The sequence below is a fragment of the Canis lupus genome, chromosome 3 (assembly GCF_003254725.2).
Source record: "Canis lupus dingo isolate Sandy chromosome 3, ASM325472v2, whole genome shotgun sequence".
NCBI lineage: Eukaryota > Metazoa > Chordata > Mammalia > Carnivora > Canidae > Canis > Canis lupus.
The window spans coordinates 62,812,979-63,101,336 of NC_064245.1; the positions used below are offsets into that span (position 1 = coordinate 62,812,979).

General features: G+C 43.6%; 5 protein-coding genes, 1 long non-coding RNA gene and 1 pseudogene across 10 annotated transcripts; 4 read left to right on the forward strand and 3 right to left on the reverse strand.

The window, feature by feature from the left end:
- Positions 1-27,105: 27,105 nt before the first annotated feature.
- Positions 27,106-159,586, forward strand: FAM184B (family with sequence similarity 184 member B). Its single transcript, XM_025438386.3, has 18 exons — positions 27,106-27,506; positions 87,999-88,751; positions 89,541-89,676; positions 90,831-90,970; positions 91,507-91,713; positions 112,978-113,088; positions 117,039-117,146; positions 130,076-130,179; positions 136,331-136,460; positions 137,247-137,459; positions 144,165-144,318; positions 147,547-147,710; positions 149,993-150,165; positions 151,381-151,527; positions 153,689-153,806; positions 155,457-155,561; positions 156,799-156,998; positions 158,357-159,586. Exons 1-18 carry the CDS (start codon positions 27,360-27,362, stop codon positions 158,448-158,450), a joined length of 3,204 nt encoding a protein of 1,067 aa, XP_025294171.3. The 5' UTR covers positions 27,106-27,359; the 3' UTR covers positions 158,451-159,586.
- On the forward strand, positions 67,390-68,222 carry LOC112653448 (40S ribosomal protein S4-like; annotated as a pseudogene).
- Positions 159,587-160,790: 1,204 nt separating the features above from the next.
- MED28 (mediator complex subunit 28) lies at positions 160,791-168,462 on the reverse strand. Of its 3 annotated transcripts, none has more exons than XM_025438391.3 (5): positions 168,313-168,462; positions 167,654-167,720; positions 166,439-166,551; positions 164,955-165,170; positions 160,791-160,900 (listed from the first exon to the last, which is right to left on the reverse strand). In XM_025438391.3, the coding sequence occupies exons 1-4, from the start codon at positions 168,460-168,462 to the stop codon at positions 164,973-164,975; spliced, it is 528 nt and encodes a 175-aa protein (XP_025294176.1). In that variant the 3' UTR covers positions 160,791-160,900; positions 164,955-164,972. The 3 variants fall into 3 exon arrangements, with proteins under 3 accessions (XP_025294176.1, XP_025294175.1, XP_025294174.1); XM_025438390.3 differs by lacking the exon at positions 160,791-160,900 and adding an exon at positions 162,908-163,593; XM_025438389.3 differs by lacking the exon at positions 160,791-160,900 and having other exon boundaries at positions 162,908-165,170.
- On the forward strand, positions 167,741-169,534 carry LOC112654088 (uncharacterized). Its single transcript, XR_003132732.3, has 3 exons — positions 167,741-167,926; positions 168,111-169,099; positions 169,357-169,534. It is a non-coding gene; the product is annotated as an uncharacterized LOC112654088 (long non-coding RNA).
- Positions 169,535-171,532: 1,998 nt separating this feature from the next.
- On the reverse strand, positions 171,533-197,659 carry LAP3 (leucine aminopeptidase 3). Its single transcript, XM_025438388.3, has 13 exons — positions 197,484-197,659; positions 194,868-194,983; positions 193,473-193,527; positions 192,902-193,007; positions 191,154-191,313; positions 189,628-189,792; positions 186,583-186,741; positions 182,316-182,440; positions 180,820-180,908; positions 179,303-179,405; positions 174,408-174,487; positions 172,554-172,663; positions 171,533-172,088 (listed from the first exon to the last, which is right to left on the reverse strand). The coding sequence occupies exons 1-13, from the start codon at positions 197,583-197,585 to the stop codon at positions 171,899-171,901; spliced, it is 1,560 nt and encodes a 519-aa protein (XP_025294173.3). The 5' UTR covers positions 197,586-197,659; the 3' UTR covers positions 171,533-171,898.
- Positions 197,660-230,962: 33,303 nt separating this feature from the next.
- CLRN2 (clarin 2) lies at positions 230,963-240,807 on the reverse strand. The gene is made up of 3 exons (XM_025438285.3): positions 240,078-240,807; positions 233,866-234,045; positions 230,963-232,844 (listed from the first exon to the last, which is right to left on the reverse strand). Exons 1-3 carry the CDS (start codon positions 240,328-240,330, stop codon positions 232,579-232,581), a joined length of 699 nt encoding a protein of 232 aa, XP_025294070.1. The 5' UTR covers positions 240,331-240,807; the 3' UTR covers positions 230,963-232,578.
- Positions 240,808-243,700: 2,893 nt separating this feature from the next.
- On the forward strand, positions 243,701-260,400 carry QDPR (quinoid dihydropteridine reductase). 3 transcript variants are annotated; one of them, XM_025437587.3, is made up of 7 exons: positions 243,701-243,860; positions 245,948-246,040; positions 250,095-250,191; positions 252,220-252,360; positions 256,685-256,793; positions 258,126-258,209; positions 259,728-260,400. In XM_025437587.3, exons 1-7 carry the CDS (start codon positions 243,762-243,764, stop codon positions 259,831-259,833), a joined length of 729 nt encoding a protein of 242 aa, XP_025293372.1. In that variant the 5' UTR covers positions 243,701-243,761; the 3' UTR covers positions 259,834-260,400. The 3 variants fall into 3 exon arrangements, with proteins under 3 accessions (XP_025293372.1, XP_048964547.1, XP_035570119.1); XM_049108590.1 differs by lacking the exon at positions 258,126-258,209; XM_035714226.2 differs by lacking the exon at positions 245,948-246,040 and having other exon boundaries at positions 243,707-243,860.
- The last annotated feature ends 27,958 nt before the right edge of the window (positions 260,401-288,358 follow it).

The following is a 288,358-nucleotide window of genomic DNA, read 5'->3' on the forward strand; positions in this document are numbered from 1 at the left end:
CACCAACAGTGTAAGAGGGTTCCCTTTTCTCTGCATCCTCTCCAACATTTGTGGTTTCCTGCCTTGTTAATTTTCCCCATTCTCACTGGTGTGAGGCGGTATCTCATTGTGGTTTTGATTTGTATTTCCCTGATGGCGAGTGATGCAGAGCATTTTCTCATGTGCATGTTGGCCATGTCTATGTCTTCCTCTGTGAGATTTCTCTTCATGTCTTTTGCCCATTTCATGATTGGATTGTTTGTTTCTTTGGTGTTGAGTTTAATAAATTCTTTATAGATCTTGGAAACTAGCCCTTTATCTGATACATCATTTGCAAATATCTTCTCCCATTCTGTAGGTTGTCTTTTAGTTTTGTTGACTGTATCCTTTGCTGTGCAAAAGCTTCTTATCTTGATGAAGTCCCAATAGTTCATTTTTGCTTTTGTTTCTTTTGCCTTCGTGGATGTATCTTGCAAGAAGTTACTGTGGCCGAGTTCAAAAAGGGTGTTGCCTGTGTTCTCCTCTAGGATTTTGATGGAATCTTGTCTCACATTTAGATCTTTCATCCATTTTGAGTTTATCTTTGTGTATGGTGAAAGAGAGTGGTCTAGTTTCACTCTTCTGCATGTGGATGTCCAATTTTCCCAGCACCATTTATTGAAGAGACTGTCTTTCTTCCAATGGATAGTCTTTCCTCCTTTATCGAATATTAGTTGACCATAAAGTTCAGGGTCCACTTCTGGGTTCTCTATTCTGTTCCATTGATCTATGTGTCTGTTTTTGTGCCAGTACCACACTGTCTTGATGACCACAGCTTTGTAGTACAACCTGAAATCTGGCATTGTGATGCCCCCAGATATGGTTTTCTTTTTTAAAATTCCCCTGGCTATTCGGGGTCTTTTCTGATTCCACACAAATCTTAAAATAATTTGTTCTCTCTTAAAATAATTGACTCTCTGAAGAAAGTCCATGGCATTTTGATAGGGATTGCATTAAACGTGTAAATTGTCCTGGGTAACATTGACATTTTCACAATATTAATTCTACCAATCCATGAGCATGGAATATTTTTCCATGTCTTTGTGTCTTCCTCAATTTCTTTCAGAAGTGTTCTATAGTTTTTAGGGTACAGATCCTTTACCTCTTTGGTTAGGTTTATTCCTAGGTATCTTATGCTTTTGGGTGCATTGTAAATAGGATTGACTCCTTAATTTCTCTTTCTTCAGTCTCATTGTTAGTGTATAGAAATGCCATTGATTTCTGGGCATTGATTTTGTATCCTGCCACACTACCAAATTGCTGTATGAGTTCTAGCAATCTTGGGGTGGAGGCTTTTGGGTTTTCTATGTAGAGTATCATGTCATTGGCGAAGAGGGAGAGTTTGACTTCTTCTTTGCCAATTTGAATGCCTTTAATGTCTTTTTGTTGTCTGATTGCTGAGGCTAGGACTTCCAATACTATGTTGAATAGCAGTGGTGAGAGTGGACATCCCTGTCTTGTTCCTGATCTTAGGGGAAAGGCTCCCAGTGCTTCCCCATTGAGAATGATATTTGCTGTGGGCTTTTCGTAGATGGCTTTTAAGATGTTGAGGAAAGTTCCCTCTATCCCTACACTTTGAAGAGTTTTGATCAGGAATGGATGCTGTATTTTGTCAAATGCTTTCTCTGCATCTAATGAGAGGATCATATGGTTCTTGGTTTTTCTCTTGCTGATATGATGAATCACATTGATTGTTTTACGAGTGTTGACACTATGTGAATTCTTAATTAGTCTGTCTTGTTCAGATTGTGTATGTCATCATATATGACAGTCTTGTAACTATTGTGTGATTCATATGTTCCTATAAAAATACTGCTTTTATTTAAAAAAAAGATTTTGTGTATTTACTTATTTATTTAGGGAGATAGTATGCATGCATGGGGGTGGGCAGCGGCAGAGGGAGAAGGAGAGGGAGACTCCCAAGCAGACTCACTGCTGAGCTTGGAGCCCAACATAGGGCCAATCCCATAACCCTGAGATCATGACCTGAGCTGAAATTAAGAGTCAGATGCTCACCCCACTGAGCCACCAAGGTGCCCCAGAGATACTGCTTTAAAAAAAAAAAAAACGGAACTACCACACTGAAAGGGGTGACATATCCCACATTTTAGTGGGTGATTGGTTTATTTATAGGATCTTTCAAAGGAATACTGTTTAAAGAGAATTATGGGAAGATGGCAGAATAGGAAGCACCTATAAATGAGAAACTGTCTCCCTACTTGGACACAGTTGCAGAGGCAGAAACCCTCTGATGAAACAATTATTTTGGACTTAGGAGTCTATTGAAGGCTTGGCCTTTCCGGGCTTGGATGGTAAATTGCAGCTATTTTTGATCAATTTCAGCTCTTAGCACAATTGCAGCCACTCATCCCCATCTTCCACCCTCAGACACACAGCAGGCAATCATCTGTTTCTGGAGCACCATGCAGGAGCCAGAGTGAGCCAAAGACCCTGTCCCCCAAATATCAGGGATCTGTGCTCTGATTGCTGACTAATCTTTCTAATAACAGAGATGCAGACAAATAAGCAGGCAGCCATTATTGTTGCCTCTCCCCATAATGTTGCAAGATACCTCATTCAAGCTAAACAGACTTCCAGGGGAATTCAATGCCAGCTCCCTTCCCACCACTTCACTTTTTCTTTTTCATTGTTTGATAGCCAGGTATTAAAAACAACTGTATATGAGGGGGGAAATTAGAAAGTGACAATGCATGTCCAGGGAGGGGCTCAAAAAAGACCTGACAAGATCCAAAGTTACACCTCAGGCTGATCCTCAGCACAGCAATCAAAGTAAAATAAAAACAATAATAAAACCAGTAAATCCTAGGGTAGGGGGAGAATTTGATTTCCAGAGGAACCACATTATTAAATCCAAATATTCATGGTTCAGTGTTCAATGAAAAAAATCACAAGGTGTTAAAAAAATTGCAAAGTATGGCCCATTCAAAGGAAAGAATATATCAACAGAAACTTTACAAAAAAGACCAAAGGGAAGATGTTCTAGAAAAATAATTGAAAACAATTATCTTAAAGACACTCAAAGAACTAAAAGAAGATGTGAAGAAAGTCAAGAAAACAATGTGTGAACAAAATAGAAATATAGGTAAAGAGAAACTCTTAAACAAAAAAGAAATTCTAAAGCTGGAAAATGCAATAACTAACATATAAAAATCACTATGGGATTCAAAGACAGATTTGAGCAAGCAGAAGAAAGAATTTGTGAGCTTAAAGATAGGACAATAGAAATTATTGAGTCTGTGGAACAAAAAGAAAAAAATACTGAAGAACAGTGAACAGAGTTCAGGGGACCTGTGGGACACCATCAAACAGACCAGCATACACATTGTGGGTGTCTCAGAAGGAGGAGAGAAAGAGAAGGGATAGAGGGAATATTTGAAGAAATAATGGCTGAAAACTCCCCACATTTCATGGAATGCATAAATATAATGCATCCAAGAAGTTCAAAAAACTCCAAGTAAGATTTACTCGAACCCATATCAAGACACATCATAATTCAACTTTCAAAAGACAATGACAAAGAGAATCTCAAGAGCAGCAAGAGGGAAGCAACTCATCACATACAATGGCTCTTGAAAAAGATTACTAGCAGATTTTTCATTAGAAATTTTGGAGGCCGGAAGACAGTGGGTCAACATATTCAAAGTGCTAAGAGAAAAAAGCCTGTCAAACAAGAATCCTATACCCAACAAAACATTCCCAGATAAACAAAAGCTGAGGGTTTTCATGACCACCTAGACCTGCCCTGAAAGAAATGCTCAAGAGAGACATGCAGGGTGAAATGAAAGGACACTAGGCAGTAACTTGAGGCCATATGGAGAAACAAAAATCTCAATAAAAGCAAATACATGAACAATTATAAAAGTATGTAACATTGGTTTGTAACTGCACTTTTTGTTTCCTACATGATTTAAGAGACTAATTCATTTAAGGAAACTATTAGTTTAAAAGCTAGAATTGTAACTTTGGTTTATAATTCCAGGTTTTGTTTTCTGCATAATTTAAGAGAATTATGCATTTAAAAGAATAATTTATTTTTTTTAAAAGATTTTGTTTATTTATTCATGACAGACAGAGAGAGGCAGAGACACAGGCAGAGGGAGAAGCAGGCTCCATGCAAGAAGCCTGCTGTGGGACTCAATCCCAGGACTCCAGGGTCATGCCCTGAGGCAAAGGCAGATGCTCAACCACTGAGCCACTCAGGCATCCCTAATTTGTGTTTTGCGCACGCAATGTACAGAGGTATAATTTTGTGACATCCACAATTGAAAGGGGAGGGAATAGAGCTGTAAAGGGGAAGTTTTATTGTTCTTCAAATTAATTTGATATAAATTCAAATATAATTATAATTGATTATATTATTATATAATTATATTGACATTTGTTGATTATATAATTGGTATAAATTAAATATAATCCCCATGGTAACTACAAATAAAACAGCTATGAAATATACATAAAAGGAAACGAGAAAGGAATTTAAATATTTCACTATAAAAAATCAACTATGCACAAAAGATGCAGGAAATGAGGGACAAAAAATTATAACACATAGAAAACAGTACAATGACAGAAGTAAGTCCCTCCTTATTAGCAAAATCATAAATGTAAAAGAACCAAACTCTCCAATAAAAAACAGAGATTAGCAAAATGGGAAAAATGCATAATCCAACCATAGGTTGTCTATAAAAGACTCACTTGAGATCCAGACACAAATAGATTGAAGGTGAAAGGATAGAAAAACATATTCCATGCAAACAGTGATCAAAGGAGAGTAGGGGTGGCTAAACTAATATCAGACAAAACATACTTAAATCAGAACATTATATATTAATAACAAGTTCAATACAGCAAGAACTTATAAGAAACATAAACATGTACATACCTAACATTAGACCACCAAAATATATGAGGCAAAAACTGACAAAATTGAAGGGAGAAATAGCCAGTTTTATGAATAGTTGGAGATTTGATTACCCCACTCACAACAATAGGTAGAAGGACCAGACAAAAGATAAATAAGGAAACAGAGGACGTAACATAATAAACCCACCAGATCCAATACATATACAAAACACCTTCCACCAACAATCATGCACACATGCTTCTCAAGGGCACACATGGTATTTTCCAGGATGGACCATATGTGAGGTTACTAGTTAAGTCCCAGTGGATTTTAAAAGATAGATATTGAGGCACCTGGATGGCTCAGTTGATTGGGTGTCCAACTCTTGATTTTGGTCCAGGTTTTGGTCTCAGGGTCATGAGTTCAGGCTCCAGGTTGGGCTCCACACTGGTAGATATTATACAAAGTATCTTCTCTGACCACAATGGGATGAGGCTAGAAATCAATAATGGAAGGAAAAGTAGAAAATTCACAACATTTTGGAAATTAAACAATGCACTTTTATTATTATATATATTTAATTTTAATACAAACATAGATTTTAGAAATTATACAGAGAAAGCAAAAAACACTTCACATATTCATGCAGCTTTAATATTTAATATTTCCTTTTACTGTACTGACTTAAAATATTTACATTTACTGCAGAGAACCAAGGGTGCCCATTACCATCTGAGCAGCTTACAGGGGTGGTTGTGATTTCTTCCATGTACTTTCTTTTCAGAAATCAACTGGTTTAAGTCTTGAAGCTATTCTGCTTCTTACAGGTGTTTCTGGAATAAAAGGAATGCTTATAAAAGAATTCTTCTGTTTATATTCTTTCAATATTTATTTTATGTTTACAAGCTCTAAGTCTGTAGAGACTATAAATATGGTCACCTTTGGATCTACTTTGAACATCAGAGGCTCAATCTTTTGTCCAAATACCACCAATGAGTCAAAGAATAAATTATGAATAAAATTTAAAAAATAATTAGAGATAAATGAAAAAGAAAACACAGCTTACCAAAACTAATTAACTCATTGATAATGGTGCTTAGAAGAAATTTATAGTTATGAACACATTAAAAACAAGGATGATCACAAGTCAATGATCTAACTATACTTTTTAAGAAATTAGAGAAAGAAGAACAGAGTAAACCAAAAGCTAGCAGAAGGAAGAAAATAATATGATGAGAGTAGAGAAAAACAAAATAGAGGATAGAAAAACAATAGAGAAAATCAATGAAACCAAAAGTTGGCTTTTTGGAAAGATCAACATGACTGACAAAACTTTAGCTGGATGGACTAAGACAAAAGTTACCAAAATAAAAATGAAAGTAGAAATGTTCAAACAAATGTGACATAAATAAAAAGGATTATAAGATAGTGTTAATGAATAATTGTACACCAAAAAATTAGATAACCTAGATGAAATGGATGGATTCTTAGATACACAAAACCCACCAAGACTAAATCATGAGGAAATAGAAAATCTGAATAAACTTATAACTAGTAAGTAAATTGAATAATAAAAAATTTCTTGACCAAAAAAATTCTAAAACTGATGGCTTCACCTAGTACTGTAGGAAACTATAAATATGTTTTAACAAACATTTAAAGAATACTAATTATTTTCAAACTGTCTTAAAAAATTGAAAATGAAGGAACACTTCTTAACGCATTCTATGAGATCAGCATTACCCTGAGCCAAAGCCAGGGAAAGACTACAAGGAAAGAAACTACAGAGCAATATCACTTATGAACATTGATGCAAAAATCCTCAACAAAATACAAGCAAAGAGAATTCAGTAGCATATCAAAAGGGTTATACACCATGACCAAGCAGGATTTTTCTCTGGCATGCAAGGATGGTTCAACATATGAAAATCAATGTAATATACCACATTAACAGCATGAAGGGGGAAAAAACCTACATGGTCAATTCAACTGACACAGAAAAAAATATTTGAAAGAATTCAACATTTTTCCATGATTAAAAAGAACAAAAATAGTAAAGTACCTCAACATAATAAAAGACATATATGAAAAAACCCATTGTGTCCATCAAACTCAATGGTCAAAGACTTAAAGCTTTTCTTCTACAATCAATAATCAGGTAAGAATACCCACATTTACACTTCTATTAAACATAGTACTGGAAATTCTAGCTCGAACAGTTAGGCAAGATAGGGGGATCTGGCTGGCTCAGTCAGTAGAGCATATGACTCTGATCTCAGGGTCTTGAGTTCAAGCCCCTCTGAGCCTACTTAAAAATAATAATAAAAAAAAGAATTCAGCAAGAATAATAATAAATGGCATCACATTTGGGAAGGACTAAAATAGTCTCTGTTTGCAGATGATACAATCTTATATTAGAAAACCCTAAAGGATATGCAAAATACCTGTTAAAATTAATATATGATTTCAGCAAAGTGATAGAATACAAAGTCAACACACAAAACGTCAGTTGCATTTCTGTACTTGAACAATGTACAATATGAAAAGGATACTGAAAAAACAATTCCACTTACAATAGCATCAAAAAGAACTACTTATAGATTTAGCTTAACCAAGGAAGTGAAAGATGTTTATAATGAAAATTACAAAATGGTCCTGAAAAAAATCTAAGTAGTCATAAATAAATGGAAACACATTCCATGTTTGTGGATTTGAAGTCTTCATATTGTGAAAACATCTATAGTACCCAAAGCAATCTATAGGTTCAATACAATCCCTACAAAAATCCCAATGTCATTTTTTGGCAGAAATTGGGAAACCATTATAAATTTTGTATAGAATCTCAAGGGACTCCAAATCACCAAAATTATCTTGAAAAAGAAGACCAAAACTGAAGGAATCACAGTTTCTGATTTCAAAATGTACTACCAAGTGACAATAATTAAAACAGCGTGGTGTTGGCAAAAAGACAGTACATAAACCAATAAAAGGGAATAGAGAGCCCAGAAACACCCTCACATATGTGGTCAAGTGATTTTCAGCAAGGCTGCCAAGATCACTCAATAGGGAAAAGACAGTCTTTTCAACAAATGGTGCTGGGAAAACTGGATGTCCTCATGCAAAAGAATGGCTTTAGAGCCTTCCTCATATGAAAAATTAACTCAAAATATATCAAAGACTGAAATGTAAGACCTAAAACTAAGACTCTTAGGGGAAAACACAGGACAAAAGCTTCACAACATTTGACATGATTTCTTGAATAGGACAGCAAAGGCACAGGAAGCAAAAGAAAAAATAGACAAATTATACTTCATGAAAATTTTTAAATTTTGTGCATCAAAAGACACTGTCTGCAGAGTAAAAAGGCAGCCCACAGAATGGGAGAAAATATTTGCAAATCACATATCTCACAAGGGATTAATATTCACAATATGTAGAGAACCCCTAAAACTCCAGAACAAAGAAAAAAGCCAAAAAATCCAACTCAAAAATGAGCAAAGAACTTGGACATTCCTCCACAGAAGTTATGCACATGGCCAACAAGCCATGAAAAGATGCTTAACATCATTAAGCATCAGGAAAATGCACGTCAAAACCACAATGAGATCCCACCTCACACCCAGTGGCCCAGTGGGATGGCTGCTACACAACAACAGAAAATAACAATTGTTGACAGGGTTGTGGAGAATCTGGAGCATTACGTGCTGTTGGTGGGGAAAACAGGATGGAGGTTACTCAAAGAATTAAAATAGAATTATCATATGATCCAGCAATTCCATTTCTAGGTATATTTCCAGAATTGTCGAGCAGGGTCTTGAAGAGATATTTGCACACCCATGTTCACTGCAGCACTCTTCACAATAGAGAAGAAGTTGAAGCAACTCAAGCACCCACGGACAGATGAATGGATTACCAAAATATGGTCCATCTATATATGATGGCACAAAATGAAGAAAGTCCTGACAACCACTACAGCACAGATGAACATGGAGGACACGATGCTAAGTGAAACAAGCCAGACACAAAAGCAACAAATCATGTATGATTCCACTTGTGTGAGGCCACTAGAGGAGTCTGAGTATAGAACAGAAGGCAGAGTGGGGGTGTCAGGGGCTGAGGGACAGGGCGGGGATGGAGTTGGTGTGTGATGGGGATGGAGTGCCAGTTTTACAACATGAAAAGAATTCTGGAGATGGAGAGTGGGGATGTTTTCAGAACGTTATAACTATTAAATACCACTGAACTATAAACTTAAAAATGGTCAAGATGGGAGGCACAGGGGCTCAGTTAGTGAAGTGTCTGCCTTCAGCTCAGGTCATGATCTGGGGGTCTTGGGATTGAGTCCTGTGTTGGACTCCCTGCTCACAGGGAGCCGCCTGCTTCTCCCTCTGTTCCTCCCCCTCTGCTCATGCTCTCACTCTCTTTCTCTGTCAAATTAATAAGATGTTTTTAAAAAATGGTTAAGATGGTAAGTTTCATGTGATTCGTATTAAATATTAAAATTTAAGAATCAGGGGAAGAGAAGAGCTAGGCATTGGGTGAAGGGGTGCATGAAGTCCAGGCTTCCAGTTAGGGAATGAATAAGTCAAGGGAATGAAAGGTACAACACAGAATAGAACAGTGCTGTCAGGTGACGGGCAGTAGCTACACTTGTGAGCAGAGTGTGACACAGAGCTGTGCAATCACTATGCTGTACACCTGAAACTAATGTGACATTGTGTGTCAACTCTACTTCCACTTTACGTAAATGAGAGCTAAAAAGGACAGGCTCTGACTGCAGGACCTGGGATCTGAGCTCTCCTGAGACTTTGCAGGTCTTTGGGCTTTACAGCCTGACTACCAGTTGTCTGACCTGTGGGGTCTCCTGCACCATTGGGGCAGCACTCCTGTCGCGCCCCTGCTCTCCATGTTAGGACGTCCCTCTCTGCCCTTTGTGTTGTCCCCAACTTTACAAGTTGCTGCCTGCACACAGCAAAGGCCCTTGTCTGGGAGGGCATCCCCTTAGAGCCCCCACTCTACCCACCTGCTCAGCAAGCCCTTGCGGGGGAGTGGGGAGGGGCCAGCCCCCATGTGGGTGGGCAGGTTCCCTACATGCTAATCACCATGCCAGCCACATGCCATCCTTACCTGTCCACTCGAGGTGCTGCCAGTGTCTTCAGCCCCTGACCCCACACAGCATTCTCCACCCACTACTCTGCAGGAGGGAAAGCAGCTGTGGCTCTCTCCCCTCCCAGAACAGTCCTGTTATTCTGGAATCTATCTTATCCTTACATTCTTAGCTCTTTTTGTGAAGTACAGAACAAACAGTTGCTGCTGTGCCAATCCAGCAAAGTCTCCATAGCAGGGCTGGAGTGATGGTCCTTGGGATCATGTACACCTTAGGTGGAGGTAGAAGTCCTCCCCAAAGGTTGGTGTCAACACTCAAGGAGAGACAGGGTAATGTGGTAAAAACTGTGATCTCATCTGCTGGGTACTGTGATGTCATATCTCGTCCCCGTCCAACACATTTAGTAAGAATACTATTCTGTTGATTCTTTCAGCTCATTGGGATTTACTGACTTTTTACTACAATAAAAGTAGACTTGTCATCACCAGCTGAGAGCCCCTTTTGCTTTCTAAGGGTAATGACTTATTCTAGATTTTCCACATTTTACATGGTCACTCTCTGAATTCTTTTTTTTTTTTTTTTTTTTTAAGAGAAGGAGGAGAGGTAGGGGCAGAGGGAGAGAGAAAATCTAAAACAGGCTCCACGCCCAGCACAGAACCTGAAGCGGAGCTCAATCCCATGACCCTGAGATCATGACCTGAGCCAAAATCAAGAGTCAGATGCTCAACTGACCGAGCTACCCAGGCACCCCAGGTCTTTGAATTCTGATTTTGTTTTCATGCTAAATCACTGATGCACCTTAATAGGTTTATTTTACTCACTTAAACTCATAGGCAGAATTTTAATTAGATAACCCTTTTAGAGCATTGATAGTAATTTTAAATTCCTTTGTAGAAAATATATTGAAACAAAGAAAGAGTCAGGTTGGCAAGAAAGTCAGCCTCCCAGGATCCTCTCCCCTGTGGACACTCCTGTGTTTATGGTCATCATTGCTGTGTATCGAGCCCTTTGCCTTATGGGGATTAAAGCTGTGCGGCACTGCCTTCCTATGTGGTATTCATATGCAGCACCAAAAGGAGGTGCACCAGGGACAGGCCCTCCCTGGGTGTCCATCTCAAGTGATGCTCATCCCCAGGGACAAAGAGTCTTTAGGGCCAAGGGGCCATGCCCAACCACGCACCCTCTCCCTTTCTGAACTTGCTCCATATGCTTGCAGCCTCAGAGTCCCACTAACCATCTGCAGTCTATTCCCAGGGTGCCTGAGAGCTGACCTCGACCCACTCAGCTGGGTGGGCAGTGCAGTGAGTGTCCACACTAATTAATACTGGGGGTGCTAAGGGCCAGGAACTGCAGGAGTGCAGGGGTGGCCAAAGTAAGCAGGACTGAGGGAAAGGATGCACAGGTCTAGGACATCAGTGTGGACACCGCCAACTGGGCAGGGTATGTGGTAACTGAGGAGCAGCATCAGATCACTGACCAGTGAGGACAGAGAGGCCAGGGCAAAACTGTACTCAGGGGATCTAGGCCTCGGTTTGGTAACGGATTCCTAGGTATGACACCAAAAGCACTAGTAACAAAATAAAAAATATATATAAGTATTGTGCTTCATCAAAATTAAAAACTTTTTGCATCAAAGAACATTATTGAGAAAGTGAAAATGGCTTACAGAAGGGGAGAAGATATTTGCAAACCTCATACATGATACAGTTATAGAAAGAACTCTCACAACTAACTCAGTGACAAAAGGACAAACAACTCCACTGAGAAGGGAACAAAGCCCTCGCAGATATTTGTCCAAAGAAGATGTACAAATGGCTGGTAAGTACATGAAAAGATGCTCAACCATATTAGCAAAGCAGCTCAAGACGTGCTGCTCCAAATATGTCATGTTGGCATATTGGTATTTGTGTGAAAGAGAGCAGGTTCTGACCCCTGCCCCACCCCGAACTTTTCTTCCTGAAAAAACTGGTAGTCCCATGTGGAAGACAGTCCCCCTGAACCACAGGAAAGAAACACTCCTGTTGCTGGAGACAAGAATTCAGGCCAAGGGGATTCGGTGCAGATGGACCTTGTTACGTTAGCTTTCCTCTGTCCTCACCCCCGCCACACGCGCCAGTCACATTTCCTGGTTGCCTGTCTTTGTTCACCTGCTTTATGAACACTGAGGTCTCATCACACTTTTGAGTCTTTTCTTTCCTTTGAGGACTCTCACATCCATGTACAATTAAATTAAATAGAACTTATATGCTTTTCTCCTGCTACTCTGGCTCATGTGAGTCCTAGGATAAAACCCAGGAGGGTCAGAGATAAGTGTCACCTCCCATTGCGCAGTCACTGGGAAAATGCAAACCAAATCCACACAAAGACACCACTTCACACCAACTCATAGCCATAACCCCCAAATGCCAAATAGCAAAATAACTCAAAACCAGAAAACAAGTATTATTGAGGGAGTGGACTCTCCTCCTTTGCTTGTAGGAATGAGAAATAGTGTACCTGTTGTGTAAAACAGTCTAGAGGCCCCTCAAAATCTCACACATAGAATCACCATATGATCCAGCAGCACCATGCTTAGGTAGAAACCCAAGAGAATTAAAAAAAAGATGTTCAGCAAAAACATTTACCCACATGTTCAAAACAGCACTACTGACAACAGCCAAAAAAGCCGAAACAATCCAAATGTCATCAACTGAAAGGAAAACAAAGTGTGGTCCCCCCCCACAATGGAAAATCATCCAGCCACAGAAAGGAATGAAGTACTTACACCTGCTATACACACAGCACAGATGAGCCTTGAAAACACATGGGGTGGAAGAGGCCAGACATATGCATGGTTCCATTTATATGAAATGTTCAGAATAGGCAAATCCAAAGAGACACAAAGTAGATTACTGGAAAGCACAGATTTCTAGACATTTCTAGACATTTCTAGAACATACCATCCAACAACAGCAAAGTTCACATTGTGTTCAAGTGCCCGCAGAAGATGGAACAAGATGGGCCATATCTTGGGTCACAATACAAATCTCAACAAATTTAGAATAACTGAAATCATACAGAGTATGTTCTCCAAGTACAGTGGAACCATAGTGAGAAACAACAGAAAGATTACAAGAAAACCTCCAAGTACTTGGAAACCAAACAACACACTTCTAAATAATCCGTGGGTCAGAAAGCAAGTCTCCAGGGAAATTGAAATAAGTGAATTAAATTATATAAAATACAAGATATTAAAATTTGTGGGACACAGTTAAAGCAGTGCTGTGAGTGAAGTTTACAGCATTAGATGCTTACATTAAAAATGAGAGAAAGTCTTAAACCAATCATCTTAACTTGCACTTTAAGAAACTAGGACAAAGAGGAGCAAAATAAACCCAAGACAAGCAGAAGGAAACAATAAAAATAAGTAGAAATCGATAAAATTGGAAAAAGAAACAGAGAAAATCAATTAAACAGCAGGCCATAAAATTGACAAACCTCTAGCAAAATTGATAAAGAAAAAGAGAAAACACAAATAATCAATATCAGGGGTGAACCAGGGGCATCCGCTCAGATTCTGTAGACAGAAAAGAATGAGGAGGAAATACTCTCTCTACACAAATCTGGCACCTTAGGTGAATTGGGCCCAGTTCTCAAAAAAACAAAAAAACAAAACAACAAAACAACGAAACAAAACAAAAAACACAAACTACCATAGGTCCTCCATTTGAAATAAATATTTTGAGTACTCTTGTATAATTACCAATGAAATTCATTATATAATTTTTAAGTTCTAAAAAAAGATATCTCCAGGCCTAGGTTGTTTCACTGGAGAATTCTTCCAAACATTTGAAGAAGAATCAACATCAAATTTACATAATATTTTCCAGGAAACAGAAAACAAGGGAGCCTTCCTAATTTATTTGATGAAGCCATATTACCCTGATACTCAACTTGACAAATATAGAATAGAAAAAGAAAACTTCAGACTAATATCTGTCATTCCCACATTAATAGAGATGCCAAAAGCCACATCAGAACATTATCAATTAGAACTCATCAGAGTGTAAAAACCATACACCATGACCACATGGGGAGAATCTGCAGAGATCTGAGACAGTTTTGATACTTGAAAATCAGTAAATATTAATCCATTCTATCAACTGGCTAAGAAAGAAAAATCACACAAGCACATCAGTTGATGTGGAAAGAGCATTTCTTTCAATTCAAAATTCAACACCCATTTATGATAAAAACTCAGAAAACTTCAAAATAGAGAGAATTCCCTATTTTGATGAAGAGCCTCTATAAAAATCCTCCAGCTACCGTTATACAGATAGTGAAGATGGATCAGGAACAAGGCAAGGAAGTCTTCTCTCACCTCTTACTCCACGCCATGCACCAGTAGTAAGGCAAGGAAAGGGCTCAGGGAGGCATATGGAATGAAAAAGGGAAAAATAAAACTGTAATTGTAGGAAGCAGGACCGTCTATGCAGAAAACTCCAATGAGTCTAAAAAACAAACCAACAAACAAAAAACTCCAAACCCAAAAACTGCATTAGACCTAACATGTGAGTTCAGCAAGGTTTCAGGAAACATGATAAACATACAAACATCAACTTTATTTCTATTCACTATCAATGAACTCATGGAAATCAAAATTTAAAAAATACATAATCACAATTGTTAAAATTTTATAATCATTAAAACACCTAGGTACAAATCTAAAGAACATGAACAAGACCTGCTTGCTGGAATTTATGCAGCACTGATGAAAGAAATCAAACATCGAAACAAATAAGAGACACATGGTCATGAATTGGAAGATGCAACAGTAATGACGTCGGGTCTCCCCAGAGCCACGGATTGGCTTCACACATTTCCTAAAGAAATTCCAGCAATATTTATTTTGTAGATGGAAACAAGATTATTCTTTTTTTTTTAAAGGTTTTATTTATTTATTCAGAGAGACACAGAAAGAGGGAGAGACACGAGCAGAGGGAGAAGCAGGTTCCTGGCAGGGAGCCTGATGCGGAATTCGATCTCAGGACCCCGGGATCATGATCTGTGGTGAAGGCAGACGCTCAACCACTGAGTCACCCAGGCATCCTGAGACAAGTTATTCTAACGTTTACATGGAAATAAAAAGGAACTGGGAGCACTGAAACAGTTTTGAAAAAGAATAAAACAGGGTAATCAGTATGTTCCATCTCAAGACCTCAGCCATATGGTGCTGGTGGAGGGAAAGACGGGTTCAGTGGAAGAGAAGACCTAGAAGTAGACCTGCGCGAGGAGGATTCACTGATTTTTTATTAAAGAGAGAGCATGCGTGCATGGTAGAGGTGGCAGTTAGGGATGATCTCAAGCAGACTCCCCCTCTTCTCCTGAGTGTGGAGCCCGGCAGGGACGCGATCTCATAGCCCTGAAAGTCGAATTCTTTACCGACTGGGCCACCCAGGCACCCGACTCACTGATTTTTGACCAAGGTGAAGAATCTACTTCACGAGAAGGATGGGCTTTTCAACAAATGGTGCCAGAGCCATTAGACACCCATTGGAAAAGAAACAAAAACAAAACAGATAAAAATACCTCAACCTAAGCTTCATTCCTTATGCAAATGTGAACTTAAATTGATCACAGCACATATTCAAAGTAAAATGTGAAACTATAACACTTTCAGAAGGAAACACAAAAGAAACTCTCCAGGACCTAGGGATTAGCACTAAAAACACGATCCATGAAAGAAAACACTTGAGGGGCTCCTGGTGCACTTGGTGAAGCATCTACCCTCAGCTCAGGTGGTGATCCCAGGGTCCTGGGATGTAGTCCTGCATTGGGGTGCCTGCTCAGCGGGGAGCCTGCTTCTCCTTCTCCCTCTGCCTGCAGCTCCTCCTGCTCGTGCTCTCTCAAATAAATAAAACTTAAAAAAAAAAAAAGAAAAGAAAACACTTGATAAACTGGACTTTACCAAAATTAAAAACGTTTGCTCTGGTAAAGATCTGGTTGGGAAGGATGAAAAGACAAGCTAAAGGGGCACCTGGGTGGCTCAGTGGTTGAGCATCTGCCTTTGGCTCAGGCTGTGATCGAGTCCCACATCAGGATCCCAGCAGGGAGCGTGCTTCTCCCTCTGCCTATGTCTCTGCCTCTCTCTCTCTCTCTGCGTCTCTCATGAATAAATAAATAAGATCTTAAAAAGAAAAAAAAAGACAAGCTACAGACTAGAAGAACATTATTTGCAAACCACACATCTGACAAAGGACTCATATCTAGAATGTATACAGAACTCTCAAAGTCAACAGGAAAAAACCCCAAACTAACCAAGTAGAAAATAGGCAAAAGACACAAATATTTCGCCAAAAGACAATATACAGATAGGAAATAAGCACACAAAAATTTTTGTTCAATGTCACTAGCCGTTAGGAAAATGCCAACAAAAACCTGAATGAGATGTCACCGACCACCTGCTGGCGGGGAGAATAAGTGAAAAACACTAAATGTTGGAAAGATGAAGCTCCGTCATCCACTCCTGGTAGTAATGTAAATGGCACAGCCACTCTGCTGAGACAGCAAGACAGGTTCTTTGAAAGCTAAACAGAAGCCTTATGACCCAGTCATCGCTCATGGGCCTTCACCCTAGAGAATTGATGCTTAAGGTCACACAAAGCACTGTGCACAAATGTTCACTGCAGATTTATCAGTGATAGCCAAGACTGGAAACTCGAAAGGTGACCAGAGGCACAGACCCAGGTCCATCTGCGCTAGGGCGCTGTTCTCAGTGATGAAGGAGCCATGAGGTCGTCCTTCCACAGATGCTTTACTAGAAGTCAAAACCATCTCTTTCTCTTACCTTGGAAAAAATTGCACCTTTCACATTTCTGAAACAGATGCAAAAGGTTGGGCCTGAAAAAAATCCAGTCATTTAAATTATCTTCACAATAACAGATAGGGTATGTATTATAAGGACATTATTGGGAATGCATGCTCTAAAAGTTCCTGCTGGGGGCGCCTGGGTGGCTCAATCGGTTAAGTGTCTGCCTTCCGCTCAGGTCATGATCTCAGGATCCTGGGATAGAGCCCCTGCATCAGGCTCCCTCTTCATTGGGAGTCTGCTTCTCCCTCTACCTCTGCTTGTGCATGCTTGCTCTCTCTCTCTCTCTCTCTGTCAAACAATTAAAAACTTTAAAATAAAATAAAAACAAAAGCTCTTGCTGATGGATTACTTGGTCAAAGTTTGGAGATGTCCCTTGGACACTGATTGCCATGGCAGCTCCAGGAGAGCATCTCTGATTGGAATAGTCAGGTCAACACTACCTCAGAAGTGTGATCTGAGCTGAAACTTGACAGCTGACAGGATTGAAATAGAAAGACAAGAAGGACATTATAAAGCAAGACCTAGAGGGAATTGACAAGGTTTGTTAGAGACATTAAAACAATTTTCAAAATGGGGCCTGGTACCATCCACAGCAGCAGCACTGAAGTGGTTGTTTAAATGTCTTATTCCTACCTCCTAGATCAAAATTTCTTTTTCTTTCTTTCTTTCTTTCTTTCTTTCTTTCTTTCTTTCTTTCTTTCTTTCTTTCTTTCTTTCTTTCTTCTTCTTTCTTTCTTTTTTTCTTTTTTAAAAGATTTTATTTGTTTGTTCATGAGAGACACACAGAGAGAGAGAGAGGTAGAGACACAGGCAGAGGGATAAGCAGGCTCCATGCAGGGAGCCTGACCTGGGACTCAATCCCAGGTCTCCAGGATCAGGCCCTGGGCTGAAGGTGGCGCTAAACCGCTGAGCCATCTGGGCTGCCCCTAGATCAAAATTTCTGGTATGGGGAGTCTGAAATGCTTTTTTTTTTAATGAAGCTTGTGATAATTCCTATGTTAACCAGAGTTTAAGAAGGTCTAACTCCAGGGATGCCTGGCTGGCTCAGTCCATAGAGCATGCAACACTTGATCTCAAAGTCCTGAGTTCAAGCTCCACATTGGGTGTAGAGCTTACTTTTTTTTCTTTTTTTAAAGATTTTATTTATTTATTCATGAGAGACAGAGAGAGAGAGAGAGAGAGAGAGAGAGAGAGAGACAGAGGGAGAAGCAGGCCCCATGCAGGGAGCCTGATGTGGGACTCAATCCCAGGACTCCAGGATCAGGCCCTGGACTGAAGGCAGAAACTTAACCGCTGAGCCACCCGGGCTGCCCCTAGAGCTTACTTTTTTAAAAAAAGTTATAAATCCATGTAAATACTCTGGGCAATATGTAGTTTTGTATTGCAGAGACAAAGTGATCATATGGCTACATCAAAATATTCAAACATAGATAGGTCAGCCATATTACCAATACTTAACTCAGTTAAAAATGTTTGCACATTCATTGAGTACTCTACCCCTATGTAATCAAGAGAATTAAAAAGCATCAGTTCCATTTCTTTTTTTAAGTGTTGGAGGGTTCTATTGTTTGTTTAATTATCTTTGAACTCTAGAGGATAAAGACCAGAAAGGCAGCAGTATTGCTTTGCCAGATTCACTTCCTACCTCTTTTCCTTAAGGCAAAGTTAAATGTACTTTGCAAATTGGTTAACCATTTCAGGTGTTAAAAAGACTACTTCCGCTGTGAACTGCTCTTAGCTCCTGGACTCAACTCTTTTATCCCTGTGTTTCACGCTTTTGTTTCCAGTAACACAATTTTAAGGTAGGAAGATGAAAAAAAAAATGACCTACTAATATTAGAGTTCCTAGGCTTATTTCCCACATGCTGTTTCCAGAACCATGTGGCGCTCATGGTGCTCATATTAATATTAATATTGATGAAGAATAGAAGCAGAAAAATGTTCACCTTTAGCCCAGAAGGCTGACCTATAGCCTGTATAATTCTGGTAAGGATCAAATACTTGCTGGTTGCTGCATTCTTAAAGGGTCTCATGACTGCCTGTATACCTCACCAATTGTTACTATTGAACTGAATGGTAAACACCAGTGGAAACTTCCAAAAGTACTTTTACAGTAGAAATTTGAAGAAGACATTTATGGCTTAATACTCCCTATGTATCCCCTCGCCCTTGAACACTAAGCATATAACCACCAGCTTCGTGTAGCAAAAAGTGCAGCTTTTTCTGCCCAAGGGTCCTGTCCCTGTGTCACTGAAATAAACTTAGTAAATTGCAACATACAATGCCTCCAGAATTCTTCCTTCACCCTTGCACTCCAGACCCTACAACAATATAATCTGGCAACAATACTGCCACAAACCATTTTATTCTAAGTTGTGTCTGTGGTGTTATGTTGATATACTGTAATCTCAGTGCAAATGTTGTCACGTTCTGACAAGAGGTTTTGTCTTTATTTTCCTCCTGTGGAGATGAGTTGAAAATCCTGATCTTAGGTCTTTCATGGGATGGGGGTGGGCGGTGAAATAATTGACTCAAGGCAGTACAAAAGAGATAAATGCTTATTGAATGCTTTGCAAAGGGTCGGTGGGCAGGACAGCAGAGGATAGGCTGTTTGCCATGACGCAGGGGGTGAGGGGCTAGAGTTGTAGGGCAGAGTGAGGAGATATGGGAACCTATGGATTTTTTCCTTTTTTATTAGCTATACCTGGTTGTAATTGGTCAGTTAGGGCCTATGGCTGTCTCAAGTTGGGTCACTTAATGAGCTTCTTTGCATTCAGCTTGGTGGTCCATTGCTCAAGCTTGTTCCCTGAAAGCAGCCCCTAAACTACCTTTAATGAAACTCTGGCACTAGTTAATGTGTATGAGGATTACAATAAAGGCATAGTACCAGTTTAATCTCTGTGTTGATTTCTTGCATTCTTCCCTGAAAAGAGGGGGGAATCTTTGACAGAGAACTTTAGCTTTTAAAAATATGATATAGGCGCTACCCTGAAATGCAGAGCCTTGAGCACATATTTTAGGGACTTGCAAACTAGTCTGAAAAATGTGTAGTGTTAAAAAGAAAATTCAGCTGAGTAATTTGAAAGTCTGATTGGCTTTATTAAGTGATTCATGAATCTGGGCAGCATCCTGCCAAGTAAGTAGAGGGGAACTCCAAGGAGTTGTAATACAAAATGGAAGGTTTTTATAGGAAGGAGGGTGAGGCAAGGGCGTTATTAGCAAAAGAGAGAATGTATTCTTTCAGGCAAGGTCATTTTCCCTTTGGGGGAACAGCAGGGGGTGTCTTCATGCAAATTACCTTATCTTCCTCTGTGCCAGATTACTTTATTGGTTCTCACCAGAAAATTACTGACTGACTAGTTAAGACAACATTTGTGGGAGAGGTTGAAACCGCGATTACATTAGGCATTAAGCCTGGGTTTGGTAACTTGACCTAAGTGGAGCCATTTTGGATCTGTGGTTTTCTTTTTAACAGCAGGACTAAGGTGGCAGAGTAGGGGAAATGGAAATAGCCTTCTATGTAAAGAGGTGAAGTGAAATAAACACTCAAGAATGTGATCTTGGTTTTAGATGAGTAGTAGAAGCATATTAGTAGCAATGACCATCAAGTTACCCATGCTACTTAACTGATTAGGAAAGAAAATTACTAAGCAAAGGCTGAAAGATTAATAAATTTCTACTAAAGTGATCACCTAAGGCAGCACTTAGATTATCAGTGTGGTTAAGATGAATTATTCAATACCTGTTGAGACAACTGCCTCACCATCTGGAAAAACAGGTCTGTATTCCAACCTCACTCCATATATCAACATAAATCCCAGCTAGATCAAATTTGTAAACATAAAAGAAAGAAAGAGAGAAACCACAGAATTGCTAGGAGAAATAGATGGGGAAAGCCTTACTAAGCGTGATGCAAAAGCCAGAAATTATAATAGAAAAGATGGATAAATTTGCCTACATAAAAATTGAAAATATTTATAGAGTATGTCAACCAAGGAAAGAGTTCACTGAGAATTTAAGCAAACAGACAGTTATCTGGGCAATTAGAATTGCAGTTTGGGAGACACAGATTCAGATAGAAATCTGAATTGTGTTCCAAGGAAGACAAGGAGATAGCAGAGTTATACAGGCAAAAGGCTATGAGTATAGTTCTCATCCAGGTCCTGTATGCAAAAGATGGACTGGAATTAGGGTAACTAGGATTGGTTGGGTTAACATGAAAATGAGGGATTGAAATTTGCTAAACACATTGACTCCTTTGGAATGCAGATGATTTGAGTCTGATGACTAGTAGGAAATTAAGTCCAGGCTGAGGACTTGTAGCCAGCTAAAAAGTTTAGTTTCTAAGTTGAGGACATGCATAAATTTCTCCTACCCTATGGCTTTGCAACCCTATTTTTATGTTTTGTTTGTTTTTGAGAGAGAGAAAGGGCATGCTTTAGCAGTGGGGAGGGGCAGAGGGAAAGTGAGAGAGAGAGAGAATCTTAAGCAGGCTCCATGCTCATCGTGGAGCCCAACTCGGGGCTCAGTATCACAACCTTGAGATCATGATCTGAGCCGAAATCAAGAATGGACTGCTTAACCGACTGAGCCACCTGGGTGCCCCCTCCCAACCCTATTTTAAAAAGAGACTCTCTTAGCTAAGCCTGCTTGTTTTATCTTGGAAATATCCTTTTACAAGCATAAGAAACTTAAAATAAATCACTAACTGGGGGAAATGTTTGCAATACATGTGATAAGCCCAGTGCTAAAAGCCTCTATGATGAAAGATCTTGTAATAAGTGTTAAAAATTATTAAAGACAATTTAGGTAATACAAAACTTCATGAAGTGGACTTTCTCTGTTCAGAGACTGCTAAAGGGGTAGAAGGCAAGAAGCTTTTATAAGGATAGACAATAAAGAACAAGGAGGGGGGGCACCTGGGTGGCTCAGTCGGTTAGCGACCAACTTGGTTTTGGCTTAGGTCGTGATCTCAGGGTGGTGGGATTGAGCCCCATGGGGAGCTTTGTGGTCAGCATGGAATCTGCTTAAGATTCTATCTCTCCCTCTGCTCCTCCCCTGAGTGCTTGCTCTCTTCCTTTCTCTCTCTCAAATAAATAAATAAATCTTAAAAAAAAAAAAACAGAATAAAGAACAGGGAAAAGAAAAATAGAAAATATCTGAGTGGCTGAGGCCACATAGTGAGGCTTGTTTGGAGGAAAGAGGAAGAGGAAATAAGTACAGAGCTAAGAGTTGGCTTGGCATTTGAGGATTGGCTGACTGTATATACTGTGTTTTTGGTTAGGCAAAGGACCCAAAAGTTATCTCAAGTTTTAGTTTCCTGACGTGGCACTCTGAGTACTCTGTCTTGAACCTATAAAGTTATTTCAACACAAGGAAGAAAGCCTGGTGAAAACAATGAAAAAAAAAAAGGTTTAATTCTAACGACTGATCAATATGTGGAAAGGTATTCCAACAGCCCTACTAATATTCACACAAATGTTGCATGGGGGGAGACACTCTTCACCTATTAAAATGGAAACTATTTGAAGAGCAGTTGCTGCTAGTTTTGGCAAATGTATGGGAAAACATGCATTTTTATGCCCTATTAATGAGAGTGTAAATTGGAATAACTTCAAGACAATGGTATACCAAAACATATCAACATCTAAAATTTGTTGACTTATTAAAACTGGCATATTAGGACTTATTCCTATGGAAGTGCTCGCACATGTGTGCAAGGATCCATGTACAATGTTGTGTAGGAGGTTACCTTGATGCAGTGGTAACCTCCAAATACACTCTCAGACAGGCTGTCCCATATGTCATGGACAGGAAACTCAGGAGCCCAAATCAAAGTGCTCAAATCATAGTTTAGTGAATCATTTTTCAATAGAAGACAGTGTTATAGTGACAGTTAAAGACTGAGGATAAGGTTGCAGGGAACTGGGGGGACCCTGTTACGTGAATCCTGTGTTATGTAGTGCTTACGTCCTGTCCGCTGCATCAAATTTTACTTCTGATAGCGCTATCATGAGGACCACAGCTGAAATTGGCAAGGGGGCTCTGCAGATAGAGGGCTCAGAGGGCAGATTCATATTTCTATCAAAAATGTGCAGGGACAAGTGTGCCTGGTGAGAGATCTGCTTATGTTTTTCTGGGGCAGAACATAAATGGGGCTAGGATGGGCGTCAACCATGAACTGCATGTGGGGGGATAATGCAGCTCTTGGCCTGAAGGTGGTATCATCTTGACTCACAACTTGGCCTTTCCATCATTTTCAGTTAGTAACACTCTTGTTTGCTCCATCCTTTCTCCATGTATTCCATTATATCTTTATCATGTCTTATAGTATATTTTAAGTATACTATAAGTAGTATACTGTACTCATCTTAACAATTCTGTCTCATAAGCTATTTGTTTTCCCTTTATACTTAAACACATGAGTTTCATACGTCCTTTTGGTTTTTCCTGTCCTTTAGGATAGGGAAGGGGCACCTGGGTGGCTCAGTGGTTGGGCATCTGTCTTCGACTCAGTTCATCATCCCAGGATCTTGGGATCGAGTTCCGCATCTGGTTCCCCACAGGGAGCCTGCTTCTCCCTCTGCCTGTGTCTCTGCCTCTCTCTATGTCTCTCATGAGTAAATACACAAAATCTAAAACAAAAAAAACGAAAAGCAAACCCCAAAAAACAAATGAATATTCTCAGGTGCCTGGGCGGCTCCATAGGTTGAACATCTGACTCTTGGTTTTGGCTCAGGCTCTGATCTTAAGGTTATTAGATCAAGCCCTATGTTGGGCTTCGTGCTGGGCATGGAGCTTGCTTAAGATTCTCTCTCTGAAAAAAAAAAAAAAAAAAAAGATTTTCTCTCTGTCTCCTTGCCTCTCCCTCCCCCCAAAAGAAAAAAATATACATAGCAAACAGATATGAAGCATTTTGCTTAAAATATAAAAAAATTCATTAAGGATAGAATAAATACATTACTTTGTATTTAGTGGAATACTGGTTGCTTAAAGTGGGAATGCAGATCTTTACTAACAAAAGAGGAAAAAGATGTCTATTTTATATGGAGTGAATAGGGCTCAAAAACATGATGTACAATATCCCATTTCTGTTTTAAAAATGCATATATGTACATACCATCTTTCAGATGTGTACAGAGAGGATGTCTAAAAGAGTCTTCTCTAAAATATTAACAGTTAGTGTAGGATTGGAGGTCATTTTTTTACTTGCTTCTTTTTTTAAGATTTTATTTATTTATTCATTCATGAGAGACACAAAGAGAGAGAGAGAGAGAGAGAGACAAGCAGGCTCCACGCAGGGATCCTGATGTCGGACTCGATCCTGGGATTCCAGGATCATGCCCTGAGCCAAAGGCAGATGCTTAACCACTGAGCCACCCAGGCGTCCCCTTGCTACTTATATTTTGTCTTATCACAGGTGAATTTTTGGGGGAGAGGAGTAAAATAAGAAGCTTATATTTTTATAATCTACAGAAAGAACAAATCAATTATGGCTTTTAAGAATTTCAGATCGCCAGCATTGTGCTCTGGGAAGAATAGCCTTCAAAGTCAGACAGACCCAGATCTATTACTAGCTGTCTAAAATTGGGTGCTTAGCCTTCCTTTAGCTCCAATCTCCTAGTCTGTAGAATGACAGTAAGTACCTTAGAGGAAGTAAGACTGTGTGCAAAGAGCATTAGCACAAAGCCAAGATCATATTAGTGGTCTGTCTAATAAATGCTCCCTCCACACACACCCCATATTTGATACAGTGCTTAATACTCTTCTGCCTTCTATTTCATTCCTGATAGTGTGAAAGGACCTACTAATCATAGTTGTAGGAAAATCCAGCAGCTGCAGAGGACTCTTTCCGAGACAGATCAGCTTATAGTATCTTCCTTACTGTAGCTGTGGTCCCACAAAGCCTGATAAGGGAATCTGAGGCTTTCTCAGCCTTCCATTAAAAAGCTGAAAGTAGGGGCGCCTGGGTGGCTCAGTCTGTGAAGCATCTGCCTTTGGCTCAGGTCATGATCCCAGGGTCCTTGAAGCAAGCCTGTTTCAGGCTGTCTGCTCAACAGGGAGTCTGCTTTTCCCTCTGCCCCTCTCCCACTTATGCAAGCTGGCGCGTGCATGTGCTCTCTCTATCTCTTTCTCTCTTTCTCAAATAAATAAAATCTTTATTTAAAAAAGTTGAAAGCATAAAATATTGCACTGGAAAATATTTTGGCCCCTAGACCTGATATGATCATATTTAAATAAGTAAAACTTGGGGTTAGATAGCAGTATTACCAAACTTTAGTGTGTATCTGATCATCTATAGAAGTGATTCTCAATCCTATCCAGACTCAATGTCACTTTTTTTAATGTTCATGTTACTATACTGAAATTAAGAGATACTTTTAAAAATGAGCACATACATTTTTAAAAATCAGCATAATTTCTTGACAATAAGATAAATAAAAGGAAGGTAAATTATAATTAAATATGTATTTCAATATATAAATGATCTGATATGACTAACTTTATGACATAGTGTAGTATTCACATGCTTGTACATATAAGTAGACTCACCATGAATGTGTTAAATACAAGTGTGTTGTATTGGCAACCAAATAGCATGTGCCCTGTGGCAATTGATGATATGATTTTCCAAAATGGTGAACAACTTTTGGTAAAGTTTTGGACCAGAAAGGCTAATTTCCCTCTAGTTTACAGTTTGAATTCCTATAAAATTTAATGTGTACTAAGACCCTGCAAAAACTACTTTAAAGGGAGATTGTTTAAAATGTGGATTTCTGTGCCCTCAACTCCCAAGTATTTTGACTCAGGGTGTCTAGTCTAGGGTCAAGAATCTATATCAACCTCTTGGCAGGGATTTTGATTCAGGCATTCTTTTTTCTAAATGAATTGGAAAACTCAGATGTTGTTTAGGAGAGGGAACCTAAGATGATGACTAGGAACCAAAAAATCAGGTTGGCCATTCCTACCAGGTATAGTATAATGGGGCTGGATTAAGAAATCTAGAATAGGAATATCTTGATTTCAGACACCACTGGGCTACTTGTAATTGCCTGGCTTGGTACAAAAGTTCTGGATAAGGATTTCCCTATTTTTAAAAATGGATATTGCTACCTGCAGTGTCCGGGGATGGGATTTCGGTCTGTGGAACCCTTCAGAGTTTGCCAGCTTTACCAAGATTACTAAAACTCTTGATATAAGGCAGTTTGTAAAGTGAAACATATTAAGCATGACAACTGTTTATGTTGATGCTGTTATTCACACGTTGGGAAAATCTGATCCAGGTGCTGTCACTTTCCCAAAAGCCCACTGTTTGAAACCAGAGAAAGCAAGCCACAAAGAAATTTGGTCGCTAACTCCTCCACTCAAACAAAACAAAAAGGCACAAGCTCTTAATCCTGACGACAAGATTCTGGCCCCATTTGGCCAGTGGCCAAGAGTGTGGATACGGATGAGTCACTTCCCTTTCACTGAGCTCGGCTTACTGAGACTTTCAGCTCCATCTGTTACTCAACTACTCCACTCTTCTTTGCTTTCTCCTTTCCCACACCTGCTACCATCCTTTCTGCCTCTCTGATGACTTTTCCTCTGTGCTCCTACCGCTTCTTGTACTACGGGTTCCGCGCTTTCTCGTCCCAGATTTGTCACCAGCTCCTTGGCCGCCCCTTTGGCTTTTTCTCTTTGTTCGCTGATCTCTGGCAATCCTCCCGCAACGTCCGGGCTCCTCCCCAAGATGGGGGAATGGGGGTGCTACCCGCAGCCCTGACCGGGGTCCACGTTGTGCGCCCAGGTCCCGGTACCTCGTCGCGTCCCCGCGACTTGCTCTTACCTCGCTGCCTCTCTCCTGACACTCTTGACATCCCGCCCGCGCCCCCCCCCCGCCCCCATCCCATCTCATCTCCGCCTGCCGCGCCGTGCTCCGGGGCTCTGGAGCCTCTGGCGGAGTGTGCTGGTCAAGGTGCCCTGTCCCTCGCTACCCGTTCGCCTCGGAGAACATCGCCAAGGGCCCCTTCCCAGACCGTGCGCCCCGGCTGCCCGAGGCTGAGGGCGGCTCTAATTTTCCCTTGGCTTGGGATGCCCACCGCGGGCGGGGGCGGCCGCCGCTGAGTCCGGAGCCTGGAGCCACCCACGTGTCCAGGAGCGCGGCGCGGGGCCAGCGCGAACCTCTCCAAGGCCAGCGGCTCCTGGCCGCCTAAGCTCTACTGTTGCAGGCGAAACCCGCACCGGCCGGAGAGCGGCGCGCGGGTCGCGAGCCGCACGTGCGGATCCTCTGCGTCTCGCCGCAGGGTGCGGGTGCCCGCGGAGGTGGCGAGCTAGCCAGCGAGCGCGGGGGCGGGGAGGGGGCGCGCGGGCCGCGGGAAGGCCGACGCTCGGGGCGGCGGGGCGGGAGGCCGGACTGCAGTGCCCCCCGCTCCGGAGAAAACCCACACGCTCACACGCCCGCGCGCGCACACGCACGTGCACATCGCGGGCAGCGAGAACACGAGCGAGAGCCCTTGAGTGTTGGACGCGTTTTAGCCATGGCTTCTGTCCTCAACGGCAAGATTCACGCGTCCGGGACCTGCCAGGGCTCCAAAGCTGATGTCCGCGGCGCCGCCGACTGGAGAATGGACTGGGATCCCGAGATGCACGTGAAAATGTGCAAAAAGATCGCCCAGCTCACCAAGGTAAGGCGAGGCGCTGCGGGCCGGCGAGCTGCGCGCCCTGGGGGCCCCAGGTTGGGGGAGGGCGGGCGCGCCCTGGGGAGGCTCAGGCCGAATCCGGGCAGAAACTTTGTCCAGGAGGCCAACCGGTCAGGGGAGCGGTCCTACATCTTGGTAACTTGACCTTCTGGAAGCACCATCCTAAAGCAGCTGAGAGAGGATCCTTGCCGAGGAAACTCCTACAGACTGCCGCTGAGCAGGTGGTCTGTGCTCCCAAGGTGGGAAACCTAGTTGAATCAGTACTGGTGTGTGTGTGTGTGTGTGTGTGTGTGTGTGTGTTTATGCACGCGTGTGTTTTCCTTTACCAGCTCTGCTCAAATGATTGTGTCTGGAATGTTGTGATTTTATTCATCGCTGTACTTTACAGCTGGAGAGGTCATGTGGGCTCTATTTAAACACTTGATTAATTTATTCCTTCATTCAACAAATATTTGAGCCATTTGTTGAGTGCCAGCAGCTTGCCTGGCACTGTACTAGACCTGGAAGGCAGCCCAGGGGACTTACTATCAAACTGGGTGCAGATGTGTGTAAGAGCATAAATGGAGAAGCGCACGGTTCACCCATTAATTATCGGAATACAAAAGACCTTGGGAGGTCAGCCGGCCCATCTCCCTAGTCTTCCCAGGGACGGGATTGAATCTCTCTGGGACATGATGAAGACCAGCAAGAAAATACCACCCTGCCTTTTGCTAGCCCTCTGCAGCTTCCCTATTAGGAGCTAGAGCTCCTTGTTGTAGATGTCCCTCCTGTGCCTTGTATAGATGGAAGCAACATCCCTCTCTTACAAGGTCCCAGTGTGTATAGCTGTTTGCCTTGGGGTTTCCTTTTGATCTCATAATAAACTCCTGATAACATACTGCTAGCGGAAGGGTCAGGTCCAGATTCTGTCCAGTAGTTTATGAGACATACTCTCTTTCCTATCTTCCTTCCACCTCCCCACATCCATTTTTTTTGAAGGTTCACAGGCATTTTTCTCTCTATTTGGCCAGAGGAAGATCGGATAGAGACTTGGAATTGGGCATTACCTGCCTTCTCCCGCCCCTCCCATCAACTTCTTCACATTCTTTGCATGTGAGCCTATCTCCAAACAGTGATATCTTTAGTCAAGGATAGAAAAAAGGGAATGGAGATACCCCCTGAGATCTTGGCATGTGTGGCTGGCCACAAATCTAATCTACATTTATCTAAATGTGACATCAATCCCTACAAAGTATTGACTTCAGGTGCTAGGCACAGTATAAGACATCTCGGTCTTTAAGGAATCTAAAATGTTTCTGGAGACACAAGGTTTGAAATATGGAAAGAAAACTAAAAGATACTACGGTAGAATCAATTGCTAAATTGAGTATTTCAAACTATGAGTTCTACAGAAGTAGAAACAAAGGGTAAGTCGTGATGGTCAGGAACAGTTAGGGGAGATTTTATGGAAGAGATGAATGTTGAATTCAGTTTGAATTGATGGAGTGCCTACTGTGTGCCAGGTGCTGTGCTGAATACTGATGGCATAAAGCTGATTAAGACAGTCCCTACCCCTGTGTATATAACACATGAACAGATCATTGCAATACAAGGAGTTAAGCATTCCACTCAGAAGTATTTATGGCACACCTTTTACGTGACGAGCACTGAAGATACAGCAGTGAAGAAAGCAGCACGATCCCTAGCACATAGTAGGCTGTGTTTCTCAAAGGATATTTTTGCATTAGAAATCATAATTGATTCTTATTATGTAGTGCTTCTCTTCATGGTTTTTATGTTAATTGCTTATATTTGACATTTTAATATTGATATCAATATTCTACTTTTCTTTTGGCTAATGTTTGTATGTCACATATTTTGCATCTTTTTATATTGAATCTTCCTGTAAGTTCTATTTTAGTTGTATTTCTGACAGGTGAATTTAATCCCTGTACACTGATGGTGATTACTAATATATTGGGGCTCATTCTTTTATCATGTTTTATGTTTTTCATTTACCATCCTTTTTCATTCTTCCGTTTTCTCCATCCCTGCCTTCTATTGGATTAATAAAATGATCCATAGTCCCTCATTTTCCACTGCTCGTCTGAGGGTGTTAGGCTTTATTTCTGTTCTTCTCAGAATTGTCTCTTATTTTTCAACATACATACTTAACTATAATTTTTTCTGACAAAGTTATTATGTAATTCTGTCTTCCTGCAAAATATTTTTTAAAGATTTGTTTACTTATTTTAGAGAGAGAGAGAGAGGGAGCAGGGGAGGGTGAAGGGAAAGAGGGAGAGAGAATATCTTAAGCAGACTCTCTATGGAGCCTAGGGCTCCATGCAGGACTCAGTGTCACGACCCTGGGATCATGACCTGATCTGAAATCAAGAATTGGATGCTCAACCCTTTCAGCCACCCAGGTATTCCATTCTTGCAACAGATTTTTTGTGCACTTTACCCATTTAACAGTCCTATCCTTTCCCATCTTGCCATTGTTGTCTAGGGTAGGGTATTTGAATTTTTTAATTTAAAAATAATTTTTACAGGGGTGCCTGGGTGGCCCAGCTAGTAAAGCTTCTGCCTTCAGCTCTGGTCATGATCACAGGGTCCTGAGGTCAGCAGATAATCTGCTTCTCCCTCTCCCTCTGTTCTTCCCCCCCTGCTCATGCTCACTCTTTCTAATAAATAAATAATATTTTAAAAAATCATTTTTATAATCAAGCATTAATTAAATCCACTGACATTTCATCACTTCTTACTATTTTTTCTTGAATCCAAAGCCTTCCATTTGGGTTCACTTTTCTTCTAGCTGAAGTTCATTTATTAATAATCTTTCTCTTGAGGTCTGGATAGGGGAAGGACTTCTGTATGTTTGAAACTGTCTTTATTTTGCCCTAAGTGTTGGGTGATAATTTATTTGGGTATAAAATTCTAGTGAACAGTTATTTGCCCAGAGTGCAGTGATGAAGATACTCCATGGTTTTCTGGCACTGGTTGTTGCGGGTAAAAATTCTACTGCCAGTCTAAGTTTCATTCCTTCATAGTCAGCCTGCCTTTCTCTTGACAGAATTTAGAATTTGTGTTTGTTTTATTTTGGTGTTCAGCAGTTTCACCAGAACTTTCTAGATGTTAGTTAGTGTGCTTCCTGTTCATGACTGGTGTGCTCTCTTTAATTCTGGAAAATTATCAATGCTTTTCTCTTCAAATATTGATTCTTTGTCATTGCCTACATTCTCTTTTCTGGAATTGCATTAGGTTAGTGAAGAAGCCTCTTCATCTATATCCTGAAATGTGATAAAAATCTTTTTTTTTTTTTTTTTGCCTCTTTGTTGCATCCTGGTGAATTCCTCGATCCAGTCCTTCTGTTTGCCAGTCCTCTAAATAATTTGTCCAGCCTAGAGTTTTAAGTTTTAGAACTTCAATAATTATATATTTCATTCCTAAGATTACTATTCTTATTTCCTTTCTGATTTTAATAACTTAATTTTTACAGTTTTATTGAAGTATAATTTACACCTTATAAAATTCATTTATTTAAGTGTATGATTCAACATTTTCAGTAAATGTACAGAGTTGTTACACTATAACTACAATCCAGTTTTAGGACATTTTTACTATCCCAAAGAAACCTGTCGATTCATAGTCAGTCCCCATTCCTACACCAACACCAGGCAACCATTGATCTACTTTCTTTCTCTATAAATCTGTCTTTCCCAGACATTTCATCTCAATGAAATGATACAATATATGGATATTTCCATCTGGTGCTTTTCACTTAGTTGGGAAATCTCATCCATGTTGTAGCATATGTCAGGCATTCATTCCTTTTGATTGCTCAGTAGTATCCCATTGCATGGATGTGCACCTTCTGTGGCAGACTTTTGGGTCCTTTTCACTTTGGGGCTATTATAAATAATGCTGCTACGAACATGACATTCCTATGCAAGTCTTTGTATGGACACACATTTTCATTGCATTTGGGTAGATAACTAGGAATAGAATTTTGGATTACATCTTATTTTTTTAAAGATTTTCTTTCTTTATTTGAGAGAGAAAGAGCATGAGCCAGGGAGAGGGGCAGAGAGAGAGAGGGAGAAGCAGACTCCTCACTAAGCAGGGAGCTGATATGGGGCTGGATCCCTAGACTCTGAGATCATACCTAAGCCAAAATCAGACACTTACCCAACTGAGCCACCCAAGTGTCCCTGAATTGTCTATTTATGTTTAACTCCTGAGGAAACTGCCGAACTATTTTCTAAAGTGACAATATCATCTTATATTGTTCAGCCTACTTTTCTGGGAAAACCCAATCCAACCCCATGTGCCCAGTTCTTGAGTGACAATGAAGTACACTTCTTTGCTTACTTGATTCACTCACTTCCCTTCATTTTCCTCTTGATGCTTCCTCTCCTGAGATGTCTTCATCTCTAAAAGTTGAGTCCTACTTATCTATTAAGTCTCACTTCCCCCCAGAAAAGCCTTTGAAAAACCTTGCTTTTGAAATTAACCATGTATTCATTAATTATACATTGTGCATTCATTATTTTTTCTTACATCTGTTTTTTCCCAGAAGTTTATACAATGCCTGGCACATGGTAAACTCTCAGTAAGCTTGTTAAATTTAATTAAAATTTCCTCCTACAGATTTGGTTAACATTTCTTTCATGATATTTGTCCATCTGATATCATAGTTGATTTGTATATAGTATGTCCCTTAAAATCATAAACTCTACTTTATTCACAATATTTTGCACTTGGTAGACAATATGTGTTAGGGTAGTAAATATTCATTTACATAGTGATTCAGAGTCCAGGGTGCACATTAAAATCACCTGGGAAGCTTTTAAAAATACACCAGTGAGATGACAGCTAGAATGCAATGCCTGATACTAGACTGGAGTCTCTACTGGAGGGGGAAAAATGCTGCAGCGAGACAGTCCAGTTTACTGATAAACTGGAATGTGATGATAGAGAATTTAAAAGCATCTATGTCAATGTTGAATTTTCTAGAGTTGAAAATATGCTATGTAACTATGCACCAATATATCCTTATTTTGAGGTAATGCACTTTGAAATAGGTCTTACTTTTTAAAAAAGATTTATTTATTTGGCAGAGGGAGTGAGACAGAGAGAAAAAACATGCGTGTGCAGGGATGGGGGTTGGGCAGAAGGAGAGGGAGAGAAAATCTCAAGCGGACTCCTCCCTGAGCATGGAGCCGAACACATGAGGCTCCATCTTATGACCTGAGATCATAACCTGAGCCAATATCAAGAGTTAGACACTTAACTGACTGCACCACTCAGGCACCCCCAAACTGGTCATCTTTTAAGAACATAAAAATGATGTCTTACTCACAAAGCATTTTATTTTGTAAATTAAATATAGAAGAGCAAATGATAAAACAAATGGGACAAATGTTAAGCACCTGTGAATCTTGGTAAAGGGTATATGGGGATGTTCTTTGTACTATTCTTTTTCTGGCAATTTTTTCCTAAGCTTGAAATCATTTCCAAATAAAAAATTAAAAACAAACACAAAGCATATAAGACCCCATGCTCCATCTGTGAAGGAGAAGAGAGAGAGGTGACAGTCATTGCTGTTTTCTCAGAGCCCCTCAAGAGCTCTTGATGTTTATCCAAGGTCAAGAACCACTGTTTCAGAGCAATTGAAAGTTTAAACAGTACAGTGGGCACAGAGGAATTATTTAGGCGATAGGAGGTTCCTAATCCATTCCCCACCCCAGCCTTTGGGAAGCTTTTGGTCTTGAAAGCATCGGGCTAGGTTTGCCCAGCCCAGACCCTGGGTTCATCAGACCAACCCTGCTTTTGCCCTGTTCTAGCAATCTCCAACTGATTCTATTTTTGGCGGGGCTCTCCACATCCTCATACCCGAAAGGCTTGGCATCCTTCATATCCAGAGATTCCTTAGTTCCAACTTTGAAGGAGGGATGGAGTACCTTGCTGCAAATATAAGCTTTATACTAGAACGAGAAAATGAATAGGAAAGTGTGTGTTCCCTCTCTGTGAGCCATCTCTCGGATGAAGATTGACTCTCAGGAAATGAGACCACAACCTTGTACTGACCATTACCATGTACTCATGGCACTGCCTCTCATCTCCCAATCACAGAAGAGTGCCCAGGAGGCAATGAGCAGTCCTGTTAGGTGCCAGAAGCTACCAAGCTAGAAGTGTAAATAGTAGAGTAACCCTACAGAGCCCTCTTGATCACCCTTCTAAAAGGATGTGTGCCAATCTCCTGGATTGCAGACCCTGCAATCAAAGGCCTGCAGTTGCCACACGTTAGTAATACCTTATGATTTTTTAGTGTTTATAATATTTTCTTTTTGAGCTTCAAAGGTTTATATTAGTTCCTCACCCCTATCTATCTTATTTATTTATTTATTTATTTTAGTTGACACACAATGTTAAATTAGTATCATTTGTACAACATAGTGATTCAGCAGTTCTATGCCTTGCACAAATGCTCAAAACAGTAATCACTGCATGATATATTATTCCAAGACTACATTCCCTAGGCTATACTTTTCATACCCTTGCCTAATCTATTTTATTTTAAGATGTATTTATTTTAGAGAGAATGAGAGAGAGGGTGCATGTGGGTGGGGGAGAGGGAGCGGAACAGAGGAAGAGACTCCCTGCTGAGCCTGTTGTGAGACTCAATCTCAGGACTCTGAGATTACAACCAGAGCAGAAACCAAGAGTCGGACACTTAACCTACTGTACCAAAAGGCACCACTTGACTTATCTACTTTATAACTGGAAGTTTGTACCTCTTAATCTCCATTTCCCCAATTCTCTTCTCCTCTAGCAACTACCAATTTGTTCTCTGTATTTATGAGTCTTTCTGTATTGTTTGTTCACTTGTTTTGTTTTTTAGGTTCTACATATGGGTGAAATCATATGATATTTGTCTTCTGTCTTATTTCACTTAACATGGTACCCTCTAGATCCATCTGGGTTGTAGGAAGTGGCAAGGTTTCATTCTTTTTTATAGCATTCATGTTTTTGCAAAGCCTTTGACATACTTATTCATCCTCTGTGTGCACAGCAGTCCTGCATGGCAAGGAGGGAAGCACCATCCCTAATAGGGAGAGGAAAAATCTGAGACCCAGAAGAGGGCTAGCATTCTTGCCTGATGTCACATTAGTATGTATTGACAGAACCCAGGACATCCAGAACCTAGTGTTGGGTGTGTAGAGGGGAGGGAGGAGGATGAAACTTCTTTCCTGGTCATCCTTATGGTTCCATAACCTCTCTAAATCATTTTTACTATTTTTTTTTCATGGAAGGGGCAATGTGTATCCAATTAGTGAGGCTAAGAGCAGGAATAGAGCAGAGCTCTTTCGTCATCCTCCCTTTTCCCTCATGGAGTGATCTGCTCGTAGAAGCACACATTCTACTCTATCTTTCATGCCACAATTTTACATCATCTTCCCCTGGTCCAACATCTACTAGGACACATTAGCAGAGACAATGGTACTGATGTGTGGGGGAAATCGTGGATGTCTGTAGGGATGGAGTGGATGATATTGTTATGAAGTATGAGTATAAAATCAGAAAGATTAAGAAAAAACGGTTATAATTTATTTTTCAGATTTTTAATTTATTCATTCAAGAGTGAGCAAGTGAGAGCAGGAGCAGCAGTGAGGGCCAGAGGGAGAAGAAGAAGCAAGACTCCCTGCCAATCAGGGAGGCCAACATGGGGTTCAATTCTAGGACCCTGGGATCATGACCTGAGCTGAAGGCAGATGCTTAACTGAGCCCCCCAGGTGCTCCCGAACAATTATAATTTTGACTCAAAGCTATCTTTTTTATTTGATTTAATTTAATTTAATTTGATTTAAACTTGATTTATTTCTAGAGGGATACTTCTTACTCTTATTTATACTAATAAATTTAAATGAAAATAAACATGAAGACATCTGGAGAGCTAATGAATAATTTTGAGGTTTACCTTGGATTGTTCTTCCTTCTGATCCTACTTATATGGCTGGTATCATCTAAAATACCATCTCTTTAGAGAGAGGCCCTTTCTGATCTTCCAAAGGGGCCAACTTTCCTCATCTTTAATTGGAAAAAAAATAAGTCTTTCTTCCTTGGTGATTTGACAGCGGAGGTTTCACTTACATAACATGGAGCATCTCACCCAGGGTTGGTTGTGTTGTGAACATGATAGATACTGGTTTCCCTTCCCTTTCTGAACTGGAAGACCTGCAGAAGGATAGGACTCTTGCTCAGTCATCAAAACCAGCAATGGGAACAAAGCCAGCCCTTCTCTGGGACGGGAGGCAGTGTCCTAAAGCAGTGGGAGTGATTCCTGTTAGCACAGAAGTCCTCAGCAACAGGCTGCCACCTGAGCCCTGTGTTTTCATGGCTTAAAGGTGTGGACGTTTTCTTGCACCCACTGACTCCTGTAGCTTCTCTGAAAATACTCTCCTGCTTGTGGCAGCTTGTTTGGGGACAGATGTTTAAACAGTTCCATACCAGTTTGCTTTAGGATTCTAGATTGGAAAACCGCAGCTCTGTTTTAACAAGTTCTTCCTGTTGGAATCTTTCCATTTAGTGACTCAATTCATGGTGTAAAGATGGCTATCTCACAAAAATCTTTTTTTGCCATAAAACACAATGAGAGACACCTCGAGTTGGGTGCCTTTGAACTCATGAAGATGCCTCCACTTTTGCATGACCAATTTGATGTCTGCATCAATCCTTTCTCCACATGGCAGCCAGAGTGGCCTTAAAACTGAATCACACCCTCAACACACTGTTGGTGGGAATGTACAACATCACTGCTGCCTTGCAAAACAGTCTGGCAGTTCCTCCGTTAAACAGAGCTATCATATGAACCAGCAATTCCAGAGTACCCAAGAGAAATTAAAACATACACCCACACAAAAACTCGTATACATTTTCAGAGCAGCATAATGCAGAGTAGCCACAAAATGGAAATAAGCCAAATATCCATCGACTGAAGAACAGATAAAAAAAAAATGTGGTACAAAGTACAAAGTCAGGGTGGGAGGGCAGGTACTGGTTAAAGGATGTGGGGTTTCTTTTTGGAGGTAAAGAAAGTATCCTAAAGTCAGTTGTAGTGATCGTTACATGACTCTGTGAATGTACTTAAACCCACTGACTTGTACTTTAACTGGGCAGATCCTATGATGTATGAGTCGTATCTCAATAAAGCTGTTAAATTAAAACAAACAGACAAAATAAAACCAAACAAACTCAATCCCATCTTCCTCCTGTTTACATCCAGTTCTGAAGCAAATCCTATAAACAAATAAGGAAGCAGCCCTGCTCTGTTCCCCATCTCCATTTCCCCTTCTGCCCCAACCCTTGCCACGTGGCCTCCTGAGAGGCCTGTTGTTCACCCTTGCCCCCTCACACAGTGGCAAGAATGAGATTTTAAAATATAAACCAGAACGTTCTTCTGTTTATTTTATTTTTTAAGATTTTATTTATTCATTCATGAGTGACAGAGAGAGGCAGAGACACAGGCAGAGGGAGAAGCAGGCTCCATGCCGGGAGCCCAACACGGGACTCGATCCCGGGTTCCCAGATCACGCCCTGGGCTGCAGGTGGCGCTAAACCGCTAGGCCACCGGGGCTGCCCTGTTCTTCTGTTTAAAACCCACCAGTGGGGCAGCCCCGGTGGCGCGGCGGTTTAGCGCCGCCTGCAGCCCAGGGTGTGATCCTGGAGACCCGTCGAGTCCCACATCCGGTTCCCTGCATGGAACCTGCTTCTCCCTCTGCCTGTGTCTCTGCCTCTCTCTCTTTGTGTCTCTATGAATAAATAAAATCTTAAAAAAATAAAATAAAATAAAACCCACCAGTGGCTTCCCGACCCATCTCTGAAGTCCTCTCAGCTCCATCTGCCATCATCACTTTACCCACTCACTGTTTATTGCTTTCTGTTCTCCCCAGAGGAAGTTCCTTGAGGGCAGGAATTTCTGTCTCCTGCCTGGAACAGTGCCTGGTTAGTGACCGGTGCCCACAGGTGTCCGTTGATGGGCTAAAGGCACAAAACTCTTCCTGGACCGCTCTTTGCTCCTAGGATCAAATATCCAATTTTAACCACCACCTACATATGTCTTATGGGAAAGCGGGGAAGCTTTTCCCAAGGCGAGAATTCAGGAGGTGCTAATCTCGAATTTTCTGAGTGGTGTAGAGAACTGGTCACATCTGACAAATAAGCGGACCTCCTCAACTCCCTCCCAGGCCTGCATCTGATTCAGTCCCTCTGAGCCCCTGACCACAGGCACAGGATCTGATCAATCTTGGTGCCTCCATTGGCCAGACTTAAATTCCCTCAGAACACCAGAATTATAAGTGAAATAAAACAGCAATGACCAATCATACCCGGTTTTAGAAAACACACCCATTTTAGAGAAGTCAAAATGACAAGCAAACACAAAAGATTTTAAAGCATCTTCAAACCTGTAATAACTACAGTGATATAATAACATAATATTCTTGTATGTCCTACTATACAATTTCCCATGCAAATATGGACATATAATTTCTAAAAATAGAGTTACATCATACATAACTATTGTGTTACCTGGGATTTTTTATCCTTGAGCTCTCCAACATTTCATGGTTGTGTTAGTATTCCATTGCATAAATATTGTATAACTTCTTTTATCTGGGAAACGTTTACTGAGCACCTGTTATGTGCCGGGTAAAATCCCTTATCTCATGGCACTTACAGGCAAGATAAATAAAATGTGAACAAAGTCAATAGAAACCCTTTTGTTCAATATCATTTGAGCATTTTGAATAATTGAAAAATGAAAACCATGAGGGAAAAAGTCTAACACATCTGTAATATTATGTAAAAAAAAAAAAAAAACTTTAAACAGGGATCAACAAGCTATGCCCATAGGCCAAATAAGCCCACTGCCCATTTTAGTATGGTTTGTGAATCAAGAAGGGTTCTTACATTTTTAAATGTAAGAAAAAAATTAAAAATAAGAACAAAATTTTGTGACTTGTGAAAATTATATGAAATTCAAATGCAGTGTCTAAAATAAAGTTTTATCGAAACACAGCTATGCACATTCATTTATGGATTATCTAGGGTAGCTTCTATTTGGCACAAAAATGATGGCAGATTTGAATAGTTGGGACAGAGCCTGACTAAAGCCTAAAATAATTACTATGTGGACCTGTCCAGAAAAAGTTTGAGGACCCCAATTTAAAACATATGTAAACACTCATTCACTAATCTTTTGCTGTGAGGCTCAGTTTTAATTCTTTGGGATGGCCGCTGATTGGCATTACACCTTTGTGTTACACAAACTGTCCCCATAGAGTGACCTTCTAATTTATCACCCAAATTGGACACTTCTGAGAATGAAAGGGGGCACGAGACCAGGTAGCCAATGAAGCAACAGGAACTGTCCTGGACGGCCCTGTATATGAGGTCACTCTACCCATAATGCACCTGTCCTATTTCCCACAATGCACCTGTCCTGTTTCCCACGATGTACCTGTTCCATTTCCCACAATGCATCTGTTCTATTTCCCACAGCACATCTGTACTTTTTCTTATTTGGGTGTCTTAATGTGAAGATAATCTAAAACTTTTCACTTCTCTGTCTCTGTCATACCTAATTTGATAATACTTTTTTTTTTCCCTTAGCAGCTTTTCTTTACTGAATCTGTCCAAAGCATTCAACCTAGTTTTCATAGGAACAGCTTCCTTTTTCCATTCAGATATAACTGATGTAGTATGATGTTAGATTATATCAGCAGCAAAATACAGCAGCAAATACAACTGGCATAAACAAGTGACAATGTGAGTAGAATTGTGGTTTTCCAGAGAAAGGATGAAGAGTTTTAACTTATCCACAAGTTTGTTGAATGGAGACTGGTTAAGTCAGCTTCTACTGTTTTTATATAGAAACTGAATTACAATATTGCTATGCTTCCAAGGAAGAAGTATGGAAACATCAAACAGCCTGAGGGCTCAAGGAAGTTTCCCTGAGATAGGCAGGGACTATTATTGGTAGACATTTTAGTTGATTCCAGTTTTTCATTATTGTAATTAGTATTGTGATGGTCATTTTTTTTAAGAGAGGGAGAGGGGGCAGGGGAGGGGCAGAGGGACAGGAGAGAATCTTTTTTTTTTTTTAATTTTAGAGAGACAGAACGAGCAGAAGGAGGAGGACAAGCAGATTCCATGCTGAGTGGGGAGCCCAATGCGGGGCTCAATCTCATGACCCTGAGATCAGGACCTGAGCTGAAATCAAGAGTCCCACACTCAATGGACTGAGCCACCCAGGTACCCTAGAGAGAGAGAATCTTAAGCAGGCTCCACTCCCAATATGGAGCCTGTTGTGGTGCTCAATATTACAACCCTGAGATCCCATCTGAGCCAAAATCAAGAGTTGGACACTTGACCAACTGAGCCACCCAAGTGTGCCTATCATGGACATTCTTGAGACCTGATCACTGCACAGTTGCTTAATTATTTTCCTCAGTTAAATTTCTATGAGCAAAACTAACCTTTGCTACAAGTAGACTCTATGAAGAAATATCAGGAAGATTGGAAGGGAGAGCTGGAGAGAGGAGTATTTAGTAATTAGTTGAAAACAGTATCATAGACAAGGTGTTCACCTTACTTGTTAATTACAAAGCTTGCCTTTTTAAAAAAGATTTATTTATTTTGAGAGAGAGAGAGAGAGAGCCAGCGAGCACATGCATCATGGAGGGGGAGGGGCAGAAGGAGAAGAAGAGAGAGAATCTCAAGCAGGCTCCTCAAGTGCAGAGCTTGATATGGGGTTTGATCTCATGACCCTGAGATCATGACTTGAGCTGAAGTCAAGAGTCAGACACTTCACTGACTGAGCCACCTAGGAGCTCCCAAAGTTTGCTGATTTTAAAGGCAATTATTACAGTGCTCTTCCTTTATAATCCAAATACTGGAACAGTTCCATAGGAACAACACTCGTAGTTGCAGAGACAATGGTGTACAGTAGTTCCCCTGTCTCCATGGTTTCAGCTACCTGGAGTCAACTATGGTCCAGATACAGATGATTTTCCTCATGTATTGTGATATATTTGTCACAGTGAAGGCATTTTATCAGCTCACATTATCACAAGAAGAAGGGTGAGTAATATATTTTGAGAGAGAGACTACATTCATGTAACTTTCATTACTGTATAGCATTAAAATTGTTCTATTTCATTAGTCATTCTTGTTGTTAATCTCTTACTATGACTAATTTATAAATTAAACCTTATCATAGGTATATATGTAGGGGAAAAAACATGGACTACGGATATGTAGGGTTGATACTTTCTGGGGGTCTTAGAATATATCCCCTGCAGGTAAGGGTGGGGAGGAGCACTACTGTGATTACTTTCAAACTACACTGACATAATCAGAAGTGTAGATTATCAGTTCACATTCTGACTGCTTAATATACCTTAGTAATGAAGTTACTCACTATATTCTAATCCTCCAGAGTAAGAGGACACAGCTGGAAAATGCTCCTAGATTGCTCAAGGCATCAGAGAAACAAGCAGGTTTCTCAGAGCTCAGGGGTCCAGTAGAACCAGTGGCACACCAGTGGTTCTCCCTTTCTTGTCCCTGGTCTCCTGAGAGAGCTTTTCTCTTAACTATGGAACCATCAGAACAGGAAGCAGGGAGCTACTTGTGAATCATTGATGTCATCATCAGAAATAGTATTCTTCTCAGTCTTTTGAAGCAAAATGGTGGTAAAATCTTCCTGAAAAGCAATGCCCCTGCCTACTCAACCCTGAACAGCTACTGTAATAACTTTGACCCTTGAACTTTAGGCTCTCATCTGACTAAAAAGCAGGCCCAAGGGACTGTTCAGTCTTTTACTGCTTCGTGCTAATTGTGTAACTGGCAGATGCTGTCTTCTCTTGTTGGTAGTTGTGGTAGACACAAAAAATGGTCCCCCAGTAGATATCAAATCCCTGGAAACAGTGAATCCTACCTCATTAGGAAAAAGGGTCTTTTCAGGTTAGGTTAAGCATTTTGAGATTAGATAGACTTCCATTATCTGCATGGGCCCTAAATCCAATGACAAGTGTCCGTAGAAGAGAACAGTGGAGGGAGATTTGAGACAGAAGAGAAGACATAGAAGAGGTAAAGGCCATATGAAGACAGAGATTGGAGCAGTACTGCCACAGCTGAGGAAAATCTGGAGCTGGAAGGGGCCAAGGATGGATGATTCCCTCCTTGAGCTTCAGGAGGGAGTGAGGCCTGCAGGGCCTCTTGAACTTCTGACCTCCAGGACTATGAAAGAATAAAGTTCTGTTGTTGCTGTTGTTGTTTAAAGATGTATTTATTTAAGAGAGAGAGAGAGAGAGAGAGAAAGAAGGGGGAGGGATAGTGGGAGAGAATCTCAAGCAGACTCCGTCCTTGAGCAAGGAGCCCAGAAACTGGGTTTGATCCCACAACCCGTGAGATCACAACCTGAGCGGAAACCAAGAGTTGGAGGCTTAACCGGCTGAGCCACCCAAGTGCCCCATAAAGTTCTGTTGTTTTAAACAAGTCTCTGGTGACTTGTTATGGCAGCCACAGGAAACAAATACACTGGCTTTTTACAGACCTCTTCACCATTACAGAAGGCTGCTTCCACACCTGCTGGGCTTCTCTCCTCTGGTAACTGTCAGTGTTTTTTAACAAAACTTCGCACCAGCAAATGAAAGCTGTTGAGTGGAGGTCAGGCAACTACGCATTTTTAAAATTCCACTGGTGGCTGTGACTTCAGCCTGACCCTGAAACCATGGCTTCTGGCCTAGGTAATAGGTCCTGGTCCATTGCCAGGCCTGGGCTTGCCCTGTCTGGTAGCAGAGGGATTGAGTGCCTCTCTTATTTCCTGCACTCTTTAGGCCTGGGCTCCTCATATGTTAGTATTAAATACAAGTGGCTAGGGATGCCTGGGTGGCTCAGTGGTCGAGTGTCTGCCTTTGGCTCAGGTGTGATGCTGGGGTCCTGGGGTCAAGTCCTGCGTCACGCTCCTCTTGGGAGCCTGCCTCTCCCTCTGCCTATGTCTCTGCCTCTCTCTCGGTGTCTCTCATGAATAAATAAATAAAATCTTAAAAATACATATGTACATACAAGTGGCTAGGCCTACCTGTGGCATTGTAGTCAGTCAGTCCACAGTGAGGCCTGATAATATGCATTTTATTTTTATGTTAATTAAAAAAATTCTAATTTAAATTCAATTCAGTTAACGTATAGTGTATTATTAGTTTCAGGGGTAGAATTCAGTGATTCATCAGTTGCATACAACACCCAGGGCTCATCACTTCAAGTGCCCTCCTTAATATCCATCACCCAGTTACCCCATCCCCCATTCTACCTCCCCTCCAGCAGCCCTCAGTTTGTTTCCCAAAGTTAAGAGTCTCTTATCATTTGCCTCCCTCTCTGTTTTTGTCTTATTTTATTTTCCCCCTTCCCCTATGTTCATCTGTTTTATTTCTTAAATTCCACATATGAATGAACTCATGGTATTTGTCTTTCTCTATCTAACTTATTTCACTTAGCATAATACCGTCTAGTTCTATCCAGGTTGTTGCAAATGGCAAGATTTCATTCTTTTTTGATGGCTGAATAATGTTACATTGTATATGTATATATATACATGTATATATACCACATCTTCTTTAGCCATTCTTCTGCTGATGGACACATCTGGGCTCTTTCCATAGTTTGGCTATCGTGGATATTGCTGCTATAAACATTGGGGTACATGTGCCCTTTCAGATCACTACATTTGTATCCTTTGGGTAAATGCCTAGCAGTGCAATTACTGGGTCATAGTGTAGCTTTATTTTCAACTTTTTGAGGAACCTCCATACTGTTCTCCAGAGTGGTTGCCAGTTTGCATTCCCACCAGCAATGTAAGAGGGTTCCCCTTTCTCCACATCCTCACCAACATCTGTTGTTTCCTGAGTTATTCATTTTAGCCATTCTGATAGTTGTGAGGTGGTATCTCATTTTAAATCAGTTCAGGTGATGCTTAAGCTGAGCAAGTGTTCAAGATAACTGAGACTTCCCTATTTTGTCTTCCTCATTTTGGAACTTCCAGCCGCTTCTAGAATAGTGCCCAGCTCTCCATAAAATTCAGTAATGAGTTGGATTACTTTGAACCATTAAACCCTTGAGGACCAGAACCTCATCTTATACCTTTTTTTATATGTGTTTAGCACCTTGTGGAGGTGCTAAACACAGAGAGTGCCAGCAGGAGACGTATTAAAGGGTGTGTGTGCCAATAAATCTTCCCATGTGTAAGAGGTGCCAGCACATCACAGTAAGTGCCAAGGGGTGCCAAAATGGCAGAGCACCCCTCCCCACTAAGAGAGGTATTACATTGTGGGGGACCATCATCAAAAAAACATGACTGCCAACTGACCTGTGAGCTGGACCCAGGCACTTGAAGACTCCTTACCTCCTCTCCTGTCCTCGGAATGTGAGCTCCACTTGCCTTTCCTGCTCCCAGAGGCTGCTCCAAGGACATAGTCTTGAGATGGTGATGTCATACTGAAAACACTGACATGATATAAATGACTGCACCCTGTTAGGGCCTTTGTAAACCTTTAAGATTTGGAGGGCAAGTGTGGGGATCCATTTGTATTGCTGCCACCCAAGACAAGCCTCATAGGAAGGTTCCCTTTGCTATTATTAAAACTGCCACCTACCAGGCTGGAGTGGCCTGCCTCTTTCTTCTGTCCTCCTCTGGGTGTGCTCAGCCTCTTAAACGGGCATTGACCTATTTTGAAGGTTTTGAAGGAGTGACAGATATTATTCCGCCTAGCTTACCCATGTCTCAGTCTCATTTTGCACTCTGCTGATGATTTTATGATGAGGATGACAAGCATTTTGGGTGACATCAGAATTAGGGGACTACAGATAGGATGTTGAGGGGTCAGTAATATGGGGGTGGGTAAGGGTGATACCTTGACATTTTGAAGACAAAGTTTGTCTAGATCATAGTTTTAGTTAGGCCAAACCAGTGAGAAAGAACTTGTTTTCTGTTTTTTTTTATATATATATTTTATTTATTTATGAGAGACACAGAAAGGCAGAGACATAGGCAGAGGGAGAAGCAGGCTTCCTGAGGGGAGCCTGATGTGGGACTTGATCCCAGGACCCTGGGATCACGACCGGAACCAAAGGCAGCTGCTCATCCACTGTACCACCCAGGTGCCCCTGTTTTCTGGGTTTTTGTTCGTCATCTTGCCAGGGTAACCTGCCCTTGAGAAGTGTGCCCCCGAAGCATCTGCTTTTCCTTGCACTTGCAAGCTCATTAATGGCATTTTCCCAGAGACCCAGAAATAGCAAATTCCATTAAAAGGCTTATCATTAAACACAATACAACTCTTTATGTGGGAGAAGGATGGCCTCTGAATAAGAGTCCATTAGGGCTGTGGGCTGGAAAAAATGGGTCAGCTTTCTTTTAAAGGAGAAATTAATACAGCAGGCAAGAGCCAGCAATACTGTCGACATTCATCTTGCAAAGCTTTTCCTCTTCCTGCTGCCAAAGTATGCCTGTCCAGACTTGCTATTCCTGTCCTCAGCCTCCTGGAGCAGGGCCCATTCGTCCTAAGGAAGCCTATCAAATTATCTGGTGACAGCCTAAATAAATATGAGTGGGGAGATTCGAACTGAGTATAGGGTTGTGTGTGTGTGTGTGTGTGTGTGTGTGTGTGTGTATGAGCAAATGTAATCTAAACCAGGCCTCAGGAAAGCAAAAGCTAATCAGCAGCTCTCTCCCCTTTGGTGGGTCCTAATGTCAGTTCCATGAAAAGTGGTTCATAGCCATGTACATCAGATGCTCTCCCCAGAGAAAAACTGATATAGAGAAGCTTGTTCCATTATAACAGGTGAGTGCTCAAAAGAGCTGTGTGGTGTGCAGGCTCCTCATTGTGACTTAAGCTGAGACACAGGGCCTGGTGGGACCTTGATAGCTGAAATTGACAGGTCAAGAACTAGCCCTGAACAATGGGAGTGAATATCCCATTGAGACTCCAGGGATGCAGTGTCTGAAAACCATAGACAACACAAGAATGAGTCAGGCACATGTCTGCAGTGGGAGAGCTCTTCAGCTCTGGCGCGGGGCGGTGGGGGGAGGGGAGGTTCTAGAAGGTGGGTGATTCAGAATTCAGAGAAGCTGGCTGTTAGAAGTAGGTATTTGGAATTCTGCCCAAATTCAGCAGGATCCCCTGCTAATAGGACATAGACAAGGAGACCCAACTCTATAGGAGGAATTAGGCTGGGCCAGGTTCTTAGCCAACAACATGGAGAATTTAATGGATTTGTAAGATATTCGAGGGGGAGGTATCTTGCAGGAAATTTGATATATGGTTGCACCGGGTTTGGATGTTTGTATCATTGTTCAGCAAATATTCACTTACTCTTACTCCCTACCCCCATCCCATGAACAGAGATTACCTCCTCATCCCATTAATGATGTGCTCCTCCTTGAGACTTGCTTTGGTCCAAGGAATGCTAGAGGATGTGAACATGGGCAGAGGCCTTTTTTTGCTTGTACAATTTGGAAATTGCCATGGGAAAATCATGTGCTGAGTGGCCACTGTCTCTATAGCATAGCCCCAAATGAGCAGATCTGAATCTAACTCTCATAGCCTGAAGCCAAGCCCAGGTGACTCAAACTCTGAAACAGCAGATCCATTCTAGCCAAGCCCAGCCTAGATCAGCTCAACTGTGGTTAGCCTATATGAAAAAAAAAAATGCTTCTTGTTGTAAGTCATTGAATTGGGGGTAGTTTGTTCAGCAGCTCTGGAGCTCAGAAAAAGTAGCTAGACTAGGAATTATCAACTTAGAGGGGATAGTTTATTTGTTTATTTACCCCTTTACTCAGTAAATATTTTGCATAAGCTGATTCTGTGCTGGGTACTTCCATTCATTGGTATGGAGATTGTTCAAAATCCTTGTAGAAACAGGTCTTTTGGCAGTTTTCCCAGGGAAAATTTGTAGAGTTAGAACAAAGGGCTATCAAAAACAGAACCTTTAAGATTGCTACCCTGGGAAAGAGAGCCTGGGAGATCCTTGGGAGAGGTATTGGGAGACACAGGTGAAGCTGGTGTTTCACCTGGGAGGAGACGCTTTCAAGAGGGAGTGTTGACTGGTGGCAGGTGGTACAAAGATGGAAGATGGGTTGAGTCCTGAAAAAGAAGCCATTGTAAATGGCCATTGGTGACCTGGCTGTCATGAGAATGATGGGCCATGATTGGGAGAGCCTGGTGCAGGGAGCCAGATGTTGGCATCTGTATTCATCAGCTTAGGCTGCCATAACAAAATAACACAGACCATGTGGCTTAAACAGAATGTTTTTTTTTTAATTATTAAAAAAGATTTTATTTATTTATGCATGAGAGACACAGAGAGAGAGAGAGACAGAGACATAGGCAGAGGGAGATGAAGACTCTCCACAGGCAGCCCGATTTGAAACTCCATCCCAGGACCCCAGGATCACAACCTGAGCCAAAGGCAGATACTCCACCACTGAGCCACCCAAGTGCCACCTAGGTGCCTCACAGTTCTGGAGGCTGGAAGTTCAAGATCAAGGTGTCAGCAGTGTTGGTTTCTGGTGAGAGGTCTCTTCCTGGCTTGTAGACACCCTCTTTTCACTGTATCTACACACTACTTTCCTCTGTGCATATGTAGAAAGAGAGATCTGCGGTGTCTCTTCATTTTCTTTTAAAGACACTAGTCATAATGGATTAGTGCCCCACCCTTATGGCCTCATTTAACTTTAATTACCTCTTTACAGGCCGTCCTTCCAAATACAGTCAGACTGTAAGAGTTAGGACTTCAATGTATGGATCTGGGAGGGGACACAATTCAGTCCCTAATAGCATCAGAAGATGTGGGTCTGGTTCCAGCTTTGCCACTGCCTGGATCACCCCTGTGAAATTCCCCCAAGGACTCCATGTCTGGCTCTAATAGGCACAGCACCCACTGCACCTGCCTACCTTAGGGTTGCTGCAAGGAAAACCTCATGCCTCTTTGCTCTTCTTCTGGTTGCCTTTTCTGTTTTCTGTGGGAAGAGAAGCAACTCAGCCGCCCCCGCCTACCCCCTGCCAATGTTCCTGCCACTCACCTAGCTCCCTCTCCTGAAGGAGAGACATCCTTCCCCTCTGGCGTTCAGCCACCCTAGACAGGGCCCTGAAGGCTATTTCATGCTTTCAGTTTCCTTACAGTTCCTTCTGTGTGAGAGAAAGCTACTTGTTTCTGAGCTTTTTAGCTCAGAGAACACGTGAGGGCTGCCACCCTGAGCTTGCTTTGGGCTGTCAGTCAACCAGGGCCTGGGATGGAGCCCACGCGTTACCTTAGGCTTAGTGCAAGGTGTCTCAACCTGGGCCCCCCTGAATTAATCAAGGCCAAATAATTTTTTGTTGTGAGAGGCTGTCGTGTGCATTGTAAAATATTTAGCAGCATTACAGGCCTCCCCCGGACAACTAAAGATGTCTCCAGAAACTGCCCAATATCCTCTGGGAGTGGTAGGAGGGTGGTTCCAATCAACTTCTGTTGGAAACAGTGACTTAGGGGGAGGCCTTTGTTCACTCAAGGCTCCAGCAAACCTTGGACATTGAAGAGCCTTCAGTTCACTATCTTAGGACTCAATAGGAAGTCACAGAGTGCCCTGGGGAAAAGACATTTGTTCCAGGAAGTCCAGTAGGGTCTTACGCAAATATGCAACGGTGTGGTGGCAGTTCTTGCTGGTAAACCAGAGTGTCCAAGGAGGAGCTAGGGATTAGGCTCCCCATTTTCCCAGAGGTCTTTTAAGACTTTAAATGCTCTGAACATTAAAAGGACAATTCACACGTAACTAGTAATACCTAACAATGTGAAACACATTGCCTGTGTTCAAGAGGTGCATCTTGTCTGTTTATTTGTTTGTCAAGAGACAGACATACAAACAAGGGGCAGCCTGGAATGGTTTTGTTGATTTGAATATCTGGTTAACCTTGAGTTTTCACCTCTTTAGAGCTTCAGTTCCTCGTCTACAAAATGGGCATTTTAACCCCCACTTCCTCCATTGGACTGTTGCTAGGCTTGGGTGAGAATGTGTACATGAATTCTTTATGAACTAAGTATGTTATGAAATCCTGAGCTGTTTAGGGGATGCACTGTGATGTAGGGAAAGAGCCTTAGTCAGGTAGACCAGAATTCACATCACTAGTGTGCCACAGACCATCCAGAATCTTAGCAAGTTACCTAACAGGTTCCTTAGATTCCTCACCTGCCAAATATTGGAAGCAGTACCTACTGTGCTATGTACAGATGGCAACTAAATGACATAGCAAGTAGGTTAAAAACACCACAGCAAATGGCTAAAGATTTTCTTGAGTTAACTTTAAGGAACTAGATGCCTGATATCCAACTTTGAGCTGCTTGCTGAGCTCTGATGCTATGCAATATAATGTGTCTCCCAAAGTTTCAGGCAAGTCTGCCACCCCCAACCCCTGTAGAGGTGGTTCTGGGAGAGTAAAAGTGTCCAGGCAGTGTACACCACCTGGCAATGTCTGCAGAAGCAGGATAGCATATCAGGGCCATTAGCTAATCCCTAAAGAGAATGAGTCCAGTGGAAGGGATGTGGAGCTAGCGGGGACCGGGAGAAACAGAACCAGTTTCCTGAAAACCCAGAAGATGGATGGTGCTGAGATTCCACTGTACATTTAATGGAGGTTCAAGTCATATTGCCTTTGACTCTCGAGGATACGATAGGAGGCTCCAGCTGATGTCAGTCCTATAACTGTCTCTGAGAAAAGATAAACTGAATTTCAGATGTGTTATTTTTTATATGTGGGGTAAGTTCTGAATTGGCCAAAAGAGGCTGATACACCTTTTCTCCACCTTTTCCCAATTATCTTTTATTACCATTGATTTTAAGCTTACTCAGCTTTTTAACCCCTTAAATCAGGTAAACCATCTGAACAGAAGAGACAGTGAAGTCAAACACCACGATCAACATGCTGGTGAAAAGTGCCATAGAAAGGGGATCCCTGAGCAGGATCACTCTTGTGCAGTTGTCACTAAGGCCTCCCTCCAGCTAAGTGCCTCCAAGAATCTTATTTATCACCCCCTTCACTTTACTATGGGAGCACCCTCACTTATGCAATAAAAATGACAAGTCACTCTTCCACAGATGCTTCACTAGAGGTCAAAACCATCTCTTCCTCTTACCTTGGAAAAAATTGCACCTGTCACATTTCTGAAACAGATACAAAAGGTTGGACCTGAAAAAAAAAAAAAACCCAGCCATTTAAATTATCCTCACAACAACAGACAGGTCCTCAGCTGTTGCTACAGGGAGGCTGACAGTTAGCTACTTGGCTGGTTGGGTCCAGGATGTATGAGCCCATAGAGAAAGCCATTATGGGCTATTTGAAATTTCAGCCAAATATACTGCAGGCCACATAGGCTGATACATAGGCTAAGTTCCTTTTAAAGTGGCTTATTTTGTAGCACCTAGATGGCTCAGTCAGTTAAGTATCCGACTCTTGATTTTGGCTTGGGTCATGATGTCATGATTGTAGGATTGAACCACCCTCTCCCCACCAGTCTGGTTCTGTGCTCAGTGGGGAGTCTGCTTGAGATTCTCTCTCTCTCTCTCTCCCTCCCTCCCTCCCTCGGCCCCTCCCCCTCCTCACAACACTCTCTCTCTCTCTCTCTCTCTCTCCCTTAAAATAAATAAATAAAATCTTTGAAAAAAAAAAGAAAGTGGCTTGTTTTTAGGAACAATGCACAATTAAATTAGTACTGACAAATGGAGGCAAGCTTTATTTATTTATTTATTTATTTATTTATTTATTTTTTATAAAGATGTTATTTATTTGAGAGAGAGAGAGTGCAAAAGTGGGGGTGGTGGTGAGGCAGAAGAAGAGGGAGAAAGAGATTCACTGCTGAGGAGGGAGCCCAATGTGGGGCTTAATCCCAGGACCCTGGGATCCTGACCTGAGCCTAAGGCAGATGCTTAACTGACTGAGCCCCCCAGGCGCCCTTGGAGGCAAAAGTTGGTCCCTCATATTCCTGCAGCTGTAGGAGACTTAGAGATAATTTAGTTACTGGCCCAGCCTCAGAGGCTTCTCTGAGGTCACACAGCTAATTTAGTAGCAGGGCAGATTTAGTTGGGGTCGGTGGTCATTAGTTTTGTTTTTGGCATGTTGAGTTTGGAGGTCCGTGAAACATCCAAGTCCAGATGTCAGGGAGGCAGCTGGATATTATACTGGTCCTTGATGAGAGAGGTCAAGGTTTGAGTTACAGATTTGAGGATGGACATTGTTGAACACCTGACTCACACATATTTCAAACCTTGTTTCTTCTTAGTAGGAAATGGTATTTAGAGACTGCAGTCTGAAGGCACTCATTGCTACTAGGTCATTCACCAAAACTAGGGCTTTCTATGCAGATATATAAAACATGTATTTTTCTAAACATAAATTATATCATGAGTTCATATTGATACTTTTTAATTCAAATTGAGGTGTAAAGGATTTTTAATCCAACTTTGATGATTCTATACCTGTAGGTCTTATGGGCAGAAGCCTAAGTTACATCAAGCTATTTGAGAGTCATGGCTCCTTGTGCTTGCTGTTACAGACTGGAGTCAATTCATGGGCCCAGAGCCTCTAGAATGTAGGGGAGATCAGGTCTCCTTAAGAAAGAACTCATGATACTGACACACTAGTACTGAGTCTTCCAATTTTCCCCCAAGAGAAACTGTGATGTAAGTGTACTGGGGTGGCTGTGTCCTAGAGAAAATTTGACACCTAGACCTTTGGGGATTATTGGACGTTAACTCTGAGGAAACTGAGGCATGGAGATGCTAAATAATTTTCCCCAAAGTATACAGCTAGGAAGTGGTAGAACCAGAGTTCAAAGTGATTCCATGCTATTAATTACTGTGCTCTACAAACTCTCTGTCATCACCACAGGACTCGAATCTATCCTCATTCCCGACCTCTCTGAAACACACAGGATCATACATACTGCTGTGTCACATCCTGCATTGGCTACCCAATGCCATTAGAATAAACAAGGTCATCTGTGAGCTGCCTTTTTTTTTTTTTTATGCCTTTCCAATCTCATCTTCTGAATACTTCCTGGCCTTGCTCCATCCTCAGGATGTGCTAGATGACCTAAAGAGTTGCAAACACACCATTTTCTTCTACCTCCGCTCATGTTTGTGCATGTTTTCCCCTCAGTTTGGGATGTCCTTTCTACCTCGCAACTTCCCAAGGTCATGTTCAAGTGGCTTTCTGAAGCCTTTGTGAATCACCCAAAGGGAGCAGGCCCCTCTCACCTGGGAACTACTACACATGGTCCTCTCTTCCATGACAGCGTCATAGGCAATACACCCCACTGTAGTGACTTATTGGTACAAATGTCCGTGGCTTGTGATCTTTGTATCTGTAGAGCCTCTCTTGTAGAACTAGAAATACAGTGAGTCTTCCGCAAATATTTGCTGAATTAATGAATAAATGAATAAACTCAAAGAGAAGCTGTGGCCTGATTGTAATGGGCCGTGAATACTCTGCTGAATAGTCTGCTTTCAAGCCAGCCGTCGAAATGGCTCTCTAGCCAATTAACTGTCAAAATAACTTCTATTTGTTTTCTTTAATGGGCAGATATATAAAAAAAGTTAAAATGTCAAATTATTCCACAGTTCAGATAACTAATGTGAGCCATTTAAAAAATATGCAAGGGAAGATAATTTATACAATGCAGAGAGTTAGAAAATGAAAAATAAGTTCTCATGAATCTATTAGGAGTTTCTTGTGTTTTCTTCTGTGAAAACAAAATTTATGCCTATACTGCTGTGTTGTTTAGCTATATATTTACAAATAAGTCTATACATATCTATTTTTATGCATATCTAGTTTTTTTTTTAATTTTATTTATTTATTTATTTATGATAGTCTAACAGAGAGAGAGAGAGAGAGGTAGAGACACAGGCAGAGACACAGGCAGAGGGAGAAGCAGGCTCCATGCACCGGGAGCCCGATGTGGGATTCGATCCCGGGTCTCCAGGATCGCGCCCTGGGGCAAAGGCAGGCGCCAAACCGCTGCGCCACCCAGGGATCCCGCATATCTAGTTTTTAAAATCTTACACAAAGGCTCATATTATATAGACTGCTATTAATGTTTAAAAATCATATTAATATTATTACCTTATACTAATTATACTAACACATTTTGGAGACTTCCATTCTGCACATATAATTCTAGCTCAGCTTATTGGATGGCTGCAGAACATCTATAATTCATTATCTAGTTCTCCCTGGGCATACTACTTGTTTCCTTTGTTGTTTTTTTTTCTTTCATTCCAGATGATATTATAGTAATATCGTGGTATCTATAACATAAATTCTTGGCAGTGGAAATGATGGATCAAAGGGCAGATTCACTGAAAATTACGGGAAATGTTGCCAGGGTGCCCCCCACCCGCCCCAGAAAGGTTGTATTGATATGTATACTCTCATCCACTTGTGGGAGAGGCCTCTTTCCCCTGACCTATACCAACAACCTTGTGAAACTCTTTCCCCTGTTCAGATGATATTAAAAAAATTATAATAATCTATTTATTTAGATTATCCTTTTAAAAATTTTGAGTGAGTTTGAGCATTCATTGATCTGCTTTTATTTTTCTTTGAACTATGTGAGTCCCTTGTCCATGCTTCTGTTGGGTTCTACATTCTTAAGATTTATACAAGCTTTTGTTAACTCAGATAACTGGATTTTGGTCATATTTGTTGAAAGCGTTTTTCAGTTTATTATTGTCTTTTGACATTTTTATAAGTTTCCCACATAGAAGTTTAAAGTTTACTGGTTTTAAAATGTACTAGAATATTTATTTATTTATTTGTTTGTTTGTTTGTTTAAAGGTTTTATTTATTTATTTGAGAGAGAGAGCACGAGTTTGGAGGAGGGGCAGAGAGAGAGGGAGAAGCAGACTCCCCACTGACCAGGGAGCCTGATGTGGTACTCCATCCCAGGACCCTGAGATCATGACCTGAGCCGAAGGCAGGCACTTAATGAACTCAGCCACCCAGGCACCCCTATCCATATTCTTCTTAATGGCCTCTGGGTTTTTGTGTTCTGGTTGTATATCAGTCAGAATGCTATTAGGGCAATTAACAGAAAACCTACCCAAATATGGTTTAAAGAATTAGAAAATTTGTTACCTTCTCCAACAGAAAATCCAAAAGTAGGGGGAAGACTTTGGGGGTAGGTTGATCAAATTGGTCAATAATATCATCAGGACCTGAGATCCTTTCTGTCCCTGGTCTGACATCTGTAGGGTGGACACCATCCTGAGGTTGGCCTCCCTTCTTATCATAAGACAGATGTTAGCAGCAACTGGAGAGACACACCACCTTGTTCTTATTCAAGGATAGAGTGAGACCTCTTTCTCTAACATTGAATATTAGTTTTCTACTTTCTTGATTGGACCAATGGATTAGATCCCATGACCATTCTGGATCCATTGAGGATCAGTCAAAACTCATTGCTACAGTGGAACTGGGCGTGTGATCAGTTTGTCATGAATCACCCAGACTGCAATCGGGAGGAGTGGCTGTGTGAATATAATTGGGACCCTGTTAAGAACGAAAGAATAGCTATTGGGTAGTTGGAGTAGATAGAATAATTCCCCCCACTGACCAACATGTCAATGTCCTAATCTGCAAGACCTGAAAATCTATTCCTTTATGTGGCAAAAGGGACTTTGCAGATGCGATTAAGATGGGTTTTTTCCTGGGTTATCCAGATGGGCCCATTGTAATCACAGGGGTCCTTCTATGAGGGAGGCAGAAGAGTCAAAGGCAGAGAAGGAGCTGTGCTGATAGAAGCGGAGATGGAAATGATGCAGGAAGAAGGCGCCATAAGCCTAGGAATGCAGGTGGCCTCTAGAAACTCAAAAGGCAAAGAAACAGTTACCCCTAGAGCCTCCAGGAGGAGTGTAGCCATGCTGACATCTTGATTTCAGGTCTTCTGACTGCCAAAATTTTTAGATAATGAATTTGTGTCATTGTGTGCCACTAAGTTTGTGGTGATTTGTTACAACAGCAAAAGGAAAAAAACAGCAGGTAAGTAACAGCTTAGAAAGGCATTTCCCCTTCTCCAGCATTATAAATTAATATTACATACTATATAAAATAAGTATAAATTAATCCACAGTTTCTTCTAATACTCATATGGTTTTATTTTTCACATGTGAGTTGTTACTCTGTCTGGAATTAATTTTGGTATAAAGGGTGAAATGGAGATCCAACTTGAAAACTTTTAAAATACTAAGCCAATTGCCCTGTACCATCTGTTGAATAATTCAGCTATTCCCCAGGGACTTGAAATGCCCTCTTTACCATGAATTTAGTAATCAGGACTCCCTCTTCTGTCCTAATCATCTATCTACTTCAAGTCTAGAACCATGAGATTTAATTATTATAACTTTATAATAAGTTTTGATATCTGATAGGATAGTTTACTCTTCTTACCCTTGATTCATAGAATAGTCCCTGGAGAACTCACCTATTTATTTTTCTATGTGAATAGAAAAAATTCCTGTTGATGTTGGTATAGGGATTGCATTGCGCTTAGACGCTAGTTTAGAGAGAATTTAAGTATTATGATATTAAGTGTTCCTATTCAAAACCACAGAAGGTCTTCTCATTTATTCTTTTATGTCTTGCAGCTTTAAAATTTTCTAGATCTAAATTCTACGTAGTTCTTTGTGTTGTGTAGTATGTGTGTGCACTTGCTGTTATATATAGAACATCTCCTTCCTTGATGTGAGTTTGCAGCCTTGGGAGTTCCTGAGGTAACAGTCAAAGCTGGCCTGTATATGGAGGGCAGGTAGAGATAAGAAAGATGTGGACCACCCAAGGTTGCTATAGGTATCGGGTGTAATAAGCAAGCCGTGGGTGGCTGCCAAACGAGGAGACCTTTGTACCCACCACCAGAATCTTAAAAGTTTATGTAGAATCCCTAACTGGGTTCAGTCATATATTCAGACGGTCACAACAACACAGTACTCTCTCAAGTCTGCAGCCTTGAACATGGCTCCAGATGTGGGAACAGTGGGCAGAACATACGTTCCCAGGTCAGGGTAGGGGGGAAGGGGCTCTGATTCCTCCGATATAGCTCATAGGTAGAGCAGCTGGAACGTCCTCTCGATGACCACTTCCAACATTTAATCCTTTTCAGCTGGTTATATTTATAATTGGCAAAGCCACTGAATCGTATATTTTAATCTGAGGCAATTTTTAAAGGCCTTCAGAGAGTGACAATCATCCCAGTATTTAATAACCTTTCTGTCTGAATTCCTTGATTGGGGAAATTATTGACAACAGGAGAGCTGATTTAAGTGAGTGGAAAAATTGCCTTATAACTACCTTGAAAATAATGCTACATTCCACTTAACTACATTTTAAAAGTTTTTATTTGAGTAAAACTTACACACAAAGCAGATTTTTAAACGGTTTTAATAAAACTTGGTCTCATAAGTTCCAGCTGATTTATTTACCCCTAAAACCTTTTTGAGGTCCTTTTTATGCTAGACACTTGATCAAGAATAACCTGTTCTAGCTCCCCTCAACTACTGCGACTAGTACTGAAGACTGCCGGGCGCCAGGCCTGCCTACTCTGAGCCAGTGAAAACAGCCATTGTTGTATAAGAGCTTCTGTTATCTTCCATCATGGGCTTGGAATTCATCTGGTTACCTGAGCTCCTGGATCTCGACAACAGCTTCCATCCTGCCACATGTCTGCCTTTCTGGTCTGCTTTCCTGGTTCTTTAGGACTAGAATTAGCTGTCAAGATTCCCTGCCCCTTGGTTGAGCTCTTTCTTCAACTGGCTAGGCCTTCCTGAGGCCACTGCTCTGTTTGGAGATGGCCACTATGGCCATGGGCCGCCTATTGCTTTATTTATTTTTTTCTTAAGTTCTTTTTTTAAAGATTTTTATTTATTTATTCGTGAGAGACACACAGAGAGAGGCAGAGACACAGGGACACAGGCAGAGGGAGAAGCAGGCTCCATGCAGGGAGACGGATGCAGGACTCGATCCTGGGTCTCCAGGATCACTCCCTGGGCTGAAGGCAGACCTTAACTGCTGAGCCACCCAGGCATCCCTACCTATTGCTTTAAACTGGAAGTTGGAACTGGCCCAGAAAGGACCTGATTTTGCCAGCGTCTCTTAGGCACTGTGTTTGGGGTCCCAGGAAGTCAGTGGAAGACACATGCAAATAGTGGAAGACACAACAATAACAACAAGTATTTTAAAGGTTTAAAGGTGTGTTGTGTCATGTAACAGGAAGCCAGGAGGTAGAGGCTCTATGACGACCCATGGCTGGGTGCTTCAGTGTCTCAAGGAGTTCATCATAGGCCATCTTCTCAGTCCTGCGCATATCAATACCTTCTCCTCTCTGAGTTCCAAGGTGGCTGCAGCAATTCTGGGCAGCACACAGAGACACTGTCTGCTGAAAGAGGAGGGCATTTCCTTCTATGTGCTGCTTTTTATTAGTGAGGAAATCTTTCAGCAGGTGTCTGCTTGGGTCCCATTGGCCAGGACAGATTTCCACCCCCAAACCAAAACCAATCACTGATAAGGGAATCAGGACTGTGAGACCTGGCTTAGGCGAGGCATCATCACTCACAATTCACCCCCAGAGTCCACGGGAGGGGAACAGCTCAATCAAATTAGAGTTCTCTTGACAAGGGACAGACCAAGAAAGGATGTTAGGCAGACACTATCAGTTCTAAGATACTAAAAAATCAAAGTTTAATATTGGAAATGGAAACCTGAACTAACAAAGCTATGTATTTTTCCATTAGGGGCCATTTTCTTCCTAGGAGACATTTGATTCTCAGTTAGGGGCTACTTTTTTTTTTTTTTTCGCAGTGGAATAACATACTTTTAGTCATTAAAACAGATTTCTATAAATCAGTTGTTCAGTTTGTATGCCAGTGTGTAACATTATCACCTGTGTCCACAGCCACTTTTGCTAGCTCCTTAGGCATCACATGTGGTAAGATTCAGGTACTTTCACTTGCCTTACAGCTCTCCACCCACTGCCCTCCAGGCCTGCAGGTGTTTTTCCATCCCAGATCTACTCTTGCTCCCTCTTCCTTTTCCTCTCTCAGCTCCTGCATGGTCTCCATGGCACCCTTTCCTACCAGTCATCATAGGGACTTTCAGGGAAGCAATTGCTATGAAAATACAAAGGGCCAACCAATGGCAGGAATTGTACTGAATTCCATCTCCAAAATGTGGGTTATGCTTCTCCCTCTTTATATCTTCATGCTTCCCCCAGATCCTTGTCTATCTTCATCTATATCTTCCAAAATATATGCATATTTTTCTCTACTCTAGAGATGATGCTCATGGAAACCAAAAGGGCTGGGAAGGGAGGTTTCAACAGCATTAGCCAACCAGCAACAACCTGGATCTCTCCGGTTGACTTATACTTGATTCATTCATGCTTCATTTGATCAATTACTAACTGTATGGGCCCTGAAAAGCGAGCACAGGCTTCTTAAAGCTGGTATTTTGCTCTTGGATTCCTTTTCATTTCAAAACGGGGTGGGTGGGGGATAAACCACCTTTCTAAGCGCGAGCTGAGAAAGGAGCTCAGTTAGGGGCTATTTCTCCCCCAGGGGACATTTGGTAATGTCTGGGGCCATTTTTGGTTGTCATAATGGAGTTGGGGGAGGAGAGAACCACTGGCATCTTAGTGGGTCAAGGCCAAGGATGCTGCTTAACCTCCTGCAATGCACAGGGCAATCCACACAACAAAGCCCAAAATGTCAGTAGTGTTGAGATTGATAAACCCATCTCTAGTAAAATGTGAAGCATGATGAATTGAAAGAATAAAATTGCCTTAGTGAACATTTGTAAAATGTCCTAGCTCATTTGTTTTTTTACACATCTCTGATACTGGTTTGTAAAAATGTCTGATGGGCATCGCTGGGAATCAAGAGTCATGGAATTAAAACAGGACCATGGGAAGCATATCAATAATATTTTGTGAACAAACTTGCAAAAATTAAAGAAGAGGGAACACTTGATGATGGTGGGGGTGTGGTGAAGCAGACCAATGGCTGTGTGAAATGGTACCACTCTTTCACAAGCAGTTTGATGGTATATATATATGATTACTCTTACTCTCATCCTCAGATTCTACTTCTAAAAATTCTTTGAAGGGAAAAATCCAAACTATGAAAAAAAGCCTTCTTGCAAGCCTTTATTTTAAGCACCCTTATTTATAAACAAATGTTGGAAATAACTCAAACTTCCAATTATAGGTCTATATAGCAATAAAATAGGATTGAGGTATTTATGATGGAATTTCATGCCCACAGTAAGCATGATGTCTACAAAGGAAAAATACACTTATTTTTATGAAGAAAAAAAAACACTTATAATGGTAGATTAAAATGTGAGGAACTGAAATTGAATACATAACATGATAATTATGAAATACCTTAAAAAGTTAAGTACAAAAGTAACCTGGCAGAAAACACACCAGAATGTGAATGTGACTATTTCTTTGTTCAAGTGGGGATAGAAGGGACTTTTATTCTTCTTTTGATTTGTTTTAAGGTAATGCAGCCATGTTTATTTAAGCTTATTCTGTTCAGGGCAACAAATGAAGAATATATAGGTTATGCTAAGAATTTAATTTTTAGATCTGTGTCCAGTATTTTAGATTATTGATCTCTCTTTTCTGGCTTCCTTTTTCCTTACCCCAGAGATTCCTGAATAAGGATCCATAAGTAGCAAGAGGCTTACAGATGCACTTCAGAGGGTCCTTAACCCCCTCAGATTATAGGATATATGTTCTCTTTTTTTTAAAGAATATTTTGGGGGTACCTGGGTAGCTCATTTGGTTAAGCATCCAACTCTTGATTTTGGCTCAGGTAATGATCTCAGAGTTGTGAGATCAAGCCCTGCATCAGGCTTCAAGCTCAGTGGGGAATCTGCTTCAGATTCTGTTTCTCTCTCTTTCCCTCTGCTCCTCTCCCCACTCATGCTGTCTCTCTTTCTTAAATAAATAAATAAATCTTTAAAAATATTTTAATTGGGAGTAGCTTTTAAAAATTGTGGTTCTGGGCAGCCCAGGTGGCTCAGCGGTTTAGTGCCGCCTTCAGCTCAGGGCGTGATCCCGGAGACCCAGGATCAAGTCCCACGTCGGGCTCCCTGCATGGAGCCTGCTTCTCCCTCTGCCTGTGTCTCTGCTTCTCTCTCTCTCTCCCTCTCTGTATCTCTCATAAATAAATAAAATCTTTAAAAAAAGAGAACTACTCATTTAAAAAAAATGTGGTTCTTTGGATTTACCTTGACCATGTACTACTTTTATAATGAAAAACAAAATGATTTTTTAAATGATATTATTTATTTATTTATTCATGAGAGACACAGAGAGAGAGGCAGAGACATAGGCAGAGGGAGAAGCAAGCTCCCTGTGGGGAGCATGATGCAGCACTTGATCCCATGACCCAGGGATCATGACCTGAGCCAAAGGCAGACATTCAACCACTGAGCCACCCAGGCATCCGAAACAAAATGCTTTTTTAATACATTTTTTATACAAATGATTCAAATGTAAGAGACTAAGCTTTATCAAACGCAAGAGCAACTATGGGTCAACTCTGAGGACTGTCAGTGGACCAGAGGTTCTTGATCTCTTTTTCTGCCAGGGACAACCCTTTTGAGGGTATCCTCACTGAAAGTTGACTCTTTTGAGCCAGGTTAACCTTGGGGGACAGATAGGGTGACCAAAACCAATTAGATACTCCCTCCCGGCACTGTGAGATGCCCCAGAATGCCCACTGAGGGAATGAGAGCAGAGATCCTGCAACTTCACAGAGAGTTTTGTATGAGCACCATTCTAAGTTCTAGCACATGTGATGCCAGGAAAGAAAAATAGCCTTTACTACTTCTGACTCTTTCTCAACTCATTGCTGACTTTGTATTTTATCTAGATGAGAGAGCTGCTCTCTAAACTCCTGAAGTGACATTCTCTGTCTGTATCACAGATCTCTAAAATAAGGTCCAAACCAGTAACTGAGATAGAACCGGAGACACCTGAGTGGCTCAGTGGTTGAGCATCTGTCTTTGGCTCAGGACAGGATCCTGAGGTCATGGGATTGAGTACCGCATTGGGTTCCCTGCAGGAAGCCTGCTTCTCCCTCTGCCTATATCTTTGATTCTCTCTGTGCCTCTCATGAATAAATAAATAAAATCTTAAAAAAACAACAACAACAACTGAGGATCCACACTCTTTCCTGTGGTCTATTCCTCCATTGCTAACCAATTCCAGAATTCCTCAGCTCCCCAGCTGCTAATCTAAATATACTGGAAGTGGTTTCACCATATTACCACCTGGGGAACAAATTCTTGCTCACTTTTTATGACCTGCTGAAATGTCACCATGTATAAGAAATCACCTTGGTCCATCCCACCCCTCACCATGCAGAGTTAATGATACCATGTGGCTTCCCACAACTCACTTTAGGATCTCAGTAAATAATTCCTATAAAACTTAAGGAAAAAATGTAAATTTACTTTAACTTAGGTTTGCATTTCTGAGAATTTATTCTATAAACTACCAATAACAGAGTCACTAGGGAGCTTGGTTTTTAAAAAAGGGAGCTGGGGTGCCTGGGGGACTCAGTTGGTCAAATGTCTGGCTCTTGATTTCAGCTCAGGTTATGATCTCAGGGTCGTGGGATCAATTTCTGCATCAAGCTCTCTGCTCAGCATGGAGTATGTTTGTCCCTCTCCCTTTGCTCCTCCCTCAGCTCATGGTCTCTTTCTCTCTTCAAATAAATAAATAAAATCTTTAAAAATAAATAAATAAATAAATAAATAAATAAATAAATAAATAAATAAATAAATTTAAAAAAGGGAGCACATTCCCAGGAGCCACCACCTTCCTCATGAGTGAAGCTCTCTATGGGTTGGGTTTAAAAATCTGCCATTTATAAGTTGCTTCTTCCATGCATTGAAGTATAAGAACTATTAGCTCAGGCAAAGTGATGGTTCAAGCCATGTGTAGAGTTTTCAGCCAGTCCCTAAACTCTTTGTAGCCGTTTGAAACATTGCCTAGAATTATTTACCTTTCCTGATAAGATATTATCAACAAGAAGGTTCTTTATAGTGATAAAAATTAAACATAGCGAGGATCAGAGGCCCAAATAGTTGTGGATTAGAGATCTAGTTGCCCAGCCCTCTTTCTCTTCTTTCATCAAACAGAGGTAACTCTCTAGAATCTCAACTTTCTAGAATCTTAAAAGCTATCAGGGATCCCAGAAATCCATTCTAATTCCCTTCGTGTTACAGAAGAGAAATAGAGCCTGGACATGAGTATCAGTTTGGATCCTCCAAAAAGTGAACACCAAGACCAATTTAGATGTGCAAGAGATTTAGTGGGAGAAATGTCTGAAGGGTAAAAAGAGAGGGAAAAGGAGTAGATAGGGAACCCCCACGTGTTGCAGGCCTGACACCTGTGAGAGGAGAGGGAAAGGGGCAGGATTGGGTGGGAGAACCAGCAGATTGCAGGATAGCTTTAAAAGGGTCTTCACCAGGCCAATACAGAGCTCCCGAAAAGACAAAACATTACGGAATTTGTGTTGGGCAGAAATAGCCCAGACTTGGCATCCCATTGGGCTTGATTGTTGGCTCAGAGCAGCTTGGGGGGGATCATTGTCTTGATGTGAATATCAGAGTGAATCCAAAAATGTGAAAGGTGGAAGCTGCCAAGTGACATCAGGTTCTCTGGAAGGAAGTTCTGAGAGGCAGACCCACATGGCTACACGGCATGTTCAATGTCACAGTGACAGGACAAGGACTACTCTCTGGTCTAGAATTCTTTCTAGATTATTCTACAAGGCATTATTCCTTCACTGTCTTACCCTGTCCCACACCCCCAACTGGTGGAGTTTTGAACTTGATCTTGTGGCTACTAGAACTAGATCTCAGTCCCCTGAGAGATGGAGAAGACAAGACTAGTCAGGTAAGGAAAGGAATGGGAGAGATGCAGAGGAGAATTAAGGTCTTTGCAGGAGAGAGTGAGGCTGACTAGAGTCATAGTGGATCTGTTTGTCTATCTGTCCAGTGTACCTTCCATTTCCCTCTTTTGGAAAATCCCTCTCCTTTTCCAAATGGCTCTGAAAGCGTCTCAGTCTTGATCCTGCATTTCCCATTCCAGCCATAGCATATGACCTAGGTGGGGGACCACGGGGGATCCTTTTCTGAACATTTGAACAATTCAAGCATTAGGAGAAAGAAATTCTCTTTCTGCTGGAATAGCAGAACTGTGAAAGCAGGAACTAGAGCAGTTGATGGCTGTCTTTCCTGTTATATGGGGAAAGCAGCTCTTCAGAAGGAAGATGAGCAGGAGCCAACATAGTTAAGGGGTGAATGGAGAGAGAGTATGCATGAATCAGGGTGCATTGGGTCCTAGTGTCAGTCCCCAAGGCCCTGCCTGGCTCCCACAGCAGTGCCTCCCTCTCTCAAAAGGTCTTTTCCAGACACATGGGTCAGTGTGTTGTTCCCTTTTACTTGGTGTAGTAGGCAGAATTGTAAGATGGCCCCAAATTCCTAGCCGCTGATATACACCCACCTTCTCCCAGTTATTTAGTCAATCATTAATCCAGGTTTTGCTGTGAAGGCATTTTGCAATGGTAATTAACTTCCCAAATAAACCAACCGTAAAGTAGGGAGATTATCTGGGTGAGCCTGACCTAATCACATGAGCCCTTAGAGCCAAGTCTAGAGATTAGAGAGAAATCAGAGAGATCTGAAATGTGAGAATAATTTAGTGAGGGAGATAGAAGGGCCATGTATTCAGGCCTGCGGTGGCTTCTGGGAGCTGAGAGCAGTCCCTGATGACAGTCCTACAACCTTAAGGAGCTGAGTGATGTCAACAACCTGAATTAGCTTGGAAACAAATTTCTCCCCAGTGCCTCCAGACAGGAACTCAGCTGGCCAGCACTTTGATTCAGCCCTAGAGACCCTAAGCAAGAATTCAGCCACTCCATACCTGGACTTCTGACATATAGACCTTATATAAAGTGGCTAAATCTGTGGTAATTTATCAAAAATAGAAAAGGAGTACAGTTGGATTAGTTTTACTTTCACCTGAAGAAGTCCTGACTAAACAGTGGGGAGACTATAGGCCCACTTTAACTACTCTATGAAGACTCTACAAGCTTCTGTTCTTCACTCTGCTCTTCTTGGGTTTGAATTTGCCACAATGGCATATGTTGCTGACTATCTAGTGGGATTAAAGAAGCCAAAAATACATTTTGATGGGGACAGTGGGAGCCCAGAATAGCTTATGATTCTGAAATGGCCTCGGGAAAAAGATCACTGAAGGAATGAAGAAGGTAGAATGGCAGGTGAAAGGCAGTGTCTGGAGCCCCCAAAGAAACAAATCCTGACTAATCCTGCTTCCACTGTTCTCAACACAGGAGCCAAGGTAATCATTATAAAAATGTACATCAGATCGTGTCACCATCCTCAAAACTCTTCAGGGCTTCCGTTGCCTAGGGGATAAAATCCCAGCTTCTTTGATGACCTGTGTGGCCTCCATGACCTGGCCCCAGCACCTCTCCCCTGCTGCACATGCTCCATAGCTCACTCTGCCCCAGCCATACCAGCTTCCTGATGATTATTTGCCCGCACACAACCTTGCACCTCTGCCAGGAGTGCTCTTCCCTTAGACACTGCACTGTTTGCTTTTCCTTTCATCACACCTTCTCTCAAATGTTACTTTCTCGGGAAGCCTTATTTCACCATGCTGTGTAAAATTTTAACTACAGTCCTCTAAAATCCCTTCCTTGCTTTATGCTTTTCTTTAGCAGTTATCACTAACAATTTTTTATTTTACTTATTTGACATATTTATTGTCTGATTCTCACACTAAAATGTTAGCTTTGTGCGCACAAGTGTTTGGGTGTGTTTCAAGTGTTTTGTACCCCCATTACTGAGAACTGTGCCTGGCATATAGAGGGTCCTCTATAAAATGTTTGCTAAACAATGGAATGAAAGGGTAATGTGTGCATAAGGAGAAATATACTTCATTTACTAATGATATTTTCTTTTTCCTTCAAAGACATTGGTAGTAGGTATATTTTTAAAGAAAAATAGTGAGTTGACTCTTTATTCCCTCCAGCTACAAAAATCCAGAACAGGGGACCATATGGTATTGTAGTTTGCTTTACATATGGGGCCAACAGTGAAGACTACTATGATGGAAAAAGAAATATGTGATACAAACATAACCCGCCGTGAAGCTTTATGAAACAAGTTACTTGGTAGCCTGGAGGTTGGATCCTGATGATAGTTATCTTTTATAAATATTAAATAAGTATAATCATGAAAACACTCATCTCTCCCAGCCATCTTCCAGCTGGGCAGCTGCCACTCTTCCTTGTCTACCTATTGTGACCCAAACAATGAGGCCATCCTGACAGCAGACTCTTCCAAAAGCAAGATTATGTGTTATTTCAAGAAGTGCAGAGTGTAAACAGCACTCAACTGGGTCTTAACAGCTACCGTGAAAAATCCCTGGCTATCCCCAAAGTATTCCCTGAATGATAAAAATCTTTATGTTTTACATATGTATGTACAATATTCAGTTTATATTATCTTTGTGGTGTGGGCCATTTAAAACATGCCCATTTATTTATGATTTGTCCGGTATTTCTCATGAACATCTCTTTTGTGCCAGACTCTGTGCAAGGTGGAGGAAATACAAATGTGAGCAAGACAGATGGACTTTTTATTTGCATTAGGCCCGGCTACATATAATAGAAAAACCCAAACAAATGAGAAGTTTATTCCTCTCTTACATGAAAGAGGACCAGAGATATAGTCACAGGTTGGGATGGAAGCTTCATGCTATAGGGAGCCATGCTTTTATATCTTTTTGCTCTGCCATGCCAGCTGCAAGCCTTCATCCTCAACATCACCTCATGGGTCAAGACAATTGTTGGTACTCCAGCAGTGGCAACCACTTTCCACACTGTTGGAAAGAGAGAGGTGACCATAGGTGCATCCCCTTCCATTTAAGAAGGATTTCTGGAAGCCCTGATAATACTCTTGGTAATATTTCATTTATTGAGCTAAGTAAAACATAGCCATGTGGCCATAACTATCTACAGAAAAATCTGGAAAATGGAGTTATTAGCAGGATACCAGCTAAAAATGAAGATTCTTGGGATAGGAAAATTGTCAAGCAGAGCACTGTGCCCTGGTTACCAGTGCCAAAGGAAAACTCCTACTACATGAGGGTAGCAAGGGTCATCATGATGCTAACCACCAGGCATAGAAGTCCAAACATTATGTCCATTGCATATTGGTATCAGAGTTGCTGGAAAACACACCGGGTGGAATGATGCTTCCCTCACATGGAGAGAGAGAAAGGTCTACTGCAGTCATGTGCATGCCTCCCTTTTGGCTCATGAATGCCCAGCAGCTGACACAGGGCAATTGCACAACTATAGAAGGACCCCTCCTCCCTTGTGGTGTCTGAAATACTGAAATCTGCGAGTGTGCCTACAGGCCATTGGTGCACACACTTAAGCAGAGCAAAGGAGCACACACTGAGCCTGAAAAGGAAAAAGACATTTCCACGCAAACCAATAAGCCTGGCACAGGCTGCGTGAGCTTTTCATCTCTAGGTAAGGAAGTGTTCCAGGCCAAGGCCCCCTGGTATGTAGTCGAGCAGAGTGGAAAGATTACGTGCACAGGACTGCATCTTCCAATAAAAATAGCCTCAGCCACAGAACATGATGCACTGTGATAGGGGCTGCAAAGGGACATGGACAGATCTTGTGGGGGCATATAGAAGGAAGTGACGCATTCTAATTTCTGTAAGAAAAGAAAGCGACGCAATAAGAGGACACATCTTTTTCCCTGTCTTCATACCAGAAGAGAACTGTCCTTGGGTTACGAGAGAGTAACTTACAGTGGCCAGGTAATGGCCTAGGGACTCTGTAGATATTTCTTGGGTGAATGAATGAATTCCTCATGGTGGCACTGGAGAAGCTTTTGGAAGGCAGGTGATATCACATCTTGAACTTCGTGTTGAGGGGGATTTCATGAGGGAGAGAATGGCAGGAAAGGCGTTCCAGGCAGAGGAAGAGGTGTGACTGAAAGTAGGAGGTTTGAAGGTATGTAGAATGGTAGAATATAGTGTGTAACCCAGTGTCACTGTATTTTGGGGTCTGAGGGGGAGGTGGCAGGATTTGATGCTGGGTGTATGGAGCCTCGACTGCCGTGATGAGAATCATTTGATCCAGTGGGCAGTGGGGAGCCCCAGGGGCAGTGCCCGGGCAGTGATTCAGTATGTGGTGTGGAGGGAAGCTGGAAGGGAAAGATGGAGCTGTGCGTGGGGACGCTCAGCTGGCATGATGGGGGCCTGAGGGCAGGACTAGGAGGAGGAACCAAAGGAGGAGGGATGGACGTGAGGGGGTCCCTGTGGGTAGCCTCTTCAGTCTTCAGTAACTCAGTGGATGTGTCCTGAGCAGAGGAGCAAAGGACCAAAGAGACTTCTGAATTCCTACCTATGTGACTGCATCAGGGCATCAAGAAGCGAGTTTGAGGGGCAGGCACCTGGGTGCCTCAGTGGCTTAAGTGTCTGCCTTCAGCTCAGGTCGTGATCTCAGAGTCCTGAGATAGAGCCCCAAGTCAGGCTTCCTGGTCAGCGAGGAGTCTGCTTCTCCCTCTTCCTCTGCCTCTCCCCCACACTTGTGCTTGCTCTTTCTCTCTCAAATAAATAAAATCTTAAAAAAAAAAAAAAAAGCAACTCTTTACTGCTAGTGCCTACTGCAGCCATCACTCATGGTCCCAAGAAGCATCTGAAGTGTGTAGCAGCTCCAAAGCATTGGATGCTGGATAAACTGACAGGTGTATTTTCCTTTTGCCCATCTACTGGTCCCCACAAGCTGAGAGGATGTCTCCCTCTCATCGTTTTCCTGAGGAACAGACTTAAGTATGTCCTAACAGGAGATGAAGTAAAGAAGATCTGTATGCAGCGTTTTATTAAGATTGATGTCAGAGTCTGAACTGATATAACCTACCCGGCTGGTTTTATGGATGTCATCAGCTTTGATGACTGGGGAGAATTTCCGTCTAATCTGTGACACCGAGGGTCACTTTGCTGTTCATTGGATTACACCTGAGGAGGCCAAGTATAAGTTGTGCAAAGTGAGAAAGATCCTTATGGGGATAAGAGGAATCCTTCATCTGGTGACTCATGATGCTCGCACCATCTGCTATCTTGGTCCCCTCATCAAGGTGAATGACATCATTCAGATGGATTGGAGACCGGAGAGATTACTGATTTCATCAAATTTGACACTGGTAATCTGTGTATAGTGACTGGAGGTGCTGACCTGTGAAGAATTGATGTGATCACAAACAGAGTGAGAGACATCCTGGTTCTTTTGATGTAGTTCATGTGAAAGAAGCCAATGGCAACAGCTTTGCCACTCAAATCTCCAACATTTTTGCCATTGGCAAAGGCAACAAACCATGGATTTTCCATCCCTGTGGAAAGGATATCTTCCTCACCATTGCTGAAGAAAGAGACAAGACACTGGTGGCCAAATAGCAGTGGGTAAAATGGTTGCTGGGTGATGGGATTGGAAGTCTTTCTACTTAATTAAAGATCATACAGTACAAAAAAAAAAGTAGCAGGTGGGGATTATCCAGGAGAAAAGGGTGATTTCACTGAGGGGCACGTGTGGTGAGGCCTGCATTACTCTCTGCTAGACTATCTTCTCCTAATTGTCTCACCATCCAGCCACTAGAATTCAACTCCATGAGAGTAGTAATCTCTGTATATTGTGTCCACTGATGTATCCCAAGAACCTAGAACAGTGCCTGGCACATAATAAATGCTCAATAAAGACAAACTATTGAATATCCGTGGGGATGTGTGGGTGTCAGAAATGGTGATCTTCTACTTTGGATAGAAGTGGAAAGTAAAGAGAGAGAATGTGGGGCAGCTGTCCTGGGGCACAGGGCTTGAGATTTCTCTGTTTGGAGAGAGGACTTCCACCCATCCTGGCAGGGGGAGGCAGAGAAATCAAATTAGGGAAGAGATTCACCAGAAATCAACACAGAAAAGGAAGCAACCTTAGAGTCAGTCCAGCCTGGGGGCGGGGAGGGGGTGTCAAATGGTGTGGATACTTGAATCCTAATACTACACAAGAAATTCAGACTGCCTGCCTTAATTTAGGGTATAGTGCCTTTGGCCTCAGGGCTTTCTGTAACAGTAGAAAGAACTAAGATTTTAGAGTCAGACAAGTTTGAGTTCATGGCCCATTTCTCTCCCTAACTGTGTGACCCATGGAAAATTATTTGTCCTCTTTGTTCCTTAGTACTCTTCTGTAAAAGGAGCATAGTATTACCTTCATAATTTTGTTAATACTACTATCATTACCATTATTAAATGAGGTGATGTCAAGTACTGATATTTATGTAGGCACCGTTCCTGATGTAAAATTAAGCACCGAAAGTGTCAATTCTGGTGATGATGAAGAGGAGGAAGATGGACATCCAAGGACCTACGTATTAGCTGTTGTTAGACAGATGTCCTTAACTTTTCTCCCACTCGTATCTCTGCACAAGTCTGTGTGGCAGTCATTCTTTTTTTTACTAATTGGCCTTTTCCATGTGATGGAGAACAAGGCCACAGGTCATTCTGAATTCACATCCTTCCAACCCTCAGACCCAACAGAGGAGGGAGAGATTCTCTCCCACCACAATGGATAAAATCCCAGGAAGGGCCTTGCTTGCCATTGTTTGGATCACATGCCCATCCTGTGCCAATCACTTTGATCAGAGGGATGGAGATCTAACATCAACTCAGCTGAGAATACCTACTCACCCCTCTGGCAGAGAGTCTACCACAGATAGTGTGGGGGGCATTATGTTTTCTGGGAAAATAGATAAAGTGGCCACCGCGCTATATCCAACCACTGTCATTTTTGTACCACTTCATGACTAATTGTTTACATATTTGTTGCTAAATGGTAGGTTGCCATGGCAGGGACCATGGCTTCTGTATCTTTGCATCCCTTCACCCCTAGCACAGCTCTTGATGAAAGAAGAGTTCTATAAATGCAGATTATTGATCTGGAGTTGGCTAGATCAGAGAGTAACAGGCTTTGTAGGTAATGCCCGATAGCTAGAGGTGGAGTTTCCAGAGTCAGTCCTATGGGCTCCACCTTTAAGGTGTTCTGAGACCCCTGATCCTTCTCATGAGGGACTTTAAGGTTAGGTGGAAGGAACACTGAACATCAAGAGATAAAGCCAGTTGTGACTCTTCCACATTAACTGTGTGACTGTGTAGAAATCACTAGACTCTGGGGGCCGTTCTTGCCTTATTTATGAAATGAGGAAGATGGTCTGGGTGATATCTTGCTTACAATCTTAAAATTCTGTGAATATATTCACCTTTCTTTTTGGCATTTATGGAGTCCTTTTGAACCTCTGTTGTACATGGGAGTGATGTCACAACCAGGTATCATTTTTTTAAAGGTCATTGTGTCTATGTGGCACAACTTAGAAATTTGACGGGAACCTTTTCAATTTTATCTGAAGACTCAATTTAGAAAAAAGGAATATTGGACTGACAAGGGACAAGCTCTAGATTCATCTCTGCCCTAATGAGATGAAGATTGCAAGCAACATTGCTTAAACTCTCTGAGCCTTGCTTCCTAATCTGTACAGAAGACAGCTGGTATAGATTCAGTGAAAGGCAAGAGCTCACTTTTAACTTCCTGAGGCACTGGCAAACAGCTTGTCTCCCCTTTTTCCATTTATTTATTTATAAGATTTATTTAAAATTTGTTTTAGAGGGGGAGGGGCAGAGGGAAAGGAGAGAGAATCTCAAGCAGGGTACATGCTCAGCAGGGAGCCCAACATGGGGCTTGATCTCACAATGCTGAGATCATGACCTGAACAGAAATCAAGAGTCGGACACTCAACTGACTGAGCCACCCAGGCACCCTATAAAACATAAAGATTTTAAAGGGGAGTTTCACATATTTTTACTGGACAAGAAGAATCAGAACAAAACATCCTAGGAAAGCATTATTCCATAACCCCCGGGCCTTTCTTTCTCTTTTAAAAGCAAAGAAAGGACTTTCAGGAGTATGTAATAAATACATTTTTTGCCCTCTAATGCTGACAGACTTTAAGATTGGCTCAGGGAACTCAACCAAGAGAAGGAAGACTGTCACCATCAGTGAAAGTAGAGATGATTTTATACTTAACTTTATTCTCAGAACCCACCTTGGCAACCTCCCAGATGTTCACCCACAGAATGTTCTATTAGTAGTTTTTTTTTTTTTTGTAACCTCACAGACAGCTGTCAGATTTGAACTGAGTGAAAAGAGTGCTGGATTCAGGGTCTGACTCATATTAGGCTCTCACTAAATGTTTACTAAAGAATAATTTCTACTCTTTTCTTTTTTAAAAAAACTTATTTATTCTAGAGAAAGAGAGAGAGTGAGTGGGGGGAGGAGCAGAGAGGGAAAGAGAGAGGGGGGGAAAGAATTGCAAGCAGACTCCCCACTGAGTGTAGAACCCATCATGGGATTTGATCTCAAGACCTTGAGATCATGACCTGAGCCAAAACCAAGAGGCTGATGCTTAACTGACTGAGCCACCCAGGAGCCCCTCTGTTATTTTCCAGCTTTATTATCTGAGTGAGTAAAATCGCATTTTTTCACCAGTGACTTGGAGATAATAATTGTGTGCCTCTCTTCCAAGGCAGCTTTGCATAATTTCACTTAGCATATATCACATCTGAAGGTGTCCCCTCTTTGTCACATGGAGTTCTTCATTCACTTTTCTCTCACTCACTCATTCATTCCTTTACCTTCTGTCGAATTCTGGACGAGGAATTCTGCTAGATGGTAAGGATACAGTACTTTGTAACAGTCCCTGCTAGTTTACTTCAGCAGCATCTCACTGAGGACCTACTGTGTGCCTGCTAGTTGCCTGGACCATGGTTTGGCACCCAGACGCAAAGGTGAATAAGTTGTGAGTGTCCCCCATAGACCATGCCCAATCCTCAGGGACACTGGGACAGAAAAAGGTTGAGAGCCACTACTGTGGGTAATAAAGAGCCCCCAAAGATTATTAAGTCGAATTGTCATGTAGTCAGCTTTTAGATTTAGAAAGAACACTCTGGTGAGTAAGGGATAAAGAGGAGAGTGGCTTGGGGGAAATTATTCTGGAAATGTAGAAACACTACAGAGAGCAAGTTTGCCCTCAAGTTTACAAAAGCCAAATGCTCTTGCTATTGTTGTTGCATTTGTTTCCAGAAGAGGTTTATGCAAAGTTGACCTCAAGAGTTCATCTCTGAAAGCAGAGAGGGGCTACACCCAACATGGTAGCCATTATTTGTCTGTGACCTGTGGTTCCCTGTCTCCTGGATGGAAAAGGTTTTCACACCTCATTACACCCACAGCAGCAACAAGGGTCTCTTAAATTCTTCTCCTCTGTGGAACTAGGGACCGAAATGGAAAAGACAACACATTTATCGTTGGGCTGTTCAGACCAAAATAGACCAGCCGGGTGGAGGCAGCAAAGTCGAAATCAGATCCCTTGGGGGGAGGCCTCAGAACTTGATTTCTTCCTTGTCAGGATCTATTTCTCTTTCTTGGGCTTGTGTCTCAGGCCCAGACACCGATGCAGAGCAGTTCGGTGGTCTATCCCTGCCCTCAAATAAAAGAAAAACAACTAGATTTTTTTTCTGATTATAATTGAAGTACACACTCATCATAGAAAAAAATAGAGAATGCACAAAAACAAATAAAAGAGAAAAAAGAAGAAAAATTGATTGCCCTTCATTTTTTATCATCCAGAGATAACCCTGGTCATATTTTGGTATATTATTGACTCTTTTCTTTGTTGGTGTGTGTGTGTGTGTGTGTGTGAGTATGTGTGTGATTTTAAAACACCATCTTGCAGGGCACCTGAGTAGCTCAGTGGGTTGAGTGCCTGACTCAGGTTTCAACTCAGGTCTTGATCTCAGGGTCCTGGCATTGAGCCCCCACATTGGGCTCCATGCTCAGTGTGGAGTCTGCTTGAGGATTCTCTCTCTCCCTCTCGCCCTGCTCGCTTTCTCTCTCTTTCTCTCTAAAATAAATAAATATTTAAAAAAGAAAGATAAAACACCATCTTGCATCTTCAATTTTATATCTTTAATTTTAATTTAATCTACTCTAACTTTTTGAGGCCCCTGCTGTGGTGAGTGGTCACAGACTCTGTTTTCTCTGATAACACAAGCCAGAAACAGAAACAAAAGATGGTCTGGCCTGTGGGCTTGACCCAGTATGGCTCCTCCATTTCTTATGTCTGGGTCAAGTGAGCAGTGTCTACCCATCATCCCAACTGAGAGTCGAACAGAGCATCTGGCACAACTCTTTGCTTCGGTGCTCAAGGCTCATGTGATCAAAGCACAGAAAGTCAGCTGTGGCTGGGAAGACAATTTGCAAAGGTGACCCGAGTATCATAAATGGATCTTTGGGTTTTGTTAAGGTGTTATATGGACAAGAATATTTAGCTAGAAACATGTCATTTGCTGAAGATTATGCAGAAGGTACAATAAATGGATTGGAAAATGCTTAGAGATTTTTTTCCCCCTGGAGAACAGTGGAGAAAATAAAAAGTCATTTAGAATGGGAATTCAATATATTTATCTTCCATGCTGTGGGGTTTACTTTTAAAAGTTGCTTTGTGAACTGGAAAGTGCTATGTAAAAATAATATTAGCATTCATTGTTAGATCATTTGTGTGGAGCGAATGGATATGTGTGTCTATATAGACATACGCACAAAGCCTGCTTTCAGAATTTAAATTTATAAAATCGTAATCAAAACACGTAAACTTGAAGAGCTGCTATTTCTGCTTTTGAGCTCACACAATTTTATTTGCGTGCATTGTTATAGATTTTGATGCCCCAATTTGGCTCTCATTCTGTTATAGTATTTCCTGTGGGCGATCTTAAGATTTCTTTGTATTAGTTTTATCCTGAAAAAAGTATCACTAACACAAATGTGTATCCATCGAGCAGATTGGCTAACCAAGGGAGCTGTCCGGAGTCTTTGCTTTCCAAAAAGCTGAAGCAAGTCATTTGCAAGATTTGCAAGACAAGGCGGTCCCTTTTCAGATCCCAAGTCTTTTGCAACCAGTGTAGCTCCCAGGAAGGCAGGCAGGCCTACATCTGTGGGAGCACTAGCCTGAGCCAGGAAGAGGAGGGGCTCTAAATAAAAACCTTCAGAGGGACGGCCCTCACTTTTCAGCTCTCAGTCTAAATTGATTTGGAAGACAGTGGGCCTCAATGATTCAGAAGCCAAAGCCTCACAGCCCAGCCATGTGCAGCTAGGTACCTGGCAATGGCTCCTTGATGGGTAATGGTGAGATTTTAAACTTTAAACTAGCATCAAGGACTCCAACTAGAAACCCACCCCAAACTCATTTGCCTGCAGGAGCCCAGCCTTGCTTGGGACCTATTCCATTCTGTTTCCAAGGCAGCAACCACATGACCTCTGTTCTTCCTGGGCATGTCAGCACCTAAATTCAGGTCTTCCTTCTTAAGATCTGGCTAGTCCTCTATTCTGACTTGGTGCCAGGAATCTGGGGCTCCCCTGAGTGTGCAGACATTTGAGTCAGGAACAGCGGCCATAGACTTTCCATGTTCTGGCATTCCAGGATGCTATGTTTCTGAGGTGGGGTGGCGTGGACACCCCATCAGTCATGCAAGCTGGAGAACGCTCTGAACTCTTATCCCTCCTCCCCACTCTATGTGCAGAGAGTCACTGGGCCTACCACTATTCCTGGTACTTCTTCCCCTCCCCAGTTCTAGTTCCAGCTTTTGCGACCCCCTGTCCTCCTCCCCAGCTTGTCCTTTTGATTCCTGCAGTCCTCTCTCTGCTCCCATCAGGACTCTACTCTTGAAGCCAGGGCAGTGGTCCCCAAACTTATGAAATGTAGTGTATTAGTCAGGGTTCTCCAGAGAAACATATATATGAACGAACATATATATGGGTAATTTCCTGTAAGGAATTGGTTTACATGATTATGGAAGCTGAGAAGTGCCCTGATCTCCCATCTGCAAGCGGGAGACCCATGAGAGCTGGGGCTATAGGTTTCAGTACTAAATTCGCAGGCCTGAGAAGCCAGAGAACCAGTGGTGTACAACCTGGTCCAAAGGCAGAAGTCTGATTCCATCTCAAGCGGTCTTAGTAGATTCTTTCTCTCCACCCCCTTTGTGTGTTGTTTTGTGTTTTATTCCTCATATTCCAAAGGGAGAATCTTCTGAGAAAAGCTTCCCGCAAGACACATAAACTGTAGTTCCCCGAAGCAAGCACACATCTGCTTTCAGGGTCTGAGGACTCAGCAACTGAATGTGCAAAGCCCTGCACCCCCCACCTCACCCTATTCCCCCATGGCACCCCACGACCTACACACCAAGCTTTCTGGGGCAAGGCCCTATGGGAATCTGGGTGATCACCATGTGTTGTGCAGACAAGACAGTCTCGACTCCTTGACGTGGATGCTGGACCCTTGAGGGTCCAAGCCCTGCCTGCCTGTCCGGCATCGTGTCACTCTGTCCTCCCCTTTCTGCTAACGCCCCTCCCCATGAGGGCTCCCCTTGCCTGTCCCCTCCCAATCTACTCTGTGTCACCCTTTGTGCTCCTCCTGTTCCCAGAACCCCCCACCTGTATTTTCCTTAGCCCTTTATGATCACTTGACTGACAACCCTTCACCTTTTTAAACTTAACACAAGAATCCTCTGTGCTCATGCCTTTCTGCTAGGATAAAGAGAGATGTCCTTCATTCAACAAATATTTACAGAGTCCTTTGCACATGTCAGGCACTGTTCTGGGATGTAGTAGTGGACTTGACAGACAGAAATCCCTGTATTCAATTCATTTTCTAGAGAGGGAGACAAATAAGCAAATAAAAAAAATTAACGTGTTAAATATATATTATATCAGATGAAGGTGACATGGAGAAAAATAAAGCAGGAAAAGATACGGGCATGGATTTGGAGTAATCAGGACAGGTGTCGCTGATAAGGTGGTGGATGAGCAGGAGCCCAAAGCCATAGATGTCTGATGGGAGAAGGCTAATCCTCAAAAGGCCACGATGTATGCGGAGATACAGAGCAAATGTATTTGGCATGAGTGAGTCATGGCAAGGATTTCAGTGCAGTGGAAGTGGGCTGATCTAGAAAGAGGATGAAGTAAGCTCAGGAAGATCATGGGGAGCCAGGTCTTGTAACCCTCTTTTGCCTATTGTAAGGCCCTGACTTTTCCTGAGTGTTTGCTGGAGAGTTAGGGGAGGGTTTTGAGGGACATGATTTGGCTGACGTTTAGCCGACTGTAGGGGAAAGGTGGAAGCAAGGGTTGGGAGGCCATTGTAGTGGTTTAGATGGGAGGTGCTCATGACTCAGGTTAAGGGGAGGATGAGATGGTGAGAAGTGAACAGATTTAGGATTAGCTGAGGATATGGGATGTGAGACACATATTTGAACCAAGGATGACTCCAAAATTTTTAAACTATTTTTTATTGTTGTAAAATATAAATAACATAAAATTTATCATTTTTAAATGTACAGTTCAGTGGCATTTAAGTACATTCACATTGGGGTGTCTGGGTGGCTCAGTCGGTTGGGCTTCTGCCTTTGGCTCAGATCATGATCCCAGGGTCCTGGGATTGAGCACCGCATGGGAGGTCTGTTGCTCCCCTGCTTGTACTCTTGCTCTCTCTGTCAAATGAATAAATAAAATTAAAAAAAAATAAGTAGATTCACATTGTGCAACCATTACCACTATCTCTAGAACTTTTTTATCTTCCTAAACTGAAACTTTATACCTTTTATTTATTTTTTAAAGATTTTATTTATTTTTTCATGAGAGACACAGAAAGACCTCTACACCGCTACATGTTGAGTTAGGCAGGGACATAGGCAGAGAGAAAAGCAGGCTCCATGCAGGGAGCCTGATGTGGGACTTGATCCTGGGACTCCAGGATCACGCCCTGAGCCAAAGGCAGATGCTCAACTGCTGAGCCACCCAGGCATCCCTCTCATTGTAGTTTTGATTTGCATTTCCCTAATGATCAGTGAAGTTGTGTTGAATGTCTTTTCATGCACTTGTTGGTCAACTCCAAAATTTGACCTAAGCAAATGGAAGAAGGGGGTTGGAGAAAATTGAGGGAAGAGCAGGTTTTGAGGAGGAAAATCCAGAATTCAATTTGAGATTTATGTTAGATATCCAAGTGGAGATATTGGTAAGCGATGGGACACCTGAGTCTAACATTCAGCTAATGGGCCCAGCCTAGACATACAAATTTGGGAATCATTAGCAAATAAGCATGCAAAGAGTAATGAGGTTGGATAAGATTCCAAGGGAATGTTTGTAGAGAAGAGAGAGTCTGAGAACTCTATTTGAAGGATGAGATATAAAGAGAAACTAGCCAGATGAGGAGCAGCCAGTGGTCAGGAAGAGGGTGATGTATTCTGGAAGCCAACTGAAGACTGTTCTGAGGAGGAGGGAGTGATTTCTTATAACAAAAGCTACTGAAAAGGTGAACATAGGAGACTAAGAATCGTCTGTTGTTTAGCAACTTGGAAACCATTGGTGAAACGGTGTTGTTTTTGTGGGTTGGTCAGGTTGAAAGCCTGATTGGAGAGGGTTCAAGAGAGAAGAGGATGTGGGGAATTAGTGACAACACATATAAAGAAAGCACTTGAGAAGTCTTTATAAAGGGGTGCAGAAAAATGAGATTAAGAAGGATTTTTGTTAATGATAAAAATCAGCACATTTATACTATACATTGATAGGACTGACTCATTAATGATGGTGCCAGAAAGAAGGAGGAGAGTTACTGGAGCAGTGTGATCCTTGCTTCCAGTGCCTTTCCCTGAGCCCCTGCAGCCTGCTAGCAAAGCACCTCAGATACTTCTAAATGTACTAGTTGGCTTACTTCTCTCCCTCTCTTTGTATTTTTCAGCAATAATGCTGTGTTATAAACAACCCTAAAATCTCTGTGGCCTACAACAACTGATTTATTTCATTTCAGATTGGCTGCTGTTCAGCGACTCTCTGCCGGGCTTGACTGAGCCAGGAGAGGGCCAGGCTTTGAGTTGGGGTCTGGACTATTCCACGTGTCTCTCATTCTGGAACTGTGGCTGCCCTGCACGTACTCTTCTAGTGGCAGAGTGTAGAAGCACAAGAGGGGAAGCAAAAACACAAACACCTTTAAAGCCTCTGTTTGCAACAAGTCCACTCAAATTCTATCAAAGCAAGCTATAAGCCAGTCCCAGCAGGGAAGAAAAGTAAATGAGGTCCACAGACTGGGCAGGCCATGACCAGGAAGGGGAGGGAAGGGGGAAAAATGGACAAATAATACAATCCACCATATCTGATATAAGTTCCTAAACAGAACAATTTTGTTTCTTCTGTTTCTCCAGTGCTCAGCACCATGTCTGGTAAATTCTCCAAAATGAAGTAAATGCAAAAAATCTTGAAAGGCGAATATTACCAGCTCTTTTCTAACTACGGTTATGATTCTGTTTCTTTTAATATGGGATCCAGAAGGATTTGGGTTTACATCCTAGCACCCTCGCTTTTTAGCTCAATGACTTTTGGCCCCAATATAAATAATAAAAATTAATAACAGCATTTCTTGAGTGTTTACCGTGTGCTAAGAATGCTGCTAGGGTTTTGGTTTATTATGTCATTTTAATGTTCAGGCAAATCTATGAGGTATTGTTTTCTCCATGTCATAGGTGAGGTGACTGAGAATCAGAGAGGTTCAATCACATCCTTGAGGTCACAGAGCTAGAAAGAGATGGAGCTAGAACCCAGCCTAGTAGGCTGTATAGCCTCCTTGCGAGCACCATGCTATGTCACCTCTACATGTTGAGTTAGGCCACCCAGGGTCAATTTCCTCATCTTAGAATAGGGATAAGCATGAGAATGTTCACTTTGTAGAATCATTAGAAGATTAATTGAAAAGCCCTATGTCAATTACCCGGCCCAGTGAAGCTTACACTCTGGGCACTCAATAAATATTCTTTCTTTTCTTCCTTTTTTATTTCACTTCTGACTCCCGCTGCCAGACTTGATGGATAACTTTTCTTCAAGATCTCATGCACATAATACATCAATTATAACTTTGTTAAACCTACAATTCTCAACCTCTAAGACCCCCACAGGCCATCTGCTGAAATTTTCTCTGAAATCAGACCATTAGCAGTGGATTTCTAAAGCCCTTGCGAAGACTTTCAAACTGGCTCAGTATTTCTCTTGGCTGTTGAATTATTCACATCCCCTGATGGATTCTGAAGTCGGCCTCCTACTGAGGAGGTGGATTTATAAGTGAAGCTCGGGCCAGTCCTTTGATGTTTCAGTTGAGTAGGTGGTAAGTGAAAGAAAGCAAAGCACCAAGCCCAGAGAAAGGGTGTGTCTGTGCCAGTTGTGCTCCACAATTGTAGTCATAGAGGGCGGGAGGAGCAGATTGTATGTCAAAAAAAAAAAAAAAAAAAAAGAGGATGCTTCTTTCTGAGGGCAGAGCGTGAGAAGAGAGGAAGAAGAAACATTTAATGAGTACCTACTATGTGCCAGACACCTCAGAGATGTAATCCTATTAGATCCTTAAAAAAAAAAAAAAAGGTCTATTTTAAAGGCAAGAAACTGAGGATCTGAAAAGTTAAGTAACTTGAGCAATTTTAAAAAGATAAGAATCAGAAAGTATATATATCAAACGGAATTAAGTTTGTCTGAGAGTGACAGAAAACCCAAATGCAGTCCAATTGGAATCAATCCAGGGCTGGCAAGGCCTTCCTTGGCATTGGAGACCCCGGCTCCTCTAACCTCATTGTCGTACCAGCCTTTGTCCCTGGCATCCACTACATGGAACTGCTCAGGAATAGAGGGGATTTATCCTGGAAGAAAGGAATGACACGTCTACTTATATCCAGCTGGGCAAAACTTGGTCACATGGCTGCTCAGAGCTGGAAGGGAAGCTGAGAGATGGGGCGTACTGCCCATGGAAAAATTAGGGCTTCTATTTTTAAGGATGAAGGAGAGAAACAGATACTGGGTACACCAGCAATCTCTGTTGCAAGGAAGGTAAATCTAGGTCCCTGTCACTCCAGCGAACCCATTGCTCCTACCGTATCACCTTCCTTAAGAGAAATGCCATTGCCACAGAGACTTCTTTCTGGCCTAAAGTGCCCTATGGACAACCATGATAGGAACAGCTGGGTCTCATCGAGTGCTTACTGGTATAGGAAGCAAAGGCAAAAGAAAAATGAAATTTCCTTACTACCTACAGCTCTCTGACAAGTCCTTGAAACAGGCAGAGTGACATTCCTCTAGGAAATCAGCTGCCTTGATGTTAATACTTTGCTAAGGGCAAAAGGCAATCTCGGGATCCTGTAAATCTACTTTAACATATAAAAATTCCTTTGGAAACTTCCTTTATTTCTACCTCCCGAGATACTTGTTGGCAGTCATCTCCCAAGCAGAAGACCCTGATATATATCTGAAGGGTCTCATGACTAGGGTTTCATTAGACAGTAATAAATGACCTTTTCCTAACAATAACTGGCCCCCCTCAAGGGAAATCCCTTAGGTTTCCCCCTGGAAACCTTGCTTCCAAAATTTCTTTTTTTTTTTTTAAGGTTTTATTTATTCATGAGAGAGAGAGAGAGGCAGAGACACAGGCAGAGGGAGAAGCAGGCTCCATGCAAGGAGCCTGATGTGGGACTCAAACCCGAGAATCCGGGATCACGCCCTGAGCCAAAGGCAGATGCTCAACCACTTAGCCGCTCAGGCATCCCTCCAAAATTTCTTAGAGACTAATGCTATCCCTAACCTCCCCCAACTTGAAAGTATATAATGGGCCACTCCTCATGACCCCAGGGCAGCTCTTTCTGCCCAGGGGTCCTATCCCCATGTTTAAATAAAACCACCTTTTTGCACCAAACACGTCTCAAGAATTTTCTTGGCCATCAGCCCCAAACCCCAACATCTTTCCTGCATCAGTTACTGTGAGCCAGGCACCATGCAACATACCGTATGGCAGTATCTTATTTAATTCTTCAATAACCTATAAAGCAGGAACTTTATTCCACCCCGCCCCCTTTTACAAAGGAGGAAACAGACCCAGCAAGATAGCACGTTCAAGGTCAGACCGCTAGCAAATATCATCTGGTTCCATACATCAAATGACAAACAGGATCTGCACTGCAAGAAAGACTCCAAGCCTAGCCTTTTCATTGTTATCTCTGCTTCCTGTGTGTTCCCACTTCCAGGGCCTCTGCTCCTGCAGGTCTCCTTTCCCGAACCCTATTCTTTCAATCTCTCACCGCCCCTTACAAAGTCCTCCTTCTATTTACCAGTAAACACTCTGAGAATTCACATCAGGCCAGGCATTGTACTAGGTGCTTGGGACCCTGTAATATAGAAAGGGTCCTGCTGATGGTCCCTGACGTCCCTACTCTGATGAAGCTCACATGTGACTTGAACACTGAGCACCTAAGTGTCCATGATGTGACATGAAAGGGCCATAACAATCAAGTGGTGCACAGTGCCCTGGGAGAAAGGTGAATGAGATGTCTCTACTGTCTATAGGGAGCTAAAGGACGCTTTATACAGAAGGAGAAATTCCTTATGCTTTTTTTCCAATAGTTTCAAATAAAACATTTATTTGTCTTGTATCCTTTCCTTTCTTTTAAATTCTTCTCGTGTGCCTTTCTCTAGTGCCTCCCACTCCCACTTACTTTGATCCTCTTTGTCCATCTATCTTACTTCCCTTCACAAGTGGCTTTGGGGAAGAATGGCTCCTGTCCATCACCTCCCCTTCTGGGCCTTCCATTCTCTCTTTAACTGCACCACTCTGCTTCTGCCCCAACACTGCACTAAATACTGCCAAATACTCTGGCTTTTTCCCAGCTCATGATTAATAATCCAAGTCTTTTTTTCCTCTGGATGGCAGGTACATTAATCACACAGTTATTGTGTATCTGGTATTTCTGTGCATTATCTTATGTAGCTCTCAGGATAGCCCTAGGAGGTTGATGCTTTTGTTAACGTCATTTTGCTGTTAAGAAATTGAGCTCTGGAGAGGTTGATTACCTGCCCAAGATCACCAGGTAGGAGATGGTGAAGCTGGAACTCCAACTAAGGTTGACTAGCCCTGGCGCCCAAGCTCTTAATTATCCCTCCTCCAAAAAACAAGAGACAACACTGTAGGGGAGGAGAGTAGGAATGGACCAAGAATTGCAGATGTGGCCTATGAAACATGGTAGAGAATTGAAATAGCCTCCGTTGGGAAAAGGGATGGAGGACGACTGTGAGACGTATCGATTAAAGGTATCAGCATGGAGGGCACAGATGAAGTTAGGCATCTTTCTTTTTTTCTTTTTTTTTTCAGTCTAACAAGGTCAAATTTTATGTTCTGGACAGCCTCAAATCCATACTGATCAAGTTTCTTTTTCTCTTTCTTAAGTTTTTAATTTAAATTCCAGTTAGTTAACATACAGTGTTATATTAGTTTCAGGTGTACAATATAGTGATTCAGAGATTGACACTCTTAATTGCATTTTACAAGAGCTGCAGTGGTTGGGTTGATATGCTGTTTTGAATACCAAGGATGTGAAGCTAAAGATAAGATGGACAGAGGGTTTGAGGATGTTAGAAAGAAGGTAGCTGAGATGATTGGCCGTGGGATCCAGGGTTAAAAAGGCAGGAGAGGTAGAGTTAAAATGAAAACAGACTATTGGACCAGGAGAAGAAAGAAAGGTCAAGCTCAGAGAGCAAATTTGCAAGCGTGAGGAAGTGGAAAGGGTAGAAAAAGAAGAGGATGTCTTGAAAGTGGGTGGGATGTCCCAGTGGAGTCGCCTCAGGGGTTCACAGCCATGAACATTCATACACGTCTCCATGCCACACGGGAAGACAAGTCTGATGCTTTTGAATGTTCCCAAAATTCTCTGACTTAGTTTTATGACACAAAATGGCATCTCTTTCTCCTCCCATAGGGAGAGGGGACTCTTCTTCCATCTCTTCACTAGGATTCTGTATTAACTATGAAGACCTGAGTTTTTTTGAAGGCCAAGCTCTGGAATTTCCTAAGTAAAAAGCAGATCTCAAGCTTACTGGCAGGAATGGAAAAATGAAAAGATGTTTGCTTCATAACAGTGAAATAAAAACATATGAATAATCTTCCATGGAGTCACAACTTAATGTCTATCAGCAAGGAGCAGAAAAATAAATTATAGCACATCCATACAATGGCGTATGAAGCAGCCAAAACTAAAAATGAGGCATCTCTTTATGTACAGAATTATATAACGTCCAAGATCTATTGTTAAGTAAAAAAATCATGTATGTACATATAAGCCAGTGAGGAACATAATATGAGTTGAGATATAACATAGTATACTTTCTTGGTTGTGTACACAAGATCTTTGGAGTAACCTTCTGGGTAAGGGCATCAGGGGAAAGTGAAGTGGTTCTGGCACTCCTTGAACAGTAGGAGCCCTGTAACTGGATCTTGGCCAAACAACAATTGGAGCAGACCACTTCTGGGGTTTATTTGGGGACTTTTAATTGCAAGACAACATGAGTAAATATGCATAGCCAGTGTACCCTCAGACACTGTATACTCACCCACAGTGTGATACCTTCTCTGCTACCTCTGATGTTGTGTTAATTCAAGGGTGTGCATGTGGGGAGAGTTTCCACAAGACAGAGCAGACTCACATGAGCAAATGCTGGAAATGGTTATAGTCCTCAAAACCCTGAGGACAGTGGCTCTTATTCAAATGGGTGCAACATTTGGGTTCTTTCTTCATTGAGTGATTTTGTGGTATCATGATATACAGGATCTTCAACTGAGTTTTCTGTTCTATAGATAAAGGTGCATGTTGGAACTCCTTTCTCCCAGATCACCACCAACACCAGTAGTTGATTTTATCCTTCATGGAATCACCTATGCCAAATTTCAAGGAATAACCTTTTCAAGGGTGTTTTATTCTTCACTATGAAAACTTCATTTAAGTTCAGATTTACTCATGACACAAGCCATCTCTACTGAAGAGAATCTTTATCAGTTGGGTATTAGGTGTGCAGAAAGAGTTAACATAGCAGGCCTGAGACAGCTTATGCTTCAAGTGGTCATCTTGCAAAGTGGTCCTCAGCATCTGGGAACTTGGATCTCCAGAGGGTTCCCACCACCCTGTTAAGAGTGACTCACTATGCCTAAACTGTTTATGCAAACGATGTGATTTATGCTGAGCACTTGCTTTCCTCCTTGGAGTCTGCAATTTTGGTTTGCCAGTAGAAGTTGCCAACCTGACTAGCCCGCAATTAAAAACCTTGCTAAGTCTTTAAAGAGCTCCTTTGGTAAACAGTATTTCACAAATGTTGTTACGACTCCTTGAAGGGGAAATTAAGCAAGTCCTGTGAGAGTGTACAGGGAAAGAACCCCACAGGGGGAGGACTCTTGGAAGCTTGAGCCTTGTTTCCTTCAGACCCATTCTCCCCATTCATCTTTTCCCTTTGTTGAGTTTACTTTATATCTTTTCACTATAATCATAGGATTATGATTATATGCTGAGTTCTGTGAGTTTTCCTAGGGTAATAGCAGCTGTTGGAAAAAATAAATGCCAAGATTCAGAGGCCCAACGCAATAGCTTATTTCTTGCTTATATAAAGATCAATGCCAGTGCTCCTGGTGGGTAGATATGTTCAGTCATCGCAGACCCAGGTGCCTTCCATCTTGTATTTTACCTTCTTCTAAAGTCTTTGCAGCCTGTCCATTAAGTTTGCAGATGGAAAAATGAGACTGTGGAAGATACATGCCCACTTCTTAGCCCTCCTCGTCACCTTAACCCCAGTGTTGGCCCCAAGATGACATCAGTACTTCTGGCTACATTCCGTTGGCAATTACTAGTCATATGGTTCCCTATAGATACAAGGGGGCTAGGAAATGTGCTCTGCTCAGTAGCTGTTACCCTGCAGCTACTCTGTGGAAAGAAAGCATAAATCCTTATGAACCTTATGATGCACTCAACTTCCTCCCAAGTGCCTATGAGACAACACACAGAAGTTATATTGTTCTTGCCCATATGAAGGTTGGCATGTAAAAGGGAATAGGTCACCCCAAAGTTGCATAGGCAAGGCTAATTTTTCCTGGAAGTCTTTCCTATTAGACCCCTTCTGTGTTTCCATAGTAACTGGTGCTGATCCCTCTCATAGCACTTACAAGATATTGGAACTTTACAGATTCTTGTTTGACTCTCCCATTAAATTATAATATTTTTGAGGCCACAAATTTAGTTGTTTTATTGACCAGCATATTCTGTGCCCTGCATGGAACCTGGCACTTCTGAGAAGAACAGTAAATGCATAAAGGAATAAACGGTTGAATGGGACAGTGAGGTGCAGTGTAGTACCGTGTTGTGAGCATGTACTTCAGAGTTAGTCAAAATTTCTTGTCTCTTATGACCTTGTGAAAGTTACTAAGCTTCTCTGAACCTCAAATGTTCATTCTTAGTATGAGGAGAAAAATACCAACTTTGCAACGTTGCTCTGAGGATTTTCTGAGATTATGAGTATGTTTACAGCACCTATGGGCTAGGCACATAGTAAACCCTGGAAAAATAGTATTTATTATTAATACAAATGGCAGCCAGTGGGATACCAGTTTCAACATTCACTTATTCCAGATACACTCCTAGATGCAAGCCATGAGAAGCCATAGAAACCAAAGATGGCCAAATTGTGTGCAAGGGTGATGAGAGGGAAGAGTGTGGGGACAGAAGCTTCATTTCATTGGGGAGAGGGTCTTCCTAGGAGGGGAAGGGGACTCCTTCCCTTGTCCTTGCCCTCACAGAGTGTTAGATTGACAATTCTCAAGGCAGTGCCTATTCTCCCAAGAATTCACAAAATGTTAAGCCTGTCTCACACCTTTACAACTACATCGTTTAAGACAGAGCTCTGATCTCTTCTTCATTCACTCATCCATATAAGAAATATTTTAAGAGTATCCACCTTGATCCAGACACTGGGAATGAATAGTAATGAACAAAGAAGACCAAGATCTTCTCTCATGGAGCCTACATTTCAGGGAAGAATACAGACAACCCACTAATAGTTATGTCACATGTAGACAGTGAAAAATAAGATTTTTGGCAGCATTGTGGGTATATGGTTCCTCTTTCTCGAGTTCTGCAGTCTCAAGATAAACTGTTAGGAAATGTATCACAGGTGATAGTTCTAGTGCTGTCATTTGGCCTTCTTCAACTACTGCTTCTTAATTATGCACACACACACATACACAATTACCCAAAATTTCCTTTCATATTATGTTTCTGATGGGTCTACTTTATCTCATAATCATCTAAGCCCCTGTGGTTGTTTTCAGGGTTTTTGTTTGTTTGTTTGTTTGTTTTATTTTTTACTGTTTTAAAGCAATAGAAACCTTTTAGATTCTTTCTAAACTCCATGTCAGGATAACCCCAGTGTAAAAGCAGTTCTTCTCTGACTCAAGAGGGGTTTCCACCTGCTTTTCCTCCACCAAGTTCCCTACAATGACCCTCAGTCTCTCATCAAGGAACTCAGGGCTACAAGGAACACAGTTTGAAAGCCATGAGTAAAGTCTTACTAAGTAGTGGGAAACTGATAATGAAATTCAAGCCCAGTTCAGTACACAACACTCAGGAACAAGGGAAAAATAGCAAACCCGTAAAGGTTAAGGATTTGCAACTGTGTGGTGGAGACTTTTCAGAAGAATGCCTGGGTGGCTCAGCGATCTGCCTTCGGCTCAGGGTGTGATCCTGGGGTTCCAGGAACGAGTCCTGCATCAGGCTCCCTGCATGGAGCCTGCTTCTCCCTCTGCCTGTGTCTCGGCCTTGCTCTCTGTATGTCTCTCATGAATAAATAAATGAAATCTTTAAAAATAAATAAATAAAAGATATTATTTATTTGAGAGAGAGAGAGACAGAGAAGGAGCTGGGAGAGGGACAGAGGGAGAAGCAGACTCCCCACTGAGCAGGGAGCAGTGTCTTCCCTGCTCAAAACCCATCTCTCTGTGCTCCCCTCTTCAGGCATTTTGACTTTAACTATCTATTCTCATTCTTGGGGGTGGCCCTTCTGGGTTCTCTTTGGGGTCATTCCCGTCATCAGGCAGATACACTCTGGACTCACATCAAGCAAACAGCAGCCACAATGGAGCCATCCTGATTCCCCATCCCCTTCATCTCTAGCTCAGGCTTCCTCCTCTGAGCTCCAGAAATGTCTGTTTGCTTTGATGCCATCTCCAGGAGGCGATCACGTTTAATTTGTCCAGTACAGAATTCTTGATTTTCTTCCCCATGCCTGTCCTACATGTAGTTTTTCCCTGTGGCTAAACATCTATCTGTTTGTTGCTCAGGTGGATCCCTGCGCCCCACCACGCTCCCACCTCCCTCATTCTCTTCTCTGTAGTAATAAAGGTCTATATCCTGTTCCTAAAGTTATGGAGAAGCAGTCTTACACCGTGGATACATTTCTAGGGTGAGTGTTGTTATCATCAATGAGTGTGTACTTGATCAAAGGCTCTTCCTCTGTTTGTTGACACAATTGTGTGCTGCTTTGTCTCTTGGTCTGTTCATATGGTATATTCCATTAACTGATTTTTAGATGTTAAGTCAACTTTGCATTCCTTGGATAGATCCCACTTGGTCATGGTATATAATCCTTTTTATATGTTGTTGAGGTCTATTTTCTGATGTTTTGTTAGGTTTTTTTTTTTTAAGGGGGTTGTTTGTTTTTGTGTCCAAAGTATTCTTTTTTTCTCTCACAAACTGGAGCTAGATTTATTTATTTATTTATTTATTTATTTATTTATTTATTTATTTTATTTATTTATTTTTAAAGATCTCATTTTTATTTATTTGAGAAAGAGATAGGGAGATAGAGAACACAAACAGGGAAGGACAGAGGGAGAGGGAGAAGCAGACTCCTTGCTGAGCATGGAGCCCAACATGGGACTCCATCCCAGGACCCCAGGGTCATGACCTGAGTTGCAGGCAGACGCTTAACCAACTGAGCCACCCAGGCGCCCTCAGATTGAACCTTTAAACCCTTTTCTGGATTTCCTTGACACTCCAGAGGTCCCCTTTGGATCTCTGCCACAGATCTCTCCCCTCTGTGGCTTTTAAGAGTTATCACTGCCTAGACTTTGCTCCCGCCACTCCCTGCCTCCTTGTAGGTTTCTCCTGGGGACAATTTCCAATAAATCACTTCCACACAAGTCCTCTTCTCAGGTGCTGCCGGGGATCAGCCTCAGTCACTGGCATGGAGGAGAAGCATCTCTGGTCACGCTGCCCCTCACAGACATTCACCCGGCTCTGTGGATTTTCCTGCAGGTGATTTACGCCCTCAATACCCGCCAGGATGAAGCGGAGGCCAGCATGGAGGCTCTGCGGGAAGCCCACCAGGAGGAACTCCAGAATGCCGTGGCGGAGACCAAGGCCAGGCTCCAGCAGGAACAGGGCCATGTGGAGGAGGAGGCCCTGCTCCAGCGCATCGAGGCCCTGGAGAGCGCCCTGGAGCTGCAGAAGAGGCTGACACAGGAGGCCCTGGCGCAGTCGGCCTCCTGCAGGCTGGAGACCAAAGAGAGGGAGCTGAGGGTGGAGGCCGAGCACGCTGAGCGGGTCCTCACCCTGTCCAAGGAGATGCTGGAGCTCAAGGCTGACTATGAGAAGAGGCTCCGACACCTGACGAGCCACGAGGCACCCCAGTGGGGGCGGCTTTCCCAGGAGGGCCCCGAGCCCAAGGGAGAGCCAGGCCACAGCCACGAGATGCGGGAGGTGCTGCTGGAGGTGGAGCGGCTGCGAGCAGAAAACCAGCAGCTGAGCAAGGACTACGCCCGCAAGGCAGAGGAGCTGCAGGCCACCTATGAGCGGGACACCGAGACCATCCGGCAGGCCATGCAGCAGTCGGTGAGCGAGGCCCTGTGGCAGTGGCAGGAGAAGGAGACGGACCTCCGCAAGAACTTCCAGGTCCAGGAGTCGGCCCTGCAGGCCCAGGTCAGGAAGCTGGAGGGGGATCTGGAGCACCGAGGCCGTAAGATAAGTGACTTGAAGAAGTATGCCCAGAAGCTGAAAGAAAGGACTCAGGTAAGGCATGGTCTCTTGATGGCTTTCCACTGGGATCAGAAATACAGTCCCTGATTTTATTTTATTTTTTTATTTTTTTATTTTTGGGGTCAGTCCCTGATTTTAACACCTACTATGTGTCAGCCACTGTGCAGGGCACTTGACAGCTATCCAGGTGATTCCTATTATTTCCCTTGCATCCAAGTACATTCTGTGAGGATGTATTTATGGAGTGCTTCCTACGTACCAGGCCCGGGCTATGGGTGGGAGACCATGGCGAGCCGGACAAGGTCCCTGACCCCAGAGAGCTTAGACACTTAGAGTTTCCAGAGAAGAAGACAGTTTTTGTCTAGAAATTGAGAGGCTTAGAGGCTAATCTCGCTGGGCCTACAGCTAATGTTTCTTAACTCATTCTAAAGCCCTGCTCATCCCAGAGCGACTTGCCTGTCCCCAAATCCTTGGGGCTTGGCTTTCGTGGGGAGCCAGACCACTGACACACCCCACACACTCACAGAGCCCCATCTCTGAAAGTTGCAGCAGCTAATATTCTTAATAATCCTTGAGCATTTTTCCTGTCCCAGACGCTTTCTCACATTTAATCCTCACTACAGAAGAGTGAAATAGCATGCCCAAGGTCACACAGCCCATCAGGATGAGTAGGGATCTGATGAACGGGAGGCACGGAGTTCCAGAGACAGGAGCTGACGCTGTGCACTGACCTACCTTTCAGATCTGATGCCGGTTCTGTGCACATTGCGTGTCTCCACAGAGAACTGCCCCAGAGAAATGAGACCCTTTCTGTCTTTTTAGGACCTGGATGTGCAGCTCAAGGAGGCTCGGCAGGAGAACTCAGAGTTGAAAAGCACTGCAAAAAAACTGGGGGAGAAGCTGGCTATTGCCAAAGACAGACTGATGCTGCAGGAGCGTCCCGTGAGCCAGAAAACTGGTGAGATGCACTACCACGGGTTTTTTTACACAGAGAAGAGCAGCTGTCAGGTTGGCTGGTGCTTCTTGCAGCCTTGAGACGTGGAGGGAGCAGAGCGAGGGGCAGAGCTGTGTGATCTGACTCCTGGTAGGTGAGCTCAGTCCAGGAGGGGACAGGTGAGCTGCCTCCCAGAGCTGCCACAATACAGAGAGCTAAAAGGCATGATACAGAGGGACCTTTTGCCCTCAAATACTTCTTCCCTGGGCCTACCACATGCCCGAACTTCTCCGCCCTGGCTTTTCATCCATGCTTAAGCAACACTTCGTATTTTTCCCATGATTTCACACAGTCTCGTTACTGGGTCTTTCCAATAGGTCTGTGAGCGGGTGTCATCAGTGTCCCCCATGGTCAAGATGAAGAAACGAGGCTGAGGAAGGCTAAGTGGCTACCTCAAGGCCACTAGCTCGAGGCCACTGCAGAGTGCCTTCCAGTAGAGTCTTTTATCAGAAAGTTCTTGAATACCCACAGTGTGATCAGCTTGATACTAGGAGATGTAACAAAGGCACAAAACATGGGCTCTGCCCCTAGGGAGCATATGGGACAGTGACTTCACAGCCCAGAGCAATATGGTATCATATGGTGGCCCAGGCAACAAGGGAACGAAGTGTCCGGGAAAGAAGTCACCATGGGCTGGAAAAGAGTGGAGGAGGAGAGGTTTGAGTTGGAACCAGGAGTATGTGGAGGATTTAGTGCAGTGTTTTCAAAAGTAGGGCATGGATACCTCCTGAGAATATGGGAAGAAAACAATGAGCATTTCTAGTTATATTTATTTTTTGTCTTATGCTTTGCATTTAAATCTTTCGAAAGTATATATATCCAGGAATGTGCTCAATGTTTTTTTCAACGTATGGAAAGCACCATCAAAAAGCTTTGACGATAATTAGTTTAAGAAGCTAGAACAGGGCAACCGTTTGAACTCAGGATGCTGCAGGAGCAAAGACGACAATCACCACTTTGACAGCGCTTGAGGGCCAGAAGGCCACCGAGCAGGAAGTCCACTAGGCAGTGACGGGCAAAATAGTCAAAGAGCAGAATAGGTACCTGGCTGCAGAAGACCTTGAGTACAAGGTCAAGGCCAGGGGCATTTTAAATGATGTTAAAACTTACACTTGCAGATGACATGAAGACGGAACTAGTTTCAGAGAAGGAAGCCCTAGGGAAGGTGAATGACCTTGAAAGCCGCAGTCTTCATCCTCAGCAGGACCCAAGCCTTCCCAAGGAGTGTTTGTGCACCAAAGGAGGCCCAGACGTACAGGTAATGTCTGACCCATTCCTGGGAATGGAGAAGTCACAGGAGGCTTTGCCAGATTGAGCTTTGGGTAGAGGCCAGTCTCCAACTATGACAACCACTTGGCAGCAGCAGGTCCCATGGTTTTAGGGGTAGATGTGTGGGTGTGAAGTTCCAGCAAACTTCTTGCCACTTGGAATTAGGCTACTAAGGAATATAGCAAAATTCTCCCAACTTCTATCATTGGCTCCTGGGAAACTGGAAACTTGCACAGGACTCCCACTATTGGTTCCAAATCGAAACAAGTAAAGCATTCTTGAGACACCGCCCTAGTGGGCTGGAACGTCTGCTCCTGTGACCAGAGGTACACAATTCTAAGGAGCCCTTTGCTGATGGTGGATAGAGTGAAGTCTCTTACGAAGATGAGAAATACGGTCTTACGAACTTTATGGCATCTTGTACTACATGCTGTAAAATCAGCGTGTAAATGTTGTACCAATGGCAATTCCTTGCTCCCCGCCTCATGCTGGCAGGTTTACAAGGGCCTTTTTCTTTTTTTACAGACCAAGAAAGAGGCGAATATAGAGATGGAATATATGAAGCAACAATATGAAGAAGACCTTCGTAAAATCAAACATCAGACAGAAGAGGAGAAGAAACATCTCAAAGACCAGTTAGTGAAGCGGCTGGAAGACTTGGTGAAGAAACATACCCTAGAAATCAAGTCTGTTCGCTCTTCGGTGGAGGCAGAGAGGAGAAAGCTGCAGAAGGTGGGACCCCCTTCAGAAATCCTGTTCAGATTCTCTCTTCTTTCATCTCCCTCCCTCCTTTTCTCTTGTATTTCTCCCTTCCTTCCTCAGACATTTACTGAGCTCCTGCTGTGTCCACATCTAAGCTTTTTTTCTGACCGAGGGAGGTGAGGGTCTTTTGGAGACACCCCTCAAGCTGTAGCCAGTAGGTAGGGCCTAGCATCGTTGACAGGAGGTAGAATTGTATCCTCTGAGCATTTAACTGAGGAAATTCAACTCTCCTCAGCACAGAGAGAAATAACATGAAGCAAGCACCCAGGCCCTAGCAGTTGCCTGGATTCAAAGCCCAGCTCTGCCACCCTACAGCTCTGTGAGCACAGTGAATTATTGAACGCGGGCCCCTCAGAGGGAAATCTTGCATGCCTTAGGTTCCTCATTTATAAAGCAGATGATGATAATAGCACCTCCTAGACTAGCTGCGAGGATTAAATGAGGTAATCTGCTTGGGAAAGCAAAGCATAGTATGTGCCTGGGGCATAATAGGTAGATGCAGGTGATTAATCAATCAGTGGCTTGCCAATGTGAGAGAAGATTCTTGGCCTCTGGGTACTGCTCCAACTTCCCATCAAAGGAGGCAGTTTTCTGCTTGAGGAGGAATGCAAAGCCTCATCTCTTCTTGTTTGCTGGGGAAAGCAAATAACACCGGTGACTTTTAGGAAAAGAATGAAGTATAAATCAATAGTATTGTGAACATAGTCTCTTTACGATGCAAAAGCCTGCATTATCAGCTTTGACTCTTTGCTCAAAGACAATCATAGAACGTTGAGGGATGCGGTGTTACGTGGTGGTTAAGAGTAGTAGGTCCTCAATAAATGTATGTGGGGGTAAATAAACTCACAGAAGACCCAAACTAGTCCAGGTCTAAGAAGTTCTGACACTTCCACTAGCTGTGTGACCATGGACAGGTCACTTAACTTCTCTGAAACATGATTTCTAAAATAAGGATAAATACTTCGAGGGCTTGTTATGTGGATTCCTTATGGTAGTGTATAAAAACTTTTACTTAGCTCAGTGCACAGCATGTAGTAAAAGTTCGGGAAATGGCAGCTCCCGTGGCTCAGCGGTTTAGCGCCACCTTCAGCCCAGGGCGTGATCCTGGAGACCTGGGATCGAGTCCCACGTTGGGCTCCCTGCATGGGGCCTGCTTCTCCCTCTGCCTGTGTCTCTGCCTTTCTCTCTGTGTGTATAAATTCTCTCATAAATAAATAAAATCTTAAAAAAAAAAAGTTCGGGAAACAGTGGCTGTGATTAGTTACCATGTCCACTGGGTAACATCATGTGTGTTAATATCAGTTAGTTGCCTACTATACTTTTTTTTTTATTTTTAATTTTTGTGTGGGCTCACTATAGTTTGTAAAGCATTTTATTCTTAGGAACACGTTTCATCTTCCCAACAGGATTACAAAATGAATGCTCATAATTAATTAATTAATTAGTTAATTAAATTTTTAAAGATTTTATTTGAGAGATAGAGAGAGAGAGAGAGAGAGAGAGAGAAAGCATGAGAGAGGGAGAGAGAGCATGAGCTGGGGGAAGGGGTAGAGGCAGAGGAAGAAACAAACTCCCTGCTGAACAGGGAGCCCAATTAGGGGCTGAATCCCAGGACCCTGGGATCCTGGCCTGTGCCAAAGGCAGACACTCAACCAATTGAGCCACACAGGCGGCCCAAGAGGTGTTCATATTTTGGAGATAAGAAAATAGGCTCAAAGATGTCATGTATCAATTCACACAGTGAGTGCTGGAGCCAGTATTAAAACCTGATAGCCTGAGTCCGGAGCCCATGGTTCCCACCTCTGACCTGGGCAGAAAGCAACTGTATGGAAAGCATTTTCCTCTCATGAGCTGCAAATGGTCACACAAATCCAATCCTCACACAAATAGCTGAGCACTTTCTATCCAGAGCCACAGTCAGTGGGAGGAACAGTAGCTCTCCCAGAGCTACAGGTTACCCTGGTAACCTGTCAGCCAAGCCTGACTCTGAATGTAGAAATCCCATTTCGGCTTTAATCAAGGGACATGAGTCCATTTGGGAAATGAATCACATAGAAATAAATCGTGTTTCCCTCCTAATTTGGGGTGGGGGTTATGCTCCCCTCCTTTTTTTTGAGGATCCCTTAGACCATTTATGTTGAACATAATCATCGCTAAGTCTACCATGTTGCTGTTTTTCTTTGTCCTATCTGTTCTTTTCTTTCACTTCTTTTTCTGTTTATTTTTGATTTATTGAATTTATTTCTTGTATTCCCATTTTTGTCTTCACTGATGACTTATTAGCTATTTTTCCTCTTTTTTAAAGATTTTTTAAATTTATTTGAGGGAGTGAGAAAGCAGAGTGAGCAAGAGAGAATAGAGTGGGGGGAGGGGCAGGGGAGAGGGAAAAGCAGACTCCCCCCTGAGCAGGGAGCCCAATGATGTGATGTGGGGTTCGATCCCAGGACCCCAGATCATCCCGAGCCAAAGGCAGACACTTAACTAACTGAGCCACCCAGCCGCCCCTCTATTTTTCCTTTTTTCTTGCGGGGGTGGGGTGCTCTAGTGATTATTCTAGGATTTACAACACGTTTCTCTAATTTATCATTGTCTGCCACCAAATATTATTTTACTTCACACACACATACACACACACACACACATATATTCACTGTACAAACCTCACAATACATTTCCATATATCTCTTCCTGACCTTTGTGTAATTGTTGTCATACATTTCACTTTATACATATTACAGGCTCAACAGTGCATTGCTTTTATATTTCCTTAAAAAGTCAATTATCCTGTAGAGGTAAGTTTTAAATGAGAAAAAAATATTTGTTATATATTTTATATTTTTAAATTGTAATATTATATTTATAATTTCCCATTTCCCATTTCTGCAGTCTTTGTTGCTTTGGCCTGAAGAACTCCCTTTAACATTTCTTGTGGTGTAAGTCCACTCACAGCAAATTCTCTGTTTTTATATGTCTGAAAATGTCTTTATTTTGCTTATTTTTGCTAGATTTAGAATACTAAATTTACGTGTGTTTTTTTTTTCTTTCTAAACTTTAAAGATGTCATTCAACATTTTTTGGTTTGCATTTTCTTCTAATGAAACCTTGGCAGCTCTCTTATTCCCCCTGTGTATAATAAGTCTTTTTGTTCTCTGACTGCTTTTGAGAGTTTATCTTTGCCACTGGCTTCCACACCTTCATTATGGTATGCCATGTATGAGTTTCTGCATGTATGTTTTTCTGCTTGGGGTTCATTGAATGTCCTGGATCTGTGGGTTTATAGTTTTTTCTAGTTGGGAAATTTTAAGGCCATTACCTCCTTCGACCTCCCCTCCTTCTTATATCGTCCTACAAGTCACTGAAGCTCTGTTCCATTTATTTTTGGTCTCCTTGTCTCTCTGTGCTTCAGTTTGGAAAGTTTTTGTTGCTATAGCTTCAGGCTCATTCATCTTTTTTCTTTTTGTGCATCATATAATTTTTTAAAAGCCTATTTGGTTTATTTTTTCATTTCCAAAATTCTATTTGATCCTCCTTTACCGTCTCCCTTTCTCTCCTCATTATATTTATTTTCCTTTAAATTCTTGGGCATGTTTATAATTGGCTCTTTTAGCATTCTTATCTGTCATTTGGGGTTTGTTTTTTTTCTCTGGTTGAATTTTCTCCTGGGTATGATTCAAGTCCCATTTTCAAGCTTCTTTGGATATTTAGTAATGTTTCATTGGACACTGGACATTAAGCGTTTAGAGTGTTAACGTGTTGAAACACTTCATTTTGTTATCACCATATTATGAGGGCTGAATTTTGTTTCAGCGAGCAGTTAAATTACTTGTGAATCAGCTTCATCCTTGCCAGACTTATTCTTTTTATTGTTAAAAGGTACCATTTTATAGGCTTTAAAAAAATTTTTTTAGGATAAGTTTAGAGTAACATTTGCTCTGGTGCCATTTTAGCTTTACTACTGAAGTGTGACCCTTTGTGGGGTGTAATGCCCCATGTATTGATTAAGATTGGTGTTATTACGATTACTGATGGTGATTCCGAGTGACATCTTTGACTTTGTACTCATTGACTCTTGCTGCTGCCCCATGAACTTTATTATAAATACATTCCAAACAGTAATGTTTCTTCTAAAAACAAGTTAACATATTTTCCTTTAAAAATATGAAGTCCAGGTGATGATGTCATGTGGGCCATGGTGAGAGCCACCTGATGATTGACCAGCTGAGTTTCCTGGTGATTGACCGCATGAACAAGACCAAGCTGAGAGCCTCCTGGTGATTGGCTGGGGTGCAGTGGTTCCCACAGGAGGCATTGGGATGAACCCTGGCTGTTAGAAAAGCCCAGCACCAAGCACGCCTGGGTGGCTCAGTGGTTGAGTGTCTGCCTTTGGCTCAGGTCGTGATCCTGGGGTCCTGGGATCAAGTCCTGCATCAGATCCCTGCAGGGAGCCTGCTTCTCCCTCTGCCTATGTCTCTGCCTCTCTATCATTCTCTCTCTCTCTCTCTCTCATAAATAAATAAATAAAATCTTAAAAGAAAAGAGAGAAAAGTCCAGCACCTGCCAAAAGCATCGCTGGAGGCAGAGAGGGCCCCTCTGTTGCAGCAGCTTCAACTCGGGTTCTCTTCCAGGTTCTGCATTCCTGCCACTGGCAACTTCTCCCTGAGTGGTCCTACCCCAACCTCTCACCCACACTATTCACTCCACTTCATGTGCACTTCTACCTTTCTGCCCCTCTGGGATCCTGTAAGTCTTTATACCAGCACTGGGCATCACCTGGACCCAAGCCCCGCAGCAGGGCTGGCCAGACCACCCCCTTAATCAGTCCTATTTGGCAAAAATGTGGGGGGCTCTGAGAAGCACAGTTTAACGTATCCTCATCCAGTCGGGCAGAGCCCCTCTAATCCTCTGGGGTCATAACCTGGCTCAGCACAGGGAAGCCAGTGTCATGTCCTGAGGATCCCCTGGACATTCTGCTGAGCTGGAGCTTCGTTTCCAGGGTCAACACAGGAGAAACTAATCCTCTAGACACATGTAGAAGTGGAAGCACACCAACCCCACAGTACAGATTCTCTGAAAGAATCTCCCAGAAATATAGCTGATGTGGAGGTCTCTGACCCAACTCAGCGTGGGCCAACAAGTCTCCAGGATGCTAGGCTTGCCAGGAGCCCTCCAACTGGGAGCCCTCCAAATCAACAGAGCACAGAACAATTGAGTCTTCCAGCTGGACCAACCAAGAGCCCTTTGACCACGAGCCATTGACCTAGATCATCACTAGGCAACCAAATCCCCTGGACCTCCAGACAATGGGTAATTCTCTAAATCAACTCAGTACAAGGCTAACAAGTCCCCAGAACAGTGAGCCCACTAGGCCCCCTTCTGCCAAAGCCCTCTGCCCCAGCCCACCATGGGGTAAACAAGTTGCCTAGACACTGGGCCTACCAAGAGCCTTCCAACTGGGAGCCCTCAACGCAGCAGAACACAGGGCACTTGAGTCCACCAGACACTAAGCCAACCAGGAGCCCGGTGACCTAGCTCTTCACAGGATGAACAGGATGAATCTCCTGGACACCCAGGTGATGCCAAGCTTTCCAGCCCATCAGTACAAGATGAACCGTCTCCCATACCCTTGGCCGTTGGGGAGTTCTCTGACCAACTTAGCACAGCGCTGTGGAGTCCCCCAGAGCCTGGGCCTACCCGAAGCTCACCAGCTCGGTTCAGCACAGGGCAAACTAATTCCCTGGACACCGGGCTGATGGCAGGCTTTTTGATGAGGATGAGGACAAGGCTACCAAGTCCCCCGACCGATGGAAAATGCTCCAAACTCAGCATAGTGCTAACCAGTCCCCAGGGCAGTGGGCACCCTCATAGTAACAGCCTCTGACCCAGCTCAGTGTGGCACAAAAAAAGTTACCTGGATGTACAAGGAGTTCTCCAACTCAGCAGAGCACAGGGCAATCAATCAGCTGAGGGGCCAACCAGGAGCCCCTCAACCAGGAACTAACTGACCCCAATTAGCCACAAGGCAATCAAGTCCCCTGCACTCTCCACCAATGAGGAATTCTCTGAACCAACTCAATACAGGACAATGGACACCACCAGACAGTGGGCCCACCCAGGAGCCCACTGACCCAGTTCAGCACAGAGCCAGCTAATTCCCTGGACACCTGGCTAATGACCAGCCCTTTGACCCACATCATTTCAGGGCAAGCCAGTCCTCTGGAGCCCTGGCTGATGAGAAATTTTCTGAACCAACTTAGCAAAAGCCTAACCAGTTCCAAGGACAGTGGGCTCACTGGGTGTCCTTGTTCCCAAAGCCCTCTAACCCAGGTCAGCATGGAGTCAACAAGTTGCCTGAACACTAGGCCAACCAGGAGCCCTCCAACTTAGCAGAGCACAGGGCAACAGAGTCCACCAGACACCAGGCCAACCAGGAGCCCTCTTACCCAGCTCATCACAGGATGAACTAATTCCCCCGACCCCCCAGCCCACCACATATGGCATATGGCCACCAAGTCCCTTGAACACCTGGCCAATGGAAAATTCTCCAAGACCTCTGGTCAGCAGAGGGCTAACCAGTCCCCAGGACGGTGAGCCCACTGGGCACCCACATACCACAAATCCTCTGACCACACTCAGCATAGGCCAAACAAGTTGCCTGGACACTAGGCTAACTAGGAGCTCTCCACCTCAACAGAGCACAGGGCAATCAAGTCTTCCAGCTGGGCCAACCAGGAGCCCTCTGGCCAGAATCCCCTGACCCAGATCATCACAGGTGACAAAGTCCCGTAGACCCCTGGCTGATGGGGCATTCTCTGCAGCAATGCAACATAGGGCTAAGGAGTCCCCAGAATAGTGGGCACACTGGGCCCTTGTACCAAAGGCCTTTGACCCAGCTCAGCATAAGATAAACAAGTTGCCTAGACATTAGGCCAACTTGGAGTCCTACAACTGGGAGTCCTCAACGTAGCAGAACACAGGGCATTTGGGCAATTGAGTCCACTAGATACTAGGCCAGCCAGGAGCCCTCCAACTGGGAACCCTCTACCCAGCAGGACACAGGGCATTTGGGCAATTGAGTCTACTAGATACTAGGCCAACCAGGAGCCCTGTGATCCATCTTATCTGGTGAACTAATCCCCAGGACACCCAGCTGACCACAAGCTTTCTGACCCACATCAGCACAAAGCAAACAAGTCCCTGAGATCCTTTGCTAATGAGGAATTCTCTGAGCCAACTTAGCACAGGGCTATGGAGCCCCCCAGACACTAAGCCCACAAGTTGCCCACCAACCCAGTTCAGTACAGGGTAAACTAATCCCCTGGACACCTGGCTGATGACAAGCCCGTTGACCCAGGTCAGCACAAGGCAAGCAAGACCCTTGGACCCCTGGCCAATAGAATTCTCTGAACTAACTCAGCATAGGGCTAATGTCTCCAGAACAGTGAGCCCACTGGGCACCCGTGTACCACAGGCCCTCTGTCCCAGCTTGGCATGATGAAAACAAGTTGCCTGGACACTGAGCCATCTGGGAGCCTTCCAGCTCAGCAGAGCACAGGCATCATGTCTTCTAGCTGGGCCAATCAAGAGCCCACTGACCAGGAGCCCACTGACCCAGATCAGCACAGGGTGAACAAATCCCCCATATATTCAGCCAACCACTAGCCTTCTGACCCAAATCAGCACAAGGCAATTGAGTGACTTCCACCCCTGGCCAGTGGGGAATTCTCTGGATCAATTTAGCACAGGGCTATGGAGTCCTCCAGACACTGGGCCCATCAGGAGCCCACCAACCCAGTTCAGCACAGAGCAAAATAATTCCCTGGATACCTTGATGATGGAGAATTCTCTGAACCAACTCGCACAGGGCAAAGGGGTCCCCAGGACAACAGGCTGAAGGGGCACTCTGGGACCAGGACTACTTTGACCCCAGTTAGAATGGACCAAATGAATTCCCCAGATATCTGAGCTAGTAGGAGCCCTCCAACTAGAAGCCACCCCACCCTGCTCAGCGTGAGGCAAATGAGTTCCCTGGACATGCTGCAGACCAGAAGCTCTGCTACCAATCAGCAAAGGACAAATGAGTCCCCTGGCCACCCAGACAACCGCAAGCAATGCATTTGTCCATTTCATAGGTCAAAGTGAGTGTCACAGACTCCGCTGTTTGGGAGCCTCTTGTGAGCCCTATAACCAGGCTCAGTTCAGGGCAATGAGCCCCTGTATAGCCAAGTGACTGGGAGACCTTGGACGTGGCTCAACACAGGGCAGATGAGGCCCCATGGACACCAACGGACCAGGGATTCTCCAACCCTGCTCAGCACAGGATAAACAAATCTCCTGGACAATGGGCTGAATGCAAACCCTTCAAGCCAGAGCCCTCTGACCCAGCTCACCACAGGGCAAAAGAGTCCCCTGGACACCTGACCAACTGGAAGCTCTGCCACCCCAGCTCAACAAAGGGTGAATGAGGCTACCAGACACTTGACAGTCCAGGAATTCCACCCAACTTAGCATAGGGCCAGAGATTCCCTTGGATGCCTGGCTGTCCAAGAGTTTAGTGCAGGGAAAAATGAGTCCCCTGGACATCTCCTCCAGTGGAGGAGCCAGGACAGAGACTGTGAAGGTAGAGGTTCCTCCCCCTGTGGGAGGCTGACCCCTCCAAATGTCACTCAGTTGTGGCTGAATGCCGAGGCCTGACCAGCGCTTGGAACCACTCAGATTGCCATCCCCATATTAGGTCACTGTGTGGACATACTGGTGGGCCTGGCCCTCAGACCTCTGGCCTGGGACCAACTTCAGCCTGGTATCCTGGTGGCATGTCATTTGGGAAGCCTTCATCTTCTGGGGAGTTCTCTTTGGAGGGAGCAAAAGACACCATGCCTTAAATGAGAGAGGCCAAAACCTGGGAGGCCTGCCTGTGGAAATGAAATGCATCGAGAAATCTGACACATTCGACAGAAAGTTGGAACTTGTGAAAGAAGCTTTTAATAAAAGAGGGAAAGGAATAAATCTCTCTTTCAGAAAGTGTCTGAGCTAAAAGATTTGCTCTTAGTGTGTGAAGAAGGAAACCAAAGACTGAGAAATCTGCTTTGTCACTGGGTATCACAGTTCTTCCTATCACAGGAAGAACATAATTGAATGCCTTGCCCTAGAGTTCGGCTCCCCTGGCCACAGCATGAGGAGGCTGGGAGCAAGTTCCAGATTGAGACTCAGGCCGTGAGCATAGAGGAGGCATAGGTTGAGCTTCTCCAGGCTCAGGACAGGTGCTCCTGCCTGGAGGGGGAGTGGAGGCCTCCAAGGACAGGCGAAGCAGTGGGGTCAGAGGCAGGCTGATGTCCATGAGCTAGAGAGCTCCGCCAGCAACATGCATGGCTTCCTGGAAGCGTTTGCCCATGGTGATGGTGATGGTGATGGTGATGTCCCCATATACCCCCCTACCCAGGAAGGAGGGCAGAGAAAAGGAGCTGGGGTGGACTGGGGTTCACCTCCTGGAGTGGGAAGTAACATGAATTTCAAGATTTATATGATCTTTAAATAAACACTTTAATCACGTAAACATAATTTATTTAAAATAAACAATCCCTGGGTGATTGCAATGCACACCCTGAAATTATAGGCACCACCAGGCATCACAAGTCACTGTGTTCTCCAGAGGATGGGCAGGGGTCTCCATGGCTCTCCATAGAGAGCTGACACTGAGCACAACCTGCCCGTCCTTGTCACCACTTTCACACATGCTGACTCCTCTAGATCTCAAAGCCAACCACTGAGGTGGGTGCCATTCTGATAGAAAAGAGAAGCAGAATATCCTCACACAGGTAATTCTGCAGAGACCATTTCTGGCCCAGAACCAGTTTATATTAAACCAGTTTATATTAAACTTGGGTTTGGACTCTGATGTTATGGCTGCTAACTCCAGTCACAACAGCAGGTGCTTCTCAACTGCAGGCTCCCGCCTGATGCGGGTCTTCAAAGAGCACATGTGAGATGAAGACCAGGGTGGAGAAGGCCAGAGGGGGAGGCCATTCCCTCTCTCTGAGGAAAGTGGTGTGGGGTGAGGACAGTAGGTAGAGCCTGGAGAGGGTGAGGTGGTGGGCTGCATGCTCTGAGCCAAGGAAGCACTGCAGGGTTGCAGGGAGAGATGTGGAATTTGCTCTGCTGCTCTAGGTGTAGGACTGGATGGAGGTAATGAGGCAGAGCAGGAGACAGGTGGGAACAGGTGCATCTGGGAAGCTGGAGGGTGTCTGTGGACCCAGAGGGTGGTGGTCCTTTCTAAGAGGCAGAGCTGGAACTGATGATGAATTGGATGCTTGGGAGGTGGGGAAGGAGGAGGAAACCGGGTCTTTCCAGCTCCAGCTCCAGGGGCAGTGGGGTGGGAGCTCAAGTGAAGTGTGGATCCCAGTGAGCTGGGGCCCACCTGCAGCTCCAGCCAAGGTGGAGGTGAACAGACTCAAATTGTGGCCCCCCGGGTGGCATTCAGGTCAATGCATTCCTAGCATCCGGGGGTAAACTAAGGAGAGTGGTGAAGAAGCTAGGTATGGGGGCAGGGGGGAAAGGTGAACTTGATAGAGATTTGGGTGAGAGGCAGGCTGTGCTTCTAAGATGGTGGTGCCTAAGTCATTTTGAGAGTTGCTGGTTGTGGGAGCCAGTGGGGAGTGTGGTAGAGTTCAGGTAACTGGGACTTGAGGGGCAGGTGGATCACTTCTGCGACCCAGCATTGAGAACGTCCTCTGCTTAGCTGCTCAGACTCAGCTCACCTGCTCCCCAGGTCCCCAGACATAGCAGCTTTCTGGAGACGAAGGGACCAGTACACCACTTGGGGAGTGTATTCTGGAGCTGCTCACCCCTTCTGAGTCCCCATCCTTTATCTGTCAAATGCAGACAACTCTGGTAGGAGTGGAGGTCAGAGGGTGAGTGGGAAGAGGCAGGAGATGGCAGGTTAGGGAGGGGATTTGCAGGGTCAAAGGACAGATGGAGTCCTTAGGTGGATGGGGCGGAAGGAGGGCAGGAGGGTTCACTTAAGCTACTTCCTGTCCTGGCTCTTTCCTTCTTGAAGGCAGAGCATCAGCTCTGGGAGGAGGGCACACTGGGCACTGCCTTGGCCCCACACCTGTCCTTCTTTGCCCTATTGGTCACAGAGTGCCCCAGCCCAGCACCTTCCTAGCCACAACCCAATGCTAGATCCCTCCTGCCTCCTCCACCACTGCTTGGCACCCACATGGTGGGCCCACTGGGCCCACAAGGAAGCCTTGGTTTCCAAAGAGCCAGGGTGGGAAGGCTAGCCTTAGGGAGCTAATCTGGAATGTGTTGACAGTTACAGCCTCAGGATAGATAGATAGATGGATAGATAGATAGATAGATAGATAGATAGATAGATAGATAGATTTATAGATCCACAGGAAGCTGCAGGTAATACAGAAAGGTCCCTTCAGAAAGACACCTATCACCCATTTTACCCCAGTGGTGACATCTTACATCACTGCAGAGCAGTGTTAGCACCAGGAAACTGACATTGGCATCATGCGTGTGTCTGGTTCCATAATTTTATCGCGTACATTCACATAAGCAACAGCACAATCCAGGTGCAGAACTGCTCTGTCAGCATGAAGATCTCCCTCATGAACCCACCTTTGCCCCCACCCCTCCTGCCTTTGGCCACTACCAATCTGTTCTACATCTTGAGAGTTTTGCTCTTTTGAGAATGTTACATGAGTGAAATCCTACAGCTGTGACCTTTTGAGGGTGGTTGTTTTTTTTTTTCATTTTCACTCAGCATAATGCCCCTGAGATCCATCCAAGTTGTGTATATCAATAATTCTTTCTTCTTTAATGCTGAGTTGGGTTCCATATTATGGACATATTACCGTTTGTTCATCAATTCACCTTTGGGGGACATTTCGGTTGTTTCCAGCCTTATGGGTAAACACATAGTGAACATTTGTGCACAGTATTTTGTGTGAACTTAATTTTTCATTCTCTGGGATAAATGTGCAGGAGCATGTTTTTTGGGTTGTAGGGTTTATATTTAGCTTTTGAAGAACCTATCAAACTATCTTACTAGAGTGACTATACCATTTACATCCCACCAGTAATGTATGAGAGATCCACATTCTTTCCAGCATTTGATGTTTTTACCAGTTTTTATTTTAACCAGCTGTCCTCACAGGTAGGTAGTGATACAAAGGTTTTTGTTTGCATTTCCCTAATGGCCAGTGATGTTGAATATCTTCTCATGTACTTATTTGCCATCTGTATAGTCCTTTTGGTGAAATGTCTGTTCATGTCTTTTGACCATTTTCTACTTGGTATTTCATGGGTTTTTTTCCTGTTGAGTTTTGAGAGATCCTGATATATTCTAGATACACATTTTTGTCAGATACGTAGTTTGCAAATATGTTCTCCTCTTCTCTAGAGGAGAAAGATCCTAGCAGGATCTTTAATAGGGCAAATGTTTTTACTTTGTTTAAAAAGATTTATTTATTTATTATCAGAGAGAGAGAGAGAGAGAGAGGGAACATAAGTGAGGAGGAGGGGCAAAGGGTGAAGGAGAGAATCTCAAGCAGACTCCATGCTGAGTGCAGAGCCCAATCCCACGACCCTGAGATCATGACCTGAGCTGAAACCAAGAGTTGGACACCTACCTGACTGCACCACCCAGGCCCCCCAAAAGTTTTTACCTTTGATAAAATCCAGCTTATCAAGTGCTTTCTTTTATGGATCATGCTTTTGATACCGTTTCTAAGTACTCACCAAGCAAAGTAACAGAAATTACTCTTCTAACAAATACTATAGTTTTTGCTACATTTTCACAGGTTCAGTTCTTTCTTCCTTTCCTTTTCTTTTTTTTTTTCAGTCGTTTTATCTCTGTTGTTCTGATGAGATAATTTCTATAGTTCTGTCTTCCACTTTTATGACTCTCCTTTAGATTCCTTTCCATCCTGCTATATTGAGCCTATTTACTGTGTTTTTAAAATGTTCAGTTATTGTATTTTTCCAGTTCTACATTTCGATTTAGTTCTTTGTATCTTCTGTTTCTTTGCTGAGCTTTACTATTCTTCTTTTGTTTCAAAGATATTTGATTGCTTGTTGAAGCATTTTTATGATGGCTACTTTAAGATCCATCAGGATCTCGGCTTTTGGGGTCTTTGGATAGTCTAACTTGTTTAAGATGACATTTTTCTTGTCCTTTGTATGATGAATGTTCTTAATTATATCCTGGATATTTGGGGTGTTATGTTAAGAGACTCTGGATCTTCTTAAATCTGGTGTATCAGCAGGTGATTGGTCTCCAGAAGTGTGGCTGCAAGTGCAGTCCCAGTTAGGTGCTCAAACTAGAAGGAGCAAATCAGAGCCTGGTCAGAACAACAGCTGCTCGGCCTGGCCAGATGCAACTGGGAAATTAGAGGACAAACCATGTGGAAAGTCACATCGTCATGGCATTATTCCCTGCAGGCAGCAATGAGGGCACATGACAACTAAAAGCACGTTGTTTGCTGAATTTATTTCTAAGGATGGATGAGAACTTTATAGTGACCAAAACACTGTTTGGGAGTGGGGAATCCTCAGGAAGTGTCTGCTTCTGTGTGTTAAGCACAATTGCAAAAAATAAGAGTATGCTGGTGGAAATCAGGAGAGATGGGCTTACTGGGATGGTTGGCATTGATGTTGGATTTGCTCAAAACTTAAATCAAAGTGGCCCTGTCTTACTAGTGTCCTCATCCCAGGCCTCATCCACCCAATGCCACCCCCAACGCCCTAGAGGGAGCCTGGGCCAGGATTCAAGCCCTAAAGATGGATGGACTGGCTCTGCCAATGAGCTAGGGCACTGCACTGACATGAGATGGGGCACACATTCCCATCCCTACCCACCCACCCCCAATTTCCAACTTGGGAATGACCTCTGCCCTCATTCCCATCACCAAAGCATAGTTATAGGGGAAGAAAAGCCTGGTGGTCAGCCCACCTGGAAGCCCCAAAGGTCAGTCTCTCCTTCCTCTACATCACTCTGGGGCAGGCTTGGGGTCCCCCACATCCCTCAGGGAAGTGGACCCCCAGCCAGTGACTCCAGGACCAAGGATCTGGTGGAGGGCTCTCCCTCTTGGCATCCACCCAGGACCATTCTGAGGCCTGGCCCAGCTGTGAGTCCCAAGTACCTGCCTCTTGAAGATTCCCTCCTGCTCAGGTTAGCCAAGGCCAGCTTCTCCACTTACACTGAAGAACCCAGGTGACACAGAACTGCTGCAGTAACTTGATTTTTCACGTCACTCTCAATTAGAAGGAAGGGAATATCCTCATGCTTTCCAAAGCATGGATCGGGCATTTCAATCTGAATCTGTCTACACCCAGAATGCCTACCTGACACGCCATCATGTCTGGCCCCACAGGCAGAGGAGTCCATCCATTCAGGGCTAATGAAAATCTATCTTTGAGAAATTCTTTTGCCAAAATAACCCTGAAGTTATGCTACACAGAAGTCAATTTTTTTTAAATGTAAGTGGTGGGGGATCCCTGGGTGGCGCAGTGGTTTAGTGCCTGCCTTTGGCCCGGGGCGTGATCCTGGAGACCAGGGATCGAATCCCACGTCGGGCTCCCGGTGCATGGAGCCTGCTTCTTCCTCTGCCTGTGTCTCTGCCTCTCTCTCTCTCTCTCTCTGTGTGACTATCATAAATAAAAAAAAAAAAAAAAATGTAAGTGGTGGCCTGAACCACACTCTCAAAGTCAGGCATTTCAGTTCCACAACAGAAAACTGAAGATGAACTCACGCTGTTCATGCCATGCTCCTCACTGCGACAGAGGCAGGAGGACTGGACTGCAGGATGGTGGGCTGGGGCGGGTGGCCTGGCTGCAGCTGCAGAGGTGCCCTGGGCTGACTCACTGGAAACAGCGTTCTGTCGCAGGACAGCCAGCCTGAAGGGAGCATGGTTGCACAGCACTTGTAGAAACCCTTGTAGACATGTTTTCCACTATGAAAAATGAAGGAAATGCCACGGGACAATGGTGTGCAAATCCACAGAGATGGTCACCCTGACTCCCCATCATCAAGTGGCCTCATTCTCCCACTTGCTCATGACCAAAGTGTCCTCCTGAACTCCCTCTTCTCAGTGTGCCTGTCAGCCATTTCCATCTGTGGGGACAGTTTTTTCACTTTAGGTCCATTTGTCAAGGCAACAGCTGAAGCTATAATTGATTACAAAACCCTGGGATGTTAGGCTGTGTAAAATTAGAAATAGCCACTGCTTTCTGCTAAGGATCTTTCTAACAGGGGTCTATACTGTCATGACAGTGAGCATGCTTTGGCAGAGTTAATGAGTGTCTCTACCAGGAGGTATGTTTAACGAAACTTTTGTTCAACAAAAGTTTCAGTGACTGGTGACTGAGAAGCTAATCAATGAAATAAAAACATCAGAATTTTGCTGAGAGGATGGGTTCATTTCTGATGGTTTGGGAGACAAAAGGATAATGTAGATATCATTTTTAGCAAATGAACTCTCCAAACAACAAGTCCTGCAAAAGGGATCATAGATTTACTGAAGAGACTGTACCCATGCTCAGTGTCCACCTCATGTGACCTTACAGTCTAATTGCACCCCTCTTTTTTTCTAAGTGACTGAGCCCAGGGCCACAGGCCTGACCTGGACTTGCCCCCACAGAAAGTGTAAGGGTGTCCTCCGGGTGATCAGTAGCAGCATCTCTTTAGATGCTCAAGTCAGACATGACTTCTTCTTCATGTGTCACATTCAATTAGTTATCAAACCATTTGTCCACTTCTTTGATGGCCCTGGAATATATCCAGTTCCCTCTGTCTTTGGTGGTAGCACGTTGGTCACCCACCATTTCTAGCTGGATTGTGCAATGATCTCCTTACTGGTCTCCCTGTGTCCCCTCTCCATACTTCCTTGAATCCAGTCTCCATTCCAAGGGGATCTTCTGAGAACTCAGCCTGGGTTTCAAACTCTCCAAAGGCCCCCTATCATCTTCACAGTGTAGTTCAAATTCCTTCATGTGGTTTTTAAGACTCTACATGGTTGGACTCCTGTCTGCCTCTCTGGTTTCATCCCATACCACTCCTCTGTTCAATTCTGTCCTCCAGCCTTTCATCATTCATTTGATATTCTTTCCCTTCTTGGCCTTAATGCCTAGCTCCCCTTTGACAGGGAACCCTCCCCCCACCAACTCCCAAATTGACCTGTGTCATTTTGTCTAGTTTCTACTGATCCTATTGGTCTTGGTTTAAATATTGGTCTTTCTAGAAGCTGCCCCTGCCTGGCCTAGTGTCTGGTACCCCCTGTACCTACCTTAGCATAGCTGTCACTGTATTTCATTATAATGAAAACCTATTTACTACTTGTTTTCCCCACTGGGATACCCTGTTCACTACTACATCCAGTGATGTGTTAGAGCCAACTTGTACTGACTCCTGAGAGGCTGTTGTCACATCTTTTCCCAACTCTCTGTTCAGAGAGATCATGGTAGTAGTTTGAAATCAGCCACAGTAGGAGCACTTAGACCATGGAAATCAACAAATGCTACAAATCAATTTGATTGATTTATTGATTGATAGGAAGCCAGTTGCTTAACATTGACCAGCACACAGTCACTGTATCCCTAGCTCCTTCAATACTCAGAATATAATAAATACTCAATTAATATTGATTGGTTGAATGAGTGAATGACAGGTTTCCATTTAATCTCAGATCATCACCCATCACACAAGCCTTTACCCCCCACATTCCCATGTCAGCTAAAGTGCTTCTCACTCCTTGGAAACAGAACAAGGCTTTAGTTCCTGAAGGCTGGGCTTCCAACTTCTTCACCCTGCTTTGCATCTGGGGCCTGTCCGTGGGGCCTCCCTCAACTTTGCTGTCACAAAGGTGGGAAGACTTTTCAGTCAGGTGTTTGAACTGGATGCCCCATTTCCCTTAGGATGGCAGAGAAGTCGTGCAGCCAAGCAGTCAGCCTTGCTGAGTTCAAATCTTGACTTCTCCGCTTACTGGCTGCATAACCTTGAGCAAGTCATTTAACCTCTTTAAGCTTCATTTCTTTGTTATGTAAGGAATTTCAACAATAGTACTCAGTTAATAGGATTTTCAGAGGGATCAAAGTGAGTATTTGTATAAAGGACCTGGCAAACGGTAGGCACTCAGTAAGTGTCAGCTGCTATTATTATTCCATTTGCTTGCCGTGGGAGCCGAAAGGTCTGTAATCAATTGACAGCACAGAAGACCAGAGCTGCACATAACCTCAGCTTCACAAAAATACTGGAGTGTCCCAGGGCTCTCTGTTTTTGAATCTCTCCTGTATTCCTTTATTTTCTCTAGCTTTTTTCATCCAAACATGTAGCTTAATATGTTCTATATGCTGATGACTCCCAGATGCATATCTGTAATCCAGAACTCTCTCCTGATTTCCAGACCCATGTGTCCACCTGCACACAGGACACCTAACAGAGGTCTCAAATTCAGCATGTCCCCAACGAGCTCCTCCTGCTGTCCACCAACCTGCTTCTTCTTCTGTCTTCCTCATCTGTGTTAATGGCAGCACCATCGTCCCCCTGCTTGAGTTAGAAACCTTGGTGTTGTCCTCAGCGCTTCCCTTTTCAAGATGCTAGCAGTCTACTGAGAAAACATCTGTGGTTCTATGCCTGTCGCCAGGTCCAGCCCCCTTCAGCTCCCGCCTGGGTTCCTGCCTGAGCGCCCTCACTGGCTTGCCTGCTGCCCTGCCTTTCCCCTCCCCCCTTCAGTCTGTCCTCAAGACAGAAGCCAAGTGACTTTGCTAGAGCTGAGTCATATCACTCCACTTCCAAATGTTGGCTTTCATCTTACTGATCTATCTTTACCATAATGTATGAGGCTTCCTGTGGTCTTCCCCGTGTCCTCTTACCCTCACATCCTCTTCCCCCTCTGTCACTCCACTCCAGTCACAGAGGCCTCCTCTGTGTCCTTAGAACATTCCAGGGCCTGTGCAGGTCCCGGTGTTCTCACACCAAGACATCTCGTTGGCTAGCCTTCTTCCTTAATACAGGCCTTTGCTCCAGAGTCGCTTTCTCCCAAGGATTTGTCTGGCCAACCTATGTGAACTGAACCCAATCCCTTCGACCCTCCATAGCTCCTTTTCCTGCCTTGTTATTTCTCCTGAGCGCTTGTTGCCATCCAAAATGGCGTGTACTACATTTCACCCATTGACTTGGCTGCATCTTTTATGCCGACATGAGCTCCTGGCAAGTAGATGTTTTGTCTTTTCTTATCTCCAGCTCTGAGAACATTGACAAATGGTAGGTCTCAATAAGTATCTGGAGTTTCAATAAATATCTGTTGAATCAGTGACCTGTTATCTACTTGTAAAGGCCAACTAAGAGGAACATTTCATCCACTCTTCTAGATACTTACAAGATTTCTCCCCAAATAAGCTAGATTGGAAATGGTAGGCATCTATCAGAGTAATAGTAGTACTTATTATTTATCCATCCCTTACCCAGCCAGAACTGTACTGGGCATGGAAGGAACACAATGAGTCATAGAGAGGGTAGGAAATGTGCTCAAGATCACACAGCTAAAAGGCTGTGCCATTTGTATGGTCCCCAGAACATTCCTCTATCTGGATCTTCTGTGTAAAGCTGTCAGGCTGTGGTGCGGAACCGTGGAGGAAGCAACCCCGTGAGCCCCATCATTTTGACTAAAGTATGGAAACTGTTGGGAAGACCACAAGAAAATTTTGTTCTGATTTTAGTATTTCCCTGAATCTGAGAACATAGTTGGCTTCTTGACTTATGGAACACTGAGAATTGTGTCAGTAATGAGCATTCTTTTCTTACTTGACACTATAAAACCTAAACCCAGATGTCTACCATGTCCCACCCTAATATATATCAGATTTGGGGTATAATCTTAACATTTGTTTTCTTTTGACCCTATTGTGTATTTCTAATTTATGTTTTCTTATATTTTATGACTATTGCAAACTTCTTTTTTTAACTTGAAGTCGAATTTAATAACTGTACAGTTATTTCCTTTAAATAATATAAAAGCTGAGATACAGAAGTCAGTGCCAAGAATGAAGTAATGGTTTATATAAAATGCTACTTACTCTAGACTTACTCATTCCAGTGACTTTTTAAATTATTAATCAATCATTTTTAAAAAATTTAATTTCAGTATAGTTAACATACAGGGTTATATTAGTTTCAGGTGTACAATATACTGATTCAACAATTCTTTACATTACTCAATGCTCATCATGATAAGTATACTCTTTCCCACTCACCTCCCCTCCAGTAACCATCTGTTTGTTCCCTGTAGTTAAGAGTCTGTTTTTTGATTTGTCTCTTTTTTTCTCTGTATGTTTGTTTTGTTTCTTAAATTCCACATGTGAGTAAAATCATATGGTATTTGTCTTTCTAAGTCGGACTTATTTCACTTAACATTATACTCTCTAGATCCATCCATATTGCTGCAAATAGCAAGATTTCATTCTTTTTTATGACTGAGTAGTATTCCTGTGTGTGTGCATGTGTGTGTGTGTGTGTGTGTGTCTGATATCTTCTTTATCCATTCATCTGTCAATGGACACATGGGGTGTTTCCATAACTTGGCTATTTTAAATAATGTTACTATAAACACAGGGATGCATGTATCCCTTTGAACCAGCGTTTTTGTATTCTTTGGGTATATATCCAATAGTCTAATTACTGAATCATATAGTAATTCTATTTTTAAAGTTTTGAGGATCTTCTTGCTGTTTTGCATCGTGACTTCACTTCACATTCCCACCAATGGTACACAGAGGTTCATTTTTCTCCATATCCTTGCCAACACTTGCTGTTTCTTGTGTTGTTGACAGGTTTTGACAGGTATGAGGTGATACCTCATTGTGGTTTTGATTTGCATTTCCCCGATGACAAGCGGTGTGGAGCATCTTTTCATGTGTCTGTTGGTCATCTGGATGTCTTCTTTGGAGAAATATCTGTTCATGTCTTCTGCCCATTTTTAAATGGATTATTTGTTTTTTTGGTGTTGTATGTTTATTTTTTTTAACGATTTTATTTGTAAGTAATCTCTACACTCACTGAGACACTCGAACTTACAACCCCAAGGTCAAGAGTCACACACTCTACAGACTGAACCAGCCTGGCACTCTGAGTTGTATGTTCTTTATTTATTTTGGATTCCAACCCTTCATTGGATATGTCATTTGCAAGTATCTTCTCCTATTCAATAGATCGTCTTTTAGTTTTGTTGATTATTTCCTTTGCAGAAGCTTTTTATTTTGATGTAGTCCCAGTAGTTTATTTTTGCTTTTCTTTTTTCTCTTGCCTTAGGAGGCAAATCTAGAAAAATTTTGTTATGGTTAATGTCAGAGAAATTACTGCCTTTATTCTCTTCTAGGATGTTTATGGCTTCAGGTCTTACATTTAGGTATTTAATCCATTTTTAATTTATTTTTTGTATGGCATAAGAAAGTGGTCTAGTTTTATTCTTTTGCATGTAGCTGTCCAGTTTTCCCAACACCACTGGTTGAAGAAATGGTCTTTTTCCCATTGTATATTCTTGATTCCTTTGTCAAGGATTAATTGGGCATATAATTGTGGGCTTATTTCTGGGCTTTCTATTCTGTTCACTGATCTATGTGTCTTTTTGTGCCAGTACCATACTGTCTTGATTACTACAGCTTTGTAGTTTATCTTGAAATATGGAATTGTGATACCTCTAGTTTTATTCTTTTTCAAAATAACGTTGGCTATTTGGGGTCTTTTGTGGTTCTATACAAATTACAAACTTTAGGATTATTTGTTCTAGTTTTGTGAAAAGTGCTACTGATATTTTGATAGGGATTGCATTAAATGTGTAGGTTGCTTTGGGTAGTATGAACATGTTAACAATATTTGTTCTTCCGATCTGTGAACGTGAACTATCTTTCCATTTGTTTGTGTTGTCTTCAATTTCTTTCATCAATGTTTTATAGTTTTCAGAGTAGAAGTCTTTCACTTCCTTGGTAAACTTTATTCCTAGGTATTTTATTCTTTTTGGTGCAATTGTAAATGGGATTGTTTTCTTAATTCCTCTTTCCACTGCCTTATTATTACTGTATAGAGATGCAATGGATTTCTGTATATTAATTTTGTATCCTGTGATCTTTGTTGTAAGCTTCTTTGAATCCCTTTGGGATAAGGCAGGGTATGAATATGTACATGTTCTGTCTATGCATTCATACCTTGTATGAATAACTCTTCTAATCATCATTTAGGAAGTAGAAGCACAGTTGGAGGAAGTGAAAAAGAAGTCAGAAAATGAAATCAAGCAGCTGGAAGAAGAGAAAGCAGCCCTAAATGTGAAGCTCCAGAATTCTCTGCTCGAGGTAAATTCTGAATTACTAGTCTTGGTTAACTGAGTTGCCAGGAATCTCAGAAAACTGGCCTGACTTCCAAACATTCCGCATCCATGGAAGAAAGGAAAGGATTTCAGCCTGACAAGAAATCTGTCTCAAGGGGCATAAATTTAGCTTTGAGTAGCAGAGAGCCTGATTTATGGAGTTTTAACAAAGAGGCGTTTAATGTCTCACATAAAAGAAGGAGGCAGCAGGCTGCTGGGGCTGATTCTGTGGCTAAATGATGATATCAGGCCTAGTATATTTGAGATTCCCACAGTCTCTTCTCCCCCTGGGCTATGTCCTCACTTTCCTGGGTATTTGCTGCTTTTGACTTCATGGGGCTCCTTCCTCTATTGAAAAAAATATTAAAATTATATTTTATTGGTATAAAAATTAATATAACCAAGCTGCATTTTTACCTTCTGACTTTAAAAGAAATTCAGATATTGTCATAGCTTCTAAAAGTACTGTGGGCCCTAGGCCCTGTGCCTGCTGCATCTAATGGAGAAGTCAGCTCAGATTCCCCCAGGCTTGGAAAATGACTGTCATCACTCTGTTGTCAGGTCCAAATTTACACCAGAAAGCAGGGAGGGGCGGTGATGTCTAGGCCTGCACACTTCATCAGGAAACCACAAGCCCTCCCAGAGGGCTCCCACTGACTCCTCTTCCCATTGGTAACATCTGTGTCATGAGGCCAGCCTGGGAAGGCAGAGTGGAGGCAGGCAAGGGAGGAAGTAGAGAATGCCCGTAGGCCAGCTGAACATCACAGTTTGCCATGTGGGTTCACCTGTCCAGACCACCTACCACCCAAGGTCAAAGTTTAAAAGACCTGTTGACCATTATATGGAGGGAACTCAAGGGAAGGATTGGAAACAGGCTTCATTCTTGAGCCTAATTAGAACCCCCACACACACAAAAATGTAAAGCATTTTCCTTGCTTCCCCTGCCCTCCTTCGCACCTTCCAGATGAGTCCTGAGTCCACCATCCCTTCAGGAGCCCATGAAATTGGTTCCTCAGCCCTGACCGAGCACCACAACTTCCTGGGGGAGCTTTTAAGAATCTAAAAGCCGGGATGCCTGGGTGGCTCAGCCATTGAGCGTTTGCCTTTGGCTCAGGGTGTGATCCTGGGGTCCTGGGATGGAGTCCCACAGCGGGCTCCTTGTGGGAGCCTGGTTCTCCTTCTTTCTATGTCTCTGCCTCTCTCTCTGCGTGTGTCTCCCATGAATAGATAAATAAGATCATAAAGAATCTAGAAGCCGTGTGCAAAACAGTATGGATTGCTTAGGAATACATAATGGGTTCAGTCTGGAGACATGCTGGAGAATTACAGAAAATTCTGAACCGGTGGTTGTTTCTAGAAGGGAGAGAGGGTGGTGGGCGAAGCTTGGAGGTGGCAGCTGTATTTATGATATGTTATCCCTTCAGCTGAATGACACGTGTACACATTATGCTTTCCTCCAACCTTTTCTTCTATGTCACAAGCGATCATTTTTCTAAAAGGTGGGCATGCTATGCCTTGGACTTGGTATATCAGGGGCTCTGGAGGAGAGGTCCTGGTGGAAAGTCTGTGCTCCAGAGGCTTCTGCTCCACCTCAGCCCAAGGTGGTGGCCCAGGAAAGATGCCCATTTCTCTCCCCCTCTTGCTCCCTCCCTGTTGAGTTGCACTGCTGATTTTCACATTGGATCTGGGCTATGCTGCTCTGCAGAGCTTAAGGAGGCTTCACATAGGTGTGTGGGACCAGCCCAGTCATGTTCAGACATGGGACACAGGGGTCCCCTGCCTATGACTATTTCTCTGAATGCCCCTGACAACCCCTTTCAGTGGTGAATTTTGTTGCCTGCTATTAAGGTACTATCTAAAGCTGCTTATATATATTAACATTTAATCCTCACCACCATTGTACAAGGTGGGTGCTCTTCTTATCCCTGGTTTACAGATGAGCAAACTGAGGCACAGAGAAGCTAAATAACTTCCTCAAAGCCACACAGGTAATGAGTAGCGGGATACTACTATCCAGGATACTAACCGGGATAACACGGCTCTGAAGTCCCCACTCTTAACCATTATGCTAATACTCCCTCAAGCACAGTATGCAGCATCTTTGATGACCGAAGACCATTTAGGACCTGAGTATCTGCAGGTGGCTGGCACAGCCCAGAGGCTGACCTTGACAGAGCACCTCAGGCCTGCTCTTCATCCTTCACTTCTCCCACCATGCTAGTGGTGACATCATCTGTGCTCCCGCTAAACAAAGCTAGAAATGGAAGAGTCAGCCCTGAACTCCTCTTCCTCTCCTGCTCCTCCTTCTTCACCTGGAGCCCCCACCCTTTCCCATTGTCTCATCCAGTCAGTTGTTACGTCCTGTGGGTCCTACCACTGAAGGCCTCGGTACCCCCCTCTCTTTATCAGACCTCCAGGATGGCTCACCTAGACTCTTTTTCTTTACCTCTTGTAGATGTTACATAAACAATTGCATAGGACTCCTTTGACTATTTCATAAGCCTTAGCAAGATGCAGTATAAATATTTTCATAATCTTATTCTTCTCTGATGTTCCCTAGGGTCTTGCAAGAGCCTTGGCCTGTATCTCCCTGCCTCCACATTCTCCCTGCACCAGCTAATTCCAGAACTAGCCTTCTAAAACCCAAATCTGTTCAAGGCCCCACTACTCCTTCCCACCAGATCTTTAATTTCCATGTTTTTCATAATTGGGGCCTAACCTAATTCCTACCACTACCCCCCAGGACTCTGTTTCCTCCCACCCACTCCTGCATGGAACTTTCCTCAGTCCTTGCACACATCCTACCTTCCTCTGCCATTGCACCTGCTGTTCCTACTGCCTGGAATGTTCATTCTCACCCTCTCCACTGATGGACTCCTATTCATCCTTCACTGCCCCAAAAGTTGCCCTAGACTCCCCTGGGCATAGTGTTTTGCTGTAAATTCTCTGTAGTAATTTGTGTCTCATAGTAGTTGTTGTGAGGATTAAAAGAGTTTATACTGTAAAATACTTAGGTCTGTGCCTGGCAGAGCAAACACATCATTAATGATACTATTATTATTTTGTCTTCTGAATGTTTCTATGATTATAACCATGTGTCTGCCTTACCCATAAAATGACAGCTCCTGGGAGCATGGGCTATATTTTTTTCTCTTACCTTCTTGCTCTGTCCCCCTCTCTTACGTTCTCATACCTGGCATAGGGCCTGAGAAGTATTAAGTTTCCTACAAAGATTTTTTTTTAAGATTTTATTTATTTATTCATGAGAGACACAGAGAGAGGCAGGGGCTGAGGCAGAGGGAGAAGCAGGCTTCCCGTGGGGGACCCTGATGCAGGACTGGATCCCAGGACCTCGGGATCACAATCTGAGCCAAAGGCAGACATTCAACCACTGAGCCACCCAGATGCCCCCCCACAAAGATTTGTTAGCAACATCTGAGTTAGAACACCTTGTTCTTCTTTACTCTAGAAGCCAGTTTGTTTAATCAAATACTCTATATAATTAATTGGCTAACAATAATCATCATAATTAGGGCTATATGATTTAATAGCATCTTTTAGCCACCTTTCTTTGGTATAATTCTTAAATATTATTGCTATTCCTTACCAACTAACTTTTAAAAAAAAAAAATAGAGTGACCTTTCAGAAATGATATGAAAACCAATGAAAACCTCCCTACAGCTCCTGTATGAATGTATTTATATACATAATTTAAAGGGAAGTATAGAGTACTATAAACCTGCCATGTTCATCTTTTTTAGGAAGAAGCAACCAGCCAATTAGAAATGGCCTTTCCAGAAACATCTTTACAAGTTGTCTAATGGGGCAGTGTCCCCAGAACCAATTCACCCAGGAGAATGGTTTCCCGGATTAATGACCCTATCAGGAGATGGGACTTTGTCTCATTACTAAGTGTTTCTTTTCTTCTATTTTAGGTTTTAAGATTGGAAGAATTTATCCAACAGAATAAGGTACGACCCGGAAGAGGCAAAGAAAGGCCCCAGGAATTGGACTGCCAGCATTGCAGCATTTTAGAGACCCAGGTAACCTCTTTTTTTTTTTTTTTTTTTTTTCTGCTTTAATTAGGATATTTCTCTTCTCTCAGCACTTCATCATCCCAGTGACACATGCTGACATTAATGGGTTCTTTCATTGCCCCCCGCCCCCAGAGCTGCCAAAATGCCTGAAAAAAAAAAAAAAAAACACACCAAACCACAAAATCCATTTGCAAAAACCATGAAGAAAATAGAGTTCTGAGTAATTATCCGTGTGGTTTGAAAAAGAACAAGGCTTGTCAGATGCAATCTTCTCTCCCTGTCTGAGAGCAGCTTGCCTGGCAGATAAAAGGGCGCTCGCCCAGAGGCGGCCTTCGGTTCCGCCCAGCAGGAAGCATCGTAATAACCCCCCGGCCGCCTCGCCCGGCGTCTGAGGTGTCCGTTACTGTCACACTAGCCCTTCCCATGAGGCTGCCCTTGTAGGGACACCACTGCAGGGCCGAAGCTGGTTCCTGGCGGTCTTTTGTCGGCTCCTGATAAGCTGTTTTACTTCCCTGGGGCCGCCATAATGAATTACCACACACTTGGTGGCTTAAACCACAGAAATGGGTTGTCTCACAGTTTTGGAGGCTAGACGGCCCAAGTCAAGGTGTCAGCAAGGTTGGTTCCTTCTGGAGGCTCTGAGGGAGAGTCTCCTGCATGCCTGTCTACCAGCTCCTGATGGCTGCTGGCAGTCTGGGGTGTTCTATGGTTTGCAGATGCTTCAAGCCCTGCCTCTGTCCCCCTGTGGCCTTCTGCCCTGTGTCTGTGCCTCTGGGTCTTCATATGGCATTCTTCTACGGACACCAGGACCCTTGCGTGGGGTCCACTCGAATCCACTATGACTTCATCTCAACTAATTATATCCACCAAAGCTTATATACAAATAAGGTCCCATTAATAGGAATTGGGGGCTAGGACTTGAGTATATCTTTCCGGGGCCACAATTTAGTGCAGAACGTAAGCACTTGTTTGACATTTGTTGCATGATGTCAAACACGTAAATAACTCCCGTGACGTTGGTGTTTGAGTGTCCTGGCTTGAATGACTCTCTTGGTTCAGCATTCCCTATTAACCTTTGCACCAGGAGCCATCAAAAGCCCACCATCTGAAAAATTTGATTTGATTACTGTCCCGAATTTTCAGCCCAGCTCCGGTCGGGAAGACACACGTAAGCGAGTCTGAATCTCATTGCTTCATCCTCACCCATCTCTTATTCACAATATCCATGTGCCTGAGTGTCTATAGGAATCGCAGTTTCTCTCCCTTGACCCCAGACTTCCAGAGCTTGAGCCCTGGTCCTGCCAGCAGCCCCATGGCATAGCCCATACTTAACGACATATTCACCGGGGTAAAAATGAGCCAAAAACCTGGTGGATATGGATTTGAATGACAGCATTTGTATGAGGCTTGGTTGGTTCTAGCCATAGCCCCCATCTATAACCGCTTTGTAGTTTTGCAATGACTCTGTAAGGCACTGATTTTACAGAGGAAGAAACTGAAGGCCAGAGAATTTGGGTGGCTTGCCCCATGGTCACAGGCATATGAGCAGCCAAGACAGGACAGAACCATTGGCTCCGTGTCTCTGATCCCCCACTCTCCTTGTGAGAGTATCGACACATGTCCAGGATGCCTCCCAGATAAAACAGACCTCAACTCTGCGTTGGGGTTGGGACAGGCAGCCAGGACACCCTGTGTTTCCCCCTCTGACACGCAGCCTGGGGGAGAATGCTGGAGCAGCCCTCGTGGCTCCCACATATGCCTGCAGGTGAAGGCCAGTGGAGCAGACACACCTTCCTCGATGGCGCTGGTCCTTCCTGATCTGGGCACTGCATCCTTTCTGATGGGGTCTGCCTGAGAAATATGCAGGTGTTTTCATTCTCCCTCAGTTTCTCAAGACCCAGCCTCATGAGCTGGCATTCTTCTGGAAGAACTGGCCCGGGGGACAGCTGGACTTTCCACCAGCACCCTGTGAGATTTCTCGGAAAGATTGTCCCCAAATATTCCAATATTTCTCAGCTCCTCAAGGTGACTGTGGCAGGAAGATGGTACAGAGTTGGCTGGGCTCCTGAGCGATGAGATTCCAGTGAAAATAAGGTTGATAAGCTCAGGAAGATTGTGCATTGGCTGTATTTTCAGGGGAGAATACACACATGTAGAAGTTCTAGGTATATTCCAGGGCAGAAGAATAAGTGCCAGAGCTGTTATGACAACTCAGGATTTCTCTGCCTTGTCCCCAGCCACTACCTACCAAATGCCAGTAGCATTTCCCCAATGTCTCCCAGATGTTGTCCAATGTCTCCTGGGAACAAAATTGCCTCCAGTTGAGAACCACTACTGTAGCTAAGAGTCCTGAAGTAGTTCAAAATACTAGTGCATGTTGACAACCATGTGTTGGTTCACCCTGAAATTTGGCTCTCCTCCTGCCCTTCTTGGTCTAGAACATCATCTCTCATGAACCTGGTTTCTAAAGAGCTGTACACACCCCTCATACATAGAACTGCACTTGGAACCTCAGTGAACATCAGTTCCATTTGATTCAACTCTGCATGTGTGTCATTTATTCATTCCACAGTGATTTGTGGAATAACTAGGAGGTGCCAGCCTTTGAGCTAGGTTCTGGAAGAGAGAAGCATTCATAAACCAACAGCTTTAAAACTGGGTGGACATTTAGTAATAGAATTAAACATCTGGTGCTGTGCTTTCTCCTAGGCAACTATTATGTGCTTTGCAGGTATGGTTTGTTCTTTTAAATTGTTTTCTTTTCAAATCATTAATCCATGAGTGTATATAAAGGTACACAGTGGAAAGCAGTCCTCCTCTCAATAGTTTCCTGTCTGTTTTGTTTTATCTCTTGTGTATCTGCTCAGAGCTATATACCATGCATAGGCAAGCATAATTATGAATATATTATTTTTTCTACAAATGGTAGCATACCCTCCTGTGCTCTACTTTTTCTACCTTAAATTTTCATAGCTTGGAGATCAGTACAATTCCATATCAATCTCATTTTTTTTTAAAGAAAAACTGCCTAGTATCCCCTTGTCCAGAAAAACTGTAATGTATTTAACTTTTCCCTTGTGATAGATATTTAAGTAGGTTTTCTCCATTACGGATAGTACTTCGGCGGCTAGCTCTGTAGAGGGATATAGTGTAGTATAGCAGTTAGGCAAGCTCACCCTAAACCAGATGCCTGGGCTTTAAAGGCTCTTTACTAGATCTTCTTCATCTGTAAAATTGGGGCAATGATACCATCTACTTCAGAGGGCTTTTGTGAGGATTAAATGAATTCATATGAATTCATATATGTACAGTGTCAGAAAGTACCCAGCATGTGTAAATGCTTGGTGGATGCTAACTCATGATTGTAGAATTTTCTGGGTCCAGGGGCACGTGCGTTTTTAACTTTGATAATTAGATGACATTGCCTTCCATCAATGACGTCCCAGTGCACACACCCAATGGCAGCACATGTGAGTGCCTGTTTCCCCACAACGTGGCCAACACAGTGCAATATAAAACTTTCTCAACATGACCAATCAGAGAAAATTTGGAATTTAGTTCAAATATTTTTGGCAAGCCAACTATATGCCAGCCAAGTGAGTTGAAGCTTGGCTTAGGCCCTAGAGATATGAAGTCCTAGAGAATTTTTCGGGCTGGTGTAGAAGATGTGTGAGTAGTCCCCTGTAGTGCAATCATAGCTGGCACTACACAGGGAGTGACAAGGGGCTATAAAATTTAAGTTTGTTCATGACTCAGGAGTATTGATTTAGGCCCTTGGCTCTTCTGCCAAAGAACTGTGGTGAGTCAAGAGAGATATAAATAATAACATCAGTTGAGAGCCGAGCTGTTTTCACTCCACTCCCAGATTGTACAGTTGCCAAATATGGGTGTGGCTCTGTCCCCTGGCAGGGTTAGCTGGGGACTTTGCTGAACCTTTTGTCCTGATCTCTCATTTCAAATCTCTTTGATTCTCTTAGATACATAGTTTTATTCATTGGTTTTCAGGAAGCCATGTCAGTCTTAGTAATTCTGAAGGAAAACTTTTTTCTGGTAGGCTCCTCTGGTGCCTGGGTCACAGTGAACTAGGGCAGAAAAGGAGGAAAGTTTGCACAGATTCTCATGCTTGTATCCCTCCAGAAGAAAAAGGAGAGTCATTTGCAGTCGTTATGTTTCAAGTCTTTTAGCCTCAACAAATATTTACATGTGGTGTCTATGCAGGGCATGGGGGCTGGATGCTGGGGTAAATAAACCCCAGGCTGGGTCCTTGGAGAATTCCATTTCTAGTGGGGGGGAAAGTATTTACTTAAATAATAAGCTGGTACAATAAATACTGTAATAATGGCAGAGAGATTCTTTGCAGCCAATATGGGAGAGGCAGGCTTCTGCTCAGGGTAGTCCAGGAAGGTCCACAGAGGAGTGACATCTGCCACCATCTGCCTGGACACTGAAAGTTGAGGACTTCACCAGGAAGGGACTGGGCAGGGGGAAGGAGCACAGGGAAAGGCCCCAAGGTGGAATCCCCAAGGCCTGTAGGAAGAGAAACGGGGTGGGGGGGGTACTCTGAAGCTCTCCCAGGCCTGAGAAGTGTCCTCGGCTCCCAGGAGGTCCTGTGCAGTGTGCTGGGCAGCTGTTACCATGTAGCAGACCTGGTGGATCATATGAAGCCAAGAGTGTCAGCTGTCCTGGGAGTGGGCAAATAATCCCTAAGCCCTCAAACAACTGCAGTGTACCCTCTGTGTGGTGTGAGTAGAGGGGTCCGATCCTATCTGACATGGAACAAGGTAGGCTGCCCTAAAGATTTACTCTGTGGAGAGATTCTCGGCTGAGAATCAGGCTGAGATTTGCTGAAGTTGGGAAGACAGGATAGGGTGGACAACAGCTCCGGCCTGAGGGTTAAGACACGGGTTCTACCCCGGCTTTCCCCCAGACTCGTTTGGGGACCTCAGCCATGTCTAAATACTGAGATCAGTTTCCTTATTACTCTGAGTAGCAAACACAGACAAGGCCCTGACAGTGTGCCAAGAACATAGTACTTTACACAGCCCCACAGCAACCCTGATAGACAAGTGTCATTATTGTTCTCATTTTACAGATAGGGAAATTGAGACCCATTCTCCAAACCTTGACACTATACTGCTTCTCTTTAGTAAAGTGGCGGCGATAATCCCTACTTGGCTCCACACCCAGAGATGTGTGGTAATGAACAGAAGAATGCATATGAAGGCACTTTTCAAAACTGTTTAAGATCCTGTAAATGTAAGGTGACTTTATAGTATCTATTACAGTCCCCTGTAATCATTTCAGCAAAACCTCATTGCATTAAGTGTTCTATTTTAAGATGTACATAATGCTAACTTTGAAAGATTGTCAACTGAACTTCAGAATGACTTTGAATATTCCCTTCCAGGAGATTTCCTGGGCGTGGGTGTTCCTTTAAAATAGAAATAATCCAGAAGAGGTTAACTGCCTGGAAGATGAAAGATGAAGACCTAATGTGAACACAGGTTTAAAATAAACAGCTCTTTGCTTGGGAGTAGTTGGGAGGAGACTTTTGTGATGGATGGTTGGAGGAGAAGCAGGACTGTTTATTTTTCTGTGCACACCTTATGCCCAGGCCATTTTGGTCCTGGACAGAGAGCACTGGGCGGAATTGGAGCAAAATGCCTCGTGGGGAAACCAGGAGTGTGACTTGGGGACCGATAACCCTGGATACACCAGGAGTGGCTCAGGGTCGTTCCTGGGAGGAAGACACTGAGATCCCAAGCAGATAACCAGGAAAACGGCAGATGGAGATTCTTTTCCATTTGAAGGTCAGAGAGGAGTACACCACTGACACGAGTATCAGTGGGCTTGAAAGCACTCATTCAGTCAACTGTTGATCTCCATGGTCTTGTCCATTTGTGAAATACCCTGATGGCACCCTAGGGCCTTTTGAATGACGGACTTTGACGTCAAATGCCAGGTACTTATGTAGGGGGAGAAAGGAGGGAAATATTTTTGACATTTTTATGGTCTATGCGTCCCCCCTGCTGAACCATAAGTTTGCTGAAATCAAGAACTATGTGTTCTTATCTTTACCTTTCCAGGATCTAATGGACCTGCATGTGGCAGATGTTTAGCACCATCTTGTACACAGAATGATACGTGACATGACAACTGAATGAATGGAGTTGAGGGTACCATTTTGAGCCCCAGTAGTTAAAGATTGGATTAGAAACCCCTTCAAACATTAGCCATGACTGGAGGATGATTTAGAAGAACACTCGGGTCCCTCTCCAATTACTTACAGAGAGAGAGGAGGACTCACCTTCTTCTTTTTTTTTTTTTTATTTATGATAGTCACAGAGAGAGAGAGAGATTGAGAGAGAGAGAGAGAGAGGCAGAGACATAGGCAGAGGGAGAAGCAGGCTCCATGCACCGGGAGCCTGACGTGGGATTAGATCCCGGGTCTCCAGGATCGCGCCCTGGGCCAAAGGCAGGCGCCAAACCGCTGCGCCACCCAGGGATCCCTCACCTTCTTCTTTGGACAGGATGCCCCTGTCTCTGGGCCTGGGAGATGGAACAAAGCAATTGGACAGAAAGGATTACTGAGCTCATGTCCCTGTTGATTAGGAAAACAACCTTTATCTCTCAGGTTGATTTTTTTAAAAGATTTTATTTATTTATTCACGAGAAACACAGATAGAGAAGCAGAGACATAGGCAGAGGGAGAAGCAGGCTCCCCACAGGTAGCCTGATGTTGTACTCGATCCCGGGATCAGGATCACGCCCTGAGCCAAAGGCAGATGCTCAACCGCTGAGTCACCCAGAAGTCCCTCTCTGATTGATTTTAAGTGTCTGTTTCACAGATACTTCTCACTGGACATTTGTAGGATGTGCTTGATGCTGGCAGCTGGTGATCTTGCCAACGTGGCAGTGCTGAGTACCATTGTGGGTACATGGAATCACATGGCAGGGAATGGGACGATCCAGGGGTCCAGGGATCAAGTGACCCGAGGCAAGGAGCTGGACTACTTCTCTGATCTCACATCCTTACCTGTAACACAAGGATGGCAATATCTTTCCTGCCCACCTTACAGAGTTCTAGGCTCCATCAGTTAACATAGGGGAATAGAAAAATGTGAGGCAGCTGGGAGCCGGTGTAGTCATCCCGGTACATCATCAGCTTCTTATAGCATTTTCCACCCTCTCCTGTTTCTGGACTCCTGCCCAGGATGCCTTTAAATACATCAGCTGTTGATAAGGTGGCCCAGAAATTACATCCTGTACATTTCCTTTCACAGTCTCAGAGTACATTTGAAATTCCTTTTCATCTCTATAATAACTTTCTTGAGATATTTGTCCATTATTCATATTGCTTCAAGTTTCTTCTTCTTTTTTTCTTGATCAGGCTTCATGTGTCTTTTCAAAAAGCCAGCTTTCAGATGTGTTGCTCGGATCTCTTCTTTTCTATGTCATTAATTTTGTCTTTTGTATCTCTTTCCTTCTACTTACTTAGGGTTTCTTTGGTTATTCTTTTTCTAACTTCTTGAATGTTTTCTAATAAATACAGTGAAAGCTGTAAATTTCCCTCTAAGTGTGTGTCTTTAGCTATATCTCAGAGTTTACTTTTTAAAATCTACTTACTTGTTGCTTTCTGATTTTATTGCATTGTCATCAGATTACCTGGTCTGTAGAGCGTCAACACTTGGAACTGTGGTGAGATTTGTTTGTAGACTTTTGTGGGGTCATTTTTTAAAAAGAATTTTATCTTTATGTGATAGAGAGCACGAGTGGTGGAGAGCAGAGGGAAAGGGTGAGGGACAAGCAGACTCCCCACTGGGCAGGGAGTGATACCAGGCCCCTGAGATCATGACCTGAGCTGAAGTCAGAGCTTAACTGACTAAGCCACCCAGGCACCCCATGAGGTCCTTTTAAATGTTCCCTATGTGATAGAAAAGAAACCTATATTCTCAGTTTGGTCATTTAAGTATATGATTGACCCTTGGATAATGCTAGTATTAGGGGTACCAACTCCCTTGCATAATTAGAAATCCACATGTAACTTTTGACTTCCCAAAGACTTAACTACTAATGACCTATTGTTGACCAAGAAGCTTTACCGATAACATAAACAGTCAATGCATATTTTATTTTTTAAAGATTTTATTTATTTATTCATGATAGACACAGAGTGAGAGGGGCAGAGACACAGGTAGAGGGGGAAGCAGACTCCCTGCAAGGAGCCTGATGTGTGACTCGATCCCGGACCCCAGGATCATGCCCTAAGTCAAAGGCATACGCTCAACCACTGAGCCACCCAGGCATCCCAGTCAATGCATATTTTAAAGTAAGCTAGAGAAAAGAAAATGTTATTAAGAAAATCATAAGGAAGGGAAAATACATTTATAATACTGTGCTGTATTTACTGAGAAAAAAATCCATAGTTAAGTGGACCCTCACAGTTCAAATCTATGTTGTTCAGGGGTTGGCTATATTTGAATTTTAGCTTTGTGATATATTCATTGTATGATCTTGGGGAGCTTGTATATCCTCTCCTGCCTCAGTTTCATCACCTTTAAAATGGGATGATGCTGCTCAGCTCATAGAGCTGAGGGCCTGGCAACACTTAGCACCATATAAATGTTAGCACTGATTAGCATTTTTTTTTACCTCTTAGGTTTAGCTTACTAATCTTGTTGTTCAAATCTTCTATACCCTAGCTCATGTAGTTTACTTCATATATCAGTTCTGATAGGTAGTTATTAAATTCTCGCATACAGTTACAAATTTACCCATTTCTCCTTAATAGTTCTGAACATTTTGCATGTTTTCAGGCTTCATTATTAGATGCCTACAGGTTCATTATTAGAGTTTTCAGGAATGGTTCTTTTTTCCAGGATAGATAACATGTTGAACTTAGCCAGTTCATGTTTGTCATGATTACTGATACCATTAGGATTGTTTTTGTCAACGTATTTTTTGCTTTCTGTTTACCAATATTTCTTCCATTTCCCTCTTGAAACTTGGACTAATTTTAATAATTATGTATTTATATTGTCATATTATGCTATTTTGATTGTTGCTGCTGTTCCACATTGTGCAATTTTCTCTGGATTATACTGAACATGTATTCATAGCAGGTGTCTCACCTGTCTCACCTGTTTTGCTTAGATTGTGATATTTGCTTCTGGGCTTTATAGGAATTGGAGTTATCCAGGATATTTTTAATGCCACAAATACCTGAAAGTAGTAGGCAAAGTTGGGCCTTTTAGCTTACGGTCCACATGGAGACTGTAAAAGCTGGTCAATGACATCATTTTTGAAAGTGCACAGCAATGAACCAGACTCACTGGGCCCTGTCAACCAGCTGGATTTTAGTACCCAGTTACACACAGTAAAGAAAAAGGATTCAGGCAAAGGAAAATGACTGTGCAGCATGTTCTCAGTTACTGGCTGTAGGATTTATAACATTTTAAAAATTATATCTGGGATTACTTTTACCTTCCAGAAAGGGAGAAAGAGAATACTCCTATAACTGATACAAAGCAGAAAAACTTTCATCTGTTTTATTTATTGGTAAGTCTCTGTAACAGTGCCTGGCATTTGGCATATGACCAAAAATATTTGTGAGCGAATTACAGTAGCAAAAAAAAATTGTTATGAGACCTTCAAGAGCAGAGAGTAATAATCGCAACAAAAGAGATTGTGAAGGCTTCAGGGAGAAAGTAGCAGGTGAGTAGGGCTTTGAAGCATAAGTAGGACCTGGAAATGAAAGAGTGCCTGAGATAGGGTTTGATCAGAGAAACAGACTACTAGAAATAATAAAGAATATGGGATTCATTTTTGGGGACAACATGGCATAATTGTGGGAGCCAGGTAAACACTCTATATGCAACTCTTGCATCTGTATCCAATGTGAGGCCTAAAGTAAGCCTACAGCTGGGTGGGCAGTCCGAAGGAAAGAAGGACAGATGTAGAATGGGGAAGACCAATGAGGCTGAACTTGAATGGTATTGGTTTCTGAAGCTGATGAGCCTCCAGCTCTGCCGATTTCAGTGACATGTAGGAGAATCCAGTATCCTTCATTGTAGAGCTAAACATGCCCTGGGGTCAGGAAATGGAGAAGCCTATGGAGGTTGAGGAGCTGAGAGCCCCACGCAGCCCAGGCCAACCAGGTGAGCCAGCAGATCAGTGACAATGTGCATGAACTGCCACAGCACCTGGTGCCCTGCATCAAGCATCCAAGCATGAAAAGAAAAAGGCAGCTCTTCACACCCATCTTCCAGATCTTATGCAAACTCACATGGCTCAGAATTATGCAGGGAAAGACAGCCAGGAAAATGTAGTTCTAGCTCAGTTAAGTTGACCCAGAACATATCACTCCAGAAGGGAAGATGAAGGCTTTGATAGGGTAGGAGGCAGAGGAACCCTTACTTCCCAAAGGGCCATCACTTCTGGGGACTCTACAATAGGCCCTCACTGGCAGAGATGGCCAATGGCTTTCTGAGTGCCACCTTCCACCTTTCTCTGGAAGTAAGGGGTTAAGCATCACATGGTATCTGCTACGTTTAGAGACAACACAAATGATTCAAGCAGAACTTGGAATTTGAGAATCATAAAGGCAGAAAGGGCTCCTGAGCAGAGCTGGGAAGCACTCAGTATCTGGGCCATGGTATATAATGGAGAATGGAGTGAATGTGGGACAAGATGCTCTCCTGCTATCCTAGAGATTCATTTTGGTTTATTCATATAGGGTTTACTGAGTGCTCTCCATATGCCACACACTGTTTCTGGGAACCAGAGCAACAGTGATGAACAGAGCAGAATCCCTGCCCCCATGCAGCTTACCTTCCAGTGAGGGAAACAGTAAAAAGATAGACAAGTAATTAGTATCAGGCCATGATCTGTATTTTGAGGAAGACATAGAGCAAAGCAGGAGAAAGAAAGTGAGAAGGGGTGGTAGTTTAGAGAAGGTGATCAGAGAACAATAATCTTGGGGAATATTAATTTGAGTATTCACTGGGTAGCTAATACTATTTTAAAGCCTTTATATTTATTGGGGTATTTAATCCCGTGACAACCTAATTGTCCCAAAGTTACATTGTTAATAATAAGAAAAACTGGGACTTAAACATAGGTGCCTGATAGGCAGAGCCCAGAATTTAAGTGAGAAAAGGTCTCTGGGGGGATCCCCAGGTGGCTCGGTGGTTTGGCGCCTGCCTTCGGCCCAGGGTGTGAGTTTGGAGTCCCAGGATCAAGTCCCGCATCGGGCTCCCTGCATGAAGCCTGCTTCTCCCTGTGCCTGCTTCTCCCACTGCCTGTGTCTCTGCCTCTCTCTCTGTGTCTCTCATGAATAAATAAATAAAATTAAAAAAAAAAAAAGGTCTCTGGGTTGTGGTGAATGAAGTGAGGGAGCAAGGCATGCAAATATTACAGGACAGAGCTTTGCAGGCAGTGGAACCGCCAGTGCAAAGGCCCTCAGGCAAGTGCATGCTTGTTGTTTGGGGAGGGTGAGATCCAAGAGTTCAGCTCTGGACATGTTGCAGTTTGAGAAGCTTATTAAGCATCCAAGTGATATCTGGAGGACAGTTGGATATTCAAGTCCAGACTTTAGGGTAAAGCTTAGAAATAGATTAAATTTGTTTATTGTCAGTATTCATGGAACTAGATGAGACACTGGGGAGTGAGAGAAAGAAGTCGAAGGACTAAGGTGTGGGATAGAGGAGCAGGTGGCTTGAGCAGCAGATACTAAGAAAAAGCAGCTAGCAAAGGAGGAAGAAGCCCGGAGAGAGGACTGCATGCAGGAGGGAGTGACCAGATATTTCTAGTCCTACAGCTCAGTTAGCTGAAGCCCGAGGAGTGACCACTGGCAGCAAGGAGGTCATCATTGATTGGCCTTGACATTGGTGACCTTTAATAGACATTGGTACCTGGAAGGGCAACCAAAGCAATTTCATGCCAGGTTGAGAGGGAATAGGAAACCCTTAGCCTCAGCTCTGCCCCTTCTGAAGGTTGCGGGCCCAGGGAGTCCCAAAGTCTCTGGAGCACAAGTTGAAAACCACAGATGTAACCAACACCTTGTTTTACAGTTGATGAGGTTCTGGGCCAGAAATGGGAAGAGACTAGCTCAAGGTCATGCAACTAGTTAGTGGAAACCCCAGGCTGCAATTTATCATTATTTAATGAGATTTACCAACGGGGACATGTATTCCTAGCTTGTCTTATTGTTTTTTTTTTTGTTTTTTTTTTTTTTTTTTTTTTTTTTTAGCTTGTCTTATTGTAATGTGTTCATAGACAGTGGTTATTGTAACAAATAGACAAATCAAAAGAAGAACATCTTTTTCACCTTTTAGCCCTGTGGAAAGGGGAGAATGGTAACATGAACGAATTCAATTCATAGAAGATTCCCAGACCTCAGTGTCCACTCATGGTTTACTACATTTTCCTCACACCACACCCTGTTTTTCAACATGTAGAGTCATTCAACAAGTTCCATGTTCTCTGATCCTATGTAATGAGATGTCACAAGCTGCCACCTTAAAATGGGTATCATAATAATAGCGGTTGTTCATACTGACTAGCAAGCTGTTGCTGGCCATGTTCTCTGATCCCCACGGCAGCCCCAGGGTTAGACCACCTGATTGCATGTTCCATTTCCACCACTCACTGATGGTGGGACCCTAGACAGGGTACTTACTCTCTCTGTGCTTGAGTTACATCAGCTGTGAAGTGTTTGGCCAACTGAAGGCCTGGATACAGCAGTTGTTGCTGCTCCTAAACCAGGCACTGTACTAGGTACTGAATCATCCCAGGCCTTATCATGCCAAGCCTGCAGACTGTACATCAGTTGTGGATCGCTGGGGGCTCTTTTTCCTCTGCTCTCTGGTTTGATGAGCCACAAATTGAATCAGGGAGGTGTACTTAGTCTCATCTTGTGACTGTTTTTGCCTTAGGATCCATGCCTGAAGCTGAATAAGCCTCAGACCCTGCCCAGAGGAGAAGAGTACCAGGATAAGTTAGCAGCTGAAGAAGGAACCAGCAGTGATGAAGAAGAAAGGTACAGGAGGACATGCAGGCTTGCAAGTGCTCCAGTGAATGAGGACTCAGATTTGGAAGGATTCATTCATTCGTTCATTCAGTCAGTCAGTCAGTCCTCAAGTGTTTACCACTGCCCCTTGAATCACATTTAGGAAGGGAACAGATGTGTTTTGTATGTTCTCAGTACAGCTATGGGCTTAACACAATTTATCTTATTTCATTGTTACACCCACCTGGAGAGGCCATTTTATAGATTAAAAACCTGAAACTCAAAAGAGGTTAGTAAACCTGCCCAAAACGCAGACCTGGCCTGTCCCCAAATCTCTGCTCCTTATTCTTCCAAGTTTTCTAGAACTAAGGTAGAATGGTGGGGGCATTGTCACTGATGAGAAATTCCCCATATCTGTCCCCCATACTAGTCAGCTTTTGCTGCTATAACAAAAATCCCCAAGTTTCAGTGATTTTTAACTCCTAGGTCAGCTACCTATATTCTTGGCTCCTGCCTGAGGGTCGGTGTTATTGCCTGCCCCAAACTATGGGTAAAGTTCAAGGCTCATCCACATGCTTTCTCATTCTGGGACTAAGACTGAAATATTAGCCCTTATCTAGGGCATGTTGTTGTCATGGTAAAGGGAAGAATCTCAAAAGAGCTGATGAAAATATGCAGTACCTCTTAAAGCCTATACTCAGAACTGCATCCTCTCATTTCTAGTCTTATTCCACTGGCCAAAGCAAGTCACATGATCAAAATTATCACTGGACAGAGAAGAGTATGGTGTCCACATGTCTTATAGTCACCTCTAGCTGCTTTAACAAAATACCGCAGATGGTGTGGCCTGAACAACAGAAATCTGTTTCCCCTAGTTCTGGAGGCTGGAAAGTCCAAGGTCAAGGTGCTGATCTGCTCAGATCCTGGTGAGAACTCTGCCCTGGCTTGCAGATGGCCATCTTCTTTCTGTGTCTTTACATGGCGAGGGGGTTTGGGGGAGGTCAGGAAGAGAGAAGGTGTTAGGGGAGAGGTCTCTTTTATGCCTCTTGCTATAAGGGCACTAATCTTATCACCAGGGCTCTGCCCTCATAACCTAATCACCTCCCAAAATCCCCATCTCCTAATACCTTGAACAATAGGTTTCAACATATGAATTAGGGGAGGGGGGCATAAATATTCAGATCATAGCCTTGGGGTAGCAGGGTGTATATCCCTAAACTAGACCAATGGCAGTGTCAAGGGGCCTACAGCTGAATGAACTCCTAGCTCCTGCCTCCTCCTCCATCCTTCAGATTTTGCCTCAGGGCCTATTAGTTACCAAAAGAACAGCAGTTAAGAAGGACAGACTCTGGAGTCAAGTCTCCAGGTTAAATCCTGGTACTACTGCTTACCACTGGTAGCCACAAACCTTGTCCTATTTATAACTCACAATTCCAGAAGGAAAGGGAGTCTTTTTCTTAAAAATATGACAAATTTCAAAGAGGTCTCTAAGGACCCAACTTGGGTCACATGTCAATCCCTGAGCCAATCACTCTGCCACAAAGATGGAGTGCTCTGACTAGCCAGTATTTGTGACACATCCTCCCCTGGGTCGCCCATCTGAGGATGAGGGCAGAGTGAGCTATACCTGAACTCTGTGGACTAAAAAGAATTTAAGCCCAACCAATGCAATAATTACAATGTACATGAATCAAACATACCATCTAAAAGAAAGAGATTATCAGAGATGCAAGACATTGCTCTATGCTGTCCACAAGAGAGACATTTAAATATAAAGACACTCTTGTGAACACAATTGTATCCTCCCCACACCCCAACCCCCAGGGGCTCAGAATGTGACTTATTTAGAGGTAGGGCCTTTAAATAGTTAATTAAGTTAAAATCCTTTTTAGAGTTTTATTATTAGGGCAGCCCTAATACAACATGACTGATGTCCTTATAAGAAGAGACCATGGGCATCTGGGTAGCTCAGTGGTTGAGCATCTGCCTTTGGATCAGGTGGTGATTCCAGGATCCTGGGATCGAGTCCCACACAGGGAACCTGCTTCTCCCTCTGCCAATGTCTCTGCCTCTCTCTGTGTGTCTCTCATGAATAAATAGATAAAGTCTTGAAGAAGAAGAAAGAAGAAGAAGAACAAGAAGAAGAACAAGAAGAAGAACAAGAAGAACAAGAACAAAAAGAAGAAGAAGAGGAGGAGGAGGAGGAGGAGGAGGAAGAAAGAAGAGCCCACACAGACAACAAAGATTGTTGTTGTAAGGACCCAGCATGAAGGTGGCCATCTGTGAGCCTTAGAAGAAGAAAAGCTTCAGAAGAAACCAAATCTGACACCTTGATCTTGGACTACTAGCCTCCAGAATTGTGAGGAAATACATTTCAGTTTTTTAAGCCACCCATTTTAAGCTATTTTGTTCAGGCAGCCCTCGTAAACTATTACAGGCACAGATAGGTCTGAAGATAAAGGGATGAACTCTACCATGCGAATGATAAGCAGAAGGAGGCTGATGTGGCTGTATTCATGTCAAAGTAGGCTTCAGAATAAGGAATATTACCAGGGATGAAACAGAATATGTTATAATGGTAAAGGGGTCAGTTCATCTGGAAGACAACAACCCTAAATGTGTTTGACCTCACAACAGAGCTTTAAAAATAATGAAGCAAAGAGTGAGAAAACTGAAGGGAGAAATTCACAGTCACAATTGGCAATTGTGACACCTTTTTTTTATATTTTATTTATTTAGTCATGATAGACACACAGAGAGAGACACACACACAGGCAGAGGGAGAAGCAGGCTCCATGCAGGGAACCTGATGTGGGACTCAATCCCGGGACTCCAGGGTTGTGCCCTGGGCCAAAGGCAGGTGCTAAACTGCTGAGCTACCCAGGGATCCCCCTGTGACACCTTTCTATGAGGATTTGGCCAACTAGCCTAATAGTGGCAAAGATACAGAAGATTTGAGTTACACAATCAGCTAACTTAATCAAGCTGACATTTGCAGACAATGTGCTGAATAATGCAGAACAGATCTTTTGAGGCACAATAGAACATTCATCAATGTAGACAATATGAAGGGCCACAAAATAAGTCTTGATGAATTTCAAGTATTGGAATATACTCTGAAATATACTATCTTTCAGAAGGAATTCTCTGATTACAAAAGAATTAAGTTAGATATCCAGAATAATATGCTATTGAGAAAATCCCCAGATATTTGGAAAGTATACAGAATACTCCTAAATAACCCATATGTCAAAATATAAAATCACAGTGGAAATGAGAAACTATTTCAAATTCAATGATAATAGGATATATCAGAATTTGGGGGAGATTGCTACTGAGGACAATACATAGCTTTAAATACTTCTCTTTTAAAAAGAAAACTCAGGATCCCTGGGTGGCTCAGCGGTTTAGTGCCTGCCTTCGGCCCAGGGCGTGGCCCTGGAGTCTCAGGATCAAGTCCCACATCAGGCTTCCTGCATGGAGCCTGTTTCTCCCTCTGCCTGTGTCTCTGCCTCTCTCTCTCTCTGTCTCTCATGAATAAAAAAATAAAATTAAATTTAAAAAAAAGAAGTGGAATAGTAAGTCATAGGCTGGGAGAGGCTATTTAGTTTGTATCTGGAATATATAAAGAATTCCTATAAACCAATAATAGAAAAGGCAAATATATTTTTAAATGAACAAAATGCTTGAACAGACACTTGCATAAAAGAATGAATGTCCCATAAGCACATGAATATGCACCTCACATCAGAGTCAACGGGGAAATGCAACTTAAAATTACAGTGAGATACAATTTTGCACCCACCAGAATGACTTAAGCTAAAAGGACTAAAGATACAAAATGTTGGCAATGATGTGGAACAACTGAAACTCTCATACGCTGCTGGTGGGAGATGATGTGGGGCAACCACCTCAGCAAACAATTTGATGGTTTTCTAAAAAGTTAAGCATATACTGGAGCACCTGGGTGGCACAGTCGGTTATGTGTCTGACTCTTAGTTTCAGCTCAGGTTGTGATTTCATGGACGTGAGATCGAGCCCTGCACTGGGCTCCACGCTCAGCACGGAGTCTGCTTGAGTTTCTCTCACCCTCTCCCTTTGCCCCTCTCCCACCCTGCTCTCACAAACTTGCTCTCTCTCTCTAAAAAAAAAAAAAAAAAAAAAAAAAAAAATCCTTAAAAAAAAAAAGAGTTAAGCATATACCTACCAGCAGTTTCCATCCTAGATATTTAAGCAAAAGAAATGGAAACATAGATCCACAAAAATACTTGTACAGGAATAGTCCTAGCAGCTTTATTCATACTAGCCCAGAAATGTTAACATGCAAAAATGTCAACATGTCTATCAGTAGGAAATTGGCAGAGGTAGGGAGGCCCAGCAACATTTTAAAAAATTATGGTATATTCAGGTAATGAAATACTACTCATCCATGAAAAGTATGACATGCTCACATACCCAGTGATGGGGATAAATCCTGAAGACATTGTTTGGAGCAAAAGAACCAGACATAGAGGAATACATAGCATATGATTCTGTATGATTGATGCTGAAGATCAAGCAAAAATAATCCGTGGTGATGGAAATCAAAACATTGGCTGCCTGTGGGTGGACATTGGCAAGAAAAAAGTGCAGGGGGAGTTCTGGGGTAATGAAAATGTTCTATATTTTAAATAAGGTGTTGGTTTCATAGTTGTATATATTTGTCAAAACTCATTGGATTGTAGACTTAAGACCTGTGCATTTCACTATATGTAAATTTATTCTCAATAAATCGTTTCGAATGTAATGGCTGAGCCCTGGGAGGAAGTACAGTCTCCTCCTGAGTTCATCAGGGTCAGCTCACCTGGTCCACGCATCATACCCGGCAGTGTGGCTTCTCACTCTGGCTGGAGGCTGCTTCTCTGTCCATCACTCCAGGTAGTCTCCTAATCCTTGGTTTGTTTCAGACCTGTTGCTTAGATCTAGGAGAGGTCTGTTTTTCCCTAAAGATGGGTATGTTTAACACATCCTTGAAAGCTTGAGAATTACCTAAAAGAACCGGAATGCAGAGAAAGAAACCTTCTCTCTTTCCTAAGTCTTTGGTTAGTTCTTTATATAATTCTTACTATGTGCTGGACACGGCTTTAAGCATTTATCAGATATTTATTAATCCTTACAACAATCCATATCAAAGTTACCATTATTAATCCCATGTTACAGTTGAGGAGATTAAGGCCAAGACAGTTTAAAGTCCTCACCCAAGGTCACATAACTAGTAAGCAGTAGGGCTGGGTTTGACCTTGGGGAATCTGGCTCTAGCTCAGGCTCTGAACCACTGCCATCCCTTTCAGGGATTCCCTCTGACTATCTTTTCCTTAACCCCCTAGCCTGTGCCCAAGTTGCTGGGCCTCCCCACCTATGCCAAGCCAGAGTCCCCTTCTCATGGCTTTTCTCCACAGATCAGGGCCCTCACCCCCTAACCTCTGGCCCTCTGGCCTGACATCCTTGGTGGAGGAAGGAAACATCACTTACATTCCAGCAGTCTCTGCGGAGATGCCCACTGTGTGGCATCCTCTTACATTGCTACATTGAATAAATACTTAAAACCCCCATCTCAGCCGGTTATATTTGAATTTCTTAGCTGGTTCAAAAGTTCAGCATTAAGTAAGGGAAGGACTCCTCCAAAGACATCCCTGAGCATCTGTCCTGGAATACAGATGCGGCTTTATACCAGCATCTTATTTTTCATATGTAAAGACCTGTTTGCAGTCCTCCTGTGTAGACCGGGAACAGCCAGTAAAAGGCATGAGCATGCTTTGAAAAGTGTCAAGAACTGTATTCAAGTAAAGTGTTATTTATTTCATTATCTTTTTTCATCTGCAGGAAGAGTTGTGAAATTAGACCAGAGAGGCCTCTTTTTCAGAGCTCCCAAGGGCCCCAATAAGTGACTCCAAGCTCAGTCATTCTAACAGCCAATCATCATTTATTAAGCACCCGCTAAAACCCCTGGGCTCCAGCTGAATCCTGATTGTATCCCAAGTGCAATAACACTTAGAACTGTATGTCAGGTTACTATTTTAAATCTAAGAAAGATATTTCTCACCCCACTCCCTGCCATGGGAGCTTCCTTCCCCCAGCCCGGGGTAATCATATCATTCCCAGCCCAGAATCTTTTATGATTTTGGCCTCTCTATCTTCAAAGGATTGAAGTGCCTCTCAAGGAGGGAGGTGACCTGCAACCTCCACTGAACTCTTTGCTGAAGGAGAAGGCACCCAAAATCCAGCGTCTGCAGGAGGAATGGCAAAGCCAGAAGGCCAGATTGCAAGCCCAGGTAGGACAGCCATGGTGCGGAGGTGCCCTCATGCTGAGTGAGACCATGCCTCCTCATCCTTACAGACAATGTTGGAAATACATACAGGGCCTGATGCATGTCCATGCTGGGGAGGGCATTCCAGGTCAGGGAAAAATGAGATTCTTCTATTTCTTCATTTGTTTATTCAGTCCCTCCTGTGGTTCATGAGCACCTACGATGCAACAGGAACCCTTCTAGATACTTGGGATACATTAATGAACAAATCGAACAAAAGTCCTGCATTATATTATAGTGCTTTATATTATACTGCAGTATACTGCATTATATTATATAGTGCTTATATTATATTATGGCAGAGGAAGTTGGAACAGACCATAAAATACTAGACATAAGAAATAAGTAAAACATATAGTATATTAGAGGATGATTGGATTGCAGGAAAAAGAAAACAGAACAAGGTAAAAAAGGATTGAGAGGCTGGTGATGAGGATTGAGTGTAATACTAAATGGGGTTGTCAGGCAAGGCTTTAGTGGCCTCTCTTCAGTATCTCTTGGCTGGTTTGCATCTCAACCCACCTGCCCCTCTCACCTGGCATTCATGCAGCTAGCTGAGAAGCCCCCAGGAGACTGGCCATCCCCAGGTTTTTCAAGGTTACAGCACTCTCCCTAGGAGTTTCCACAGGTAGAGGAGGATCAGCTGGGTTGAGGAGATGTTCAGAGCACTTATTAAAAAAAAAAAAAAAACAGGAAGGGGAGAGGGAGCAGAGAGAGCCTAGCCTGAGAGCAGGCTGCCCTGGCCGGCAGGTCTCCCAGATGCAGCAGGCTCTGGAGCAGTGCGCCAGCAGCTACAGGGAAGACCTGCAGGAACTCAAGCAACTCTCCGACCACGAAAGGGAGAAGCTGCAGCAAGAGCTCCAGGAGACCATTCAGCAGAACCAGGCCATGAAAGCCCAGCTCGAGGCCTCCCATCAGCGAGCCCTACGCATGCTTGAGAAGGCCAAAAATCAAGAACTCAAGGTAAGGGTGATCATTATGAAGTCCGCTATTTGCTGAGCACTTGCTATGGGAGCGCCTCTATGCCCTATATAGGGCGTCTTTTGTACATTATCTCCAATCCCCACGTTAATCTTACTAGCTCACTGTTACCACATTCCCTTTTTTCCAGATGAGGGTAAGGGCTCAGAGAGATTCAGTAACTTGCTCAGGGTCACACAGCTAGAAAGTGGCCACAGAAGGATTCACAGTTAGGTCTGTTGCGCTTCTGGTCCTGCTTCTCCCTATTTTCATGTGACCTTGATAACATTAGAACAACTTTCTTTACAACTTGGGCAATGTCGTGCATGATGCATGCTGGGGAGTCAGACTCGGCCAGGAGATGAAAACAGAGAGGGCAGCTTGGAAAGTTGGGATGAGGTGGTCAGGTGCAGGATGATGTGTAACCCAGCAGGAGCATGTTTCATCTACCTGCTACCTTCTACTTTCTCAGAAGGCCTTTGCTCCTGCTCTCTCGGGAGCTGGGGCTACTACTACGACTGTCACAGACAACACACTGTCTTCCTCAGTGATGGCAGTCTTCATGCTCTAACCAATGACTTCCTCCTATGATCAGATCTACCAAGGGAAGCTCCTTGGGGCCAGGAGCACGCTGTGTTCAGACACTGACTCTCCTCCTAGTTCAGGATAGCTGCTTAGTAAAGGGTCTCACTGAATTAGAGCCTTAAGTTTAATTTCCCCTTCTGTACACTGAGGACATTGATACCCACTTCTTTGAATTCTTTCCTATTGGAAACCATCCAGAAAACAATAATGAAAACACAAAGCAGAAGCTTACTCCTATTCCAGATAAAGCAAGGAGGACAGGAAAGAAATGGGGAAATAGCATGTGGCCTTGCAGAGCAGAGAAGCTCGAACCCAAGTGCCTGCAGAGAGGACAAGAATTAAGCTGATTCCCATGGCGAAGCTCAGAAAGGCTCAGGAACTAGGGGTAGCATTTATCATTGAGACAAGAGTGAGATGAGGAATATGACTCACCTAGAACCTCAGATTCCCAGCTCAGCCAGCACAGGGAAGTAATTATCTCTCCCTTATTTAAAGACAAGAGATGGGGGTGGGGGGAATCCCTGGATAAACTGAACCAGAGAGACTCCGAAACAGAGGCTGGGATGAGGCTTGTGTTTGAGAACAGGTTCAGGTGAAAATCTGTATACTGAGCCATTAGATGAACCACTGCCACCTCGATCCTGTCCCCAGCAGCACATTCTCCTGCTCGGCTCCAGAAGGCAAGCAGGTAGAACTTAGACCCTCCCTAAGTGTGAGACTAGAGAACCTTCTCTGGGGAAATTAAACCAACCAAGAGAAAAGAACCATGGATTCTCACATTTGTGGGCTTCCAGTGAAATTGCTGGATGGCCATCTGGTCACCCTCCAGAGGAGCCTGCCACTCAATGGACCCTCTTCAAGTAACCCTCAGTGCTCCATCTGAAATATGAAAGGACAGCAAAGGATTGCTAAACTTTTTTAGGGAAGCCTCTAACATGGAAGTTTTGGGATCCAAGATAGTTGTGGGAGAAAGAACAGACTCAGAAGAAATGGCTAATGGAGTCAGCAGAAAAGGAAAAAAAGCTTTGATGAGGATTGATCCACTCAGAATTAAAAAGTGATATGTGCATCCATGAAAGAAGAACAATGCGCTACTTGTAAAGGAGGGACGATCAGGTAAGGAAGGGCTCTTTAAATTAAAAAATATATATATAATTGCAGAAATCCTAAAGATCAGATAATGAATTGAAATGTAAAAAATGAAGAAACCTTCCAGAAAACAAAAATAGAAAGATCGTGAAATGGGTGGCAAGAGGAGAAGGAACAAGAGGTGTAGAGACACACCTGGAAGGCTCACACCTAACAACTGGGAATTCCAGAAGGAGATAATGGAGGGGAAGGTATTTTAAAAGAAATAATGAAATCCATAGAACTCTGTGAGAAAGACCCCCTACCAAGGCTCATCTTAAAATTTCAGGACACTAGGAAAACAGAAGAAATTCTAGCAGCCCCCAATGAGGAAAAGTGATCCAGGCACAAAGTACTTGAATCAGAATGTCCCCTTGACATCTCCTAGGCAGCAACATGGGATGCTAGAAGCCACGGTGCAATTCTGAGAAATTCCGTTAAAACTATCCATACGTGTCAGAATTGGATACAAGTATCGACTATCATATGAATTATTAGGAAATTTGCCTGCTCTTCTTAATTTACTGCCTCGCAGCTCCCAATCCGCTCTTCAGTGCCAGCCTGGCATAATGACCCAGATTCTTGAAGCATCTCTCCTTCGCAGAGAGCACGATGTTCAGTTTTGTCGGTAGAGGGCGCGGGAGGCACACCTTAGGAGGAAAGAGCCTTCTCCTCCCGGTTCTGGTGGCTGTGTCTGCTTGGTTTCTGGCCTCAGTTGTGCAGTTGAACAGTGATGTGGTGTGTGAGGACATCAGGTCCTACAGGCAGATCCTGGGTCTGCCACTTACGAGGTGTGGGCTCAGGCAGTCACTCAGCTGCTTTGTGCATCAGATTCCTCATTTATAAAATAAGAGCTAATAGGACCAAAAAAAAATAGGGATCCCTGGGTGGCGCAGCGGTTTGGCGCCTGCCTTTGGCCCAGGGCGCGATCCTGGAGACCCGGGATCGAATCCCACATCAGGCTCCCGGTGCATGGAGCCTGCTTCTCCCTCTGCCTGTGTTTCTGCCTCTCTCTCTGTGACTATCATAAATAAATAAAAATTTAAAAAAATAGTACATATAAAGTACTTGGAATCATATGTGGCTGAGTAAGAGCTTGTCTTTGTCCATTCAGGCTGCTGTAACAGAACGCCATGGACAGAGTGGCTTGTAAACAATAGAAATTTATTTCCCACAGTTCCAGAGGCTGAAAGTGTGAGACCAAAGCACCTGCCCTTTGATGTCTGTGGAGAGCTCACTTCCTAGTTCATAGACGCCCACCTCACTCTAACCTCATGTGGGAGAAGGGGCAGGGGAGCTTTTCAGGACCTCCTTTACAAGAGCACTGATTCACAAGGGCTTCACCATCATGACCTAATCACCCCCCTCCAAAAGCCCCTCTCCAAATACCATCACATTGAGGATCAGGTTTCAACATATGATTTTGGGGGAGGTGTGAGGGAGAGGGGGGACATATAAACATCCAGTCCATAGAAAAGCTCAATTTTTAGAAGATCTGATGTTACTGCTCATTCATTGATCCTGCAGCTATTTATAGAGCAGCTGCCATGGAGCTGAGCTCCAGAGACACCAAGATGATTAACACACTCTTGTCTTTATGGGGTGCACCTCTGTGGGGAAAGGCAACTGCTCAAACAGGCTGCTGTAGTTCAGGGGGTCGAAGCCAGGAGACTGTTGGGGAACATGGGGCAAGGAGGCTTTACCCAGGATGTGGTGTGGAGACTGTGATACTGTGATTTGGAAAAAGAAATATTATTTGGTCCTAGTCTCACTTCTGACACAGAGCTCCTAAAATTCTTGGAATTTCCTAAGTTTTGAGAGCAGCAAAATTATATTTTATTATGTTAATGAGGTGGCTCTTGGATCCCACCTGAGGAGGAGGGGGCTGGTTGCCAGGGGAACCGACCTTATGGTCTGGGAAGTGGAGAGGGGATGGAGATGGAATCAATCACCAATGGTCAGTGATTTAATTCATCATGTCTTTGTAATGAAGCCTCTTAGAAACCCAAAGGAGAGGGCTCAGAGAGCCTGCAGGTGGGTGGACACATCCACACACCATAAATGGTGACCCACCCGAATTCCATGGGGACAAAAGCTCCTATGCTTGGACATCCCAGACCTCTTCATCTGGCTATTGATTCGTATCCTTTAATAGCCTTTGTAATAAATCGATAACCAAGTAAGGACATGGGTTTCCTGAGTTCTGTGAGCCACCCTAACAAATTAATTGGGGGGTCATGGGAACCTCTGATTTATAGCCAGTTGGTCAGAAGCACAGGTAACAACAACTTAGTCTTGCAGTTGACATCTGAAATGGAGCTCAGTCTTGTGGGATGAGCCCTCACCCTTGGGATGCTATCTCCAGGTAGGTAGTGTCAGAATTAAGTTGAATCGTAGGACACTCAGTTGGTGTCTGAGAATTGCTTGTTGGTGTTGGGAACTCCCCCACCCCAAACCCCCCCACACACATACCCTAAAAGGAATTTGTAATTGGTGTCAGAACCTCTGTAGAGAGGGTAAAAATGGGCCTTTTAGGAGGCTCTAAACCAACCACAACACAAGCAGAGTAAACCTCCCATAGGTTTACTGGAGCAATTCACTAGGGATGAGTGTCCAGTTTGATATAAACCCTGGGTGTTAAGCTTGGCATCATCCTAAGGGCTGCTGAGCAAGAAAGCAGGCAGTGCTGCTCTGAATCCTCTGCTGGCCCCAAGGACAGAGGGGTCCTATCACAGAGTGAGAGACTTTCGCACTATTTTTTGCAAACCTTAGCTCAGACCTCTTCATTCCCATTTCCTTGAGATACAAATGTCACCAACTGGAATTCTCTGAGCCTTGCAGCAGGTCCAAGAGGAGGAAATATTGGAGAGTCTGAAAAGTAGGAGATTCTCCTGTCTTATGAAATAAACCCAGCATCTTTGACTGAGTGTCCCATGGGAGGAGTAAACCAATTGCCCTTTTTAGGGAGTAGCAGAGCCAAAGACACAAATAAGCGTCTAAAGGCACCACTGCATTCAGTTGGCTCCCTGGGGCTCCAGGGCGCTCAGTGCTCCCCAACTGGAGCCTCCTGCCTTTGGTGAAACCCCATTTCTCATTGTTCCCAGAGGCTGCATGTGGGAGTGGAGAGGGCTTAGGGCCAGGACCCTGCTGCCCAGGGCTTCAGTCCTGCCCCCACCTTTACCTGTCTTCAGTCTGGTCAGTTCCCTACAACTGGCTGTTTAAAAGGGGGAGGGAGATGTTGCTTTCTGCATCTTTCCTGTGTGACCTCAGGAAAGCTAGTTCATCACCCCCAGCCCCAATTTCCTCCTCTAAAAGGTGGGCTGTATCTTTTTTTATTTTTTATTTATTTTTATTATTTTTTTTATTTTATTGAGAGAATATGCGTGTGCACATTGTGGGGGGAGGTGGGGAGTGCAACGGCAGAGAAGGAGAGAGAGAATCCCAAGCAGGACACTCCATACTAAGCACTGGGCCCAACCTGGGGCTCAATCTCACGACCCTGAGATCATGACCTGAGCCTAAATCAAGAGTCAGAGGCCTAACTGACTGAGCCACCCAGGTGCCCCAAGGTGGGCTGTGTCTTAACTGGAACTCTCTGTTGCAAAAAAACCCCAGAAACCATATTAGTTTCTTCTTGCTGCTATAACAAAATATCCCACACTTGGTGGCTGAAGACATCACAGATTTATTATCTGACAGTCCTGGAGGTCAGAAGTCCTAAAATCAAAGTGTTGGCAGGACTGTGCTCCTTCTAAAAGCTCTAAGGGAGGATCTGTTTTCCTGACTTTTCTGGCTTCTGGAGGCTGCCTCCATTCCTGGGCTCCTGGCCCCTTCCTGCATCAACTAAATCAACAGTGTAGCATGTACCATCTTCAAATATCCCTCCCTCTTCATCTCCCTCTTCCCTAACACCTTCCCTACTCCTGTGCCCCTCCCCTCCACCACTGCTTCCTCTGTGACTACACTGGGCCCACCCAGATAATTTGGGATAATCGCCCATTTCAGGATCCTTAACTTAATCACACCTGCAAAACTCCTTTCACCGTATAAAGTGACAGAGTCACAGGTTCCAAGGATTCCCACATGGACTGCTTAAGGACCGTTATTGCTTCTACCCCCCAGAAACCAACTCGAATGAGCTTAGGCAGTGAAGAGATTTCTTTTTCTTTTTTTTTTTTTAAGATTTTATTTATTTATCATGATAGAGAGAGAGAGAGAGAGGCAGAGACACAGGCAGAGGGAGAAGCAGGCTCCATGCAGGGAGCCTGACATGGGACTCGATCCCGGGACCCCAGGATCACACCCTGGGCCAAAGGCAGGCACTTAAACCGCTGAGCCACCCAGGCTGCCCAGATTTCTATTAAAGTTGACACAGCTGCTCATAGAACCCGCTTTGTGTGTTTGATATGAGACCTTGAATAAATGAATGTGTCAAAGAATGGCTGACCGAATGAAATAATCATAAATGAAGTAAGAATAAGTGAACCTAAGGGCAGAGACACAGTCAGTTCTGAGGACCAGACTAGACCAGAGACTGAAAAAACTGTAGGGACCCCTCCTCCTTTTGTTTCTGATCTGCTCTGCACTTCAGCCCTTGGCTGCCCTCACAGTCAGCTCTCTCTACCTGTCTGGTTTGGGGCCAGTGTAAGATGGTCACCTCATTCCTCCTGAGTGTGTTAAAACTGGAACCAACCCGTCAGTGTCTGTCTGTCTCTTTATTTCTCTCTCTCTCTCCGTGGCCTCCTAACACCAAATTCCCAATGACTGTCTCAGCTCGGAACAGGTGTCCACTCTGGTCTAATCAGCTGTGAATTGGGGTTAGGTTCACACAGTACAAAATAGCTGCTGTGGCCAAGCCATCACCGTCATCTCAGGTCAGGGATCATTCTCAGTAGCCCAAGAAGTAGTGAGTGCTCAGTGGGCCCTTGGAGGAAGAACTTGGCAGAGGGGACAGGTCTCCCATCTGTGCTCACTTTCACCCACTTTCACCCACAGGCCACTGAGGAGCGCTTGAAGAAGGAATCCAGCCACAGCCTCCAGATCCAGCACCAGGCACACCGGCTAGAGCTCCAGGCCTTGGAAGAAAAGGCCCGGCAAGAGCTCCAGGGGGAGCTGGAGAGGATGGAGGCTCAGCAGGCTCTGCTGTTAGGTATACAGGCAGCCACCCCTGGGAGGTGCTCCCCAGCCGGGTCCACACGTGGAGGCCAGGGGCAAGATGGGGCCCTGGGTCTGGAGGCACACAGGCCAGGGTGACTATCCTGGCTCTGCCACCAACTAGCTAGGAAACCCAGGGTTGGGGTGGGGGTGGGGTCACTGTCAATCTCAGTTTTCTTTTCCATAAAACAGAGTCACCATTGTCTCTACCTCATAGGGGTGGTATGTGGATTTGATGGGATATTAAATATAATATGCCTAGCATATGACAGGGGCCAGATGAATGTAGACCGTAGTCCAGGTTTTCTGCTATCCAAAAGCAGGACGTGCCTATGAAATATTTCATAAGGCAAAATGGCAAAAAGGGAAGAAGCAATTACCATTAATTTAAATGAAACACTTTTGAGCATTCCCAGACCCCAAAAGTCATCTCTCCTAGGCCTTCCTGATACCATGGGACATATCTTGCTAACAGGTGCACACAGTGATGGAGATAAAGCCCAGATATTCCCAGACACAGTGCAGACCTCTGGCGCTCCACCCTCAGATGCTGAGTGTGTTTCCCAGAGGGTAGGCGCTGGGGGGTGTCTCTCTCGCTGCCCGCTGCCTGCTGCCCAGGGTGGCACTGCTTCTGGACCGCTGGCTGCAAAACCAGCAAAAACAAAACAAGAAACCAAAAAACAAAAAACCCTGATATTTTCCCTTTTCTCTTTTTTATGTAAAAATGAAAGTCTTCAGATTTCCCTAGGTTAATGAAAATAGGTTCTAATGTAGAGAAAAGCAAAGTGGTATAAGGCAAACTTTCAAAAAGCAGAGGCATCTATATTATCATCATTATTATTCGATATAAGCCAGATCTCTGAGCCACGGTGAGACTTCCTGGGATTGCCTCAACCTCTCATTTTCATTCTGAAGATTTCTGCAAATTTGGGGGACTAAGGCCTCCAGGCTCATGCACTTTCCTCTGCTTCTTTTTCCTGCTCCCACATCATCCTCAGCACCAAACTCACCTCTTCTTGAAACATCCAAAACCAGTCACACAGGCCCTGGGTGGCTCAGGCAGTTGAGTGTCTGCCTTCTGCTTGAGCTGTGATCCTGGGGTCCTGGGATCAAGTCCCACTGGGGCTTACTGCTCAGCAGGGAGTCTGCTTCTCCCTCTACCCCTGCCCCCTGCTCATGATCTCTCTCTCTCTCTCTCAAATAAATTAAAAGAAAAAAATAAAAATAAATAAATTAAAAGAAAAAAAGTCATGCAGAGCATTTTGGAAGTTACCAGCAGTAAAGATCTCCTAAGCCGGACTGGTTGGGCATGAAGCCCAGCTCCCAACACTCATAAGTTTCATGACTTTGGGCAAGTTACTTAACTGCTCTGTACCTCTGTGCCTCTGTACCTCTTTGCTCATCTGTAAAGTGGGAATAATTACAGCATCCACCCGGTATGCAGTAAATCCTATGCAGATGTTCACTATTTTCATTACTGAATATTCCCACATTGCATGGCTGGCCCTAGAAGCCTCTTTCTGTTTCTGCAGATAATTTTTTCTCTCATTTTCACCTTCTTCTCTTCAGTCTTACTTTTAAAAAAATATATTTTATTTATTTGTTCATGAGAGACACAGAGAAGGATCACGCCCTGAGCTGAAGGCAGTCACTCCACCACTGAGCCACCCAGGCGCCCCTTCCATCTCACTCTTAAGAGCAAGACAAATGCCTCTCCTTATTTCATGCCTAGCATTAAAGACCATATTGGCCTTATTAATTTTTTTTTCAAACCCAGCTGGGGTTCTCCTTAAGAGAATTTTAGGAAAGAGCATTTTCTTTACCTTCATAAGTGAAAACCATCTACTTGCTGCTCGGTTGTGCTTTCACTAGATAGTGTGTCCTGCTGACTGTACATCAGCACGTCAGTCAGCTCTGCCTATTTCTGGAGGAAGTGACATGGGGAGCAGGCAGGAGAGAGAAAGTGTCCCATAGATTCCCCAGTTAACGTCCAGGTGGGAAATGCTAAGTTGGCATCCTCTCAAGAAGACAGATTATACAAAATAAAACCCAGGCTGTGCCAGGTTTTATTTTGTCTCAGGTACAAGACAAGATTCAGATCAGGTTGGAAACCCTGGTGATTCCAGCACCCAGCAACAGCTGTCCCTACCGCCACTTGCCTGGCCCCTCTGACTCCACAGCAGGCTGGTCCTTTCCTGGACAAAAGATTCAGGAGAGAGCCTGGGTACCTGCTGGGATTCTCAACACAGTCCCAGGAAGAAGGGGCTCTGTGGACTCTGTAATGATGATAGCAAATCGTTGGCATTGTGGGTGGTATTGGGTGAGTGGGAGCACCTACCATGACAGGGCGATTAAATTAGACATCCCTGGTCCCAACTACTGCTATTCCACCGTCTGTGTGAGACACACCTGACCTGCAGTGTAGGTCAGTGTATGAGGGGCAGGGAGCGTCCATCAGATTACCTGATACACTGGGGTGGGGATCTGGACATGCTGGATGGATAGGTGGATGGGTAGAAGGGCAGGTGGACATGTGGATGGATAAATGGGCTGATGGAAAGATGGGCAGGTAGATGTGTAAATGGGTGGAAAGGATGGTGGATGGATGGGTGGATGGATGGAGGGGGGCGAAGGAAGAGTGGGGAAAGGAGGAAGAGGGAAGGGAATATATGACAGAAGACGGAAGGGTAATAAATGAACTCACTCTAGTTATGCTAGAGTGCAAAAGGATTTTGTTGCACATATTTTTGTGATAAAGGATTTCAAAATATTGAATTGGGTTTGGATTTTTTTTTTTAAAGAAAATAGGCTGTAGAGAACACTATATTAAAACCCTGGTGGGGAGGAAAGATAACCTAGTAAATTTTTCAACATATCATCAGAATGACGAAGCTCTACTGCGCTGAATATACTATAACTTTCAAAGAAGCTTCGTAAGTTTATGGGAAATCTTTTGCAATTGACACACTTTTACAATATCATTAATTTCCACTGTAAATATCACTTGTTTATTTTACAAATATATATTGAGCACTTGCTCTATACTAAGGCTTCTACCAGGTATCTTATGGCTTATGGAATCACTGGAACAATGTTTCAAAAATAATTTGCCATCACTAACCTACAGAGTCTCAAAAGTCCTTAACAGAAAAGGAAAGTGTCAAATTTACTAGCATTTGAAAATTATCTTCTCTTAAAAAGTTAATAGCTCCTCCTTCTCCAGAGTCCCTCAGGCAGGAGCTGTCGGAGCAGCGGGCTGCCTGTTCTGAGCACCAGAAGGACCTGGAGGCGCTGCAGGCCGAGCGGAGGGCCGCGGGCGGCTGGGGCAGGCGGCAGGCCGTCGCCCAGTGTCCAGGAGACAGCGAGGACCTCGCCGTCGCTGCAGAGGTCAGCGCCCCCATTCTGCCCACACCAAACCCCTCTTGGAGCGGCGTCAAGGCTGCCAGGAGAAAATCATAAAGGAGGGGCTCTGGGTGCTCATCGTTCCCTTCTGAAATGGGGAGGGCCCTTGGGAGATGCTTGATGGGCCTACAGACTCCCATTTCGAAAAGCAAAACACAAGTTTTAAGCGCCGCATGTTATTTTAAATTCAGACACAGTAGCATTTCAGAGTGTCACTGCCAGATAGGCCCTAGCATCAGCCAGTCCGCGTTACTCCTTCAAATCCGCGCAGAGTGCCTCAGAACACCTCCCCAGACAGCCGTGCAGCCACAGTCCCACCTGGCAGGCAGCGCAGTGACCTCCTCCCAGCCCAGGCCTGTCTCCCAGGCACCCACCGTGTGCCACACAGTGTCAGGTACTCATCTGTATAAGGGCTGCAGTCACTCCCTCCTGCTATCAGAATGACCTCCAAAGGGCCGGCAATGAAAAGCCTTCACCCACTGGCCACACTTGGTATCTGCAGCCATGTCCCCCTCTGCTCTAAACGTGGGCTCTCTGTCCTGCTTCTGGGCCTTTGTATGTGTCCACTCCCTGCTTGGGATGCCTTCCTCCCTCCCCAGTTCCCAGCTCACCCTCTGGGCCAGGCGTCTCCCCTCCAATGTTAGTGTATGTACTGCTGAAGCGAGCTCGAGGGGGCCCCCTTCCTCACCTGTGACCTCGCGGGTCTCTGAGCAACCAGAGCACTTCTTAGTATATAATTCAGCTGGCACTGGCGTCTACTGCATGGTCCAGTGAGACAGCTGTCATATCATGGGTGCTCTTCATGGGTGTTCCCAAGTGGGCTAGGAGTCTTTTGAGAACCAGGCATGTCTGCCTCATTTCATTTCCACCCCTACTCTCCACACTCGGCACAGCAGTCTGTGGATGCCGATGATTAGTTGGGGTCCCAGCCCTGCTGAAGATCCTGGGGACATGGGGACGGGTCACTCAAGATTTTGCTGGTACTGAGCACCTGAAGACGATTTGTGTTTAATGAGAAATATTAAATGACGAATCACAAGGAGCTCAGCCTGGTCAGTAAAGTCTAGTGAGGGAAGACAGGATATATTCCAGCAAGTGTTCTGGATTGGTGGGAGCCACCTATGCCTGTGGAAGGGGGCAGGAGGAAATGTAGGATTGTGACAGCTGTGATGATGAGCTCCCTGAGTGCTGTGCATAGAACCCCAGGATTACTGGGTAGATGAGGGGATACCTGGCCACCAGGTGCCTGCCCTTACCTTCATCTCATCGGAGAGAAGCCCTGAACCCTCTGGGAGGAACAGCAAGGCCTCAGCTGAAAACCCACCCAGAGAAGAAATGTGGGAGTATTAGCAAGGAGGAAGAGCCCCAGGCAGCAGGAGTGATCAAGGGGAGGGAGGGCACCCAATAGAGGGAGGGATGCAGCCTTAAGTTGGCCACCAGTGCAGGTAAGTGGTGTCCCACCTGCTGGGGTCTTCTGAGGAGCCCTGTGACCTCATTCTCTTGTCTGTCCCAGCTAGGGACAGGGCTCTTTCTCCCATTAGTCAAGGATGGCCCCACACGACCTTAACCGAGCTCTTCCAGGTTGTATGTATGGGAGTGCCAGGTGCTCATGTGCCCATGGGTGTCACACACATGCAAGCCCCAGGCCAGGAAGCAAGAGGTACAAGGCATGGGCCGGGCTGCTCCCTGTGCAAAGCTGTTCCGTCCTCGTGTGGAATAAGCAAATGCAGAAACCTTCGGCCTGTTTGACGGGCCTTGCAAACTGCAGCATTCACTAACCCGGGGTTCACCGGCCCCATTTAATTTAGACATAGAGTTCCCGAATTTCTCTCTGAACCCCTGGTGTTCAAGCGTCATTTCATTTAGCAAGCGTTTATTTGGCACCTCCTGGATACCAGCCACTGTGCCGGGTGCCCTCAGACTGGAAAACTGGAGGGGAGATGGTGCTGCCAGTCCGGGTGAGAAGAGAAAGCTGGTGGCCTCTCCCCAGGCGGTGCCGTCCAGGCGGGGAGGGCGCTCTGGGTGGAGAACCAGCAGGGGAGCCCAGGAAGCGGGGGAGCGCTCGGGCTCGGGCTCGGGCTCGCTCTGAAGCCACATCCTGGGCTCCCCGACGCCCTTGCTAACCTCCGAGGGCCAGACTGGGCCAGCCCCCGACGCGGGAGGACCTGGAGATGGGCCGTGAGCCCTGCATCGCGAGCAGGAGGCCGGCGCGGGCTGCGGCACGCCTGGGGCGCCCTGAAAACACCTCCCGGGTCCTCTCTCCCCAGGACGGGGGCGGCCCGGGCCAGGCCGGCTCCCCGAAGGCCGCCGCGGAAGCAGAGGCGGACGAGGCGCGCGGCGTCCGGGAGGAGAACTCGCAGCTCCGCGACACGGTGCAGCGGCTGCGGGCCGAGGTGGAACAGCACCAGCAGGAGGCGCTGCAGCTCCGCGACCAGCGCAGGTGGGTGTCCAGGCCCGGCTCCCGCCTCGCTCCTCCCCACGCCGAGCCTCAGATCCAAGGCTCACCCACTCGCCATCTCCCCAAAGGAAAGACGCCCTGATGCTAGCACTTCCCTGGTGCTACTCCAGCCCCGTGAAAAGCGCTAGTGCGCTGGGCCCAAAACTGCAGAGCTGGGCAGCCCCGGTGGCGCAGCGGTTTAGCGCCGCCTGCAGCCCAGGGTGTGATCCTGGTAGACTCGGGATCGAGTCCCACATCAGGCTCCTTGCATGGAGCCTGCTTCTCCCTCTGCCCGTGTCTCTGCCTCTGTGCGTGCGTGTGTGTGTGTGTGTGTGTGTGTGTGTGTGTGTGTGTGTCTCATGAATAAATAAATAAAATCTTAAAAAAAAACCTGCAGAGCATTTGCCCTGGAGTAAAGAGGGAACCCGGTTTCCCTACAAGTCAAGGAATTTATGAAATCAGACCTAACCATACCAAAAGCATCTTAATTTTTTTTAAATTGTATTTATTCACTCACAAGAGACACACAGAGAGAGGCGGAGACAGAGGGAGAAGCAGGCTCCATGCAGGGAGCCCAATGTGGGATTCCATCCCGGGTCTCCAGGATCACACCCTGGGCCAAAGGCAGATGCCTATCCACTGAGCCACACAGTTGTCCCCCAAAAGCATCTTCAAAACCAGCCTTAGGGAGACAGTGCGATGGAGTAGTTCAAACAGTGCCATGTGCTCTTTAACCAGCTGGGTGAGCTCCTGGAGTCCGCTAACTTCCCCAAGACCATGCCCTCATTCATCTGCAAGTGGAGGTAAGACCACCACCTCTCAGGAATGTCCTGGAATGCAGTGAAATGGAAGCAAGATTTAGCCCTGGCCCTGGCTAACTTGGTCAACCGTGGTGGTTACTGTTACTGCCTGATCCACGTTGGATAGCTCATTATCAGTCCTGAATTCACAGCTCTTTACCCCCCTTACTGGAAAGTTTAGAACTACAGATGGAATGCAGGGGTAGGAGGTGCTGAGAAGGGGTCCCACAAGCAGGGTTCATCCTGGACAGCACAACTCAGAGACCTCTTCCCGGGGTCCTGACTTTACATTCAGAACCACTCCCCCACATTTTCTCCCCCACCCAGCCACTCAACAGAGGGTGGAGAAACCCCAGTGCCCAAGAGTTTCAGTCCCTAGAGCCTGGGCAAGTCTAGCTCTGCTTCCATCCACCCGCAGGCTGCTGGAGGAGGATCAGCAAGCCCAGCGGGCCCGGGAGGTGGAGAAGCTACGCCAGGAACATCGGAAGGAGATGCAGGCCATGGTGGCAGATTTCAGCAGTGCTCAAGCCCGGCTCCAGGCCCGGCTAGCTGCCCTGGAAGCTGAGTAAGTGAGGCCTTGGGCCCCAGGTTAGGGCCCAGCTTAGGCCCCTAGTTGATGCACATTTTATTAGGGTAACCAGCTCATCACAGTGTGCCTGGGACTCCCCCAGTTTTGAAACTACAGGTCCTGAGTTCTAAGAAGCACTTCTGTCCTGGACAAATGTGGGTAGTTGGTCACCTATCACTTTATGAGTCTGCATTTTCATTGTGCAGAGCACTGGGAATCTGTGAGGAATCATCATGCTTTGTGGACTTGGTTTGACCCACATGCTGGGAAATAATCAGAAGGATCAAGGCTACTCTTTTTAATGAACATTTGTCCCCTTCTAACGTGCCTCACAGCTGCCCTTCACATAGAAATTGTTACTCCCCCAGACACATAAAGGAAGCGAGGACCCTCATATATGTGTGCATGCATCCATTTATTTATTCAACAGACATTTATCAAGAGCCTGCTGTGTCCCCGCACTCTTTGAGGCTCTGGAGTAACAGCCTGGAGCTAAACAAAGTCTAGGCTCTCATAGAGCTCGCAGATTCTAGATGGGGATGCAGAAAAGAAAGAAGAAAATAAACATTTAACTTCATGGCAGGTAGTGAAAATGCTAGAAGGAAAACAGGATCGGTGTCTAGGGAGTGGCAAGGGTGGGCCAGGAATTCCTCCCTGAGGAGATGACACTTAAGCACAAGCAGGTGAGGAAATGAGAGAGCCATCTGGAGGAAGAGCATTCCCAGCAGCTACAACAGCAAGTGCAAGGGCCCTGGGGCCTACTTCACATAACTGAACAGCTAGGAATAAGTAAGAAGATGAGTGGTAGGAATTGAGATTGCTGGGGTAGCTGGGAGGGATGAAGGAGACCCTGCTCTAAACAGGAAGGAATTTGGATATGTTCAGAGTACACTGGGAAGCCACTGCAAGGCTTTGAGCAGGAGTGACCTGGTCTGATTTATCTTTTAATGGGGTCTCTGGGTACTGAGAGGAGAAAAGACTGTAGGGGGTGGGGAGGGTCAGAGTTAGCAGCAGGGAGACCAGTTGGAAGGTGAAACCACTTACCTAAATGTCAGGCAGCACTGAGTGAATCTAAATGTCGCCTGTCTGACCCTTAGATTGTGCTCTTTAAAAAATGTTCTCCGCTGTCTCCAATACAAAGCAAATCATCCAAAATCCAGAGGGGAAGGTTTTATGGGCTAATGGACACTTGCCACATGCCAGGCTCCATTATCTCCTTGAATCCTCACAACCACCCAGTTTCATGCCCATTTTTTTTTATGAGGGGCACCATGCTAAGTGCTTTTAATTGTATTAACTCAATTTAAGCTCACAACTTGATTCATGCCCATTTTATAGAAGAGGGAACCGACGGTTCCAGGGAAAGGCTACATAGCCAGAAAAAGGCAGAGTAGGGATTAGATTCCAAGTCATCTCGTGCCAAAGTCCCCTCTTATCAACTCCAGTCCATAGGTCATCTGCAGCCCTAACCCTCTCTGGCTCCCCACCATGCCTTGAGTTCTTGCCTTGAGTTCTTGCCCTTGGCTTCAAGGTGAAGGGCGGGGGTACCAGCTGCCCGGCTGCCCTGCCCGAGAACCAGCGCGTGCCATGCTCCCTATAGGCCAGCAGGTGGCGCCATAGGCACGTCAGCATTAGCGCAGCGGCCGCCGGGGAGGGCGGTGCCTCGCGGAGGGGCGCGTGTCCCTCGGGAGACCTCCCTGATTCCTTTTTTTTTTTTTTTTTTTTAAGATTTTTATTTGCTTATTAGAAACAACAGAGAGAGAGAGAGAGAGGCAGAGGGAGAAGCAGGCTCCATGCAGGGAGCCCGACGCAGGACTCGATCCGGGGTCTCCAGGGTCAGGCCCTGGGCTGAAGGCGGCGCTAAACCGCTGAGCCACCCGGGCTGCCCGACCTCCCTGATTCTTGATGCTTCACTGAGGGCAGCGTGTGTAGCACACACAGCCCTTTGGCTCCTTGGCCCCGCAGCCTCTGGGGAAGTAGCAAAGGTCAGACTGGGAGTCGGGGTCCTGGGCTCCACCCTGAGCTCTGCAGCCAAGCTCCCAGGGCCTTGGTTTCCCGCTTCGTGAATAGATTGGTTGGCTGGCCAGGCTAAGCTCAGAGCAGCGCCCCCGCCGCGGGTCCTGGTGGTAGGAGGCTAACTGCATGCCTGCTCCTACAGACTCAAAGATTCCGGAGAGAAGCCAGGGAAGGGGGCGTCCAGGCCCGAGGATGCTCAGCTCATAGGCCGCCTGCAGACCCGCCTGAAGGAGAGAGAGGAGATCATCAAGCAGCTCATGGTGAGGCTGTCAGGGCCAACGCGGGGCCCTGCAGATCCTCCGGGAGGGCCATTTACTCTGCACCTGGCTCTGCTCTGGGTACCTGCAATTTTAATCCTGACAACCCTAAAACCACCTCCAAAAGATCCTTGATTCCTTTTGCCTATTATCTAAAAAAAAAAAACAAAAACAAAAAAACAAAACAAAAAACAAAACAAAACAAAAAACAATAATACAGGAAAATAAAGCAAAAAAAATCACTCAAGTCCCCCCAGCATCTACCTGATGCTGAGTGGTTTATTTTTTTTAAACCTACAGAATTGGGAAAATCTAAAATGGCTTGCCTTCTGTTTGAATTTTAGTAGAATCAGTCAAGCCAGTCATTGTTTATTGACCTTCCTTTTGCAAAAATGACTACCTGCTTTGCCGTTAGCGAGCCACCCCCTGGACTCCTTAGGGAGAAGAGTTTTCTCCTTCTGGTTCTGCATCCAACAGCCACCAAAGCCTGAGGCAATTTCTGGGGAATGCCCCTCCCTCCGCCCACCCCTGCCTGGTCACACAGCCTGTCCACCTCACATCCCTGTGCCCTGATACTTCCTCCACCGCTTTGGGCATCACCCAGCCTCTTGGTGCTCATGGGTCTGGTTGGAAGCATATCACCCCAGCTGAACTGGCAGGGACCGCTTCCCCTGGCTTACGTTCAGCCCTGGAGACAGTGGGTCTCCACTCACTCCTGTCGGTGTAGCCCACAGTGGGATAATCAGCCACATCAGAAGTGCAGCCGACCCCCCTCCCCAACCCCGTTTCTACCTCCACCACTTTAGTCCAAGCCCATCAGATGCACAGTGGAAAAACATTGGTCTCCCCACTCACTTGACTATTGCCCACATGCAGACTTCACATCAACCACAGCAGTCTTAGGAAAATATGTCAGATGACAGACAGCACGGCTCTGTTCAGCACCTCCCATGGCCTCCCATCCTTTTCCAAGTAAAATCCACAGTCTTAGAGTGGCCTGCATGGCCTCACGGCCTTCCACACACACAGCCATGTCTCTCAGATCTCAGTCCCATTCCCATCCCTGCCCCAACCACTGTTTCTTGTCAGTACATTGATGAGACAATCAGGAACATTTCACCACTAGCTGAAAATTAGATACTAAGGAACAGCTTGTTTGCTAAATATGACAAAAGTATTATGGTTGTGTGGGGTTTTTTTTAAAGAGTCATTATCTCTTAGAGATACATATTGATGTTTTTATAGATGAAATTATGCAATGACTGGAATTTGCTTTAAAAATAATACAGCAGGAAAGAGAAAAGTGAACAATGACACACATAAATAAGGTTGGCCATATAGTGATTGTATCTGGGGTTTGTTTTCTTTGTCTTAATTATTAACTTTCTGCAGTAGACTCTTTTCAGATGCTAAGAGTACCTGGATCATAAGCTTGCCCTTTCCTATACAAGAGAAGCTGGGGACTCAAAGGCCACAGGAGTAAAGGTGCTTCCTCAGAGCCTCAGGATGGCAGCTTGATCCCCACTGACCCCCCCTCCCCTCCCCTGACTCTCCTTCACTCTGTAACCTGCCCTCACACAGCCATCTTCCTTTGGGTTAAACCCAGTGCTGTATGGTTGGGCTCATGTGGACTCAGTTGTATTGTTCTTCCAGGAGGAGCGAAGATTTCACTATGCAGCCTTCCCCAGTGCCATGTCGCATCGTAATCGATCCTTCTCTTTCAATCCTCACCCAGGGTATCTGACCCCTTCCATGAAGGTAATTTGGTTTTCTGGTTTCAAGCATTATACAATTTGCTGGTTTCGTTTTCCTGAAGGTGACTGGAGCTCATTTGTCAGTGGGCTGGCATACATTCAGAGGGATAGCCATTGGAAATAAGACTCACAGGAAATACTCCAAATTACTAACAAACAGTATTTATATCTGGCTGGGCAGATTATGTGTACTTATAATTTTTTATGGGTTTTTTTATCTTCCAAATTTCCTATAAATAAACATGTCACTATTAATAAAGGTTACATCTGGGGGACAGGAAGGAGAGTAAAGAGCAGGAATCTCTCACTTCTTAACTTTTTTTCCCTGTATATGTTTTTGGAATTTGTCATGATTAGAATATTCACATCCATATTTCTCATCTATCACAAAATCCTAAAAGTGCTAAAAAATATTTTTTAATAGTTCAAAGGACAGTAAACCTAACCTAACCTGAACTGACGTGAGCTCATTTATAATTTTTTTAGGGGTTTTATTTGTTTGAGGAAGAATGAACACAAGAGGGGGAGAGGAGAGAAGCAGACTCACTACTCAGCAGGGAGCCCCCCATGGGGCTTGACCCCAGGACCCCAGGATCATGACCTGAGCTGAAGGCAGACACTTAACCAGCTGAGCCACCCAGGCACCCTTATAATTTTTATATATGCCTCTCAGTGCAGCAAGATCTAAGTTTCACTCTAGAAATAGTAACACTTGTGAGGACAATGGGCCTAGCTCCAGCTGGGGGTTTTATATGGCCTTCTAAAGTCTAAAAAATTTTCTTTGAATTACAAAACACATCCATGCCCATCAGTTTTAGATAAGAAATTGTGAACATATGCATTTCTTAAAACATAAAGTAGACTGGAGAAAAAAATGCTTTAAAAACTAACATGTAGGGATCCCTGGGTGGCGCAGTGGTTTGGCGCCTGCCTTTGGCCCAGGGCGCGATCCTGGAGACCCGGGATCGAATCCCACATCAGGCTCCGGGTGCATGGAGCCTGCTTCTCCCTCTGCCTGTGTCTCTACCTCTCTCTCTCTCTCTCTCTGTGACTATCATAAATAAATAAAAATTAAAAAAAAAAAATAAAAAAAAAAATAAAAAATAAAAACTAACATGTAAATATGTAAATAAAATTATCGCCTCCCCTCCCATAGAGTTTTGGTTGGGTGGGCCTTTTTGCTTTTACAATAATGCCTCTTTGGGGTGGCACTAACAGGCCTTTCTTTTCATACAAAACAGAAAAAGAAGATGGAGGAAGTCCCTAGCCGAGTGGTCAGTGTGCCAAACCTTGCCTCCTACGCAAAGAACTTTCTGAGTGGCGATCTGAGCTCGAGGATCAGCGCCCCTCCGATAACTAAATCACCCAGCTTGGACCCAAGCCCCAGCTGTGGCCAGCCTTACAAACCCACCCAGTCTCTAGATGTGAAAACTGCCACGAGGTAGGGGGAAACTAGAATTTCCAGTTTCCATCAATAGAAGGGGAGTTTGGATTCCCTTCTGGCACCTCTTCAATACCCAGCATTCAGGCAGACATAAAGAATAGCAAAACAAGCCCTGCCTTGGACAAATTACAATCCAGCCAAATGGGAAGGCTGTGTAAGAGGAAGGATGTCATTCTTTAGAGGAGGTACTATTCTTGGTGTCAAAATCCAGAAAGCCTTTTGTTCCCCCCACGGATGATTAGACAAGGGACACTGAACTTAGTTGGTTGTGTCAGTGTGGGTAACACAGAAGATGGACCCTCATCATCTGACCCTGAGGTCTGGATTCAAATTCTGGTCCTCCTTGTTTTTAGCTAGGTGGCGTTGGGCAGGTTACTTGACCTCACTGGGTCTCCACTTTCTCGCCTCTAAAACAAAGATAATATAGCACCTATCTCATCAGACTGATTTGGAACTAAAGGAATGAATCTGTGAGACATGCTTAACACAGGACCTGGTACAGAAGCATTGTTTATTTCCACTATTATTATTAAGGTTATTTCTCAAGATTTATTGAATCACCTTGAAGTTTTAAGACCTCTTCATCTGTGGATTTGGTAGCTGAGGCAGCATGATGATCTCAGATACCGTCTTATTTTCCCAGAAACCCTTGCAACATGTTTCTCTTTGGGGAATGTGAGTTTTCCCTTTATTAGTTCTTCCTCCTATCCAATCTTCCATTCAGAGGCAAAATTTTACTTTCTAGGCTTGCCTGGAGCCCTGAGCACAGCCCTCTTTAACTGCTAGAGCCAACTCCTGACTCTGGCCTAGGGTTCATCTCAGGAACACACACCTGTGTGTAAAGCTGGGTTCCCAGTTTTATATGAAGCTTCACAAATGCAGATAGAGACCATTCAGGCAGATATACAACGTACTTTGTTGCTTACTTTTCCTCTTTTCAATTTATTAGGCTAATTCCGCAGTCTTACTGAGATGCTAGAACATAGTAGATAGCTTTGAAAGAAGCCAGACATTGTAAGGCTGTGATGATTAACTATTTCACTCCTTATTTTTGATGAGGTTTATTGTTTGTGCCTGAAATAAGGTTACATGATATGCCTCATTAGTCTTTTTTTTTTTCTCATTAGTCTTAAGTAAAACCGAAGACTTATTTTCAAAATGGGAATTAGGTGTTTCCCTCCCCATCCCCATCTTTCACAACTTGTTTCCAGCTATGAATGTTGGCCAGTTACGTTGCACTGTCTTTCAAGGAGTAAAGAAGCAGATTTTTTACCTAAAAGATAGAGATGTATTAAGTCATTTGCTGAGTAATCTTCAAAACTACCTAACAAAATTGTTTGTTTGCTTGTTTTTAGGACACAAGATGGTGAAACAGCCCAACCCAAAGAAGTCCAGCAGAAACAGGGCTCTGCCCACCAGGAATGGTTTACCAAGTATTTTTCTTTCTAAACTGATTCTTGGGATCCATCACAAAGAGGACATTTGAAAAACATTTCTTTTAAAGCATCTGATTGAAGGAATGAACTAAACCAACCAACCAACCAAATAACTTGCTTGTGATATGATTTATATATAATAGTCAAAGCAAATTTTGGCATTAACATTTCCTATTTCATTGTGACACCAGTGCTTAAAAAATTTCTTGCCATTAAGATAAAAAAAAACTCCACACAACCCCCCCCACAAAACATGTTATCAAGACGCACCCATAGGAAAATGTTATTGATGTTGCTGACAACCTTCACATTGTATTTCTAGTGTCCGTAAGATTTCATTCTGCTTTATGGAGTATCAATCAGGCTTTGTGATTTCCATGGTCTACTTTAAAAGTGGTTTCATTTTTCCTTAGAAAGCTAGTGTCATCTCCATTTAGAAAGTATTTCTATGTAAATGACATTATTCCAAAATGCACATTCAACCTCAGTAGGAAGAAAAAAACAAACTTTGAAACACTCATGAAAGCCAATTTAAAAAAAAAACAAACGAGGCAACACTAGGAGTGGACTGTAGCAGACCTTGGCATACGTGGATTGAATGCTTTGACTTCAGAGGTCCAGGACATGAAGTAGACTATAGAGGAGATAACACCTACCTCAAAAGGGGCTTTGCAAAAATTAAGCAAAATATTATGGGTAATGATACCAATCAGGACTTGGAATTAACCACTGCCAGAGTTTTCCCGTGAATAACTGAGCCTCGCCCCATCATACCTCAGTTTCAATGACTATAGTTTCAAATTGGTCACTTGTCAAGGTTTCTAGAGTATTCTATGAAGTCAAAGATCTACTGAACCCATGGTCTTTGAGCTTGGGCCCTTTGCCTCATGGTGCATTGCTTCCCCACTGCATGGATGCCTGGCACAGTAAAGGGAATCGGGACTGGCCATTCACGGTGCTGACCTGTCAGTCCACACCGAATTGTCTGCCCTTCTGACGGAGGAGTGCGACTGGACAAGACAATACAATTTGGGCCAAGTATGTTCTCAGTCCTTTGGTGCTGGCCCCACAGGTGGCCGTAAACGGTTGTTTATTCTATGCACTGTCAAACCTTTGCTCTTTGAATAAAATTAAACTGGGCAATAAAAACAGCTGTGACTTGTATTTACCCAAAGAAAAGTGAAATTAGATGAAGACAGAGCTTGGAAACAGGAAGTTCACATCAACCTCAATTAGATCATCTTAAAAGTAGCTGCTTCCATATGTCATTTGAGAAATGCAATTACAACTCACAATTTAAAGGTAAAATCACTATCTGATCAAAACATGTGGCCCTTTAATTTCTTAAATACCAATACTTGTTACCAGACATGTAACATGCCATGTTATTTTTCAATATCATATTTTTAAAAAGATTTGAGAGTGAGCACACATAGAAATGGGGAGAAGGGGCAGTGGGAGGAGAAGCATATTGCCAGCTGAGCAGAGAGCCTGATGTGGGGCTCCATCCCAGGACCCCGAGGTCATGATCTGAGCCAAAGGCAGATGCTTAACTGAGCCACCCAGGTGCCCTAGTATCACTTTTTTTTTTTTTTTTTAGTTATCTCGTTTCCTGCTTAAGGTAAGCACTGTAAGATAATGCTTGTATTTTGTGTTTTTAAAACTATGTAGATAGTTCTGTTTATTGAAACCTTCCAACACTGCAACCCCTGATGACTGTCCTTTAACTCAGCAGGACACCTTCTGCAGGGACTGAGTATTGAGACTCTACATCTATTTAATTTCTTTCTTGTTGTTGCAAGTGAGTGAAAGATGGTTAAGTTTCTAGATTTTACCCTGCAATAATTACATCTTTGTTAACTAAATCTATGCATGCTTCTACCATTTATTTCTTCAGGACATACTCCTTGAGTAAAGCATCAAAACATACAGGTTTAAGCATTCTGATGTAATAAAATTACCATCCAGAAGTTTCTATCAAGTTTACACCTTCACCAACAGGAATAAAATCCTACCTCTCTGTACCCTAGATAATACTGACGAAGAAACTCAATTTGATAGATAAGACATTGTTCCAGTTTTTGTGTGCATAATCTGATTCTATCAATCTCTCAAGAGCGAGTGGTCCAGACGGTGATAGCTTGGGAAGAAAAGTGATGAAGAGGAATGAACTGATTCAGGATTGAGTCAGGAGGGAGAAACAGCAAGATCTGGTGATAAATCTTGGTAGGCCCTATTGCAACAGGCAATAGGGCTAACGTATTCCTGGAGCAAAACTGGAAAGGAAGATTGCTATAAAATGTTTCTTAATTAGGGTAGAAAAGAATGAACTCGCACAAGCAATGGTGGTATATCATGTACCTGAGCCTTTATTAGCTGTGCTAGCATCCATGTAACATCCAACACAATAGTTGAACTTGAGGCTATTTGGTCTCTACGCATTCTCCATGATCCATCTGGATTCTGCAAGGGCGAGGTTGAGAAATTAAATGGAGCTGTGTTATGTACTGTTCTCCCTATATCCTGGTAGCACTAATCTCCACCATCACCCTGAGGATGGAATTTATTATTATTATTTTTTTACTTTAAAGATTTATTCTATTTGTTAAGTGCTGTTAGTTTGTCATTATTCCTCCAAGGAGAGTCAAGACAGTGAAGTGATAACCAGCCAACTCCACTGTTCTTGTGTATAATATTCCCTCTTACTTTCCCATGTTTGATCCTTGTACTGTCAAAGTTTCCTTCCACTGGAACGTTTCCCTGAGGCACCACTGGTGGAATCTGCAGCCATTGGGGCACTGGTTACTACCATCATGGGTCTTCCTTGCCAGTTGGACAGTGCATGAGACAAGCCCCAAATCTCATCCTACTGTCTACTCTCTCAGACCATAGCCACTAATATCCATGTCAGGTTGTCCAGGAGCTATATCCCCAAACACAATGAGAGTTTTAAGACATTTACCTGGGGATTTCAATGCCCCCAGCTCAGAGACCACCATTTACATCTATAGTTGAACAAGTTAGGTTTATTTCTTGTTGTAGTAAGGGGAAAATGCTTATCATGGAGAATGGTAGGGCTTCTCAGAAAGTGGGTGTTAGAACCTATTTTAGAATTTTGGCTTTGGCTGGGTGATTTCAAGCACAGTCTAAGGATGCAAGGGCTTACTCTAGATTGGATGCTATAAACAAGTGCGGGCAATTCTATGACTGAGTGCCTCAAAAAAAAAAAAAAAAAACCCTTAACTGTAGGGAGCAGACTAGAGTGAAGATGAAGCTGAAAATGGTTAAAAGAAAAAAAACAACACATCATTTTAGCCAGAGGATGTTTCATGGATTATGCTGTAACCTTATTTTTTTCTCTGAGCTTAGACAAAATGACAAGGTGCTTTTGTCTTACATTTACATGGTCTCAGAGCAACTTTGAGGTTGGTATACTGAGACTGTTTATGTCCAACAGTAGAATAATATAGCCTAGTAAAGCTGGATCAGTGTCTGGATACTAAGGACAGGTTTTTCTCCCCCTTTTCTGGAAAAATCATGTGTAGCATGAAGGGGAGAGGAAGAATAAGACAGGAAGAGCCTTCAGACTACGGGTGTAAGGTGACGCTTGTGAAAGGGAGGCCAAGGAAGATTTGGGTGAAAGAGGCTGACAACAAGACAACACTAAGGAGTCTTGGCCAGGCCAGGGGAAGTTTCAGAGCAAAGACTCCCACGAGGAGAGTCCCATGTTGGGCAGAAATGACCTGGTGCAAGTACCCCAACTGTGCTTGGTTCACAGCCAGGAGAGCATGGCTTTCTGGAATGTGTGAAGCTGACCCCCGAAGGCGGAGCTCTGGTAACTGTCCTCTCCACAGTGACTCTCTTGAAGGGAGAACTGAGCAGCACTCCTCCATGGCCTCCAGGAGTTCAGGACCACTCAGAAATGTCAACATTGACAAGCTGAGTAGAAAAGGAAAGATGTAACAGAGAATGAATCCAAGTAAATAGGTTGAAGTATCCATTCCATTTTGCAAGAGCAAAGTGGCTAGTAACCATCACAGCACAGTGATGGTATGGTGGGCGGGCAGCCTAGAGAAAGAAGGGACAAGGACAGACGCTGGAGACTGTGAACAAGGGGCAGGGAGATGGGCACCCAGGGGAATGCTGAAGATGAGAGATGAACTCTGTGAGCTGGCGGGAATGATCCAGTAGACTACAATGTAGGGGATGGCCACCACCCAACTACCTGGGACCCAGGACCCCAGTGAAAAGGCTGGTCTTACACAGGATAGGCACTTCAGGAGATAAAATAGCAAGAACAAAAGGATGCCCTGAAGGGGTGGGGAGGTTTGTCACTCTGGGAGTAGAAAAGTAAGGGAAATCCCAGCTGATAGTTTATCATCTCACTGAAGGAGACAGCAGCTCAGAGGGTTTGCTATGTTCATCAACAATTAAGAGGTCATTAAAAGGAAAAAGATATTTACAAACGAGTAAGATTGAAAAATTACTATTTATTTGACAGAAAATTTTTGAATAAAGAAATGGCAATTAATTGGTACTTACATGAATTCAAAATATTTTCACTAAGCACCAAATGGAATAGTTCTCAATCTTTTCAGTAAGAACCTCTTTATTACTGAATGACTGCCTAAAACTTAACCCGTTTATTTGGGTTTTTTAATCAAGAAATCTAAAGCTGCCAATCAGGGCTTCTAATTAGTGTGAGGTGGCCAGGTTAACAACCTTTATGTCATATAATGAGTAAAAACAACTTTTAAAAGCTTTGTTTAATCTATACTGGGGGGTTGGCCCCAGGCTCTATACTCTACACACATGCACACAAACAAAAATGAATAATAAGCATTACGCATAAAAGACAAATAAGTGGTCACTGTACATTGAGGGGAATAATGCCTACTTCTCATGAGGGGCACAGAGAGAGATATAAATCACTAACGCCCCCCCCCCCCCCGGGGGAAAATCAAACAAGGCTGGCAAACAGACAGGAAGTCCTATGTCCTTGGGGTGCAGCAGAGAGGGCACGCAGAGGCTTCAGGGACCAGGTGGCATCCAGGCCAAACAACCAAGAATGGATGGATGTCAATGTTAGGTAGGGAGGAGCCTTCAAGGCTGAAGGAAACAAAACAAATCAGGATGCCTGGCTGCAGAAGTACTGCCTGTTTAGAAAACAATAGAGCATTTGTTTTACATTAGGAAATATAATCTGATAAGAGACTGTAAACAACAGAAAAAGGAAAATCCCATCTAGGGAGCACCAAGAGCAATGCCCTTCTGTATTTCTTAAGGGCAGCTCAATTGAAAATCTCATTGGTCCGTGTAACCAACAAGAGGGTAAAATGTCTTCCCAAACACTGAAGCTCCCATGATTTTTGAGGATGGGGAGTTTGCTGAGGGTCACCCCCTACAGCCCATTCCCCACCTAGACGCCCCAGTCCTTTGGAATCAATGTCACTTATTAGCAAGGACCATCCTTAGTGGAAAATTCTGCTACAAAAAACAAAAATGACACAAATAAAACTCAAAAGAGATGATCATAGCAAACTTTAAATTCTCATACTGCATGAATGCCTACCTCAACTGTCATGCTAAAAACAAGGTCTGTCCCCTTAAACTGACTCATCCCTGCAGAATGTAAAAATTTATCATATCACTGCTCTTACTACACACCTCCACCCCAAAAAGGGAAAAATACCACACAAAATATAAACTTCCCCAAATAAAAGTCAACATCAACATAAGGATCCTACTGTACTATTACTACAGTAACGTAGGACATTATAATCCTTTCAATCTATTTACAAAATCTCATTCTGAGAGCTCTGGATGCATTACAAACATCACTGTATTAGATTCCTCTTCTTGAGGTAATTTAAAGTCTTGACACATGCAAATTTACCTATTTCTCTGTACTACCACTTAAGGGATAATTGTCATAAAAGGTCTAAAACTAAAACCCTCATCCTCTCATTCTCAGATCATATCACACAAACTAATCTAAAATTGGAAACAGGGATCCCTGGGTGGCGCAGCGGTTTAGCGCCTGCCTTTGGCCCAGGGCGCGATCCTGGAGACCCGGGATCGAATCCCACGCCGGGCTCCCGGGGCATGGAGCCTGCTTCTCCCTCTGCCTATGTCTCTGCCTCTCTCTCTCTTTCTCTTTCTCTGTGTGACTATCATAAATAAATTTAAAAAAAAAAATTAAAAAAAAATAAAATTGGAAACACAAGTCATACAAAAACAAAAACAGAAAAAAAGAAACACAGAAGGGAAATCTGTAAGTGGCATCACACTAACAGTCTAAACTTTGCTAAGGACAAGAAAATTTACTGGATTTACCCAAACTATAGAGGCATTTTATAAAGTACTCAAGAAATAACGCTTATAAAAATAAACGGAAAACTTTAGGTGAGCTCATCAAACAAAAATCATCTCTTTCTTTGGTAAAGAGTTCTTCCAAAATGTATCCACAAGAAGTGATGTTCGTCAACACTGGGTTTAGGCTCACACACTGGATCACCTTCAGGCCGGCTTTGACTCAGGTTTGCTTCATTGGTGCAGGGATATTAGCAGACGCCTGCTCGAGGTAGGCCAAGGAGCCCTGAGGGATTTCAGCTGGCTTTTTGTGCTGCACGTTGATGTCCTCCAGTACCTGCTGCCAATGCCTCAGTTTTGTCAAGTGTTTCTGGACCAGAGCATCTTTCCGCTGTAATTCATTCCTCAGTTCTGAGACATCCTACAAACGAAGACAATGAAGTAAGAGCAAACTCAGGAAAAATGAAAATAGTTTCCGATTTGGTAAGAGCACTAAGAAGTAAATTCAAAACAAGAGAATCAATTCAACCACTGTACGCCCATTACCCTGGTTGGTTCCACTACCCAAACAACCCAGAGCCACTCCTCCAATGGAAGATGCCTGCCTAACACTGAGGGCTTTTATTTTTCATTTTCTTTTAATAAGTAATACAGACGTTCCAATATTCTAAAGTACCAAAAAGCAGCCAAAGAAAACCAGGCTCTTTCCCATCCTGGTCCCCAGGCTCCCAGTCTCTCCATCCAAAGGCTACTGCTCAGAATCTATAACACTGAGAATCTGAAACAAACGTTAACAACAGTCTAGAAAGAGTCCACGACCACTGTCCTATGCATTCAGAATGAAATATTAGAATCTCATATTTCCAGAGCTTTTTAAATGAACACTAGCATTATAATTCTTTTTTAAGGCCTGGCCCTGAACACACCTATGTTCTTACTCAAGTGTTCAAGTCAGAAAATGATCTGACATGCCAAAACTGTAAAAATATCATCTTACCCTTCACATTCTCAGCAGCTGATATCAATGAATAAATAGAATGGTTACAGTTAATTGGGAATAGTTACTCCAAAAAGTACCAAAACCAATCATCTCGATTTAGAGCTTCTCATTAGGGGCATCCAGGCTTCTTGGGCAAGATGATTCTTCTCCCTTCCACAATGCACGAGGCAGGCTTTGGCCCCAAACACGAGATGCCAATAAAGCTTCCTAGTCACTGTGACAACCCCAACACATTTCCAAATGCTCCAGTTTCAAACAACTGAGATAAATGAAATCCTGAGTCTCAAGGAACCTGAAACAGAACATTTAATCTTGGATTCCTTGAACAAAACTTGAACCCATCTCGTGTGTAAGGCAGCCAGGGATGTTTCCTTCCAAAATGAGCTTGTCATCTACATTAATGGCTTCTCCACCTTTTTCAAGCAGCAGAACCTTTTCTGTAAGAAAAGTCTTCCACAAAAGCCAGCAAATGAAACTGCTCCATTTGAAGCCCATCTTGCCACCTCCACCCCCTGGCTCCACTACCGGCCCAGCTTGTCCTCAACACTGACAACTAGCAACGTTTATACTCATTTTATAAAGACCTACTGTAACCCATGGGAAAAGGGTGTGTATCTCATTTAAAGCACAGAGGGAACCCTGATAACATGTGCTCTTCCTTAAAGTTGAAGAGAAAAGTGAGTTCCTACCTCTTTGATAACTTGTTCTGGTTTCTGGACAGATAACTGCAATCTTTTTTGTAGGAAAAAACATTCCGTCTGTCTTGCAATATCCAGAAATTTCTGGATACACTGATCAACACCTTATTAAAAAAAAAACCAAAATATTAAGAAAAACACTAAATACATGTATCTTCCTCATAAATGAACAGTCAAAATATCAAAACATCACCTTTCCATAGATGTAATCTGGAATTTTAATTTTGGTCGCAGGAGTGATATTGACTCCCAACCCCCATGTATTAACCAACATTAAATAGCACATAATTTGTGCTTTTATGAGGTAAATGATACCTTACAACAACACAAAAGAGTTCCTCTGAAGAGAGAAAACCCAGAGATTTTAGCAATTAGCATCATGACTTCCAGTTAAAATGTAACATGTAAAATATGGTACAAAAAAAAGTCAGAAACCCTGGTTGCCTCTGGGGAAAGAATTCAGGTAGGGGAAGCACAAGGACTTTTCTCTGTGACACCTTCAAAAAATAATCAGAACTTTTTTTTTTTTTTAAAGATTTATTTATCTATTTATTCATGATAGATGTAGAGAGAGAAAGAGGGAGGCAGAGACACAGGAGGACGGAGAAGCAGGCTCCACACCAGGAGCCCGACGCAGGACCGATCCTGGGACTCCAGGATCGCGCCCTGGGCCAAAGGCAGGCGCCAAACTGCTGAGCCACCCAGGGATCCCCAGAACTTTTTTTTTTTAAGAAAAAAATAATAATAATAAAAAAAGAGCAGTATGCCCTGTTGGCTGTCACTGTCCTATACCAAAAGGGAAAACTCATTTTAAGGGGATCATTATGAGTGACATGTCAATTAGTAAACTGAACAGCAGCATCTAGACACGGCTGCATAAATCTTACTCCCTGGAAAAGTTCTCTTAGGATACAAATGGAACTGAAACGCATCCAGTGTGAAATCAGCGGTTGGAAACCTTGCTGAGGGCAGCCCGGCTGGCTCAGCGGTTGGGCATCTACCTTCGGCCCAGGTCATGCTCCTGGAGACCCGGGATCGAGTCCCACATCGGGCTCCCTGCATGGAGCCTGTTTCTCCCTCTGCCTGTGTTGTGTCTCTGCCTCTCTCTGTGTGTTTCATGAAAACATAAATAAAAATTTTTAAAAAAAGAAAAGAAACCTTGCTGAATGAAGGCACGAACACAGTCTACAAAGAACGAATTCTTACCAGTTCTAATTTCTTCCTGATCCGTGCCATTGACGTAGTCCTGACTCACAAGAGAGGCAAAGCAGGCCTGTGTGACCCAAACACGGAAGAAAAACGTCATTCACATGTCAAAAGCCTTACTTCAGAGCAAGAAAGGACTTGTCTTGGAATCCTGCAGTGGGCCGACCGGGTCTGGAGCCCGGCGGAAAGGACCCAGGGCGCAGCAGGCTGACGTTACCCGTGGTGGATGAGCCAGTGTTCAACACGCAGGAAGGCGGGAGGGAGCGACCAGGAGTGGGCCCCAGAGGGGAGGCGGAGGGGGTGGGGGTGGGGGTGGGGGTGGGGGTGGGGTGGGGTGGGGGAGGGGTGGGGAACCCGAACAACCGGCCGCGAACCCAGACGGGTCCCGGGCTGGGGGAAGGGCAAGCTTCAGGTCCACGTGCTTTGGGAAACCTGAACTTCACGTCTCCGCCCGCAGACCCGAGCACAACTCCGGCCAGCGCTCAGCGTGCAGACTAAAACAAGGGACTCAGGTTCCCAAGCCTGTGCGCCCCCCCTCCCCGCCCCCGAATCTGTAAGCCCGATGCGGGCATCGCCGAAAGAGACAAGAGCCCAGGGCGCAGCTCGCCTTTCAGGGAAGAAGGGAGGCTGGGAAAACAGACGTGCCGATCTCATCTTACCTCAAAAGAGGACTCCAACTCGTCCACCAAGGTACTGTTAGAAGCTCTCGGAGGGCCCGGCGCGGCCTGAAGAAGCGAAGCCTGGCCCCTGGAGTCCCCCGCGTGCCCAGGTGGCTGCCCGGAGAACATGCCTCCCAGCGGAGCCGCCATTTGTGGAACGACGCGCTGGCGGGGGCGGGGGGGCGGGGGCTGCGCCTGCGCAGGAACTGGCGCCCGCGGCTCACGTGACGCAGCCCGTCACGTGACTCTGCGGGCGCCGTAGGCGGACCTCGGGCTCCGCGGAAGCTGCGAGTGCTGGTTTCACTTCGGCCAAGCCTTCTCGGCCTCTGGGCTCAGGTAGGCGGCTGGTGGAAGGCGGGAGGCACCCAGTCATTGCGCGTTATTGAGCGCTTACCGCGCTCCAGTGACTAATCTAGGCCCCGTGGATGGAGCGGGAACAAACTGGCAGAGTCACTCCTCAATCCTCTGTGCGGAGGGGCGGGTTAGGGCAGAAAACACTTGCGGGTGTTAAAGCTCCTCCCGCCTTAGGTATTTGTGCTTACACTAAAGCCACTATGCGGTCTTTCAGTAGCTTCCCTTTAGCACTAACTTATCTTTCCAGAAGCAAGTTTTTTTTTTCCCCCGTTATATTTTTCACAGTTACCTGCATTTACCGAGCCTTCCATGTCCTAGGCTCTGTTTATTCTGGGATTTTAACGATCACCCGAGTCTCTCTTGTAGAGTCTACTACTGTTTTTGTGGGAAAGCGACAAACACACACACATATATATAGCAGTACCGCATAGAGGTAAGTGCTAAGAAGAAAAATGAAGCCCAATGAGATGGCTAGCGATGGATTTGAGATGGGTGGTTGAAGTCTTTCTTAAAGAGATCAGGACAGACTGACTAGAATGAAAATTTAACCAGAAAGGTTTTCTAGACCGGGATGGGGGGGCTTGAAGAACCTGCCTGGCATATTTTAAGGAACCACAGAAAGGCCAGTAGGGCTGGAGCCAGGGAGGCAGAAGTAGCCAGAAAAAGCAGAGGCTCCCCTTTGCTCATCAGGTCTTGGAGCAACAGTGATCTTAGGAGCACCTGGATGGCTCAGTGGTTGAGCATCTGACTTCAGCTCAGGCCGTGATGTCCTGGGATCGAGTCCCACATCAGGTTCCTCACAGGGAGCCTGCTTCTCCCTCTGCCTGTGTCTCTGATGAATAAATAAAATAACAGAAACCAAAAGTAATCTTCCTGGTGTCAGTTTAAATTAGCCCCACACTCCCAGCCGCTCCACCCTGTTTAGTTTTCTTTATAGCTCTTACATATTACCTTGTTCATCTGAAATGGCCGTGTTCATCTGTTTTCGTTGACAAAGTCACCGGACACAAAAACACCAACAGGAGTGGGAGTACAAGCTCCGTGAAATTAGGGTCTGCCTTCTTGTTCACCTGTATTCTCAGCACCCGAAACTGCCCGGCATATTTGTTGACTGAACAAAAACAACACCATAAGGAACTAGGGGACTCTAGTAGTTCTCAAACTTTAAGTCTTAGGAACCCTTTACACTCCTAAAATATTGAGTACTACAAACATTTTTGTACTACAAACATGTATGGGTTGTGTCAGTATTTATTCAATTAAAACTTAGAATAGGTAAAATATATAGGTATTAAAAACAATCTAAAAATATATTTTAAATAAGCCAGTTAACGGTATTAATATCTTAAATATATGTAACTTTTACAAAAACAAAAGAGTTGGAATCACTTCACATTTTTGCAAAAGTAAAAGACACTTCTCATCCACATGTAGTCTTCAACTCCAATTGCCAACTGGGACTGCAAGAGAGCCTTGAAGCTAGGTGGTGATACACATTTCCCAGCTTGGATTTCCTATGACCATGGGGCTGCTTCAGTTTTGGATTCCCTACTTCAGCTACCTCTTAATACTACCATATTCTAAACCACTACTGTTTTGGATTTGGTGCTCACCATAGCCATGCCTAGTGCTGATAGACAGACATGGGAATTACCACCTGCCTCAGAGTGTGGTTCTGAGATGAGTCAAGGGTTTGTGTAATACCTGGCAGCCAAATGCACCTGCAGTGACAACTAAATTTCATCTCAGCCAGATTAGATAAGCACATGGATCCAGGGTTAAGTCCTGCCCTTTGGATCCCACACTCTGATAAACACAAGAGTTCTCTTGTTCCTGTTTATAAAAAGCCGGATAGAAAGCTTTGTATCAAATCCCTGCTTTGCCTTATGAGTCACTGAGAAGAACTCTAATTCTAGCTTCCTTCCACAAGCCAGTGGTTCCACTTCTCCATCTTTGACAAAGGAGCTTCTGGACATGGATACGCAGAGGAACTTCTTTACTCCCTATTCCTGCCTGACTTCCTTTAATTCTGACAAACAACACAAATATGCATGTCCATATTTATTCCCTCTCTATAAATCATTTGAAACTCATAATATCCTCTTACATGTCAAATTTTTAAAATATTAAAAATAGGGGTGCCTGGATGGCTCAGTTGGTTAAGCTTGTGATTCTGGATTTTGATTCAGGTCATGATCTCAGGGTCATGAGATCAAGCCCATGTCAGGCTCCGTGTTCATTAGGAAGTCTGCTTGAGATTGAGATTCTCTCTGTCCCTCTGCATCCCTCCTCCCGCACACTCTCTCAAATAAATCTTTTAAAAAATAAAAAAATATTAAAAATAAATCCAAAAAATTCAAACATTCAGTCCTTAAAAAAAAAAAAGATCCTATTCATGGATAATTTGTTCACCTAGATACAAAGGAAAGGAGAGCTTTGTCCTAAATCTGCATAAGGAGAATTTTGAGTGGCTGTAGTTCCAGGTGGTAAGCAAATACTTTACTTTATGAACAGCCCCTCTTATTGGTCTTGTTCTTTAACACAAAATATATCCCACATCCATTCAAGTCAAGTCACTGAACCAATGGAAAGCATAACAATGTAACAATTAGGAACGCCACCTCTGGCCCCCTAGTGTTTAATGCTCTCCCAATTACTAGCTTGATGACACAGTTGACATGTTCTTTTCCTTATATGGGGATAATAGCACGTACCTCATCAACTAATAAACTCATCACTGAGTGCCCTAAAGTGGTTATTAACATTGAGAAAATATTGTACCATCACGTAACACAGCCAAAAGACAAGTTATGCTGTAATAGTCACTGGGTTTACAGTAATACAGAATACCAAGGGCCACACCAGAAAGCACAAAAAGTTGATTTATTGTTTCCGACAACTGCATAGTAACCTTTACTTTTATTCCTAGCATCACAGCTAAAAGATGACTTCGCACATCAATTAAAAACATATACTCTGAAAATTAATTAGGTAGTTTTTAAACATTTAGTCATTCATAGAATATCTTAAAAATCTTGGCCAAGCAAGAGATTAGCTTTACCTTTATAAATCTCTACATAAGACAAATCAAGGCAATCAAATTCTCTTTTGTTCTACATTTTTAAATGTAATTCTTTGTTTCCTTTAAAAGATATTTTTCCATTCATTCAAAAATATTTTGAGGCTTAACTGCCCATTTAAGGCAGAATGAAAGAATTTTAGAGCATCTGAACTAAGCATTGTTTTCACTGAACTGAAGCAAGAATTCTATCAGGGTCCTTGTGGGCCTCCCAGTCATGCCCTTCCGCAGATATGGAACTTCATCTTTGTTGGTCATCACACCTGCTATATCTAAATGTGCCCACTTAGGATGAGTCACAAATTCTTTCAGGAACGCTGCAGCTGTACATGCTCCTGCAGACCTGAAAAGAAAGATAAAAACCATTTTTTAACCTCATGTAAATGTGCACTGAAAATTTCATTAAGATCCTCTATTCTCATTAAGTACCTTCTATGACCAGAGAGCAAAAGTCAAGCTTATGAGATTAAGAACTTAACCCAAAAACTACTTTCAAAGTATTTATTTTCAGACATAGCTTTAGGCAATAAAGGATAAGATTCCTCTTCCTCATGGTAACAAATTGACCTATTTTTCATCTCTTCTCCTTACGATTTATTTAAATTGACTTTAGATTTGAAAACATGCAAAATTTTGAGCACCAGATAGAAAATACCTTGAAAATTAAAGACATTAGAAATTAGTACTTATGAGCACTGTTATCAAAAGAAAATGGGCTATACTTTCTGTGAAAGGGCATAAAATTTAAAAGTGGTCATTTTGATAACCAATGATTGTAAAAATGTACTTTCACAGCTCCTTTACATACCTATATTTTCCAATGTTATTAACATCAGCAAGTTGGCAATCTACAACTTGTCTTGTATAATGTTCAAAGAGAGGCATCCTCCAGACACGGTCGCCTGTTTCAATACTGGCCTAAAGAAGAAATAGGTACAATAGCTGGAAGACTGCATGAACTAAATTATGGTTAAATTCACAACACTGATGTATTCAATGCCAGAAAAAACTATTCTGTACAGAATCATTTCAGGTAATGAGATGATTTACTTAAGAATTATAAAAGAAACTAGTTGTATGGCATTTGCCAAAATCATCTGTTCTTATGGATCTCAATTTACAATAAGCTGGTAGCTGGCAGTACTTCGACTTTATGGGATTGACTATGGGGAAAGTCTTTGTGATGCCTGTCACCTCAGTGTGCTAAGAAACACATGTCTGAAAATGTACCACCGAAGACCAAAGCCCATGACAAGGTGACCTCATTCAGTCACATAATCATATACACACTCATTCACATTCATCTACAGAGCACCACCAAGTGTTGGGGATATAAAGTTTAATATCTGAGCCATCAGAGGGCCGAGAGGCTAGTGGAAGAAACAAGATACACAGACTATTTTAATAGACTATGCTCAGAGATAAGCCCCAAAAGTGAAAAGTCAGGAAGCAGCAACAGAAGCTAGTTATTTGGAGACATGAGTAAATAGTAGCTGAATCAGCCCCAGGTTGAAAGTAGCTGCCTCTGAGAAAACAGACCACAGACTGCTGTTGACTGCTGACTGGTCTTTAAATGTTTATGCACACGGAACTTTTCTTTTTTTTTTTTTTAGAGAAGCTTAAATTAAAAAAAAAAAATCAAAAACTACAGCATTGTGGGTGCTTGATAAAGAGAGACACTGGGTGCATGACAGGCCAGAGGAGTGCCCCTCTGGTGTCACCAGCCCTGCAAGGAGACAACTGAGCTAAATGTCACAAGGATTGGGCTGGTAGAGTAAATTTAGGACCATATACCAACATCAAGAATGTATTCAAGGACATTCTGGATTTGTCCCTCACTGGCGCATAGTAAGCTGCTATTCCTTACTTGTTGAAAGAGGAAGGTGTCGGGGGAGCTACCAAGCAGACACACAGGGTCTGGAGCTCCAGAGAGAGATGGGAGCAAGCAGCAGAGAGGTGCTAGCCCAAGCCATTGGGCTTCCCCATAAAGATGGGGACAAGGAGAGCATACGGCTTAGGACTGAACACCCACCAAAGGGGCAAAGGAAAAAACTGCGAAAGGAGGCTGAAACAGTGAAGAAGGAAATCAGAGAGATGATCACAGAAGCCAAGAGTGGGATGTAACCGAGAGGTTGCAGTTGCATGCTGCCTCCAACCAGGCTAGGTAAGGCTGAGAGGGTGGACCAGGGAGAGCCAAAGGTAGTGGGTAAGGGCCTGGGGGGAGGAAGCAGGCTGGCTAGGAAAGGGTGCATAGGAAGCACAGAGCACAGCAGCCGGAAGTCGTCCTTATCACCACCCACAAATGGATCAGGACAAGCCCTACATACAACACACATTCACTAAAGGTCATCCCTTCCTTGACAAAGCTGTCCTCGTATCTTTTTCTGCTTCAGGGAGTCTACATGATGGCTGTAGTGTTTGAGTCACTTTCACATCACTCTGAGCCACAGGAGGAGAGGGGAACTGTCTCTCCTCATACCTATCATTTGGGAACATTTATAGAGAACACCAAAGCACACTGAATAGAGTGTATTATCGTATTTCCAATTCAAAGGCAAATCTAGGACAGAAAAATCACAGGGGTAATAAAACATAAAAAGTATTGTTCTAGGCTAGGATAATTTGATCATCAGTCACTTTAGTCTCTACATCTTATTTGTACCTCAAATAATTTGTTCCACAGCCAGGATGAATTGGTGAAGACCCCAGTGGCACCGGACCCCAGGGCTACGTCCATGGCACCTGCAACACACAAGCCCTCTGGTCACTGTTCAGTCTCTACAGGCAGGATGGGTGTGTCTGCTGCTCAAACCAAAACTTTGGCCTTTAATTTGATTTTTAGTATCTGCTTCATTTGCAAAAATAGTGAAGCTGAGGAAAGCCTTACTGTATATATTTAATGTCTTCCTAGTTTCTCAACTAGAATTCAACTTCAATTAAGAAAATGTAAAAAAGGAAACAACACCAAATATCACCAATAATCTCCTCCTCAGCATAGCCATTATATATTTTTAACATTTCCTTTCAGATTTTTTATGAACTTTTAAAAAAGCGTAATTAAGACCATACCGTTCATATCTGAATGTGTCCTTCCTCTTTTAGAAACAAATGGTAGAAAGTAGTTTTAAGGATTCTAAAAGTCTACTGGGTAGAGATATCAGAATTTTCTTTCTATGGGACATTAAGGCATCTCTAGTTCCTCATTATCTTTAATCACATCTCAGTAAGTATCTGCCCTTTTGTTTTTGGAAAAGAGTATTATTATTTTATCAGACTTGTTTCATCTTCATTTCCTCCTCCAACAAAAGTGCACTCATTGGCTGACTTCTCTTTTTACAGTAATAGATTTTTTAAAAAGATTTTATTTATTCATTCATTCATTCATTCATTCATTCATTCATTCATTCATTCCTGAGAGACACAGAGAGGTAGAGACATAGGCAGAGGAAGAAGCAGGCTACCTGAGGGGAACCCGATGCGGGACTCAATCCCAGGACCCTAGAATCACACCCTGAGCTGAAGGCAGATGCTCAATCACTGAGCCACCCAGGCATGCTCTTCATTAATAAATTTTTAAAAATCAAGGTAAAAATCCAGATTTCCAGGTTATTTGTGGGCATACATTACTGATCAACAACTGCAATTAGGTCCTGTGGCTCAGTGCCACCTCCTCTGGTTCTGGGACCAGCAGTTTCATTTGTTACTTGCCTAGCCCTGGCTGCAAGCTCTGGGGCAGGGATCATGTTTGATTCCTAAGTATATGCTCAGGGCTTTGCGCACTGCCTGGCACACAGGAGCTCAGTATTTATGCAAAGAGAAAAGCAAACCCTGCTATCATTCAGTAGTACTAGGTCACTCACGGAACGTTAAAGGAGACACCACAGAAGCTGAAGGAAATTCCATAGTTTTCACAAGGTCACGCTTGTTTTGTGTAATACAAGGCATGTCCAGATTGCTCCTTAATCTTTAACTGTGGCTTTACATGGTAGCTTTTCATGCACTGCTTGTTAGCATCTCCCCCAAGGAAAATGATACTTGAAAACATAATTATAGGGACACCTGGGTAGCTCAGCAGTTGAGCATCTGCCTTCAGTTCAGGGTATGATCCTGGAGTCCGGGGATTGAATCCCACATTGGGCTCTGTACATGGAGCCTGCTTCTCCCTCTGCCTGTGTCTTTGCCTCTCTCTGTGTCTCTCATGAATAAATAAATAAAATCTTTCAAAAAAATGAAAATTATATACACTGTTTTATAAACTTTTTTTTGACAATAAACAAAATTTCCCACATCCTTCCATTTCTTTGAAGTTGGGATTGGTGGTTGTAGGACACCCCAATGAGTGATCCCCTAGGCTTGCATGTTTGTAGATAAACATTTGCACACATCTCTCATTTAAGAAATAAAGCTTAGAGCTGTCATTTCATTTTGTTAATCTTGATTATAACCCATTGGCCACACATACGCCACGATCAGGCGACTCTCCAGGGAAGGGAGTAGCACTTCAGTATCCCATTCCTCTGTGCCATCGGGGCACGGGATTGTACATTCTTCCCAAAACATCAGCTACACTGATAGCTGGTTAGTCATAAGGAATTTCCAACAGTTGACAATTTAAAAACAAAAAGTAGTGACCCGTATGTAAAAACTTAAGCTTCTGCATGACAACTCAGGTCTGTTTGGGTCATTTGTTCCTTCAGGTTTTGTTACTCTCTACCTCCCAATTCTCTCTCAAACCTTCCACTTCTCTCTGCCACTACTGCTACCACCATCATCCAAAACTACTGTAATAACTGCCTTAGAAAAAAAAAATATAAAACACAAACTGGTGGAAATTTCTAAACACACATAGAGAATAGTATAATAAATGCACAGATACCTGTTAACCAGCATTAACAATTACCAGGTGTTTCAGCTACACTCCCTGCCCCACAGATTATGTTGAAGCCATCTGCAGATACTGTAACAGTCATCCGTAACACACACTCACTGCATCTTCAAGAGTCACCGAGCATACTGCTCGCTGGCCTACCTGGCTTGCCAGTCACCTCGGGCCCTTCTCCAGGACATTCTGCACCCTGCCAGCACGGGCCCTGTCACAGTACAAGCATGTCTTATTGTCCACATTGCTTCCTGCTACACTTGGGTCAGGACAAATCCCAGTAACACGTCAAGGCCAAGCCAGGGTCTGGTGCCTCTGAGGATGCTGGCCTTGTGCGCCCACCCCAGCCCCACTACGTTCTTCCCAGTCCCATTCACCGCTGCCCCTACACGCCCCAAAGTGAAGGGTGCCCTCCTCCAGGATGCTCTTCCTTCCCTCCTCTGCCCAGGAATGCCTCCTCCTTCAGATCCTCCAGCTCAAGCAGCAGTTCTCAGACATGATATGCTCGCTCCTCAAAGAAGAATGTGATCTGCTCTACTAAAGCAGTAGCAAATGACAGATGTAAATACTTAATATGATTCCACTCGAGATCAAGGCTCTAAACCTGATTTCACTACATACTTTAGAAAATGTTCTATTTTCTACATACAGTGACACAACTGCTACCATCACCAATTTCAGAATTACCAATTAGCAGAGGCATACTTCCTGTTTCTTTTCCAAGGCCCATGTGGATCTGTATATTGATGCTAACTGATCAAGTTACCAGAATTGTCATAGTCTCACAGAAACTTCAATGCTCCAAGGAAGGTGATGTCACCATTCTATTCCGTCCTAAATCACAACCATGCACGAGGAAAATGAAAACAGGTAGCATGAGTGGATGGCCATCTCCTGAACACACCATGGCCCCTACTGTCTGGTACAGACCTGCCTTTTCGAGGATCGTAACATTTTTAGTGCCTGCCAGGCCAAGGATATGAACCTGTATCATCTCACTTCATCTGCACAAGAACACCTCCTGCCATTGAGGTGCTACTCTACCCCTTTTACAGATGAGACAACTGAGGCTTTGTCCAAAGTCACATGATGTGAAGATGCAGGACAAGTTTTAAAATCAGGTCCTCTGTCTCCGAAGACTCTGTACATCCTCCCACTCTCTTGGAAGATGTTTCATACTCTCCCCTTTGATCACCACTACTGGAACTCAGAAGGGGCTCAGTCAACATGCAGAAGGGACTCACAGCTAGGCCAACACTCGGGCCTACACTCCCTGAGTGGAAAGGCTCACCCAGTTTGCCTCTTGCTTACCTGGGGTCAACTTTCCCACCCTCAGACTAGGGAAAAAAAGGGTGAGGGGTTAAGTGGAGGGAGCTGTGATTCCTCATTTACAGAAAGGGTATACACTACTACCCACCTCACCATTGCCCCCCAAACACCGGCCTCAGCACCTCCACTCTCCAGCTCATGTTTGCTAAATCGAAAAAGGAGACAAAAGATCACCAAAGTACTGTCATACTAGCTTAAAAAAAGGACTCCCAGCAAATCTATGCACTATTGTTAGAGCCACACAAAAGGAAAAAACATAAACTGATTTCTGCTAAAATAAAGGCTCACATGGGCAGAGGAAGAATTAAAACCAATGGATAAAAAAACGATCTGTTACTTAAAAAAGCTGGAGACCAAAACAGAATGAATCCCTGGAAAGATAACTGTTGGATGAAAGACTACTAATGTTTGCTTCCTACAGCAAGGCAATGCCTGTTGTCAACCCTGCAGGGAAGGAGTTCGTTACTCTACAGAACCAGTGGTGCTCTAGCCTTCCTTCAGCCAATGTCTGCCATGTGCGGGCACCAGATTAAAGAGGCTTCCTAAAAACACCTCCCAAACTCCACAATCCTGTGTGGGGCAAATACACTGATGCTCCAGCAGGTCAGGTAACTTGCCCAAGGCTGAAGGACTGTAACTGAACAGGAGGAGATACCTGGTCAGCCCTGCCACTCAAGTTTCACACTGCACAGCCTCTGTTAAATGAGAACCTTCCTACCCACTCACCACAATGTTTTTGTTTCTTTATAACATCAAGTACAAAAAGTTCAGAAAACTCAGCAAGCATCAGATACATTATGATTAATACAAACAGCTCCTGACTTGAGGATTTATCACTAATCTTTTCAGGTCTGTATCAAGTAGCAATCAGGGGCACTTGGGTGGCTCAGTGGTTGAACATCTGCCTTTGGCTCAAGTTGTGATCCCAGAGTTCTGGGATTGAATCCCACATCAGGCTCCCTGCAGGGAGCCTGCTTCTCCCTCTACACCTATGTCTCTGCCTCTCTCTCTGTTTCTCTGTTTTTTAAATAAAATCTTAAAAAAAAAAAAACAATAGCAATCAAATCACAAAACATCTCTTAATGTCATTTTCAGAGGTTACTCTAGTTGGGCTGATGTAACCAACTTGTTACTTCTTTTTTTAGAATTACAGCCTGGAATGTTTTAAAACAACAAACCTTATGTTTAAAACGGTTTACAGCTGCAGAACAATTCCCTTGGTGAAAGATATTTGAATGCAAGTGGAGCGAGCCAACTTTCAGGAAAATCATGCCTCGAGTTAACATGTGCACTGCACACCAACAATATGGCCTCCTTCAGACAAAGGCAGGAAAAACATGCTGTCTGACCTGTTAGGGTGGCGGCATTGATGATGATCTTGGGGTTAAAGGTGTGCGCATAACAAAGTGCATCGGCCAGTATAAGCCTCCCCTCAGCATCAGTGTTATCAACCTGCAAAGAGAAGGGCCAAAATGTTAGGGTAAGATAACACCAGTAAAGAATATCAAAACTTGATATAACACTGTTCAACTTAAAAGTGAGAAAAGCTACTGTGATGTTTGTCAGACTGCCAAACACATTCTTATATTTCAATTACAGCAGGAATGTTTAATCTGAAGAGCAAATATAATTTAATAATCCTTGTACCAGAGCTATGACCAAATGACTTTGGAAGCAGAAATAAATAGAAACAGTCTGGCCCATTGTACCAATAAATGTCTAGCAGGAAAAAGGAAATTTCAAGATTTCTGAAAACAAAGAGGCTAAAGAGTTTAGGAAAAATTACAGTGAAGTGGCAGCCTGGCTCTCCAGACAGGAGAACTCTTGCAACTTCAGTGACTTGGTATATATAAAGTTTTTTAAAGCAGGCTCCACACCCAGTGCACAGCCCAATTGGAGGCTTATATTCACGAGCCTGAGATCAAGACCTGAGCAGAGATCAAGAGTCAGACACTTAACTGACTGAGCCACCCAGGAGCCACTATATATATTTTTATTCTTATTTTTTTTAAGATTTTATTTATTTATTCATGATAGACATAGAGAGAGGCAGAGACACAGGCAGAGGGAGAAGCAGGCTCCATGCTGGGAGCCCGACACGGGACTCGATCCTAGGACTCCAAGACCACGCCCCAGGCCAAAGGGGAGGCGCTAAACCGCTGAGCCACCAAGGGATCCCCTATATATATTTTTTAATTCTTTTAAACAGAAGCCAGGCATTATGGGTGCTAGGTACATGCACGCAGCTGCCCCAGCAGAGGACCTGGAGCACGGAGTCCGTGACTCATGATAGTGTGCTCCACCTGAACACCAAAATGGAAAAAGTTAATCACGGCACAGGTCTATGTCTAGAAAACAGCTCATGCCTTTCCTGCTTTGCCATGCTTTACAGGCCTTGCTGCAGATTTGTGGTGATTTGTGTGTGTATGGCATATAGGAGAAACAGATAGGGAAAATATTTTTTAAATTCCCATAAAGGAGGTGCCTGGGTGGTTCAGTCAGTTGAGCATCTACCTTCAGCTCAGGTCATGGTCCCACGATCCTGGGATTGAGCCCCATGTTGTCAGGCTCCCTGATCAGTGGGGAGTCTGCTTCTCTCTCTTGCCAGTCCCCCCTACTTGTGTGCCCATGCCCACATTCTGTTTTCCTCTCTCAAATAAATAAATAAATAAAAATCTTTGTAAAAATAAAATATAAATAAATAAAATTCCCATAAAGAATACCTTTGACTTTATATGAAAAGATACTGCCCTCCCCCCCAAAATGGAGCCCATGCTCTGCTTCCATTCAAAGTGTGCTTATGTGGCTACCAGGGATTCCTCTAGGATCACCAGAATAGAGAGGGCTATGTTTTGCATTCACACACCTGTATAGTCTTCCCGTTCTTGGCTTTGACAACATCCCCAGGCTTGTTGGCCTTACCACTGGGCATATTTTCACAGAGAGGGGCCAGACCTATTAGAAAAACGTAGATAAAGGAACATGGAATGTGCTGGGCCCAAGCTCAGCCCCTAAAAGACCAAGGCCACTGGTAGCCATCAGAAGTCTGCCACAGACACCACCTTAACCAAGTGATCAAATTTAGCAGCACCAATGACCCCACTGGCATCATGTGCGCCAGCAACAGTAAGTCCACCTCACTCAGGTGGTGGTCTCACCAAGGAGTCTAACCTGATTCTATTATGAAGAAACCAATTAAATCCAAGTTGTGGACCATTCCAAAACAAGCCTGAACTCTTCAAAACTACCAATGTCATAAAAGAAAAAAAAAAAAAAATAAGAAAAAGTTTCCAGACTAAAAAAAATTAAGAGACGTGGCAACCACATGCGATGTGTGGTCCTTAATTGCCTCTTAGATTTCAAAAATAAAAACAAGTAATGTGTGTATATGCGAACATGAACTTTTTTTTTTTTTAATTTTTTTTTTTATTTATGATAGTCACACACAGAGAGAGAGAGAGAGGCAGAGACACAGGCAGAGGGAGAAGCAGGCTCCATGCACTGGGAGCCCGACGTGGGATTCGATCCCGGGTCTCCAGGATCGCACCCTGGGCCAAAGGCAGGCGCTAAACTGCTGCGCCACCCAGGGATCCCGAACATGAACATTTTTGTAGACAACTGAGAAGTCTGAATTAGGTGACTGAATCAATCCCTGGAAATGATCATGGTATTGTCCAGGATGTCCTTGTTCTTAGAAGACGGACACAGCTGAAGTATTCAAGGATGACATGTCATGCCTGTTACTTTCAAAAAGTTCAGCAAAACAGGACAAGGATACTGGCAGGGAGGCGGGGTGGCACATCTGAGACAGACCTAGAGTCCAAGCACACCTTTAGCTAGTATACCAGAACGGATGTGACACTGGGCAAAGCATTAACCCAAGTACCTCCATCCCCACACTCCCTGAAACACGGGAGATTCCTAGCACTGTGCTTGGCATCCAAAACTATGTAAAGAGCTGCTGCGCACTGAATGCTTTTTCTGTCCCAGGCATTTTCTGTATATCAAGCCACTTAATTAGCCACAATCCCTGTGAGACAATCACTAAATGTGCCGGTGGTGTCCTTCCACCCTGACTACTGAGCATTTTTCACTGGAGTAAATCACAGACTCCACATTATGTGCCCCTGACTGCTAACCGGTTTTTGCAAAAGTACAAAAAAATCAATTCTAGCTATAGTCCACCAGTGCAAAACACATTTGACTCAATTCATTCAGACAACCACACACTTAGCTAAACAGATTTTGCTTGATGAAAAGCATCTCTTAATCTTTTCAGGTTAGTGGAAACCACGTTTGCTGTCTCTTCTGCCATCTGACTGGATTCCAGAAGTCTCCAGGACACCCCCTGAGCACCCTCACCTACGATGTTAATGGGCAGGTTCAGCTTGGCCGCAGACACAATGGCGGAACAGATCGTGGCAGCTCCTCCCATGTCAGCCCTCATGAGGTCCATGTTTGCAGCAGCCTTGATGGAGATGCCACCACTATGGGAGGAATGGACAATGTGCAATGTCAGTGCAAAGAGGGTCCAAATCACTTTCTTAAGAAAGGATACATATGTGCAGGCACCATCTAACTGGCAAAGAAAGTTCAAATTTCTAGACTGAGAATCTGAATAATCTCAACATTTGTAAAGGGGACATTGCGGTCTTTATAAAAATACAGATGAGTGTCTTACTTCATTTTGTTTCTTTTTGAATGAAATGTAAGCAGTATCAGTGGCAACATTACTACATCATGGAATCCGTGCTACTCAAATCCCATCCCTGTATTTGCTCATTAACTCCTGACACCCACACAGATTTGTCTTTTCTGGAAATTTTATGAATTGATCAACTTATTGAACCTGAGGCTCACACACTATTATGGAAAGCCAATGACCTCAGAAGACTGGAGGGATCCCTCTCAAGCCACAGGACAGAGGGACAATTCCTTCCGACACCCCTAAGGAGATGAAATCTTAATTCTCACTCACTTGGGAAGCACTTGATAATTAGACGGCTGTCAATTACACCTAGAAGTGAAGATGATCCACTGGCTCAGAATAAGAAAAGAACCACTTTTCATTCAAAAAGTCCAGAAAAAACCCCAGGGGTGGCAGCAAAGGGAGTGTACTGGTACATGAGGTCATTCCATCTACTCACATCTTTCTCACTCTCCATGCATACGACTACAGTTCAAAGTAGCCACCAATCAAGGAGCGCCAGTTATCACTGCTCACCTCTTAGATCTCTCTCAAATGCATCCATTTCTTTTCTCCCGTATCCACCCTGGTGAGGCCACCACCATGTTATGGGATGTTTGCCACGGCTCCTCTATATTCAGGTCTCTCTGTACCAGTCCTACCCCCTTCATTACTCACACAACTACCATTTTTACCAAAATAAAAAATGTCTACGCCAACAAACATCCTGGTAGGTTTTGTGTGTATGTGTAAAAAAATCGTAACTGGATTCTAAAATTGATATGTAAATGCAAAGGATGCAGCCAAAGTAATTTTGAAAAAGAAGAGCAAAGCTGGGAGACTCCTATTACTACATTTGAAGACAAAGCTGTACTCATGAGACACTTGGTTGCAAGGTCCTGGGGGAAGGGCAAAGAGCCCAGAGTTAGACCTACAATTATATGGTCAACTGATTTAGCAATGGTGCAAGGTAGTTCAATGGAGAAAGGGTAGTCTTTTAAACAAAGAGTTTGGCAACAAATAGACATCCATATGGAAAAAAAAAAAGAACCACAATGCTTTCCACAGCATGCACAAAAATTCAAAATAGATCATAGCCTTAAATTAAAACACTTAGAGAAGAAAACACAGACCTTGGCATTGGTAGTAACTTTTTAAACAGAGCAACAAAAGCATGAAATATAAAACTAAAAATTGATAAATTACACCATCAGAATTAAATCTCCTCTTCAAAAGATGTCACTTAAAAAAACGAAGAGCGGGCAGCCCAGGTGGCTCAGCGGTTTAGCAGGGCCTTCAGCCCAGGGCCTGACCCTGGAGACTCGGGATCGAGTCCCACGTCAGGCTCCCTGCATGGCGCCAGCTTCTCCCTCTGCCTGTGTCTCTGCCTCTCTCTCTCTCTCTCCCATGTCAGGCTCCCTGCATGGCGCCTGCTTCTCCCTCCGCCTGTGTCTCTGCCTCTCTCTCTCTCTGTGTCTCTCATGAATAAATAAATAAAAATCTTTAAAAAAAATAAGTAAAAAATAAAATAAATGAAAAGCAAGCCTCAGACTGGGGAAAAAATTGCTTTCAATACATTCATCTGACAAAGGATCTGTATCTAGAACATATTTTTTAAAAACTCTAACTCAATAAGACAAACATTCCTATAAAAAAAGGCCAAAGAATTTGAACAGACACTTCACTAAAGATAAACCAACACCAATAAACACAGTGAGAAATGTTAAACACTATTAGTCATTAGAGAACTAATCAAATCTCAATATTAAACCTCCAAGCTATTGCCACATGTCCCCTGAAACAGGTAGAATCAGAGAATGACAGTATCAGATGCCGGGGAGGATATGCCACAACTAGATCCACGTACACTGATGGGGGGAATACAAAATGGTACAACCACTCTGGAGAAGTTCGGTCATTTTCTATCAAGTAAAGCATGCAGTTATGATGAACAAATTCTGGTGTTGCCATTATCATGGAATACAACTCCACAACGAAAAGGAACCAATTACTGATGCAGCCAATAAGGTAGATAAATTTCAGAGACATTATGCAGAGTTAAAGAAGGCAGACATAAAAGATCAAAAAAATCAAAATGATTTTCTAGAACAGAAAACACTCATATACAGCAACCCAAAGACGACTGGTAGCCTGAGGCAGGCATAGAGAAAGAACATGGGCAAAGTGCATACAAGAGCTGTTCGGGGGTGATGGAAATGTTCTATTTTCACAGGAGTGGTGGTTGTTGCAGGACTGTGCATTTTTGTTAAAACTCCTCTAACTGAATACTTCAAGGATGAATTTCACTACATATATATAAAACTCATGTCATTCTTTCCCTTGGCGAGAAACCCTTCAGTTACTTCAAATTGTTCCTAGACCAAAGTCCAAAATGCAACCGGGCCCAGAACAACCCAGCTCTGCTTAGCCCTCCCGTGACTATGTCCTTCCTTCTTCACCATGCTCAGTTGCAGCCACTCCCCTGTCAACACCAGGAGTTCCCTCATCCTTCCCACCCGGCAGCCTCCAAGCCCAACTCCCTACCGTACTAACTTCTCCTACCACTTCCATCTTTAGCTAAGCCTGTCACTCCTTTGAGGAAGCTTTCTCTAAATCCAAAGACGAGGTCAGGACTCCTTGCTAAATATTCTCATAGCACAAATTCAAGTAGGGATTTACAATAACAATATACTTGACACGAAGCATTAATGCTACATCGAGATAATAGCCCAAGACAGTATAAAATCATCACAATTAGCAAGGTAATTAAAAACAGCATAACCTTCATTCTCTAATTTTTATTTGCTGTAGTGTAATATAATGGACACTTAGGTACAATAGCATATGCATGCATGTAACTTAAGAATCAATATGCATATTTTGAATAATATGAACTGGAATCTTTTACTAATGGACTATAGACCAATACTTCGAAGGAGAAAAGGTGGACCTGTGGGTGGCAGACACAGGAAGACTCTTCTGGCAGCCAGCTCTGCCCAGGATGGGTCTCATAGCTCCTGGAAGCACTCCTATGAGGGCTTCACTCATTCAAGTTTCAAACAGCTGCTGAATAGGTGTGCATGTGCACTGGAGACATCCAGATTCTACAGATCTATAGAAGCATTTTCCAAAGTAGTTTCCATGGACCATGAGTCCCATGAGAAATAAATTCCCTACAAAAGAAAATCTAGAAAATGCTACAGTCTGTGCCCTGAGAAGTCCTGTAGTTAAAAACAAAACAAAAAAACAAAAACCAAAAAACAAACCAGCACAAAAATCTCACATGTTTTATCTACCCTAGTTTTTGGTCAAGTAATCTTTTTTAACCCTCATGGTTAATTAGAATCCATCCCTGAAACCAGCATTCAGCAGCCAATGTTTCCTGTGGGAAATTCGGACCTATACCACCTCCTTCACTTCAGCTTCTCCTTGCTTGAAATAACCATACAGTTCCCAATCCTAAGGAATACTATGATTTAATAAGATTAATAGAGCTATGCGGATCCGCTAAAGAAAGTAACTGGAAGCAAGCAAAGAAGAGATGGCATGATCCAAAGAGCTGCATCGCTGTTATTCACAGAGGAAAATCAAAGTATATTGTGGAAAGATCTTAAGTCATTTTAAAGACAGACCCAAGTTTGACTTCCGACCCTAGGTATGAGTTATGGGACTCTGGGCAATTATTTTACCTCTCCACGTCATGTTTTCTCTACTTGTAAAATACCTGCCTCACTCCTAGGAGTAAGATCAAGGATAACACATGTAAAATGCCTTCTAAAGAGTCTCTCACACCCGTAAGCATTTTATAAATAGCAACTTAATACATCTAAAGTAGCATAAGATTGGACCAAAACCATGATTCTGAAGCAAACTTTATATGAACAATACAAGTACATACAAAGCATTCACCAAAATACAAAGCACAGATACATAAAGAGGTACCTGTCAAAAGTGATTCCCTTCCCAACAAACACCAGGGGTGCTTCACTTGCGTTGGGGCTGCCTCTGTAGTGAATTTCCAAGAAGACTGGAGGCTCATCAGAGCCCTTGGCCACACTTAGGAATGATCCCATTTCCTGCTCCTCAATCCAGGATTTGGGTCTACAGGACAGAAAAGGAGAAAAGTCAATATGCATGGTTATCTCTATTTCTAAGTGACTTAGAAAAAGTTTGTCCACGTATACAACTCTTAAAATGTATACACACGTTAATGCTTCCATTATTATATACTACTTGCTTTCTGTATATTCTTGGGCCACCTGATTCTGAGCCTGTTTCCTCATCTATAAAACAGGTCAATGATACATCTGTCAAAAGACGAGCTACAGAATTACCAAGAGAATTCACCCACAGTGCACGGTACAATGTCAGGTAACAGGAGAGTCAGTAAGTACTTACTGCTTGATTTGATCCCCCTAATCTGCTGATATACATCTAACGTTTTAATGTTAAGATGACGTTAGCAAGGCTCTGGGACCATAAAGGGTGCTTAAAGGCAGTTACGGGGTGAAGTGCTTTATTTTTTTATATTTTTTTAAATGACCAAAGAAACCAACTAATAAAAACAAAAAACCCCAAAAAGATATACTCCAATGACTGCACTAAAGTATCACAATTCTTTGCTTTTTTATAGTTGCTGGAATTTGATCTTCTCAATGCTGTCACACTATTTCTCACGGTTTCAACTGCAGCTTGAAATGTCTGCTTTAAACAGGAAAACTAGTAATTACAAACAAAGGATCGCCAAGGGTGATCTAATGGGAACAGTCTGTAGTACCAACCAGAAAACAGATGCCATATTGCTATTCCTGGCAGGCTAGGGGCACAAAGGTCTCTGTATTGATCTCTGGCCACAGTAACGGGCAACGAGAGAAATCCTACGCTCCCACAGGCAGAGCAGAAACAACCACATCCAAGGAGTGCTCCTCCTACACTTGCCAACCCCTTTGTTAAAACTATTAAACTAGGGTTCATCATGGAGAGATGGCCACCACACCTCAGAGGGGCAAGAACATAAAAACAGAAGGTAGGACAATGAAAAAAGCACTTTAAAGCAGCAAGGCTATAAAATGTGGGTATTTTTAATCACAAACTCAGTACTTGATACTTTATGAAAGCCTTGGCCTTCTGGAAATCCAATCTGTATTTCTGTGACTTACATTCATCTACACTAGAGCAGGTTTGGTGCAGCTATCTCAGTTTAATAGGCTCTACCCTGCCCACCTGACCCACCTCAACTCTGGCTGAATCTTCCCTTGGCTGGCCCACAAGCCCTGGCAGTTTCCCAATGGGCCTCCGTATATAAGCTTCAGCATCTGAAATGCCTCGCCCCACTCTCTCCATTTGCTAACTTCTAAGCAACCTTCCATACTCTGCTTAGGCACCATTTCAATTGGCAAGCATTTCTGACACTTTGAGAACTCTCGAAGGGAGTTCTGCAACATCTTCTGCATATCCCTTTTTCCTGTCTATTCCTATCTATAAGCTCCTCGCTTCTTTGAGGACAAGACCACCACTAGCCATCTTGTATGCCAAATTCCCAGGCACACAGGAGGTGCCCTCACTGGCATGTAACCACACAGCCACTGTTGGCTGACAAAGTAGCTCTAGTGTCTCCTCAAATAAAAACAAGGAACAGTCTTTGCCAAGATACCTTTATAGAGACTGAAAATTAAATACATACATGCTAGCCATTCCAAAAATATTATCAAGCTCTAAATCCTGTGTTTTGTACAGATTACACATTTTTATTCACTCTGTCTAAATCAGAGATTTTCCTGAGAAATGTGAACTATAATCACAATTAAGCACCAAAGAAGTTTTTTAAGTGCAAGCTCCCTTGAGATACAACACTGGTAGTAAAGAATTATTTAAATAAAGCAAATACCTGTTGATTTATTTTAATCATAAATCCCCCAATGTTCAGACTTGGTGTGGGGGGATTTGCTTAAAGGGTTATGGGGAGATCACAAGATAGCAACAGCACCTAGAGCAGCAGGCTTTTATGTCCCGCAGCCCACTAACGATGACCACTTAGGGCTGCCCAGAAACACCAACTCTGGTACCTAATTTGACAATCTACAATCTCAATCTACAAATGAGATTCTCATTTCATGCCAACCTAGGCAGGCTGAGTTCTTTACTTGTGTCAGAAAGAGGAAAGATAGAAAGTATTCACCAAAACAAAACACAATGTATAAATTCCTCAACAAACTAAACAGAGTTACCAATTGATCCAACAGTTCAACTAATCCTTACACACCCAACAGACATGAAAGCATACTTTCACACAAAAATATGTACACTAACACTCAAAGCCCCATTACTCACGGTATCCAAAAGGTAGAAACAACCAAATGTCTACCAATTGACGGCTGGAGGTAGAGAGGAGATGGAAATGAAAAGTGCCTGCTAATGGGTACAAGGTTTCTCTTTGGGGCAATGAAAATGTTCTAAAATTGATTGAGGTAGGGATCCTGGGTGGCTCAGCATCTGCCTTTGGCTCAGGGCGTGACCTTGGGATCCCAGGATTGAGTCCCACATCTGGCTCTCCACTGGGAGTCTGCTTCTCCCTCTGCCTGTGTCTCTGTCTCTCTCTCTCTCAAGAATAAATAAATAAAATCTTTAAAAAAAATCGATTGAGGTAATGGTGCCACAACTCTGTGAATATAGTAAAATTCAATAAACTGTCCACTTTGCAGGTATTTATATTGTATGCTATGTGAACCATATTTCAAGAAAACTGTTACGAACACACCCACACACATATATATACACACATACGGTATGTAGCGTGAAGTCAAAGTGCTCTCTCAAAGGCATAAAAAGAACCTCAAATTGAGCATATCCCAGCTTATCCGTGACTGCAAGTGGATCATCTCATCTTCCCGGTCTTGAGTTATTAATCTGAACCCTGAGGGAGCTGGACTTTTAGAATCTCAAAGGCTCTTGTCTATAACATCCTGAGTCTATGACACCCTGCATTACCTGATGTAGACTTCTGTTTTACTATTAGCACTTCTGAGATTCTTCTCGATAATTTTAGCAAATCTGGTTGGCGTCATCTCATTGGCTGGAGTCTCCATCAAGTGGCGTGCCAAGTTTTGCCCAGAAGCAAAGAGGACGCCCTTCTGCCAGGCCTCCTGGTCCCCACTGGTAGAAGAAAGCACAAAGTGACTATCAGACAACTTCTTAAGACTCTGTTGCAGCTAGAAGGACTGTTACCCTATAATAACAAAAGGGGAAGATTCCAACTGGAAAATGGACACATGGCACCTGGTCATTCTCTGCTCTGACTCAGGGCAGCAGGTACAAAGAGCTAGAAAACAGGGCCCTGGCCTGAACCGAGCTAGAGGTGGTAAGCATTTCACATTTTACATGCATGAAAAAGGGGTAGACTGATGGGTCTCTGAAGCCCTAACTCAACATGCAAATCGATGGAAGAGGTTTCCATCTTTCCAAAGGCCATTGTGTCCTCCTTCACTGCAACAGGGATGATGCAGCCTCAGGTGCTCACTGTAGAGCAAGCATATTGCAATAGTCCTTATGTGAAAGTGATGGCCCTTCTGCCTTCTTTTTGCCTGGGTCAGGGCTCTGAACATAATCATACCAAAGGGCAAGGACAGGCTTTAAAAGAAAACAAATGAACATGTGTTTGATGATCTCGACTCTTCTTATACACAACAGGAATTCATAGAAGTGGCACAAAGATGGGGGATTTACCATGTGCCATGTACTTGACAGCATCTTTCAATCATCATAAAAAAGCCCTGTAACATTGGAAACACAGCTAAAACGAATGAATGAAGAAAGTGAAAACAGAGATTTCTGGTCATTTCACCGAGATTACCCAGCCAACAAGTGGGGGAGCCAGAATTCAAAGCCAAGCTGACTGGTCTCAGATATCTCATTCCAAACCCCTCCATCATGGCTGTGAAAGACCCATGGGTTGAAAGACCCCTACTGTCCTCACAGCACCATCTCCTGAAGGTCAAACCTCTGCTTATTCCTGACAGCAGAAACTTCATCTCCTAGAACCCAGGATAGGGCTGCAGTGTAGTAGGTACTCAGTAAGTCTGCTGAAAAATGAGTCTCCCTACAATGAGAGCAAGACCACACAGGACTAAACCACTTAGCTCTTCATCTGTGCATCCTGGCATTTAACATAGTGCCAGCAGATGCTGGCTAAATGGAAATCATTTGCATCAAAACTTGCTGGGACATGTCTGTTACTTCATTCCCTCCCTCTTCAGAGAGCCAACTTAGTTTGGCTTTCTAGTAACCAGCAAGCAGAGAGAGGTCTAGGAAGCCATGGGTTGAAACATGTACCTGCCTGAAGCCAGGAATAGAACATGGGGACAGTTACCATACTCTTAAAATGGCTAAGGTGATGGGGAAGGTCTCAGACAAACCACACGGCAGTGCCCATACGGAAAAGCAGGCAGCTCATATCCAAAGGCCCTGCTATCTGAACATCAGGAAATGCAACCCTGATCTTGCTTTTGTTCCTTTACCCTCCATGGAGCTGCGCCGACACGACTGGCTTCTTCTTCTGCTTCAGGTCATCATACTCATAGAGTCCAAGCACTGCTCCTTCCGCAGCCGCCTGTGCATCTCCACAGGGATCCACCTCCACGGAAGAGAGTTCCAGATCTTGAACCTGCCTGCACCCCGCTTCAAAGGACAGAGAAAAACCAGAAAAGTGAAGTCAGTCAGAGGCAACCCAATAGTGGAGGGCAGAGGCATGGCTGCAGGCTGGGGTTCAAATCCCAGCTGACACTTGACTTTTCTGAGCCTCCTTCTGCAAAGTGAGGATGTGTACACACCTCACAGGTAGTGGGTGAGATATTCATAGATAAAAGGACTGGTCTAGCTCCTGGTAGAGTGGGCCTTCAGAAGGGGCTGCTATTACTGTATGACTTCTGAAACACAAAAATTTCCTGACACAGCTTCCCAGTCACTAAGAGCTGGCCAGATTAAAAATGGCAGAGAAATGATGACACTGAAATGATATCCAAACGACTGAGTAAAGTCCATTAGTAACAGCATTTTATGACGATCAGGTCAGCAAAAAGTCCCAAATAATAGTTATGAACGAATCACTCAACACGAACTTTGAAAGCAGATTTAATAAGCAGAGATGATATCCATGGGGCCAAAGCTCAATCAAAATTGGCACCGCCTCAGCAATGTCTTTCAAAGCATCTTTAACCACAGTCTCTGTGGTAAAGGTCTCCTCCTGCGGCTCAGCTCTGAAGTGACTCAGTGGCATCTACTCAACTTGTAAACTGTGTATGTGGCAAACTGCGACATGCACGTACCTTCAATACCTAGTAATAAGCAAGCACCCCGTACCTTGCATCCATTTCCTCTATTCCGTAAATAAAAGGATTCCACGTCTCTTAAAAGTCAGGCAACACAAAGTGTGTATTACAAAACAAAACAAAACAAAAAACCAAAAAAAAAAAAAAAAAACCAAAAAACCCCGCCATAACTTTCTGGTAAAATAGAGCCCTAAGGTCAAACTGCATGAGTGAAGAAGTAAATGGTCGTGAAGCCTCCAAACACAAGCTATGGTCACTATTGAAACTAAAATTCTGTGACGCCTGGGTGCCTCAGTGGTTGAGTGTCTGCCTTGGGCTGGGGTGTGTGTGTGTGTGTGTGTGTGTGTGTGTGTGTGAGATCCCCGGATCCAGGACCAAGTTCTGCATAGGGGCTCCCCGCAGCAAGACTGCTTATCCCTCTGCCTGTGTCTCTGTGTCTCTCATGAATAAATAAACAAATCTTAAAAAGAAAAAAAGAAGGATCCCTGGGTGGCGCAGTGGTTTAGCGCCTGCCTTTGGCCCAGGGCGTGATCCTGGGGACCCGGGATCGAGTCCCACGTCGGGCTCCCAGTGTATGGAGCCTGCTTCTCCCTCTGCCTGTGTCTCTGCCTCTCTCTCTCTCACTGTGTGCCTATCATAAATTAAAAAAAAAAAAAAAAAAATTTTTAAGAAAAAAAGAAACTAAAAATGCCACCTGCTAACCTCCTGTATCCATGTAAGGTCAGGCATACTATGATACTATGTAAGGGCAACTAAGCATTTGGTCGGGTGTTTTCTGTGAATGTAATGGGGGTTGTGACAGTTAAAAGGACCAAGCAAAAGGAAAAAGATATCTTAAAGAGGACATCATCTAGACTCTCCATAAAAAAACACAAACCCAAGCAAACAAAAAACAAAACAGACTTTCCATTAACCTTAAACTTTAAAATGGAAATCACCTGCAACTGCGACTCTGATGTTCTCTTTGCCTTCATGCCAGTTCTCCTGGTCATCGACTCCAGCTGCCTTTTTGCCAAGGCCAACCACCACCACACTGGGGAAGTCCTATTCAGCACACACACACAAGATTAACTACTTCATGTCTTTAAAAAAGCATCCATTTCTCTGGGAACGGTACGTGAGCTCCCACACAGCTACCTTCACCTCTGCACAGGAAGCTCACCATGAAATTGGGTTGTTTTGTTTTTTTTAACCTGTACCTTGGCAAAATTTTACCACTTCTATGTTTGAAAGGTAGAATGAGGATAATCTTGCAAATAATTCTATGTAAGCCAGTGCCACAACTATAGAAATTGAACAAAGAAAGCCTATACAGATTGAGAGGCAGTGCTTCTTGACAGTGAATTGCCACTTTACAACCTTAAGTTGCTATTTATGGCTTTACATAGGGATAAAAGCATACATATAATCGGATACAAAATTTTTTGCATTGCTATGCAGCTACAGTCCTTGGCACTCAAGAGGTGCTCACTGAGGCTTTACCAAATAAACCATATCTTCATCTCATACCTCATGCAGACCATAAAAGGTTCGGGTTTTGCCTGCCTTCAGAGGAGGTCCAGATCTAAAATAAGAAGAAATATTTGTTTTAAAAAACTAGTTGTCTCTGCTCCTTTGGGAAGTGATACATACATACATTCAGTGTTATTACAATACCCTACTGCTTTTGTGAATTTACTGCATTTATGTTTTTATCAAAATACAGAATTCTCTCAGGTTAGGTTTTTCAGATGCGGCACTTCTAATGCTAGCTCCACTATCATTTAGCAAACTTCCACATTAGATTTAGTACAAACTTATTTGAAAACAACTACAGAGAGCAATGCCATGGATGGGTAATGTGTGGCTACAGAGCAGGGCTCAGTACCAGATGAAGGTGCTCAGCCCTGAATCTCACATCTCACATCTTTCATAATGCCTGACCCAACCATAGCATTCAGCTTGGATGCTGTTGGGGTAGTGTTGGGTGGGAGGAGGTTCTGTACAGATAGGATATGGGCAAATTCCAAACAAAGCCGGTGGTGAAGAATAATTATAGCCAGAGGACTGGATGCCCTGGTGCCACAGCTGATAGCTATCTGTCAGGAAGGCCAGGCTGTACCGTACTCTAACAGGTTGGCGTTTGGATTAATGAATTAATCACAGCACTTGAGAAGGCAGTCTGCTGGTGAAGGACTGGTAATTGAGAAGGGATGCAAATTCTATTACCCGGGGATAAGACAATTACTAGAATTATTAGACTACATTTCAATAGGTCCTCTATAATCTGAATAATATGGACCTGCAGTGACTATATTGACACTCTTCTGCCAAATACGTCCTACAGCTCAGAAGGAGTTGGAAACTCCAATGTTTCTGTACCTTCTCTAAATCGTAGCTAATCTGAGTGCTCCCAATCGCAGGCCCCACTCAGATTTACTGAATTAGAATCTATAGTCTCACTACACTTTACCCTCAGGTGATTCACTTTGAGGTGCTGAAACTCAAGACACACCAAGAAAGGAGTTGTACCCATAAGCTGTTTTGAACTAGTCCAGGGACAGGCTGTTTCCCTAAATGAAGGGACATTACAGGAGGCAGACAGGCTGGTGGAAAGGCAGGCGGGTGGACGATGGCAGGCTGAGGAAATCTGGTACTTTCCAGATCTTTTTGGGTCAGTCTTTCTCAATATGTTTCTGATTTGAAGTGGCCTGACTTCCCAGAATTACAGACTCACTCATACCAAAAGGCAAAATACCAAAATGCATTCCAGGGACAAATACTTTCACTTCCACTGGGAACATACTGGCCAACTTAACTTCCCTTTCATTTTTATCTCCTAACAATAAAGCATTTAAAAAAAAAAAAAAAAACTCTTTTGGTTTCAGGGCATTTTAAAACTAAAACCCACAAGTGAATACTTACATGTTCAAAATTTCTCTCAACTTTCCAGACACCAATTTATTGAAATTCTCTCCTGCGCTTGTAAACTGTGGCACATCATCTTCTTTGTCTTTGGTATAGATTCCTAAAACAAGACCCTGAGAAAGAACAAGTGGGAAAAAACAAACAAACAAACAAACAAACAAAAAAGAGAACCATTAGAATAGTTCCCCTTAGGGGGACTCGGAGGTCCCCATGTTTCAGAAGAAGCAAATAATTCTACCTAAACTGTGTTCCCCTCAAGGACAAAGCTGAAAAAGAAACAGCTATACTCACATCCTGTCTAAATGTTTCAAATCCCTGCCAAAGCAAGACTGCAAGTACTACCTGTCCTGCATCTTCATGGTCCCCCCCAAGAAAGGGCTTTCACAACATAAAGGGTTTTCTTTACTTCCAAAGAAAGAAGGCAGAACGGTGTTTTACGAAAACAGATCCAGGGCAGCCCTGATGGCTCAGCGGTTTAGTGCTGCCTTTGGCCCCGGGCGTGGTCCTGAAATCCCAGGATCGAGTTTTGCATTGGGCTCCCTGCAAGGAGCCTGCTTCTCCCTCTGCATGTGTCTCTGCCTCTCTCTGTGTGTCTCTCATGATTAAATAAAATCTTTTTTAAAAAATCCATTTTTAGCCAAATCAGACCTCAAAGGGATTCAGACTATGCCACCCCAAAATATGCCACTTGGGTATATCGATTATTTTGAGCTAAAGGCACATGAGAAACAGCAGGTGCAAGAAGAGCTCTCTGACATCCCACTTGCTACCTAAAAGCAGGGCAAAAAATTTCCTGTAAGAAAAAAGCTGTCCCTGTATGGAGAAAAGAACATTCTTATCCCCAGAGACTGGGAGTCATCACCAAAATGGACCTACACAAACAAACCTACCAAAGTAACCCTTATCTTCTCCCAATTAATTCCATCCATACACCTCCTAGTCACTGTCACACAATTTACTGCCCCAGCCCAACCCCCTTTGTCTTGTCACATCCCCACAATTGCTCGTTCTCTGTTTAAAAAGGTCCATTAAAATAAATAAATAAATAAATGGTACATAAACTTGAAAGGCTTTTGGGTCTTCATTTTCTTTTCAAAGATGAAAAATTATCAAATACACTTTGTACACTTTTCCCTATTAATCTGTCCTATATCTGCTTAATTCCCACATCCAGCCACAGAACCCAGCAGAGCAGAGGGAAGTTCTCCCTTCCTTAGAATCTTCAAATGGAAATATCAGGTTTCCTGGGATGCTACCACAGTCAAGCCAATGGCTGCAGTCGCCAATACGAATAAGCACTCTGGCCAACTCATGGGCTGCAAGAAGAAGGATGCATCCTCACAGCGGAGGCAGGAGGGGCAGGAGCAGAGCACTTAACCTACTGGCTTCCCTGTCACACCTCAAACAACTGAAAGAAGGAAGTCAACCCAGAAATCACTATTAGTCTTTGTGTGGCAGTTTTTGACTTTAAAGTGTCTTCTGCCTTATGGCAACTCTATGAGGTGGAAAGAACACATACTCTTCTTCCCACAGACCACCAAGAGCCAGACACCTGGTGTGACCTACTAGCCCATGTGCAATCGAACTGAGCAAGAATCCTGATTACCTTCTCTTGACAGTCCTGCATCTGTTCCCGAAAAAAATCACACTGGCACTTGGAGCAGTGTCCTTTCTCTTTTCCATTTAAAAAAAAAAAAAAAAAAAAAAGGCTGGCTTGGTGTGAGTAACTTTTCCAGATTCTTACTTTCCTAAGAGTGCCCAGTACCCGGGATTCGGTGGAACAAAGGGGATAACTGAAGAGACAGGACCCAGCTGTCACCTGTGACGGACGTTGCACAGGACTGGAAAGAACAGGGGACAAGGCATCTGGTCCCTCTGCCACCTGCGGCACACCTGGAGGCTGGAGCTCAAGCCCTATCTAGAATATTCCTCGCCAGGGGCATTTCTTTCTGCTCCTTTAGCAGGACTCGCAAGCTGGTGCTCCTTCCGCCGCACAACTCCCCTTTCCAGATTCTCCACCTCCCAAGAGTGACCTTCTTAATTTTTTTGAGCTCAACTACCTGGAAAAGGCTTTCCTGCTGCAAGACGCTCCCGTTTTAATTTCACGAAGATATGGGTCCCTGCGCAAAGCACCGGAGAAACCATATTCTTCCTCTAGAAACTCAGGCAGTTAATTTGGTCCCTGAGGACCTGTTTTCCCGTCAGGGGGGAACGGGAGGAGGAACGGAGCCCGAGATCGGCCGCCTCTGGGACCTTAGAGGACCTGCACCTCACAGCGCGGGGATCGTCCCGGCTACGGAGGCGGCGACACCGACGCTGTCCTTCCCAGGGCACCGCGCGAACTAAACAAAACAAGGGATGAGGACGGAGCGGGAGCTCGGGGCGCGCTCGCGCTCGCGCTCTCCCCCCGCCGGAGGTCGGATCCTAGGCCGGCCCTCGGCGCCCGCCCGGGGGATGGGCCGCCCCGGCCACCCGCCCTGCCCAAGCCCAGCGCCGCGAAGACAGGCACTTTTGTGCCGGGTGTTGCAGCCTGGCGCAGGAGCCCGGACACCGTGACCTCAACCCGCCCCAAGCTCCGGGCGCCCAGGGCAGGACTCCGCGACGGCCTCTCACCTTCGTCATGTCGGCTGCGGAGAGACCCCGAACCCAGAGCCGCTTCACGCCCAGACGTCGGACGACGACTCGCCCGGCAGCCGGAAGGGGCCGCAGGAACATGTTCCCGGCTCGGCCCCCGCACCGCCTCCCTGCGAGCACGTGGCGCTCTGCGGGGACGGACGCCGCCCGGGGGCGGGGCTTCCGGGGCCAGCGCGCGCGCCTAGGGGGCGGGGCCGGGCCGGGGAGCGAGCCGGGCGGACGTTAGGGGCGTGGCCGCCGGGGGCGTGGCCGCCGGGGGCGTGGCCGCCGGGGGCGTGGCCGCCGGGGGCGTGGCTTTTTGGTGCGCACCGACTTGCACGAGGACGAGCTTGGGCGGGACCGAGCGTGCGTGCGCCTGCGGGGCACGCGCCCCCGGGCTGGGCGGGGCTGGGATGGACGCGCGTGCGCCGTGGAGGCTCGGGGGGGGCGTGCCAGCGTGCGTGCGCCCTGCAGGCCGGAGCGAGGAGGCGGGGTCGAGGGCGGGCGCGCCGGGGAGGGGAGGAGTCTCGGTTACGTCGTACAACGAGGGGCGGGGCTGGAGGAGGGGCTCCGGGGAACACGGGGACCTAGAGACACGTGGTGTGAGTGTAGAGGTCTAGCCTCAAAGTATTGACGCTCCTCCCAAGTTATTTTTATTCACGTCCTTTTTTGGAACTCTTTTGAACTTTCATCTGGTCCAGGGGTGCAATAACGTAAGACAGCCCAAATACTGTTTTTGAAAACAGGAGCTTTGTGAATAGTGCTCGTTTTAATATAATTTTCCTTTTTTAAAAAAGAGTTTTAAATTTGTTATTATTAAAAAAAATACATGGTTAGGGACACGTGGGTGGCTCAGTCGGTTAAGGATCCTACTCTTGATTGCAGCTCAGGTCGTGATCTTGGGCCAAAGGGTTGGCCTACCTCTCTGCTCTGCATTGAGCTCAGACATGTGGCTCCCCCTCCCACTCTGCCCTTCCCTTTCTCATGCTCTTTCAACAGTGAATAAATAAAATCTTAAAAAAAAAAATCGTGGTTTAATGCAACCCTGAGAACATTGGGAAGCACAGGAGGAAGGCGCAAAGGAAGCCATTCTTAATGTTACACCAGTGTCTGATCCTAATTTTAGTTGGATCTTTGATTTTAGCTTAGGGCAGGGAGTGGTGGTGGTGATACATCAACTGAAGTGTACTTCAAGAATCACAGCACTTACGTTTTCATATACTTAATAGGATAAGGAGAAATAAATTTCATAGCCCCCAAACAACTTTTGTCCTTACCAAATGCTCCTTATTGACTGCTGTGGAATGTAAGATGTAGTCATCCATCAAGCCTTAAATTTACAAAGTGTTCACTAAGTTCTTTGTTAGAAGCTGCAGTAAAACGGGACTTAAGTGTCCCTGGCCTCGGGAGGCCTGGGTGGCTCAGCAGTTGAGTGTCTGCCTTTGGCTCAGGGCATGACCCCGGGTATAGAGTCCCACATCAGGCTCCCTGCGAGGAGCCTGCTTCTCTCTCTGCCTGTGTCTCTGCGTGTCTCTCTCTCTCTCTAATGAATAAACAAATAAATCTTAAAAAAAAAAAAAGTGTCCCTGGCCTCAAGGACTTAATTATATAGTAGAAGTAAAAATATATCATGAATTTAAGAGATAAAGATAAGAGATAGAGTCCCACATCAGGCTCCCTGTGAGGAGCCTGCTTCTCTCTCTGCCTGTGTCTCTGCGTGTGTGTCTCTCTCTCTAATGAATAAACAAATAAATCTTTTAAAAAAAAAGTGTCAAAAAAAAAATAAAAAAAATTAAAAAAAATAAAAAAAGTGTCCCTGGCCTCAAGGACTTAATTATATAGTAGAAGTAAAAATATATCATGAATTTAAGAGATAAAAATAGTCTTTCATTGAGTGATACATGTCTATGCTTCAGTTCCTTCTACCTCCTTCTCTGCTTGACTAAGACTTTGTCTGATGGCGTGTCATCCAGGAAACCTTTGATAACATTCCACATGTGGGTTATGTGCACTTTTTTTTGCTCCCAACACAGCTTATGTCAAAGAGCCAATTACTTGTATGCTCATTGTATGTTTCCCCCAAGCATCTTGGGAGCCAAGGCTTTTATCTCTTGATTTCCAGGACCTACAACTGGAGTTGTAGACAGTGGCTGACCATATACACAAGGTGTTTATAAAATGTTTGAAGGAAAGCACGATCTAGGTCTAGTGGATATAGCTTTGATAACTGAAGAACAGGATAAGTCTCCTTTGTGGCCTTTAGAGAATGATGCAAAAACAAAAAAGCTTGAAAAGAGCCAGTAGAATGAGAGGGATACAGATGATTGAGGAGGATGTGAAAATATGGAAGAGTTTGTGGGAGGGTGTTGGCTTGGCTTGGCTTGGGATATGGGGATCGAGTCTGCCTGGAATGAAAGGTGATTATAAATGCAAGTGATGCTGGATGAAAGAGGATCTTGAAAGGCTGGAAGAGTTTATTATTGATGTGGGAGTTCACATGGACTCATTAAGTACTTTGTAGAAACTGGGAGAAGTAAAAGCTATGTTTTAGTATGATTGATAGAGATTGACATGAAGGATACAAAAAGATTGAGCAGTGTAGGTAGGAGAAAGTTATGCTTACCTGGAACCTATGCATGGTCCAGAGAGATTGGAGGAGGCTCTTCTGAGGTATCTGATTTGGATTCCAGGGAACTTCTTTCACAACTCTGTAAATTGTTGTGTAATGCAAATCTTGTTTATAGACATGCAAGTTATGTCCTGCCCAATAGAGGTCAGTTGACAGCCCTCTCTGTCCTGTGCAACCACTTTCTCTACTTGTCCATTTAAATGTCTAGGGAGTCTCCCCGACCGCTTCTTGCAAACCTGCTCCAACCATAGTCTTCTAGTTGATGGCGTCCTAGTTCTCATCTTCGTTGATAGCAGCTTGTCTCCATGTACATATTCATTTCAGTATTCCTGATCTATAAACGTATGGGTTGTTAGAATACTCTTTTGAGCCAGTTATCACAGCTGTCAGTTTCCCTCATGACTTAAATAAAATCCTTAATATGTATTCATTTTTATGTCCATATAAGAACCATGATTTCAACTTTTTTTGGGAAGATAGTCTTTTAATAGCATAGCACGTAAGCTGGCCAGAGGCATGAGTTTTTGATGGAACTTTCTAGATGATTCATTTGGGAAATAAAAAACAGAATCAGCTAGACTCCGCTTATGAATGTGGGAGGACATACTCCACTATCCTGTTTAGGGCCCAAACACTCTTCTTGCTTAGGGAGAGGGGATGAAGGTGATGGGGAGTTTAACTCTGATGTAACAGTGGGACATTGAGGGGGAAAGCAGATGGAAATAAGTCCAGCAGAACTTAGCTGATAATGCAGACTTTCACAGGGGGAGTTCAACAGCCAGGAATCGGATTGCTTCCCTTTGGAAGCTATCATGGAGCAAGATGAGCAAAGGAAAAAGACAGAGCTTGTGGCATCTCCTCTGTCAGGAGAGAGATGAAAGAACCCAAGAAGGAGGCAAAGTAGGGAGTGGTCACAGAAGCAAGAAGACACCTAATCATATGTATATCGATGAGTAACAATCATTTAGCACCTTCTGGGGCACCCTGAACGGGTAGTAATTCAACACTACTTCTAGCTGACATGTTTAAAATACCAATATTTATTTGTATTTTAAATACAATTTAAAATTGTATTTTAAAGAGAGGGAGAAGCATTTTCTAGTAATAAAAATGGTATACCTTTAGCTATGTGCAAGTTTAGGAAGTTGCTACATGTATTAACCAAAGCATGGTATTTTAACTTGCTTCAAATCCTCTTTTACTTTGTATACCCCCTCCTCCACTGAGCCAAATCATAACTGGGTAATGTTAGCCACTTGCAGTCACTGAGGATAAAAGTAACTTCCACCCTGTGGTAGATAGAGTGGTAGATAGAGTCTATAAATTGTCCCATAACAGTGATCTCCCTCTTTTCACTAGTATTGGCGGCTTTAGCTGGGCGCATCACCATCCAACTAAAACTATATTTTCTGTCTTTTTTGCTGGTAGGATGGCTGGCTCTGTGACTAGGTTCCAGCCAACGAGAGGGTATGGAAGTGAAGTGTGCATGTGAGACTTCCAAAGCCTGGCCCTTCTTCATCCATTCGTTCATTTAAAAATATTTTTGAACATCTATTCAAACATCAACAGTGCCAGGCACTGTTCTAGGCACTTGGGATCCATCAATGGATAAAAGAGAGAAAGATCCTTGCTTAAGTGGAGCTTATATTCTAGTTGGGGGAGTGAAACAATAAACATAAGGAGTGTGAGAAGTTATCATATATATAAATTATACAGTGTGTGAGAAGCTAAGTGTTATGCAAAAGATAGAGCAGAGAGAGTAAGGAGGTTGGTTGAGAGCAATAGGTGAAGGGGAGCATGATGCAGTGTTCAACAGGATGGTCAAAGTAGGCCTTATTGAGAAAATGACCTTTGAGCACAGCCTTGAAGGAGGGAAGGAATGAGCATTGTGGATATCAGAGCAAAGTGCTTTCCTGGTTGAGAGAAGAGCCATTGCAAAGGCCCTGAGTCAGAGCATGCTGGCATATCTGAGGAGTATCAAGGAAGCAGTGTGGCTGGAGTGGAGCAAATGAAAGGGAGAGCAGGAGATGAGATCACACAGATGGATGGGCACAGGGAGAACTGACCATGTAGGACCCACAGTCCACATTGGGGACTTTGGCTTTTATTCTGAGTGCAGTGGGAACCACTGGAGAATTTTGACAAGAATGGAATGCATCATCTAACTTGAAAAGTATTACTCTGACCTCTGGGTTTTGAACAGTCTGTAGGAGTAAGAGTGGAAGCCAAGAGACCAGTTAGGCTTTCACAGTCATGTAAGTCAGGGTTGGAACCCCCAGATTGATGGAGATTCAGGGAGAGTGGTGCACTCAGAGAGAGCGTGGAAGCTCCACACCCCTTCCCACATATCTCGCCCCATGCATCTCTTTCATCTGGCTGTTCCTGAGTTATAACCTCTTGTAATAAACCTGCAAGCTAGCTTCTAGATGACACATGCTGCTGATTCACTTCTCAGAACAGAGAGCTCCTTCTCCTCACTCCTTCTCAAGATGGAGTCCGCCAGGCATTTGAACCTCGAGTGAAGGATACTCCAAAGCTACAATCCTTGCAGGATGAAATCTGTATTCCATAAACCACAAATACTCAATACTATAAACATTAATGATGAAACACGGAGAAGAGAGATGTCCAGTGAATAATCTGACTCTGAAGGCTAAACGTCTAGCAAGTTGAAAGAACTAACCATTAGCTGCTTGAACACTGCTCCCCTGCTGAGAAGAAGTCCAACACAGCCCATAGACCATGTGGAATAGAAAAGAGGAGAGGGGCTGAAGCATGGAGGCAACAGCCAGAATTAACCTTCAGATGTGTGAAAACGGAGTTCGCATGACTCCAGCCACAGCCTTTGAGTCTTCTTGCTATGACCCAGGTGTCAAGGAGCAGAGGCAAACCATCCTCCCCAAACCCTGTCCACATTATTACCCCAAAGAATCTGTGAGCATAATAAATACTGTAGTTTCAAGCCATCTTTAAAAAAAAAAAAAAAAAAAAAGTAGCTCAAAGATGATGGTGGCTCCAGCTACTGTGCTGGAGTGGAGGTGTTCAGAAATTGTCAGATTCTGAGTATATATTTTTTAATTTATTTATTTATTCATGAAAGATACACAGAGAGGGGCAGAGACATAGGTAGAGGGAGAAGCAGGCTCCCTGCAGTGAGCCTGATGTGGGGCTGGATCCTAGGACCCTGGGATCATGACCTGAGGCAAAGGAGACGCTCAATCACTGAGCCACCCAGGTGCCCCCCAAGTGTATTTTTAAAATGAGGCCATCAGAACTTCTTCACGGACTGGAAGTTGAGTGTGAGAAAAAGGAGTCAAAGATGATCCCAGTCCGAGCAACAACGAGGAAGAAGTTGCCATCAATGAGGATGGAAAGCAGGATAGCATCAACTAGGAAGGTGGTGGGTGGAGCCGATGGTTTGGGAGTGTGAGACTCCATTAGATATCCAAGTGGAGATGTGGAGGAAGTAGCTTGAGTTCAAGAGTTCAGAAGAAAGTTCCAGGTTGGAGATACAAATTTGAGAGTCGTTGGCATGAAGATGGTATGTAGAGCCATGAGTCCTGGAAAGGAGGAGGGTAGATGGAGGGGAGGGGAAAAAAAAAAAAAAAAGCAAAGGACCAATGACTGAGCTCTAAGGTCCTTTAACACAAAGATATTGGAACACAGAAAAACCAACACATGGAATAAAATGTAACAACCAATGGGGCAGGAGGAAGACAAGAGAGTGGTTCCTTGAAAAAAAACCTTAAGATTTCTATAAACTGGAAAAGGTAGACTTCCTCCTCCTCCTCCTTCTCTCCCCTTCTCTGTCCCTGGATTGCAGCCTTGGTGGAGGAGCTGGGACAGCAATACTGTAAATCACAAGACACAGGAAGTTTCACCAGCTCTGTGAGGCCAGTGAATCATTTCTCAACTGCTAACATCCCCGCTGTTACTTTGTTTAGATCCCTGTTATTTTGTACTTTCTTGTAACAGCTGAGGTCGAATGTTCACTACTACACCCAGACAATATGACACACCTTTGCTCAAAATAGGTTTTCAATTTCCCCACCCTGGTTTCAAGCTGAAGTGTTTCCCACTTCTTACTGGTTCTCGTGCTTGCTTTGGTTTTCTTTTTCCTTTTCTAAACTGGACAAATTCTTATGGGAGCTTACTGAAAGTTTAAAATTTGGATAATAAAACAAATCACTATGCCATCGCATTATTGGGTTTCCTTCGATGGTGACTGTAGAGGGGAAGCTGTCAAATTGGCTGGTCTGAAGGCAGGGGATGTGGTCTGCTGCTGCTGCTTAAATACACATTTGGGACTGCCTGGCTGGCCCAGCTGTAGAGAATGTGACTCTAAATCTCAGGGTTGTGGGTTCTACCCCCACATTGGGTGTAGAGCTGACTTTAAAAAATAAACTATTAAAAAAACCAAACATAGTTATTTATTTATGTATTTTTAATATTTTATTTATTTATTCATGAGAGACACAGAGAAAGAAGCAGAGACATAGGCAGAGGGAGAAGCAGGCTCCCTCCAGGGAGCCTGATACAGGCCTTGATCACAGGACCCCGGGATCACAACCTGAGCCAAAGGTAGACACTAAACCACGGAGCCACCCAGGCACCGCAAAACATACACATTTAAACTAATACAACATTGTATGTTAATTATATGTCAATAAAAATTTTTTAATAAAACCTTACACATCTGTATTACAAAAAATAAATTCACAGTGAAGAACAGCATTGTGAGGAGTGTTTTTCATTTGAAGGCATTACGTACTCTGGCAGGAAGTAATTATTTTATATTTTACTAGATGTATGAGAATCAATGTGGGAGGAATTTGAGGATGTTGGCACCATATTTCTGATTCGGTTAATTAGTATGTTAGAGTCTTTTACCAGACCTAGCTACATAATTTTCAGAACACATTACAGAATGAATATGTGGGGCCCCTTCTTCCAACAAAATAAGAATTACACTATGGTGACAGCAGATCATTAGGCCAAGTGTTGGGCCCTACTAAGGTGGGGACCTATGCAACCGCACAGATCACACATCCATGAATTTGGCCTGAGCCCTTATATTATAGGTTTGTGTGCTGAGAGCCTGCTGGATGGACAACCCCTGTATGTAGCTCTGGCTTTGAACACCATGCTCAGCTTCATAACATTAATGGTGTAATGTCACCAAAGCCAAAGAAAGACAGAGATTAGCTACTGATTGAGAGCTCAAGAATTTCAAATGCTCCCAAGATTAAGGAGCAAATGACAGAGAATATTTCATCATATTTGTCCAGAAAGAGGCCCTTCGTTCACATCTCCATGACAACACCTACTACTGCTTGTTTGTAATTTTGCCCTGTTCTAGAAACAATTTTAGCTGCAAACAGCAGAACATTTGACTAACAGAGGCCTCAACAAAAGCAGTTTGTTTTTCTCATATAATAGCAAGTCCAGTGATAGGTTTTCCCAATGTTGGTTCAGCGGATTAGTGATGCTTTGGCCTTTCCTTCATGGTTGCACAGAGGAATAGGCATCCTCTCCATAGTCAAGGTAGCAGGAAGCAGGAAGAGATGGTACCAGCTCTGTCTCTCTTCCATTTGCTTCGAGCCTACCAGCAGAGCTGATCCCACAGGGGCCTCCCTCCTCGGGTTGCTCTCCTCTGAATTGAAATCTGCTGAGGGTGGCACCACTGGCAAAGTCAGGCCACCTGCCTTCCCCCACTTGCTGGGATAGTGAAGCTTCTGCCTGCTTTAAAAGGAGGTGTGACTCCCAGGGTGGGACATTCCCTAACCAGAAGGGGAGGGTGTAAGAAATGCTGGGAAACCAGCAAACCTGAGAGACCCATGGGGGTCTCTCCCCCCTTACCTGCAGTTCTGCTTTCTGTGGTTTCAGTTACCCTCTGTCGAAAGGCAGTCTGGAAGCAGGTGATCCTCCTTACCAGATCGTCTAACATAACATCTGACCCAGTACTCTGTCACGATGCCTACATCATTCACCTGACTTCATCTTGTGATGCAAGCATTTTATCATCTCACATCATCACAAGAAAAAGAAAGATGAGTACAGTACAAGCAGATATTTTGAGAGAGACCACATTCATTACAGTATATTGTCACAATTATCTATTTTATTGGTAGTTATTGTTGCTAAACTCTTGCTGTGCCTAATTTTTTATATATTAAACTTTATCATAGGGATGTGATAAAATAGGAATCACATAGGAATGTGATTTTAATAGGAATGTGTGTATAGAATTCAGTATTATCTGTGGCTTCAAGCATCCATAGCCCTTACTGTTATGTAGCTTTGTGTGCATTTTTAAAGAAATTCTTAAACAGAGGCTTAAACAAATTAGAGACTTATCTTCTTGTGGGAGAGAAAAGGCTGATAGAGTGGCTGCCTAAAGTTATCAGCGACTCAAATTTCTTCTGTCTTTCTGCCCTAACATATTTAGTGTTAAGAAAATAGGTTTGCCTATTATCCAGAGTAGGATTCCAAGCACTTTTGCCCGCCGTGTCTCCATATCAGAGTTGTCAGAGAATAATGCAATGCAATCAAGCACTGGATGGATCAGTGCTCTACTAACATAGAGAAGAGACAGAGCAAGGTCAGCTTCAGCAATGGGCATTAGTCCTCCATGCCCAATGGGTTTCCCTGAGAGCCAGCGCAGGGTGACCGGCCTACTAGCACCCCTCCCTTGCCTCAGTAGCAGATCCCCCCCCTTCCCCAGTGGAGTCTGGAATACTGAAAGCTTGGGGCAGGCCTATGGGCCATTGATTAACCCACATGTTTCAGAAGAACAAAGGAAAATACACTGAGCCTGAAACAGGGAAAGACATTCCCATACAAGGTGATTAAGGCCAGTACAGACAGTGTGAATTCTTTATCTCTAGGTAAGAAAGTGTTCAGGTCCAAGGCCCATATCTTCTGTGGTCAAGTGGGGGCTGGAAGACAGAGGACATGAGAGTGCCTCTCCCACTAGCTAATGAAGAGTTTGCATCTTTAAGGTCATCAGCCATCATCTCTGCCTTCCAAATTGGAGGAAGGATAAAGACAAAGCCCCACCCCCAACCCCACCACCCTGCCCCTCAGCTGTCTCATTCCCTTTTTGTAAAATGTTCTGGAAGCTCTCTGCTCAAGGAGTTCTGTCGAATTCATCCCGTCCCATCAGCAATCTTTATCTATAAGAAGGGCTGCTACCAAGGATGAAAATCTAGGTTCTAATAACAATGAAAGGAAGACTGGATATTGTTTAGGCAACAAGCAGTCTGCCCACACAGTAATTGCTACTCATCTCCCAGGTCACAGCTCCAATTTCATTTCCCAAAGGAATTCTTTCTTGATGCTCTTGTTAGATCAGGTCCTCTTTGTCCATGATCTTTAACGCTGTAGAAGAGGTAAAATTTCTCCTTTACCCTTTTAAGGTTTCTGGCTGGACCTGAAAATTAAACTGATGTGACACATTAACAGGAGCAAGACATACAAATTTCACTTATTAATTTTTACATGGGAGTCTTCATGAGAAAAGCAAAAACCCAAAAAAGCAGTTAGGGCTACAAGCTTGTACACTAGGTTGTTAGTGTTGTTTAAATCAATGCAATTACGAAGTGTACTGTAAGTGCTGAGGAAATTGATTATTGTGTACACATCTAAGATTAATATTCTCAAGTAATGTATGTGAAACATTGAAATTTACCTTTTAATAAAATATCCCTAGAAGACACATTCCAGTTGGAAGGAATCTCATGTGCAAAGATTACTGACAAATTTATCTTTTTTTTTTTAAAGTTTATTTATTTTTAGAGGTGGGGGAGGGGCAGAAGGAGAGAATCTTTTACACAGATTCCCCACTTGAGCAAGGATCTTGACACAAGGCTCGATCCCACAACCCATGAGATCATGACCTGAGCCAAAACCAAAAGTTGGAGGCTTAACCTCCTGAGCGACCCAAGCACCCTTTTAAAGATTTTATTTATTTATTTGAGAGAGAAAGAGAGCATGGGGGAGGGAGAGGGAGAAGGAGAAGCAGACTCCCCACTGAGCCAGGAGCCTGTGGGTGGATTTCCTCAAATGCCTGATGATCTTTGGCTATCTAATAATATATACAAGTGAAGCACTAAAAGGCCAAATGGAACCTCCTTGATAATTAGTAGCTGTCACTGAGGGAGGACCCAGTCATTTCATTGGGACATCCCATTGCCCTATTCCTCATAAAGGATCTTTCAATTAGCTTGTCTGTCCTTCAATAGCCTGATTGCTAGGTTTTTTGGAGTATGCCAGGTGAAATATGTCTTGACTTACATAATTCAGTCTGTAGATTTTCATTTAATGTCCCTATTTTCAGTTACATGCACCCCCCTGCTGGATCTGAGCCCCCTAACTCTGGAACACCTCTGATTCAATCCCTTTAGAGAGATAATCTAGTTTTCTACTGAGTTGGAGAAGATGCATTTATGTGGGGGAGCGTGAATATAATGTATAAAGATTTATTGAGATACCATTTCAGGGATCCCTGGGTGGCACAGCGGTTTGGTGCCTGCCTTTGGCCCAGGGCGTGGTCTTGGAGACCCAGGATCAAATCCCACGTCGGGCTCCCAGTGCATGGAGCCTGCTTCTCCCTCTGCCTGTGTCTCTGCCTCTCTCTCTCTCTCTCTGTGTGTGTGTGTGACTATCATAAATAAATAAAAATTAAAAAAAAAGAGATACCATTTCATGTTTCTGAGTGCATTTTCTTCATTGCTGTGTAATCTGTCTCATGATCACTCTGCCAATTAAGGATTAAGAAGATAGTTCTCAATATGACAGACTGAAGAATTTACTACTCCTCCGACCACTGGCATGGAACTTTGCTAAGTGTGTTCATTCATTTATTCAGCAAATATTTATTAAATGCCTGCTTGTGAGGGGCACTGATCTAAGTGCTGGGGAATACAGCAGTGAATAAGATGGACAAGAGTGTCCTGAGTTACATGAGCCCCAGGATCTATCTATTTACTTCATTCATTCATTTAATACATATTTCAGAGCTTACAATATGGCAGGTAATGGAGTAGGCACTGGGGATACAAGATAAAGAAAAGACCCAGTCTGCCTTCACTCAGTACATCATTCAGGAAGGAAAAAAGACTACCAAAAGAGGTGACGCCAAAGGTATGTGATGAGTGAGGGCTATGATAGGAAAAGGACAAGAGCACAGAGGAGGACACTCTCACCTGATTTGTGAGGCAGGAAGGTTCTCCTTCAGAAATTAACATTACAGCTGAGATCTATACAACGAGTAGGACAAATGGAAATGAAAAGAGATGAGGTGTGTGAAGGGTTTGTGAATAGACAAGAGTGTGTGGCTGGTCTCTCAAGACATTGAGAAGTTGATGTGGCTGCAGCGTAGACAGTGAGGGGAAAATAGAGCTGTTCAGGTAAGCTGGGTCCAGCGGTTGAAGACTTGTATGCTCAGGGAGAGCTGATGGTGGCTTGTACTATGTGGTGGTGGGAGCAAAGGAGAGAAATGGAAATTATCATGCACTTAAGGGAGATTCAAGATGATGTGGTGATGGACTGGATTTGAAAAGCAAGGGACAGTGAAGATGTAAAGGTGACTCCTAGATTTTTAACTTAAACAGCAAGGCGGATGTCCTGCTTTCAAATGAGATCGAAGACCCAGGAGGAGAAGCAGTCCTGGTGGGCAGGGTTAAGCAAAGAGGTAGTTGGAAAAACAGTTCCATTTTACTCAAGTTGAGTTTGAAGTTGGAGACATCCAAGTGGAAATATGCAATAGACAGCAGGTTGCATGGGTCTGGAGCTCAGGTGAGTCATCCTGGCTAATGATACCTATTTTGCAAGTATCGGGATACAGCTGAAACCAGGGGAGAGGATAAGAATGCCCAAGTGGAGTATTTGTACTTAGGTAACATGAGGGCCATATACATAATCTTGAGGAAGTCCAATATTTATGGAATAGATGGAGGAAGAGACAAAGAAGGAGTGGCCCAAGAGGTAACAGATAAAGTGATTAGCAGACAAGAGTGGTCAACAAGCTCAAATGTTACAGAAAGGTGAGTCAGCAAGAATAAGGACTGGGAAGAGTCCAACAGATTATATAATGTGAAGATTAGTTTATCTTGGCAACAGCAATTGCAAAGGTCTATTCCATCCTCAGCAGATTCTGTAGAAATGTAGGTTAGCTCATGTCACTCCTGAATTTAAAACTCACCAAGGAGTGGAGAGTCTCTCTACTACTATCAAAACTTACCTCCTTGCTGTGTCTTAGAAAACCCAGGGAGGCTCCTGCCACAGGGCCTTGGCAATTGTCATTTGATTTGTCAGAAATGATGTTTCCAGATTTCTGCCAAACTCCTCCCTTTGCTTCCTTGGGGTCTTTGCTCAAATATTAATTTTCAGTGAGGCCTTATCTGGCACCCTATTTAAATCACTTGTTTCCACTCAAGCACTATTCCTTTTTCCTATTTTATTTTTCTTCATGGCATGTATTGCCACTGAACATACTATATGTTTTAGTTATTTACTTTATTGCCTGTCATCTCTACCTTCCCTCAGAAGTAATCTGCACAAGGGCAGAAATTTTGTTCACTCATGTATTCCAGGAAACTAGAACAATGCATATGACATAATAGTCACTTAAAAAATATTTGATGGGGGATCCCTGGGTGGCTCAGCGGTTTAGCGCCTGCCTTTGGCCCAGGTCGTGATCATGGAGTCCCAGGATTGAGTCCCGCGTCCGGGCTCTCCGTATGGAGCCTGCTTCTCCCTCCTCCTGTGTCTCTGCCTCTCTCTCTCTCTCTCTCTCTCTGTCTATCATAAATAAATAAATAAATAAATAAATAAATAAATAAATAAATAAATAAAATAAATCTTTAAAAATATCTGATAAATAAATTAATGAAGTAAATAATGGTACAGAAAAAAAGTAGATATGAAGAATAAGTTTGGCTGCAAAGAAGTAGAGAAAGATATTGTTGTACTTAGAGGGGAATGTGGGGTCTAGGGAAGATGGCATGTTTTTGTTTGGTAGACTGTGGTATTTTCCCTTTTTTCCTAATGTCTTATTTTGCTAAAAATTACCAGTTCACAGAAAGGTAGTCCAGGAGGTTCCATTTACCCTTTCCCTTTCCCTAGTAGTGACTTCTATATCTACAGAATTATAGTACAATATCAAACCCAGGAAGATGACATTGGTATAATATGTGTATGTGTGTATATACAGTTTTAAGTCATTTTATCACATGAGCAGATCTACATCTGCATCTCTATAACTCCAGTACAATATCCTAACCACAAAACTGACATTAGTATAATATGTGTATATAGTTCTATGTTACATTATTTCATCAAACTATTAACAAAGATCTCCCTCATGTTCCCTCTCCCGAACCCCTAACTCTTGGCAACCACTAATTTGTTCTCAAATTTCGCATTATTTTGTCATTTCTAGAGTGTTATATAAGTGGAATCATAGAGTATATGACCTTTTGAGATTGTTTTTTCCTGCTCAGTGTATGCTCTCAAGATCTACCCAAGCTGTTATGGGTACCAGTAATTCATTTCTTTTTCACTCTGAGTAGTACTCCATGGTATGGATGCTCCACAATATTTTTAGCCATCCACCTGTGGAAGGACATGTTGGTTGTTTCCAGGTTTTGACTATTCCAAATAAAGCCGCTATGAACATTGTATACAGGCTTTTGTGTGGATGTAATTATCATTTCGCTGGAATAAATGTCCAAGAGTATGACCCCTGAATTGTATGATAGATACACATTTAGTTTTTAGAGAAACCATCAAACTGTTTTCCAGAGGGCTATACCATTTTACATTTCTCATGGTTGTTTGTTTATTTGTTTTAAGGTGGATGATGTAAAGCAGGTTTATATGTTGTAGGCCAGAAGCCAGTCACCAGGAAGGGGCAAGATGCATGGTGAGGACAGGAGGAGCAGAGTCATAAGGAAGCAAAAGCCCTTGAGGGGAAGACATCCCTTGACTGATGGGCACACACTGAAGGAAAGAATGAGGTCAGACACAAGTGGCTTTATAGGTTTGGTGACAGGAACTTAATGGCTTCTCTTCTCACTAGTAAATAGAGAATGAAGATCACGCTGAGAGCCAAGTGCTCTGAGATCAAAGGGCTTTGAGGTCAAACAAGGTTGAGAGATGCTTCTCCTTAATGCTGCATCCCAGGTATGAGCTTCTTAAAAGTTTTTTAAAAATATTTTATTTATTTATTCATGAGAGACAGAGAGAGAGAGAGAGAGAAAGACAGGCAGAGGGAGAAGCAGGCTCCATTCAGGGAGCCCCATGTGGGACTCAATCCCAGGACTCCAGGATCACATCCTGGGCTGAAGGCAGAGCTTAACCGCTGAGCCACCCAGGCGTCCCTCCTTAAAGGTTTAGGAAAAAAATCCTAGGGTGAAAAAGAAAACTGGCCATACTCTATGGCTTGAACAAGTGGATTTATGTAGCAAAAGGTTAATTTTTTTGCTCTCCACATATATTTCTAAGCCCTCCCCTCAGCTGTCCAGAAGACAGTGAGCTTTGCACACTCCTTTGGGAGGCTCTGGAGTAGAAATGATATGCCATGGAACATGCATGGACTTTTACCCTCGCCACCAGAGACAGAAGCCCAGTTATGTGTGGAATCAGAGTATTGTGATCAGACTTCTAGTAAGATCTCCTAATATTTAAAAAGTATCCCAATAGGGATGCCTGAATGGCTCAGCTGGTTAAGTGTCTGATTCTTGATCTCAGCTCAGGTCTTGACTGGGGTCATGAGTTCAAGCCCCAGGTTGGGGTCCATGTTGGGCATGGAGACTACTTAAGGAAAAAATAAAATAAAATAAAAACTACCCCAATATAATTTGTCTTATGTGCTAGTTATGCCAAACTGATATTCAAAAAATGAATTAGTATTCTTACATGAATTCTGGATTTATTATAAAAGTGGTACTGCAGAGCAGTGGAGAAACAACAGTCTTTTACATAAATGAAGCCCTTTGATCTCAATGAATGAAGTGGGGCTAAGTGGGTATGTGTCTGGGGGAAAAAGTGAGTTTTGACCTTTACTGCACAACAAACACAAAAATAATTTCCAAGTAAATGTGAAAGGTCAAACAATAAAATCTGTGTAAGATAACCTAGGAGAGTATTCAGATAAACTTGGAGTGGGCAAAGATTTCTTACTCAGGGTACAAAAAGCATGAATAATAAAGGAAAGTTGATAGGGACGCCTGAGTGGCTCAGTGGTTGAACTTCTGCTTTCAGCTCAGATCATGATCCTGGGGTCCTGGGATTGAGTCCTGAATTGGGCTTCCCATGGGGAGCCTGCCTCTCCCTCTGCCTATGTCTCTGCCTCTCTCTCTGTATCTCTCATGAATGAATAAATAAAAATCTTTTTTAATAATAAATTTATTTTTATTGGTGTTCAATTTGCCAACATACAGAATAACACCCAGTGCTCATCCCATCAAGTGCCCCCCTCAGTGCCCACCACCCAGTCACCCCCACCCCCCCACCCTCCTCCCCTTCCACTACCCCTAGTTCATTTCCCAGAGTTAGGAGTCTTCCATGTTCTGTCTCCCTTTCTGGTATTTCCTACCCATTTCTTCTCCCTTCCCCTCTATTCTCTTTCACTATTATTTATATTCCCCAAATGAATGAGACCATATAATGTTTGTCCTTCTCCGAATAAATAAAAATCTTAAAAGTTTTTTTTAAAAAGAAAAGTTGATAAATCCAATTATATTAAAATGAAGAACTTCTGTTACAAAGAGACATTAGGACAGTGAAAAGGCAAACCATGGCTTGGGAAAAGATATTTGTGATGCATGTAATCAACAAAGGATTTGTGTCTGGAATAAATAAATATCACCCATCAATTACGGACAGATAGTGCAATAAAACTAGGCTCTGGGGCCAGACTGTCTGCAGCTACCTCACAGTGTGCTTCCTTGTCTCCCTTTCCTTATCGTAAGGCGCGGATAATAGTATACCCACCTTCAGGGCTTGCTTAGAGAATTAATCGACACAGACACAACTCTTGGAGTAGAATTTTGTACATTAAAGGGGCACGACAAAAGTTAACAATTATTATGTGCTCCCCACGTTTTCAAAGAGGTGAAAGCTTGCTGCAGAGTATTGAGTGTATTCCCATCATCAGAGTGCCCATCATTGATGCCCTGGACGTGCTGGGGATCACATTTCCTATTACACGGCAATCATTTGTGCATACACATGGCTATGGGAGGTGTGACGCCAGCGGGTGACCCACACCTTCCATAGTAACTGAGAGGCATTCCGGCTGAATCACTAAGGACCACATGATCCTGCCTGTATTCCCCTTCACCCTATAATTCTGACACCTTTATGATACCCTTACACCAGATCACAGTATCAATTGCATAGTCACGCAATTCACTGCTTCTACCAGTGTTTTATTTGACAGTTTACAGATATATTCAGAATTCCTGGAGAACATTTTAGGCTTGCCCTTACCTTGTTAGGAATTTGCACTTGTATAGGTGTTTATCTTAAAGGAAGTGCTTTTCTCAAATTTACCATTTCCCTATCGAAGTGGGAGAGTGAGGTTCTTGTCTCACAATAGAGTTTTATTAAGCAAGGATACAGAAAAAGCTCTCAACAGTTGCCAATGAAGGCTTTTCCCTGGCACTCTTTCATTTGGAATCGACCAGGAAACCTGTGGCCTTACAACTCTCAGGATGTCTTTTGTTGAGGAAGGATTTATGGAAACATCTTTAATGATTAACTTCTCTTTTGAAGTCTGGTCATTTTCTGTGGTCAGAATGTAATTATTAGAAAAACATTTTAACCCTAGCGATTGGGACAGAGCACTCTGATTTTTCTTCCCAATCTTTTTGTTTGTTTTTTTGTTTTCTTCTGTTTCAGTGCCTGCATACCTGAAATACCCTCAGAGCTTAGTTGGGGTCTCTATTCTTTCCCTACTGGAGTCCCATCCTTTCCCTATTCAATAGAGGTGGTCTTGTGAGTCACTGTTCTCTCTTCTGGTGGCAGGGGCTTAAGTTCAAGGCACCTGTGCCAGGGAAGCATTTTCCTTGGCTGAGGTTCACCAGGCAATTTTCTCCAAGTTGTGCCATCCAGGTCAGCTGGATTTCATTAGCATCACTCATGCAACAGAAGCGCTTGTAAAGCCAGCACCTCTCTGGCTGTTCTAATTCATTTCTCTTCACTCCCTGGGAGGTGACCTGTGTAAGCAGGAAGCTATCCTTAACAAGCAGACCCACGTTTAGTCAAGTGTGGTTGTGGCTCTTGTGGGTAAGTCTCACCTGAGCTGCTTTTTAAAAATGCAGAGTTTTTTTTTTTTTTTAAGATTTTATATATATATTTGAGAGAAAGGGAGAGTACAAAGGGTGAGTGAGAAGGAGAAGCAGGCTCTCTGCTGAGCAGGGAGCCCAACTTAGGGCTCGATCCCAGGACCTTGAGATCATGGCCTGAGCTGAGGGTGGGTGTTTAACTGACTAAGCCACCCAGGCGCCCCAAAAATACAGATTTCCAAATCTTACCCTAGAGTCTCTGAATCAGAATCTCTGGGATGGTGAGTTAAATGTTTGCATAAAAAAAAAATATCTAGGTGAGTCTGAAATTTAAGAACTATGGAAAATGTATATTTCTGAGTTCCACAGAATCTGCTTCTAGAGTTAGAAAACCAATGCCCAACAATCCCAGTAGAATACAGTCTGTGCAAAACGGAGGCCAGCTGAACCTACGGATTACATTCAGGGAGGATGAATATGTGAAGTAGGTGGACGAACACGTGGAGCAGCTAAGAGCGCTCTCCACTGATGCAGTCAAGAATTTCCTAGAGCTCCGTGTGCTCTCTTAAACTGAGATCTCCAGATAAAGAAACTTAGTTATACGTTTATTCATTGGTAGAATTGATAGGATGAAATAAATCTATTTTTTGAGTCATTCCCTTTTGAGAGGCAGGGCAAGAGATTCCCTTAGTGTCTTTGCAGGGTTGGCCTTCTTATGTCCCAGAATGCAGAGAATGTGGGAATCTATCAGGGCTGCCTCGAGGAAGAGGCACACGTAAGGTCTATCTAAATGCACATCATTCCCTCTCCTAAGCCTATGCTCCAGGCATCGGGCGTGCCTCTCTAGATGCAACTCTGTTTCAGCGTGGACAAGGAGATGGTTCCAGTCCCTGAGGATGTTCAGAGAAGTGGCTCCCACGGCACTCCTCACTCTGAAAGCCCTGGCTTTCTATTCTGGGACCCAATGATTTATCAGACCTTGTGCAAGTCATTTCTCTTCTGAATATTCCATCTATGACAACTGGACTTTGCCTACGCATTTGATAAGAACTGAGAAATGATAAATGATTCAAAAATAGGCTGTACAGAGCAACAAAATCAAAGTATGTGTTTTCAAACTATCAGAGAGTTGGGATTCAGACCCTGATCGTGATAGATACTCTTGGGCTCCTGGGTGGCTGAGATGGTTAAGCATTTGCCTTTGGCTCAGGTCATGAGTTCCCTGGTGGGCTCCCTGCTCATCAGGGAGTCTGCTTCTTCCTCTCTCTCTGCTCCTGCTTTTACTCTGTCTCTCTTTCTCGAAAATAAATAATCTTAAAAAAGAAAAAAAGAGGTGGATTCTCTTCTTATACCTAGGGAGTATACTGATCATATCAGTCTATAGTTTCAGGTAATTCTTCACTTGCATGTGAACCCTTAGGTTGAAGGTTCTTCTAACAATTCTGCTTTGGTCATTCCTTTTTTTTTTTTTTTTTTTTTTTTTTTTAAGATTTTATTTATTTATTTGTGAGAGACACACAGAGAGAGACAGAGACACAGGCAGAGGGAGAAGCAGAACCAAAGTGGAACTCGTTCCCAGGACCCTGGGACCACACCTTGAGCTGAAGGCAGAAGCTCAACCACTGAGCCACCCAGGCATCCCTCTTGGCTCATTCTTGTGTCTGTTCACTGACCACTACCAGAAGACCTAACCTCAAGTACATAGAATTGCCTTGGGGTCCTGTAAAAAATGCGGTTTCTGATTCAGTGGTTCTGGGGTGAGATCTGAGATTCTGCTATTCTAACAAACTCTCCGGTGATGCAGATGATGCAGGTCCATGGGCCCCACTGAAGAGCAGCCTTGCTTGATTAAGACACACTGTCTTATTTTTGTTCTTCAGGGAGCTGTTTCTGAGACTGTGGTCCCAGCTCAATAAACTGATAGCCGGTGGGGCAGGTCAAAACCCAACACAAACAATGCAGGATTGGACTTTGCTCTCAGCAGCTCCTGGCATGAATGCTGTATTGGCTGCTAATGAATCATAAAATCCTCTTCCTTTCATACCTGATTCAGGTCTTTCAAGCCAGCTTATTCTTTCTCTGGGAAAACAAATTTGGAGTTCTAGCCTGTCTGCTCCCAGCCATATCCTAAACTGGTGACAATCATCACGACTGCTGTTGAACATCTCCCAAGACCTCAATGGCTCTGTGGTGTCTGGATCCGATGGTGGTTTTTTTATCTTTATTTTCTAGTTTTGCCCATTGAGCTTTCTGTTCCCCATTTATCCCTGGCTCTAATCATCCCTTTTTTGGCTAAAGTCTCACCCGAGGCCACTGGCTTTTCTATACCTCCCCAGTCATCCAGCCTGCCTAGCAAGGGGTCTAGTTTATAAGAGCCATGTCTCAAGGTATCTATGCTCAAACTGGTGCCGCATGCCTTTTTAAAAAAATATTTATTTATTCATAAGAGACACCCACAGAGAGAGGCAGAGGCATAGGCAGAGGGAGAAGCAGGCTCCCTGTGGGGAGCCCGATGTGGGACTCATCCCAGGACTCCAGGATCACGCCCTGAGCCAAAGGCAGACACTCAACCACTGAGCCACCCAGGTGTCCCGGCCACATGCCTTTTAAAGAAGGTCCTTGCATCCTTTTACACCTGTAAGCTAAGAGTAGAAAAGGCTGATTGTCATCTCATAATCATCTTGGTTAGGTCTAGGATTTTCCTCCAATAATTCCCTGAATTGAGGGGCCTGGCTGGCTCAGTCGGTAGAGCATGCTACTCTTGATCTCAGGGTTGTAAGTTCAAGTCCCATGTTGGAGATGGAGATAACTTAAAAAAAAAAAAAAATCTTCAAAAAAAAAAAAATCCCCGAACTTGATCTTCTTGGAGAATAATCTTCCCATGTAACATAAGTGATACTCCTGAGGAATGCTATATGTAGGGTGCTTGATTTGTTTTTTCACCATGCCGTTGTTCAGCATTTGGACCATCTCTATATACTTTCCAGAGACAAACTGTTCTCAGTCATTGAAATTTCAAATAAAGTCCTTTTTCTAATAAAATATCAATGACTTTTTAAAAATGTTTTACTAGAGTTGTCAATATGTCAGATGTATGCCTCCAGAGTTTTCATATTTCAAAGATTTTTTTAAAAGTTTAATTCCAGTTCAGTCTCCACAATTCGGATTAATTAAATTTAACTCCTTATCCATTCAGGCACTGTATATTTTCTGTGGAACCACCCACAAACTCAAGTATATCAGCAATTCCCAAATGCCAGCTCTCAGCTCTCAGCTGGGGAACTCAAGGGACACACACACACACACACACACTCACACTCACTCAGGAACCTACCTTCCCTTCTCTCTTCCCTCCCCCACAATAGATTCTGGATTCTGGTTTAGTTTTTAAAAGTTCACCAGGTAATTTTGACCATCATCCAGGTTCAGAAACTAGTGAGATGGTTCCTTGAGTCTATCTATCTATCTATCTATCTATCTATCTATCTATCTATCCTGTTTTCTTTATTCCAGAAAAGATTTAAGATACCGACTTAATAAAATACAGTATCTTAGGAAACTAACCATTTAAGAAAACAAAAAATTGATAATGATTTAATTTTTACCTTCTTTCCCATAATTTTAGGTATTCCAAATTTCCTCGGCATGTATAATTACGATGATAATAACGTTTAAAGAGTACATTTTTATTGATAAAAAATTGACCCAGTGACTTGTCACAGTTGTCCTGTCTACTTTTTTATACTTGATAAGTTATCAGTTAACCAAATATCTTTATTTTTAGGATCTGTTCCCTCAGAAGACTAATGAGGCTTGTAGTTTATGGCTACAACTTTACAGAGTACTGGTAAGATGCAAGACCTCTAAAGTTCTAACAGTTTCTGTCCTCTATGACCTGACAACTTCCCTGCCCCAGAAGAATGACTCCCATTCTACTTAGTTAGCAGTGGTATATGTAAAATATAAAAAGGGAACTTGATTGGAACTTGAAATTGAAATGTAGCCTTTTTTTTTTAATTTTTATTTATTTATGATAGTCACAGAGAGAGAGAGAGAGAGAGAGAGAGAGAGGCAGAGACACAGGCAGAGGGATAAGCAGGCTCCATGCACCGGGAGCCCGACGTGGGATTCGATCCCGGGTCTCCAGGATCGTGCCCTGGGCCAAAGGCAGGCGCCAAACCGCTGCACCACCCAGGGATCCCAAAATGTAGCCTATTAAGAATCATAGAATGAATCTGAATTGGAAGACCCACTTAACATTTTTTGTCCCCCTCACAATCACACCCCCATCACACACACACACACACACACACACACACACACACAAAATGCCCTTTGTCCTTACTGCCAGTGGATTGCTTCCCCCTGGTGGTGAAAATACTTATACCATTTCAGTTTTCAAAAGTAATTTGAGAACATCTGGGGTGGCCCAGGCGGTTAAACATCTGCCTTCCACTCAAGTCATGATCCCAGGATCCTGGTGATGTGGGAGAGTTAGGTTCTTGTCTCATGGAGGCGAAGAATGAATCTCGCGAACTACGGAGAGTGAGTAAACTGATAGAAGTTTATTAAGCAAAGATACAGAGAAAGTTTTCAGAAGTGAGAGGGGTCCTGACAGGGTTGCCACTGAGGGCTTGTAGCATTGGTCTTTTATTGAGAGGGTAATCAGGGAGCCTAAATCCCTTTAACATTACCTATTGGCATCACCATTGCATAAGGACTATTGAAAACATCTTTAATGGCTTACTCCTTCTTGGGGTCTGATTATCCTCTGTTGGTCACAAGTAGCTGTTACAAGACACCCTCTCAACCCACACCTTTTACTGAAAGCTAACCAGGGAACCTAAATCCTTTTAGCATTATCTTTTGATATCACCATTGAGTAAGGACTAGTGATAACATCTTTAATGGCTTACTCCTTCTTGGGGTCTGGTTATTCTTTGTTGGTCACAGATGACTGTCATAAAAAAGATACCCTCCCCGCCCATACCTAGGGTGGGGTAGTCTGGCTTGTTCCCTTATCTCTGGTTTCCTTACATCTCAGCATTTTTGGAATTTTTGTGAGCCTGCTTCTGTGGCCCCCTACCTAGTGCTGGCTAGCCCCATTTGTCCCTAACTCACTAGAATTGAATCCCTCATCAGGCTCCCTCATTGGACTCCCTGCTCCAAGGGGAGCCTGCTTTTCCGTCTCTCTCTGCCTGCCACTCCCCCTGCTTGTGCTCTCTCTCTGTCAAATAAATAAATAAAATCTAGAAAAAAAATAAAAATAATTCGACTTCAGAGTCACAGTTCATAAATTTTTACACACCATGAGTTGCTTTGACTATGATTATTACAACCTATGCTTTTGTGACAATAACACATAATATCAATGCTAAACCAGCCCATGGTTTTAACAAAGCAACAGTTATCTACAGGCAGGTGAAGCTCATTACATCTCTAATTTTTTTTTAACTCACTGTTTCAAATGAAACAACTTATCTCTGTTTATAATATTCCTATTGTTAAGAAATCTTACAGAAATGCAGGTAATTGTTATAAGTCAGCCCTTACCACGCTAAGCATTATGAGCCAGGATGGTTAAGTTTCTGGAAATGGCAAATTGCCACCTTGTGGTTATAGCCTTAGTGACAAAAGAAAGCATAACAAACCAAAGGGATCTGGACAGTTTACAACCAGATCCAGGATTTGATAAATGGTTCATGCCCAGAGAACAGTTCATCATTTTGAGGCAGATTGCTCTGAAGAACCTCAATGAACTTGGACTTGTTTTGAAATAATCCTTTAGTATCCTGGAGAAGGTAGATATAATTACACCTTTTTCTTTAAGAAACTGCTTTTATACCATTTTCAAAGGGTGTTTGTATATATGGATTATTTTTATCTGGTTCTTTAGCAGCTCTGTGAGGTATACAGGGAAAGTATTAGTATATCTTGTCTTTTTTTCTGGTCGAGGAAAGAGCACACAGCAAAAACAGTCCCAGAAATGGGAAAAGAATCAGTTGTCCCAGTGTTTGTGAAATGCTTCAGATTCAATATCCGGTTTTTGGCTGTGCATTACTTGGTTGTCCCACCCACAGGATCTAAGATGTAACTCATCCCAAACTGCTCCTTCTCCTGGATTCCTATGAGGGTTAATGCTATCACCATCAGTAGCCTCATCAAATGAAACATCTGGGAGGCCTCCTGGAACCTTCTCCTTCCTCTGTCCCCACTTGCAACCGACAAGTCTCATTGGTTTTCCTGACCCTCCTCCACATGCTGTTACTCCCCCACATTACTCCGCTAGAGCTGCCATTACAAAGTACCACAGCCTTTGGGGAGCTCAAACATCAGAAATGTATTTCTCACAGTTCTGGAGTCTAGAAGTCTGAGGTCAAGGTATCATCAGGGTTGGTTTCTCTCTGAGGCCTCTCCCCTTGGCTTGGCTGTCTTCTCTGGGTATCTTTCACAAGATCCTAATGTGTGTCCTAATCTCCTCTGCTTATAAGGAGGCATACTAGGCATATTGGATTAGGGCCCAACCTAATGATCTCATTTTAACTTAATTACTGCTTTAAAGATCTATCTCCATATACAGTTATATTTTGAGGTCCTGGGGATCGAGACTGCAATATAAGAAACTTGAGGATGTCCCAATTTAATTCATAATGACTCTTTTAGATTTCTGAACTGGTTGAGGGCTGCCTTCTCCTACCCTTCACTTTGTAACATGTTTCCACCTGCATCTTCTGCTCCAGTTTATTATCTACAGGGATCTTTTAATATGAGTCTGATCGTGCAAACTCCTCTGCTTCTAATCCTTTGATCAAGTCCATGTCCCCTCACAGGATGAAGGAAGAGCTCTGGCATCCAGCCCCACATTTTGCACCTGCCTCCTTCTCTTCATGCTTCTTGTCCTGCACTTGACTCTCACTGATGCACTGTGACAGGGCCATGCTGTTTCATGCCTCAGTGCTTTTATTTATATCCACACCCTTATTCCACGACCTTTTTCTTCACCTACCTCCCTTTTCCCCATTCTTCAAAACCCATAGCAAGCAAATGGGCACGTTTTCTAGTTCCTATGGGCCAATCACGGCTCTGGCTTCCAGAACAACCTGTTTGTATGAGTGTATCTTGGGGTGTTATGAGGGATGGTTATAGGAAGGTCAAGATCACTTACTGTTGGTACAGTTTGTCAAGGAAATGGTGATCTGGCTCTGACATTAGAAACTCACTACTCAGGGATCCCTGGGTGGCTCAGCGGTTTGGCACCTGCCTTTGGCTCAGGGCGCGATCCTGGAGTCCCGGGATCAAGTCCCACATCAGGCTCCCGGCATGGGGCCTGCTTCTCCATCTGCCTGTGTCTCTGCCTCTCTCTCTCTGTGTCTATCATGGATAAATAAATAAGATCTTTAAAAAAATTAAAATTAAAATTAAAAAAAAAAAAAAAGAAACTCACTACTCCAACAAGCTGTCCCCTGTACTTTGAGAGGTGTCAGCTGCCCTAGACTGGGTGGCCTGTGTGAACCTTCCCATAGACACAGTCTTCTATAGACAAATGACTTTCTTCCCATTTATGGCTGGCTGTACAGGCATTTTTGTGTTGTATACATTTTAACTTTGGCTTGTACCTGTGAGGCTGTTAATTTGTGGAGATGCCCACTTCTGTTTTCTTTTACCTACCCTTTCTCTATCCCCAGCCCAGATGATTGTGGGACCCATGTCTTTTTGCCTCAGGAGATTTGTAGCAATGCGGAGAGAGAAGGGGAATCACACTGACTTTCAGTCCTCTAGGTTTTCTAGGCTGTGAATTTTGCCAACACATCTGCTCACAGGTTCAATCAGAGAAGTGGCCCTGCTTTCACATTTTAGCCAGCCCCAACCTCATCATAAAGGTGAATCTTTAAAATAATATCATGTGAGATCTTCCATACTAGCAACGTTATTGGAAACTTTACTCTCACTCCAGCATGTGATTACTATTATTGATTTTGCTTACAAATCCTACCCCTGCCCGCGTGAAGCTGTGTCAGGAACCGACTTTGTCCAGCCCCCAACCTCATGTTATAATCAAATGGGATGTTTGTGTTTTTCCTTCCTGGTCTGTAAACTGCCCAAACAATGCCCTATTCATCTTTGTACCCCCAGGACCCAGTGCTGGACACTTAGTAATTCTCCCAAAATATCTATTGAAAATAAAGTTAAAATAATCCTATTTATGGGTGGATAGGACAAAGGCAACCCAAGTAAATATCTCAAAGTATTTTTAGTGAGAAGTTTTTGTCACTGGAGGTGGGAGAGTGGAGGTGAAGGTACAGATAAAAGAAGATTAGGGATGGGTTGATCATTATTGAAGCTAGGAAAGGAGACTGCATTATAGTAGTCTCTCTGATTTGAAAATTTCCCTTTTAAAAAGTAAAAAGCCCCCCAGAAAGTCCATTTTATAAACAGGCATGAGAAAGAAGTGTTAATGTTATAATGAAGATGTTCTGGAAAGTTTATATTTTGCATTTTGTCACAATGGCCCTTAGTTGAGGAACAATGGCAGTGACTTCCATGTCTGGTGGGGAGAAGCCCGGAAGAGGATGTCACTGCTGTGGCTAGTCAGCCCTTGATGGTGTCACAAGTTTCCCTAGGATAAAACCTTCATTTAGCTGCAGAGGGAACAATTGAGTATTAAAATGATCATTGTTATACGCTAGCCTTTGGCTCAGATTTGGTAAACAGATTTGTCTTTAATGATAGTATGAGTAAGGGACTGTAGAATCTAATGGGATTGTCTGAAATGTCAGACCTGGAAATTTCCACAGCAGGGGGATGTCATGAGATTTGATACTGAGCTAGCCATTGAAAGTTATAAAAAAGAAAACGACATGGAAATAAAAATAGGCTTGATATTTTTATGTGATGAAAGGAGAATGAAAATAAGTACACTCTACACTATTTGCGATGAGAGACACAATGATAGCATATAAAAGATATGGTGTTGGGAGATTTTGCTATATCATGGATAAACCTGGAAAACAGAATAAGTCTAAGAGCCTAGTCATAAAACCGCATATTGTGTAAATCAGTTTATAAGAAATGTCTAGAATAAGCAAATCCATAAGACAGAAATACATTTAGTGGTTGCCTACACTGGCCTGGAAGAAAGGGAGAGGAATGCTAGGGTACTTGGTCTCCTTTTAGGGCCATGACAATATTCTAAAATTGTGAACATAGTTGCACAACTCTGTAAACACTCTGAAAACCATTGAGTCGTATACTTTATTAATTAATTTTTTGAGTTGTACACTTATATGGCTGTAATTCCTGGTGTATAAATTAATGCTTAATGAAGGTGTTAAAATGTTGGGATTCTTGGATAAGAGGTTTCTTTTTTCTTAATTGTCTTAATACATTATGATGTAATTCATTACATTATCTTTTCCACAGACAATGCACAATGTATGGTCGGTCATAGTGAAAATCCAGTAAGGACGTATCCCATTCACCAATGATAATGAATTTTTGTTGAAAGAAAACTCCAGAGAATATGTTTCTGATAAACTTCAAAATCGAAGACTCTTCAAATTAAGTTCAATCAGTTTTTCGGTGAGTGCTTGGCAATTAAGCACCAAAGGAAAATGGCGTCTTGTTTGGTTTTCTAGCCGATGCCATATGGTCTGCCAATGCCATCTTCTCTCTTTCCTCTGTTGCTTTGTCAAGGATGAGCTTGGCAAGGAGAGTTCTTATACTAGTTGGCCCTCCAGGGTAGGTGTGAGCAGTGGTCCCTAATCTCAAATGGAACTTAAAGCTGCCTCCCCAAATAGTTGTTATTTTAATGGCAGTTCCCTTGCAGGTTGTCAGGTGGCAAAATATTATGGAATTGACTTCTTTTACTTCTGATTCCTGTAACCACATATCCAACTTGTTGAGCATTTGTTTCTTAGCTATAAAATAGGTACCATGGTAGTAGCTATCTCAAAACACAGCCATGTTGATTTCAAGGCTGGAACCCGGAAAGCACAAGATAAGCCTAGAATCTTGCTGTGCCACAGGTAAAGAAATGCTCAGTGGATACATCAAAAGGAGTTACCAGAAGGCACTCTCACTGGTCACATTTGGGACAATTTGAGAATCAGAATAAATAATGAAATAGGAATGGATAATAAACTATCCATACTGATAAAAATAGGTGAATAAATATATAAATAGATTCTACTTTAGAGTAAAATGCTAACTAATCCATATAGAAGGGATAATGGAATTAGGAAAAGAACCATTTGGTAACCATTGTAATAACAACTGATTTAGGCAGGAAACATCAACAGATGCTAAAACTAGTGGGTGAGAATTTGAGGGGAAGTAAGCTGTTTACATAGTCTCAAAATATCTCTCAAAAAGATATTATTTTGAATGGGAAAGAGAGTAACCACAGTGGAGAAATCTGACAGTATCACTTTCCAAGTGATCAAAGTTAATACCACCAGTAATAGGACAAAAAGATACCAAATACCTTCTCTAGGATGTAGTGAGATGGTCACAACATCACATCAGAGGTAATTCCTGCCGAGAATGCTTAGCTAAATCTAAGGAAGCCCAAACTGAGGGAGAGTCTATAAAATAAATGTCCTGTGCTCTTCAAAATGTCAAGATCATAAAAGACAAAAAGGACTGAGGGATTGTTCTAGTTTAAAGGAGACTAAAGAGATGTGATACTAAATGCAACCTGGGCTCTGCATGGTGTTAAAAAGAAAACAAACTACAGAGGTGCCTGATTGGCTCAGTCAGCTAAGCAACTGACTCTTGATTTTAGGTCAGGTTGTGATCTCAGAGTCCTGGGATCAAGCCCCATGTCAGTCTCTGTGCTCAGGGGGGAGTCTGCTTGAGGATTCTCTCTCTCCCTCTCCCTGCAGCTCTCTCTCTCTCTAAAATAAAATAATAAATCTTAAAAACAAAACTAAACAAAAAACAAACTATAAAGGACATGAGGGCGACTTTTGGCAAAATTGAAATAAGATCTGTAGATGAGATAACAGAACTGTGTCAGTGTTAATTTCCTAATTTTGATGATAGTACTGTGATTATATAAGAGAATGCCTTTAAAAAATGTATTTTAAAAGATTTTATTTATTTATTTGACAGAGAGAGCACAAGCAGGGGGAGCAGGAGAGGGAGAAGAAGGTCCCCTGCTGAGTAGGGAGCCTAACATGAGGGTCGATCTCAGGACCCTGGGATCATGACCTGCGCTGAAGACAAATGCTCAACCAACTGAGCCACCAGGCACCCCTAAAAAATAATTTTAAATGAAATACACACTAAAGTATTTAGAGGTGTTAAGATGTCTGCAACTTACTCTCAAACATTCCAGCCAAAGTTTATGCACACATATACCTGCACACACATGCATATGTGCACACACATAGTGCACAACCATATGCACACACCTACACATGTGCATACACTTGCACACACACCCACACAGAAGAAAGAGGTGAAGAGAGGAGAGAGAGAATATGATAAAGCAAATGGGGTAAAATGTTAACATGTAGAGAATCTGCATGAGAAAGGGATCAATTCATGAATTTCCTAGGATTTTTTTTCCACTGTAAGAATCTACTACAGTAGAAGCCCTGAAGTTGGGATTTAATTATTTATTTATTTTAGTAATCACTGTAACCCAACGTGGGTCTCAAACTCACAACCAGAGATCAAGAGTCCCATGCTCTACTGACTGCAGCAGCCAGGAGCCCCTAAAGTTGGGCTTTTAAAATGGCTCTGCTGACCGCTCACCACAAGGAACATTGCTTTTCAAAACCAAAGTAAAATTTTGAATAATTTGCTCTGGCGACAGAAATCACTCTGACAATATAATTACTGAATAGTGGTTATGTAGCAAGCTGCTTCTCACATGGGCTGCTCTCGCTGAAGATGCCCAGGGTGACCGTGAGCAGGGACAACAGGGTTTCCCTACCAATTGGTTACCATTCTCTTGAGCAGTACCAAGGAGGTCCACTGGCCTCACATAAGCATCTCCTTTTCCTTAGAATGGACCCTTTTTGTCTTATCTTTCAAAATCTTTAGGGTTGAGAGAATTGTTACAAAAGAAAAAAATGTATTTCATCCTATTTATTCTTCTCCAAATGGCAAAAGAAAAATCACTGTTGTTGTAAAGTTGTTTGTCATTGTTGCTTATTATTTTTTCCAAAACAAAAAACAGTAAGACAAATAATCACATGCCATGTATAAATTTGTTTTATGTAGCTGAGAACTTGACCTATGAACATAACAGAAATGCTTATATATGTAGTTGAGCTGGTGGTCGGAATCCTCAAAATGTTGAATTCTTTATGTATACATATGTCATCTTCATCTCACATTACCAAATAGCCCAAATGAAAATGCTGAGCTTCAGTGCCTGCAATGTAGTAGGTTCTCCATTTGTGATAAATATGAACATATTATAAAGCATTAAAAATCACAACATTTTAGAGTGGGAAGGAAAATTAGAGATTCTTACACAAGCTGGTTATTTTACAAATGAAAGAACTCAATCTCCAATTTCAAAACTGGTAATTAGAGTAAGTACTTCTCAGGGTTCTGGTGAGGATAAAATGAGATAATGCATGTGGAGTACTCAGCATAAAGCCTGGCATGTGGCAAATGCTCAGTAGGGATCAAACGGTATTCATGTCAAGTGGGGACTAATTGTTGACATTGCGGTAGGAAAGCAAATGTGATTATAGGAGCAAAGGAGAGCATGAAACCGAATTTATTTGGCAAGAATTGTATATGTGTCATAATTACATAGTTTTCTTATGAAACTCCACTCCTAGTTTAACAATCAAAATTAAAAGAAGAAGGAGGTAGAAGAGGGGAACAGGAGGAGGAGGGGGAGAGGGAGAAGAAATCTTTCACATATAGAAATTCATCTAAAATGCGCACAGGAACTTCTCGGAGTGGCTGTGTCCCTCTCCAGCATCATCATATCCTGAGATCATGGTTTACTTTTGAGATTCTCTGTGCCTTACCTAGTCTCCTTCTGCCTCTCTATGATATCCAAAGGTGTACCCCGCATATTGTATACGTATCTGAACTCCATGTAGGTGAAGTAGGCGAACACTTCACTTTCAGCAAGGATTTCCTAAATTATGATGCCAATCTAATGGTGTTGACTAATAATAACACAATATTTTGCTCATTTGATTTATATCTAAACCTTATTTATTCTTTTTTTTCAGGAATATTGTTAGAACAAGAAATTCTGGATGGGAGTAACATTACTCTGGTAGGCAGAAAAATGTCCCCCAAAGGTGCCCTGGATTGGTTGGGTGGGCCCAATGGAATCACAAGGATCCTTCTAAGAAGGAAGCATAAGGGTCAGAGTCATTAGAGTCACCACCTGTATGATGGAAGCAGAGGTTTGAGGGATGTCATTGCTGGAAAGAGCCATGAGCCAAGGAATGCAGGTAGCTTCTAAAAGCTGGGAAAGCAGGAAAACAAAATCCCCGAGACCCCCAGCCACTATGAAGGGTGACTTGAAGCATTAGGCAAGAGGTGATTTTTTTTTCTAGGTATGGGAAAAATGTAACCATTTCAATGGGCTCCGGGCCTGAGATTTCACCTTCACACCAATTATATACTTATAACCCATTTTGGTGACTTTGAAAATCATGCACTTAGTTTTTAAAAAAGGAATTTATTTCATATTTAGACCATCATTAGTAATGGGGAACCACTCAAGTCTGCAATTTGGTGGAAGGAAATAGGAACCTATTAATCACCGTAGTTACTTCTTAAGAGGGAATGGAGAGGTGTCCCCAGGACCCCATGGGACAGGATGCTGTGTTGACACCAGGTGGGCTCCTAGGTGGCAGGTGGGTGATTGCAGCAGAGCCTGGCTGTATACAGCTGACAGCTTGGACAGCAGACAGGTGAGCTGGGAAGGACTTGGTTGTTACTCAGGGTCTGAAGCCTGTAGGATGGGGAAAAATCTTCCAGGGACCAGGATCTGGCCAGTTGACAGAACATATCATAAATTAATCCAGCCTCAGATAGCCCTGGCTGGCTAGCAGGGTAAGCGGCAGCCTGGGGGACAGGACCACAAGGAACCCAGCCAGTGCACAACCCCCCACCAGCAGGAGGCCAGGGGGTACTTCCAGGGAGCCTGTGTGCACCTGACCTCCTTTCCCATAATCTCCAATCATTTTCTCTCCCATAACCCTAGCGCCACCTTCAAGAGTGAAGTTACCTGAGGAACTAGCTAGCTATTTTATCCCAGAGAGGCCTCACATGACCTAGAGAGATGGTATAAATGATCAGGTTAGGTTAAACTGGACTGGGTGTTTATTATTATTTTCTCCTTACTCATAAAATGACCAGATTAACTATGGTCAAAATAAAGGAGCTATGTTTTTCTCTGTATGTTTGAGTGATCAGATCATGCAAGTGAACTGTGACCCAGATATCTTTTCCCTTCTTTACCCCAGCAAAACTCTCGAAATTCCATATAGGAATTTCTTCAGCAATAGCCCTAAGAGATGCCTTTCAGACTGAACCTGATTATCTCTGTTAACATTATAGCTGCTACCTGATGGGTCGCAGTTTGAACTTTTGAGGCGTTATAGATGATTCTGAAATCCTTGAAAGCTCTGGACTCAGGTGCCAGGAAGATTCACAAAAGCCTGCACTCTGATTCCTTGGGACACATCCATCTTGGTCAAGGTTACCATCTTGATGAGATCATTCCACTGTCAGAGGCCATAGTGAATTTACTCTGCCCCTGTGTGGCAATGACCAGGTTGAAGGCTGTAGCTGGGCTAATGTTGTTTGCAGGCACATCACAAGCTGTCCCAGTGTGAATCACCCGCAGGCACTCAGGGAATGAAATCTCAGGAGGGCAGGGATTTTTTGTCTGTGTTCTCTGCTCTATCCCGGCTCCTAGATCAATTTCAATACTCATTGAATGAATAAATAAATGTACCAAGACTCTCGGATATTTATCATATAATAAACTGTTGCCAGTCTTCTGTGTGATTTATTTTTCAACTGTCATCAGGACTTTATGTTAAACTTGATAGGACATTGACATTTCCACTTGTTTTCAAGACAGCCCTGCACTCTGTCACTATCTTTTGGATCCATCTCCTATCACGTTAACTATCCCTTCCAGCCCTGTGCCATCTGCATATTTGATGAGTGACATCCGTCTGCGCTCGACATTACTGTAGCTATGTGTGGGATGGGGAGAGAGGGCTGGAAGGGACAGATGGGCCCAGCAGGGAATCACGAGCAATTAGAACAGAAAAGATGTCATGGAAACCTCTGGAAGCTCAGCGTTAAGCAAAATAGAGTAAGTCCAGATCGAGTGTCATTTTAGATGGAGCTAATTTAGAGGATTAGACAACTTTCACTTGGCATGAAGATAGGAGACCTGAGAAAGAATTCACCCCAGATGGCATTGTAGGAAAATGAATTAATGGAATTTTGTACCTGTATGAGTAAGGGTTCTCCAGACAAATAGAATCAATAGGGGAGTGTATGTGTGTATATTTGTGTGTGGCAAAGAAAGAGAGACAGGCAGAGGGAAAGACCATTTTCTTAAAAAAGATTTTATTTATTTATTTGAGAGAGAGTGTGAGCATGAATAGGAGCAGAGAGAGAGAAGCAGGCTCCCAGCTGAGCCAGGAAGCCCAACATGGGGCTCTGTCCCAGGACCCTGGGATCATGACCTAAGCCAAAGGCAGATGCTTAACCATCTGAGTCACCCAAGAATTTTTTATGTTTAGAATTGGCTCACATGACTGTGGGGACTGGCAAGTCCAAAATCTGCAGGGTGGGCCAGCAGGCTGGAGATCTAGCAGTTGCACTTGGAGTCCAGTGGCAGCTTGCTGGCAGCATTCCCAATCCCTTGAGGGAGGTCATTCTTTTTCCTAAGGCTTTCAACTGATTGTTGAGGCCCACCCACAAGATGGAGGGCAATCTCTTTTACTCTCTTTTACTGATTGAAGTGTTAATCCCATTCAAAAAATACCTTCACAAAAACATTTAGAATAGCATTTGAACCAAATATCTGGGTACAGTCGCCTGGCCAAGTTGGCACATGTAATTAACCATCATAGTACCATTTACGGGAAACCCAACACAAAGAAACTGGGTTTACCTATCTGGTGAATTAGAACATTCTCATCCCTCTGGGTATTCACATGCTTCCAGGCTCTCTGTAATTCCATACCTTGTGCCTCCCCCTCATTATTAACTCATCCTGACGTGCCCTTCACCAAACCACTGGAAAAAGTCTACTCATCTTTCGAAGTTCAGATCAAATGTCAACTCTCAGATACTTTCTTTCATGCCACATCCCATCTGGGAGAAGAAATTCCTTCTTTAGTCCTTTATGCATGTGCTGTTACAGCATTTAGCACATTGCATTCCAATTGCTTGACTATCAAACAACAGATTAGCAAAGTGGTTACAAGTATAAACTTTGGTTTACCCCAATCTCTGTATACTTTAGTTTCTTCATCGATAAAGTGGAAATAAAGTAGTACCAACAATCTGAATTTATAGCGAGGACCCAGTATATGTAAGACTCTTAGAAGTGTCTGGTATGTAGTAGCCACTTGAAAAAAAGAGAAGGCAGGTATTTCCATTCTTCGTGGTATTGTTGCTATCTGATGCCTGTCTTGTGGAAAGATGAAATGTTTCTGGAGGACAGGGAGGTTACCATATGCCACTTTACATCCCCTCTAATATTATGTGGAACAGAGCAGGGATCTATAGGTATTTATTGGAGTGTTCATTACCTTATATTTGTTGAGTGCTCTCTAATCATAGATACATCTATTCATTCAAAGGTTGGCAACAATATTGCCCATTTCAACCTCATTACAACCTAGTGAGGTCTTATTACTCCCATTTTAAAGATGAGAGGAGTGAGAAGCAGACATTAAGTGAATTGTCCAGTGTCCACACAGCTGGCAAGTAGCGGTCTCTAACTCCAAGGTCAGTGTGAAGAAAGGGCAGGGATGCCAGGAGTTCAGGAAAGCTTTCTTTTCTGATCTAGGCACCGCCCTTCCTCCCTCCACTTTTTTCTTCTTACCTTCCAGAACATGGGCGTTCTGGACTGCTAAGGCTGCACGCAAAGGGAGGTCCCCGTTCACACTGCAGAACTGACTCAGGAAAAGGTGTAAGCAGCAGAGGGCCATCAGTATAGGATATCCTCAGCCGTGACCGTGGCCTCTTCAATTTTGGTCTTAATCTCCGGGAGCGGAATTTGACTGATTGCCACCACTACCAAGTTGGCAGCGTGGGCAGAGGCACTGGCCACGCAGATCCAAAAGCACTCTTCATATTGTTCCTCCACCACCACGAAGCGGAACAGCTTCTCCTGGAAGTTGGCGATGCGCTCAGTCAGGTCGTGAAATTTCACGGCGGCCATGAAGCTGGTGATGGCCAAGGCCACGACTCCACCTGCAACCCAAACATCACCCTCATTCGGTGCGCAACTCGGTACAACTGTACTGACCATAGGTGACATTTCTGTAGCACAGGCAACACACTTGCTTTGGGTTGAAAAAATATTTAGGGGGACACAATGGTTTTTTTATTTTCTTAAGTAAACTCTACCCCCAAGGTGAGACTCTAACTCAAGACTCCAACGTGAAGAGTCACACACACACATACTCTATTGACTGAGCCAGCTAGGTGCTGGGGGTGACACACATTTTAATGTGCTTTTATTTAAAAAAAATTTTTTTTAAAGATTTTATTTATTTGAGAGAGTGAGCAAGAGAGAGAGCACAAGCAGGGGGTAGAGGGAGAAGTAGGCTCCCCATTGAACTGGGAGCCTGATGTGGGGCTCGATACCAGGACAGATGCCTAACTGACCGAGCCACCCAGGTAACCTGAAGGTTGTGAGGTTTATTTATTTTTTTTATCCTTTAAAGATTTTATTTATTTATTCATGAGAGACACAGAGAAGCAGAGACATAGGCAGAGGGAGAAGTAGGCTCCCCAGGGAGTCTGATGTGGGACTCGATCCCAGGATCCAGGGATCAACCTGAGCCGAAGGCAGATGCTCAATTGGTGAGCCACCCAGGCGTCCCAGGTTGTGAGGTTTAAATGAAAAGAAGCCGATCAAAGAGGCCAGGTGCCTCATCTCCTGTTATTTGGAAGGTTCCCTCCCACCCTCACAGCAGTGCTCTACCTCTTCCCCTCCTCCCACAGTGCCCTCTCTTCCTCCCTCCACCCCCCTTCTCTTTTCTTCTCATACCCCACTTCTCCTCTTTGCTCTAAGTCCTCATCCACTCACTCATGCCACCAATTTGGCTCTTTAATGTGACAGAAATTCTGCAACTTTCAGCAAAGAGGACACTCATATCCATGAGGAAGTTTGTAGACTAGGGAAGGCTGCGGTAGGCACCTACCTACTTGGAACTCAGTCTAGTGGTGGCAGTAGATGTGGATTTCTCTCCCTGTGGGCCTTCCTTACCTGCAAGGACATTCCATAGGCAGATGCCCCCGGGGCCGTTGACTGCCCTATATGGAACCTGGATCATGTTGAGAATGGCAAAGCCCATGCTGACCAGAGCCAGGGCCAAGGCCAAGAAGAGGAGCAGCAGAATTGTCACGTGGAGGCCTCCATTGAGTTCCTTCACCAGGTGGGGGAAGACTGGGGGAGAGAAGACACAGCCAAGATTTCAGTGTCAGAGCTGAACTCAAGTTCCTACAGTCCAGGCTTGCTTACCACAGAGGCTTTAATAGAGGGGAATGAGGGCAAGGCAGCAAGGGCTGGGTTCTCAAAAAGGAGGAGACTTACTGAGATGAATTCATGCACCCCAGATTTGCCACTGGTCAGCTGGCCAACAATCCTCTCTTTCTTGCAGTGGATGCAAAATCTAAATGTATCCCAGCTGGCAATTTAAGTTGCATTGACTTCAAAGCCCTAGGATCTGGTGTGAGCTAATAGACGCCAGCCCCAGATAGTGTCTCTTTAGCAAAGGAGGTTGGCAAGAGAGTCAGCCAAGGAGGGCTGATTGAAAAGCTTTGATCTGGGTCAGAGAGTTGCCTTCATTAAATCAGAGAGGTAGAAGAGGTTTCAGGTACATCTGCGAAGAGTGTAGAAGGGTGAAGCAGAGTGAAGCCTAGACCTGGCATTTAAAGATCTGAATTCAAATCCGTTTTGCTCATTTGCCGTAAGTATAAAATTAGATCCTTTAAATCCTGCCTCCCCTATCCATCTTTCCAGATTATTGAGTGAATCAAGTGAAGTGCATAGAAATAATAATTGCACTTAGTGAGTATTAATAGGAAGCTAGGAGCATCATCTTGGATCCCTCAAAATGACTTGGCAAGGTAGTCATTTTTCCTCTTGTATGAAGGACACTCATGTATGTAGTAGTCTATTATAATATCAATTTTCCATATTTATGTGGCAGATAATTTAGTGACTTATTAATTTGTATCTGTTTTCTCTATATTGGCCACCACATAGTAGCTATGAACAGTAAATGATACAGTATGGCAGATATTGCCTGGGAAAGACTGAACTCTCAAAAAGGCAGCTGTGGCTGTTGCTGTTCTATTGTTTCTCTCTAACTTAGGAAAAGTGAGTGATTCCTCAGAGTCTCAGTTTTCTCATCAGTATAATGGAGTAGAAATAGCTGTGTATGTACCGAGGGAATCAACATTTACTGAGCAGTCACATAAAGAGCCAAATGCTTTACATCATTATTTTACTCACTGCTTGTGACAAGGATATAAGGTAGATTTTATTTTTATTTTTTTAAAGGTTTTATTTATTTATTCATGAGAGACACACAGAGAGAGGCAGAGACATAGGCAGAGGTAGAAGCAGGCTCCATGCGGGGAGCCTGATGCAGGACTCGATCCCAGGACCCCGGGATCACAACCTGAGCCAAAGGCAGACACTCAACCACTGACCAACCCAGGTGCCCCTGGGTAAATTTTATTAAACCCATTTCTGCCTAGGCTTGGACATTATGTCCCTTATCTTTGGGCAAGGTGACTCTGAATTCTATATAGGATTATAGTCCCAGATGCCACATGATACATGGAGTTTAGATCACTGTTTTCAGTAGTTACACATGAATTAAATTGACAGAAGCTAAAGAACACCCAAGCATTATCCCCCTCCTCTGCAGCTAATCCAGGGTTTCTACTGAGCACCTCGTGGTCAAATCAGGGTCCATCTTGTGAGTCTGAACTCCCTGCTTCATCATTTGGTGTCATCATTTGATGATCAGCCCCTCCTTGTCCCCACTGGGGAGCTGGGACTCAAAGTTTTCCTGGTTCCCCTTATTCCCCTAGTTCTTTGCTGGCTCAACTGCCTCCCTGTATTCACAGAAGATTGGTGTCTCTCCCAAGCTTGAGATTTAGAATATTTGTTCTTCTCCCTTTAAAACCCTTTCCAAAAAAAAAAAAAAAACCTTTCCACTGAAGTTTCCAGATGCCTCACATTTACATCCTAGTTCTAATCTAACTTTCTTTCTAGTTCTGTATTTCCATGTGTATTAATCTGCAGGTGGTTATCTTGTTAGCGTCAGAAACTTTACCTGAAGCTTCTTCCCAAGGGATTTTTATTTGCAAGGCTTCTCTCCTTTCCTGATGTGCCCTCGTTTTTTGTTTTTGTTTTTTTTTTTCTTTTCAAACCTTCAGCCCTGTCCAAGAGAACGTTGTGATAGGTGCAAGTCTGTCCCTGACCTGCAGTGGCGCAAAATCGGCCAACACAGGAGGAGCCTGGCCCAGCTCCAGTGAAAGTCTTCAAAGAAAATCACAGCCAAGGTGTTGCTGCAAATGGAAGTTTATATAACCTCCCTTGGGACACCCAGAGGCAGCCGGGAACAAAACTGTCTTGAACATTGCCCTCCTCAGAGCTGATATTCAAACATCCTTTATGATTCTCACACGGTTCTGGTGCTTCAGAGAGCAGATCGGGTTAGATGAACCCTGGGTGCTGTCTCTGTACATCCCTCTGGGAAGGAAGCAGAGGAGGGAATGGGACATTTATGGAGTTCCTCCAGTGGGCAAAGTGCTCAATTGCTCTGGCTTCTGACGAAGGTGGTTTACTTTCTGTGAGCTGGGATGGAAGGGGTTTAATTGGCTGCTGCCGAGGAAGGGCTCAGTCTTTATCTCCTCTCCTTGGGCCATCTTCTACTGCAAAGCTGGTGTCTGCTTCATCTCCTTCTCCAGAAACAGTGCTTATGCTTAGGGATTCCTGAATTATGCTAAACCTACTAGCTGCCACCTCACAGTTTCTAATACCAGTTGAATTGTGCCCTGGCTACCATTCCCCACAAAAAAAAGATGGGTTGAAGTCCCAATCTTCAGTACTTCAGAATATGACCTTATTTGGAAATAGGGTCTTTACAGAGCTAGTCAAGTTAAGATGAGGTTGTTAAGATGGGCTCAAATCCAATGTGGTTTGGTGTCTTTATAAAAGGGGAAATTTGCACACAGAAACCTACAAAGGGAAGACCATGTGAAGAGACACAGGGAGGATGCCTTGGGAGACAGTGCCACAAGCCAAGGAATGCCCCTGGGATACCAGAAGCTGGAAGAAGCTAGGAAGGCTCCTTTCCCCACAGGTTTCAGAGGGCGCATGGCTCTGTTGACTTGCTGATTTCTTGAGTTCTAGCCTACAGAACTGTGGGAATAAATTTCTATTGTTTAAGTCACCCAATTTATGGTAGTACTTTGTTATGGGAGCTCTAGGGAACTAATACACCCTCCATTTGTTGGGGTGACCACTTAGTCATTTTTTTTTTTAAGATTTTATTTATTTATTCATGACACACAGAGAGGCAGAGACATAGGCAGAGGGAAACACAGGCTCCCCTTAGGGAGCCTTATGTGGGACTCGATCCCAGGACCCTGGAATCATGCCCTGAGTTGAAGGCAGACATTCAACCACTGAACCACCTGGGCATCCCCACTTAGTCATTTTTAATGGGATCTGTCCACCCTGGATCCTTCCACCCCTGAGAATCCCCATTCATCTACCACCTCCCTTTGCTGAATTCTGGAAAAACAATAAGGATGACTAGGATGATGCCTTGCTTTGGGAAAGTTGCCAGTCACAAATTCCAGAAGGAGCAACATGATGAAAAGTAGAACTTTGGGGTCAGGCTAACCTGGGTTGGGGTCTGGCTCCAGCATTCAAGGCTCTGTGACCTTCAGCAAGTTGTTTAACCTCTCTGAGCCTTAGTTTTCTCCTAATTGGCAGAACTGTGGAGGATTAGTGTAGCACAGATCACAAGTTTGGTATCTTGCATGGGAACATTCAGTATAAATTAATTTAAAAGCACTTTATTGTTACTCATTCAACCAATGTTCTTGAGAGCCAGTGTTCTGATGCACTCTTTTGGGGGCTTGAGATCATCAATGAATAAAACAAGATCCTTGCCCTTGTGGCACTACATACTAAAGGAGTGGAGACAGATAATAAATAATAAACATACCAGAAAAATTATCTAGAATGTAAGAAGGCAGTTGTCATGGTAACATGATATATCATGATATATAATTACCAAGGGCTATTTTTATTATATCCCCTAAGTACTATCTTACTCATTAAAGTCTCTGGAATCATGCTGCTATTGACTGTCACTCCCTTGTTCAAGCTTTGGAACTTCCTTCATAAGGTTCTTTAATCTCAATTAACTATATTTAAAAATTGAGCCTTTTCTCCCCCAATTGTATTTGTGTGTGTATAGTTTTAAAAGAATCCCAAACTTCAGAAAATTGTAAGAATGGTACAAAGGAATTTGTTTTTTTCTTCTGAACTGTTTGCAGGTAAATTTCCCCTGCACCCCTGAGTATTTTAGGGTCTATTTCATTCAAAAAGAGATTCTCTTGGGGCACCTGGGTGGCTCAGTGGTTGAAGGTCTGCCTTTGGCTCAGGTCGTGATCCCAGGATCCTGGGATCAAGTCCCCTGCATCAGGCTCCCTGCGTGGTGCCTCCTTCTCCCTCTGCCTATGTCTCTGCCTCTCTCTGTGTGTCTCTCATGAATAAATAAATAAAATCTTTAAAAAAAAAAAAGAGATGGATTCTTTTACAGAACCACAATACCAAAATCAGTGAGTTAATGCTGGTACATGACTTCCACTTAGTCCCACACCCTATTCAAGTTCCACCAACTGTCTCACCAAGTGATGTCTTTTATAGCAAAAAGACCCAATTCAGAACCACCTACTGTGTATAGTTGCTATGGTCTCCTTTTGATGTCTTTTATTTTTACTTCTTCATGTGTGTGTTTTTTCTGTTTTGTGTGTGTGTGTGTGTGATTGAGTAATGTTTTTAACAGCTATCTTTCCAATATCTCTGGTCCAATTTCATTGTTGGGTAAATATAAATATTCCCAGAGCTTTTTGCCCCTGATTATCCATAACAAATATACATTTCCTTCACATATATAAGGGATGCCAATTCCTATTATTATATTTATCAATGGCTTTAGCTTTGTCTTTATGCATTTAATAAGATACTTAACCCCAAGGAAGATTCTAAAAACTATGATTCTGAAATATAGAAACCGATTGAGTAAAATTCCTTGTCCCCTTGCATCGCATTATGTTGATTAATAATGGTTGTGGAGGACACTGTTCTCACGAGCAATTTAATGGATTCTAAAGATTTGCAGAATATTGCCTTTTTTGCTTTGTTTTTAATTCTCAGAAGATCCCTTATAAGCTGGGCTTGGATTTCTGCTCTGTTTACACCCAGAGCAGCTCTGACGTAAGACTGGATGTCAGCCACTGACCGTGCCTGCTCATGTTAACGGAGAGCTTCCAGTACCTTGCCCTAGGTCTTCCCTCCAGGATCACCCAACTTGGGCTTTTTCTTTCTTTTTCTTTCTTTTCTTTTTCTTTTTCTTTCTTTTCTTTTTCTTTCTTTTCTCCTTCCTTCCTTCCTTCCTTCCTTCCTTCCTTCCTTCCTTCCTTCCTTCCTTCCTTCCTTCCTTCCTTTTTCCTTTCCTTTCCTTTCCTTTTCTTTCCTTTCCTTTCCTTTCTTTTTTTTTTTTTCCAATTTGGTCTTTCAAACAAAGTAGGCTTACTGCAGAGTCCAGCATACAGCAGCCCCTTTGCCTGTTCTGAGACTCTGGAGCTTTTATATAAATAGAAGTGGAAGCGTGCTGGGCTGGCTGAGAATGCCCCCGACACGTGGCATGGGTCTGAAGTCTGCTGTTTCCGGGCTGGGGGACCTCAGGCAAGTTATATAACCACTCCAAGTCTCAGTGTAGTCCTCTGCAAAATGGGAATGTTAAGAATTCCTTCTTCATAAATTTGTTATAAGGCTTAAAAGAGAGAAGCCATGTAAACCATTTAGCAGAATGTCTGATACATGTAAGTGCTCAATATTTTAATAGTTATTTCAAAGAGAGGTAAACTACAGAAGTATACAAATCCCTATTTTTTATGTCTCTATAAACTTCTGCAGAAAAAAAAAGTTCTTGATGCTGAATAGGAATGTCATCATGCCTGAGATTGAGGCAGAAGTCAAATCCCATAGTTAGGCATAAGCACCCTTGTAAATTAAAAAAAAAAAAAAAGGAAAGAAAAAAAGGAAAGAAAGAAAGAGAAAGAGGAAGGAAGGAAGGAAGGAAGGAAGGAAGGAAGGAAGGAAGGAAGGAAGGAAGGAAGGAAAGTGTTCTACAGCAGCTTGCATGCCCTGAGTATACTCACTCGTGAACTGGGACTGGCGGCCCCCAAGCCCGCACTGTCGCACTTTACATCCTCGGAAGAGCCCATAGTAAATATCCCCAATGAACTTGACCAGCTCTGGATCGGTGGCGTTGACCAGGTCCACTCCAGTCTGACAAAGGATTTTCCCACTCAGCCAGTGGGGCACTGTCAGGGCGACGATGATCAGGATAAAGGAGGAGAAGCTGAGTAAAGATGCCAGCCCATACCACGCCTTTTTGAACCATCCAGGCATCCTAGTGGGTGCAGGTCATCCCACAGGTTTCCAGGCAGCAGCGAGAGTCGCTGACATTCTCTGGACACTCTGCAATTGCCTGGTCCAGGGTCAGCTCTTCCAAACACACCATTTCGGGATCTCGAGTGCACCTCCTGGTCCCCCCTCAGTGCCTGCCTCCACAGCCCATGTTTACTACAAGCACATCCGGAAGTCTCTACCTAGACCGCCTTCACCTGACTCAAGTGTAGAGGAGTGAGTTACCCAAGGAAGTAATCCTATAGCTCCCACTAGGCTACAGTTTCAGCAGAGGGTTTAATTGTTCCACGTTTCAGGTATTTAAATAACCCTGGCGTGGACCTCTTGATGGCCAGGAAGTCATTAGCAGGCAAAACTAGGTGGATCTGACTATAAAGAGACACTAACTACTCTCAAAAAAATGCATACAATAGAAGGAAAAGGAGCATGTGATGATTAGCACTAGAATGCTGCCTGCAATGCGTGGTGTCAAATGTCTAGCTCCTGGCTGCGTGCCTGGGCATTTCTTTCTCTAAAATGTCACTGCTGTCAGAACCAGAACTGTTATTAATACCATGCTATGACCTCTGTTCTCAAGGCTTTTAATTGAAATGTGTAAACAAGGCTATATGATGCTTGGATTTATCACTGGGTGAATCTGCCACGGGTAAAACTGCAGCAGGCATCAGTCTGTGGCTGCTGGAGCAGCCTGGACCCCAACACTCAACACTCCTCTTCTCCAGCAGTATCCTCCCCCATCACCAACTTTGTGTCATCTGAAGTGGGAAAGAAAAACATTTCTCTATTGTGTTAGCAGATAGTCCTACCATGGGGGGGGGGGGGGGGGGGGGGGCTTTACTTCTAATACAGAAGATTTGTTTCTTTTTCTTTTAATCTGTAGCTACTAAGAATGAAATCTTCCCTACTTTCTGCCCCCCCTCCACTTTCTATCTTATACTGTGGCTTTTCGATTTTGACTTTTAATCTATTATGTCAAGTTAATGTCATGTGAGACCGGTAACAGCAACTCTCAATAGTTTTGGGGAGTCAAATTCGGGAGAAGTGGCACAGTGAAAGTTTTATTTGGTCACAGAGGTCTGGAGGTCACATGGGTCTGGGTTCAGGAATTTCCACTGTTAGCCAGCAAGAGTTCCAGAATCCTCACTTGGAGAGCAGCAAGGAGCCTGAGGAACATGTCAGTTTCCTTCCCTATAGTGGGGTTCACTTCTGTGGTCTCTCCACAATGAAAATAAACGAGAGTGTCTCTGAAGCTTGTGTAGAGCTTTCCTTAGTACAAAGAGCTTTTGCCATATGTTTGCTCTCCCCTGATGCAGCAGAAACCCTTTCTGGTAGGCAAGAGACATACTATTCTTTTTTTTTTTTAATTTTTATTTATTTATGATAGTCACAGAGAGAGAGAGAGAGAGAGGCAGAGACACAGGCAGAGGGAGAAGCAGGCTCCATGCAACGGGAGCCTGACGTGGGATTCGATCCCGGGTCTCCAGAATCGTGCCCTGGGCCAAAGGCAGGCGCTAAACCACTGCGCCACCCAGGGATCCCGGGACATACTATTCTAATGACCTCTCTCATGAGAACTCTGGATGTCAGGGCTGAGGCTGGAGTTCAGGTCTTTGAAATACAACAGCTCATCTTCATCACAGTATCCTGAAATAGCAAATGTTTTTCTGGAGGTGAATGGATACAAAAGGCTGAGAAGAAGGGTTTCATGTTAATACATGACCAATAATGTTATTTATTCTTATAGTAATGAAAGTCTGCTTTGGATCTGTGTAATACCTTTGCATTGTATTTCTGCCTCAGATGATGGACCTATGTCAACTTTTGGTATTTTAGAGATTGAGCAACTATTTTTAGAATAATTACTTTAGAAAAATATGGGAAACAGATGATTCCCAACAAGCTCTGGCAATGCTGAATGGAAGTGTGGTTAAGTAGGGCTCTGTTAAAGATCTGGGTTAAAATTCCTATTTCTCTGGGCAAGTGCTTGAGACTCTCATGCTCAGTTTCCTAATCTGTCATGGGATTGATGGCATCCAGAGGGCACCAAATAAATGGTGTTAACCTTCTCATCGGGTCTTCTAGCAATTCTGTTCCTGATAATGAAGCTTCTGATAATAGATGGTGTTGTGGGCTGCATCCTGTTCCCTAAGAACATATTTTTGTGTGCCTTATCTGGCACAAGTGTATTGAGCAAACATCTGTGTGTCTGCTTTGTACAACACTGTATGGTGGGAGGGTGACACAAAACATGTATAATATTGCCAAAACAGTGATACAAAAATTGTAGCATACTATACTTTAAATGTTTAACACTTCACAAATCAGTGCTTTTGAAACAACAACAATAAGACCACGAAAATTATTACAAGAGTTCTAAAAAATTTGACTACACGTGGGACAGCAGGCCTTTGGTCTGGTAGAGACAGTTTAAGATGCAGGTCCTATAATAGTGTCCTTGGACCTCTGTGACTGTATATAAGACTCCATTTGACAAGAATGTTGAAGGCCCACAGTTAAGCCCCACCAAATGGTACCAACTGCCCCCACTAAAACAGCCTGGCATTTTCTTTCTCCCAAACTCACAATCTCTAAGAAGTGCAGTGATGTAACAGAAGTAGTGGCAAAAATAATAGTATTAATAATGCTCAATCGGCATTTATTGAACTCCTACTACTAGCCACACACTGTTTTTAGTATCATTTTGAAAAATCCTTTCCAAAATCCTAGGAGGACAGACCATTAGCGTTCCCATTTTACCGAGAGGCGACTGTGGCACAGAGCCGCCGAGTAAGTTGCGTAGGGACACACAGCTATTAGACAGGGAGTCGAGCTTCAGAGCTTGCACTCTTATTTATTTATTTAATTTATTTTTTAAAAAATATTTTATTCATTTATTCATGAGAGACACACACAGAGACAGGCATAGACATAGGCAGGGGGAGAAGCAGGCTCCTCTCAGGGAGAGGATCCCCGATGGGGGATTTGATCCCAGCACCCCGCCCTCTGCCCCGGGATCACGCCCAGAGCTAAAGGCCGACGCTCAACCGCTGAGCCACCCAGGCGTCCCTTGCACTCTTATTTGAAGGTAAAATATATGCGTGGTTTGTGCCGTCGGCCCGACGGACTCTCGGCATCGTGAGCGCACACCTGCTCTCCACCCTCCCCGGGGGCCCTTAGCTCCGCGCCCTGCAAGCCCCAGGTGCCGGGCACCCACAGGCGGGCGGCGGGGCTCGTCCGGCGGGACCGCGCGCTAGGCGGCAGCCGCGGGCCCCGCGCAGGCTTGGCGGCCGCGCGATCCCTCTTGGCCGGTGGGCGGGCCGGCGGGGCGGGGCCGGGGCGGGGCCGGGCGACCCCGGGCGCCGCGCTCCGGCTCCGGGCGTTGGACCTTCGGCGAGCCGGGCGGGAGCAGCGGGATGGCGGCGGCGGCGGGCGAGGCGCGCCGGGTGCTGGTGTACGGCGGCAGGGGCGCGCTGGGCTCCCGATGCGTGCAGGCGTTCCGGGCCCGCAGCTGGGTAATTGGGCCGGGTCTCCCGCGGCTGGGGCGAGCGGCACGTTGGTGTTGGGTGGCAGGTGTGCGCGCTGGTGATCGGGGAGCATCGGGGCCTGCCCGGGCAGCCCGCGAGGGCGCTGGACCGCGCTGGGGCCCGTGTGCGCACCGGCCCGAGTGCTTGCGCGTGCATCGCAGGTGTGCCTGGCTGCTGGCTGGCTCCGCGTGTGTGCCCACGCTGCGCCCGCGGTGCCCGGCCCTTGCTGTGCAAGGAGGCGGGGGATGGGGCTGCTCGCTCGGGCTCGGCCAGGCCCCGAGAGAATTCCAGAGCGCGATGGAGAGGAGCGGGCTTGAGAGTCGGGGAGAGACAACGAGGCGGCGGCTCTGGGATCTCACTGCCAGGCGCGGGCCGCTGTTGCGTCACGCCCTCGAATCTCACTTTCCTCATCCGTAAAATGGAGGTAACGTTAGTGTTTACCCCTTAGGGCATTGTGCGCCTTGAATGAGATCACTGGTGTGGTTGTAAAGCACCTGACTCGTGGTAAAAACTCTTTAAATGTCAGCCATGAGTATTACCATAACTACCCGGTTCCTGCGGTCCACTCTGGACCTGGTATTTTGAAGGCGGAGCCCCGCAAATGCTGGTGGCTTCTTGTTTTGCGAAGACTGTTTCGACTACTTTGCATCGTCAGGTGTTGCTCCCCGTAGGGTGCAAGTAGGGGTGGCGCTGACCTCTGGCCCGAGACCCTCTCTGCGATCCTGGTGGAGACTCCGCCCTGTCTCTCCTCGCCGCAGCTGTCACTTGCACAAAATGTGCTGGAGATCTGGGGAGCTTTGCCTCGGGGGTTTAGTTAGTAGCGGCAGGAACCAGGGAGACAGGGTCCCAGGGTTTCCTTCCAGCTCAGAACCTGATATAGGACTTCTAAGGGATTCTCAGCACACCACCGCCTTCCTGCTCTCAACAGGCGCCTTCCAGGGTCTGAGGGGTGACAGTGGGGAACTTGTAAGGAGTGTTGGCCAGGGGCGAGGCACCGTGTTCCTACATACTCTTAATTTCATTTACTCTTCTCCAAATTTGGATATAGCAGATCCTGTTGGTATCCATGTGTTACAGATATGAGGGCTGTGAGTTCCCCTGGTGGGGGCACTTGGTAAAATCTGGCAAGCTGATTTACCTCTGACTGTCTCCCCTCCCTACCCCTTCATTTCTAGCAGCTCTGGGAGGGGCTACAACCTGGTGTATGTGTCTGTGTCCCCTGTGGCTGGTGACATGGAAGTAGTGAGTGTTCTTGAATGGAATCTGTGTTCTTCAAAGCTTGTGGTAGAGATACTTATCTCCAGGGCCTGTGGACCTTGGGGCCCTGGGAACTTTCTGAGAAAGAATTGGGTGTCACTTGTGCTTGGAGCTTTTTCAGTTAATTTTCACACTAGCCTTGTTAATTGTTAACCCCCATGAGAAAGCCACAATACTGCAGGATGAGGACCCAGAGCCATCCCTCTGTGCTCTGGGGCAGGGGTCTGAAAACTAGTCCTCCAAAGGCTGAACCTGGCCTGCCAGTACAGCTCAAGAACTAAGAATGGTTTCACATTTTTAAATGGGAGAAAAAAAAAAAAAAAAGAATACTATTTTGTGATATGTGAAAATTACACGAAATTCACATTTCTGGAGTTTTATTGGAATATAGCCACACCCATTCATGTATCTGTATTGTCTGTGGTTGCTCTGGGGTTCCAATAGCAGATCTGAGTTTTTGCAACACAGACCGTAAAGCTAGCAGAATATTTGGCCCTTTACACCAAAGATTTTTGCAGACCCCTGGTCTAAGGGTCTCTAGAAGTGCAGGGTTTGTCTTCAGAGGTGAGAGTGGAGGAGGAAGGTGAGGTGTTTGGAGGCAGATGAGATGGGCTGGGCTGGGGCTGGGTAAGGGGTAGGCCGGCTGAAGCCAGATGTCCCTGTAAGGATCCCAAGAGGTCAGTAGTGAGATCCTTTCTCTAGCGGGTTTTCTTTTAAGCTTCTTATCTGTCTCCACTGCCCCCATTTCTGGATGTGGATCTTTAATGGAATGACAACTTATTGTCTCTTGACCAAAGCTGTTTTCTCTTTCACGCCAGTGGGTTGCCAGCATTGATGTGGTGGAGAATGAAGAGGCCAGTGCTAGCGTGGTGGTTAAAATGACAGACTCATTTACCGAGCAGGCTGACCAGGTAATTCCAGAAAGAGACCCCCCCACACACACCCAAGCACTGTAGTAGGGAGACCCTAGGAGGGGAGTGGTTTCCACTGGTGGTGTGTTCTTTTTTTTTCCAACTAGTATTTTCTGTGAAAGCCATTTGTGCTCATGGAGGGAAATTTGGAAAAAGTAAAAAAACAAAACAAAAAAGAAGATAAATTACTTGTAATCCATTTCTAGATAGCTCAATGTTCACGTTTTGGCCCATTTTCTTGTCTTTTCTATGCATGCTATATGTTTTTAGTTTTATAAGTTGAGATAATCTTGTATTTTATATTTTATGGTCAGCTTTTTTTAACTTAATTTAAATACTGCAGACCACTTAAAAAAACTCCTGTGTGTCAGCGTGTGATTTTTAATTTCCTTAGTTTCCACTTCCTGCACATGTGTTTTGCAGTTTTTCTTTTTTACCATTATCAAGAATCCTGTGGTGAACATCTTTGTTTCCATCTCTGATTATTTAGGATGCATTCTAAAAAGTGGAGCTTCCTGGTTCAAAGCATGGATACTAACAAAACAGGTTATTTTTAATTATCAAATGATATGCTAATTGTAAAACGAGAAGTCAAATAAATATTAAGTAAACTGTGAAATACCCCGTTTCTCCCCATGATAGTGTCACTGTTGATGGGCGTCTTGGTATAAATATCAGGGATGCTCTTAAGTGGGCTGATCTTTCTGGAAGAGCCATTCCCACAAGCTGGTTGGGGGACTGTACTCTGGTTCTCTTGCCAGCACTGCAGCCCGCATTTCCAAGGAAATCTCCACATCATGCTTTATGCCATGTGCCATACTTTTGTAAACACTCAATGAAGCAGGTGAGCAGGTGGTGATAGTCCCATTTTATGGCTTGGGAGACCGAGTTTCAGACACTTAAGTGACATGGCCAGCAGGCTAGCGGGTGGTGGAGTAGGGAGCATGGATTTTCTAATAAGAGATTTCCTGGGGTGCCTGGGTGGCTTAGCCGGTTGACCATCCCTCCAACTCTTGATTTCGGCTCAGGTCACGATCTCAGGGTCTTGGGATTGAGCCCTTCGTTAGACTCCATGCTCAGCTTGGATCCTCAAGGAAATCTGCTTGAGTATTCTCTCTCCCTCTCTAAAATAAATTTAAGAATCTTTAAGAGAAAAAAAAGTCAAAAGAAATTTATTAACAACTTTCATAAGCTCAGGGTCTGCTCTTTGTTTAGTTATGCTTTCTCTAATAATCTGAACACTGTTGGGACTCTGATGTTTGATGGTCCTTAGCGGAGTTTTAACAAATATTTCAGATTTTAAAAATGATGCATGTATGATGTAGAAAATTCAGTAAAGCAAAAAGAAGGGGGGGAATCATTTTTAGTCCCACTATGTAAGTAATGTTTTGTATTTCCTTCCAATCCATTTCTCCAAACGTATACATGTGTTCAGTCTAAAAATTAAAAAAACAAAAACAACCCAAACTGAGCATACTGTCCTGCTCATTTGCTCTTTCTAAAGCATCAGTCTGACAGAGGTTAGTATATATAAAGCCAGCTGACTTCTCCTAGAATATAGATTTTTGTTCTTTTTTTGACATGATCCTGGTGTTTTCTATACCTGTTGATTACCTTTTGGCCTTAATGATAAAACCCAACCTGTTGTTAAGTGTCAGGCACCTGTTCTGAGTGCTTTATTCACATTGATTTGCTTAATCTCTGTAACATTCACAGACCAAAGTTTCTGATTGATTTCTCTTTCAGAAATGGGGAATTTGAAGCAGGGAAAGGCTCTGGTATTTGTTCAAGGTCAAACAGGTGGGAGGTGTCAGAGCTGGGATTTGAACCTAGGCAATGGGGTTTGATATCTGCCCTCTTGGCAGCATGGGCTGCCTCCTAGCAACATGGCTCCATGTGAACAAAGCAATAATAGCTAAAATAAATGCAAGGAAGCACCCAGGCTTGGGTATTTGCAGCCCTTCTGGATGTGGTTCTCTGTAGTGTTTCTGTGTTTACTGTCTCTTCGATTCCTGTTAATTGTAAGTTTCTGATGTCACATGCATTTTTGAAATTGTCCTCATCTGAGACTTGACTTGATAGTGCATTTTATTTTAAAAGATTATTTATTTATTTATTCATGAGAGACAGAGACATAGGCAGAGGGAGAAGCAGGCTCCATGCAGGGACCCTGATGTGGGACTCCATCCCAAACTCATATCATGCCCTGAGCCAAAGACAAATGCCCAACCGCTGAGCCACCCAGGCGTCCCTTGATAGGCATCTCTCCATCTTTGTCTTTATAATGCACTTAGTTATTACAAGCTCAGATTTTTAAAACCTTTTACGCTCCCTAACCCCCCACTCACCCAACTAAGAGTTTCTGGACAAACCATGACATCTTTTTGTTTTTAAGGCTTCAGAAAAGGAAATTCAATCCTAACACATGGAAAATTGACCCCCAAGGCAGGAAATTCACTAGAGAGAGTGAGGAGATAAGATGTGAGAAAGACATTAAATCTTTTTTTTGGAGGGAAGAGGGAGAGAGAGAATCTTAGGCAGCCTCCACCCCCAGCATGGAGCCCTTAATGGGGCTTGATCTCAGGACTTTGAGATCACGTCTTGATTGAAACCCCCCCCCCCCCCCCCCCCGCCGACCTGAAAGTCATTCATTAAGTCTAATGAAAAACTACTATTAGAAAACTATTGGGCAGAGAACAAAATTGGAGGAGGAGGAATTTAAAAATGCATAAATGTGAAAAAAAAAAAGTCAAACAGGTGCGTTGTTTCTGCAAGCTCTGTACTTCCCTGAAAAGTAGAACATGCACAGGGTTGTGTGTGCATACGGACGTTGGGAGAGATCCAACTTCCAGCAGCTGTGATCTGGCCTCTTGGTAACAGGACTTGGTTTAAGAACAAGAGATGGGGGCAGCCTGGCAACCAGGGTAATAGGAGAAAGGTCAACAAATGTAAGGCAGGGTTAGATGGGATGATCATGAGTAGAGGCCATGGGGAATTCCAGAATTTCTTACAAGGAAAGATGTAGGTATAGGGTGTAGGGAGAGGAAGGAAAGATTGGTTTCCATTGCCAGAGCATTCTCTTTGAGAGAGTGATTGGGGGCCTCAGAAATTGCTGGAGAAGGCAAGAGGACAGATCATGTTGTCGCTGGCAAAGATACACGGTCCCAGGTTAAGTCACCTCAGCCATGCTGGAGAAATGTGAAAGGGCCGTGGTCGGTGGCCAGAATTGCCTGTCTTGCCAGATTTTTGTTTTAATAAATTATAACAGAAGGACATGTATATATTTTCAATACTTTAAAAATTTCAGACAGAAGTAAAGAGATAAATGAACACCCGGCACTTAGTATTTACTAACATTTTACCATGGACTGTGTTTTTTTTAATTGAAGTATAGTTGACTTTTTTTATTGGTCTTAAAAATATTTCTCATTGGCATTTTGATTTGGGGTTGCAAGTGATTTGGGGTTGCAAGTGGGATTTTTGTATTGAGGGGACAAGAGAATTGATTATCTCACGTTATGATTCTGTGATGCCTGAAGAAAGTCTGGAAAGAAATATACCAGCAGGTTAGCTTTGGGTATCGATGCTCTGTGAATTTTTTAAAGCCTTCTCCTACTTTTCTTTATTCATTTTTTTAATTAAGGATTTTATTTATTTATTTGACAGAGAAGGAGACAACACAGGTGGGGGAAGAGGTAGTGGGAGAGGGAGAAGCAGGCTCACTGAACAGGGAGTAGGTAGGATGTGGGGCTTGATCCCAGGGCCCTTTGATCGATCATGACCTGATCCAAAGGCAGACCTCCAACTGACTGAGCCATCCAGGCAGCCCCATCTTTATTAGTTGTTTTATTCCAGGCATGCTTATGTCTCACCCTTTTAGAATGTTCACAAGAAGACACTAGACTGCTTTATAAAAATCACATTGAAATGTAGTTGGGGTTCACCATCTGACATGCTTATTAGAGATTGGTCCTGCATCTACATTTTCAAAGTGTTATTCACCTGTTTAGGTTTACCTGATGGTTTATGCACCTTTCCCCCCCTTTCGTTTAAGGTGACTGCTGAGGTCGGAAAGCTCTTGGGTGAAGAGAAGGTGGATGCGATCCTTTGTGTGGCCGGAGGCTGGGCTGGGGGCAACGCCAAATCCAAGTGTGAGTCCTTTTTTGCATTAACCATTCATTCTTGTCTGCTCTTTGTCCAGCTGGCACAGATTGGGGCCATCCTATTTGCCAGGGCTGATGTTTTTCTATATTTCTCCCAGAATCTTTGCAGTAGCTCTGTGACGTAGGGATTAACCTCCCATGGGACAGATGAAGGAAAAGCTTCCCATAAATGGGGTTAGGGGAGGGGGGATGTTGAGTTTGAAGTTTAAAATAGAAGCAGAGGGTGTAGCTCAATCAGTTGAGCATTTGCCTTGGGCTCAGGTCCTGATCCAGGGGCCCTGGGATCGAATCTTGTGTCGGGCTTCCTGCTTTTTGGGGAGCCTGCTTATCCCTCTCCCTCTGCCTCTCTCCGTCTCTCATGAATAAATAAATTTAAAAATCTTAAAAAAACAAAACAAAACATAGAAGCAGAATGAAATTATCATTGTTTCTACCCTAAGCTTTCAGGGCCTACAAGGACTCAACATTGAATATGTATTAACGCTGAGTACATTTTTCAACTTCTTACGAAAATTTCCAAATACACAGAGAAGTTGGAAGAACAGTTCCTTGAATACCACGTGCCCTCTATCTAGATTCAGTAATTACCATTTGCCGTCCTTGCACATTCTTGCCTCCTGGTGTGGGTGTATCCTGCATGTGTGATTTTTTATTAAGCATTTGAAAGTATGTTGACATTTGCCCATCCTTCGACATGTATCTTCAGGGAGCAAACCCATTCTCCTATGTTCTAATAATACCATTTCCATACCTAAGAAAGTTAATAATAATTCTATAAGACTAATAATATTCAGCCTGGATTCAAATTCCTCAGTGTGTTCCAAATCTTGTATCATTATTTGTTTGTTTGTTTTTACCCCATCTAAATATTCCAGTCAGGGTTTGTGCATTGCATTCTGTTGTTATTTTTAGTCTGTTAATTTAGATTTTATTTTCCTGTGATCAACTTGGTGAGTTTGGGCCATTTTTGCCATAGAATGTCCCAGAGGCCCCCGTCAAAGCTGTTTTAAAAAGGAATTGATTTGGGGGCATCTCTGTGGTTCAGAGGTTGAGTGTCTGCCTTTGGCTCAAGTCATGATCCCAGGGTCCCAGGCTCCCTGCAAGGAGTCTGCTTCTCCCTCTGCCTGTGTCTCTGCCTCTCTCTCTCTGTCTCTCATGAATAAATAAATAAAATCTTAAAAAAAAAAAAAATAAAGGAATCGATTTTCTGTGAAATCAGTTAAATGTAAAATTGGTATTTTGTGGGGTGATCAGGTTGGTGAAACATGCTTGATGGCCTTTTGTGTGTTTTGGGAACAAGAATTGATACTTTTTTGTCTAGTCCTTTATAGCCAAGAAATGCAGTCAGCATCTTGGTTATCACCTCCTGAAGACCCCTCCTCCTGTATCAGGAGGGCTTTCTTTCTAGATTATGGGTGTCTTGCCTGGCTGGTGATGTGATATACGTTACCACTTAATCCCTGCTACGTCTCAGGCAAGGCCAGAGGGTTAAAATAAGTGTGAAATGGTTGTTATATCAGTTTTCTTTTAAAGAGCCTTTAAAGCCAGTATTAAACTTCCAGCCATAAAAAATGTGGCTCTATAAAAAATCCTCTTGATGCCCATGCAGTACTCAGCTGTCAGATTTTTATCACAGGTAAAACCTGACTTAGACCTACGGCTTCTTATTACACATCTAATGCCTTTCATCGTCCCCTTCCTTTAAGATGTTCTATAGGGTAGAATGATTTTTGAGGTGAAGCCAGTCCAGCATATTCGTTAACAGTCCTCATTGACTGGCTAAAATTTTACCAGCGGACAGATGAGGGAGCTGAGACGTGGGTAATCACACAGTCTGGGTTTGAACCTAAGTTTCTGACCACAGGCCCTGTTCTGTCTGGACTGGACCTTGCAGTCAGGGACCGGGAGAGCAGGAGAGGCTCTCTGCACTTCCTTGTTAGATGCCGTGAGCAGAGCTCACCTTCCACTTTCTTCACTGCGAATGCTGAGCTCATGTGTTGTTCTTTCTTTGCTCAGCTCTCTTTAAAAACTGTGACCTGATGTGGAAGCAGAGCATGTGGACATCAACCATCTCCAGCCACTTGGCCACCAAGCACCTCAAGGAAGGAGGCATCCTAACCTTGGCTGGTGCCAAGGCTGCCCTGGATGGGACTCCTGGTAAGCCTTCATTTCCTGGTCTGTGAAATGGGAGCGAGTGCTCGCTTCGGCAGCACATGTACTAAAATTGTGAAATGGGAGCGCTTACTCTTGCCCACTGGGTTGCTGGGCACTCTGCTGAGGTGAGGGGCCTGGGAGCCTTTTACCCTCCAAGATGCTTCACAGATAGGTGGAGTTTGCTTCCTTCAGGCCTGGATCTCTTTAGGGGAAGGACTCTTGACCCTTCTGCTTGCATTGTCTTCCTGTTGGTGGTGGATACAGGGTCCTGTAATCTGGCATGCCCACCCGCTTCATTTATCTGGGATCCACCCAGGGAGTGGTGCTGAGCTAGATTTTAATCAGTTAATAAACAAGTTTTATCATCATCATATCACACTGTGTCCGTAGGTCCCTGGGAAGCAGCCCAGCCTCTGAAAACGGTGGAGGCCGTTAGAGTAAGAGAAGCTAGCTGCGAATTCCTCACTTGAGCTGGGTGGCTTCAAACAGATTATTTGATATCTTTGACCAAATCCTGCTGTAGTTTCTTTAATTGTCAAGTGAGAGTAACGCCTCCCCAAAGTGTAGCTATGAGGCATTTGAGGCATGGATGTGTATGCAGTGCCCAGTATGCCCCGAGCCTTCTTACAGCCACTCTTTTCCTTTCGTGTATATTTTCATTTAATCCCAAGGTGGTCGGTAATTACCTTTTTCGTTCACAGGGAAGCTAACTAACTAGAACTTAGAGAGGTGAAGTGACTGATTGTTATATAAGTGACCTGCAAATTTACTTTGAACCAAAACCCTGATCATTTCTAAATGGTGTGCTTGTTCTCCAGTATCACATGGATGGATGCTTTCCTTTTATATTTTTACACCCAGTGTGACAATGGACCATGCCCCTGGTGGGGCTTTAAATAGCAATTTATTTCCTCACAGTTCCTGGAGGCTGGAAAGTCTAAGATGAAGGTGCTGGCAGGGTTGGTGTCTTCTGAGGCCTGTCTCCTTGGCTTGCAGGCTGCGTCTTCTCCCCGGGTCCCCTCTTTGTATGTCTGTGTCCTGACCTCCTCTTGTAAGGAGACCCATCAGATTGCATTAGAGCCGCCACAAAAGACCTCATTTTAGCTTTATGACACCTTTAAAGACCTTGTCTCCAAATACAACCACTTTCTGAGGTGCTGCAGGTTAGGACTTCAACACATGATTTTTGGATATATAATTCAACCCATAACACTCCCTTTGGGATAAGGCTAATGAAACTTGAGTGGTATGGGGCTTACAGCACAGGGGGGCAGAAAGTGTCTACCTCTACTATCTAGGCAAGCTCATCTCTTGAGAAAAGGAGAGGAGGGTTTTTTTTTTGGGGGGGGTAGCCTTTTTAGTAAGTGGTAGAGAACTTGAATGCCTTTTTCAATTTTAATCTAAGTCACTGAAGTGTGAGGCTCTTACAAATTAACGATTTCTTGTCACTCATTTTTATTCGATGTCTTGGAGCATATGATCTTACAAGTCCACAGCGCTTGCAGTAATTAATGCTGTGTAAATGTTAGATGTTAGTTTGGTGGAGATTGGATTTTTCTTAAAGGTGACATACAGCAGGGGCACTGGAAAGTGAGTCGAGATATGAGTGAATAGCTTGACATTTAAAAAAGAAAACCCGGGATCCCTGGGTGGCTCAGCGGTTTAGCACCTGCCTTTGGCCCGGGGCAGGATCCTGGAGTCCCGGGACCGAGTCCCATGTCTGGCTATCACGTCGGGCTCCCAGCATGGAGCCTGCTTCTCCCTCCTCCTGTGTCTCTGCCTCTCTCTCTCTCTCTCTCTGTCTATCATAAATAAATAAATATTAAAAATAAATAAATAAAAAAAATAAATAAATAAAATAAAATAAAAAAGAAAACCCTACGACCAAACGACTAATTTTTCTAAAAGACCGAACAGTCTCTTTATGTTGGTTTTTAAATATCTTTTTTATTTATTTATAGTTTCAGATACTGGTTAAGACTGCAGGTTCTGGAACCGCACCGGTTGGTCTTTGGTTGTGGTTTGGCCACTTACTATGCAACATTTGGCAAGTTACTTAACCTCTCTGGGCCTCAGTTTTATCATCTATAAAATGGGGGTAAAATACCTCCTCTATATGGTGATTGTGACTTATAAATGTCTTAATGGACATAAATGGCTCAGAAAGATATTATAGGGGCAGTAGTCAATGTGAAAATTATTTATTACTATTTATTATTATTATTTCTTATTACTTATTCCAGACTGACTTTAAAAGCCCAGCGATTTCTGCTTCATATATCAATAAGCTTATTCATTTTTAAGTTCTTAGTTAGGTGTTGTTAAATTTATTTGAGTCATGGAGTCTTTAAACTTTGATTTGGAACCCGGGGAAATCTGTGTATAATCTAAAAGTAAATGACAAACAGCCTTAGTGGTCCTTCAGATACAAGAAAGGTTGTTCAAAACTGGAAAGTTTTCTCTTAGAAAAGCGCTCAGAAAACCCCACTCTCCTACATCCCAGCTTGTATTTACAGACTATCTCCTGGTGGATAAACTATCAGAATGAGGGTGACCACTCTTTTACCACTTAGGGATCTGTGCTGTGTTTGGAAATCAGTCTTTAGGGACAGCACCAATCCTTTTAATAATTGGGAGGAAGGTATTTATCTTCTTCACGAATGCACGAATTTTTTTTTTTTTTTTGCATCTTGGCAAATGATCTCCTTACCCACATTGTATAGAATCCTGTGGAATTAAATCGTTAGGGTCTGGTAGCTTGTTGGTGGTTGCTTGTTTCTTTCTTCATTGTGTCATTTGAATGGAATGAGGAGGGGGCCCTGGATGTCTGTTGGGGCCTGGGGCTGCATGCATAAGATTCGTGTACTGGTTTATTTTAATTGTGCAGAGTTCGGGGCGCCTGGGTGGCTCAGTGGTTGAGTGTCTGCCTTTGGCTCAGGTCGTGATCCTGGGATCCTGGAATGGAGTCCTGCATAGGGCTCCCCACAGGGAGTCTGCTTCTCCCTCTGCCTGTGTTTCTGCCTCTCTCTCTCTCTCTTTCTCTCTCTCTGTCTTATGAATAAATAAATAAAATCTTAAAAAAATTAATCATGCAGAGTTCGTCAGGTCTTTGTGTCCCTGTTGGCTTCCTTCCCCCGATTAGACATAGAAGCCAGAGATGGTGAAATCTTCTCGTGCTTCTAAATAACTCTTTGAGACCTTGACCCTTTTTTGCAATCCAGGGTTGCTGTTGGAACGCTTAGTGATTGGTTCCTCAGCAGGGCTGTGATCCCCACCTCCCCTGGACATTGGGTGCCTCCTGGACTGTTATACTCTGAACAGCGTGAGTGCTAGCGTTTTCTAAGGAGGCTGCTGATCTGGAGGAGAGGCATTTACAGCGACTAAACCTTGCTTCTCTGTTGTTGGTTGATGAGAATCCACAGTTGGGTGCTATGGGGGAGAGAGACTGGGTTCATGCCACCCATCCGTGGGACAAATGGAAACCTGTCCTAGTAAAAGGCCTGCCTTGCTTCAGTCTGCAAACATTCACTGACCGGCGGCAGGAAAGGAAAGTTGTAGGTGGCATGTGTACTTAGGTGATAATTGTTCCACTTCTATATTTGGTAAACAGCGAGTGGGACTCCAGGGCACGTTACTTCTGTTCACTTGACAGGAAACGTTTATTGAGTGCCCACCCTGTGCTGAGCCCACAGGTAAGTACATTATCCCCATTTACCAGGTAGGGGTAACGGGGTTAGAAAGGTTTTGAGAACTTACCCGGATCTCTTCAGTGGTGAGTGGAAGAGCTGGGATTTAAACTCCGGCAGCCTGCACTCCAGATGACACTCCGTCGTGCCCACAAGCATTTTTCCATCCGAGGGAGTTGCATGACCTTTAACCTTGGTGCAAGTCTGTGTATGAGTCTGGGCACCTGACACACCCTGTCTGCACCTCAGCAGTACAAATAACATCAACTTTGTGGTTTTTATGATAAATGCTAAGTGCTGGGTGAATAACAAGTGCACTTGAGGGGATCCCTGGGTGGCTCAGTGGTTTGGCACCTGCCGTTGGTCCAGGGCATGATCCTGAAGTCCTGGGATCAAATCCCACGTCGGGCTCCCTGCATGGAGCCTGCTTCTCCCTCTGCCTGTGTCTCTGCCTCTTTCTCTCTCTCTGTGTTTCTCATGAATAAATAAAATCTTAAAAAAAAAGTGCACTTGAATATTAGGTTCCTTTCACTTTTCTCTGCAGGTGTCCATCCTTCTCTTCCTCCCCAACTGGCATGGTATTCTGCAGACACACTCGTGGTGGCCACTGGTCACTGACCTGTCTTCCCCCCCTTCCACAGGGATGATCGGCTACGGCATGGCCAAGGGTGCTGTTCATCAGCTCTGCCAGAGCCTCGCCGGGAAGAACAGCGGCATGCCTTCTGGCTCTGCGGCCATCGCCGTACTCCCGTAAGTGGTGGGGGCTCCCCGTCCGCTACCCACCTCTGCCCACTGCCAGGAGTCCACATGTGAGCAGCTTTCCACCAGGGACTTGGCTTCTAAAATTTGCTAGAGGCCCTGAAGATACTTCTTCGGATGTTGGGAGTATCCCGGGCTGTCCACAGTAGCTGATTGGCTGATGGGTGGGTCTGTCTGTCTGTCTTTACTCTGTCTTTCTGTTTGTTTTTTTTTCTTTCCTCCATCATCCCTCTGCCTCTCCTTATTAAAAGTAATCTACACGTTTTATTTTAATATTTGTAGTTCTTTCAAGTCATTATAAGGCCAGTGGAAGAGAGATTGTATTTAGTGTTTGTGTTTGTTATTGTGTGTGTGGTGGGGGACATGTCTGAGGGACAATACGGGACACTGGGAGATGATCTTGTGACCAGGAGGAAGGTCCTCGCTAGCCAGCTGTCCCAGGCAAGGCAGCTGCTTTGGACATAGGGTTCCTTTCTGCTGGAATGATTCTAGCACCAACTGGCTTGCCTCTTACCTGCAGTTCTTTTTTTTTTTTTTTTTCCCCCCAAGATTTTATTTATTTATTCATGAGAGACACAGAGAGAGAGGCAGAGACACAGGCAGAGGGAGAAGCAGGCTCCCTGTGGGAAGCCCAATGCAGGACTCAATCCTGGGACCCGGGATCACTCCTGGGCCGAAGGCAGACGCTCAGCTGCTGAGCCTCCCGGGCGTCCCTTGCCTGCAGTTCTATAAAGTACATGTTGGGACTGCGAGGGCCCTGGGCTTTCTGGGTCCCTTTCATTTGTGAGCTTCTGTGACCTGCTCTGCCAGCTACTTTGAATTATTCCTCAGGCCTCACTGTTCTTGGGAAGAGTCCTACCTGCCTGAATCCTGTCTTTTCATAAGATTTTGTAGAAAACATGTTTGCCGCAAAAATGAAGGATGAAACAGTCTTTTTCCCCTTATTTAAAGGAATATTATTCTTATTAGCCTTAAAAAGCCCTGAGAAGAGTCTGCTGCATTTTAGGGAGTGAATAAAGATGTAAACAGCGAAGCAGTTTACTTAATAAAGACTATAGGTAAGAACAGGCTGTGTTTAAAGAGGCTCTTTCGTTTGGTTCTGTCTGCCTGAGGGGTGAGTCCCAAAGCCCCTCACTGAATGATGCTTGGACGTGGTCTCTGTAATGTGGGGCTTCCGGGCTCCTCTCCGATTGTCCTTGTGTGGTCTCCCCATGTAAACACGGCCACCTTGGTGCCAGAGACTCAGGGCACGTTTTCCTGGCCGCGGAGGTCGGGGCAGCAGTGGGGAGGCACACATGACAGGGCTGTGTCTGTGCACCGCAGGGTTACCCTGGACACCCCGATGAACAGGAAATCCATGCCCGAGGCCGACTTCAGTTCCTGGACCCCCTTGGAGTTCCTGGTTGAGTGAGTATTGACATGCCATAATGTGGGCAGCTTCCTGCCTGGGTTCCTGCCTTTTACAGACCAGGGGCCATGCCAGGTTCTCTCCTCTAACCAGTCCAGGTGGCTCTGGGAGGTTACCAGGCCCCTGAGGGTGTGTCACACACATATCAGTGTGGATCTCAGGGAGCTGGGGTGAGAGTGCTGATGTGAATCTCGAGCTGACCAGCCTGAGTGCATTGTCGACTGCTCCAGGCCCCAGTTTTCCTGTCCATATAATGGGTCCGTAGTAATTATTAAGGGGACTACATGTGGTAGCGCTTGGCATAGTGTCTGACCCACACAGTGGGTGCTTGGTAAGCCTCCACTCCTGTTAATGGCATCGTCTCTGCTACTGAGGAGCAGTGAGCACTGTGGGAGTAAGATGCTGATCTAGATGCATAACTGGGCTCTCGGGCCTAAATTAGTGCAGAGCCACAGACCTACAAAAATTATCTTCTTTCCCGAAATCACATTTCCATGTTTGTGAAGATGGGTGGCATTTGAAGATCAGGAAAGAGTGAATTCCTCATTTCTTTCATGTGTGTGTGTGCCTAGATCTCAATTCCCCAAACCCTCTGTGCAGTAAGCACGTATTCTCCAAGCACCCACTGTGGGCCAGGTGCTGTGCTGGGCCCTGGGTGGGGACGTAAATAAGGTGCAGTCCCTGCCCTCACCGAGCTGGGGACAACCTTACCCTGCAGTGCCAGCATGTGAGCCCTTCGATAGCTGTTATGCAAGATGTTTGCAAAGTTTGAGATGTGCTTCTGGCCTGAGGTTACATCCCATTTTAATTAAATTGAGGGATATCAGGGACTTTTATTTGATGTTTGGAGCTAGTTTTATGAAGGCCTTGTTATATGCCAGGTACCACTTTAAGCACTTAAAACTATTATTTAATGTTCACAGCAAGTCAGTGGGGGAAGTTTGAGGACTTGGAGGCGTGGGGGCAGGGGAGGTAAGTATCGTGCCTCAGATCACGTAGCAGAGCCCAGATCTGAGCTGGGCAGTGTGGCTACAGAGCTTGTGGTCTCAACAAGGCCCACAGTTCTTTCTGCCAGCCACAGTTTGAATTGTGTTTTGCATTTAAAAACATGTTTTTTTTTTTTTTTTTTTTTAAAGCCAGCACTTCCAGCAACATCTCTGACCTAGACGCTAGATGGAACATCTGGGGTCAGGTGTCTGAATTAGTGCCACGCCATAGGTCCACAGAGGGTGGCTGGGGCAGCCATCCTTTGTTCCAGAAATCATGACCCCATTTGTGAGATTTGAAAACACACAGGGGACACCTGGGTGGCCTAGTGGTTGAGTGTCTGCCTTTGGCTAAGGGTGTGATCCTGGAGTCCTAGGATCAAGTCCCACACTGGGCTCCCCACGTGGAGCCTGCTTCTCCCTCTGCCCATGTCTCTGCCTCTGTGTGTGTGTGTCTCATGAATAAATAAATAAAACCTTAAAAAAAAAAAAGAAAAAGGAAATGTATAAAGCTTATCTTCTTTGTTCTAGAACCTTCCATGACTGGATCACAGGGAAGAACCGGCCGAGTTCAGGAAGCCTAATCCAGGTGGTAACCACGGAGGGGAAGACGGAGCTTACCCCCGCATATTTTTAAGCTTCATCTCAGTGCCTGTTAGGGACCTGCCAGAAGAGTCGTTTATCTCAGTGTGACTGTGTCTGGTCCTGTGTTTCCTGTAATCTTGTTTGTGGTACGAGATAGTGAATCCTGTTTTTCCTCTCTCCTCATGTGCATTTGTTCTCCTCGGACAGTGTAAAATGTTTATGGTAAATAAAAATGTGTGAGGGTGGAGGCCCGCGGAGAGCACCATTGGTCTGTGTTAGCTGTGTAAGTTTGGGAGGTCTTGAATGGGCCCCTCTTGTATCTGTCATCTCGAATTGCATTTGAGACAGGGATTCTCTGTTCCTGACAGTGCCTGTTGTCTAATTCAGAGATTTGTTGATGATTGGGGATGTCTGGGGGTCTGAGTTATTGAATGTTATGTTTATGTCACGGACCTAGTTTTTGGAGCCTCGAATGGAACTGCCTTAAAAGTGGTATTTTGTGGTATAAGCAAAATCCTGTGGACTCCGTGAAGATATCTTTTCCTGTGCAGTTGCCAAAAGTGCAACAGAACTACTTGTGATTACTTAGTTTATCTTCCTAATAAACACACTTAATTTATTGTGTTGTCTTCTTTAATCAACTGTATCTTAAACATAGTCATAGATTAATGTACCACAGTCACGGGAAGGGGGCAGACTCAAAGCCGGAGATACGATTTTTTTTTTTAAGATTTTATTTTTGATGAGAGACACAGAGAGGCAGAGACATAGGCAGAGGGAGAAGCAGGCTCCCTGCAAGGAGCCCCATGCGGGACCTGGTCCCAGGACCCTGGGATCACGACCTGAGCTGAAGGCAGACACTCCAATCACTGAGCCACCTAGGTGCCCCTAAAACAATTTTTTTTATGTTTTTTTATTTTTTATTTTTTTATTTATTCATAGAGACGCAGAGAGAGAGAGGCAGAGACACAGGCAGAGGGAGAAGCAGGCACCATGCAGAGAGAGCCTGATGCGGGACTCGATCCAGGGTCTCCAGGATCACGCCCTGGGCTGCAGGCGGCACTAAACCGCTGCGCCACCAGGGCTGTCCCTAAAACAATTTTTATAGAGGTAAAATTCAAATAACAAAATGAAGCATTTATAAGTGAAAAATTCAATAGCATTTACTGTGTTCACAGTGCTCTTTCACCACCACGGTGCTGTCTAGTTCTTTTTTTTTTTTTTTTTTTTTTAAGATTTTTTTATTCATGAGAGTCAGAGAGAGAGAGAGGCAGAGACACAGGCAGAGGGAGAAGCATGCTCCCAATGCGGGACTTGATCCCGGGACTCCAGGGTCACGCCCTGGGCCGAAGGCAGGCACCAAACCGCTGAGCCCCCAGGGATCCCCATGTCTAGTTCTAAAGTACACTCATCATCATTGCTTCTCGGCCTTTTGGCTAAGATCAAGTGTAAAATACACTCATCACGCAAAATTAAACCCCAGACCCACTCAACAGTTAGTCCCCGTTCCCCACGCCCCCAGGCCCTGGCAACTGCTAATCCCCTTTCAATCTCCATGAAATGACCTATTCTGAATAAATCATGTAAATGGAATCTGGCAACCTGCAGATTTTGGTGCGTGACTTCTCTTACTCAGCGTGTTTTCCAGGCTCAGCCATGTAGCCGATGTCAGTGATGTAGGAATGAGTTAGGGGCAGATAGGGCTAGGCAGGGAAAGATAAGGGAAAGGCCCAGAGTCCGGCTCCCAGAAATTTCTGGGCTCCCATAAACCCCAAGGACACCGAAAGGCCCAGAGTCAGGCCTACCCATCCCAAGAAACTACATTAGACAGGAAAAACAGGAAAATAATAAACCTGGCTCCCTAGCTCCAAAATGTTAGGGAATATCTCCCTTTGATGGTTACTAAGTAATCAGAGAAACTCACCAGACCACAAAGAAATAAGTCATTAAGGTGTTATCAATAGTCCCTGCTCAAACCAAGACTGCGCAAGAATCTTAAGGCCATGGGCTCCCTAGGCTCTCAATAAAGGGTCAGCCAAAAAGCCCTCCATGGCAACCCTGTGGGGTCCCTCTCACTTCTGAGAGCTTTCTCTGTATCTCTGCTTAATAAGCTTCTATCGCTTTGTTCACTCTCTTGTCTTCGAGACAAGAACCAAGCTCTCCAGTAGCATCGGGACTTTGCTCTCTCTTGTGGCCACACAGTATTCCATTGTTTGCGTCTATGACAAGTAGCTCATCCACTGGTGCGTCGGTAGATCTTTAGATGGGTTCTGCCGTGAATAGTGCGGCTGTGAGCATTCAGGTGCTACTGGTTTCCGCTTCTTGCGGATAGAGTGGGATTGCTCGGGATTGCTTGGTCATTTGGCAATTTTGCGTTTCACTGGGGAGACTTTCCTGATCCTTACGCTCTACTTTGTAGGGGCCAAGGGCAGGCCATCCCGAGATGGGCCGCTTCAGCATGAGGAATACTGTGAGCTGAAGGCAGTGAAGACCCCGGGAGCTCAAAAGAAACATGCCCCTCCCTCAATTATGTAGGAAAATCTACATTGGGGGCCTTTCCCAGAATTAGGGTGATTAGCAGAGATGAACTTTATCTGAGTGACCGTCTGTAGGACAGGACAAACAGCTAATTACCAAACATCTTCTCTTCTACCGCCTGTGAATGACGCACCTTCCCTTCCAAGACCCGGACCCCTGCCTTCGGGAGGGAAATAGTTCGGGATGACCTAGTACCTCATTTTGCCTGTCTTCGGAATTTCCATGTCTTTGTGGATTCCCCACACGTATATTATTACATTTGATACTTTTCATGTGTCTCATGTCAATTTGCTTCTTAGTCCACCTTGAAGGACCTTTGAATTTGGGGGGGGGGCAGGAGACTCTGGTTCCTTGACACTGCCAAAGGGATATTATCCAAGTTTTACAGGAAAGTGGGGGCTTAGGAAGGTAGAACTGATTTGTTCAAAGTCACCCAGTGTTATGGTCTGGGTGTGTCCTTCCCATCTGACTTCCAAATTTATATGTCTTTTTTTTTAAAAGATTATTTATTTATTTATTCACGAAAGACACAGAGGAGAGAGAGAGGCAGAGACACATGGAGGGGAGAAGCAGGCTCCATGCAGGGAGCCCGACGCGGGACTCGATCCTGGGACTCCAGGATCACGCCCGGGGCTAAAGGCAGGCACCAAACCACTAAGCCACCCAGGGATTCCCCAAAATTTATATGTTGAAATCCCAAAGCCCAATGTGATAGTATTAGGAGGTGGACCTTTGGCGGGGGGTGGGGGTGGGGTAGGGGGTGTGCACTGACCCTTATGTATAAGATTAGCGTAGTGCCCTTATAAAAGTGGCTCCTGTGAGCTCCCTAGCCCCTCCGGCACTGAGATCCAAGTCTGTGACCTGGAAGAGGGCCCTTACCCCCAACCATGTTGGCACCCTGATCTCAGACTTCCAGCCTCCAGAACTGTGAGCAATAAATTTCAGCTTACAAGTCACCCAGTCTTTGGTGTTTTGTTGTGGTGCCTGAACGAGGACACCCAGGCAGAGGGCAGTAGAGCTGGAACTGCCTCACAAGTGTGCCTGTTGACAGCACACATATCATAGGGCATTGCATGTCTGTTCTGGTGATACCTAAGACAGATGGTTTCCGTTCTTCAGGTGAAGAAACAGTCCTGTACGTTAAGTGGCTTTCTAGTGGTATAGTTAGTTTCAGGAGAGCTGATTTCATTCCACTTGGCAACTAGACCTTATGATTGATTATTTAGCATGTTTCTTTTGCTTTCCTTAGTGATGTGCAAAGAGGATAAAAGGAGCAAGGGGGTGAGGGGATGTGTTCTCTCATGCATTAGCTACTCATTCAAGTATTTTTTTTTTTTTAAAGATCTTACTTATTTATTCATGAGAGGCAGAGACAGACAGGAAGAAGCAGGCTCCCTGTAGGGGAGGGATTTTTTTTTTTTTTTTTTTTTTTGTGGAGAAAAACTTTTTATACATACTTAATGGATAGGAAAACAAAGTGTTCAGAAATGTTTAAATTACCAAGAATTAATTCTCCTAACTCTCCAGAAAAAGCCCTTTATAACAATTTGATAGGGCCGCCTGGGTGGCTCAGTCAGTCGGGCACCTGACTCTTGGTTTCTGCTTGGGTTGTGGGATCAAGCCCCATATCAAGGCTCCATGCTCAATGGGGGAGTCTGGTTCCCCTCTCCCTCTACCTCTGCCCTTCTGCAGCTCTAAAATAAATAAATCTTTTTAAACATTAAAAAAAAAAAACTTGATATATCTTTCCAGATATGACCCATACAAATGCACATGCACACATAGGGAAGGGGACTCGGTTCCAGAACCCCAGCATCATGACCTGAGCCAAAGGCAGACGTTCAACCACTGAGCCACCCAGGTGTCCCTAAACAAGTAATTTTTGAGTGCCTACTATGTAGTAGGCTCTGATCTGTGACACACAGGTACTAAGTAGACAAAGACCTCTGCCCACATTGTTTCATTCTATACATTAAACAGTGTACTAGAACTTGAATATGTTTAGAGCATGTGAAAAAGGTAGAGCCTGCTAAAAAAAAGAGCAAGGTTAGAGGGTAAAGGAATGTTGGGGCGGGAGGGGCTTACAGTTTCAGGTAGGGTGGTTGTTACGGACTGGATGTGTGTCCTCCCCAAAATTCCTGTGTTGGAGCCCTAACCCCTCAATGTGGCTGTAATTGGAGATGGCCTCTAAAGACGTAATTCAGGTTAACCGAGATAACAAAGCAGGGGGGGGGGGGTGTGCCCAGATCCCATAAGATCAGTGTCCTTAGGAGAAGAGACACCAGAGAGCTCTCTCTCTTGAAGAAAGGCCATGTTAAGCATTTGGGAAGAAGGCTTGCCGTAAGACACAATCAAATTGACATGAGACAGATTAAAAAGAGAAAATCAAATTTAAGGGGCGTAAATCAGAGAATCTACACAGGCAGCACATTCTAAAGGCAAGGAGACAGCAGGAAACTTAACTGAGCTTAGGGGAGGGATGGGGCCTGAGGGTACAGAGGGCAGAAGCTCATTGGCAGAGAGGTAGGGGGAGATCTTTGCAAAAACAAGGTTGCCCTATTATGCAGATAAGTTCCTTAAGTAGAGGGGAATCTCGGTTATAGGCTAAATTTCCAATGTAAATTTAGACAGTTGTAGGGGAGGCAGAGCTTTTCCTGAATCTGCTGGGTTTTGATTACTTGTAACTCAAAATAATCTTCATGCCAAAGCGCAGACTTGGGGCAATCTGCCTTGTGTCCCTACAGTCGACACAACAAGAAGGTGGCTGTCTGCGAGCTAGAAAGAGTCCTGAGCAGAATCCTAATCAGCTGGCATCTTGATCTTGGACTTCAAGCCTTCTGAAAGTAAGCTGTTTGGGCCACCTGGTCAGTGGTATTTTGTTACAGCAGCCAGAGTTGAGTAAGGCAGAGAGTGAGCGAGGACCTCATGTTAGGAGGTGACATTTAAGCAAGTCTTAAAGGAGGTGCAGAAGCTAGCCACTCTTTGGTGGCGGAGTGGAGTGGTGGGGAGAGTGAGGGGCAGCCATAGATGAGATCAGAGACATGACTATGTGGGGCCCAGGTTCCCAAATCTTCTCGGTTCATGGTGCCCTTTTTGTCTTAGTAATTTTTCATGATGCCTTACATCAAAGGAAATACTGAACAAGGTCTTATGAGTTGTTAGATTCTAGCAATTCAATAGTCAAGTCTGACAGATGTTGCTGTGTTAAGCTCAGAAATGGAAGCCATCCTCTGTGCCCCTGTGAACATACGGTGCTGTCCTGGGGTGCCTCGGTGGACAGTTTGAAACTGGCAAATGTAGAGTGGTCCATTTTAAGGACTTTGGCTTGGACTTTTGGCAGCCACGGCTTTGACTTTGAGCTAAGGAGTGACAAGGTACATTTTAAAAGATTGCCTTGACTGTTGTGTTGATAATCTTGAAGCTAATTGCAACAATCCAGGCAAGAGATGATATAGCAGCTAGGGGGGGAGTGATGGGCATGGTGAGAAGACAGTTACATTATAGCATGTATTTTAAAGATTTAATGTGAGGGTGAGAGAGAAAGAGAGAAGAGTCAGTGATGACTCCCAAGGTCTTTGACGGTGAGCAGAAGAGGTATCGAGTTGTTTATAAATGTGGGGGAGGAGGCTGCGGATAGGGCAAGCTGTGCTGGGGATATTGGGAGTGTAGTTTGGACAAACAGATTTGCTCTATGAATATCCCGGTGCACGTATTGGTGGGTAGATGTATCTTGAGTCTGGAGTTTAAGAGAGAGAGAGATCTGGAGGTTGTGGGCATAGAGTTGGCATTTGATGCTATGAGATTAGATGGATAAGATCCCCCAGGGAGTATGTCGGTCATGATCTAGGAGCTAAGAACCACACAACGATGTGAAGAGGACAAGTTTAAGGTAAAGAATGATTGAATAGCAAAAGATTAAGTATTAAGGGCTAAAGAGAACTTCGAACCTTGCACTAGGGGAGGAGTACTCAAAGAAGGACAAATTTTGAAGGCAGACCCCTCTCCAAGGCTGACATCTAGACCTCTTTGGAGAAGGTTTGGTTGAGGCCCATTGGATGGCACAGAAGTTTGCTGGGTTTCCTGGCCAGTGCTGGCCTGTGATCACTGGGGAAGCAGGAAAGGTCCTGCCAAGGTACAGGTAGACTGAAGTTGGGAAGCACTCCCACTGGGATAGCTTTGAAATTCACTGGAGGTTCTGCTCTTTGGGAGTTGCTGAAACTCAACGGGAAGCCATCATGAGAGTGTGGCTGGATGTCCCTTGCATGTGCAAGGTAGTCATGAGGCAGGAGCAATACAGAAATGAGCCAAAACCGGGAAGAGAAGCTGCTTCCTCTTGAGGGTCCCTCTAGCACTCTCTATTGGCAAACTTCACATCATGTCAACTGTGCAGGAGTAATGCTTCCAAGGTTCATCTCCATTAGAGCAGAATAGGCAATGAAATGTGACTTTGGAACAGAGACAATACACCGGTAACTGGCTGCTATGGACTAGATATTTGTGTCTCCCCCCAAATTCGTATTTTGAGACTTACCCTTGCCTACCTCTCCTCCCTTTCCCCCTCACAATGTGATGATGTTAGGAAGTAGGGCCTTTGGGACATAATTAGGATGAGATGAGGTCATCAGAGAGTAGGGCCTGCACAATTAGTGCCCTTAGAGTCATGAAAGAAATGGCTTCTCTGTTCTGCTTGCTGCAGATGTGAGGATAAAAGCATTCTGAGTGCAGAAGTCAAGGTTCTGCACTCAAAAGTGGGCTCTCACCAAAACCTGAGCATACTGGCACCCCAGTCTCAGACTTCCAACCTCCACAACTGTGAGAAATACATTGCTGTTGTTTATAAGCCAGTCAGTCCGTGCTGGTTTGATACAGCAGCCCAAACTATGACACTAGCAATCCATTAAGTGCGTGCAGAGTAGTGAAGACCAAGGACCGATCGCTCTAAAACTGAGAGGTTGAGAAGAGGAACTCAACCAGGGACACTGAGAAGGAACAACCGACAAGGTAGGAGGAAAACTAAGAATGTGGTGTCCCTAGGAATAAAGTGAAGAAAGCATATTGAGAAGGATAGTGCTGTCAAGCACTGTTGAGAAGGCAGGTAAGATGAAGGACTTTGTTGCTGGCGGCCACCCATAATGATGCTGGCCAGTTTCAGGAGAGCAGTGGGGGCAAGAGAGCAGGGGAGGAGAGGAGTTGGGGTGCAGACAGCTTTGACTCAATGTACATACTTTGTTGGAGTCTTCTAAACTTTGTTCCTGATCAGAATCTAGAAAAATCTAGCAGGCTTTGAGGTCTGCTTTGTTCTCAGACATAGACTCTGTTGCTGACATCTTTTCCCAGGGGGCTGATCTGATATATAAAATTTGCAGCCTGGCTTCTTGAATTTTCAGGTTTCCTTAACCTGAGCTTGCTGAAAAGTGCTTGTCCCCAGTGCTCATTTCCTGCCATGCTCCCGACTGAAGCTTCTCCTCCCTCCAGATGGGTTCTCAGCAGCTTGGAGGTCAGCCAGTCCATTCCCAAGGTGTACACAGCTTTAGTAGTCAGAGCTGCATGTCACAGGGCTGCCGAGCACTGGGAAGGAGCCCCTTGCAGTCTGTTCATTACATAGATGTGGCTTTTCTTGGGAACTTACAGCCAGAATGTGACCAGAAGAATGCCCAGAAGCTGTAGAGAGTTAATGATTAAGTATAAGGACTCTGGAGTCAGAATGCCTGCATTTGAACAGGGTGCTTCCTTTTACTTGCTGTAGAAACCTTGAGCATATCCTTTAATCTCTCTCGGTGTCTCAACTGAATGAGAAATGGGAGCATAATGGCAACAATCTCCAAGGAGTAAGCAGATTAATTCATGCAAAGGGACTGAGCAAAGTGCTCAGGAAATATTAGTTAAGCAGCACCTGGGTAGCTCAGTTGGTTGGGCATCTGCCTTCGACTCAGACTCAGGTCGTGATCCTGGGGTTCTAGGATTGAGTCCTTCATTAGGCTCCCTGCTGAGTGGGGAGCCTGCTTCTCCTTCTCCCTCCACTCCTCCCCCTGCTCATGTGCTCTTTCTCTCTCTCTCAAATAAATAAAATCTTAAAAAAAGAAAGTTTTAGTTAAATAAATTAGTTTCTGATTTATGTTGAAATATGATGGAAAACAGTCATGTTAGTTTTTAAGAGCTACATCATTTAGTAGTTCAATCAGCTATTAAATACCTTCTCAGGGTCAGGTTAAAAACATGCACTTAATTGGCAAATATTTACTGACCCACCCTGATTTGCAAAATGCTGTGCATATTACAAAGGTGAATAAGAGAGTCTGCCTAAGAAACACTTAAAGTCTTTTGGAGAGAGAAGTAGGAACACAAAGAGTTATCATTTATTGTTTATTGGGTGCCAGGAACTTGGAATATGTTCTCATTTGATTTTCAAAATAACCCTCGGTGTGTGTGTCGGTTTATGCGCTCCCCAGATACACTTGCACAGCTTTATGCCTAGAGCAGCCCTATATAACTTGTGGTTCCTCTAGTTCTGGGCCTAGCCCCTGCTGCTGTTGCTGCTGCTACCCTTTGTCTGCACCGTCTGCCAGAGATGCCATCTTGCACACTGGCTGGTGGGACCTACAGGGGCTGGACTTCCCCAGTGGTGACCTGGAAGGGCCAGGTGATCACTCTAAAGGGGACAAGTTGCCATCCTGTTGTGGGGTGGGGGAGGAGCTTGGAGGGAGCCTCTTGCTCCCTCAGCAGGACTTCTCTGAGATGCAATAATTCATTCAGCCCCAGATGAGCACTGGGTGTTATACTATATGTTGGTAAATAGAACCTAAATAAAAACAAATGTAATAAAATAAAATTTATTCAGCCCCTCTGAAGACATGTCTCAAGACCAAGCAGCCAGCTGCACTTGTTACCAAGCTGTGATCAGTCCAGGAATGCGCTGCCTGGGATTTGTTCCTTTTCTTTTCCTGCCTCACTGTCTTTCCTCTTCATTCCTGCTTCCTGAGATTGCATCCACCCCAAAAGAAAGTGCTAGCACATAAACTTTTATTCTTTAGGGAGCTCCCATTATTATGGGATTTTTACATATCTATCTATCCATCCATCCATGGACAAAAATGATATCAAACATGTTAATTCCTGCATCATTAATTACTGAAATCCTTGAAACAACTCAAGAGACCGACAGCAGAGTATTTGTTAATCACTACTGCTAACATTTATTGAGTGCTTTCTATACTGTGTAGGTACTGCTTAATAAGCATTAACCAATCTTTACAACTCTAATGAGAAACTCCTACCCTGATGTCCCTTTTACAGTGAGAAATGTGAGGCAGGAGGAGAACTACTTGCCCAAAGTCACTTAGGAGGCAGTGAGAGCCAGGATTTGAACAGGCATTCAGTCTATAGAGTTTGCTCTCAGCCACCCTACTATACCAGCCCACAAATAAGCCAGAGATTTAGCATCATTTAGTTGTGCTAATAACAGATGTAATTTATTATTATTGCTCTTATTAAAGATCACGTTTTCAAATAATGCTTAGTGATATGAGAAATTTTTTAAAAAGATTTTATTTATTCATGAGAGACACAGAGAGAGAGAGGCAGAGACACAGGCAGAGGGAGAAGCAGCCTCCATGCAGGGAGCCTGATATGGGACTCGGTCCTGGGACTCCAGGATCATGCCCTGGGTTGAAGACAGATGCTCAACCGCTGAGCCACTCAGGTGTGCCGATGTGAGAAATTTTTCATGGTATAATACCAAGCAAAAGGCAGGATGCATGATATATGTTATTATATAATACCACGTGACCCCAGCTAAACACATTGTGCCATATTTTGTCAATGTGAAGACACTCTGTGTACTTGTATATTTCACTGTTGCTGAAACCAGTAGCATCTCACAACTGATGATGTGTCATAGCTTAATTGGTAGTGTTCCTAATGCCCATAAAGTAATGGTGTCTCTTAAAACCAACAGTGTTTTAGATTCAGTAAAATATTGTATACAAGTAGGTGGGGAAAAGTGGGAGGAAATAGACCAAAAGGAGCAATAATGAGGGGTTTCTGGGTCATGAGTGATGACTTAAGTTTATACAAATGAGCTGAATCTTGACCACTGGACTCTGCCTCTGCCAGAGAAGGATGGTTGTTTCTTCTTGTTATCAGTTGGTTAATAATTTGTCCTCATTTATTTACTCTCTATCTTGCCTCCTGCATGATAACAAACAAAAGGCAGAGTCTGTTTACCGGGTAAACACTGCGTCCCACACTATTCAGTTAGGGAGTGATCTAGCTAAGTACATATAACGCCTGTGCGTGCTGGTTCCTTGACTGACTCAGGCTCTTCGCTCCTGGATCTGCGGGGATGATGACAATATATGGTGCCTACTACATGCCAGGCGCCATGCCCGTTCCTCATCTGTTTCAGCCTCAGAATAGCCCTATTAGTCACGATTGTTTTTCCATTTTACAGATTAGAAAACTGAGGCAAAGAGAGGGACAACCGCTTGTCCGGCCCACAGCTCTGGGTGATGGAACTGGGACTTGGGAGGACGATTCCACACTCTGAGCTCTCCATCAGCCTTTCAGTTTTGCCCTCAGTGGTATTGGTTGGACTGGGGGTCCCTCCAGGAGGTTAAGTGACTGACCTCAAGGATCACATTGAATTGCTGATCCAGGTAAACAAGAAGCTCATCCAAAGCTTGGGTGATGGAAAAAGTCAGGGAGTGGATGGGGCATGACATGCTCCCCTCCCGTCCTCTATGATCTCTGGCTTTCTCCCCGTCCCGTTTTTTTCTCTCTCTTTGCCTTGTCTCTGTGGTCCTCGCTTCCTGGAAAGTGATAAGATTTTTTTTTTAAAGTAAGCTCTAGGGGATCCCTGGGTGGCGCAGCGGTTTGGCGCCTGCCTTTGGCCCAGGGCATGATCCTGGAGACCTGGGATCGAATCCCACATCAGGCTCCCGGCGCATGGAGCCTGCTTCTCCCTCTGCCTCTCTCTCTCTCTCTCTCTCTCTCTGTGACTATCATAAATAAATAAAAATTAACAAAAAAATTTAAAGTAAGCTCTACACCCAATGTGGGGCTTGAATTCACGAACCCCCAGATCAAGAGTCATAGGCTCTACTGCTAAACCAGCCAGGAGCCCCAGTGATAAGATTTTATACAGCATTCGTTGCCCGTACAAAAAGGTATAGAGCTAAATTCTATATCTATAAAAGGGAAAGCTCATCTTAAGCTCTTCACTGAATTCTAGCTAATTCTTAGCTAAAATAAAAACGTGGTTTAGGAAGTTTGCCTGTTCTTTTTTAAAAGATTTTATTTATTTGAGAGAGAGAGAGCAGAGTGAGAGACAGCACGAGGGGAAGGCAGAGGCAGAGGGAGAGGGAGAAGTAGACTCCCTTCTGAGCAGGGACCTGGTGGGGGGCTCCATCCCAGGACCTGGGATCATGACCTGAGCCCAAGGCAGATGCCCAGGTCCCCGGGCTTCCTGCTCTTTAGCGTCTTTGCAAGAATCTTCCCCTGTTATTTCATGCTCATTCCACAGAATCGCTTCCAGGGGAAAGCTATTCCTAGCACCCCTACTGGCTCAAATTCCACATTAGGACTTTTCATAGTCCCTTCCAGAATTATAGTTTACTCTTGTTTGTGTGATGGTGATTAGTCTGTCCCCCACCAGCCTTTAAGCTCCATGAGACAAGAACAGCAGTGAATGCCTGGTTTTTTTGTTTTGTTTTGTTTTAAGATTTATTTACTTTAGAAAGAATGAGAGGGAGAGAGAGCACGTGGGAGCAGGGGAGAGGGGCAGAGGGAGAGACAAAATCTCAAGCAGCCTCTCCCCTCGATCCCACAACCCTGAGATCATGACCTGAGCCAAAATCAAGTCGGATGCTTAACTGACTAGGCCACCCTGGTGCCTCACTTGTTTTTTAAACTCACCTTCATATCCTCAGCACACAGCATGGTGCCTGGTACCTAGGAAGGGCCATATATTTGTTGCATATGCAGAGTGCTCTGAAACAGAGGAGGAAATCACAGCCCTCCTTAGAGTGTACAGGTTGCTGTGAACCCCTGTGGGTGTCTGCTGTAATGGCCTGGCGGCTTTGATCCCCTGCTGTGATATTGTGATTTATAATAGAAATTCGTATTTGGTCTTAGTCCTGGTTTCTGGCACAGAGCTCCTAAACCCTTGGAATTTTTGAGGTGATAAGAGCAAGACAGGTGTGTTTTGTTACATTAATGAAGTGACTTTTGGACCACACCTGAGGTTGGGCACAGTTGCCAAGAGAACCAATCAAGTGATTGGAGGGTTGGAACTTTCAACGCCACTTCCAGCTGAAGCTCTGGAGAAGGGAGAAGGTCTGGAGGTTGATTCAACTGCAAGTGACCAATGATTTAATCAATCATATCTATATGGTGAAACCTCCACAAAACCCAAAAGGATGGGGTTTGGAGAGCTTCTGGGTTGGAGAACAGGTGGAGATGGGGGGAAGGTGGTTCCCTCCCCTCCAAGAGGACCTGGAAGCTCAGCTCGCCTTCCCCTATATCTTGCCCTCTGCTGGTCCTGAGTTATATTCTTTTATAGTAAACCAGTAATCTGGCAAGTAAAATGTGTCTTTGAGTTCTGTCTCTTGAGTCCTCAAGAGGGAGGCTTGGCAACTTCCAATCTAGGGCTGGTTGGTCAAGAAGCATAGGTGACAACTTGAGCTTGTTATTACCAATTGTCATGGGTAGTGCTGTGGGACTGAGCCCTTACCCTGTGGGATGTGGTGCTATCTCTGGTAGATAATGTCAGAATGAGTTGAATCGTAGGACATCCAGCTGGTGTCGGAGAATTGCTCGGTGTGGGGAAACACCCACATGGAATTAGTGTCAGAATCCTTACCTGCCAAGCTCTTCCTGCCATTCTCTAACTTAGTCTTGTGCCAAAGTGAGACAAAATGGCACCCAGAGTGGTACAGGAAGGCAGGTGCTTTTGGGCCGAGAGAGGATGACTGGGCTGCAGGCTCTCAGCTCTGTCATGGTCTCTTTCATATCATGTGAGGCAAGACTTAGGGGTGGTCTTTGTGCCTCTGGTTTTTAGGAAACAGTATGGACATGAGAATCAGTAAACTTGATACTGAATCCTTTTTATCCCTCACTCATGCTCCAGCCTAACATGCTTTCTTTCACCTGTTCCTATAACGGTCTAGCCAGTCTTTTCTACTTCCAGGGAGCTCGAACAAGCCTCACTGGGATGTGTGGGCTACCAACAGTTAATAGTTTGATACTTCTTTGAATGGATATGAAAAAGTACTGTTGTGGAGAAACAGATTTTTGGTTAATAAAAATTTCATGGCAAATGCTTTTTTCTTTCTTTTATTTATTTTTTAAGATTTTATTTATTTATTCATGAGAGACCCAGAGAAAGAGGCAGAGACACAGGCAGAGGGAGAAGCAGGCTCCCTGCGGGGAGCCCGAGGCAGACTCAATCCCAAGACCCCAGTATCAGGACCTGAGCTAAAGGCAGATGCTCAACCACTGAACCACCCAGGAATCCCTCTTTCTTTTCTTTCTTTTTTTTTTTTTTAACTGATTTATTTCTGCGAGCAGTAACCAACCCAACATTTTGAAAATACTGTGGCAACATCATTCTTGTTGGTAGTATTTATTCTGGCTTCCCTATCTGATCTTCCAGATCAGATTTCTTGGGAGGGCCTTGAAAGGGCTTGTGGTTTAGGTGGTCAAAGGCTGCGACACAGCAGAGAGGCAAACATAATCTGAATCAGCATTTCAGCCCACGGTGATGGGCTTTAGCTGCCTGTGACTGCAGGTGCAGAGAAAGAAAACTCAGATGAGAGGAGTTCTAAAAATGTCCACTTGGCGGTGCTGTCAGCTTATTTAGGTACAAACTATTCTGGTACCGTTTCAGTGACTGTTCCAAATTGATGCCCCAGACAACTATCCACAAACGCAGATCCCACGATTACAACTACACAACTTGCAACTGGATGAATAAGTTCTGGGATCTAATGCACAGCAATAATGATTATAGTCAACAATGCTATATTATGTACTTCAAAGTTGCTAAGAGTAGATCTTCAATATTCTCACTACACACGCAAAAATGATAATTATGTGATATATTAGAGGTGTTATCAAAGATTGTAGTCATATTGCAATCTGTAAATGTATCAGGTCAACATGGCCACTTTGAAGTAACACAGTGTTATTTGTCAATTATATCTCAATAAAAACAAGAACCAAACAAGAAAGACAGCGTGTGGTGTGCTTATTCGACTGTTTCACCTTCAGGACTGTAAAATTCATGGATGAATATCAATGCTCCCAGAGATGCTGCTCAGTTGTCTTCTTTTTCCAACTTTTTTCTTCCAAAAAGGGATCATGTGGGTAGCTTATTAAAAATGTATTCCTAGGGATCCCTGGGTGGCGCAGCGGTTTGGCGCCTGCCTTTGGCCCAGGGCACGATCCTGGAGACCCGGGATGGAGTCCCACGTCGGGCTCCCGGTGCATGGAGCCTGCTTCTCCCTCTGCCTGTGTCTCTGCCTCTCTCTGTGTGTCTCTCATGAATAAATAAATAAAATCTTTAAAAAAAATGTATTCCTAGAACCCTCCCCAGTTCTGCATCAGTAGTTGTGGGATAGAGTCATGTCTTAATTGTCTATTGTTTTATAACAAATCACCCTCAACTCAGTGGCTTAAAAGAACAGTGCTTATTATCCTACATAGTCTTTGTGAGTCAGGAATTTGGGGGTGGCTAATTTGGGGGCTCTGGCTTAGGGTCTCCCACAAGATTACGGTCAGATGTCACCTGGAGCTATGTTCATCTGAAGGCTTGATTGGGCTGGTACATCCACTTCCCAGGGACCTGGGAAGTTGCTTCCAGGAAGAGTCCAGGACAGGAAAGGTGTACTCGACTGGCTCAGATATCTATCCAGCCACAGGTGCTGTCTGGGACTGGCAGAGTTTTAGATGCTGCTTCTTTTGTTGGGTGCATCCCTGCTGGGGTCCTCTGACCACAACCTCTGACCAGCAACCCTGAACATAGCCTTCTCCTCCAGCAGGTATAACCCTTTGCCCCTTCTATGGGGCCTCTAGGTTTCCAGGTTTTCCTTCTGTGCTGGTCACTTTGTTCTTCCAGGCCATTCTCTTGGGCAGTGGACCTTTCAAGATTGTTTGAGATGGGCTCCTTCCCACATGGCCCACATCTGGCTTGCTGAAAAACATGAGCTTTTGCCTCTGTGAGTGAAAGAAAGGAGAAATACCATAGCTCTCCAAAGCTCCCCTAAGACCTCGTCTCTCCCTTTATATCTCTTTGTTGTAGGCTGGAGGTGGGTGTTCAAGGACCCTGGTAATGGATTCTCAGTTTCCTCATGGGCCCTGCACAAATGATCTCACACTCCGCTGGGGACTTGGTACCTATCCTGTTCTTGGCCTGTGGGAATCCCTAGAAACTCTGACACATAATATCCTTTCGACATCCTGTTATATCTCTCCATACTCCAACAATCAGGCTTCATCGGGATCCCTGGGTGGCGCAGCGGTTTGGCGCCTGCCTTTGGCCCAGGGCGCGATCCTGGAGACCCGGGATCGAATCCCACGTCGGGCTCCCGGTGCATGGAGCCTGCTTCTCCCTCTGCCTCTCTCTCTCTCTCTCTCTCTCTGTGTGTGTGTGACTATCATAAATAAATAAAGAAAAAAATATTTAAAAAAAAAAAACAAAAAAAAACAATCAGGCTTCATCAACCAGACTCCCCTTCCAAGGAACCTCTTGGCCCTCTGCTCTTGGGTGTCCCTGTGGTGACTTGAATGTAGCAAATCAGAGGTCAGCATCCATCCCTGTCTCAGCTTGGGCTGCTATGCTAAAATACCACAACCTGGGTGGCTTATAAACAACAGAAATTTATTGCTCACAGTTCTAGAGGCTGTTAGTCTAAGATCAGGGAGCCAGCATGGCCAGGGGAGGGCCCAGTTCTGAATTTCAGACTTCTTATTGTATCGCCCCCTGGTGGGAGGGGCTGGGAGCTCTCTGGAGTCTCTTCTAGAAGAGCACTAATCCCCTTCACCAAGGCTTGGTGCTGTGCTAGGTGTCCCTCTTCTCTTCCTGTGATATTCTGTGCCTTCACTGGACCCCTCTTATGCCCAGCTTGCAGCCTGTCTGCCTGTATTTTATTTCAACTGTTGCTGGGGCCACCAGCTTTGAGCAGGTTCAAGATTCGCTCTTCCCTAGCATATCTTGCTGCCTATTTCACTTTCTGCCCTGGCCTTGCCTGACCTGGAGGTTCCAGATACCTTCAGGAAAGTGCCAGGTATTTGCATAGGCACAAACCCTGGAGGGCGGGAGTGAACATGGAATGAGTAACTCTTGAGCCAGGCCAGGGAGTGGGGGTGGGGGGTGCGGGTGGGGGTGGTGGTGCAGGAGCTGGTAGACTGATGTCTTCTCTTCTGTCCTTCAGGCACTCAGCATGGGGTACATTCCTTGAGGCGCCTTCCAGAGTCCCAGGGGGGTGCACCCCAGTGGCCCCACATGATCCAGCTTGATAAAGCACTGTGTACTGGCTTTCTTTTCTGCCTGGTTCTCTCTTCCCAAGCCCCCAGTCCTCCATCCCTGTTCCCTAGGAACCACTTCCCAAAATAAATGAATGCCTATGGTCCCTCATCTTAGCTTTGTTTTTTTGGGGAAACTCAAACTATCTTTAACTCTGCCACTGCCTTTGCCAAATTAAAAGTATGATAATTATCGGTCTATATTTCTTTCTTTACCAGCTGACTACAAGATCTTTAAAGACTGTGCCTTATTTTGTCATTCACGTAGTTCATAATAAATGCTTGTTCAATGAATGGCTCAGAGGTAGAAAGACTACGATGAGTTTACAAACAGCATCTAAAGGGTATTGGGGTGAATTATGATTGTAAGATGCCTTCCAGGCTTTAGCTTATCTAACTCTAGAGCAATTTAGGAGGCAGATGTTATTACCCCGATTTTACAGATGAAGAACACATTTAGAGAGGTCAAGTGACTTGCCCAGACACACAGCTAGGGAGAAAAGAAGTGAGGATTTGAACTCTGGTCTGATTCCCAGATTGGCCTCTTATCACTATTACCGGGAAGCTAGGGAAGCTTGTTGTTCTTGGAGCATAGAGTGCCAGCGAGGGAGTCTGCGGAGAGGAGGTTGTCTTTGCCAGGGGCTGGATCATGAGGGAGCTTCGCCCTAGTGGTTTTTATCTTGCAGACAAAGGAGAACCTCCCAAGGCCTTCAAACCTTTTCTCTTTGTGAGCCTCTCCAGGTTTCTTTGCCTTTTAGAAAATACAAGCGGTTTGGAAAACATCCACAAGGGGGCAGGCGTTGGCCATAGATGAAGAAGCAAGAAAACCTGGCGCTTGAAACTGGTTCAATTTTCTTTTCCTCGTGGGGCCTCTGCTCAGCTCTTGGAGTAGCTCTAAGATCGATAAGTAACCTCCAGCACCGGAGGCTTGCTGCTGTTCCTTCTGATTTTTTTCTCCCTCCCGGCCTTCCTCTCTCTTTCCCTCCCACCCTTTCTCCCCAGCACTCCTTTTGTTTACTCTCTTCACTGAAGTGGAGAGTCGGGCTAAAAAAGTGGTGGAGTCTTCCTAAACATCACCACACTTGCAACATCTTAAAGCCCAGTCCGCGTACAAACAAATGATAGTACACACACACACACACACACGCACACACACACACACACACATCCCAACAAGAGCTTGTCAGGAGTCCCTGTAAAGGTTTCATCACCTCTACATAGGAAATGGTTATTGATTCCAATTCATCCCTAACTAACATTTACTGAACATACCGTGGGTGTCAGGCTCAGTGCTGGCAGACCAAGTATATGCTATTCCGCTGAATTTTCACACAGATACTTTGAAGTCCATAGGATTTTCCATATTTATAAATGAGGCACTTGAGTCTCAGAGAGGTGAAGAGCATACCACTGGCAGGTCACAGAGCCATAATTTAAACCAGATTTTGGACTTCCACTCCACTGATCCTGCCATTAAACCACACTGGATTGGTTGATTTATCACCATCTCTATGTGAGTGTGATTCGAGGTGCCCAATGTGGGGATGGGGGAGATGCTAACCAGCTATCCTTGGTGCATAGATGAAGATGAGGGATGGGGGACAGGGACTGTTGTTGCTCTAAACGTCAGTTTTCTAACTCTGAGCAGAGGCTGGAGGCCTCAGGGAAGAGGAGTAGAGTTAGGGGTCATGGAATGGAAGTATTTCACTAACTCAAGTGGTCTGTGATCCCTTGCTCAGCCAAGGACTATCCTGGATATTCCTAGTGGCCAGCACAGGGCTAGGATCCAAAACACTAAGGTTCCACTGAATCCCTTGTACAGAGGGAAGACTAAAGACTAGACCTGAAGTGACCAGTCTATGGCCAATCAGTGGAAGAGCCAAGCGTGGAACCCTGGTTTTTCATCTTGGGGGTTTTGAGTATTTCCTCCCACCAGTTTTCTAAAGTGTATATTGCTGTTCCATTGGGGTAGGTGTATAAGGAGATGGAGGGTGAAATGGGACATGGGTGAGTGTTTTTCACTTGATAATCATGTATTTATTTTATTGTGTATTAGAAGATACCTGATAAGCACTTCAAAGCCATTGATTCCATGGATACTATTGTTAGAATGAGGCTAAATTAGTAAGTAAAAAATAGATTTAAACATTACATAAAGAATTAATCAGAATGGCCAACAATATTGAAAGAGAACAACAAAGTTGGAGGATTGATGCTACCTGGCTTTAAGACTTACTATAAAGCTAGAATAATCAAGACAGGGTGGCATTGGTGAGAGAATAGACAAATAGACCAATAGAACAGAATAGAGAGCCCAAAATAGACCCAATAAATACAGTCAACTGGTCTTTGATAAAGGAGCAAAGGCAATACAGTGAAGCCAAGATAGTCTTTTTACCAAATGGTGCTGGGACAACAGGACATCCAAATGTGAAAAAACTGATTTAGACATAGGCTTTCCATCCTTCAGAAAAATTAACTCAAAATGGATCATAGACCCAAGTGTAAAATAAAAAACTATTAAAATTTTAGAACATAACATAACGTAGGAGAAAACCTAGGAAAACTTGGTACTATCATGACTTTTTAGATATAAACACCAAAGGCATGATCCTTAAAAGAAACAATTAATAAGCCAGGACTTCATGAAAATTTTAAAAATTCTGTGCTGGGAATAGCAATATCAAATGATTTGGAAAAAAAGCTGCAGAATGGGAGAAAATAGTGGCAAAAGACACATTTGATAAAGAACTCTTATCCAAAATATACAAAGAACTCTTAAAACTCAACAATAAGAGAACAAACAACTCAATTAAAAAATGGACCGAAGGTTTCAACAGATACTTCATCAAAGAATATATACAAATGGAAAATAAGCATATGAAAAGATGCTCCCTATCACACGCCATCAGGGAATTGCAAGCTAAAACAATGATGAGATACCACTGTATACCCCTTAGAATGGCCAAAACCTGGAGCCCTGACAACACTAAATACTGGTGGAGGCAGCAGGAACTCTCCTTTATTGCTAGTAGGAATGCAAAATGGTGGAGCCACTTTGGAAGACAATTTGACAGTTTTGAACAAAACTAAATTACACTTACCATACAATCCAGCAGTTGTACATCTTGGTATTTACCCAAAGGAGTTGGAAACTTATGTCTACACAAAAACCTGCACCTGGATGTTTATAGCAGCTTTATTCATAATTGACAAATCATGGAAGTAAACAGGATGTCCTTTAGCAGTGGAATGGATAAACTGTGGTCCATTCAGATAGTGGAATACTATTCAGCATTAAAAAGTAATGAGCTATCAAGTCATAAAAAGAGATGCAGGAAACTTAAAGTGTATTATGAAGTAAAAGAATTCAATCTTAAAAAAAAAAAAAAAGAATTCAATCTTAGAGGGCTCCATACCGTATGATTCCAACTATGTGACATTCTAAAAATGGCAAAACTACGGAGACAGTACAAAGATCAGTGGTTGCTGGTGGGAGGGGAAGGGAAGAGATTAATAGGCAGAGCACAGAGAATTTTTTAGGGCAGTGAAAATACTCTGTATGATATAATCATGGATACATGTCATTATACATTTGTCCAAACCCATAGAAAATAGAACAGCAAGAGTGAACCCTAAGCTGAACTATGGGCTTTGGGCGATTATGATGTGTCACTGGAGGCTCATCCTTGGTGAGAAATGTACCATTCTGGTGAGTGATGTTGATAATGGGGGAGATTATGCATGTGTGGGGGCAGGGGGTATATAGCAAATCTCTGTATCTTCCTCTTAATTATGTTGTATACTTAAAACTGCTCTAAAGAATACATAAAGAAAACATTACATAAAATATTAGTTTCCTATTGCTGTAACAAATTACCACAAAGGTAGTGGTTTAAAATGACCCACGTTTATTGTCTTACAGTTCTGGAGATCAGAGGTCCTAAAGTCAAGGTGTCAACAGGGCTACATTCCTTTTGGAGGCTCTAGGGAAAAACCTGCTCTAGAGTCCAAATTATCAATTATTACTTGCATGGATCCTGTCCTTGGTGATGCATCCAAAAAGGCATCACCACGTGCGAGGTCCTCCAATATTGTCTTATGTTATCTGCTAGTGATTCTATAGTTTTACACTTTACATTTAGGCCTGTGATCCATTTGAATTTGTTTTATGAAGAGTGTGATTTGTTTCCTCACCTTTTCCAGATTCTAGAGGTGCCTTCCTTCCTGGAGGCCTTTTCCTTGCTTCCCATCTCCTTCTTCTGACTTCAACCCTCTTTCCACCCTTTTGCCATTATGTGGGAGCTGTCTGGATAACGTAGGACAATATCCCCATTTTGAGATCCTTAATTTAATCACACCTGCAAAATCCGTTTTGCCATGTAAGGTGACATATTCATAGGTTCTGGAGATTAGGATGTCAACATATTTGGAGGGGCCTTATTCCGTCAGATAGTAGACGGACGTGGTCTGAATATATGGTGCAAACCATGAAGATCTTATTTGAATGACTGAAAATGAGGAAATACCGTCTTACACCCCAGCTGTCTCCTGAGAGGATATTTATGGATGTGAATCCCAAGTTCCTTAGGGATTTGTGTAGTTGAAGGGTTAAGTAGGGCAAAACATTACTATTTGCGGGTGTTAATTGCCTGTTAATGAGGACAACTATGTCAGGAGAAAGGGCTTCAGAGGGCAGGTAGACCTGGAGTTAAATCTGGGAGTCAGGGCTGGGCAGAGCTGATTTGTTCCACATAAAAGCATGAGAAGAATCTGAGGCAAGGGTGATGGTTGGCCTTGTTGGGGTGGCATGGGGCTGAGGGACACCTAAAGAACAGGATGCTGATATTTAATCTAGGTTTGCTTTCATTCTTGCCATGTAACTTCTTCTTGTGTCATGCTTGTGGAGTGTAAAAATGCTGTGCACACACATGTGCATGTGCTAGTGCATGCATGCAACACTTGAAAAAACTTTAGCTCCCACTGGCCAAAATTTTTACCCCCACCCTTCCTCCTTCTAGTTAAGAGAAAGGCTGATTTCACAGCTTGGTCTTGAGGGATGGGTTGTGCTAGGCCCAGGCAGAGGCAACCATGAGAGCAAAACATTTGCAAACTTTGGCCTTGTGTATCATCTAACTCTCACCAGAAACTCTGAGACCCAGAGAAGTTATGCAACGACCTCAGGTAGGTCAGCCCAGCCAGGAGTTTAGTCATTTCTGTGTGACTCCACACCCAATTCTGGACTTTGTGGGCATGGGCAAACATGCCTGGTCACTGGATTTTGGAGACAGAGTGGTCTTAATGCTAGAGTTCACATTTCACCTTGAACTCAATGTCACATCAACTAGATCCTCTAGTATCAACTTCAATGACTATTAATTCCCCCCAAATTAAAAAATGTGTGGGGAGCTATATTTATAAGTGGGGTATGCTAATATATTAGATGTGAATCTGTACTGTTGCCCGAAATATGTTCCTTAAAACATCATTGTCTCAGAATGGTAATAGGTGTCCATGAAAAAAAGGGTTTCACAAGTAAGGAAAATATTGAAAATCTATCTATCTATCTATCTATCTATCTATCTATCTATCTATCTATCTTCCTTTTGTCTGTCATTTATGCAGTCCTTGCAGAAGGTCTCAAAGCCTCTAATGTTTACATTGGGAATCTCCAAAAAGGAGATGTAGTACACAGCATTTCCTTGGGATCATTATGGAGAAATGTGCTCCTGGCACAAAGAAAGTACTCTATAAATGTGTGTGGCATGAATGAATGAATGAGTGAATGTTATAGGTGATATACCATAGAAGTTCCGCGCAGGGAAAGAAGACTCCTTGGATCAATTATACAGCTCAAGACTATGACCCAATGGAAAATATTTATGAAACATTTATTAGGCTAATAGCTACCATTTACTGAGTACCTATTATGTACTAGGCATGATGATGCTTTCTTCTATTATCTTTTTAGTTAAAATGGGATCTAGAGGTATGTCCAGTTATTTGGAAGGGCTTTTGTTGTCTCTACAGAAGTAATCTTTACAAAGCAACTGTGGTAGTCCGACAAAGACTTAACCTAACCTGCCATCATAATAGGAAGAATTAAAGACCAGCTGACCCTTTAAGTCACATGAAATACTAGCAATTAATGGCAGAGTGTTATGCATAATTAGACACCACTAGTGTGCAGCTCCTTTTTAAATGCAGCATTTATATTGGATGCCAATCTTTCCTTTAGTCAGGGAACCATCCTTGTACTGTACATTGTTAAGTGAAAGCAAGAGCTAGGTTAAATTCTAATTAAATGTTGCCATTGTTATTTGAAAAATAACAGCTTAGTGTTGGTGTCAAATGGACTTTTATTAGCAGATGGAATGAAGCATTTTGTCATTCGAGGGCTGTCTAACACATGTGAATGACACTGCCTGGGAAGCCTTCCTTGCCTTTAGTTAAGGTTGAGACAAAGAGAATTGGATGTAAGGATGTAAATGAGGGTGTCATTTAGCACAAGGAAAGGATTATGTTGTATCTGGTTTTCTTTGAGCTTCCATCGATGCTTTGTAAGCAGGCTGGACATTTTCCTGTGCAGTAAATTCCAAATATAACTCATGTTCCTGGTTGACAGTTCAATGGACAAGCTCTTCTCTCCTCCTGTTGACAACTTCTCTAAACTGGCTATTTGAGCAGGATAGCCGTGCTTTTCCCCGGGGCAGAAGGATAAAATATGAAAGAGAACTCTGAGTTTTAAGAGAACATGTAGTTATCAAGAGGACAGGCTAATTAAGTGTTGTTTTAGGACAGGGAGGAAACACAAGGCAGAGGTTCACGTAGATACAGCTCTTAGGGAGGTGGCATAATGGCAGAATTGAACGTCAGAGATTTACTTAACTAATTACCGGCTCAGTCCTCCTGTGTGCCAGCAGTGTGAGCGCCCTGGTAATACAGGACAGTTACTGCTTCTGAGGCTGTTAGATTTTAGGAGTGGGAAGACTTGTAGTTGAATGTGGCTGTAAGATGGATGGCCGAGTCCAAATGCCAGATCTTTCCGTTTCTATCCATGTGACCCTGGACACATTACTTCACTACTGTGAGTCTCCATTTCCTCACCTGTGAAATGGGAGCACTGACATGTACCTCATAGGTTCGCTTGAGGATGAAATCATGGACTATATGAAAAGGTCTGCTTGGTTCTAGATAGTTGCCTGCATATGCATAACTAGCCCTCAGCAACCTGCTGGTTTCCTTTCTCCTAATGCCCCCACCCCTTGGATGTAGAATGACTTCAATTGAACCAGCATAAAGAGGGTTACATAAAGAGAAATAGTTCACACTCATCCTAGACAACGATAATGAATGAGAGAGCAACTTGATCAAGGTTATCTTTTTCTTTTTTCACTGAGATTGAGTCTGAACGAATCTGGCTAGATGTCATTCCATGTTTGGGAATGATCTCAGGACAACGGTGTTATCTTCTTTTACTATCAGCTTTAACTCACATCATTAGCTCTTTTATTCCACAGACATCCACTGACCATGTGGGTAGTGTGGGTGAGTGATGGGTGGTCTTGACAGATGAATGAGAAGAGCTAGTGCTCTGAAGTCATGTTACTTAGTGGCTATGTGCTTAGGAAAGTTGTTTAACATCTGTAATATATGGAGACTAAGTTCTACCTCAGAAGGTTGTCAGACACTTAAATGAGACAATATATTGTAGTGGTTAAATGAAATTATATGTCATATAATTCATCTATATATAATACATCTGCAAAATATAAATGGGTTGGTACTGAAATTTACATTAATATTATTATCTTAAAGATCATAAGTTCCTTACTCTTCAGATTTGTGTCTTATTAGAAGAGCAATGTAGTATCATGCTAGTAGTATCACGGTTAAGTGTGTGAGCTCTGGACTCAATTTTGGAGTTTAAACCTTAGCTTTGCTACTTAGCAGCAGGTATTCTTTTTTTTTTTTTTTTTTTTTTAGGAGCAGGTATTCTTGAACAAAGTATTGTCTCTGAAACTCAGTATTCTGAACTTGAAAATTAGGATAATAATGCCACCTGACAAAGTGCTATGAAAATTCAGTAATATATACAATCCCTGCTTAACGATGAGGGACAAGCTAGCTGGTAACAGACTAACCCTTCCAAGGACAAAAATTTACAGGTTGGAAAAATAACAAAGACAGCTAGTTGAAGACATTAGAGAACAATTAAGGCAGCAGTGAATTTTGGTAATCTCCTATTTCCTCATTCTGATAGTGGTTACTTAGATGGGTTTACCTTGTGCAGATTCATTGAGTGGCACTCTCATGAGCTTTTCTGTATATAGGCTATTGTTCAATAAGAAAGTTTATTTTAAAAAATGGGATAGGTTTTCAGAAGCACTGATTATAGCACTAGAATGAAGTATGTGCATCCATAGATATTATCTGGTATGTATGTATGTATATATTTACCCAGGCCTCACCCTGTACCCTACACATAGGAGATGCTCAGCAGATCTCTGTAGAATCTAATTGAACTGAATGCTCTTTTTTTTTTTCCTGGTGCCTCTTGAAAATATATTTTCTCTCCTTTGTTTTTCCTTTCCAAAACTCAATTACATATCAATTTCTTTCTCTATTGTTTATGGCAAGTTGATCATTTTGGCAGAAACTTTAATTGCACCAGTTGTTCATGGGAAGCATCAGTGACATACTAAGTTTGATGACAAAGAGATGTAATCACCCCAATACTGTGATTGAACTGTCTGCCAAGCTTGAGGCTGAGCTTCAAACACATCCTGAGCACATGATGAACCCATGTGGGTGTCCTGATAACAACTCACCACCATGTTAGTGGCTTCTGCAAGCAGTGTGCTGTTCATACCCAAGTCAAGGACAGCAGATTTCTGTAAAGCAGAGAGATTCCTGAGTAGGTAGCCATTTTCCATATTTATGGTTAAATAAAGAAAAGAAAATGTTAATATAGTAAAGAAAGCTCAACTTTTGACTTAAAATGAAGGCACTTCTGTATTTTTTACTCCTTGAACTAAATAAAGAGCTGAATTGGGAAGAGCCTTATGTGAACTGAGACTTTGGAGGTGTTCTGGATAAAATGTCTGAAAGCAGGGAGGCTTCCTTGCCCAATGGAAAGAGGGGTCAGAGAGCCTAGTTGTCACTCTGAATCCCTCTATTCACCTTTTCCTATCCCTTTCCAGATACTTTCCTTCTGAACAGTTCCAGTTCCCCCTTATAAGTAAGTTATAGACGTACATAGGAATGTATGTAGGTAGAACCAAGAGAATTGGATGTCAACTTTAGAAAGAGGTCAAAATAAGAAGAATTGGGGGCCTTAGCAGATTCTTGGTTTTGTCTCTCATTTCTTCTTCCTTCACCCTCCGTCCATCACTCAGCAAATTTAAGGTCTATAGGTTGGAGCAGAAAACTTGAGGGTGAAGGTCAGTTTTAGAACTCGGTTAACTCCTGCTTTTGTCTTGTTTATCCCCCGCCCTGTGCCCCCTCTCCAGCACATTCCTTACATCTGTATTGGTTTACTTAGTGATGCATTTAAAAGATATTCTTTAAAAATTTCATTTAGAGGGTGCCTGGGCTGACTCAGTCAGTTCAGTGTCTGCCTTCAGCTCAGGTCATGATCCAGCCCTGCATCAGGTTCTCCGCTCAGCAGTGAGTCTGCTTCTCCCTCTCCCTCTGTGATCTCTCTTACACACTCTCCCAAAAAAGTAAATAAAATCTTTAAAAATGTTTTCATTTAGTATTTTAGTGGTTTTTCATTGGATACGTGTCTAAAACACCTGATCCGCCATCCTGTCAGAAATAAAATTTCATCAATGTATTATCCAAGAAAAGGTAGTTCTCATTAGCTCCAGCTTTTGAAATATTATTTCCTTGTTGCTACATTATAGTCTCCTATGTAGATCATGTCATTTATTTGTTCTCTAAATATCTCCTGAGAGGGACTCTTGAGTGGCTCAGTGGTTTAGCGCCTGCCTTCGGCCCAGGGTGTGATCCTGGAGTCCTGGGATCGAGTCCTGCATCAGGCTCCCTGAATGGAGCCTGTTTCTCCCTCTGCCTATGTCTCTGCTTCTCTCTCTCTGTGTCTCTCATGAACAAATAAATAAAATCTTAAAAAATAATAACAAATAAAATAAATACTTCCTGAGAGACTACTTACTGTGTGCCAAGCATTGCTTTGGATGCTGAAGTTACAGTGAACAAAACAGAGCTATGTGTAAAAAAAAAAAAAAAAAAAAAAAAGAAGTGATCCAAAGGGGCACTTGCACCCCAATGATTCTAGCAGTAATGTTCACAATAGCCAAACTATGGAAAGAGCCCAGATGTCCATCAACAGATGAATGGATAAAAAAGAAGTGATATATATATATATATATATATATATATATATATATATATATATATATAGGAATGCTACTCAGCACCAAAGAAATGAAATTTAGCCATTTGCAACAACATGTATGGAACTAGAGGATATTATGCTAAGCAAAATAGGTCAATCAGAGAAAGACAGTTATCATATGATCTCACTCATATGTGGAATTTAAGAAACAAAACAGAGGATCACAGGAAAAGATAGGAAAAATAAAAGAAGATGAAATCAGAGAGGGGGACAAACCATTAGAGACTCTTAATTATAGGAAACAAACTGAGGGTTGTTGAGGGTGGGAGTGGGGTGATGGGGTAACTGGGTGATGGGCATTAAAGAGGACATGTGATGTGCTGAGCAGTGGGTGTTATATAAGACTAATGAATCACTGACCTCTGCCTCTGAAACCAATAATTCATTATATGTTAATGAATTGAATTTAAATAAAAAAATAAAAAAATACACAGTGGCAGTGACCTAATTTTGTGTTTAATGGCTCCTGAAAATGTGTGTAAAATCAAATGTTAGAAAGTCTAAACAGGCTTATCTAGTATAAATTGGAGTGTTCTCAAAATATTATAAAGGAATGCCTGGGTGGCTCAGTAGTTAGGTGCCTGCCTTCAGCTCAGGTCGTGATCCTGGGATCCAGGATCGAGTCCCGTATCAGGCTCCCTATGAGAAGCCTGCTTCTCCCTCTGCTTATGTTTCTGCCTCTCTCTCTCTCAGTCTGTGTCTCTCATGAATAAATAAATAAATCTTAAAGAAAAAAGAAAATATTATAAAACTTCTATTTACATCTTGCCTTTTAGTTGCAATTTTGCTGATACATTTCTAACATGTCAGGATGCTTCTAAATTTGTTTTTGTTTTTGCTCTTTCATAATTAAACACACACTTGATCATGTTAGGCCTCACGAGTACCTGTTGAAGCTAAAGATTTGTCACTTTGGACACATATAATGATCTCTATCTCCACCTCAGTTCTATTAGGTTTATGACATTTACATTTCTATCAGAAAATTAACATTTTAGTTTTTTTCAGTTTTTCACTTATTACATAAGATGAGGATCCAATGTTCTCCACCTTCACCAGACAAGATAACAGCTGATCTTTATAAACTGCTTTGGGCACT

What these genes read in the sequence shown, in the direction of transcription:
- FAM184B (XM_025438386.3), top strand. Translation starts at nt 27,360, where the DNA reads ATGGCTTCTGTCCTCAACGGCAAGATTCACGCGTCCGGGACCTGCCAG. An exon ending in AGAGGAGAAAGCTGCAGAAG is followed by an intron (nt 91,714 to 112,977) that starts GTGGGACCCCCT and finishes ATCATCATTTAG; the next exon opens with GAAGTAGAAGCACAGTTGGA. An exon ending in AGATCATCAAGCAGCTCATG is followed by an intron (nt 153,807 to 155,456) that starts GTGAGGCTGTCA and finishes TTGTTCTTCCAG; the next exon opens with GAGGAGCGAAGATTTCACTA.
- MED28 (XM_025438391.3), bottom strand. Translation starts at nt 168,462, where the DNA reads ATGGCGGCTCCGCTGGGAGGCATGTTCTCCGGGCAGCCACCTGGGCAC. An exon ending in AGTTGGAGTCCTCTTTTGAG is followed by an intron (nt 167,721 to 168,312) that starts GTAAGATGAGAT and finishes TGGGTCACACAG; the next exon opens with GCCTGCTTTGCCTCTCTTGT. An exon ending in CAGAACAAGTTATCAAAGAG is followed by an intron (nt 165,171 to 166,438) that starts GTAGGAACTCAC and finishes CTTCGTTTGTAG; the next exon opens with GATGTCTCAGAACTGAGGAA.
- LAP3 (XM_025438388.3), bottom strand. Translation starts at nt 197,585, where the DNA reads ATGTTCCTGCGGCCCCTTCCGGCTGCCGGGCGAGTCGTCGTCCGACGT. An exon ending in TCGGCGCAGCTCCATGGAGG is followed by an intron (nt 189,793 to 191,153) that starts GTAAAGGAACAA and finishes TTCTTCTACCAG; the next exon opens with TGGGGACCAGGAGGCCTGGC. An exon ending in AATAACATTGGAAAATATAG is followed by an intron (nt 172,089 to 172,553) that starts GTATGTAAAGGA and finishes CTTTCTTTTCAG; the next exon opens with GTCTGCAGGAGCATGTACAG.
- CLRN2 (XM_025438285.3), bottom strand. Translation starts at nt 240,330, where the DNA reads ATGCCTGGATGGTTCAAAAAGGCGTGGTATGGGCTGGCATCTTTACTC. An exon ending in CCGCCAGTCCCAGTTCACGA is followed by an intron (nt 234,046 to 240,077) that starts GTGAGTATACTC and finishes TCTCTCCCCCAG; the next exon opens with TCTTCCCCCACCTGGTGAAG. An exon ending in CCTATGGAATGTCCTTGCAG is followed by an intron (nt 232,845 to 233,865) that starts GTAAGGAAGGCC and finishes TTTGGGTTGCAG; the next exon opens with GTGGAGTCGTGGCCTTGGCC.
- QDPR (XM_025437587.3), top strand. Translation starts at nt 243,762, where the DNA reads ATGGCGGCGGCGGCGGGCGAGGCGCGCCGGGTGCTGGTGTACGGCGGC. An exon ending in CGTTCCGGGCCCGCAGCTGG is followed by an intron (nt 243,861 to 245,947) that starts GTAATTGGGCCG and finishes CTTTCACGCCAG; the next exon opens with TGGGTTGCCAGCATTGATGT. An exon ending in GGGCAACGCCAAATCCAAGT is followed by an intron (nt 250,192 to 252,219) that starts GTGAGTCCTTTT and finishes TTCTTTGCTCAG; the next exon opens with CTCTCTTTAAAAACTGTGAC.